This window comes from Pelodiscus sinensis, chromosome 13 (genome assembly GCF_052426305.1).
Source record: "Pelodiscus sinensis isolate ZL-2025 chromosome 13, ASM5242630v1, whole genome shotgun sequence".
NCBI lineage: Eukaryota > Metazoa > Chordata > Testudines > Trionychidae > Pelodiscus > Pelodiscus sinensis.
The window spans coordinates 47,909,456-48,183,317 of NC_143064.1; the positions used below are offsets into that span (position 1 = coordinate 47,909,456).

The 273,862-nt window shown below is 56.4% G+C and overlaps 1 protein-coding gene across 2 annotated transcripts; it reads right to left on the reverse strand.

Moving 5' to 3' along the window:
* Positions 1–60,694: 60,694 nt before the first annotated feature.
* MID2 (midline 2) lies at positions 60,695–221,353 on the reverse strand. Of its 2 annotated transcripts, XM_075896588.2 has the most exons (10): positions 221,228–221,353; positions 202,499–203,205; positions 118,418–118,513; positions 107,604–107,711; positions 95,951–96,099; positions 94,568–94,695; positions 92,604–92,747; positions 84,057–84,218; positions 70,529–70,736; positions 60,695–63,711 (listed from the first exon to the last, which is right to left on the reverse strand). In XM_075896588.2, the coding sequence occupies exons 2-10, from the start codon at positions 203,147–203,149 to the stop codon at positions 63,309–63,311; spliced, it is 2,049 nt and encodes a 682-aa protein (XP_075752703.1). In that variant the 5' UTR covers positions 203,150–203,205; positions 221,228–221,353; the 3' UTR covers positions 60,695–63,308. The 2 variants fall into 2 exon arrangements, with proteins under 2 accessions (XP_075752703.1, XP_089637815.1); XM_089781689.1 differs by lacking the exon at positions 84,057–84,218.
* Between the last annotated feature and the right edge of the window lie 52,509 nt (positions 221,354–273,862).

Here is a 273,862-nt window from a genome sequence, read left to right on the forward strand (position 1 = left end):
AGGCAGGGCTTGCGGAGGGCTCTCCGGCAGCAGAGGATTACTGCATCACAACTTTAATGTGCATTATAGAACCTTCTCCTACGGGAGCTGAGAAACATCTGGTAACTTGGCTCTCTCACACCCGCTCTTTGCCCGTAGGCCTATTAATACTCCTCCTCGGGGAATGTCAGCCACTTTAACAGCTCTTCCCCCGTCAGTCCTGGCACACGTGTTCGCATGTACCCGAACACAGACACGGGATTCCTGGCAGGGCTCTCTGGGAACAGCAAATCAGAGCCCTGCGGGCGAAGGCCCGAGCAGGCAGAAGAACGAGTGTGGCCGGCCAGGTCTCCTGCGGATTCTTTTTTTAATCTTTGGCAGAGCTCAGGAACACAGAAAGGCTCTCGTGCCATAAGCAATTCCACCCACTCAGCAGATTCCAAGGGGGGCCGGGATGGGAGGGAATCATTGGAGCACGGGCCCGGCTCCTCCATCCCGTTGAAATCGCTCTTCGGTTGGGTTGCGAGAAGAACGCTCTGCTCTAATGTGGTTCTTGTTTGCTGGCAACAAACGCGGCATCTCGGCTCCGAGAATGGGAAGCACACAGTTGCGCTCAGGGGGAGGGGAAAATCCCACAATGCAAAGCACGCGGGGCCGGGACACTGCTGGAAGGGAAATACTCTGAAAAATGCTCAATCCCTTTAGTCTTTCTGCCCCATGTTTTCACCCCACTAGCGCACAGGTGAGCTAAACGAATCCCAGCGGCGCACTGGTCCGTGTCCACGGCCACGTCTTCACGGCACGGAAGACTGACGCGGCCGCAGCCGAGTTTCCAGAGTTTGATTTAGCGGGTGTAGTTAAGACCCAGCTCTCTGTCTTTAACTGGAACCAGCAGAAAAAACAGCCGGAGGCAGGGAAAGAAAGAACTCCATGGAAAAGCCCAGCTTGCCGAGTGTTGTGATATTCCAGCAGCAGGGCCGGGGGGAACATACACCTCTTCTGTACCGGAGTGGGACTTACCCTTTGGCCTACACATCTGTCAAGCTGTTCAGAAGCTGCTCAGGCTCACTTGGCCTTCAGCTGAGCAGTGAGACCGGAAAATGCCACTGATATCCCAGTGTGTCCTGGAGAAGCCATCTTGGCTGTGTGGCTCGCTCTGGGAGCCGGAGACCGGAGCAGAGCCATATGTTACGTGCACACATGGAACCGGTTGTAACCAGTGGCTGCCAAAGGAGGTCATAGTCTCAGTCCCTGCTGTAGGAAGGGCTGGGCTGTCTGAGGCCTCGTCTACACCCACCGGTTGTATTGCTGGGCAGTGAAAGCAGCACAGTCCCCCGAGGGGAGACAGCTGTAGGGAAGGAACAGGCGTGGTAAAGGCAGAACTACACCTGCCCTCAGGAGATGGTCCTAGCTCACACCCGGATGCACATTGGCTTGTCGACATGGAGCGGTCGCCTGGCAGAGCTAGTCCACAATCAGTGTCCAGATGGGGAGTTACTCTGGAATGGCAACAGTACTTAAAATTCCTGCCCCTCCTTATTATGGGATAACTTCCGTACTCCATGGAGCCCCGTAGTGTTATACTAATAATCCTACCTGCTTCTTATACACAATTGCCGTTGGTAGATCTCAAAGCACATTAGAAAGGAGATCAGTATTATCACCCCCATTTTAAATATGGGGAAACTGAGGCACAGGGCAGGGGAAATGATTTGCCCGAGGTCACCCAGGAATAGAAGCCAGGTCTCTTTAGCTGCAGACCAATGTGCAACCCACTAGGCCACACTGTCTCTACCAGTATAAAAGCTACATGGATACAACACGGCCCTTGAAAGTCCTACAATTCCCAGATTATAACCTGAGCCACAGACTGTATTTGGTCGCTCTGGACACGGGCCTGCCCAGCGGTTTGGGGGTAGAGAGTCTGAGGAGGGAAGGTGGCCCCTTAGATACGCTCACTCAGTGGCAAACAGGGCGCACTTGGTGCGCGCAGTTTTCAGCAGGCCTCAGTGCTCGGACCTGGGACCAGATGTGCAGAAGATCACAGCCCAGAGGGTGCTGAGCCCCTGTGAAAATCTGGCCTCTCATTCCTGCGAGCACCAGGAGCTGGCGTGCGTCCGACACGCTGTAATTGGGGGCGGGTATCTATACAACACACAGGCCCCATTTACGTCAGTTCTGTTTGTAACCCCCAATGAGATTACAGCCGCTCCCTGACTTACGGCCACCTCCACTTACGACCATCCGCACTTACGACCAAAGCGGTTGTAAATGCGGATCCGAGTTACAAATGGTGATCCGTGCTTACGAACAGCGCGGTCGCCATGGAACCCTACGGGATCCGAGTTACAAACGGCGATCCGCGCTTACGAACAGCGCGGTCGCCATGGAACCCTACGGGATCCGAGTTACGTACGGCGATCCACGCTTACGAACAGCGTGGTCGCCATGGAACCCTACGGGATCCGAGTTACGTACGGCGATCCGCGCTTACGAACAGCGCGGTCGCCATGGAACCCTATGGGATCCGAGTTACAAACGGCGATCCGCGCTTACAAACAGCGCGGTCGCCATGGCACCCTACGGGATCCGAGTTACAAACGGCGATCCGCGCTTACGAACAGCGTGGTCGCCATGGAACCCTACGGGATCCGAATTACGTACGGCGATCCGCGCTTACGAACAGCGCGGTCGCCATGGAACCCTACGGGATCCGAGTTACAAACGGCGATCCGCGCTTACAAACAGCGCGGTCGCCATGGCACCCTACGGGATCCGAGTTACGTACGGCGATCCGCGCTTACAAACAGCGCGGTCGCCATGGCACCCTACGTGATCCGAGTTACAAACAGTTTGAGTTATGGACCAAGTGTTTGTTCGTAACTCGGAGAGCTGCTGTACCTAGGTTCCTGGTGCTCTGCTGGCAGCTCAGGGACAGGCGCACTGAGTTTGCCTTGGCTTCCCCTCCCTTCCAGGGTCAGAGTCTGCCCGGCAGCCCATAGGGAGTGAGATGCCCCTCCCAGGGAGTTCAGGGGAGAAGGAAGGGCCATTGTTGGAGGGGTCTGGAGCCAGCCAGGGAAAGGGGGGGGCTGACTGTGTGGGAGCTAGTAAGCCCCAGGCCTGCATGCAGGGTTCCCCCTGAGAACTGGCCTCTAGGGACCTGAAGGCAGGATCCCTTGGCTGGGTTTTCTGTCTCCACTGTTGATTCCCAGTTTGTGGAGTTTGCTGGGAGGCTTCCCCAGCCAGGCTGAGTTGGCTCCAGCTCCCTGGGTGAGACCAGTCACTGCATGGTCTGCTCGGCTCTGTCTGCTGGTTCGGGGCTGCTGCCTGCTGGGTGTGTCTGCATGCTGGGCTAGGAGGTTATAGTTTGAATTTTAGTGCAGTTGTGTGGCCTGCACCTTGAGCCCTGCACCCCTTCGCGGTGAGGGGAAATCCTGGGACCAAAGCTGCCGGATTCCTGCCTGAAGAGGATCCCTGCCAGAAGAGACCAGCCCCTCTGCAGTGACTGAGTCATCTCTGAACCTGAGCCTCGTTCATGGGGTGTGTGAGTGCACCATCTTTTAGTTAGTCAGGCAGGGAATTTGTGAGGGGATTTTATAACCTGCTGCACATTAAACCTGTGGAGGGATTTACCACCTCTTCCCACTTGGGAGCCCTTTGGGCTGCACTGGGCCCAGTCAGCCCCACTGCTAAACCACTGCAGAGAAGGATTGTGTGGTCAGCAGTCATCAAGGGCCCCAGCAAAGTCCGCGTACCAACGGGACACTGATCTTACAGTGCTGGGCACCGGTGACCCTAAAGATAGTGTTTGACCCTGTTCTGTTACAATTGTCTCCTGGTTAATATAATAGTGTAACCCCCAAGGAGATTGCTTGGATTCCCGGGGCCTTGTCTGCTGGCAGCTCAGGGAGAGGCTCTGAGTTTGCCTTGGCTCCCCCTCCCTACCAGGGCCAGAGTCTGCCCGGCAACCCACGGGGAGTGAGATGCCCCTCCCAGGGGGAAGGAGAGACCATTGTGGAGGGGGTCTGGAGCCAGCAGGGCAAGGGGAGGCTGGCTGTGTGGGAGCTAGTAAGCCCCAGGCCTGCATGCAGGGTTCCCCCTGAGAACTGGCCTCGAGGGCCCTGAAGGCAGGATCCCTTGGCTGGGTTTGTGTCTCCACTGTTGATTCCAGTTGTGGAGTTTGCTGGGAGGTTTCCCCAGCCAGGCTGAGTTGGCTCCAGCTCCCTGGGTGAGACCAGTCACCGCATGGTCAGCTCTGCTCTAGCAGCGAGTTCAGGGCTGCTGCCTGCTGGGTGGGTCTGCATGCTGGGGGGGAGGCTGTAGTTTGAATTGTGGTGCAGTTGTGGGGTCTGCATCTTGAGCCCTGCACCCCTTCGCGGGGAGGGGAAATCCTGGGACCGAAGCAGCCTGGTTCCTGCTTGAAGAGGACCCCTGTGAGAAGAGAGCAGCCCCTTTGCAGAGACGGAGTCATCTCTCAACCTGAGGTCATCCATGGAGTGTGTGAGTGCACCAATGTTTAGTTAGTCAGGCAGGGAATTTGTTTGGGGATTTTATTACCTGCAGCATATTAAACTGTGGAGGGATTTGCTGCCTTCTCCCATTTGTGAGCCCTTTGGGCTGTACTGAACCTAGTCAGCTCCACTGCTAAACCACTGCAGAGAAGGATTGTGTGGTCAGCAGTCATCAAGGGCCCCAACAAAGTACGCGTACCAACGGGACACTAACCTCACAGTTGCTGGGCACCGGTGACCCTAAAAATAGTGTTTTACCCTGTTCTGTTATAATTGTCTCCTGTTTAATATAATTGTGTTTATTATAGTGTATGTGTTTGTGCTATTTTCTGGGAGTCTCCAACTATCTGGCAAATACGTGGGGATTCCCCTGGGCTAGAATTTTCCTCCCAAGCTGCCCTGGTGACCCTGCTAGGAAGGAGTGAGGGGGGTGGAGGCACCGCCAAGTACATCAATCAGAAAGAATAAAATTGAGTGGGTGGCGGGATCCAGAAGAACCCAGACCTATCCATCCAAACCTGAAAGGAGATTGGCTTTAAAAGAAGGTGAGCAGGTGGAGAGGGGGCGCTACATTGGAGGCACCGCTGGGAATCCAAGCAATCTCCTTGAGGGTTACACTTGTGTTTAATATAGTGTATGTGTTTGTGTTATTTTCTGGGAGTCTCCAACTATCTGGCAAGTACGTGGGGATTCCCCTGGGTTCGAATTTTCCTCCCAAGCTGCCCTGGTGACCCTGCCAGGAAGGAGTGAGGGGGTGGAGGCACGGCCAAATAAATCCATCGGAAAAAATAAAGTTGAGTGGGTGGCAGGATCCAGAAGAACCCAGACCTGTCCATCTAAACCTGTCAGCAGATTGGCATTGAAGAAGGGAACCAGGTGGAGAGGGGGCGCTACATGTTGATATTAATAAAATGCAACATTTACCCAATTTCCACCCATATGACAGCACTTGTAATGAGCAATGACAGGGCAGCAGTTTAACTACGGAAACACATCTCAACGGAACACCAATATATCGACGACTTTTTTGTTTTGGCTTCACAGTTTTAACAAATCAAACAAAAACTGCCAATCCAATATTTACTGAACGATCAGTGCGATCAGTGTGAAGTTAAAGGCGCCGAGCGGAGAAGTGGCAAGGCTAGATAAGGAACCCAGGAATCCTGCTTCCCAGAATCCCTTCCTTTCCCCTGCCCACCCACCAAGCACCAGCTCCCACAGTCCTCACAGAGCAGAGCCTGGAACCCCCAATCTAACCCACAGACCCACTGCCCACCCACAGGAAAGGAAAGAAGCCAGAAGTTTGAACACCCAGTTCCCTGCTCTAACCCAGTGCCCCGCCTTCTCCCAGAACCAGGCACCTCCTAACCCCTTGCTCCAACCCAATACCCCTCCCCTCCCTCAGAACCAGGCACCTCCTAACCCCTTGCTCCAACTCAATACCCCTCCCCTCCCTCAGAACCAGGCACCTCCTAACCCCTTGCTCCAACCCAATACCCCTCCCCTCCCTCAGAACCAGGCACCTCCTAACCCCTTGCTCCAACCCAATACCCCTCCCCTCCGCCAGAACCAGGCACCTCCTAACCCCTTGCTCCAACCCAATACCCCTCCCCTCCGCCAGAACCAGGCACCTCCTAACCCCTTGCTCTAACCCAATTTATCCACCCCTCCCCCAGACATTTTTTGCCTTTTAAAAACCTGTCCAGATGGCAATTTAACATGTAAAAACAAGGACGTGTCCGGGAAAACCCGGACGTATGGTAACCCTGCCCACGCCCCAGCGCAGACCTCTCTCACCCTGGCCTCGCTGCCTCCGCAGCCCCCTCGCTGTCTCCCTGCCCAGCTCTGCCACTGCCTTGCCACGTGCCGCTCGTCGCCCCCGGCAGCTCCTGCACACACGCCGACGTGGCCTGGCTCACGGAGGCTCTGCCACTGTGGCAGATGCGGCAGGCGTGCTTTGCCGCCACCTTTTGCCCTCCTCCTCCTGCTGGCCAGCAGCTCCCCCGCGTGCGCCGACGTGGCTTGTGTCAGTGCTGTGCCACGCGGCTCTGCTCCTGGGGAGGCTCTGCCACTGAGCTCGGTGCTTGGCTCGGCTCTGCCCCAACAGTGAGGCAGGCAGGCAGCCCGGGAAGTGGCTCAAGGCGCTGCGGGCCACATGCAAAGGGGCCGCGTGTTGAGCAGCCCTGCCCTATAGAAGCACATGCTGCCGGTGTAGGCAGCTGGGGCGCTCTGCAAATCAGCTGGGCATCTGAATCTGTCCTGGGTGGCCACCCAAGTGCTCGGCTCCCAGGGAGCACTGACACTTTGAGACGGCTGTCAGAGCCGGGCAGCTGGAGAGTGGGGCTGTAATGCTGGCCAGGTGCCCGCTCTGAGAGCAGCACCTTGGGAACACCCTGAGCAAGGGACCAAGGTCCTGCCAGTCACTGGGAAGCTGCCCGTTGCCATCACTGCTTCGAGCCTGGTCCAGTTATAAAATGTATTTGATCCCTTCCACTCTCCTCTCCGTCCTCCTGCTCATAAACAACCCACAGCGGTTAGTACCGAAGGGCCGGCTGCAGCGTAATCCTTGGCCAAGACCGGAGTTACGGATTGACCTGGGGAGGCGGCTGCTCCTTTGGGATCAGAACCCCTACTTTGATGACTTGGGTTTTAAAGAACCATTCATCACCGCGTCCAGTAGTGTCAGGGTGCTGAATCCAGGCCTGGAACACCCCAGGAGGCTGCACTTCTGGTTTAGCCAGCCTGGCAGAAGTTTGTTCTGGGTGCTGGTTTGGTGTGTTTTACGGAAGTTCGAGAGCCTCTGCTCTGTTTCTCAGCAGCTTGTCCTGAATTTGCTGTTCTCGGTTGCGGCCCACCGAGGCACAGCGGTAATCCCCTTTAGGAAACCCACGTCCAACGAGCTTCTTGAACTGGAGACAATTGAGCCGTGGTAGTTACCAGAGAACGACGCTGGGGAGTAGAACCAAAGCAATTGTAGAACAGAAGCGTGGGCCTTGGAAGTGAGGACAAGTAATGCTGTCCGATGCAGGGGAGATGGGGGAGCCAGCGGCGGGATCCAGAGGGAGGCGTGATATGGCCCAAGTGCTGGGCTCACAGTTATTTCTGCAGCATTCTGAATGGCTGCCAGCCATCATGTGCCTACAGTACTGACCTCTGTGACACTTTCCATGCCAAGTGGTGGGCACCAGACTATTAAGTTCATTCCCTCTTCCCGGCACTCCCCGTTAGCACACGTAGTCCCTGCCGGCTCCGTGTTAGCTCACCCACAAGCGCCTGGGAGAGAACGAATGGAGGGAACAATTTGGAAAAGTGCGTCCGTGGTTTTAAAATCCATTGCCATGCACAAAACCAGAAACGTCGGCCGTCAGTACGCAGGAGGAACAGTCATCCCCAGCCTCTCTCCCCGTTTCAGAGGCAGGGTTTGGTGTGATACTGACAAGTGACCTTTTCAGCAAAGGTTGACCAGGATCAAAATCATCTTGCTTGCTAGCATTGCAGAATCTGTTTGCAGCTCCTTCTCGTAAAGGCCCAAGCACATTTTTGAAATGGCTGTAAATAACATGCCTACGTTTTTATGGGATGGGTAATAGCCTACAGTCGGAAGAGGAGCTCTTTATAGACCAAATAAAACGGGCAGACTTACTCTTCCTTGGATGTGTAAATATTGCCAAGTAGTTGCTGCATGAACACAGAGTTGAAGGAGCACTGCATGCCCATCGTGCAGTTAAGATTCCCTTGGGGTAAGCCTGGAGACGAGGGTAGAGAAATGTAAGAGAGTTCCTGTAGACCATCACCTTACGACCAACGTTGTCTTAAAAGAATCTATCCTGGGACAGATCCTCTGCTGGTATCATAACGCTACCTTGTGACTCAGAAAGATTAATACCATGTTCCTCCCCTCTCACCAGTGTGTGAAGATGAAGATTCTAGGGCCAGATCCCCAATAGCATTTAGGCACCTAACTCCCCTTAACGGTGCCTAACTCCCATTGAGAAGCTGGCCCACCCAAGGCGAGAGGGATGGCAGGAATTTCTGCAGCCAGCGCCCGATTCCAAATGGAACCATTAGCAGAGTTGGAACAGAGTAAGAAAAAATGGAAGTTCCCACAGTCCAAATGTATCCACGTTGGAGAATGTGTCTAAACGAAAGGGGCTTTGCAGAGAGATCTTTCAGCAGTGGCTGCATGCAACGGGAAAGGGGTACAGGCAGGCGAACAGATGGAGAAGAGCGGAAACAGGGCTGGAAAGCAGGTACCATGGTCTCAGCGGGCGCTGGTTTGGATGTAAGCTTTTAGAGACAGTGCCTGTCTTGTCCAGTGCCAGACACAGTGAGGGTTAACCGGCTGCTGTAGGCCCACTCAGCCCTGCCCTGCTGCACCCGCATTCCCTGGCAGGTGGCGGGAAGGAAGCTCAGTAGTTGGCAGGCCAGGGAGGAGATCAGTCCTTGCTCCTGCGGGCAGGGGCTCCAGGTGCTCGGCGGAGGCAGGGAGGCCTGGCCAGGATTGTTCTAGTTTCCTTCTTTTCCTTCTAAAGACGTTGGGACTTTCTGTGCTTCCTGGGCAGAGCCGTCCCTTGTGGTGGGGAGCATGGGACAACCCTCCATCTGCACCCAAGCCCCGCCCCGTCCTGCCCCTAGTCATGATGCTGTGTGCATCCAGTGTGACTATAACAGCCTTCTCGGCTTTGCCTACCGTGTTCTTCCTCATCTCCTCGCTGAGCGGTAGCTCCATGGGCTTGGGAAGGATCCAGGCATATCTCTAGGGGGAATGTTTGCTCACACATCTTCAGCGAGGACCCTGTGTGCCAGGGCCAGCACTAGTCACAGTGTGACGGGTTTCCCCCCAGGGTGCCACTGTGAGTGGCTGAGCCCTTTGGCTCACCAGCCTGGGCTCCCTCTCCCACTGGGCTGCGCAGACTGTTCCCGGGTCTGCACTGTAGCCAGCAGGCACACAGGCGGGGACACACCTGCCGAAGCTGCACAAATGAACCAGCTATCGAAAGGCTGCGAGCTCCCCAGCCTCGGACTCTACCATCCTGCCCTGGTGGAAAGCCTGGCCCGTAGAAATGAATTTCCCTGTTTGAATTTCCCTTCCCTTAATGGGGAGCGGGCAAAGCGCCAGCCCCGTTCCAGAGAAGATTTCCCTTTGCCCTTCGAACTGCACTCTTGTAGGAAGCTGCCTCCATATCATCTGTTTCAGAGGGGGAGCCGAGTGAGTCTGTAAGTGGAACAAGTTAAAAACCAACCAACCATCTCGCAGCACCTTAGAGACCAAGAAAGCATGTGGATGGGACCCTGAGCTTTCGTGGCACAAGCCACTTCAGAGACTGGCTGAACATTGTGTCAGCCACTAGAGGGCTTCGCAGACCTGCCGTGGATAGAGACCAAACACCCTTTGGGCTGGATGAGTCCTGCTGAAGGGTCCATCTTCCGTCTCCCTGTCATCAACAGGAACATTTCTCCTGCTGCTGGGAAGTCACTCGGTACTTGCTGCTTTCCCATTAGCCAAATGGCTTTGACAAGGTTGTAATCAGCCCAGAAAAATGGAAGCACTCCTCACTCACGCTGGGGAATGCCAAGGAAATCAATATCAAACTTTGGTGGCTTGTGATTAACTTGCAACTCCAGGACCCAGTGGGATGCCTCCAGTAACTGCTTGTCAATTCCGTACACGTGTGTGGCACTGCACTTATGACCTTGTCAGAGCAGCACGTTTTCATGATACTGACAAGACCCTAACTGCACATGTGCCCAGTGGTGACACAAGGAAAGCGCCAGGATAGAATTAAATACAATTACAAGGGAAATATAGTTCCTTAAAATGGAAAAGAAAGTGACTCTGGCAGCTTGATTACAGGATAAATATCTCTCGTAAAATGGGTCATGGAATTCAGCGCTGCTGTTCAGAGAGATCGTTTAGATCCGACTGCCGGAACGCCCCAGGGATAAGCCTTCCTTGATGAGTAGCACAACCTGGGTGTCTAGTTAATGGAGTCCTTGTGATTCTTTACATCAAAAAAGGAATGTAAAAGACCTGCAATCAACCTCTTTGAGCTGGGACCTTCTTTTGCTTTTCTGTTTTGTAATATTCTTCTCTTCCTCAAAGTCCCAGCTACACCTCTGCATAGAGTACAAAGCATGTAATCATAGCTGCAGTGATCCACAGTCCCAAAGATCATCTGCAGGATGGATGAACGCACGCTGAGGCACCAGAGGAAGACTAACCTCTTTGGGGTATGCCTACACTAGGAAATTACTTTGAAATAACTACATTAGAAATAGTAACTCCCGAAGTAACAGCATAGAAATAGCGCGTCCCCACCGCAGGGAGCGAAATGAGTCCAAGGCAGGCTCCGTTATCAAGACTGAGCCCCAGGAAGCACTGGGGAGTAATGATTTCAGATTACTCGGGGTGGAGCTAGTTCGAAAGAGCAGCGACGGAGCGACCACGCAACCGCTGTTTGTAAATGACGATTATTCCCCGAGGAAAGCAGGAGTGCAGATTTCGAAATAACGGGCCTGCCATTTTGAAATAACAGGCGTGGTGGTGTGGACATTCTGCTTTCTATTTTGAACCGGGGGGGTTATTTCAAAATAGTGGAGACCAGGGCTAAGTGATGTGTCCAGGGGCTTGACAAACTGGTATGCAAACTGCAGACAGGGACTTCCCCGCGAAATGCAGCTGAGTGGGCAGTGGACAGGAGCAGTGGTTTAAGATGCACAGCCCCACTGCTCAGCACTCTAGGGCAGAAAATGGAGACTGTACAAGGAAAATGTACAAGGACAGCCACAGGGTAAGGTTAGGACGGTAGAGAGTAATGACTAGGGCTGAAATACCCGAGACAGACATACCCTCTAAGACAGTGCCTGGGTAAGAAAATGGAGGCACTCGAATTCCTGGTGCAGGAAGTGAACTGAGGTATTCCGGGGGTATCAGAAATGTGGTGGAACCATTGTCCTGGCTGGCGCACAGTGCGGAAAGGGACGTGTTGTTCAGACAAGACAGAAGTAAAGGGAAAGATGTCCGTAACTGAGCCACAGGGGAGGAGGCTGTTACAGGAGGGGGCGGGTGAGGCTCTGTGGCCTGTGACGTGCAGACTAGATGATCACAATGGACCTGTCTGGCCTCAGAGTCTACGAGACCTTGAAATGCTGGATCAGGGCTGGGAAGAGGAACCTCGGCTCAACTGCAATTCCCTACAACATCTGGCTTTTCCCGGGAGGTGGCCCGTCCAGCCACGGCCCTCTTTTTCAGGGGCGTTCCTTACTAGATCACAGAGGGGGCGGTGACGGGCTAAGGAGCCGGTACAATATGCAGACAATTCAGCATTTTCCATCTTTCAAGCATCAGTGTTTTGCTTCCCAAGGAATCTCTTCCTCGCATTCGGAGCTTTGGCAAAGTCCGGCAGGAGAGACGTGTGTGTCAGAAGGGACAGCTCTGTGGAGTGTTCGTCGTGGCTGGCCCCTTTCCCACCCTGAAATGCACACGACGACTCTCCACAATAGTGTGTATTTAATTAGCCATTGTCATTCCCCGGGGCCAGCTATGTCATTAAACCTCATTACTCCTGCTTTGGCCTCCTGAGCCAGTCCGTGAATGTCCAGGGAGTCTCTGCGCCAAGTACAGCAGCTGCTACTGCTGTTCAGGAGCGTCACGGCTTTGTCTGCCTGGTGCTTGTCTGGGCAGGGAGAGCAGGCAGAGCCCTGCCGTGGCGTGAAACATTCCAATGTTCGGAGCCGTTGGGAGGAAAGCGCGAGGACTCAGTGACTTCCAAACCACAAGGACGGGACTCCTCCAGCGAGCACCCGTGGAATGCTCCCACTAGAGCAACTTCTGTCCCATGAGCCCCTGGGACACGTGAATCTGTCCAGCTTGCGTTAGTGGGGTGTGGCTTAGCTAATCCGATCTCTTCCCAGACTCTGGTCTTTTCTAGTCTGTGGGATGTTTGGGTCAGTCTTTCCTCCTTCCCAAAGCTTGGGCAGACCCAGGCATTCTGGAAAGCCCTTCAGTTGTCAGATGTGCCAACTTTCTAATGTGCCGGACCCCCATTCTGCTTCAGGCCCTGCCCCTATTCCACCCCATCCCCAAAGTCTCTCCCTGCTGCTTCCCACCCCATTACACCCCACGTCTCCTGCATGCCACACAACAGGTGATCCGTGGTGGGTAGGAGGTGCCGGGATTTGGGAGACAGAGCTAACTGGTGGGTGGGAGGCAGTGCGGGAGGGGGAACAGCTGATTGGGGGCTGCTGGTGGGTGCTCAGCACCCCCACGTTTTCCCTGTGGGTGCTGTAGCCCCAAAGCACCCATGGAGTTGACTCCTGTGCCTGTTGTATCGACTGCGGGCCACCCTGTGGCTTTATTGGCTGAATGAGGTTTAGCTGCACAAACATCTTGTCTTCAGTGGCAACATCTTGTGCCCCCGTAGTTCCCAGAGACGGCGTATGTGAAACGGGGGGTAGAATCTGGCTAGATAGATCCAAGTGCCCAGGCCACTGGACCGTAGCCAGTGGGGTTGGACGGGCCCTGGAGTCACCAACCCTGCACACGCTGCAGTCTGACATGGGTTAGCATTCTTGTGATAGCTTGTGTGGGGTGAGGCAGAGGAGCCTCCCACAGACCCAGAGGGGGAGGGATGACTCCCTCAGCCCTCGTGGGTGGAGCCAGGCCGTGCTCATCCCTCCCGCCGGAAGTCAGCGGGTGGGGCAGGAAGTATAAAAGGCGGGGCCGGGGGTTTAGTTGGGCTGAAGCCACCAAAGAAGCCGGAGGCTTCCTGCCTGCTCCTGAGCTGGGAGACTGGCCTGGACCCCTAGGAACCAGGCACACCCACGGGGGAGGGAGGAAGGAACCCAGGCAGGGCCGACCCCAGTCTTTCCGTAGTGCTACTGGAGACCCAGCCCGTGTGCTGTCGTGGGTCTCCCTGCCGACTCGGGGGCACTGTTCTGCCATGCCAGGTCCTGGGCTGGGACAGGGTGGAGGTTGGGTGGCCCAGGTCCCCCCTGTCCTCACTTGAGGCCAGAAGGCCTCACCAGCCTACCGAGCCAGGACACTGAGCTCTGCTCTGCCCCTTCCAGAGCCCCCTAGACTGTATGTGGGCACCCAAACCCCACCAGAGCCTGTTGTCCCAGTAAGGGCTTGGGTCCTAACTGGGTTTGCTTCTTGGAGACCCAGAGGGTGTGTTGCCTTGCTAGTTCCCACGCGGGCGCCACGCAGAGACGTAGGAAGGCAGCGTGAGCTCCCATGGGCCCAGGTGGGAGGAGGACCATTCCCGCTACCCCGCTGCAGTGAGCAAGAAAAGACTCTCGTTCCCTTTTCCAGAGCCGGGTTGGCTCTGCGGGACGGACAGTGGTAAAAACGAGGGTAATTGTCGGTGTTCTCTGAAGTTAGCCGCTTTCCCTGGGACAAGCAGAGAGCAGCTCTGTGTTCGCGCGGTCGGTGTTTGGGGCAGGGTCTGAGTACCGGCTTCCATTCAAGGCGATCAGTGCCCTCCCAGAATTAAACTCCTCCACTGCACAGAACTAGGCTGCAGCGCGTTAGCTGGATTTCACTGGGCGGGTTTGGCTTTTGATCCTCTTGAACTGTGGCGGCTGGGAACAAAGCCATGTTTGGAATAGATTTGTTACATAATGTGAGTATTTTTAGCCCTTCTAATTCTTCTTATTGTTGCCAGATGTTCCAAAGGTAGCAGGCAGGCATTAATCATGGCTGGTGATGGGTGACTGGACAGCAGCTGGAGTCATCAGAGGGGGCTGGAAAGAGAAGAAAAGCATCGGCACACTGCCCTGGTCAGATTCCATCTTGGGCATGGCACTGGGATGTGTTGGCTTCAGCAGAAGGAACCAACAATGACTCTGCTGCTGAGAATTCCCCTGCAATTTTTCTGCACGGGCAACCTTAACAAAAGTCCCCACTTCCCAATGTCATTTTCACCTCCTGCCTCCTTAAGGTAATGCTGAGAGACAGTCCATTCTGCCCTGATCTGCTGGGCATATTATCCGGGGTGGGCTGAGAAGGGGCTGTGTGGCTGAGTCGCGCGAGCGCTGCGTGTCAGCAGTAACAGGGCATCCCTTCAAGGGCTGATGGCTTGAAGCAGATGTTGTATTTGTGCGGGAAGATGGCTGGTTGTTCATGTGGCTATTGGCCTACAAGCGAGTGGCACCGTTTTACGCAGACACATGGGGGAAGTCCTGCACGCGCAGCTGTTCCCAAGCTGGGGATGCACTGTCTGGGCAAGAGGTCTCTTTGTACGCTCACCACAAGAATGCATGTGTAGTGCCGACAGGCAGAACCGAACCTGGGACCCACGAGCCACTACGGCATGAGCTAAAAGCCAGCTGGTGCTCAGCTAAGGCTGTGCGTGGTCCCAGTGCCCCTCAATGGGACAGTGAACCACACCCAGCAAGTGTGAGGTTACACGTAGGTTGCACGGAACCCTTCAGTGACCTGCTATTCCTGTTGACATACCGTAATAAGCAGGGCCCCAAATGGCATTGGAAGGCCATTGAATAGGGTCGTCATTGAGTTAACTGGACACGGTGTTCTCAGGAAGGAAAAAGAAGCCCTAAGCCAGGGGTTCTCAGACTTGTGATACCGCGACCCCCCCAAGTTGTTTGCAATCTCCCTCTAAGTTGCTCACGACCCCCCCGGGGGTCGAGACTCACAGTTTGAGAAATGCTGCCCTCAGCAGTTAATTAACATGCCGAGCCAACATGGCGGTAATTCGATCTCATGTCTCTGGGCTGCAGAAGAGCACGTGGTCATTCCCATCACCATGCTGTCTTCCTGTGCGATGTCGTAAGCACCACGTTGGAAATGGAACCAGCAGGGCGCTACAGCTTTCACCATTGGTAACGACTGTGCCGTTCGTGCCTGACAGGCCAGCAACGTGTGAGTAATTATCTAATTAACCTCAGCCCAGCCATGGGAGGAAGGGACCGACACAGTCCTCTGGCGTGATGAAGGTTTCTCCAGCTCCCAGTGGACTTTGGCAGAACAAGATGAGGAGAAATATTCAGGGACTGTTGCCTGTTGTCGCATTTGAGTGACTGCCTAGAGATGCACGCCAGTCACCTCAGGAAGGCCAGATTGGATAACCCTGTGCGGCTGAAACTGTCTCTTCACAGCAGTGCTGGGCCCATTCACAGAACATGGACCCCGCCCTTGGGTTTGTGCTCTAGAACAACACTGAGGACCCAGGCCTGTGAGCAGGGCTTCTTGAGAGACGTCAAAGGAAAGAACCTTTTTCAGTGCTGTAAAAATGGCTCCGGAGGCATTTCCAATGGAAAAAATCCAAATGGAAACAGAATGAGAAACGTTATAAAAGCGATGGGCGTTTTCCTGCATCTTCCCTTCATTTACTCCCCGCCCAAAGAGAGTTTTTTCCCTTCTCTTTTCCAATGGAAAAAAGTTTTTTTAAAAAAGGAAAATAACTCAAACGCAAAAACCGCAAGCTGAAAGAAAAAAATCGAACCAAACAATTTCTACTGAAAATTTTCATCTGGCAAAATTTTTTTGACTGAAATTCATTTATTTGTAATTTTTTTTGTCAAAAGACCATTTTCCTCACTATATAATATATCAGCAAGTGTCCCCCCATGGATAGTCTGAGCACCAGCTGCTAAATGCTGCTGTAGGAGCTGACTGCTCTGGGCCCGCGCCGTGCCGGAGTCTAAAAGCGTCGCACCACACGGAGTTCTGCTTCCTTGGGGTACGTCTCTGGCAAAGCCAACAGTGTTGGCTCTGTGGCTGTTAGCTCACCCGAAGAGGGATTTTGAGGGGCCTCAGAGGGCCCGTTGCTACCCTCACCGGCAGATAGGGCAGGCGCCCCTCGACAGAGCCCACTGCTGAAATGGAAACGGGACCAGCACCACGTTTACCTTCTGTGACGGCGCGTTGGGGTCCCCCGTCTCCTGCACCCCGAAATGGCGCAAACAGACTGCACCAGCCAGTGGAATTGAGGGTGGTTTACTGCTCCTCCAGCACAGCGCAGCACAGATGTAATCTGGTCACAGGAACTGGGCTAGGATGCCTCAGGCCCCCTTGAGATGGGGGAGACTGGGCCCCTAAACTCCAGCTCCTCTCCCTAGGCTGTCTCATCCATGCCCTCCGACAGCCAGCAACCAACTCACTCACTTCCAGCCCTGCCCCCCAGCCAAGGCAGCATTCCACCTTCCTTTGTTCCTCTCCATGGGGGGTGTCTGGCCACTGGTTTGCATAGTGACTCATCCTGTTTTGCTGGGTCGTGGTACCCACAGCAGCCAGTGGGGGTTCCCCCAGAGCCAGCAGCATAGAAACCAGCCAGGTACCCCCACTACGTCACAGTTCTCCCCCCTCCGAGAGCGAACTGAGCAGGGTCACTCCGCTCGTGACCTAGGGAAGTTCGGGTCCTCTGCGTGGGAACCCGCCCTGAGGACATGGGTGCTCCCCTTGACTCGGGCCGGCCGTGGCGAGGCCCCACATGAATTGGCTTCCCTCTGTCCACTCGCCGCCCCGCTCCAGGGTGACTGGCCCAGGCCTGTCCTCGGGGGTCACACCCACCCTTCCGCTGGCCTTGATCTCTGGCCGGGGTCTCTCGGGCCAGGGCCATGAGCCCAGCGAGCCTTCTCTGGACAGCCAGGGCGGCTTCCACCCCCGATGCTCCATCCAGGGAGGACTTCCCCTCCCATAACTCTCTCAGCAAGCCCAGAGGGTCCTCTATCTGGGGTAGAGACCCCCAAGCCGCGTTCCTCCTGTCTTGGGCCTTCCCGCCCCTCTGGCAGGAGTCACAGGACCGGCAGTACCGCTGCACGGCTGTAAAGATTCCCGGCCAATAGAAGTGCTGGAGCAGCTTCAGCCGGGTGCTCCGGATCCCCCGGTGGCCCCCAACGGGGACATCGTGGGCCAAATACAGCAGCTTGAGGCGATACTTTCGGGGGACGACCAGCTGCCGCTCTACCCTCCATGCCCTCGCCTTCCTGGGGAGGAGCCACTCACGGAACAGGAGCCCACGCTCCCGCAGGAATCTCTCCTGGCCACCTCTCCCCCGGGGCTGAGCTGCACGGAGGCCAGCCTGGTCCCTCAGCCTCTGCAAGGAGGGGTCTGCCTGCACCTCAGCCTGGAATTCAGCTGCTGAGGCAGGGATCGGGACCTGTCCCCCACCTCTGCCTAGGTCCGGAGTCCCAGCCTGGCTGGACCCCGTGTCCACTGGGATGGGACCCTGAGGACGCTGCCAGGAGTCCTTCCCTGGACCCACGTTGTCAGCCCCCCGCTGGCTCTGGCTCCGGGTAGTGACTAGAGCCCGCTGGGATTCATGGGGCCACTCCTCTAGGTCGTTCCCCATCAGCACCTCGGTGGGCAAGTGCGGGTGCACCCCCACTTCCTTGAGGCCTTCCTTCGCCCCCCATTTCAGATGCACCCTGGCTACAGGCACCTTAAACGGGGACCCGTCTATGCCCTTCAGGGTCAGCTGCGCGTGGGGTAGTATCCGCTCCTGGGCCACTATGTCAGATCGGGCCAGAGTCACCTCCGCCCCCGTGTCCCAGAAGCCCGTCACCTTCCTACCATCCACCTCCAGGGGTATGAGGCACTCGCTCCGCAGGGGCCGTCCTGCCCCCACCCGGTACACGGAGGAATCCGCCTCCTGAGAATCAGACCTCCCAGGGGAGGTGCACTGAGCATCCTTCCCCTCTCTCTGAGCTGAGGTTTGCCTGCCAGCCCCTGCCTCTGGGGCAGCCTGCCCTTCCTCCCGCCCCAGCCAGTTAACCCTGGACAGTCCCCGGTCCTGGGACCTGGTGCACTGAGCCCTCTTGTGGCCTTTTTGCCCACAGCGATGGCAAGTTAGGCTTTGGGCTGTCTCTGTCCAGGCCCTGGCTGGTTCTCTGGGGCGCAGACGACCTGTTCCTTGGTCTCGCCCCGTAGTTGACTCCCTCCGTCGCTCAGCCGAGATCCGGTCTCTGCGCGGTTCCCTTTCTCTCCGGGACTCCCGTTCACACCCGGACCGGCTCTCCGTGAACTCATCCGCCAGTCTCCCGGCCTCCTGGGGGTTCTCTGGTCTCCGGTCCTTGAGCCACAGCCTCAGTTTGGGTGGGCACGCTTCATAGAACTGCTCCATCATGACCAGCTTGAGCAGCTCCTCTGCGGTCTGGGCTCCAACTCCAGACACCCACTTGCGGCAGTATTGCGCCAGGCGGGAGGCCAGGTCCACATAGGTCTCCCGTGGCCCTTTCTGTACCCCCCGGAACTTCTTCCTGTATATCTCGGGGGTCAGCCCGAACTTGTGCAGCAGGGCCTCCTTGACTCGGTTGTAATCCCCTGGCTGTAGGTCCTCCAGCTGACTGAGCACTCCGGCCGCCTCCTGGCTCAGTGCGGGGATGAGCTCCTGCAGCCAGTCAGCTGGGGGAACCCGTTGCAGTCCACAGGCCCTCTCAAAGGAGCTGAGGAACCCGTCTATGTCACCCATGTCCTTCAATTGGGCCACCACGAGCCTCTCCAAGTGGCTGGCAGCCCTGGGACCTTGGGGCCCATCCGCACTTGGCGCAGCCGGTGCCCCGCCGGTTCTCCGCTCTGCCATGGCCAGCTCATGCTGTCGCTGCCTCTCTCGATCTTGGCGCTCCTTCTCTCGGTCCTCTACTTCCAATTCCCTGATCCGCAGCTGGATCTCCAGCCGCCGCAGCTCCGCTGGGCTGGCCCCTGCCCTAGATGGGCTACGGCTTGCAGGCCTCCCGGGAGACGCTGTCTCATCTCTCCGTTGGGTTCCAGCGCTCCTCCCCCTCTCTGAGCCTGACACACTCTCAGGGGGGGTCTGGCTGCTTCCCCTGGGGACAAGATCCTGGCCCTGTGGCTGGTCATTCTCTTCCAGCTGGGTAATCAGCTGGGCCTTGGCTGCTTTCCGCACAGGCAAGCCCCTCTCTCTGCACAGCCCCACCAGCTCTGCCTTCAAGAGTCGGGCGTAGGCCATCTGCCCGCTGGGCCCCTCGGTGCAGACTCACCAGTCTAGTGCTGCAGCGCCCCACGATTCCCAGGAACCGCTTCGCTCTGTCTCCAGCATGCCTGGCTCCAGGGCTCTTGCTTCTACTGCGCCTTGTCGCTTGCCGCTGGAAGCTCCATCCACGGGGTGCAGTGCATCCCACTTCTGACACCAGTGTGACGGCGCGTTGGGGTCCCCCGTCTCCTGCACCCCGAAATGGCGCAAACAGACTGCACCAGCCAGTGGAATTGAGGGTGGTTTACTGCTCCTCCAGCACAGCGCAGCACAGATGTAATCTGGTCACAGGAACTGGGCTAGGATGCCTCAGGCCCCCTTGAGATGGGGGAGACTGGGCCCCTAAACTCCAGCTCCTCTCCCTAGGCTGTCTCATCCATGCCCTCCGACAGCCAGCAACCAACTCACTCACTTCCAGCCCTGCCCCCCAGCCAAGGCAGCATTCCACCTTCCTTTGTTCCTCTCCATGGGGGGTGTCTGGCCACTGGTTTGCATAGTGACTCATCCTGTTTTGCTGGGTCGTGGTACCCACAGCAGCCAGTGGGGGTTCCCCCAGAGCCAGCAGCATAGAAACCAGCCAGGTACCCCCACTACGTCACACCTTCTGGCCTTCCTCTCAGCTCACTCCTCGGCGCGATTCAGTCCTTGCTCTCCAGGGGTTTCCGATGCCTCCTCCCGGTCTCGACTGGCCCCTTTAGCTGTTGCTTCAGGGTCCCCGTGTGAGGTAACGCAGCCGCGCCCCGCCTGTGGCGAGTGACATGCAGCGCAGCCCGTGCCTGGTGGAGCAGTCTGCATACCAAGCATGCCCAGGGCTGGAGCAGCGGCTCTGAGCACTTTGGCCTAACCCTTCCTGCCTGGCGCCTTGTCTCCTCGGTGCACAGCCACAATGTGGGTGGGAAAAGCTGCCACAGCGAGTGGAGAAAGGGCACAGATGCACGTGACAACACAAAGCGCCTGCCAGAGAGTCCGACACAGGCGGACAGATTTCCCAAAGCCCCCAGGGCCTCTTGTGCCGAGCTCTGAAAACCTCGTCCCTGGCTCAGGGCTCGTCTCCCATAAAAATTCCCCTGCTTTAACTGGGCCCGTTCAAGAGGGAGAACCCCCTAGTATAGACACAGTTCTATGGGTCAGTACCTCTATAGTTGTTCCCATAGAGAAAGGGAATAAATTGTACCACAATCAGACACCTGTATCACAGTGAAACTGCAGCCACAATGGGGCTTGAACTAGTATAGTCCTATTGGTGACAAATCACACCAGTAATGGCAACAGCGATATCTGTGCAGAACCTGTGTGTACCGGCGCTCTTGGCTCCCAGCCTGACAGGCGCTGTGGGAATAGCCAAGAGAAGGGGGCAGGCGATGGTCTGGGAGGACTGGGCGAAGGGCTAGTGAGAGCAGACGCGTGGTCTGTGAGGCTGACAGTGTGGGCAGGGTCTGCATGGGCCCTCCCCAGCATGGAGTGACAGGCTGGGGGAAAGGGCTCAGGATCGGCCGGCTCTGCTGCCGTGTGCAGCAGGGTGGGGCTGCTCTGCCCAGTGGTCATGTTTGGCTGTGAGATCGCGAGTCCCGTTTGACATAGGGACCACGGAAGCGCATTGCTCTCCACCCTCGGTATTGAAAGTTTTCTTTTCTATCCAGAGACTCAGTGCTTGTGACAGAGGAACAGTCGCCTTGCAGAGGCCTCCGGGGGGGCTGGTAATTTTCCCAGATGGAGCGGAGGCTCGAGCTGGTTCTGCATTGTATCGATAAAAGGAACCTCTAGCTGCCCCCCAGCAGAAGCGTTCCAGTAGCGTCTAGATGTGCCCCCCGTAAATCCGCAGAGTCCCTAGCACAGTACAGCACCGCTCAGCAGGAATAACGGGGCGCCAACTTCTCCCCAGCCACAAACTCCCCATAAAGCTGCGACCATTTTAGGCCGCTTTAGGTGTGCGTCACATCTATATGGGTGCATCAATCAGATGGCAGCAAGAGACGCACGTTTGTAAGGAGGCTGCACGCACAGCCTGGTAACACCGCCCCCATTCCGGCCTGATGCAGTGCCTTGTGATCATGAAATGGGTCTTCCGTCATGTTCCGATTAATTTGTTTTCTAATTAACTGTGTGATGCGTTTGTGGTTTGTTGTTCCTGGGTAATTAGCAACTTCCCCCCCACTTTGGTTACTGAGTGTATCTTTTTTTGCATCTGTGTTACCCGCTTGGTGCAGAGGAGATGAAGCGTGATGCACCATGTTCCTGCTCTCGTACGGACTGGATGGACCTTCCCCAGGGGATCCTGGTAGGCTGGGCGGCTTCTGGAAAAGCCACTCCTGGTCCCAAAGCTGCCCTGGCTTCCTTGATCCCTCATGAGCTGGGCGGTCAGTGATGGGCAATGTGGTCTGGACAAACCCATCCTGCCCCAGGACTAATGCAAACGAATCTGGAGCTTGCCATGGGTTCATGTAATCCCCGGTCCTGCCCCCACACCCACCGTTTCCTACAAGCCTCCAGACAACCTCCCTGCACGTTTAACTCTCCTCACCCCTCTGCATTTGATTTCCTGCCTCCCTCTGCCCTGCGGGGCTTCCTGTGCTCCAGCTGGGACAGGACAGGGCGTCTGCCCCGATGTATTGTTTGTGTCCCGGCTCCTTCTGTGGACTAACTTGCTTGGCCTCTGCCTGGACAGGCTGGGAATGGCTCTCAGAGCATCACGCCGGGCTCCCAGAACAGGAGTGCTCCAGCATGGGAGGCCTTTAAAAAATCCGGGGTCCAGAATCTGTTCCTCCTTTGCTGACGGGTCTCTGGGGGTTCCCCCGGCGGGCCGAGCTGCTCAGACAGAGGGCGGGGAGGTGACGTTGGTGCTGCGTGGAGGAAAGGCCCCTCTGCTCTCCGCCACCGCGGCACATGGATTTCCTCTCCCGTTAGCTCCCAACGTGCCGCCCAGGGCAGCCTCCATCCACTCCCATGTGGCAGCAGCACAGGCTCCCGTCACGATGACAAAGCTGCGCTGGGGGATGAATTCGGCTCCGTGACAGGCCGTTTGCTCGGGGGAGACAACGCGAGCCAAGCCGGGGCTGGTGCTTAGCCATGGGCTCCGTAGCGTTAGATTTAACCAGGCTGACACTTTGCTGAGCTCCAGCGCAGCTATCTCCGGGCATCCGGAGTCCTTGAAAGCTTTCAGCTGCTGCCCTTGTCCTTGGAGTGCCCGGGGGACAGGGAATCCCCGCCTGCGTGTGCTGACCTCAAATTGAGCCATCAGAATAAGAGCCGGTAATTGCCCCCAAACCCAGAGCGGCCCCGCTGGCAGCCAGCCCCCATTCCTCCGGCTAGTGGCACTGAGCAGTGGCAGCAGGGACACTGGGGAAGGAGACCTTTGGTCAAGACCCTACGTCGCCACAGGACAGGCTGCTCTGGCTGCAACTCCCAGTAAAGGGGGTTTCGGTGGGAATTAGGAACATCCGTCTCTTGGAATGAGCCGCACTGTGCCTCAGTTTCCCCTCGAGACACCGGGGACGACAGCACTGCCATGACATATGCCCCGCAGTCTTGTGACAATGAATGCGCTGGAGACCGTGAGGGGTTCAGTGGCTCATGATGGGGTGTTCACCCCACACAGGAGTGGAAGGGTTAACTGAGGCCTTATCGGCCTTCCCATTGTGCTGCTTTTCGACTGTCATGGAAGGCAGCTGCCGTGCAGAGAATCCAGCCTTTCCTGCTGCCCAGCCACTGCCTCCCAGCTGCCTTGTGTGTCTGTGTGTGTGTAAGACTGCAGGGAAACACAGTGATGTGATGTGATACTATGTTTGAGAGTGGCTGCCATCACACAGCACAGAGTGTTGTAACAGGCCGTCAGCCCTGCGCATGGGCATTTCCTGGCTGGGGGTTAAAATCTTCATTAACGTTCATGACAGGGGAGTAACTGGCTGGGGAGTGATCCAAAGCCCATTTGAGTCCATGGCCGTTCTCCCCTGGACTTGGAAGCAGGCCCTGAATGGGGCCAGGGAGGGGCCACGTTCGTGCCATCTGACGTGACCGTGTTTGGAGAGCCTCTTGGGCAGGTACTTGCCCAGTCGCCAGGCTGGCCTGGGCACTTTCGGCGTTGGCAGGCGTGTACGATTGTGGCTCCATAGCCGTTCTGACAGTGTTCTCCGTCGGGGCCAGCTCCGAGCCTCAGTCAGACCCGCGGGCCGAGGCGGGTCGATCTCTCCCCGGTGCGGCTCGGCCGTTGTCCCTGTCCCGCTTTGCCTCAGACGCGCTAGCTGAATGTTCATGAATATTGAATGTCCCCTCTTTCCAGCCTGCCCTGCCGCCCACATGGGCGACGCTGCTCTGGGATGAGGCCCTGAGATGGAGTCCCCGATGAGGACAAAACAGCTGACGGTGTGTGTGTTCTCCCACAAAGGCCACCGGTGGAAAGTATTGACTCACTTAGTAAAATAAGTTACATGAACGGCCTAGGAAGAATCTTTCCTGACTTACCCCAAGTTGGGAGACTGAGAGCCCCCACTGGCCTGAGGCGGCTGTCTGGTGTGACTGACCCTTCTAGGCCAGAGGAAGACCCCTCGGGCACTAGCAAGGATCCACCAAGGTGCGTAACAGCCGGTCCCAAACGGGAGGCCAGGACTGGAGACAAAAGTGCATCAGTCGCACAGCAGCGCGACCGCCGCTCTTGATGTAACATGGTTTGCACAGCAGCAGAGGTTCAGGGCTGAAGAACACCAGGCGGTGACACTTGGCTGGTGCGAGTGGCGGGAGATTTCCCTGATGACATGGAGAGCAAGTCAGCTGAGCGGCTATCTGGGGAAAGAGGCTTTGCCCCCTCCCCCATCATCAGATTCCATCCACCCATCACAATTCCCATCTCGTTGGCTCCTAATTATGTTAATTACACGTTGGCATTGAACCAAAGGAATAAGCAAATGGGGTTCATTTCACACAGGGAGTGAAGCGCACACAGTACTTGTTTCATTAAGGAGCATTATTGCTGCACTGCTATTAAAATAAATCCATGTACGAAATGCCATGGCAGGCGAGTAAATAGCAGAGAAGTGACAGATTTCCTCAGCAGGACGACACACTTCGAGGCAGAGTTACTGGGTGTGGCTCCATCTCCCACACAGCTGGGTAGGCCGTGCTTGGGTTCTAGCGCCGATTGCCTGGAGGTTTTCTGAGCCATTAATGTATTAATTAGAGCCGGGGCGGTTATGTAAGGGCAGGGAGGGAGGGAGACTGACGGGAGGGTTCTTGTGCAACTCGGAATGTGTTCTGCTTGTTTTGCCTGCAAACGCTGCTAGCCTGTGAGGAAAGTGCGTCGTCAGAAAGGCCTTCACACCCGACCCAAGAGCCTGCTGCTACTGCAGTCGCTGGAGTTCTTCCATCCAGGAAACAGGCCCGAACGAGCACTCGGACAGAGCCGTAACCGTGTGCGCGTGATGTGGGCCCGACCGGCGGAGGATCTGTCTGCAACGGTGGCGGAGTTAGTTCTGTGGCTCATGCGGCTAGTGGGCTTTATGGACTTGTAGCGAAAAGCCAGGTTCTGGCTGAAATGAGAGCCTGTCCCTTTCCCCGTCTAGCGGGTGAAGCAGCCGCCTCACGTGGCAAGAGCAGGCAGGCTACGCGAAATGGAATGAAACAGAGGCAGCGTTCCGCCCTCAGCAGAGATTCCATAACTCTCAGTGTGAGAAGAGCTAGCCAGAAACTCCCGGGAGCCAATTCAGGCCAGTGCTATTGCTACCAATTCGCCATGCCCGGAGCCCCGGGGTACTGGTGCTGGTGGCTGTGCGTAACCGTCGCCTAATACTAGGCTGAGTGGTCCATGTGGGTCAGGCACAATCATGTCACTGGGCCAGCATGAAACTCCAGACCGGGCAGGGTTAAACCAGCACAGCGGTGGTGCTTTGCCAGGATAAGCCCCTGAGCATCGGTCCGGCCAATGGGAGCGGTGAAGACTGGGACACCACTTCCTGCAGCTCTCATTGGTTGGGAACGACAATCTGCAGCCAACGGAGGCTGCGATCGCCGCACCTGCAGCTGCGCAGGTACATAGAGCGGTGGGGGCCCACCAGGCGCTAACCTGAGTGGCCCGGATCCGCCTCGAGGGCAGGTATTTGCCCATCCCCGGTGTGAACCGAGAGAGCCGCTACGATGATGCATGAGATCCCTTTGACCTTGTGGTCAACACTGCATGCACTGCCACTGCTCAGCATCTGGAGACGTTCCTGCGTGCGGAGACGAGGCGGCGCTCGACAGCTGGAAGGGCACCTCTCCCACAAAGCCTGGCCAGAGCACAGGGCTCCCTGTGGGACCCGCCACAGTGACCGAGCCCTGGGATCTGAGCGGGCCCAAAGGTGATGTGCTCCCGTGGCCACCAGAGGCAGAGACGTGTCAGAGGCTGGGGAGGATCCTGTGCCTTGGGAGCATGCCAAGGCACTCGCATTTTGTTAAACCTCCTTTTAATTAAGCTCTTCAATCTTCGGAAGTGCTCTCTCGACGTTCCGGCAGAGAGCAGCAATCTGTCTCCCTGCACACACAGGTGCAGGCTGAGCGCTCCAGGGTAGCAGAATTTCCTGTAACTGGGGCACAAGACACACCTATGCCCTGGGCTGGTGAAGGGCTGTGAATATTCACTGGTCCTCAGTCCTACATCTGAAAACCTGAGAGCAGCTCTACTCCCCTCCCCCACTTAATGACCCCCAAGAGGCTGAAACTCAGGCTAAATACAGCTAATGCTGGCCGGTTCGCTGGCCACCCTCCTCCACCCCAGGCAGCACATCTGTCGCTGGAGAATTCCCCTTGGTCCTGGATATCCTGACCATCCTAACCCATTATCTTGCCTCCCACAGTCAGCATGGGCTTGTCAACACTAGGAAGCTATTTCGAAGTAGCTAAATTTGATTTACCGTATTTTCCGGCATATAAGACGACTTTTTATACTAAAAAACATCCCCCAAAAATCGGGGGTCGTCTTATACGCCGGGTATAAACATACTGTAGCTTTGGCTACATACAGAACGTCCCTGTGCTGATACTGTATGTACCGCGCTGAGCCAATCACGGCAAGCGGTGTCATCTATTAATGCATACAAAGCCTGCTCGGATTGGCTGAGTCAGAGAGGCGGGCTATTACAACCTTTGCCAATCCGAGCAGGCTTTGTATGCATTAATAGAATACACCGCTTGCCAGGATTGGCTCAGCGCGGTACATACAGTATCAGCACAGGGACGTTCTGTATGTAGCCGAAGCTACAGTACTGTATTACCGCATATCCAGCGGCCTAAAAGATTAGGGACGTTCTGTAAGTGGGTGTACAACAAATGGCTGGTAGAAAAGACCCCATCATGGCTCCAGCAAGAAGAAGGAAATTTGAAGCCAGTTTCAAGCTGAAAGTTGTAAACTTTGCCAAGGAACATAATAACTGTGCTGCTGCAAGTCAATATGGAGTAACAGAAAAGATGGTCCGAGACTGGAAAGCAAATGAAGATGCATTAAAGAGTATGCCAAGTAGTAAGTGTGCATTAAGAAGAGGCACCCCACATTGGTCAGAACTTGAAAAGCACGTAGCAGACATGGTGCATGAGCATCGTCAAAATGGTTATGTAGTGACACGAAACAAAATACGTATGTTTGCACTTCAGTGGGCCAAATCTAACCCAGATCACAGCAAAGGATTTAAGGCCACTGTATCCTGGTGTACTAGGTTCTTGGAAAGGCATAATCTGGTACTGAGGCAAAAGACCAAAATTGCACAAAAATTACCTGCAGATCTCAATGGCAAAGTAAGTCTTTTCCATCGATATGTATTACAACAGTGCAAGAAACATGGCTATGCGTTAAGTCAGATCGGAAATATGGATGAAACTCCTATGAATTTCGATATGGTTGGAAATAAAACTGTTAATCCAAAAGGTGCAAAAACAGTGTTAATTAAAACAACAGGACATGAGAAGTCCAGTTTTACAGTGGTACTAGCATGTACAGCTGATGGCGCCAAACTAAGACCAATGATTATTTTTAAAAGAAAAACAATGCCGAAAATCAAGTTCCCTGTTGGAGTTTTTGTACATGTGAATGAAAAAGGCTGGATGGATGAAGAAGGGGTAAAGCTATGGCTTGATAATGTATGGAGTAGGCGACCAGGTGGACTTCGTCAAGAACGTAGCCTACTGGTGTGGGATATGTTCAGGGCTCATTTAACTACCAGCACAAAGAAAAGGCTGGCAAGAATAAACACAGATGCGGCAGTTATTCCTGCAGGATTGACATCATTGGTACAGCCACTGGATGTGTGCCTAAACAAGTCATTTAAAGATCGCATTCGAGAACAGTGGAATGAGTGGATGGTTAGCGGCAAAAAGTCATTCACAAAAGGAAGAAACATGCGTGCGCCACAATTGGATGTTTTGTGTAACTTTGTCATAAAAGCCTGGAATGATATTGATGCAGAAACAGTAATCAAGTCTTTCAAGAAGTGTGGCATATCCAATTCTTTGGATGGTATGGAGGACGACTTCTTGTGGCAAGATGAAGGGGAAGCCGAAGCTGAAGCCACACCATCTGATTCGGAATTAGATCCATATGATGACCGTCTTACAAATGTACCACAAGATGTCATTGATGAACTTATGATGTCAGAGGATGAACATGATGAGGATTTTGAAGGATTTTAAGTACCGGCAAGTCAAAACCATTTTAATTAAAATTATTTAAATCAAATCTGATGTTATTAAATGGTGTTGCCTCGGAAGGGGGGGTAGTCTTATACGGCGAGTATAGGCCAAAACCTATGTTTTAACTGGAAAATTAGGGGGTCGTCTTATACGCCCAGTTGCCTTATATGCCGGAAAATATGGTAATAACTCCCGAAATAACAATCGAAATAATGTGCCCGCACTACGGGGATGCCTCAAAATTCGTCTGAAGCAGGCTCCGTTAACGTGGCTGCACTACCTCCACGCAGAGCCCCAGGAGGTGTTATGCTTATAAGACGCACACAGGATCCTTTTCAGAGGAAAAGGCAACACACTGGCTGTGTCTAGACTGGCCAGTTTTTCCGGAAAATCAGCCGCTTTTCCGGAAAAACTTGCCAGCTGTCTACACTGGCCGCTTGAATTTCTGCAAAAGCACTGACTTCCTGCTGTAAGAAATCAGTGCTTTTTGCGGAAATACTATGCTGCTCCCGTTCGGGAAAAGTCCCTTTTGCGCAAAACTTTTGCACAAAAGGGCCAGTGTGGACAGCTCAGATTTGTTTTGTGCAAAAAAGCCCCGATCGTGAAAATGGCGATCGGGGCTTTTTTGCGCAAAAGCGCATCTAGATTGGCCATGGACGCTTTTCCGCAAAAAGTGCTTTTGTGGAAAAGCGTCCGTGCCAATCTAGACGCACTTTTCCAAAAAGGTTTTTAACGGAAAACTTTTCAGTTAAAAGCATTTCCGGAAAATCATGCCAGTCTAGACGTAGCCACTCGGTTTATTGAGAATACAGTAGAGAAGCAGTTAGCATCTGCTCTATACAGACAGACAGACAGACAGACACACACACACAGGTCCTGCAGATGGCGCATAGTTACCAGTCCATGGTGGTCAAGTCAGTCTTACTGGCCAGGGTGACTGACTGAGGAGTCGGGTTTCTCTGAGACTCCTCTGAGGCTCGGCTTGCAGAACCAAACCCAGAGTCCCATGGCAAGAGTTTCCCTTCTTATCCATGTTGGTTCCCACTGGGGTCTATGGATATTGCAGTGTCATGCTGCCGTCATCCATCCTTAGGAGGTGTTCATCTGTGTTTTGGGGTGTTATCCTGTGATGGTGATTGTCAGGCTGCCAGTCTGGTCTCTGCCTGTCTCCAGGGTTCGTCAATGCTGCAAATTCAATTTAGCCTCAAGACACAATGCATGTTTCCTGGCTATCTTCAAAGTTTCCACTTCTTGATCACCTGGGTATCTGTGATGGTTTCACTCACATGCACCCTCCACTCACACTGCACAATGGTGCAGTTTCAGACAAGATCAATAGTTACTAGAAGACAGGACTTTATGATGCAGGCAAGGGGTACATCTTAATTTGTAATGCTAACAGGGAGCAAGGCCTTACAGTAACACTGTCTAATCATGGGAGACACATAGAGAGAAATAGAAGCAGACATAACGCTGCGCTGTCTGGCGATCTGCGCATGCACATCGCCACGGGTGAGTAGATTGTATTATTTGTCGAGCCCTGCTTAAAACCAATACTAAAATATACATTTTTGCTACAGAAGCACTGGGGAGTAATTAGTTCAAATGACTCTGGGGAGTCGTTATCTCAGAATAGCAGCACCAGAGCGTCCACGCTACCGCTATTTCGAAATAAGTGTTTCAAAATGAGTGTTATTTCCCGAGGAGAGCTGGAGTGCAGATTTCAAAATAAGCGGTCCATTATTTCAAAATAACGGGCTTGGTAGTGTGGATGCTCCACTTATTAATTCAACCTAAGTGGGGGGGAGGGGGATGTTATTTCGAATTAAAGACCTTGTGTAGACCAGGCTATCATATGCTTCCAAAGAAAGTGCAAGAACCCTGCAGTAGCAGATGTGGGGTAATCCGTCATCCTGATGTCCCACCTTCCAGTTTCATTGAATGTTGTCTTTTTCTTGCGTTATGAGGCAGCAGACGCTCCCAACCCCCTTCTCAAGACCTTGCATTGTTGTAGATTCTTGTATCATGGCCCCTCTGATTCATCCCCTTATTTGAAAAAGCTTTTCCAGGCCCCTGCCTTTCTCTAAACCTCCTCCTGTTTTGAAGTGCCCCTTTTGAGGTGAGGTGACGGGGACTGCACAGAGTAGTTTAGATGAGGATGGACAGTGGATTTATGCACCCCATTCCGCCTACAGAATCCTGTAGGCTGTTTGAAAAAGCTCCAGAGGCTGAGAGCTTTTCTCTTACATTCCTGCAGACTTTATCTGTGAGGCCGGTTGGCGCATTCCCATCAGATAATTCCAACTTACTTTGTGTCCTTTGATGTGACAGTAACAGGCTCCCCCCCAGTGTGGTGGTGCGCCATTATTTTCGGTAATAGACCAGTAATGGGGCCATTACTCAAGTGAAGCTGCTAATTACTGCACTGCTAGGGTGTTCACTTCCCCAGCGCTCCTGCAGACTTGTACAGTGCCCGCATCCTGCTTCTCCACGTCACCGGCTGAAATCCATGTGGGAAGGAAGTCGGCGTCGCACCCCCGGGAGGTCGCTGGGGAAAGGGGCACAGAAAGCTTACAGCCAGCGCTCCCTGCCTACAGTCCGCATGTAAGTACCTCAACATGTGGCCTGCTGCTCCACGGTGCAGCTGGCATCACCCCGAACAGCAACAGGAGCGGTGGGACCTCAGAACTTTGGAAAATCAAGGCCCTTCTTCAGGGGTCCCGTCCACATATGGATTTCAGTCCCCCGCTGCAACGCCTTGTCCATTGTTACAGCTCACTGACATGGAGCCAACCTGCGGAGGTGTTCACGGTCACACAAAACACGAGCCACCTCTCCGGACCGTCCCACCTTCATGCCCTCCTTCTTCGTCACCGTCGCTTCCCCGACGTCTCCTGTCTGTGCCGTGCTCAGTCTCAGAAAGCCACCAGCCTGGATAACACAGGAGCCAGCTGCTGGCCCCACTGCTCAAGGCTCCGGCTGATTCCGTACCCAGGAGAGCCCGAAACGTCCCAGGGCAGCCCGGTCCTTGCAGACTTCCCAACCCCAGAGATGCAGACTAGCGGGCCAGCTTCTGGGGGTGCTGTGGTGCTAGGCTCGGTGCTGGGCCTCTTCCCAGAAGCGAGCTGGCCATGGAGATCTACCTCATCAGGAACCCAGTCCATGATGCTCGAGCCCAGCCTGGCTCGCTGGAGATGGTCCTTGTGGTTGGTTGAACACAGGTGGAGAAGAACTATTGGCTGGATGGTGCTGTGCTTTCCACTCAGTGCAGTGCGGAGCTGGGTAAGTGCAGCCATCACGAGGACAAGCAGGGTACCTGGTGACCTCGACCCATGAATGTATCTGGGGATGGGCCAGAGCATTAGCACCACGCACACAGCAAGCCGATTCCATCCAGCAGGGCCATGGAGGACATCAAGGAAGTCCTCTGCACTCACTCCACCGTCCCTGGAGTGCCCGCAGCCATACCCCGGGTGTGCCTGCAGAAACGGAGGCCAGAGTGACCTCGTGGAAAGGGATTAAATAATATCAAAGACTGAGCGCATGCACAACACACACACAGAGCAACGGGGCGCACACAACACCCACTCAGCACAAACACACACCCCAAGCCACTATGCCAGCCTCGAGGCATCATGAATCACCAGTGAGATGCTTAAAAAACCATCACCAGGCCATGTTTTGTAGTCTGTCGCTGGACTTTGTAACTCCCCTGCCCTCTTCTGGAAACGTGCGTGTGAGCATTGCAAGCTGAAAGTCAGGCATTTGTGTCCATATGCCTCTCCCCGGCTGTGGGGGACACAGCCACACGTGAGCAGAATTGCAATGTAGCCCATGCAACATGGTGAATTCTTTGGTTTATCTAGGCTAGCTCTAAGGAGCGAGAGATGCCTTTCAGTATCACTACTGCTGCTTTTAGGGACTGCAATATTTGGACGGCTGGCATCTCACACGCGTCATGGCAAATGGAGAGACGGGGAGGAGGGAAGGCATCCACACTAGACGGAGGAAGAGGAGAGTTGTGTTAGACTCTTGCACACTGGTCTAATGCAAAATTAATTGACCAGCTCTATAGTGTGACAGGTTTTGCTATCATATTTTAACTAATTCACACCTAGTCAGAAATCGACTGTGCAGGACCTATAAATGGAGCTGGAAAATGAACCATTGCCATCCAAGACCAGGAAAGCGTGCTCTGTGTATCTAGTTTCCCAATTGATTTTCCAATAAAGGTTTTTGGGAGCAGCAATGATCTTTGCATGCAAGAATATTGTTCTAACATCAGCTACCTTTTGGAGCTTTTCCTATGGCGATGTGCTAATTCCATTATATGAGCCCTAAATATTGTTGATTAAAATCAGTTCTACCACATTCAACACTGTAAAAAATAATTTTAAATAATTCCTCTTGCTCTGTACAATGTTGATAATTACATGTAGTATCTGTGTTAGCCAGTAATTGCAATGAATTATTAATGTTTAAAAGAGCTCGTCATTCCTTCTCCAGATAGCTGAAAGTAATGCATTTGTATTTTAATTATTCTTCCTGTCTGCAGCCCCCAGGGTTTCTCTCCCCCCTCACCCCCCACCTCAACTCTCCTCCTCTTGGGGTTTTTCATCCCTGTCTCCCAGGTGGGGTCAAGGGCAGCTCTAGTTCTTCACTTCCCTCTTCTCCTGCCCAGGCAAGTGATGCAGATGGGGGTGGGAGGAGGGTAAGAGCAGAGGCACTATTCTGTTCCTGGTGCTTATGGGGTGGGGGAGGGAATGGGGCACCCCTGAGTTGCTGTTTGTCTCCCTCCCCACTGGTGAAAGCAGAGGGGAGAGGCTCTGCTGGCTCCTAGCAGAGCTGGACTTCTGGAGGGGCCTGGCGCATCTCAGCCATCGCCCGTTGGGCCCCTAACCCCTCCGCTATCCTGTGACAGTGTCACTGGCGAGAAAATAGCAAGAGTCGGTGTGACGGCGGGTTGGGGGTCCCCCGTCTCCTGCACCCCGAAATGGCACAAACAGACTGCACCAGCCGGTGGAATAGAGGAAGTTTATTGCCTCTCCAGGATACAGCACAGCACAGATATAATCTGGTCACAGAGCTGGGCTAGGATGCCTCAGGCCCCCTTGAGATGGGGGAGACTGGGCCCCTAAACTCCAGCCCCTTTCCCTAGGCTGTCTCCTCCATGCTCTCAGACAGCAACTCACTAACTCTCTTCCAGCCCTGCCCCCCAGCCAGGGCAGCATTCCACCTTCCTTTGTTCCTCTCCATGGGGGGTGTCTGGCCATACTGGTTTGCATAGTGACTCATCCTGTTTTGCTGGGTCGTGGTACCCACGGCAGCCAGTGGGGGTTACCCCAGAGCCAGCAGCATAGAAACCAGCCAGGTACCCCCACTACATCACAGTCGGCGACACTGCACAGCGCACACAGACATCGGCTACGTCTAAACCGCAGGCTCCTTGCGAGGAAGCTTTTTTCGGAAGAGACCTTCTGGAAAACCATCTTCCGAGAGAGAGCGACCGCAGTGTCAACGTGCATCGAAAAAGCAATCTGCTTTTGCGAAAGAGAGCGTCCACACTGAATGGAGGCTCTCTCGCAGGTCAGGTGGGATTGCTGTGGACGGAGTGGCCACCACGGCACCTGTGCTCTTTCCTCTTTCCTTGTCTTTCGAAAGGATCCCTCTTCCCCATCCACACGTGCCTTCTGGGGAAAGAGCTCTTTCGGAAAAAGGCTTCTTCCTCGGAGAAAGAGGAAAACCCCTCTGCTCCTTCCATTTCCTTTCGGAAGAACGCGATTGCAGTGTGGACGTAACTCAGGTTTTGTCAGAAAGTCCTGCTCCCCTCCTTCTGCCCCCCAAATCCCTTCCGGCCGGCCCTCCCTTCTCCCTGCCTTGCCCTCTCGTTTGCTCCCAGTTATTCCCCAACAACCAGCGTCTGTAGCCTGGATCCCACCTCTCGCCTGCCTGGGGTCGTCAGGTTTTGCAGGGTGGTATGGTGCCTTGCTGTGGGGTTTCAAAGCCCTACCGGGGGGGGGGGGGGCCTGACCCCCTCGCATTGCCTCTCCTGACACGTGCAGGGAGCCAGTCTTGCGGTCTGGTGAGCTGCTTCCATGGGAATGGCGATACCGCCCGTTTCTTTGGTGCTGTCCCTTATTTACAAAGCACACAGGAAGTCGCCATTTCCAGAGCCCGGTGGGAATCCAGCAATAGCGATTTCCTGGCTCAGAGTTCGAAGCCTTTTTTTCTGCCCAAAGCGCTCTCCTCTTTCTCTCTCAGGGTCACAGTACAAGGCTACAAGTGCGTTTCTGGCTGGCTGCTGCTTCCTCGCTCTCTTTCTGGCCGTTCCTGGTTTCATCTGCTCCCCTCCTCCCAGCTCCATCGAAAGAGTATCAGCGAAACTCGCCCACCCAGACCCATTCAAGTCAGCATTAGGGCATCCATCTTTAGCCCGAGGGGGGTTAACTATTGGGACAAACTCCCCTGGGCAGGGACAGATTCTCCATCTCGTGACGTTTCCACCCTTCTGGGAGAGGTGTTAGCCAAGCACAAGCTACTGGGCTCAGTGCAGGGGAGGGGATGGCGTTCTCTGGCCTATGGCAGACAAGGTGATGTAACGGCGTCTCCTGGCCCGAGAACGTCCAAGTCCCAGAACGGGGGAGTGTTGGTGCCTTGTCATAAACTCTCCCTGGCTGCATTTCTCACCCCGCGCCTCCAGGCAGCGATAAAATCGGTTCATGTCACTTCCAGACCCGGCGTATCTATCAAGCCGGATTAAATCACACTGATGAGACAGATGTCTCAGAGCCACAAGCCACATGCTCCAGCCCAGATGGGCGTCTGGTAGAATCTCTTCCAAGTGAGAGACAGCCTTTCTGGGACAGCAGAGTGACGCCCCCAAGGACACCGGGGCCTGGGTTTTGCCACACTGGGTCAGATTAATTGTCTGTTGAGTCACATATTCTGCCCAGGCTAGTGGCTGATACTCTGGAGGCAGGCCCAGGGCTGCACCATAATGTGCCTCACCAGATGTGCATTGCTGTCCAGGATGCCCAAGGGAATTCCTTCCTGACCCCTGCGCAGCCTGGAGCATGAGGATGGCTTGCCCTTAGCCGAGCAGGCTGTGTCGGATCCCAAGCCTCCCTCCCAGACCCCACACCCCCCTCCTGCACCCCAATCCCCTGCCACAGGTCACAGCCCCCTCCTTCCCCAAGCCTCCCTCCCAGACCCCACACCCCCCTCCTGCACCCCAACCCCCTGCCACAGGTCACAGCCCCCTCCTTTCCCAAACCTCCCTCCCAGACCCCACACCCCCCTCCTGCACCCCAATCCCCTGCCACAGGTCACAGCCCCCTCCTTCCCCAAACCTCCCTCCCAGACCCCACACCCTCCCCCTCCTGCACCCCAATCCCCTGCCCTGAGCTCACTTCTGCACCCACCTCCATCCCAGACCCTGCGCTCCCTCCATTAATATCATGAAAGAGTGCAGCCCTTGACCACTTTCCAAATTCTTGGAGTGTACCCCCCCCCTTCAAAAATTATTGCCCACCAGCCCGGGCTAGTCTGAGGCCAGGGCTACCCTGGAAAATGTCTCAAGCATCATTTTTGCTGGTATAGAACTGCCAGCAATGCAGCGTCCCTAGGGCACATGCCCCCCTGCCTGCCGCTGCCAGTGCCGTGGGAGGCTGTTCCGCAAAAGCAGCGGTGCACTGTGGGTAGGCATCCCGGCGTTCCCAGGCCAGGTGAATCTTCGCAGTGCATTGTGGGCGATCTGTCATTCCCTGAGAGGAATGCTGGCGCTGGGTCCCGCTCCACCAATCCCTTTGGGTCCAGCCCATGAGCTTCTCTTTCCCCAGTTTCTCATGCTGCTTTTCACTTTCTCTGGCTTCACTGGCGGAGACGTGGCTGGTGAAGCCATCAGCTGAGCCATCTGTTTCAGAGCCCGCGTCTCTGCTTCCTCTGGGTCTGTGGGACTTCGGGAACCACGACAGCAGGGCCTGCAGCTGCAAAAATAGCAAGCCGAGGGGGGCGGGCCGCCGTGACAGTGACGGACAGACACCAGATGCGCAGGCATTCGCTCGCCAGCTACCTACGGTTGAATGGCACTCGTGAGGCCCGGGAGGGAGCCTCCAGCAATGGGATTGGCTCGCACTGTCAATCTGGGATGCTCAGCCGTGGCTGCGGAACGTCAAATGCAGAATTCATGCACCTGTGCGCCAAGCACCCATGGCCCCGCCATGTAGCCCTGCTAAAGTGACAGCCGAGACGTGGGTGGCAAGCATGGCCGGGAAGGCTGCAGCCCCGCACTGCTGTCACAGAGGGCTAGGAAATCGACAGGGGGCAGTTGTCGCCCGGGTGTGGCTGGCCGGTAAGAGTGGGCCGCTGCATCTCGGTCAGCATGCAGGAGAGTGGGGGGCGGGGTGTGAGAGATGGGATGCATATCCCGAAGTGTCCCCTCCCCCCAAGTACATACCCAGCAAGGGCTATTTCTCCGTGTGACACAGCTCTGTGTCACGCCCGGGAAAGGGGCCCAGAGGGCAGGTGCACACTGCGCACGGCAGAGTTCGTGGGTTACATGTTGCCGTAACGAGCCATAGACCCGGTGCGTGAGTGACTAGCGCCGTTAGGAATTTAACTCCAAAGACTGCCCTTCGGGAGGTGTTGTGCAGGGCTCCTTGGAGGCCGATGACGGAGCCCTCCGCTGGGGAGTGATGGTCCTGTGGAGTGTTCACCCACAGGTGGCCGGGCGCGATGCCCTGGGAATGTCTCACTGCTGTTAGTGTTGGCTGGCCTGGGAAGGGCCTGTGTGACGTAGTGGGGGTACCTGGCTGGTTTCTATGCTGCTGGCTCTGGGGTAACCCCCACTGGCTGCCGTGGGTACCAGGACCCAGCAAAACAGGATGAGTCACTATGCAAACCAGTGGCCAGACACCCCCCATGGAGAGGAACAAAGGAAGGTGGAATGCTGCCCTGGCTGGGGGGCAGGGCTGGAAGAGAATTAGTGAGTTGCTGTCTGAGAGCATGGAGGAGACAGCCTAGGGAAAGGGGCTGGAGTTTAGGGGCCCAGTCTCCCCCATCTCAAGGGGGCCTGAGGCATCCTAGCCCAGCTCTGTGACCAGATTACATCTGTGCTGTATCCTGGAGAGGCAATAAACTTCCTCTATTCCACCGGCTGGTGCAGTCTGTTTGTGCCATTTCGGGGTGCAGGAGACGGGGGACCCCCAACGCGCCGTCACACTGGTGTCAGAAGTGGGATGCACTGCACCCCATGGATGGAGCTTCCAGCGGCGAGCGACAAGGCGCTGTAGAAGCAAGAGCCCTGGAGCAAGGCGTGCTGGAGACAGAGCGAAGCGGTTCCTGGGAATCGTGGGGCGCTGCAGCACTAGACTGGTGAGTCTGCACCAAGGGGACCAGCGGGCAGATGGCCTACGCCCGACTTTTGAAGGCAGAGCTGGTGGAGCTGTGCAGAGAGAGGGGCTTGCCTGCGCAGAAAGCAACCAAGGCCCAGCTGATTGCCCAGCTGGAAGAGAATGACCAGCCAGGTACCCCCACTACGTCACAGCCTGGCGCCCGCCTCCTTGCAAATACTGGCCTTGTGGGCAAGCCGCAAGCAGGGCTGTCCCCCTCGAGCAGCACACGTGCACCACTGGGGTTTCAGGCCCAGCTGTGTGCGCAGTGACCTGGCCTGCTCTTTGCTTCCTGAGCTCCTGAAGCCACACACTGGCGACCTGGGCAGCCACAAGGAAAGCGCTCGCCACTGCCCAGCAGCGCCAAGAGGACGGTGGAACATCCGTATGGTGGGTTAAAGAGACACCGGAGACGTCTCAGGACAAGTGTGGACCTACACAAGAACACGTGGTGCTGTCCGACTAAGGGACACGGAAGCAACGTGTCCATAATACTGCAGGGCGCTGGTCCGTGTCTCTGGACTGTAATGACCGGAAACACCTGTTCTGGATCTGGGGGAGGGGTGCTGGTTTGGGCAGGCACAGCCTGTAGGACTGTTGCTAGAGGGCTGTTGGGTTCCCTACTGGTAGTGCACTGTTCACACTGACGCTACGGCGCCGGTGTCGCAGGGGGATGTGGCATGACATGATTGACACAGTCAGAGGATCGCTGGCAAGACTCCTGTAGCGAGACCTGTGCTGAAATAAGGCAAACTGGGAGAGTGGGACTTTGGAGGGCAGACCGTGCCTGCGCTGGATTGACCTGCTCCGTAGCTGACACACAGATGCTGCAATAGGACTGGCCTTAGAAAGTCTAGGATTCTGGGGTTGATATAAGAAACAAAAGGTGCAGGAGCTAGGTGGGAGCCATTCGAACCTGCCCATGAGGAGAGGTCTGACGTAATGGTGCCAGCGTGCCCTGTCACTGGCTGTAGGCGTGGTTACGTGCCGTGTCACTGGCCGGTGGCGTGGTTGCGTGCCGTGTCACTGGCCGGTGGCGTGGTTACATGCCGTGTCACTGGCCGGTGGCGTGGTTGCATGCCAGCGTGCCGTGTCACTGGCCGGTGGCGTGGTTACATGCCGTGTCACTGGCCGGTGGCGTGGTTGCGTGCCAGCGTGCCTTGTCACTGGCTGGTGGCGTGGTTACGTGCCGTGTCACTGGCCGGTGGCGTGGTTGCGTGCCAGCGTGCCGTGTCACTGGCCGGTGGCGTGGTTGCGTGCCAGCGTGCCGTGTCACTGGCCCGTGGCGTGGTTGCGTGCCAGCGTGCCGTGTCACTGGCCGGTGGCGTGGTTGCGTGCCAGCGTGCCGTGTCACTGGCCCGTGGCGTGATTGTGTGCCAGCGTGCCGTGTCACTGGCCGGTGGCGTGGTTGCGTGCCAGCGTGCCGAGTCACTAGCCCGTGGCGTGATTGCGTGCCAGCGTGCCGAGTCACTGGCCCGTGGCGTGGTTGCGTGCCAGCGTGCCGAGTCACTGGCCCGTGGCGTGGTTGCGTGCCAGCGTGCCGTGTCACTGGCCCGTGGCGTGGTTGCGTGCCAGCGTGCCGAGTCACTGGCCCGTGGCGTGGTTGCGTGCCAGCGTGCCGTGTCACTGGCCCGTGGCGTGATTGTGGGCCAGCGTGCCGTGTCACTGGCCGGTGGCGTGGTTGCGTGCCAGCGTGCCGTGTCACTGGCCGGTGGCGTGGTTGCGTGCCAGCGTGCCGAGTCACTAGCCCGTGGCGTGGTTGCGTGCCAGCGTGCCGTGTCACTGGCCCGTGGCGTGATTGCGTGCCAGCGTGCCGTGTCACTGGCCAGTGGCGTGGTTGCGTGCCAGCGTGCCGTGTCACTGGCCCGTGGCGTGATTGCGTGCCAGCGTGCCGTGTCACGGGCCGGTGGCGTGGTTGCGTGCTAGCAGTGGGTTTTCAGACCCAGAGGACAGTTTTGTCCTGGCTTCCCGGAGTTAGCGCATTTCAGCTCTTACAGAACTTTGTTGTTTTCTCTTGTTCATCTGCAGACCTGCCCCAGGCTTCCCCCAGACGCCAGCCACCTCCTCTGTCTCCTCACCCCCGTCACTCCCTCCTCTCCCCCCTTCCCCTGTCACTCACTGGAGGGTCTCCACCTCTAGTCCCCCACCCCAGCCGGGCTCCCTCTGCTCTGGCACTGGGACAGGAGCTGCGGCAGCCTGCCAAGGAGCCTGCCTGCAGGTGGGAGTCGGGCTCCATTGCAGAACAGGGAAGTGACTTTTCCTGCCCTGGAAAATGGATGCTCAGAGTTAAGCTGCCTGACCCGGGTTAAGGACCCAGGACCTCGCCCCGCTGTGGGAACCAGGCTTCCAGCGTCCAGTCCATACAGCTGAGCAGACTGGACTTGCTGCTTGAAAACCAGGCACCTGGCCACCCAGTGGCACAGACTGCCCAGGTAAAACCAGCAGGGTGGCAACCTCCATTCCCAGCTGGCTCCATGGAAGAGGTTTCCTAAAAGGGCCCCTCCTCTCCCCTAGCGGAATGCAAACGCCAGCTGGTCACACATCCGAAACGCTTAGCTCTGAGCATTCACTTTCTAGTGCAGGAAACTCTCTGTTCTGCAGCTCTGCCGCACAGCAGACCCGCTCTTCTTGCCTCCAATGTATTCCCTTCAAGGTCTTTCTTTCATTGCCTCGGCTTTATCTTTCCAACATCACTCCAAAGCGATGTGGCTGATGATTCAGGGGGTGGGAGAGGAAGACGCGTGGTATTGTTCAGGGGTCTGCATGTTAACGGCCGCCTGCCAGCGTTATGCCGGTCCATCGAGGGAGGGGAACGCTCCGAGAATGTACCCTTCTTCATTAGCTTCCCTGCTCAGTCAGGCCTAGGTCCTGCTAGGAGATTAAAAAAGGCCAGTCTAATTAAAGCCAACATCCATTTGGCTCCCTTAGAATATGAGTGATTAATAATGTATGACACTGTAGCAACACGGAGTTAATAAATTATACGGACGGTGGGGCACCAGCTCGCTCGCCGTGTGCTGTGCTGGGAACTGCCAGTAGCTTGTGGCTTCTAAATCACATTTGCCTGGGCTCTCCCGTAGCAGACCGGGCTCTTTCTCTGCAGTCAATAAATACATAGATGGCTCTGACACCGGCAAGTCATCCATTGTCTGCAGGGTGTCTGTTGGCTACCGGTTCTTCACTGAAAGCTCTTTCTCCGGGGTTGGTTGGCTCTAGGGGTCAGAGGTGGGTCCTGGAGCCTTTCGCCCCTGAATTATTGAAGGAAATCCGACCCAATGCAAGATCTGGCCAGGAACGAGGAATCGTTTTCTTCGGAAGTCTCTTCCGTGGCTCCTGTGGGAAACAAACGGGGCATCTCAGGCTAGCGCCTCGTGGAAAACGTTTATAGCTGCTGGCACCGACTGGCCCCTGTAGCCGAGACAGCCAGGAGACCGTGGGTGGGTGCTTACCACGTCCATCTCGTTACAAAGGGTGCAGCCTAATTACATCGGCACACGGTGGGGCAGAGGCGCCTACTTTCCCCATCAACGGGGACTGAGCATCCTGCGCGTGGCTGTAGAAATGGACCTCGAGCTGGTGACACCTCCTCACTCCAGGTCCCAAATGAGCATTTCCTAGGGGTGTCTCCGCCATTTGCTCTGGGGGCAGGAAGCACTTGGCTCTTCTTTGTCTTCTCTCTTCAACTTCAACCCAGCAGCTCTGGGGTTCAAGCTCAGGCTGCCAGCCCAGCTGGTCAATTGCAAGGCACCAAAGCCGGAAAGGACCATTCTGAGCCTCTAGTCTGACCCCTGACGTTGGGCAGAACTTTTCCCCTAAAATACTTTCTAAAAGTTCTTCCCGAGGGGCGATTGCGGGGCAGGTCTCTGGCTGGTGTCATCCAGGTCAGCCTAGCTCAATGGCTGCAAGATTGTCACCAAGCCGGTCTCCCGGGAGGGGGCAGTTCTGCTCAATGCACATGGGTTCCTAGAATCAGTGAGTGGTGCTGACTGAACTGTAGCCATGCTGGGATTGGCCACAGAGGGAGCACCTGGCTCTCCTAGTCAGTGCTGGGTGCGACCAGCCTGCACCTCACTTCCCGGGCCCTGGCTTTGTATGAGTGTCACTTTAGAACAAGCAGCGAGGGGCTTAAACTGCAGCCAGGGAGGTTGAGGTTGGACACTAGGAAAAACTTCCTGCCTGTCAGGGGGGTTAAACTCTGGAAGAAGTTGCCTGGGGGGGGTTGTGGAATCCCCATCCCTGGAGATATTTCAGAGCAGGTTGGACATACACCTGTCAGGGATGGGCTAGACAGTGCTGGTCCTGCCACGAGGGCAGACGACTGGGCTAGATGAGCTCTCGAGGTCCCTTCCAGCTCTAGAGTTCTAGGTGTTGATAATACCTGTAGGAACAAACCTGAATCTGGCACCCTGCGCGTGGGCATTGGTAACAAAACATCTCGCGAGTCCCGCCCAGACCCCCAGTGGGCCGCACTCAGCTGTCGCGCTGCTGACCTAGCTGTTCTCGGTGGGCACTTCTGGCCTTGGAGCCAGGATCACCAGGCCGAGACGCAGCCATCTCACGTGGCTCTTTGGAAGCCCGGTGCGGGTGACACCCGTCCGTAGCGCGGCACGGAGGGCCACCGGCCGAGGGAGTGAGGCGGGCTGCAAGGCGAATGCTCATCTCCAGAAGAGGTCTGCGGTAGCTGCTGATGAACAGCTCTAGCTTTGTACTACCAGGAGACGACGTCTGATAAATAAGAAGTTATTAGCAGCACGTTAATGCCTCGCGCGACACTATGTTCATTAGCAGCTGCAAACGAGCTCCGCTCGAGTGTTTAGCCAATCCAGCCGCAAATGTCACCGGCAATGAAATCGAGGTCCCTAAACTGCTTCTAAAATGACACTGGTGCTGTGCACACGCGGCCCCCAGCAGCACGAACGCCACAGCATGTGGTTTTCTGTAGCACCCTTGACTTAGCCCCGCCACCCGTGGGTGCGCACTAAGAGCAGAGCCTGGGGGGAAAGCAGAGGGGGCGAAGATAGGCTGGGCGTGCTGGCACAGATGGGGGGGATAAGCTAGACTTAACCCCGGCCATGGGGGAGGGAGGCTGCCAGGCCTAGAGGAGAAGGGTAAACCGGTCCCGCAGTGAAGCAGATGAGTTGCCCGGCATGGGGAGGACGTAGCAAATCAATGGAGGATCTTGACTGGGGCCACTGCCATTGCTGGACACTGAGGCCTGAGCACCCGTTGACGGGCTCCCATTGACGGCAGTAGGCAAGTCCACAGGGACGTAGTGGCCGGGGCCAGGTGGGGCCCTGTCCTTGCAGCAAGCAGTGACCAGCTACGCGGGAGGATGGTTTTATTTGCTGTTTGGACCGTGGGCTCCCCACGCTGGCCCTGCAAGAGCTGAGTTGGGCCAGGCGGGCCCCTGAGCTAATTCGGCTGCAGTCAGGCGCTTTGGGTGAGAGGCAGCCTAGTACAGTCTCACCCGTGCAGGCAGCGGCAGGGCTATAGAGCCGGGGAGTGACAGCCGGGCTTCTAGGATGCTGGGGCTGCTAGGGGGGGCGCTGGTGTTGGTACACTCAGGGCAGGAGGGAGGCAGTCCAGGGAAGGTGCAGTGAGGGCTGGGAGAGGACTCTGAGCCGAGGACCCTGGCTTCGGTGGACCTGGTTCTCCTGCCAGGCTGGGAGCAGTGGAAGGGAAGATGCCCAGGACTGCTAGGGCGCGGGGAGGGCCAGAGTGGCCGGGCCGGAGGGCTGAGCCTTGGGAGGATGCTGCTGTCTCAGGTCCCTGGGGCTGGAGACAGAGGGAGACGGAGCGATGGCTAACGGGCCGGGGGTTCCTCCAGAGCTAATCCCCAGCAGGACTCGAGGAGGTGCCAGGCCAGTGGTGAATGGGGCCTCCCCTGACAGGGCCCTTCTCAGACAGTGGCACTGCTGGCTCAGTGCGGATCGTGCCCTCCTGGGGTCCAAATCCGCACCGCGAGCCCGGCCTGCCAGCGGGGCTCACAGGGCTCTCCGTGGCACCCACACCAGCACTGTGGATGTGGGCGGGAGCTCGGGCTCTGAATTCCACCCGCCCGCTCCAGAGCTCACCCTCCCGTCCACGGCCAGGCATGGGCACGGCTGTTCTGTAGCGCCCAGTGCGCCCCACCACGCGCTGCGCCGGGAACCCGAGGGAGGTGGCGCTGGACGGGGGGAGGGCGGCTGGGGCTAACGGGCAGCTGGGGCTCCATCTAGCAGATGTGCCAACCCCTCCTGGAGTCTGGCGAGTCACAGCGACTGGCACGTCTGCAGCCAGGGCGGGGCAGCTGCATGAGCCCCTTTCTTCAGCTCCCCCCGAGAGCGGCACTAGCGCCATTTGCCTGAGCGTAGCCTGCAGGCCAGCAATGGAAGGGAAGCTGAATGGGCGGAGACCGTCTTTGTTGCTCCCTGCCAGCTGCTCCTGGCATGCTCTGGGCGCCCCCAAATCCGGGCCCAGGGTGCCCCCTCCCACTTGGCAGACGCTGCTGTGTGTGTGTGTGCAGGGCCTTGGCATCTGGCCCCAAGAACTCAGCTGAGGATTAGGCCCCAGCAAGATGCTTTGATTTCCACAGACCTAGCGTCCGAGTCTCTTGGCGCTCGGGCAGGACACGGGAGACTTAAAAGGCAACTTGCAGAAGCAACTTTGAAACCCCCCTGGGGCCAGAGAACAACATGCGAATCTCCCCATTAGCAGAGCCTGTGCCAGCGGCGCCCGGCTGGGGGGGGAGGGATGGACAATAACGTGGCACTAAGTGTTGGAAGCACGGATCCATCCATCACATTTGGAAATCAGAGCAGTCGCACTTCTGCGGCTCCTGATGATTCATTAGTGGAGGCTCAGGTTCAATCTCCAGGCAGTGGGGAGATAAAGGAGCTCTTTGTTCCGGGAAGCGACTCCGGCGCTGGAGGTGGGGGAGATGCTTGTGGAATCAATTTTCGCAAGTGGTTAGAAAAATGCATTTAATCTTGATCGGGCTCCTGCCGTGGTCTCCCTCACCTGCGGCTGCCACTCCGCCTGTTAATCGCCTGCTTGCTCATTAGCCTGGGAAGGTTCTTTCGGCACTTTCATCTCCGTGGGCGGTGCACCCCCTAATGAGATGCAAATACGATGCACTGGCGCCGATGGGCGGTTTCTCTGCAGAGCCCCGGCCTGCCTTCCTCGCGGCCGTTTGGCAATAGTCTGCCCCTGGCACCGGTCTAATGGGCGCCGGCAAGCAGGTGGAGCCTGGGGGGACACTGACGAGGCAAAGCCAGGACACCAGCCCCCACTGGGAACTGGGGGCGTGGGGGGAAGCAGGTTTGGGCTGGGGGCAGGCAGAGTGAGAATGCGCCTGCTTCGTTCCTCATCCTCTTGCCCCTCGGCAGAGGCCGCGCCGCTATTCCAGCTCCAGCCCCGTGTGTCTGCCCTTCCCACGCCCCGTCAGTGAGCACCGTGGGCCACGCAAACTGAGCGCCCAGCGCCGCCATGGCATCCTGCTTAGCCCACTTCGGTGCGCCACTGCTCCCTTCCCAAGTGGGCCGTGCCACAGACTGCTCACCCGTGCCACGGCCGTCAGTGCCTCGGGCCCAGTCGTGCAGGCGAGGCCAGGGCGGTCAGACTGAGGGGCTGCTGGTCTGATGGTAACCAGAGCCAAGCAATCCTGGGGGGAGCCAGCTGTCACCCCCAGGCCGTCCTTCAAAGCAGAGCAAACACTCGCAAGGCAGCCAGTGCCCGGGGCTGCCCAGACACCTCAGACATGGCCGCCCCGTGTCAGGGAGGGAGTCTCTCCGGTACTGGCAGCCTCCGCTGTCACCGCCAGGTTTGGGGCCTAGGTTGAGAGGCAGTGGAGGCCTGTCCAGGATGGCTGCTCCCGTCTGCCCGCCCTGGTTCACTGAACCAAGCCACCTGGCTCTCTGTGAACTCAAACGTCAGCCTGCCTCAGCGCCTGCCTCGTGGTTGTGGAGTCCCCAGCCACTGATCAGCCCACACCCCGGGCAGCTCAGTCTCTCCAGCGTGGGGCGTTGTTCTAACCGTCCAGGCCGATCACGGGGTTCAAATCCAGTGCGACCCCAGATGGTAAAACAACGAACAATGACAAACACCCGTCAAAAAAGCAGCACAGCAATGCAAACCCCACGAATCCCCGTTTAAAAAAAAGCTACGATAAAAAAACCTGGTTTGCCTTAAAAGCAAAATCGTCCTGCCATGACTACAGCATCCGTCCAAACCAATGGAGCCCCACTCCTCCGCCAGAATCCATCCACAAGCCATCCCTAGTAAATATCACAGCTGGTAGTGAAGTGATGTGTGTGGGGGGCAGCTGGCTGTCAGTGTGTGCTCGCGGCTTTACCGTTCTAGTCTCCATAAATGCAGCGTCTCGCCTTCCTCCGCACACGGGGGTGACTTCGCCGAGTCAAGGCCTGAGTGAGGAGCACAAGCAAAGCCACGCTTGGCCTCTCTAGCTCCAGCCTTTTGAAATGTTGCAGATGCTGAAACCCTGACCCAACCCTCGGGGAGGGTGGAGAGCCCCCGTCCCAAAGCTCGCTGCGCCCTGGAGCCTTTTCAGGAGTGTCCGAGGGCAGCCCCAGTGGCAGGCTGCACCTTCGCCCCTCTCAAGGTGGAATCCTGCGATTCTCCGCCCTCAGACCCGCTCCCCAGGCTTCTGCTCCGGGGTGCGGCAGCCCCAGCTGGGAGCTTTGACGGGGGTGGGGGGCGCACACAGTGACCCAGCCAGCCCTCCCCAATTGTTTTAGCTCCCCAGGAGGAATAAAGCATCACAAGAGGAAAGTGTTTTCAACAGGACAAAACGTCTGCAGCCATATCCGTCCTCCCTGGAGCCTCGCCTCCCCCCGACACCTCCGCTCCAGTCTGCTCCCCAGCAGTGTCTGCTGCCCTCTCCCCAGTCTGTCAGGAACCCTCGGTTTAATCTCCCAAATTCCTTGTTCCAGCTGCCCAGTCTGCCCGTCCCAAGGCAGGGCTGATCAGAGGGAAAACCGCAAAGCAAGTTATTCCGGCATTTGTGTGTCAGTCAGTGCTGGGCTGTTATGCTCTTTCCTGCATAGATGCAGCTGATCTCTGCTTGCATGATGATAGGTGGAGTAACAGGCAGAGAGAACGTAGAATATGAATAAAGGATCAGGGCAATGTTCCCTGTAAGCAGAGCGCTTGTGCAGCTGCTCAGGAGAGATTCCAATGCTACCCACCTGATTAGCAGAGTGTCCCCAGCTAGGTTTTGTTCTTGTGGGTGGTGCACATTTGCACATGCCTCAGTGCACATAGAAATATTATTCTGCATCCAGATGGGAAAAATCTGCACATAGCTAGAGAAGATTAGAAGGAACGTTGATTCCAGAGGGCCACATGTCCTTCACACTTAGCTGTACAGCATTGGCTGAAACGATCCCAGGGCTGAGCACAGACAAACATCAGTCCAAACCAGTCGGGTCTCGAATGGGAGCTGGAACGCAGCCGTGACCAGCACGTGCTAGCATGACCGCGAGGCCACACAAGAAACCCGGCATCTGTGTTGCTCCAGCGCAAACGCGAACCCTGAGCGGAGGCTGGAGTTAATGAGAACGACGCAAATCTGCAATCTGTTTAATGACCGACGAATCCGTAAACACTGTGACTAATTAGAAACAATGGTGGGAAAAACAGACTGAGTTCTTATGAAGCATCTGCAGCGAGGTGGGAATTAAGCAGGGATTAGGGCGAAACGTCCTTCTGGGCCATCGACTGCGAGCAAGAATATTTTATGCAGGGAGAACTGGCTGCTCCTGAATCCAAAGAAACAAGCATGACTTGGGAATTGTGTCTCCCGCCTCCCCCCGCAGTGGTGCCTCTTCGGAGGCAGCAAAGGCAGGTGCAAGGACTGGAGAGCTGGCAGGGGGTAGCACCAAAGAGAGCTGCTACGTGGAGATGGGGCCTTAGATGCTCCCGACAGACTGGCCTTAGTGAGAAATGATCTTTGGCACCAACCCGCTACACACACACACACAGGTCGCTTCCTGTCCCACTTACCCCAGATCGCGTACCCGAGATCCTACGCCACAGCCAGCGCCCGAGGCCAAGCCTGTAATCAACCAGCGAGAGGCTTATTAGCTAGGAAGAGAAACAAGAGGGGCATCAACAGGGCAAAGCCAGCAAAGTTGTTCACCTGTAACTCCGAGCAGTGACGGAGCTGCAGTGAGCGTCAGATCTCTGCGCCTTTTGGGGCAGCCCCTGGCGATCGCTGCCTTCAGTTTGGCCCCGGGCGAGCTCAAACAGCAGAGATGACAAATCTTCCCACCAGCGATTTCTGCTTCCCTCCTCCAGCGCTGGAAGCCAGGGATGGGCCCTGGGCCCCGTTTCGCTCTGGCTGGGTGGGGCCAGAAAAGCTTTGTCCCATAACGGCCGACTCGCCAGTTCAACAGCCTGCCAGGCTGGGCGGTGGGAGCCGGTTCCCGGGCCGGGGCTCACAAGTGCATTGTCAAAGCTAAATGGACGTTTTTCTCCCAGCCCGGAGCACCCAACAGCACAAGGGAGATTCACGCAAGCGCAACGTACGAGCAACTCGTGGAGTCTAGCACCAGACTAAGACCTGCCTGAGCAAAGCTAGCAGCCAGGTGACCTGGGCATGAGGGAGTTGGGTCTTGGCTTGCATCTCATGGCTTGTCAGCATCACACCAGGCCTTTTCCACTCTTCCCTTCCTCTAGCACCCCTCTGCTTTCCAGATCCCAGCAGGGGCCCCTTTCTGACGCCCTTCAGACCATGACTGGCCTGCGGTGCTGCAGGGATCCAGGACAAAGCAGCAGTGTCCCTCCCACCCTTCTGTTCCCCTGCGAGCCGGCATGGGAGCCAGCCTGTCCCCTCTGGTCACAGTTAATGATGCTCTGCCAGAGGCGCATGCCCAGGTGCACGAACTCACCAGTGTTTTTATTTGCAGGTAGCCTGTTCTAGGAAGTGAGAGCGTGAAATCTTGCTGCTCTGGGTCATGAGGGCTCCAAACAAAGATGGGATGGGTAGCTGTCCTAGTCCCCCACAGCCGCCGGCCCGTCTGAACGGATTTGCTTTCTCTCCGCTCCTTTCTGCTTGTGCTGCTGTCGGGGACAGAGATGTGATGACATAAAGCCAAGAGAAGAACCGAAGCGATTCCCTTCTCTTCAAGTGTCCGCTGTTCCCTAAGCTGAAACATTAAACCACCCCAAATGATAGAATGGTAGAACCCTAGAACTGGAGAGGTCATCGAGTTCAGTCCCCCGCCCTCATGGCAGGACCAGCACTGTCTAGCCCATCCCTGACAGGTGCGTGTCCAACCTGCTCTGAAATATCTCCAGGGATGGAGATTCCACAGCACCCCTAGGCAATTTATTCCAATGTTTGACCACCCAGACAGGCAGGAAGTTTTTCCTAATGTCCGACCTCAACCTCCCTGGCTGCAGTTTAAGCCCCTTGCTGCTTGTCTGGTCCTCAGAGGCCAAAGAGAACTGTTATTCTCCCTCCTGCTTGTAACACCCTTTTAGGTACTTGAAAGCTGCTTTCACGTCCCCTCTCCAGCTTCTCTTTTCTAAACTAAACAAGCCCAATTCTTTCACTCTTACCTCAGAGCTCATGTTCTCTAGACCTTTCATCACTTTTGTTCCTCTTCTTGGGACCTTCTCCAGTTTCTCCACATCTTTCTTGAAATGTGGTGCCCAGAACTGGACCCAACACTCCAATAGAGGCCTAATCAGCACAGAGTAGAGTGGAAGAATGACTCCTTGTGTCTGTTAATGCATCCCAGAAAGAGGTTTCTCTTTTTGCAATCATGTCACACTGTTACAAATGGATTCCTTAATTACTTGCTCCATTATCTTTCCTGGCACAGAAGTTAAGCTGACTGGTCTGTAGTTTCCTGAGTTATTTCCCTTTTTATAAATGAGAACTAGATTTGCCCTTGTCCAGTCTTGTAGAATTGCTCCCAACTTCCATGATTTTTCAAAGTGGCTCAGATATCTCCTCTATCAGCTCCTTGAGTATTCTAGGGTGCATTTCATCTGGCCCTGGTGACTTGCAAACATCTCACTTTTCTAAGTTGTTTTTAACGTGGTCTTTTCTTATTTTAACTTCTAAACCTACCCCATTTCACTGACATTCACTTGGTGAAAACAGACCCAAGGAAATTGTTAAGCACCTCTGCCATTTGCACATTTTCTGTTATTGTTTATTCCCTCTTCACTGAGCAATGGGCCTACCCTGTCCTAGGACTTCCTCTTGCTTCAAATATATTTGTAGAATGTTTTCTTGTTACCCTTTGTCTGTAGCTAGACTGTGCTTGTTTTGTGCATTGGTCTAATGTTGCCCCTACATACCTGTGGTATTAGTTTATATTCACCCTTTGTACTTTGACCTGGCTTTAGGGTTGCCACAAAATGCAGGACAATGTAGCACTTTAAAGACTAACAAGATGGTTTATTAGATGATGAGCTTTCGTGGGCCAGACCCACTTCCTGCCAGATGGTTTAACCAAAACTACCAAAACGCCCCTCTCCTCCCCTCCCTCCAAAAAAAAACACCGGGGAAAAAATTCTGTTGAGAAAAAAAACGGGCGAGACCAAAGTTGTTGAGCAAAAAAGAAAGAAAAAAAAAGGACCCCGAGAGTTATTAAGCAAAACCAAACCAGCATGACCCCTGTAAGAAATGCCTTTGAGGTTGCCGGTGACCATCTGCCATCTTGTCTTCCTGCTCCATGCCAGACAGCTCCCTTGCAGAACCAAGTAAGCACCGGGGATTTTCGCCTCCTGGCCGGGAAAAAAAATCAGAAAATACCGGACATTTTAGGTGTCTGGTATTTTCAGAATTTTTTTTACTGGAGAGGGGATGAAAATACTAGATTGTCCAGGTCAATACCGGACACCTGGCAACCCTATCTGGTTTCCACATTTGGTAGGACTCTTTTTGATGTTTTGATCATGTAAGATCTCCTGGCTAAGCCAGGGTGGTCTCTTGCCAGACTTCTTCTCACCCCTCCACAATGGAATGGTGCGCTCTTGCGTCTTAACAGGCAGGGCAGGGCAATCGGGTTTATAGACATTAAAAAGTTGGCAACCCTAAATTGAGCTCTGGTTCTGTTGCTTGTGGCTCTGGGCCCACCCGTGATGGGGAGACAGGTTTAACCAGCCAGACTCTCTCAGACTGTGCCTCGTGCTTTCAAAACTGGGTGCCCAAAGTTTGGAACCTAAATCGTTACCTGGCTTGTTCCAAAGGGGTGTTTTCCCAGCAACTCTCATCCAAGTCAGTGCAATCCAAGGCTGAAATGTAACCCCGACTTTGGGCCATTACTTCTCCTCACCCCATGCATGAATCAATTAATTAAACCTTCTTGCCCACTGATTGCTGGCTGAGGGTGACACCCGTTTAATAAACAGCTGTAGGCCCCTAATCACATTGGCAATTAGGACTGTAATTAGAGCACTTGCAAATGGTTTTCATGCTGATAAAACATGACAGAGCAGAACATTTTTGCTCACCGTCAGCTGCCAGACAATCTGCCACCCATCGAATGGCAATTTAATTACAAATTCCTTCCCTTGTTTCCGGATTGCCCTGGTCAGTGGCTTGGGTGGGCAGCCCTCTGGAGTTGAAGGTGATGCTCCCTGACCTGCATCTAGAGTTGTGAGTGACACAGCCCAACCTGAGAGCAAGGATTTCAGAGCAAAGCTTCCAAACTCGTTAGGGCGTCTCAGGGAGCCAGATGCTGACCCCCCATATGGGGTCACCAGCCAAATCTCTTCCTTTGAAAACCCTGTCGTGACCGTGTTTTTCAGAGTGTGAATGGGGAAATATTCAGTAGTCCTCTAAGTAACGTGCCCTCTAATTTTTCATGTGCGGAATAAATGTTGTTACATGCACCAAGGCATGTGCAGCTGTGCACCACTAGTAGAAACACAGCTCTGCTACGCAGCTGGGTGGCATTCCATGGTGCGAGTTTCTACACAGCCATTCCGTTATTTCCAAATAATTTTGAAATAACGGGCGGCGTATTCCAAAATCTGTAAGCCCCATTCTACGAGGAATAACGCCTATTCCAAAATAGCTATTTTGCAAGAAGGCATGAAGACGATACACTGCTGCTGTGTCGAAATAGCCCCTCCCCAGGGCCATTCTACATTATTCCTCTCCAGTGCCCCCGCGGGCTGTAAATCGAGATAGCACGTCTGCATTAGGGAAGCCTGCCTCCGACTCATTTTGAGGCTTCCCTGCAGCGTAGATGCGCTATTTCGAAATAAGCTATTTTGGAAGAACTACTCTGGAATAGCTTATTTTGAAATTAATGTGCAGTGTAGAGGTACCCCGAGAGCCCTAGTGTTCTGAGCCTCGGGGGCTGACTGGGACCTGGCCCCCACCCGGTTGTGGAGTCCCTCGGTAACGCCGCCACGCAGGAAGGTTCTGAGGAGCACTGTGTTTTCGGATTGGATCCTGGCATGTTTTAGCAACCTGCCCTCGTCTTGCTCTCCTTGGCCAGTTCTTCCAGTGGTTAATTCCTCTCACTGTTCCAAATGTGCACCTGGTTTCCCGTGGCAATGTGTCTCGCTTCTTCTTCCACCCTTTGGATCATGTTCTTCCTTCCTCGAGTAGGCTGCGGAGCCCAGCATTAAATACTTGTTCCCCGCGTAGGTACTTACGGCCTATAATCAAATCACCCTTCACTTTCTCCTGGTTAATCTCCAGTAAGCCCTCACGTTGAGTGGCGCGTAGTCCTCATTACACACCGTCCCGCGGCACCGGGCGGCTTTCACCCACTGCGGAGCTCTATTTCGCAGGGCGGGAGGAAACGGGAGATGCAGACGAGGTGTTTTAAACACTCCCTTGCCAAGGTGAGTGAATTCTTGAGCAAAAAGATATGGAAACGCGCCTATCCCCTGAAGACCGCTGGGTGAAAGCAGAAGGCTAAGTTCAGCCATTCCATTACGGGCAGTTTTTCAGGGAGGCGTTATAACAGCCACTGTAATCGTTGCGGGGCGCCAGGCAAGAGGGGCGCACTGGCTCCGCATGGCCGTGGGACCAGGAAGGAATGTGTAATACGGGATTTTAGCCCTGGTTTAAGTGCACTCTTGGGGCAGTGATGGGCCCCTGGGCTAGCGAGGGGCCGCGTGGGCTGCCAGGCTGTTGTAGCCAAGAGGGGCACCTGGGACCAACTGTGCTGGCGTCGCTAGACCGTGCGGCGGGTGCCGACTGAACCGTGGCAGCGCTGGGATTGGACATGGAGCAGGTGGCTTTTCCCATCAGTGTCGTGTGCAGTCGGCCCGCACCTCACCTCGTGTGCCGAGGCCGTGGTGGAAGGGGGCTGCAGCTCGAGAGGAGCCCTGGGTGGGGGCTGTGACGGACCGGGCCATATCTGGGCACAGCTTAGGGCGTCCGCTCAGGGCGAATTGCTCAAATCCGGGGCTCCATACAGTCCCCCTGACTGGCGACCTCTCCAAACAGGCCACAAACCAGTCTCACAGAGCGCTTCAGCAGCCTGCCTGAAGCCTCCCGAGCAAAACCCCTCCAACACCCCAGCAATATCCGTGCCCCAGATGGCCCCGGGCCTCATACACAGGTGGGGGGTCCTAGCACCCAAACCCACCTACCCCGAACAAGTTCTGTCCGGTTCCAAGAAACCAGCCACAGATCCCTGGTCAATTTACCCTCTGGACCTTACCCACAAATCACGCTGGGCCAATCCTTTAGAATCTATATCTAAAGGTTTATTATTACAAGAAAGAAAAGCCTGAGAGTAAGGTTATTAAAGTACAGTACGTTACATGCACCGAATCTCCCAGTCCTCGATGCAGGCTCTAGCAGAGATGTTGCAGCTGCTGGTTTAAAAGTTCTTATTGCACATCCTACGATCAGGATGGGTTCACAGGTCTTCCGGGCTCTTCGATCCCTGCAGTGCTGCCTCTGGGATGAAGTGCTGAGCTGAGAACAAAATGGCCTCGACCACATGGCCTCTTTTATTCCCTTCCTGGCCTCTTCTTGTGTGCAGCAAGTCACCTGGTCAGAGGCCAATCTCTATGTTTCCTGCTGGCTGCCCTCAGGTGACAAATCCCATTCTTTGGGTGTGTCCATAGCCTATTGAGAGCCATTGTTCCACAGGGCTTTGCTACTCAGCCTGTCCATAGCCATGCTTAACCACATTCACAGAAATATTCAGCTTCCACACAGATTACAGATTCCTACCTACACACACAGACATTATACACTCACATAAATAGCGTACATAAGATCAACAAACAATAATCTCCCATTCAATACCCCACATGGCTCCCCCCACACCAATTTCTGGGGCCAACACCCCCACCTAGGGGTGCAGCAGCGATCTGGCTGCTTCCCTCCAATTCAGCAACGTGACAGGGTCGTGGCGGGTTCGGTTCTACAGGCTGGGGCTGAACTGCTGTTCCACTCAATGCTGTGCCAGGGCTGTGTCTAGGGGCTGCCCTGGGAAGGGCGGGGGCTGGGAATGCAGGATGGGGCCCTGCTTTGCACAAAGAGTGTTCAGCCCTTCCGGGGAAGCTGCCCGAGGAGCCCCCGTGTCGCAGTTCAGGGCTGGCGGATGGCTCACGGAGCTATGTTGGCGCCGGCGCATTTCTGGGTGTGCAGGGCGCCTCGCCTGGTATCCAGCCGGCCGAGTGGCATGAAACCAGTTCCCAGGAACTGCTCCTCCCAATGTGCCTGGTGTCTGGACGCTCCCCGCTGGCCTTGTGGTGCCAAGATGCTCATCCCATTGCCTGCTTGCCCTCTCTTGCGGGAATATAGCAGAATGGCACATGCTGTGCTGCCGCAGTGCTGGGTAGGGCGCTTGCCTCCGTGGCAGGAGCGGGGTGGGGTTCGTCAGGAACCGTGGGTGTTCTTTCCGGGTGGCTGTACCTCTGGCAGCAAGCACGGCTCACAGGCAGTGCTGTGCTAACGCTTCCCGGGCCGACCCATGCCTCTCGGCTGGCTCCAAAAGCGCTCTCCGCTCCATTTGGTGCCCCTGTGACACTCAGCGTGCGGCGTTTTCCAGCCTCCACGTTCCGTTTTCACCTTTGCCCCCCAAAGTGCCTTCTCTTTCCTGCAGCAACCTGCCATGCGTGTGCACATCTCATCGATCAGCAATTGACTTGCACACGTGACCCTCAAACAATGGCCCACATTCCCTGGAACACAGAGCGGGACGGCATCAGAGAAAAGCCCCAAAAGAAACAAGACACAGAGGCAAAGAAATGTAACTCACCTCGCTGGGTCAGTTTGGGACCGTGATGGAAACTGTACGAGGCGGATGAGCAGAAGTTACATGGTAGAAATGCTTCAGCCTGTGGGAACGGTTCCCGTACATTGGCGAGCACCACAGAAATTTCCAGGGGGTAGCTGTGTTCGCCTCTGAGGTGCTGCAGGGCCAGTCGTTGTTTGAAAGGTTTTTCAATTACAGACTCACAAAACACATAGACGGTGTCATGAGCTTTCGTGGGCACAGCCCACTTCTTCAGATGACCGGAGTTAAGGGATCCAGGCTCCAAATATATAGCAGAGAAAGAGAGGGGGTGGGGAGGGAAAGGAAAGAAGAAAAAAATAGTGTCCATGCGAATGGAAGCTGATAGAGTGGGTTCTAAGTACTCTGAGGTACCTGGTGTTTGGCTTTCTGTGTCATTAGGATGTGGACTGTGGCGGGTGATCCAGTTAAGGTCTTTGTTTAAACCTCCACGGTAGGTCTGGAGCCCAGAAATGCAGCACTAGTCTGTGCGGAGTTTGGGGGGAGTGTGAGAAGGGCAGCGAAGAGGAAGTTTCAAGGCCTTTGGAATATTCTGAGGATTCAGCTCCCATCTCTCTCAAAGGGAAACATCCCCTTTGACACCGGCAGCCTGGAGCAAGCTGCCCCGCTGGATTTCCGAGGTCTCCCTGGGGCTCCTTAGGGTGCTCTGGGCCTGGCTGCCTCATGGCCGGAACACTCCCGCTTCAGCCAGCCAAGTCCTGGGACTCTGAACTGGGTTTCACGCACCGAGCTGGTCTCTGCACCGGTGCAGCACGAGGCCTTTGGCAAGCACCTTCACACCCGAGGAACCAGATTCCGTGGCCAAGAACGTGGTAATGTGCTTTCCCTCCCATGGGGTGGGGGGGCAGGAGGGTCCCTCCCCAGGACTGGAGTCCCTGGTGCTTTGGGCTGCAGGCACGGACGTTAGTTGGCCGAACTGGTGAGCAGTAAGAGAGGCTGCTTTTTCCTGGGGTCTGTAGCTCGGGAGCACCTGCAGAGCGATAGAGTTTACGGCCAGATGGACCCACTGGAACATCTAGTCTGACCTCCCGGTATCACAGGCCACCAGCACTCCCCTCCCCCAGCATCTGCACGCCCAGCCCAGCCACCAAACTGAGACCAGGGTGTGTCTGGCTCTCAGCCAGTGTCTGTCGCACGTTGGGGTAGGGGGAGGGCTCAGAAGGGAGAAGGTTGGGAGCCGCTGACTAGACTGTTATGTGCCCCACGCCCAGACAAAGCCAGGGAACTGCTCGTCCTCCTGGCAAGCAGCCCATGTTCATATGCTGAGGGGGAGGCAAATGCCCCCGAGGCTGCTGCCAGGCTAACCGTGGGGAAAATTCCGTCCCACCTCCCCATGCTGGTACCGTTTCCACACGGAGGAGCAGGTGTCACTTTGAAACGCCTCGCTGGGCAGAATTCCTTGTCTATGGTGGACTCAGCCGGCCCATCCTCTGTCTCCAGCTGTGTAGGACGGAGGCTACCAACTGCCAGGCTGCGTCTCTGAGCTCCTCCCTCACCACCTCCTTTGGGGCCAGCTCTGTCATTCCCTGCACCTGGAGTGCTGGTGTTGCCTAAGCCTGGCTGTCTCGGGATTCCTCAGCTGCTCGTTTCCAGTGGCACCTCAACCTGCCCCTCAAAGCCCAGCTGCTGTCACTCCACCTCGCACCTCCTGCTCGGGAAAATGGAGGGATCTCCTGACTCCTCCCCCAAAGCCACATCGGCTGAGGCAGGACGGTGCGTCCTTACCCTGGATGTCTGAAGGGTGTGGGTAGGAACAGACCCTTCCGAAAGTCTCCGGCGGTGGGCGGCTCCTGTGGGTATGTTGGCAATTGAGACAGTCTCCATCGGGTGGGTTGCCAGCTGCACTGTTCCATGTTAAGCTTCTGACATTACCCCTCATGCGAGAGCAGGCCTGGGCAAAATACGGCCTGCAGGCCACATCCGTGGAGCACCCCGAGGGGGGCACACCTAGAAAGTCACTGCAGAAGATGCGTAACTCCCCCCCCCCTTCTTCCAGCCCCTGTCCCATAAGGGTGCTTCGTTGGAAGAGGCTCGTTGTGGGGCTTGAGTGCAGTAGAAATAGCTCAGGCAGGACCCTGAAGCTCTTGTCTGGATGTAAGCCACAGGCCGACTTTCTTTGTGTTTGACTCTGTGGGGGAGGCCCCCAGGGTCCGTAGGCCAGCCGGCCCTGTCTGCGACGCAGCAGCTGCCCATCACTGGCCTGAGTTCTCTGACATGGCAGGGTGGCCAGAATGAAAGCGCGCCTGCCCCAGTGCAACGCCCCAGCAGATTGCACGGCCTGAATCTTTCATGCAGACCTGCTCAGCTGCGGTGCCTAAGCAAGGAAAAGCCACTGGGGCCTGAGCTGGGGCCTCTCGCTAGCCTTGGTGCAGCAGAGCGCGGCCCCAGCTTGCAGTCTGAGCAGAGCCGGGCCAGTGGCATTGTCTGGGGAGCCGGTTCTCCAGCCTACTGCCAGAGCAGGGAGGGCAGCGTGGCTCTGTGGCTGGGTGCTGTGGATGCCGCGTCTCGTGGCCTTCGCTATCGGCCCTTCTTCCAATGAACTGGCCCGTCTCTCTGTTCCGAACACTTGCAGCGCCGCCTCCGCAGAGCGATCAGATGCCACGATAGCGTGTCCTGCACGGCCTGGGGCTGCTGGCTGCTGCCGGCCCCTCTCGCAGGGCTTGGGAGCAGAAGTTGGGCACTCTATCCAGAGTCCTTCCCGGGACTCGCTGGCCATGCCGTAGGTGTGTCTCCTGACCCGTTGTGCAGGGTGCGTCTAACGCAGGGCCCTGGGGTCCTGCCATGGGAGGCGGGTGCTGGCTGGCAGCCGTCTGTAGCCCTCACCCCGGCATGGGACCGAGGCCAGGGCAGGAAGGGCAGCGTCTTCCCAGGATGCTCAGTCACCGCCTGAGCCCAGAGACGTTATGCTCTTGACAAATGGATGGGTGTGGGCACACCGCGGCCCCTGTGTCTGGCCTTGGCCCCACTCCCGCCTGCAGGGTAGGCTTGGTAGTGGGCAGAGGCGGGTGAAGGCTTCTGTTCCCAGCTTTTCTGGTCCCTTGTCTATGACCTGAGACATCTCCCCAGCTCCAGAATCTCAGCTGGCTACTTGCTGAGGGTGCTTGATGCACTGGGGAACTTGCACGGAGCTTGCTGGGGCAGGTTTGGAGAGGTCATTGGCCGTGGTGGTCTAGGAAGCCTGGCCCTGTAACAGGGACCTATAGTGCCCTGCAGAAAGGCAGTCTCTGCCCCAGAACTCCCCCTCCATGCACACGATGGGCCGCAGGCGGGAGAACAGCTCAGAGAATCCTAGATTCAAAGACCAGAAGGGCCCACTGTGATCATCCCCCCCCCCACCCCCGAGCCTAGGCTTACCACGGTAGCAGCCGGTTTAGTGGCTTCTCGGTACATCTGAAAACAGAGTGTGGAAAGCAGGGACCCGCCAATGCAGCCACCTGCCATCCCAGGCCGTGACCTGGCGCTGGCCCTACAGACGCGGAGCCGGTTTGGTCCACAGAACCGTGGCATTAGCAGCGCCCCAGCGAAGGATCTTTTCTTCGCGTCCCGACGGGCACGGTTTGATCCGCGGCGCACGCTGTAGATTTGTCCCACTAACAAAGGCAGCTGCACCATCTCCAGGCCCGGCTCAGAGTGCTGGCGTTTAATGTTTCATGGGAAAAAGCCTGAAGCAAAGGACTAAGGTAAGAAATATTTCATTTTACAGTGTTGGTTTGCACCGTATGTTTCCCACTTTATAAATATTTCAGACACTTTGCTCAACAAGCCCAAGCTGAGTCTTCTGTGGCTTTGTGCGTCGTGCTTCTTCCCCAGAGAATGGGGCATTTATTCCCTCCCCTTGCCAGCTGGCGTCTCCTCGCTGGGGATCCTTCAGAGGCCGTTGGTGCTCCCCTTCTGTGACGCTGGGCGGAAGAGGTGGCAGGCTGAATTGCAAGAAATCTGCCAGCGAGGCCCTGGGAGGGGTCCATGAAAACGTTCTGATTGGCCAGGTAAGATGGCCTTGTTCATGTTTGTGTCCCCTTGGCGCTGTGGGTTAGAGGTGTGTCGCTAGAGCTGATTTTCCAAACGTATGCCTTGTCTGGGTGGCACCCCTGCCCGACTGGCATTAGCACTGCCCAGCCTCAATGGCCCACCACGGGGCATTAGATGTGCCCACTGAAAGGAGCCAGGGATACACTTTCTGTCTCAGCAAGGCGTGTGGGGGCTGGCGGGTGGACAGAGCCCTCCCAGGCTTTGCCAGGCCCTGTGCTATGAGCTTATGTTGGGACACAGGACGCACACGGCAAAGGGCAGCCGTGTCTTTAACCCTCCGTCTTACCGCTGGAGCTGGGCCCCCCTAAGCTGCATGGCCATGTAGCTGAAAGCTGAGCCCCGTGCAGAGGCTCAGGGATGCAGCGGGGAGAGATCCCTTGGCCAGGGGCTGCTGCGGCTGGGAGAAGTGCCTCTTCCCGCCGGCTCCTGGATGGAGCTGACCCGGAGCTGCTCTGGCCAGGGGACAGGTGCCCCTTCCCTGGCCTCCACCCAGCCTAGCTTGGACCTGTCCCAGCTGTGCCCAGTGGAGCTGCTGGGGCAGTAGAGAGATGCCTCTTACCTGGCCCTGAGCTGCTGCAGCGACAGAGGGCTGGGGGGTGTCCTCTCTCCCTGGAACATCCTGTACCCCAAACCCTCCATCCTCAGCCCCACCCCTGAGCCCTCACCCTGTATGCCGGCCCTCTGCCCCAGCCTCAGTCACAAACCCACCGCAGAGCTCCCTGCCCCCAGTCTGACGAGCCAGGGCAGGGCTGGGGCATGGCCTGCAGGGGAGGCAGTGACGTCCGGGGGCCCCGAGTGGCCATCGTGGGGGGACGTCGCAGGGAGGAACTGCGAACGCCGGTGCAGACAGAGCGATCGGAAAGGGCTGGGAGAGATTAGCCAAAGGGCCAGAGAATTCCCCGGCGAGTGTCAATGTAGCTGGGGGAAGCTGCTGAAAGCGAAGCCGGAACAGGGAACGTGCGACAGCGGCAAGGGCCAAGGTGCGGGAACGAGGCTGGAGTGTAGAGCGCCACATGGCAGCACAAACAGCCCCTGGAATCATGCACCACCAATAAAAGGAAGCGCCCATCACGGAGCGGGGAAGCAGGCAGCCCTCCCCAGCCAGCTCGGTCAGGCGGGGCCACGGCCGGGAGCTCTGAACGACGACGCAGGGCTGGGAAGGGCAGCAGCCCCCTTGCTTACAGCCTGGCAGATGATGTCTAGAACTGACTAGCGTTTGCTCGCGCAATGACTCTGGTGGCCTGACATGACGCGAGGCCACAGCTGAGTCGGGCCAGCCCCGGAGAAGGAACTTAGGCGATAGAAAGGGGCGTAAGGGGAGAGATGGGATGTCCACTCTTCTGTACCCTCTGGCCTGACCCTGTCACAGCTGTGATGGGCTAGTTTATTGCCCCCATTTCTTTTCACACACTAATGTGTGTAAACAGGGCTACCTCTGCGACCTGGCTACTGGAGCCTTGTATTAGTGAAGGTGCCTTGGCTGTGTGTAGCAGCGTCCTTCCCCCTCCCTCCAACGGGAACTAGCCGACTGCGTGGCTTTGGATTCCCAACTGACGATCAGTAGGGACGAGAGCGCAAAGGTGATTTGACAAGACTCCGTGTGAAACGGCTGAGGAGTGGAGCCCTGCTCTGGGGGCAAGTTGTGGCCTCTGGTGCTAACAACTGACTTTCGTGTCCTCTCCATCTCTGGCTCCGAAGGCAGGTACCTTATCGGAAAGGGCTGGGAGAGATTAGCCAAAGGGCCAGAGAATTCCCCGGCGAGTGTCAGTATACACTGACTGCTGGAGGAGCCCCCTAGCCTCCCTACAATCTGGACTCCCTTATCCTTCCTTAGTTCCAAGGGTGCCCGGTCCACATTGTGCCCTCTGGTACAACAATACAATGTCAGAAGAGGCGATTACCGGACTGTCAGGTGGGGGAGTGGCCCCTCCATACGCAGACACGCCAGTACGTAGATATATATTATATTATATTTATCTATATATATATACACATTAACAAAGAAGTTGCCAAAAAAAAATCCCCAAACGTAGTTATGTTACATATGAGGAGAAAGGATGACAGGTTCACTGTACCCAGATTTGCACCACCCCCCGAGTCAGATACAATGGGTTTACTATGACAGAAGCAGCCAGCAGCAGCAGGGCCCTGCAAGAGGCAGAAATACAGAGGACACATGAACTTCCTGCGGTGACGTCAACCGATCCTGCCACTGGCCTCCCACGGGACGGCGGCCACAGGAGAAAGTGTTTCTACGTACGTCCCAGCCGTGGGCAGCAGGGGCCGGCTGGGCTCGGATTGGCGGGACCTGCCGCAGCGTCCCACGCCGCTAGGCATTTCCACCAATGGGATGCTTGCTAACAGGTAGAAGGCAAAGGCGGAGAAGCAGCAGGAGAGGTCCGAGGGCCCATTTGGAGCTGCAGGGCACAGTACTCTTGGGAAGGTGCCCGATGTGGACTGAGTTCTGCAGGGTTGTCCTGCCTGCCCCAGCACAGCCATCCCTCCCCTCCGACAGCAGCCGTGCCGGGGGCTGTTTGCAGCAACCAGCAGCGGGGAAATGCAGGTGGCTGGCCCCCGGCCTGCCCACTAATTGTGTTGTGCTGCCCATTTCCACTGGCCCAGGCAAGCCCTTCACCGCGCCCTCCCGCCAGACCCTGGGACACGCCATCAGTGCCATGTGTGCACCGAGCTAACGGGTGCGGCAACGCCCTCTGGCCACGCTCCTGTCGAAACAGCGACAGGGCCACCCAGAAAGCTCCGCCCCCCCCCCGGTTCCCCAACCGTTCAAATCCAGCTGCAGCTTCTGGGCTTCCGTCTGAGGAAGCTTCTGTCACGTCACCTCTGGGTCGGCGCACGGGGCCAGCACTCACCGGGAACCCCTTGTGGCTTTGAAACACGTCAACCCCAAGCTGGCAATTCAGCTGCCTCAGCCGGTTCTGGGGTCAGCTGCAGGGCCAGCCAGGAATGGAGACGTGACTCTCCCCCCACACCTGCCGCCATCAGTGGCTCAGGCCAACAGAAACCTGCCCTGGCTCTGAACTGGCCCCTGAGGTTTAGGGGCAAAGAGCGCAGGGCCTCCTGCCGCCGCCTCGACCAGAGACAGGGAACCAAAACAGCCTTTGGGTTCCCAGCCTGGCGCAAAGTGGCCCGTCACCCCCTAGAAACCCCTCTCCCCAAGCCACTCAAAGGCCCCAGATGGCCACGTTTGGTGTGTTCTGGGTGTCTTCCCCACCCCTCTCCTGTCGCCAGTCACACCCACACAACCCACTTCCCCTGTCAGGAGGGGAAGAGCGGCCGGTCGTCCCTGCTCAGTCCTGGTTCCAGTGAGGGCATGAGGTCCCAGCCGGACGGGGTCAGACCAGGCGGGACATGGGGGGCACAAAGGCATGGGGCAAGTCTCTGCGTGCGAGGGGGTGGGGTTGCCGGCCCTGGCCAGAGAACGCTGTAGGCCACGCTGCCGTGCTCACAACTGTCCTCGGGGTTTTCCTGCCTTGGAGCCCAGCCCCCCCCCCCCCCCCCCCCGGCGCCCAGAGGAGAAAGTGCATTCAGAGCAGGGCTGCGCGGGGCCGCGATCCAGCTCTAGGTCATAAATAATGAACAGTCCTTGTGCTCTACAGTAGTCACACCTCACGCCCACTGGCTTTCTGCTTCTCTGGAGACATGCTGCCTGGCCAGCCTCCCCTCCCCCTGCCTGGGGGCAGCCCCAGGTCCCTCGGGACTCCTTCCCCACTCCCAGGGCACACACGCTTTCCAGGGGGCGGCCTAGGCTATCCCAGGAGAGGCTGGGGACAGCCACGTCTCAACCTAGCTCTGGGCCAAGCAGCAGCGTTGCTTGGTGGGTCCTGGCTCTCCACCGCCCACCACCTCCGCTGGTGCATTTCACACAGACTGGGTGCCCGCCCGAGCGGGGCCGGAGCCTCCCTGGCTATCGAGGCAGAGCCTCCCATAGGAGCAGTGACAACGGAAGGAAAGGGAGCGCCAGGGAGAGCTGGATTTCAGGTTTCAGCCCCCCTCGAGCGGCAGGAGCCGTGCACCCCGCCAGTTAAACACGCAGCTGCTCCCAGCGGGTCCCACCCTCGGAAGCTGGCGAGGGCGTGACTGGCTCCACGTGGCTGTGGCAACCTTGCTGGGTGGCACCGAAAGCTGTGCCGCTGCCGGGACGGATCCTTCCTGAGACACGGCTGGTGGCAGCCCCCCCCCCCGGAACGGAGCCAGTTGGCCTGCTCCTCTACCAGGCCACCCCGTCCCCTCCCCACATCTCCTAAAGGTCCCTGCAACCCGCACTGCCCATCCCCCTCTCCACTCGCCCCAAATGAGCAGCGGGACGGTCCAGCTGGAGGAACGCTCCCCTGCCACCACCAGAGTTTCGCAATCCCCTCCCACGCAAACGGAGCTCCGCCACGGAGTCTATTTCCATCGCCTGCAAAGTTTCGTGTTTCCCGTGGCGGGGGGAAGGGGGCTCGCTGGCAGAGCGCGGGGTCCCTGGCGGCAGGGCCTGCTTTCCAGTCCAGCTGCTCAGAATCCCTAGGAGCCTTCCCCGTGCTCCGCCCTGGAGCTGGCTGCTGCTCAGTGGCAGGCTTTCATCCCTGAGACGTACGGGGACTCCTGCGGCCGGCAGTTACACTCTTGCTGCTCTGGGTAATCGATGAAGTCCGGCGCTGGCAGGCCTGACAGGATCATCAGCGACTTGTTCCAGATGGTGAAGGTGGGGCACACGGGCAGGACGAAGGACACACTGAAGGTGTGGAGATGGAGGGAATTGGCCGGGTCGTAGAAGGACAGGGCGTTGTTGTCGTAATCCAGGAGCACGCCCAGGCGTTTCATCTGCGGGTGAACGTCCACCAGCATCTCCTTGTTGTTGTGTCTCACCACAAAGTTGCTGTTGCAGCGGGAGAAGACCCAGGAGGAGGAGTTCTTGCCGATCCACTCGTTCTTGGGGGCTGACTTATAGGCGATGCCAATGGCGTACCTAGGAGAGAGGGCAGTGGACACACATCACCGACTCAGACCCTCCACAATCCACAGACCATGTCCCCAAGGGCTCAGCCATGAATTTAAAAGTTTCCCTAAAATTTCCACGGTTACCACGATTCTCTTCAAATTTGGTGCATCTCTTGGGGACGGGGGTTTGGTCAGTGAACCACCTCGGGGGACAGGTGACCATGGAGTTCCCAAGAAACAGCCCCTGGAAAAACTCCCAGCTTTCCATAAAGTCATTCTCCTCATACCATAGAGCTCTTTTGGGCTGAGTGCCCAGAACTGCATGCACCATTCAGAATTTTCCATCTTCTCATCTCTCCCTTTGCTCCTGGTTTCTAACATTCAGTTTGCTTCTCTGACTGCTGCTGCACCTCACCTGGATGTGTTTAGTGAACTAGCCACCCGGATTCTGAGATCTCTCTCTCTTTCTCTCTCTCTCTCACGTGTGGTAACGGCAAATTCAGAGCCCATCGTTTAGAACAGTGTTTCTCAACCTTTTTTATAAAGTACCCCTTTAGAAAAAATTATAAGTACCCCCAGTACCTACAGTTTTCAGACACACAAAAATGTTTTCTACCCTTGCAAGACATTTATTTAAACAACGTAATTGCAGCCGGGCGTGCGATTACATTTTTGGGTGTAAAAAGTACAAAAATAATAAAGTGCCATGAAACTTAAAACAAAAATTCAGTTTTCTCCAAATTTCAGTTGTGTCGACGTCCCCCCAGACTTCTCTCGAGTGCCCCCGAGGGTACTCGTACCGCTGGTTAAGGAACACTGGTTTAGTGGGCATAGTTGGGATTAGGTTTTCCAGTGTGCACAACTTTACATTTACCAGCACTGAATTTCCTCTTCCATTTTGTTGCCCAGGTACCCAGCTTGGTGAGATCCCTTCTTTGCCGTCTGCTTTGGCCTTAATTATCATGAGGAATTTTGCATCATCTGCAAATTATGCTACCTCCCTGTTTTCCCTCTTTTCCAGAGCATTTTTGATGATGTTGCATAGGATCGGTCCCAGAACAGACCCCTACGTGACACGCCTACTGCCCTCCCTCTCTCCTGAAAACTGACCGTTCCTACTCTTCATTTCCCAGCTTGTCCCCAGTGGCTGGCCCAGAAGAGGCCCTTCCCTCTTATCCCTGGGCGCGTTCACAGTGTTGTCAGCAAAGAAATTGTGATGTTTTCGGAGAGCAGGCCAGGCAGCTGCTCCACACTGTACCATCTGTTTGCTACTCCCCCGACCCTCCCGGAGCACAGACAGCGTCTCGAGGGTCGTTGTCAAAGCAGCAGGAAGCCAGCTCCGCACTGCAGAAAAGGAACCTGCTGAAGGGCTGCGAAGAGGAGCGGTTTCCCGTCCAAGTGCAGCCTCCCCCGCCGGGGAGGGAGAGCTAGAAGTGGCCCAGCCGCCTTCCATTTTAGGCCCACTGTGACAGCCAAAGCCAAACAGCTTTAAAAAGGGATCAGCTGGAGGACACGTCTGTAATGGCTCCCGGCGAACGTGCGCCAGGAGGAACAGGAACCGAGCCTGCCCTGCAAGCTGGCTGCCAGGCCTTAGCACACCACGATTTCCCATCGCCAGATCCGAGCCCGGCCGGGGCCCCCGGAGGAAGCGGCGCTTTCTGTGTCACGCCTGGGAAGCTTGAGGGACCTCACCACACGGGACCGTGTGGGAGCAGCTTGTGGCCTATGCGACCGCACGGATCACACGTGGGATGGAGCCATTCAGCACCTCTCCACCAGGAAAAGGGTGTCCGGGGCAGCCAGAGGGACTTTACAGGAGGGCTTGGCCACAGCAGGGACACGCTGGGGCTGGGGAGGATGACGTTTGGGGGGCAGCAGAGCTCTTGGAGGGCTCTTTTTCTCGCTTTTCCTCTCACAGAGCCTAGTGACAGACGTTACAGGGGTTGCACACTGTGCAGCGTTCCTGGGCCACGGACCGAGGGCCCTGTCTTGCTGTCTGGGACCGTCCCCATCTGCCAGCATACTCGTGCAGCAGCAGATTGTGACCTCCACACGGCCTGGAGGCTGAGACCTCTGGCTTTCTGTCCCGTAGGCATGGGCTGGCCCTGCATCTGCTCTCGCCGGGGTTAGCATCTTCTCCCGCTTTGCCAGCGGACGTGCTGGCTGCCGGGGAAGCTGCACAAACACTCCCACGCTGGGCCACGATCGGACTGGATGCAAAATGCGTCTGGCGGGCTGCCAGGACCTCTGAGCCCGGCATTAGCACCGCTCACGTGCTACCTGGCACGCACCAACCCGCGCGGGAAGGCGCGAACGCTAACACGCCAGCACACGCTGGCAGGCCTCCCAGCTCACAGCACGTGCCTGGCACAGGCCCTGGGCCTGGCTGCTTTCTGATGGAAGTGGGCCTCTCTAGGCAAAATTACAGCTGATTTTAGGAGGTGAAACGGGTGTTTCTCCATGTATCACAAGGCTCCCTGCACTGACATATGCGTTGCCAGGGCCAGGGCCAGCGGGCAACAAGGGATCCGCACGGCTCACATGCCCCTTCTGAAAACAGGCACTGGCTGGGTCTGTTTTATCAGCTCCTCCACTCATTAAGCAACCAGCCTGTGAGCACCTGCAGAGCAGCTGGACGAGGAGCCGCCTGCATGGATTTGCCAAAACACAAACCCTACCCAGTCAGCCTCCCTCCCTCCTCTGACGGGTGACTGGCTGGGCGGCTGGGGGAGCCATCTTGGATCGAGTCAGGCTGTGGAGGTGGTCCCGCATGGCACGCTCAGAAACCGATGGGGGGAGAGGGGAGTGTGCTCTAGATAAAATGACGACGACGAGGGGGCAAAACCGGTTGGAAGCAGCAAGTCAAAGAGTTGTTCGCGGCGGCCGGGAGGGTGCATCCAGCGGGTTGGTCTGGGCCTCGGTGCTGTCATTAAGGTGAGGTGGCGAGGGGACTGGAGCAGGCTTATAAAACCGGCTGTAACACCAGGCGCTTTCGGACCAGAATTCAGAACGACCTGGACAAGTTGGACGGTTGGTCCGAAATCGGCAAGAGGAAACCAATGCATAGAAGGGCAAAGCGCTGCCCTGGGGAGGCATGTGGGAGGCGGGAACCCCGGCTAGGTGCAGCGACGCTGGGGCGGGTCTGGGGCGCCCTGAGTCTGAGCGACAACGGGATGTGACATGGGAAAGGCCGGGTCATGTGGCGATGGGTGAGCAGGCCTGTCGTACGCAGGGCATGGAAGGTAACTGCCCTGCTCCCTCGACATCGCTGGAGTCCTGGGTCCAGTTCTGGGCACCACCCCTCAGGAAAGAGGGGGACAAGCTGGAGAGCGTGCAGAGGAGAGCAGCAGAAATGAAAGATCTGGAGAAGCTGAGCTCCACGGACAGGCTGAAAAAAGGGGGCAAGGGCAGTCTGGAGAAAAACAACCTGCTAACTCCCCATCCCTGGAGGTTTGGGGCAAACCCCTGGAGGGATGAGCTGGGTTTGCTTGGTCCTGCCCCTGGGAAAAGTCTGGACCAGGTGACCCGAGAGGTCCCTTCCAGCCCTATGTTGCTGTGATTCCCTGTATCTGCTTTGCCTGGATTTTAAGGAGCGTGACTGAACCCAGAACCCTTTCAATGCCATTTGCTTGGCCCTGCAGTGTCCTGGAGCAGACGGGAGGGTGCATCTGACATGGAGAAGAGGGTATTGACATGCCGTGATGGAGTTGGCTCTGTTCTTCAAATCTCAGCAGCCTTGCTGGGGGCTTGTGTGAATTGCCCCGCACGGCTCCCCCGCGCACACGTGCAAAGGCCACGCAAACCAAGCAGGAGGGGTCCCAGTCCGCCGCAGCGAGGCCGGGGCCCACGGGGCAACCTCCCTGGAGGTGTCTGCTCCACTTTTGGGTCGTGAGTGCACAGCGCAGGCTGCCGACACCCCTCTGCGGAAACAGCAGGTGTACGTGCCTGGGGTGCTGCAGCCCTCCTCGATCCCGGCCCCGTCTGGATAGATGCTGCATTAGAAGCAGTTACCAAGGCAGGGGGCCGGAGGCCATGTTTCCCCCCTCCCGTCCCCCCCCGCGCTTGCCAGCCCTGCTGTTCTTCATGCAGCCGGCAGCGTCCAGGAGCCGCCTGCTACTCCGGCAACGCCGGGAACAGGCACGTGCTCTGCGAAAGGAGGAATAATCCCAGGGCTGCTCCCGCTCCCCAGGCAGACAGAATGATCCGCCCCCGCCAGACGACGGGTGGGCGTCCTGAGCCTTTCCAAGTCACGGGACATGCTGGCAGGCTGCCCCCTTCCACGGGATGCAAACCAGACGTGATGCACGGCAGGTGCAGGACTCGTGCTCCTAGCTGGGCACTTTCCTACAAAGATGAGCCGGACGTGACTAATGCGAAGCTCTTGATTTTCAGGAGAGACCTTTCTGTGCAGGGCGGCTGGCTAGTCTCTCCCAGCGCCAGCACCGCCCAGCTGGACGCGCCTGGGGTTGAGATCTGTGTCCAAACCAGAGCGAGGAGGATTGAGGGCCAGGACTCGGCAGACCCACGCTCAGGTCCCTGCTCTGCCCCAGATTATTGGTGATCCCAAGCCAGGCTTAGGGGTCCCCGCCCCTCAGTTCTGCGAGTGCCAAAGGACAGCCCTGCCTGTGTCACAGGGGCGCTGCGAGGGGCAATACCTTCCAGGAACGCCGGGCTGGCGTGCTGTGGTAATGGAGGCCGCAGAAGTACCCGGGGTGGAGTGTGGGGCGGGGGGGGGGGGGGCGAGTCCTTTGAGATGTCAAGGCTCATGTCACTACACCAGCCGTAAATACGTCGCAATTAGGTTTTCTTCACTCTAACCCCGTGCCGATCCCTTCGGTGCACCGCTGCACAGCGCGGGGGCAGACGCGCAGGGACAGGGTGGAAGTAAAGCGAGAACAGCCAGCCTCCGATTCCTAGGGCGAGGGCAGCCCCTTCATGAAAGGGCGGTTGGATTCCTCCCCGAGGCAGGAGCAGGACTTAGCGCGAGCCGGGACGGGGCTCTGGAAGATCTGGCCCTTGGGTGGCTATTCACGGACAAACACGGCGCCCCGCGCGCGGGACGGACACGGAGCTGGGCTGCGTGATCCGCCCTGGAAGGGCTCTTTGGTCTCGGCTCCGCCTGCGAAGGGCGACGCATCGGATTGTTCCTGCCTCCTCGCGGGAGCCTTGACCCTGAAGCTCCAAGGGCTGGTGGCTCCCTCAGTGGATTCCAGCGAGGGAGCCAGCTGGTGAGCTGGGCCGGTGAGGATTTGTCTAATAGCAGCTGGAGTAAGCCCTGCAGCGGGAAGGGCCGGGCTGCAGGCTTTCCCCGTGGCCGCCACTAGCGAACCGGCCTGTGACGCGCTGGCCACGGCAGCGCCATTCTGTGGCCTTTGCCCACTTTCGGATTTGCATCAGCCAGCCCAGCCTGGCGCCGCTCGGTCCTCGACAGGGGGATGCGAGCCGGGCTCAGCCGTGCAGGCGAGGGGCCGGACCCGGCCGAGGGGTCCCGCAAATCAGCGCGGTTCCCGTGCACCCTATTTAACCCTTCCTCCGCACCAGCGCAGCGATGGGACAGCGGGAGGGGCCGAGTGAGGGTGGGGGGGGGTGATTATCGAAGGCTGCGGAAAGCTGCAGGCCCTGCTGCGGCTGGTCAATGCGCCCCGGGCACAGACGGGAGGCCGGGTCCTGGTGTCACCGCCCCGGCCGCAGGCAGCCTGGCTCAGCAGAGCAGCTGCTGATTTCCCACCCGACAGTGCTCGAGTTCCTGCACTGAAGCCACTTGGCAGCTCCCTGGGGGCAGGCAAAGCCCCCTCGGCAGTGTCCCCCCCACGGCCTCTCCTGCAGCTGGGGGGGTCACTGCACTGGGGCAGGCAAAGCCCCCTCGGCAGTGTCCCCCCCATGGCCTCTCCTGCAGCTGCGGAGGGGGGGGCACTGCACTGGGGCAGGCAAAGCCCCCTCGGCAGTCCCCCCCCCCACGGCCTCTCCTGCAGCTGCGGAGGGGGGGGCACTGCACTGGGGCCGGCTGGGGGTCACAGCTCTCGCCCCAAGCTGCTCCAGCGAAGGCCAGTGGGGCCCTTTGAAAGTGATGCATTGAGGCTCCCTATCTGCCATGACTCCGCCTGCGCTGACAACTGCCCGGCCGGCGCCCTGAGCCCGTCCCGGCGCCGCTGGGCAAGGCCGACCCCAGGGCGATGTCCGACCCCGCTCCCGGTGCTGGGCACTTGTGCCAGGAACGAGGCTTCTCTCTGCAGCAGCATCCCCGTAGCACGGCAGCGGAGTGTGGCTGTCGGCACCACTGAGCCCTGCCCGGATGCACTGACCCCGGGAATAGCCTCAGCCCTGTGCCCACCCGGGGGGGGACCCGGCAGCTGCATGCTCACCAGCACGTGGTAGCCTTCGAGAGCCCGTGCTGGGAGTGTGCCCTGGCAGGAACCCCGTTGGTGCAGACACTGCAGCACCGTTGGGAGAGGGGACCCCGAGGCGCGAATGCCCGGAGGTGCCCGACTCCTTCCCAGCCCTCTGCCCGCAGCACGGTAGGTGACGCGCACATGGGGCTCTGTCCATCCCACCCAGGGCAGCAGCACCGGCCGATTCCTGCCCACGCAGCCAGCCCTGGCGCCTGCCTGACCAGGCATGCTGATGCCTTTCTGCCAGGGGTCCAGCCCTGGGCTTCCCACCCCAGCGCTGCCTCCGGCTTCTCCTCTCCCCCTTGCTGGCAGCATCCCCCGGTGCCCGCCCCTTCTGACGGAGACCGCCCTGCTCCCTGCCGGCCTCCACGCCCCCCTCCCAGTGGCCCCTCAGCCTGGCTGCCGGCCTGGAGCCGGAGAGAAGGGACTGGAGCCCTTGCTGGCAGATCTGCTTACCAGGTGGAGGACCCCACCATCACCTCCCAGTAATGGCACCCGCTGTCGATGAAGATGTTGCCTGCAGCGCCATAGCACCCAGTCCCACTGAACCTCTCGGGCGTGTGGCTCTTCTTCAAGGAGCTCTCGTCCTTCTCCATCTGCAGCCCGTCGTTGGACAGCTTCAGCTTCTTGTGAGCCAGTTTGGGATCCAACTTGAAGGGCTGACCTGTAAGGAGGCAGAAATGCAGTGGTTAGCAGTCTCCCTTCCCCGGGACGCAGGCTGAACCCCGAACTGCCTCTCTGCCTGCCACACCACGTCATGGGACGGGAGACAAGAGCCAGCCCTTGCCAGCCACCCCCCAGAGGTATCCGAAAAAGTCCTGCATGTTCCTTCAGCAAGGGGCTTAAACTGCAGCAAGGGGGGGTTAGGTTGGACATCAGGAAAAACTTCCCAACTGTCAGGGTGGTTCAGCACTGGATTAAATTGCCTAGGGAGGTCGTGGAATCTCCATCCCTGGAGATATTTAAGATGATCTTCTAGACCAAGGATACTCAACTTCGGAAGCCCCAGGGGCCACAATGATACAGCACCTGCGGAGGGCAGCAACTTAAGCGTGGTTGCATATATATGCAGATAGCTTCTTTCACACTGATGGGCCTGAATACAAAGATTAAGGCAAGACGACACAACACGCAGGCCCCATTTAAGTCAGTTCTGCTGGTATTCATAAAATGCAACATTCACCCGATTTCCACCCGTGACAGCACTTTGAATGAGCAGTCCAGGAATGTAACTACTAAAACACGTATCAACAGAAGACCATTGCACTGACGTGTTGAGCCCCATGTAAACCCAAACCACACTGCAGGCTGCAAACAAACGGGGGCCGCGTGCTCTAGACGGTGTTGGGTCCTGCCGTGGGGTAGGGGACTGGACTTGATGACCTCTCGAGGTCCCTTCCAGTTCAGGGTTCTGTGATTCCTGGCACCCTCAGGCAGAGCTGGCTCGTGAGTCTAGTGACGAGCTGTTTTGGGAACAAAGGTCCCCAAGGCTAACACAGCCCGAGCATCGCTTGCATCCCATGTAAGTCCCTACTACAGGATGCAGGCAAGAGCTAGCTGGTGTTCTGGCCTCATGATTTTAGTTGACCTTCAAGTGAGCTGCTGCAGGGGCAGGAGGACCAGCTTGGAGCTGAAATCAGAAGATTTGTATGAAGAGAGAAATGAGCTAATTATTGCATCTGTCCTGGCTATAATTAATGAGAGTGAAAGCTCAGCCCTGGAAGAACGGAGCCAAACGTTGCTCCAAACTGCTGGTCTATAGCTTGGGGGTCATTCTGACATTTTGCTTGATGTCTGCGAATAGCTTCTGCTTAGCGTGGAGAGGACTAAGCAGATTGGGACTGGGACTGGAGAGAACTAGGTCACAGCTCTGCTACAGACTTTCTATGTGGCCTTGGGCAGTCACATAACTGCCCCTGTGCCTCAGTTTCCCCATCTGTAAAAGGCAGAGAAGGATCCTGCCTCTCCATGGTAAAGTGCTTTGAGATGAACCCATGAAGAGTGTGGGGTAGCTGATGGGCGCCAGGGCATTTTATAGTCATCCTTGCTGGGTGTCTGCGGGGGGGAACTCTCAGTCCTGGAGCAACACCCCCCCCCCACTAGTTTGTTACATTGTTCAGACTTACCACAGCCCCCCGTAAACACGGCTCCTTTTCTCTCCCCTCCATTATGCACAAAAGTCTGAGCGCTGGGTCCAGATAATGGAAGCCCCAAAAATCAGTGGAAACCAAATCCAGGTGGTTTAATCTGAATTCATTCTCTATTACAGGGGAGGGCCCATAACATTTTAAGTGGAGGTGCAGGCCCCTTGACAGTCTGCAGCCCCCCAGCCGCGGGCTGAAAACCACTGTTCTATCGGCATTCAGGGAAATGATGCAAACGTATCGAGAAGTCAACAGACCCTTGAATTCTGGCACAATAATGTCACCAATGTTCCCTCCAATTTTTTCTATGTGTGTGAGGAATGAATTTTGTTGTGTACACCGAGGCATGCACAGATGTGCACCGCCAATAGAAGCACATGCCACCGGCTGTGGGCACTCTGCCCATCAGCTGGGCAGTACCTGAATTTCTCCTTGGTGGTCGCCCAAGCGCTCAGCTTACAGGGAACCCTGAATGTCCTGGACACACAGCAGCCCATCTCCACACACCCACCTCCAGCCTGCGCCGTTTACACCCCTCCGTCTATGCTGTGTCATTCCACTGGGAGAGATATGAGCAGCCCCAAAGAGCCTCCTTCTCCAGCATGGACCCGGGGCCACTCATCTTCCCTGCACCAACAGCAGCGGGGCGGGGGACTGCGGCCTGCCCTGCCATCCTGGACTCTTTGAGTCTGGCTTGTGCTCTGTCGGGCTGCCCTGGAGAGGTGGGAGGGTTCACAGCACCTGCTGGGACCTGGCCAAGGCCAATCACAATGGGGGTGTCTAGACAGGAATTAAAAACCTGCAGCTGGCCATGGCCTGCTTCCGGGGGCTCAGGCTAAGGGGCTGTTGAGCTGTGGCTGGGTCTTTGAGCTCAGGCCAGAGCCTGGGTTCCAGGACCCTACGACATGGGATGCTGCTGGACCAGAGAGGCTCTGCCTGTCCCTGCATGGGCCCTGAGATGCGAGAGAAGAGCACGCCTGCCGGAAGGGTGGGGTGTGGACCGGAGTACGACCCTACACGGCTCTCTGCTTGGCCAGGCTGGGCAGGGACACAGAGACCTTCCCCAGGCAAGGAGTCGGCGGCGAGGAACGACGAGCAGCTCCCTATTACAGGAGCCTTTCACTGTAGCAGGGAAAGATGCCCCATATTGCAGCTTGCCCTGCTGCCTCCCCTCCGCCAGAGCCTGCCACCGGCGGGGGGTGGCTCCACCCCACGGAGCCCATGTGGCCTGTAGCTACACGTCCCCTCAGCCACGGACCAGTCTGCAGAGCAACGTGCGACCCGCGTAACCTTGGGTCTGTGAAATTCGGTGCCACGGAGTGTTTACTTTCCAGAGTCCCATTGGCAAGATAACGGAGCTGAGAGGCCTGGAAATAAAGCTCCCGGCCGGAAAGGCCTGCCCTTCCCCCGCCACCCCGTCAGTTATTTGAGTGTGGCTCTGCTTGTCTCTCTCCGGCAGTAATGGCAAGAGACAGGCTCTTCACAAGTTAGAGCAGGAATTCTCCACTCTGTGAGGAAGGAGACAGGCCCTTTCGTCGTGGCGGTAAAGATGACCTGATAGGGAGGTGAATGCAAACAAACCGCGGCCTCAGATTCGTGAGTGCGCCCACGGGCTCCAAGAGCCATCCTCGACCCCAGGATGACACTGAAGATCATGGCTACTGAACACAGGGATTGGTACGGCAGCTCAGCTTCAAAACCTTCCTTTAACACACACCTTTCTGAGGTTAGGAAATGAAACGAACGAACAGGCTCTCTGTCAGCTGCCGCCTCCCATACATGATCCCGTGACCCCTTCCTGCATGCGCCGAACTCCCCACAGTACAGCAGCATTCTCCGCTCTAACGGAGAGAAACGAGCAACCGTTAATGACCGCCATGGCTTTGGTGAACTGAAAAGCCTGTGCCCCTCCCGGAGTAGGAAAACAAAGGCTTGGCTAGTGGAGGTCTGGAAGATGGCGTTTGCCCTACACCTCTCGGCAGGCTGTGCTCAGAGCTCCCACAAACAAGGAAGGCAACGCCCAGCGCTATTTGAGTCTGCCCTGTATCTGAAGCAGGCCTGTTCCTGTCTCTGGGGGGCACAGAGAAGTCAGCGCAGGAAGAAGAGATGAGCGATACAAGCTACTTCAAAGCTGCAGCTACAAAGCGAGAGAATAAAACTGGCTGTGTCAAAGGGCTGCAAGAAAAGTAAGGGATGAGATAACTGAGTGTTGCAAAATCTGCAAGGTGCATCCCATCACTCGCCCGTGGGACAAAGGGTAGGGCTGTTTCCTGGCCTTTGCACTCCTGTGGGAGAACGTGGGCAGAGGAGAATCTCCACGCCCTGCTCTCTAGTCCAACGCCTCCACCGCGGCCCAGGGAGCAGGCCCCGCCTCCTTCGTGAGGGATGACATCTCCTCCGCACTGCGCTGCTGGCAGGGAGCGGGGAGGTATGACAGACGCTGTCAGACGTGATTAACATCTCTTCCAGCGCTGTCACTCAGGGAGCTTTGATCTCACAACGCCGCTCGCTGGGCGATCCCCTTCAGCCCCCACGTTCTTCCTCCGCGCCCGGCGCCTGCCCCAGAACTCCCAGGCCAGCCACGGCCAGGACGCACCCACCGCGGGCTGCTTGTTTTAATTGGACTTTCCCTCCCCGGGGAGCTTCAGGAATTGCAGAAATGCAGTGGCACTCCGAGGAGGAAATCCTGGCTGGGTTTCTGGGTGTGCTGGATTAGAGAGGAGGGGGGGGGTGTTTTTTCCTAAAGAGTTGCTGATGCCTCAAGGAAAACTTTGAAAGTTAATCAGGAGGGTAAACACCACAGAAACGCTGGTGGGAACGGGAGGGCAGAGGGTTATGCACCAGGGCAGCCACAGGATCCCTGCGCATCACCATGGGTCGCTTTAGGACCATTAACTGCAGCAGTAGCCACGTCAGCCCAGACAATGATAGAGACAGCAAACTGCCTGCCTGCGGGGTCAAGGGAGGAGACTTCTTCGGGCTATCCTAACACTGGAGAAGACACGGGGGAGGAGGGGATTTCTCCTTCCTCTGAACCTGCCAGTATTGTCATCTGCCGGGACACCGGCTCCGGGACACTGACTGGGTGGGAGGAGAGAATTAGCAGAGCATGACCTTCCGTGGCCAAAAGAGCGGCAGTAGAACCTCCAAGTGATGGACACCCGGGGCCGGAGGCTGCTCCCGACGCTGGACAAACGGCACGGTTGCTCTTTCAAAAGTTCACAACTGAACATGACTCACGAGGGCTTTGGAACGTCACTATCGCAGCAGGGAAGTGCTGCTTTCCTGCTGTTTAGTACTTTACATTTAGCACAGCACTACGCTGTATTTGCTATTTCCCCCCTGCTGCCTGATTAGATCCTTCTGGTTGCAGAGGGGGTGTGAGCTTACCTGGTCCGTTTGTAACTCTGCTGGTTGCAATGCACAGATTTGTCTGGGCTGCGATCCTGGGACGTATAAAGGGAGGAATCTGGAGGCGGCTGCTGGAGTCCTGCGTTGTGTCCTGGTGCCCCCAATTCGGGGGGGGGGGGAGCTGTAAATGGGAGAGGGGTCCCGAGGAGAGCCACCGGAAGGGTTAAGAGAACACAAAACCTCCCTTGCAGTGGTGGGCACAGAGGTCCATCTGGTCGCTTGCCACAGAGAAGGTTAAGGGGGGGCTTGGTTTTGTCTCAGTCTCCATGTGGGGAACGACAACTCTTCAGTGTAGCAGAGAAAGATCTAACCCGATGCAAGTTGAAGCTAGACACATTCTGACTGGGATAAGGGCCAGCCGAGCCCGGGGAGAACAATTCACTGTTGAAGTAGTTCACCAGGCATGTGGCGGAGTCTCCTCCACTGGCAACGTTCCACTCAAGAGGGGCTGGTCGCTGGGGCGGGTCTCCGGTCTGTGCTGGACAGGGAGGCAGGCCAGGGGCTCCAGGACAGAGCTTGGGTTTCTTGCTAGAGACGTGTTTGGCGCTGAGCAGAGCCGTTCTCCAACACTCCAGAAGAGGAAGCTGACAGGACCCCTCTCAGCCTGACCTCTCCCCCAGTCTGAGGCTGCGCCCCTCTTGCTGAGAACAGAGGCAGCCGACTCATCCACCAGGCTCCAAGTCTCGGGCCCCCCCCCCAAAGCCTGAGCATCAACCAGAGCTCTCGAGCAGCTGGGCTATCCCCACAGGCTCGCTCGGCCTCTGCCCTGACTTCCCTCCATCCCAGCCACTGAGCCCGCCCCTCTGACAGATCGAGACGAACTGACCAGACAGCCCGGATTTAACCTTAGACTGACACTAGAAACCCTCTCTGCAGCCCGACATCTCAGCAGTGTCCCTGTGTCCCTCCGCGTGGGCACGACTCTGCCAGGCTAGGGCAGGGCCACGCTTTCTCCATACCGGTAATGCCTCAGTGATGCTGGGGTAGAAACAGCGGGACGGAAGCCAGAGGCACTGGCAGGACAGTTAAGGCCCCTCTCTCAGCACCTAAAAGGGGTTTGGGTTCTGCGGACGGGGCGGACTAGCCCGGCGGGCCGTCATATCCATCCGTGATGGGTCGCCATTGCCCCACACTCGGAGCGGCTCTGCGTCCGCGCTGTATGCGGCGCACGGAGCCTGACCTGCCGCTCGTGCTGCGTGTTGGACATGACGCTGGGAAAGGGGGCGGAGCTTGAGGGGCACGCAGGGGTGAGGTCATGGGCAGGGCCGTTCCCAGGCCTATTCCGATTGCCAGTCCGCTCCTGTCCGCGGAGGTTGGGTTTCTACAGCCGGCTCTGTCACTTCTCCGGCAGACGGACATGGCTTGTCAAATTAACTCGGCGTCCCAGAGAGCACAACGGCTCCCACTGTGCAGGGGTCACTTACCGGACAGCGCAGGGTCCTGTGCCGGACACACAGACGAGCTTGAGAAAATTCTCTTCAGGCCCCTGCTCGTTGCCCGTGGGGCTGCGCTTCAAAAGCCAGCTGGGGTTTTCATGTGTTCTCTCAAGCACAACGGGAAAGACTTGGCTGGTTTCTCCTCCCCCTTCGAGGCTATTCCGAACCTGTCTCTTTCGCTGTACAGCTCACTTGTGAAGTGTTGGGTTTTGGGGCTAGCACTTTCCACAGGAACTGCTCCGGGATGTTCTCTCGTTTGGAAAGCCAAGGAGAGCCAGGTCTCTGCCATTGCCACGCACCGGCCCCGACGTGTTCCACAGCGCCCCCCAAATCAAAGCACCTTGGAAACGTGGCACGTTGGAACGGCTTTTGTCTTTTCAAGGAATAGTTCTCTGTCCTTCTCCGCAGGTGATTTCTCGCCTCCCTCACTGCGTGCGTATCAGTCCCAGGAAACGTGATTTTCCATTGACCTAAGCGGGACGTTGTCTGTGAGACAGAGGCAATGGGCCAGTCTAGCCGGTTGTCTTCTCCTGTTCAGCGCCCCGGCAGGGCAGTAATGTACAGTGAGGCTCAGCAGGAACTGCTCACTCACGTGTTATGCTAGCAGCGGTGAACCCAAATGGTACCTGGCTCTTGGCCTGGACTAGCACCACTGTACAAAGCCAGCATGCCGCAGCCACATGCTCCTTTGGGTGCTGGAGATCCGAGCACCAGGCACGTCGAGCAAGGACACCCCCCCGGGGATAGGGACTGCCTGATGTCTCTTGACAAGGAGCTGATGCTTAAGAGACATTTATGCCAGAGACGTAATATCATCTATTGGGAAAGCCCATAAGGTAGGAAGGTTAACACCAGGCTACAAGCTGGCCCAGCTCGGCTGGTGGGCATGGGAGAAGCTGTGGAGATGGACTGGCAGCCCCACACAACTGTCTAGTCTTGTCTCTTCTGTGGATGTGAGGTCTGGGAACCAAAGCCGTTGGTCCGCTGAGCAATTCCCATGGGTCCCTGTGCTCCTGGCCCACCAGCCCCGGCGTTTGGAGCTGCATTCCCGCAGGCTGCACGGCGTGGCTTCATTCGTGAGGCACCTGATTCTGCAGACACGCCGAGGCGCTGCGCTTCGGGGAGCTCTCAGACTATATCTTCATTTGGCTCCTTCCGTTCCGCTTGCAGAACCAGCCCTGAAAGAGCCGTTCGTCACTCAATTCTTCTAGCCCTATTGATTCCTACGGAGAATGAGTCAACGGTGACTCTCTTCATTAAGCCTCTGCCATTTGGCGGGGAAGCGGCTTTGTGTTCGGCTTTATGGCGCTGTCACTCTCCGCCCCAGCCATCAGCATGGCAACGAAGCTTGAATTTCTCTGAAGGCTCAGAGAGGCAGACTGAGCCGAAAGCACTGGACTGCATATAGGCCCAGCACCATGGGAGCCTACTCCCCTTGGAGAGCAGCGGGTCGGCCTCCCACCGCCAGCTGGCTCTGGAGACGGCCCTGCCCTCGACGAACTGGGAAGCAGCAAAGGAGACAAACGCCTAAGAAACTTGTCTCACTATGCTCCTTTGGGGGCCGGGGGACCTCGTGGGGTACTCTGGACTGGGACCAGAAATCCTCCTTTGGCCTCCTGGATTTATGTGAGAAACCGAGTCCCTGGTCGGTGCTTGGCTCTCACTACAACATCGCCCAGGGGGATCTGGGACTCCCGCATCTGGGAAGGCAACAGTCTTGGGCTGGATGAGACACCAATTGCGAGGACCCTCCTAGGCAACGTGCCGCAAGCAGCGCACCCCTTAGTCCTTTCTCTGCCCTCTCGGCTGGGGAACAGCAGCAGCATCTCCTAGCCTGACCAGCTCGCTAAAAAGTAAACACATCTGATTAGGCAGAAGTGAGCAGAATGCAGCGCCCGGCTGATGAGGCCTCTCTGCCATTTTAGAGCCTTAGAGCCGGCCTGGAGAAAGAGGCCAAATGCCTGAGCATGAGACAGCCACTGGCACGGAGCAGCTGAGACCAAAGCTGGCCTGCAGCTCTGAGGGTGCAGGATGTCCAGGCCCCTCAGCAAGCCCACAGCTGTCCACTGGACAGTCATGAAGGCTGCAGAGCAGAGAACGGGACGGCAAGTGGCCGTGATACCTGGTAGGTATCGTTCTCGTCTCTGCCACTGTCCGGACGGAGGAAAAGCAGCTCGACTGCCGGGGAGCCGTGGAACAGCAGCGATACGCTCAGACTGTCAAAGCTCACGGACTCCTGGAGGGGCTGCTCGCATAGGGACTGCTCAGACACGACTGGTGCTAGCAGAAAGATCCGCCCAGGCCGGTGCTCACCCAGCAGAGCAGCAGGCACCCTGGCCAAGCAGCTCCGCGGGGGATGAGAGTAAGGGCTGTTACCGCAGATGCCCAGAGGAGAGTGCGAATGGCGGTTCGTGGGCCTAGATACAGCCGTGGGGTGCGTGCAAAGGAGGGACGTGAACAGGCAGCCTTCCCAGGTGCTGATTAACTGGTGCCCAGGAGGAGCCCCCCGCCCATAGACTGCCAAGGGGGGTTGTGGAATCTCCACCACTGCAGATACCGAAGAGCAGGCTGGACAGACGCCTGTCAGGGACGGCCTAGAGGGTGGTTGGTCCTGCTGCGGGCTGGACTCGATGACTCCCGAGGTCTCTGCCAGTTCCAGTGTTCTGTGATACTCTCCCAGCGCCTGTGCCATAGCCACACTTTCAGTGTCAAGCGCCGCTGCGGCTGCACCTTCCCCTGTTAAGTGTAGACAAAGCCTCCGTTGCACCAATATAAATCCGTAACATCGGCGTCAAAGAGCTTAGGGCTTGCTTTCCCCACGAAAAGCTGTTCTGTGATAGCTCCTTGTGGGGACACACTCATTGTGCAAAGGCCATAGTAGTTTACATGCACACACACGCCTCCCCAGCAAGACAAACCCTTAATCTGGATTAAGAGCAGAACCCAGGGCTGTTCTAGCTGCACAAGTCGGTTCCCTTTTCCTAACGAGGTTATGATCATCTCCACTTTTTATGACTGACAGAAAACTGACACACGAGTGTTGCCCAGAGATCATCAGACATTGCAAAGTGATGCATAATTGTCAACAGGGGGAAATGTGTCATCAGCATGACCCAGCAGAGGGCTGAGCATGCAAAGCAACGGGACAGAGCTCCGCTGGTAAAAGCCATCTTCCCTCGATTTCCCTCAGTTCGGGAGCCGCAGCTTTCTCGGCATTCTGGGAGATGTCCAGTGCATTTGGGGGCACTTAATGAGGCCCAGGGCACGTGCTTCCTGAGGACCTATCAGCTTTTTACTATTCCTGCAGGTTAGTTCATTTCACACACCGGCCGGTTCAGGACTGTGAATTCCATGGGTGCATTGAACCTGTTGCATTCTGGGAGTTCATACCTGGCCTGCAACCGCCCTTCAGTTCATGGCCGAATCTCTCAAAATGGCACTTTGGAAGCAGAGAGCAGACTCCGAAATAGGGAGACTCATTTTTTTCTTTTATGGCTGTTGACATTTTCTGAAGTGACATCATTTGTGAAGGATGCGCTCTGTTGTAATGGGCTGTTTGGAAGGACTGTAATAAATGGCTACATACGGGCTTGTACGTTGACAAATACAGGCAGGAGAAATGGCCAAGCACGCGCCACTACAAACCCAATACAAAGTGGCAGGATCCTCACACAAAGAACGATACGTTAGTTTGCCGAGTGCGGCATATAGGTCAATTAATACACACAGGAGAACCCTAACGAGACACGTTCCTTTCAGGACATTGTTCATTCTCCGCATGCTCAGGAAATGGCAGCCAGGCTGCAACATAGTGAAATATACTTGAGTGTATTTATCTATAACTTTATATTGTGACTCGCAGATTTACCCGGCGTTGCTCGGATCCGTAACCCAGTCAAAGTTTTGTTTCTTTTGGAAAATAAAAGGAAACTGTACACACTTTCTTTAAATGCTTGTATTTTTTCACAAATACAGTGTTATTTTTGTGATGTTAATTTTTATTTCAGATTTCTTAAAAATGGGATTAACATTTTTCCATTGAATTTTTGTAGTACATTTTTTTTAAATGGAAATTCCATCAAGTGTCTCCCCCCTCTTCATACCTGTAAACTCTTAAATACTATGCTTTAACTAAAAAGGACAATCGTCAATTTGGTTTCCAGTAACATTTTCTTCTGATTTTCAAGCCTTAAGAATTGAGTTAGCTGGACCAAACGGAGCACTACTGCAAATGTCTCCGTTTTCGGTTTTTCCGATAAGATGTATGGAGAAGCAAGCCTATTGCAGGTTTGTTCTATTTATCTGGCTCATCTTGGTTCAGTCTCTTTCAACATTCTCAGAGTTGTGTTAGTTTGGAGGACTGGACTTGATTTGGTGATTCTGCCTCATTCCAGGCACATCCCGTTTTCCTGGCATAACCAAACCCTTGTGTTGCTTTAAGTTATAAGAGGAAGCTGAATACTGAATTCGGTGGCCTTACCTCTTACCAGTTAGGAGGAGTTTTTGATCAAACAGACAAACTTTGCCCAGGGTCCCCGGAACACCTGGTGCCCTGCTTGCAGTGGTGCAATGAGGGGTGGGACGGTGCACAGAGAGGTGTGCAGCCCTCCCCATGCTAATGAGGGGTTTAGCTATGTGCTCCTCTCCTGCCTCTCGGCAGCAGTAACCTGGCTGACAAGCAGCAGCACTTCTGTTAACATCATCATCATCCTACGCTTATTTGCAACGCGGCACAAGCCGTTTGCTCAATCTCTCCAACAGACACCACGCACGGAGCACGAAAACCCAAAGGGAGCCACTCGAGCATTGAGCATGTGCAACAGTAGAAATCTCAAGGTGACACTGGCAAGGAGGCTGGCTCCGGACAGATCGCGTAACAACATATGCAAATACCGTTTTCGTGGTAATTTAGCTGTTCTCTTGTCCTTCTGCTGGGCTGGGGCAGCAGTGATTGTTAGCTGATCACACCATGCCAATGTGCTGTTCATTTTGTAACCTGCAGAATAGTAACGCTTAGCACTTCTAGCACATCACAGCTTGACAAATGCCGGAGGCTGCTACAGACGGGGCACAATTAGAATTAAAACACTGAGCCCATTTATATTTCTGTAAATCGGGTTAGTCTGTAGAGCTCTGTGCACCTAGCAGTGCACTAATATCTCTGGTGATTGACACCAAAGAAAATAACTAATGTGCAGCCTCCCCAGGGAGCGACTGAACTAACCTATTTTCCTTGCTTCTGAGTAGGTTTGTCATATCAGTGCTTGGCCTGTCAAGTCACCAATGTCTCATTTCCATCCTGAGTGTATTTCAAAGCAGGGAGCACGCTTTAAACAGCATCGGGGGGAGGGATGCATTTTTAATAAACAAAAGAGAATCAGATTGGAGTTTGTTTTTCATCAGCCTCTATCCACTCTCTCCAAAGCACGGACTTTATTTAATTTCACTGCATTTAAAGATGCCAAGGCTCCATGAAAAGATGGAGACGGCAGAAGCAATAAATCATTTCAAAAGCCGCATCAAGTGCAGAACACAGACACGATTGAAACATCACGAAAAGGGAACAAGAAAGAACGCTGGGCATGTCGGAACCAGGCAGAGGACTTTTAATCATCAGCACGACCGGGCCACAGATCACACAGTGCTGGACAAAAGCCAAGAGGCGAGCCCCCTTGCAACCAGCTTGGAGGCCGACGGCTCATTCCGATATTTTTAACTTACAACTCATCACTAAGTGGGGAAAGAATCGTCCCAGATGTGTTGCTGAGATAACAGGAAATGAGGTTTAAATCCGCCCCATATCCTGTTCTACTCCATGGCCAGAGCGGATCCAATCCTGCTCCCTTTGAAGTCCATGGGCCTACGGTTTGATCCCACTCCCATTTTTAGAATGCTGTTAACTCCTTCCTTCCCCGCGGAGGGAATCAGGTTGGAAGAACCAACGTCTGAACTAACGTTTTTCTCATGTGTGTTTGCAAAGCCCATGACATTTTCCATACAGATGCTTTTCAGGCTTCTTTTCCTAATTCCCCACCACTAACAAGCCAGCAGACACCACACTGCCCTCCCAAATAACCCCATGATCACATGCAGCCTAATCCACATGAGCCACCGTCTCTCCACAAGCCAGTGGACCCCCAGCTCGGTGCTTGGAAGCACTGAGAGGCCAGTCTTAAAGGATCTGACCTCATCAAAGTACCCAAGGGGAGTCCGTCAGCTCACTAAGTGCAACCGGATTTCTGCCACTTTCACTCCTTAGCCAATATGGTTTGGAGAAGTGGGTTCCGAGTGGGAATCCGCTGGCCTGAACGTCTGCCCAAACACACCCTGCCCCAAGACTGAGGGTTCAGACAGTGTTTAACGACCAGGAACAGCTGTGTCTGCACACAGGCGCTCAGGAATAGCCCTAAAATAACAATGAGGACACGACAAGCAGCAATGGGCTTAAACTGCAGCGAGGGAGGTTTAGGTTGGACACGAGGAAAAACTTCCTACCTGTCGGGGGGTTAAACACTGGAATAAGTTGCCTGGGGAGCTTGTGGATTCTCCATCCCTGGAGATATCTAAGAGCAGGTTGGACACACACCTGCCAGGGATGGTCTAGATGGTGCTTGGTCCTGCTGTGAGGGCAGGGGGCCGGACTCGATGACCTTTCCAGGTCCCTTCCAATTCTAATATTCTATGAATCCTGCCCAAGAAGTGATATGAGCACAGTTGAGCTTTCTGGGACAACCCTACAGACACCCGCCAGCATCCAGTGCCCAGGGTTCATGTGCAATCTGACCTTTGTGCCTATGCACACGATGGGAAGAAAAAACAAACTCCAAGTCCAGCAAGGAAACCACAAAGATTTCATTTCCAAAGGGTGGTTATAATCCACAGCAATTAAAGAGTTAAGGAAAATCTCAGCAATACCCTTCTAAGTTTCAGGCTTCACAAAGTTGCTTTTCTCCTTCCCACCCCACCTGAAACAACAAATGCCGTGGCACCTACTGTTTGTCTTGAGCCTGGCCGGCTCGCTGTTCCGGCTGCCAGCCTGGTTTATGGCCTTCACCAGGAAGATGTAGCGGGTGCCGCTCTGCAAGCCGTGCACGGTGTAGTGGTTCTGTTTGATGTTGGGGACAATCATCCAGCTGTCCATGGAGTTGTACAGACCTGCGGCACGGGAGCAAGGCGGGGAGAGGAGATTTATTACCAGGGAGCAAAGTTGGAGGACAAGATACAATGCAGAGGCGACACACGCCAGTGGAATGGAGTTCATGGGCCATGCATCCGTCAGACTGATTTACTGTCTGCCCAGGAGTTAACAACCGGAACTTGCCAAAGGAGAATTTACGTTCCCGACAGAAATCGGCAGCTGGGGGGATTCTTTGTACTAGCCCCTGAAAGCCCGCTTGGCTAGTCAGAGCTGGCAAGGCCACGGGCTGGGCCAAAAGAGCATGCAGCCTGGCACGGTGCTCTGGGGAGGGTGAGGGACAGGGGCAAGGGCCAGAGGAAGCTTTGAATAGATTCTCCCAGGTCCAGGCTGCCTGGAAGATGAAACGGCCAGCAGAGGACACTGCTGAGAAGACAAGGGAAGCCAAACCCCAGGGGCTGCTGCTGCGACCTCATGGAGGGAGGCTTGATTGCTGGTTTGTCTCTGGCTAACGCCCCATGTTCATTAGCGCCACTCAGATGGGCTGCTAACGAGCTCCAGGTGTAAGTGCTCCCAGGAAGCAGGGAGAGCGGCACCAGGGGCCACTCAGGAGGAGCAGGCAGCTGTGCCCCAGCCTTGCCAAACGAGCTGGGTGACTGGACTGCCCTCACAGCTGGTATCGCAATGCCCAGAGATTGGCTGATCAGATGCAAGGGCTTTGCCTGAGCAGCCTTCTCTGAGCCAGCGCCTATAAACAGCACCCCTCCCCTCTCCCTTCGCTGCAGCCGCTCCAATTAGCGCTCTGTCTAGAGCAATTAGCAGAGCACCAGGCCCGAGCAGCGCTGCTCATAGGCCGTGGCCTTGGCGGGGCGGTGAGCGTTCACTTGGTTGGAACACACGGGGCAGGCGGCGAGGGGAATACACTGGCAGACACGCCCTGCACAGCATTCCCTGCCATGCAATTTCAGGCCCCAGAGGCGGCTCCACGCACCCCTCTGCCCCCGCCGGCCAGAGTAATCCTGCCCCGCGGGCCTGGCCTTCTCACGGCTCACTGGCCCGCAGCGTTAAGCACCAGCCCCCGATGCTGGGGGAAGCGCCGAGCCTCAGGGGCCAGATCCAGGCAAGCTGGGGCCCACATCCTGGTCCCGGGCCGTAGGTCCCCCCTGCCGTAGGCGAAGGTGTTACAACCCTGCAGCTGCTTCCACCCTCTCGTCAAGCAAAATTCTTTTCCGCCCCAAAGGGCTCCCTTGGCAACGCCCACGTCCCTCCCACCCTGGCTGCAAGTGTCACTTGCCCACAGCCACGCACAAACCCACCGCACGGCAGGTATTTATCCCTTTTCACTGGCCACTGCTGCTCCTGTCCCAGGCCCCGAGGGGGACTGCGGCAAATTCACCTCCGGCAGCAAGCCAGCACAAGGACTGTGCACCACGGCCAAATGGCCTGTCTAGAATGAAACAGGCGCTCGTTCGCCTCTCCCAGTTTCTCTCCCCTCCGGGAAAATGCAGCTGCATCACTCAGCAAGGACGCTTCTGCCCTGTGACACAGCCTCTTACCAATGTGCCATTTGTGCTGCTCCGTGGTGCTGGTAATCATATGGCACACAGACCGCAGGGGGCCAGTGCACACGGATTCACAGGGGAAAGGAGAGATACAATTGATACCAATCCATGAGGGTAGCTACCGGCTACAGCAACTCAGATTAGCAATATGTCACTTTGTCTGCCTCTACAGCTTGGACCTCTCTAATCCAGCCCTCGCTGGTCTGGCAACATCCCTGGTCCGGCATGATTTGAGTTAGTCGGATGTCCACTTAGCATGGGTGTGGCCAAGTTTCCCACTATCCCATAAAGTTTGTTTATAGCCCCCAGTCCTGGCTCTCAGTGTTCTGGGCTGTTATTTAGCTCCAGTTTACCCGTAATTGTCGTCTCAGAGCCCAGCAAGCAGTGGCAGTTCTGGTGATGCTGCTAGATAATATTGACCTCCTGTGGTCCAGCAAATTCTCTGGTTCGGCACTGGTCAGGTCCCAGGGTGCCGGCTGAGAGAGGTTCGACCTGTGGTGGCTGATTCACCTAACAGATTCAAAGCGTACTAAAGCTTTCAGTAAGAGAGTGACTCCCCTAGCTCAGAAGCACTGGCGAGCGATTCTTTTAGCACGGGGGTCCCCAACGAGGCCGTCATTTCACAGGCTCGTTATGTGACATCCTGCGCTAAAACAGAATGACAACAGAGCAAGGGAAAGGAAACCAGTAACGTTGTCTCCGTGGGGACATTCCTATTACAGAGATCTGGGCTAGAAGCAAGTGCTAATGTCAGACTGAGGAGAAACTGCAGCGAACAGGCACTGCCGAAGGAGCTACTATTGGCAGCTTCTTGCTTTATTGGAGGCAAGATGCTGCCACAGCCAGAGACATGACAATAAAAATCTCTCCTGCAGCTCCCTGCTCCCTATGGGGGTGGAGGGCAGCACGCCAGGCGGTAGGAGTATAGCGCCAGCCAGCACAGGTGACTGTACAAATGGTTCGCCCCGTGAACCGCAGGATCAGTGCACTGAGGTTCTTGCTGGTTACGGCCTAAGAGTTGGGGCGGAGTGGGCAGAAAAGGTAACGTTTGCTGATTCTCAGCTGATGTCTGACTACAAAGGGGAAAGCTTAATGGGATTTTTCCTTTTCATGAAAGCACAAAGGATGCCAGAGAAGGCTGGCGAGGCAGCTCTGAAGAGTTCATTCTGCTGTTCTCATTGGAAGCCCTGCTGCATATTTCAGGTGCACTCAATAAGCGCCCTTCGAAATCTCCCTCTGCCGTGACGCTCTGTATTCTCCCTCTTCGCACTGAGTAGCACTTCTTTATCTGCAGCCAGGGCTGGACTCCTCCCAGCTGGGATGGCGCTTGGGGAAGTAACTGAGGCAGAGGGTCCAAAGCCTCCATGTAATAAACGAATCCAAGAGGACTGAGTGGCTGGGAAAGGAACATCAGGGCACAAGCAATGGAATGAGATGGCCGTTGGGGTCAAACGTATCATCTCATTGCTGGGAGCACACACACTAAAGCAGGCAAAAGCCTAGAAACCTCATGCCAGATAGACCACTCGAATCCGTCTCGCTGTGTAGCCTGCCACTTGTTCTCTTCCTCCTGAAGACAGGAAGGCCCGTCTGTTCTGTGAGTCCCTGCAGAAACTAAAGCCAGGCTCGGCCTCCCGAGAAACCCCTTCACTATGGTGATAGATGGAGCATCTGAAAGTCCATCGGTAGGACCTCCCACGTACCCCGATGCCTGCAGATCACCAACCGGCCAATGAAGTGAGTCGGGTGTTTTGCCCCAGAAATATGAAACAAGCCAGTTGATTCGCTTGGCTCTAGACTCAACGGGAGAACCAAAAAGGGATCTCAGCTCGAATCAGGACAGGTGGGGGTTGGTCTGCCCCCCCTCAACTGATGGCAGCATGATTTGGGACAGAGCCCGGTGATGTATAATACCGTTGCTGCCTCCCTTCCTCTCTCTGCACCTGCTACAGTTGGGGTGCCAAGATCAGAAAGTTTCTATCAAAACTATTTTTGAGAGAGACCTGGATTTTTGACAAAATTAACGTTTTCAGGACAAGTGTCTGCTTTCCATAGGAAACTTTAATTTTTGACTAAGACACCCCAAACCCAGAATATTCTGATTTGGATAGTCAGTGGAAGCACTTCATGGAAGTGAAGAAGCAGAACTAGCAAGATCAGTTTTCTTCTACGGTTCCCCCAGTTGGACTATGTCTTCCATGATACACCATTGCCAGGGGCTCCCAGGATGGAACCATGCTGACCCATGGGAGGTGTCGTCTGACTGGTGAGCCCAGCTTATGGAGAAGAATGAGAGCATGAGGCATCCAAACTACACCTCCCATGAAGCACCACAGATTCAGCATTTCAGATTCAAAAACTTGTAGAATTTGCCTTTTTTTTGCTGAAAAGCCAAACTCTGCCAAGTGACATTTTGTTGAAAGCTATTTTTTGTCATTTTTGTGAGCAGCGTGGGGCACAGAATGCCATTTGAAAATACTTCTATTCCCAAGCTTGTCTTCTCTCATGGCGTGCGTTCGAATGGTCCCACGCCCGTCTACTGTGCCAATAATTAACAATAAATCCTGTGAAAGCCTTTGCATCCCATGACAAACTTCCTGAGCCAGGGGAGGCATTTGTTAAACACACTATGAAAACATGTGTCAGATTAAAAACCCCAAATCCTCCCAATTAATTATTATCTAGGCGCAGTGCATGTCTACATGTGCAGCGGGATAAGCCTTCTCATTTTCACTGCTGGGGTTAAGAGCAGGGGATGTAGGATCAAGATGAAAACTTTGGCCGAACTGCACTGCCTGTGTCAACAAACCCAAGAGCACAATGTATCCGGGTAGGACACAACCAAAAGTTCACGTTCAAAGGGATCCCGGCTGGGCTGGGGTGCTGCTTTCCAAATTTTTCACCCCAGCGTGGACGGGTAGGGCCAATTAAAATAGTTGTCAGCCTGTCTGCTCCGGCAGCAAGACTAGGGAGGGGGGGCCGCAAGCCCGTGGAATCCTTGGGAAGATGCCCCTTAATACAGCAAGGATTCCGCAAGCCAGCACCCCTCACTGTCCAAGGCCTTCCTTATGAGACGGGAACTGAAGCAGGCACTGATGGTTCCTCCCCATTTACTAAGCACCAACAGAGCCTCTGCCCCCCCCCCCCCCCGCCCACACACACACACAAACTGTTCCTTGAAGCATAGAATCGTAGTACACTAGAAGAGGCCTTGAGAGGTCATCGAGTTCAGTCCCCTGCCCTCATGGCAGGACCCAGTTCCATCTAGACCATCCCTGACAGGTGTCTGTTCAACCTGCTCTGAAATCTCTCCAGTGAGGGAGATTCTACAACCTCTCCAGGCAATTAATTCCAGTGTTTAACCACCCTGACAGGTAGGAAGTTTTTCCTAATGTCCAACTTAAACCGCCCTGGCTGGAATTTAAGCCCATTGCTGCTTGTCCTGTCCTCAGAGGCCAAGGAGAACAATTTTTCTCCCTCTTCTTTGTGACACCCTTTTAGATACTTGAAAACCGCAATCATGTCCCCTTTCCATCTTCTCCTTTCCAAACAAAACAGGCCCAGTTCTTTCAGTCTTCCTTCATAGGTCATATTATCTAGACCTTTAATCATTCTTGTTGCTCTTCTCTGGACCTTCTCCAATTTCTCCACATCTTCCCTGAAACGTGGTACCTAGAACTGGACACAACCCTCCAATTGAGGCCTAATCAGTTCTGAGTAGAGGGGAAGAATGACTTCTCTTGTTTTGCTCACAACACACCTGTGAATGCATCCCAGAATCATGTTTTCTTTTTTTGCAACAGCGTCACACTGTTGACTCATACTTAGCTTGTGGTCCACTATGACCCCTAGATCTCTTTCTGCAGGACTCCTTCCTAGACAGTCACTTCCCATTCTGTGTGTGTGAAACTGATTGTTCCTTCCTAAGTGGAGCATTTTGCATTTGTCCTTATTAAATTTCATCCTGTTTACCTCAGACCATTTCAGTTTGTCCAGATCATTTTGAATTATGACCCTATCCTCTAAAGCAGTTGCAACCCCTTCCAGCTTCATATCATCTGTAAACTTAATAAGTGTGCTCTCTATGCCAATATCTAAATCGTTGCTGAAGATATTGAACAGAACCAGTCCCAAAACAGATCCCTGCGGAACCTCACTTGTTATACCCTTCCAGCAGCATTGAGAACTGTTAACTACTCTCTGAGTATGGTTATCCAGCCAGTTATGCACCCACCTTATAGTAGCCCCATCTAAGTCGTATTTGCCTAGTTTATTGATAAGAAGCTCCTATGAGACTGTATCAAATGCCTTACTAAAGTCTAGGTATACCATGTCCATCGCTTCTCCCTTATCCACAAGACTTGTTATCCTATCAAAGAAAGCTATCAGATTGGTTTGACATGATTTGTTCTTCACAAATCCATGCTGGTTGTTACCTATCACGTTATTACCTTCCAGGTGTTTGCAGATGAATTCCTTAAGTACTTGCTCCATTATCTTTCCTGGCACAGAGGTTAAACTGACTGGTCTGTAATTTCCTGGGTTGTTCTTATTTCCCTTTTTATAGATGGGCACTATATTTGCCCTTGTCCAGTCTTTTGGAATCTCTCCTGTCTTCCATGATTTTTCAAAGATGATAGCTAAAAACTCAGATACCTCCTCTATCAGCTCCTTGAGTATTCTAGGATGCATTTCATCAGGCCCTGGTGACTTGCAGACCGCTAACTTTTCTACGTGATTTTTAACTTGTTCTTTTTTAATTTTATCTTCTAAACCTACCTCTTTCCCACTAGCAGTCACTATGTCCGGCATTTCTTCATCATCAGACTTCTTGGTAAAAACCAAAATGAAGTCATTAAGCACCTCTGCCATTTCCAAGTTTCCTGTTACTGTTTCTCCCTCCTCACTGAGCAGTGGGTCTACTCTGTCCTTGGTCTTCCTCTTGCTTCTAATATATTTATAAAATATCTTCTTGTTTCCCTTTATGTCTGTAGCTAGTTTTAGCTTGTTTTGTGCCTTTGCCTTTCTAATCTTGCCCCTGCATACCTGTATTGTTCACTTATATTCATCCTTGGTAATTTGTTCTAGTTTCTACTTTTTATATGACTCCTTTTTATTTTTAGATCATGCAAGATCTCCCGGTTAAGCCAAGGCGGTCTTTTGCCATACTTTCTATCTTTCCTACGCAGTGGAATAGCTTGCTTTTGGGCCCTTAATAAAGTCCCTTTGAAAAACTGCCACCTCTCCTTAGTTATTTTTCCCCTTAGTCTTGCTTCCCATGGGACCTTACCTACTAGCTCTCTGAGCTTACCAAAATCTGCGTTCCTGAAATCCAGTGTCTCTATTTTGCTGTTCTCCCTTCCACCATTCCTTAGAATTATGAACTCTATCATTTTGTGATCACTTTCACCCAAGCTGCCTTTTGCTTTCAAATTCTCAACCAGTTCCTCTCGATTTGTTAAAATCAAGTCTAGAACATCTTCCCCCCTCGTAGCTTTTTCAACCTTCTGAAATAAAAAAGTTGTCTTCAATGCAGTCCAAGAACTTATTGGATAGTCTGTGCCCCGCTGGGTTAGTTTCCCAACATATGTCTGGATAGCTGAAGTCCCCCATCACTGCCAAATCCTGCGCTTCGGATGATTTTGTTTTTGTTAGTTGTTTGTTAGTCGTTGAATCTTACCCCAGGCAAGCAAAGGTGTAGTGGGGTTGACAAGTAATTAGATAAGACAGGCATCTTCTGAAAGAATTACCTGGAGACTTCTCCTGGCGTGGGGGAGTAAATAAAGCAAATTTCATGTTTAGCCTACAGCTCCCTGAGCATAGCTGTGCCCTATTTGTATAATCCTAGGGAATTATGCAAGTGTGTTGCTATGCACACACCTCTTGGGAGCTTCCCAAATGACCAGCCACCAGACAGATTCAATTTGTGAGTGTGGAGGATGCTTCAGTGAATGTGGAACACTCAGTGCAGCACAAACAATTCCATGCAGGACCCCCCAGCATAAAGTTGAAAACCTGCCTTTCAGAGTTCCTCTCCGCTCCTTAATCGTTGGATTACTGCCCTGAGACGCGCCCTCGGCGAAGCTCTTCTCACAGAACTCTCGCCTCTCCTGGTCAAGCCAGCTGCTAATGGACAGCCCCGGAAGCTCCCGAGGCTTCTAATCACTAGCCACAGGGGAAAGGGGCAGAGGGAGCAGGGAACGATCAAGTCTCAGCACAATGGACTGCACACGTCCTGGGGCCTTACGGTGGGAGTGAGGGCAAAGGAACATCTGTTCTCTCGCTGCACTTCGATAGCCAACACAGTGGCGTAATAAGAACATTAGCACAGCCACACCGGGTCAGACCAAAGGTCCGTCTCGCTCAGTATCCGTCTGCCGACAGGCCAGTGCCAAGTGCCCCAGAGGGAGGGAACAGAACAGGGAATCATCAAGTGATCCCTCCCTGTCACCCATTCCCAGCTTCTGACACACAGGGGCTAGGGACGCCAGCCCTGCCCCTCCTGGCTAAGAGCCATTAATGGACCTATCCTCCGTGAATTTATCTAGATCTTTTTTGAACCCTGTTAAAGACCTGGCCTTCTCAACATCCTCTGGCAAGGAGTTCCACAGGTTGATGTGTGCTGCGTGAAAAAAACCGCTGCCTATTCATTTTATTTGGTGATTCTTAGTTCTTGTGTTCTGGGAACAAGTCAATAACTTTTCCTAGCCCTCAAACCCTTCCTGATGTTGACCTAAGGGACCTAAGGCATCTTTCTGCCCAACTGGACTGCAGGCCCTAGCGATGCCCTCTTTCCTTTCTTCCCTGAAACACTGCAGCCACTGCAAGCAACGGGCTACTCACTGATGAAGTTGGCCTGGCCGGTGAAGATGGTGTACTGCAGCTCATAGGAGCTGACGCTGAACTCGTCCTCCGAGAGCCAGTGGACGGTGATGGTGTCGTGGGAAGCCGTGCAGAGCTCCTCTCGGACAGACGGCGGATTGGGTGCTGCATGGGCGACATGACAATGCAGAGACAATAAGGGGTTTTACATCTGCAGGTGACACCTCGTAAAGGAACGGTCTGGGCGCGGGGGGAGCACAGACACTGCGCAGGAAAAACCAGTGCTGTGTGGCTGAGTTACTGCCCTGGGAAAACGGAGACTCCTGCAAGGGCCAGGGCATCAGCCGGGCTCAGGGATCCATTATTAATGTGGGCATTTGAAGGCTTAGGGAGCTAATTAAAGCCCCGCGGGCAGGCGGGCGGCGTTGATTTTTAACAACTCTTTCATCTGACAGACGTTGTGGACACAGCTGTTCCTCCTCCTCTGTCCTCTGCTTGGGAACGTGGGGGGTCTGGCAGATGGACTCACAGGCCAGCTAGTTTCTCTGCTGCTCTCCTCAGCAGCGGTCACTAGCCTAGCAAAGAGACCCAGGGTGTCTGCACTGTGGCTGGGGGAAGTCATTCGCAGCCCAGGTAGCTGTCCCCTGACGTTTGAGCAGAACTAGCGCGCTCAACACTGCCGTGTGGCCATAGTAGGACTACCCTTTTCTGCAAGCACCTTGAGGGTCTGCCTTCTGGAGGCCCATACACTCCATGGGAGTTCCCCCCCACTTCCTGACTTCAACTGGAGACAAAAACCTCTGTCAAAAAGGACATGAAGACTGCACATCAGGACTGCAGCCTTCAGTTGCTATTGGCTTGCATTCCGGTATAGCTTTTATTCTGCGTGTACAGGCTGAACCGCTCTAGTCCAGCACTCTCTGGTCTGGCATGATGTTAGTTAGCTGGGTCTCCACTCATCATGGGCATGACCAGATTTTCTGTGGTCCCATAAAGTTTCTATACAGCCCCCAGTCCTGGCTCTCGGTGCTGTGCTGTTATTTACTCTAATTTACCCCTCAATGTCTTCTAAGAGCCCAGCAAGCAGGGGCAGTGCTGGTGATGCTGCACCTGCTAGACAATAGTGACCTCCCATGGTCTGGCAAATTCTCTGGCTCGGCACCGGTCAGGTCCGGAGGGAGCCAGATTAGAGAGGTTCGACCTGCGTTACCGTCGCACCGGGGTCAGAGACCAGATCGGGTGTGTGCGGGCTGAACAGAAAGCAGGATCCCTGTCCAAAGGGCTTGCCTCACGACACAAAGGGCAGCGAAGAGGAAGCACTAGAATATATGACACATTCATTTTTTCAGCTGCACCAAAACATACTGGCCCCCTCCCTGCACCTCGCTGTCACGGGCTGCGCCAGGAGGTGGCATTTGAAGGAAGAGGCCGCGGGGGCAGTTTCCCAGCATTCAGCACGGCAGTGGACGTCGGTGGAGCAGAGGAGAAAGGGGAAGCGGGAGAGAGCAGCCAATGCGAGGAGAAGGGTCAGGGCTGTGAAGGGCCTTGGAAGCCAGACACGGCGCCGGGATGGGTGGAGACTGGGGAGCCGGGGGACGGATCTGCCATGTGGTGGCGGGGTCCACGCGTGGAAGGGAAGGTGGGCAGAGCCGCTGGCAGGGCACAGAGGACATGGGTGCGGGGAAGGGTTGGAGGAGAACGTGGATTCTGTACTCGAGCCGGGGGGGGAGCGCGTGACTCAGAGCCTTCGCAGAAAGGGCAGAGAACTGTAACCAATTTCTGAAACAGTCACCCTAAGACGACACCTGAACCCCACAAGCCCAAGCCCCGGTGCTGGGCCACTCCAGCACCAAGGCCAGCTGCAGCCACAAGGAGTTTAAAAGACGAGAACAACCTCTGACGCCTTTTATATGAAACACTCCCCGCCCCTCTCCGGGGAGAGAAAAGGCGACCGCATGCGTTGGGAACACGGGATGGGCACACACCTGTTAGATAATCCAGCCCCTCCAGCAGCTTCTTTTCTCTGGAAAAGTCTAAAGCAAAGTTTTCAAAGGCATCGTTAAAATTGATATCTGGTATCAGCACCTGAGAGGATGCAGTTGCCATGGCGACCCTGAAAGAAAGAGGAGCATCAATATACATTAGCGTGTGTTTGGACAGCCCGGCTGGCAGTTAGATTGCCAACTGAAAAGGCACAAATGGCCTTGCAGTGATGCAGCGCGCCAGGAGAAAATACACCACCCAAAGCAGGCTTCTCTGAGGGGCCCGAGCAGCCATCCGCGGGGGAGGGACCGGTGGCTTTGCCTGCTTTTGTTGCTGGGAGTGACAGATGCACCCCCCCTCCCCCCCGCCTTCCGTTGTTTGCAAGAACTGCAAACTTTACGCTGGGTAGATGAGGCTCCCGAGGCAACAGCGCTGCCTGTTCTTGCAAGAAATAGTGGGCTCCCATTCGCACTCCACCCTTACTTCCCTTACGGCTGCCTCCCCTTGTCCCAGCTGGACAGTCGCGATTCCAGAGTGGGTGGGCCTCACGAGATGCAGAGGGAGGGTTCTCACAGGTCTTGCCCGCACTAGGACACTTCTAATTCCCACAGCTGCGTCCCCGCTGCTGGCTGTAATGGTGCGACTTAGGGTGCCCGCACCCCCGATGTGTTCACCACTGAGTTGTGCTAGGTCAGCTCTAAACAGGGCTTGATCTGCTCACCCAGTAATCTCCTGGAGCCCTGCCTACACCCGCTGGTGAGTGTACGTTACAAGTTCCTTGCTGTGGCCAGTCCACAGAGGATACGAGTTGACTGGCAGCCCTGGTGAGAGAACCTCACTCATTAGCCCATGCACTAGTGGCTTGTGATTTTGGGTTCTCCGTTCTCTGGCGTTTCAGCCCCGGACGACTGACACCGCCCCACCACCACCCGTGGAACTGAAAGGGAGAGAGCCACGCCAGTAATTATTCAACCGATGAACCTAGGACCACCGATCTTTCAGTGTTTCGCCTACTACTCTCATCAGACAGCCTCAAACTCCTGTTCCCAGTGCACAGTTTGCTGGTGGCTGATGCTGGACCATTGGGAAGCACTTGGCTACTTGACAAGGGTCCTCTTTGGCAGTCAAGATTTACAATGAATTAAAGCAGGTCCCTTCTCCTCCGACCACCCCTGGAGTGGCAGGGAGCACCGAGCACCACGCCTGTGGTTGAGACTCAGGGACCAGGGAAAAGTCTCCCAAGACGCATGAGCTTCCAAAGGCTACGGGTCCATGCCCAGCACTGCAGAGACAGCTCTTTTTATTGCCACTCACAAAATCCCATGCACCACTTCCCCCAGTGGATCCCAACCCGTCTGCAGGCGGGTACCGCCCAGCGAGCCCACCTCTCGGCCACGTTCCTGGCGGTCTGCAGGAACCGGGCGTGGTCGTTCTCCTTCAGAATATGCTCCGCTTGATTGATGAGAACTGTGGAGCGCTCCAGACACTGCCGGCAGTTAGCGACCTGCTGGGCCAACTTCCTCAGCTTCATAACCTGGGAGAGAGGAGCCAGGAGAGAAGACGAGCCGGTCAGAAAGCAGCACCCCAAGGAGAGCCGCAAGGAGCCCTGGGAATCGGGCGCGTTAATCAAGTGGCTAGGGTTGCCAGGGGTCTGGTTTTCGCCCAAACAGTTCGGTATTTTGACCTTCAGTTCAGTAAAAGAAAAAGCAGAGAATATCAGACACGTCAAATTTCCGGTATTTTCTGTTTTCCTCAGACGGAAGGCCGGCAGTGTCTGTGAGGGCAGCGGGAGCAAGAAGCGTGGTAATTTAAAGGCGCAGTGGCCTTTTTTTTCCCTCAAAAAGATGGCTGGTAGCGTCTGCGAGGGCGGGGGGAGTGAGGAGCGTGGTAATTTAAAGGCACAGCAGCATCTTTTCTTTTTTTTGCTTAACAAGTTTGGCCTCCCCCCTTTTTCTTTCCCCTCAACTAATTTTCCCAGGCCTGTTTGGGATTTGTTGTGAAAGTATCAGGCAACCCTAGGCGAGGCTGACGGAGAGGCTGCCACAACGGCGTTCCCCCCAGAGTGCCCCCGGCACACATCTGACCTGGGCTTTCAACCCGAAGGAGAAAGCACCTGAGCTTTTCCCAATGAAGCCAGCAGGAGCAAAACTCCACAGAGCCTCTGCTTCCACCCTCCCGGCCAAGCTGCTTGTGGCAGAGCTAAGAAGCACTGAAAGCTACATTCGTCGTGTTCGTTTAGATCCCAGAACAGAGACCGAAGCCCTGGGAAAAGGCTCTTAGCTGCGCTAAAGGCTCATGCGATGCCGCTGCTCTTCACGTTTCACATCACAAACTGCAGGCTGGAATTGCACCTTCCTCCCGTTTGCTTAGCACAACACGAGCCGACATGTGGCCCCTTCTCTAGCTGGCCCTGGGGTAGGGCCTCATCTCCTCGCAGCGCAAGGCAAGGCAAGCTCCCACTTCCCTCGCGCGGCTCAGCCAGGGCCCAGCTCAGACTTGCACTGGGAAGGATTCCCATGTCGGCTGCATGGAGTTCTGCTCCTGCAACCGGGGCTTAGCTGCAGCAGCGTGTGGGCTGGGGAAGTAAGCGGTGACGCTGGGAATTGGATGCAAACTCAACCAGCTAGAACCAGGGTCCCAAAGGAGCTTGTGGCAGGAGCGACCGGCCGCTCCAGATCAGCCAGCCCCGCCCAGCACCACGCTGCCCTCCCACATTTCGATGTGCCGGGACAGCACTTAAGCTGCCACCGTTCCTGCCTCTCAGTCCCGGCTGCGGTTTGGAAGCCGCACTGTGCCTGGCCACAGGTGAGACCAGAGGAAACGTAGGACTGTCGGGGGAAGTTTCCAACAAAGCAGCTTTCTGGAGGCTGTTGGCTGTTTAAGAGAACGAGCGGTAAGGCGGACATGGGCCGCGCGGCTGGTTGAGGTTCCCTTGCACAGCCTGGATGACACCGGAGTGACCCTGGCTCCTTAGGGGGCCGAATCCCAGCGGCCACAGGCAGGGAAATGGTGCGTTGGGGGGCTCTGAGACCGTGCTCAGGGCGGGCCGGGGTGGGAAGGGTTCTGAGCTCTGCAGAGCTTTGGTGAGTTAACAGCGGTTCTGCCGCTCCCGTGCCCCCAGGCAACACTCGTCCCTTCTGTGGAGAAAGTCTAGCTGCAATGGGTGCCCTCTGCCACGGGACCAGCCGCCGCCTTGGGCCTGTAATGGTCAATTCCCATGGAAACCCCTTTGTTCTCAAGGGCAGAGGCAAACCACCCCAAGGAAAACTCCCTTTTGCCCCGTGCTGCCCAGGGAAGCGGGCCCATCCTGCACTTCTGCACGGCCGGGTGCGACACGCCGGTGGTGGGCACTCAGATGAGTGTGGGCGGGTCCAGGTGCCATTCGGGGACGGGGGGGCGTGCGCCAGGCGGGCCCGTGGGGGGATGGCAAAGCAGGGGGGGTGCCTGTGCACGCACACTGGCGCTAGTGTAAAATACAGAACAGAGAGAACAGCAGCCTCCCTGCTTGTGTTCTCACACGCTGTGGGGCAGCCGGAGAGCTGTGCTGAGATCGCCACAGACCTACTGCCATTGGAATGACTTTCCCAGTGAGTGTGCACGTGCGTGTACGTGCATCTGTGTGCGCACGTGTGTGCACATTTGTGTGTGGATTTGTGTGTGCACGTGTGTGTGCGTGTGTGTACTGGAGCAGACGTTGGTTACGTATTGCGGGGCATGGATGTGTGTAATGCTGTCCCATTCCCAGCATGCAGTGCTGTGTGGCTGTGCAGGTCCCAGGATATGAAAGCAACAAGTTGAGGGCAGGTGCCCCTCGACAGGCGGCTGCTGCAGGCCCTGGGGTGGCCACCCCACGTTGTCCTGTGGGCGAGTGTCTCTGAGGAAAGGTGTGGCCATGCAGAGGTGCACACACATGCTGGTGCAGAGCAGACACACAGATCGCTCAGCCCCCGTTAGCCCCACCCGGGGGGCATTTCTTGCCCTCTGATTACTTGGGCATATTTGTCTGTTTTAACTAGAGAGACGTGGATTCTGCCGAGCCCCCACATGACAGCAGCTTCCAGAGATTTTCACTTGTCAGCTCCAAAATCAGAGCCCCCGCCCGGGAGCATCCTGTCAGTCGGAAACCCCAGCCTGTGCTTCAGGAATCTGACAAGAAACAAGAGCCAGAGCCTTCGGAGCTGACAGGGAGAATACTGGAGTCGCTTGCTCAAACTGTCAGCCCTGTCAGCGCTTTAACAATTAAACAGCGCGCTAATCCCCTTCCTGACACCAGCATGGTGTTCGCGCGGCCACCCCGGCCAGCGACTGATGGAAACGGCACGTCATCTCATCTCTTCGGGTCACTTTCCAGCTCCCACCCCAGCCAGCCTTGGCGTTCTCACAGGTACTTACGACAGGCGAACAGTGAAGATCCAAAAATGTAACAACTCAGCTCTGAGAACAGCAGCCGCCCCAACCAAAGAGCAGCAAAGCCCTTGTACATGGTACACTGTATCCCTCAGCGCATGCCCGAGGGCAGGGGTGGGGAACCTAAGATCTGGCCCCTAAGGCTCAGGGCTCCCCCCAAGCATTGGGGAGCCTGCACTGGTGCTCCAGCCCCCCCGTTATCCTCCCATGGGGCTGGAGCACACAAAATGTGCTAGGCTGGGCCCCCCAGGCTCTGGTGTGAGGGAAATGTGGGGAAAATCTTTCCCCTTCTCAGCCATGTCAATGAGGGGATTTGGGGTTTTTGCTTCTCACTTGTGTGAGGCCCCCGACTGATTTTTCTGTGGGTCAGCGGCTCCGGCCCAAGAAAGGTTCCCAGCCCCGCCCTAGGGAATAATGCACAAAAGGCCGACTGACCCTGGCAGTGCTGGATCAGGGTGGACGTGAATTCCCGCATGACAGCTCCTGCTCCCAGCCCCCTGTTTTAGATTTAGGGGGTTCCTGCCTTGAGCATCGCTCCTGACCCCAATAGCAACTCAGCCCCACCGGGAGCAGGCCGGGCCTCTCCTACAGCCAGCGTTAGACCGGTGAAATGGGCAGCGTGGACTCCAGCGCAGCGGACGTAAATGGCAGTGAAGGCACTTGCTGCTGAACAGATGGGTGGGCAGAGTTTACACCAGTTTAAGCTTCTGGCTGGGCTCAAGAACATCAGAGCGGCCAGATGGGGGCAGACCACAGGCCCATCCAGCCAAGCGCCACCGAGGGAGCAAACAGACCAGGGAATCCTCCCGTGATCCCTCCCGTCCCCCGTTCCCAGCTTCTGGCGAGCAGAGCGCGCTGCTGACTCTGGAGGCCTGGATCAAGGTTGCAAGGTCCCTGCAGCCAAAGACAAGGCTGCCGTGACCAGGCCCAGATAAAAAACGAGCCCTGAGCGCAGATGCCACCTTCCTACCCGCCGGCACCTGAGGATCTAACCTGACCCCCAAACTGTGAACCTGTGGGACAAGTGGCAGGTGCAGATCTGCTCTGGCCAGCTCTCCCAGTTGTCCCTCCTGCCACGTACCAACAGCACCTCGGCCTCAGCTCACCCCCCCCCGCACCGATCTCATTCAAACAACGAGCACGCCACTCGGTGCCGACTGAGTGCCATCGGCACTGGGAAAGCTCTAACTCCCGAGCTGGCCAGCGGGCTCCCGAGGCAGAGGCCCGGCGGGGTGAGAGGATGAGCGCAGATTCCCAGCCAGGGGAGTGCACTGGTACCAGACATTCCCAATGATTCGAGGAGTAGGACAGGCAGATGTCTATATCTATATCTAGCTGTCAATCATCTCCGGCGGAGGGGGCCAGACCAGGGCAGTCCAACCTGTAGTTTGCTTGGAAATGTTGATTTTTAAGATATTCAAAATTTTTACCATCTTACATTTTCTCGGCTGTGCGAAGTTATGGGTTTTAGGCATCTTTTAAAACGTTATCCATGTAAATGTTCACATCTGTCAAACATGAGGGGTAGGAGCTCCGACAATCACTGAACGAGAGTGTTAAGATTCAAAAAGTTAAAGCTTTAAAACTGTCAGCATCTCAGGTCAAAACAGACAAAGTAACTATCCTTAAATCGACAAATCAGACCTGTTTTCCTGTTCATTGACAAGAACCAAATTACAAGCCTAATTCAAAAGACTAAAACACTGGAATTTGCCTTTTTAAGATTTCAGTTCCCACAGTTACGAGGCTGAGAAAACAATGAATAAATACAAAATTACAGGTATAATAAAATGCATAATTATTTGTTAGAACCATCAGAGCAGCCCTGATGTTGAAAGCCTTCAGAATTTATCATTAGTACGTCTCTATTGCAGAAGAAGGTTGTTGAGCTGCCCAGGATGATCTTGCTAGAGTGGCATGCCATATTTGCTTGGCTGTTTCGGAAAGGATGGACTCTTTCCACAGCCACCGACGGTAGCGGCACTGCAAGTGCCTGTACTGCCCCACTAGACATGACAGCCGGCGACCAGATTTCACTTTTCTAGTTTTCAAGTGCTGTTGGGCTGTCATCACAGGGCACTTCACGCTCCAGGGAGACGTCAAAACGGTGCCTCGACTCTTCTGCCTTCTCCGGGAAAACGGGCAGACTATTTCCCTGTGTGACACTGTGTGACATCTTAGCCTTGACACATAGATCGAGCACTTCACAGTTAGCAAGAGCAATCCCAATCCACAGGATTCGATTTGCCATCGGGGACACGGTGGGATATGGTTGCCTTCAGTTTGCTGTGAATTCCTGCAGGCCAAAGGAATTGCCTTTCAGAGCCCAGCGGCTTCCATTTCATTATGTACATCAGCGGCAGCTTGTAAATTGCAGTTAAGCAGCATATCATTGTGATCCATCTGGAGGCATTTATCTCCCTTTGGAAAGGAACCCTGTAGATTTCCCCCAAAGAGACAGACAGACCCTCCCCCAAACACAGAGATCATTTGCAATGCAGTCTCATTGGTTTCTGCACAACTTCACCCTCTTCTGTGATGAGAGAGTCTGTCCCGCTGTCTCAGGACACAGGAAAGAATTTTGCTGCCTTGAGCCAGGAAATCCAGCACGATGGCACTACACAAGGGAAGACGTGAACTCCGAAGCAGTCATGTGGTTCCCTGCACAGACTTTAAAAGGTGCCCACTATTGGCAGGTATAAAAGTCCCCGGACAATGTACCACCCATTGGGTCCCACCACGGAACTTGTAGTTCTGACTGCATGATCGGTAGCTCCATACAAGATGAGGAACCCATGGAATGTGCAGCCAGGTGAATACAGAATGTGGATGCAAGTTTTTCAAGCCTTTTACTAACCGTTGCATATGCATCAGAGAGTCACTGTTGATGGATGCCACTTTCCCACGGTTAGCGGTACTCCCACACCACATCTTGAATCCAAATTGCAATGAGTCCCACGTGGCACGGAAGAACAGACAGTTTTTACTAGAACAGTATTGACTGATTTATTTCTGACACTGGAGAAAGCTGCAGGCATGTTAACTGCTGGCTGCCCAGCAAACTCTAGGCTTCTGCAAGTACTAAGAGAATTTCTCCCCACTCAAAGTGATCCCTAATTGCAGTGTGGTTGTGAGCAAAAGCTTCAGGCAGGTCTCTGTTTTCCAGAGGCTGGCACAATGGCAAAAAGGAATTGGAAGAACAATCAGCCAAAAACTCAAAAGTAATAGCAAACATTGTTTTCAGTACCTGAGAAGCAGGAAGCTGGCTAAACAACCAGTGAGGCCACTGGATGATCGAGATGCTAAAGGAGCACTCAAAGATGATAAAGGTCATTGTGAAGAAACTAAATGAATTCTTTGCACAGAAAGTCTTCACAGCTGAGGACATGAGGGAAATTTCCAAACCAGAGCCATTTGTTTTCGGTGACAAATCTGAGGAATTGTCCCAGGTTGAGGTGTCATTAGAGGCATTGTTGAACAAACTGATAAACTGAACAGTAACAAGCCACCGGGATCAGATGGCAGTCGCCCAAGAGTTCTGAAAGAGCACAAATGTGAAACTGCAGACCTGCTAACTGATTTGTAACCTCGCCTTGAAATCCTCTTCTGTGCCAAATGACAGGAAGATAGCTAATGTGATGCCAATTTTTAGAAAGGGCTCTGGATATGATCCTGGCAATTATAGACCGCTAAGTCTAACGTCAGTACTGGGCAAATTGGTGGAAACTGTAGTAAAGAATAAAATTGTCAGACACATGGATGGTTTCTGTAAAGGGAAATCATGCCTCACCAATTTATGAGAGTCCTTTGAGGGGATGAACAAGTGTGTGGACAAGGGGGATCCAGTGGATATAGTGCACTTCAATTTCCAGAAAGCGTTTGACAAGTTCCCTCACCACCAAAGGCTCTTAAGTAAAGTGAGCTATCATGGGATAAATGGGAAGGTTCTCTCATGGATTGATAACTGGTTAAAAGACAGGAAACAAAGGGTAGGAATAAATGGTCAATTTTCAGAATGAAGAGAGGTAACTAGTGGTGTCCCCCTGGGGTCCGTGCTGGACTTGTCCAACATAGTCATAAATGATCTGGAGAAAGGGGTAAACAGTGAGGTGGCAACATATGCAGATGATATGACTAAACTGGTCAAGAGAGTTAAGTCCAAAGCAGACTGTGAAGAGCTTCCGAAGGATCTCACAAAACAAGGTGACTGGGCAAGAAAATGGCAGATTAATTTTAATGTCGATAAATGCAAAGTAATGCATATTGGAAAATATAATCCCAACTATATGTACAAAATAATGGGGACTAAATTAGCTGTTACCACTTGAGAGAGATCTTGGGAGTCATTGTGGATAGTTCTCTGAAAACATCCACTCAATGTGCAGCGGCAGTCAAAAAAGCAAACAGAATGTTGGGAATCATTAAGAAAGGGATAGCGAAGAAGACAGAGAACATGTTATTGCCTCTGTATAAATCTATGGTAGGCCCACAGCTTGAATACTGCGTACAGATGTGGTCGCTTCATCTCAAAAAAGGTATCTTGGCATTGGAAAAAGTTCAGAAAAGGGCAACAAAAGTTATTAGGGGTATGGAATTGGTGCCATATGAGGAGAGATTAACAAGACTGGGATTTTTCAACCTGGAAATGAGATGACTAAGGAGAGAGCTATGATAAGAGGTCTATAAAATCATGACTGGTGTGGAAAAAGTGGATGAGGAAGAATTATTTACTCCTTCCTATAATACAAGAACTAGGGGTCACCAAATGAAATGAACAGGTAGCAGGTTTAAACCAACCAAAAGGAAGGTTTTCTTCATACAACGCACAGTCAACCTGTGGAACTCCTTGCCAGAGGATGTGGTGAAGACTAGGACTTTAACAAGGTTCAAAAAGATCCAGATACATTTATTGAAGATAAGTCCTTCAATGGCTGTTAGCCAGGGTTGGTGTCCCTGGCCTCTGTTCGTCAGAGGCTTGGAATGGGGATGGATCACTTGATGTTTTCTTGTTCTGTTCACTCCTTCTGGGGCACCTGGCATCGGCCACTGTCAGAAAACAGGATTCTGGATGAGATGGACTTTTGGTCTGACCCATTCTGGCCATTCTTGTGCTCTTATTAAACGTGGAATGCGTCGGCATGAACGTATGTAAGATAAATCACTTCAAGCAACCCTGACAGTTGTTTGTTTTCAGTGAAATTGTTCTGGGTGTCGACGGAAGGGAAGGAATATGCTTAATGTTTCCAGAAGGCTTTTGCCCAAGTTGCACATGATGGATTATCCTATAAAGTCTCTAACGAGGAGCGAGGCAGTAACTTATGGGGAGGCGGAAGGACCGGTTAATACCTGGGAAGCAGACAGCTACAGCCAAAGCTGCGTCATTCTTGCAGGAGCAGGGAGATCAGAGTCTTTTAATGACCAAATTCGTCAACCCCTGTTCAAGCAGTCCCAGTCCCACTGATTTCCGACAGCTCCAACTGACTTCAAGGGGCTATTCATGGAGTAAGGGCGGTGGAACCCGGCGAACACACGGCAGCAGAAGGGAGGGGTAAAGGCATGTCTATGCTCAAAGGAGGATCGGTGCTCCGGAGCTCTGTCTTCCAGTGTTCGATTTAGTGGGGCTGCGAAGGACCACTAGGTTGAATGCGGAGGGTGTCGCTCTCGACTCCAGAACTCTGCGGTCAGGAGGAGCAAGGGAAGTTGGTGGGAGAGTTTCTCCCATCGACTTCCCTGTGGGGCCACCCCCAGAAGATCGATACTCTTGCTGCTCGGTGCATTGGGAGATCCCAGCACAAAGCACCTGAACTCTGGTTTTGTCTACACTGCTAAAAGCAAAGTGCCAGGAGAGCGCTATATAAAGTAGGGATGAGACTGGTTAACCCATTAGTCGGGAAGCCTCAACCTTCGCTGGTGGGGACTGAAGGGTGGGGCTCGCTGTGGGTGGGGGTCGCTGCAGCCTGGCCGAACAGCCCACTGCCCGTGGGGGGGAGATGGGCGCTCTGCTGCCTGCCCCCTGTTTAACCAGTTAACTAATTAAATGGGAGTTTACAGAACTGGTGCTTTGAGAGTGAGAGAGAGAGAGAGAGAGTGTGTGTGTTTTCACACCACCGGCCCAACCATCCTGTGCAGAGCATGGCTAACCGCAGGGTGGACACAACTCCAGAGGGCTCCTTGCACAAGGCAGCGCCTCTCCTCCTGGGACTTAACGAGCTGCTGGACGGTTTCCTTTCTGCCCAGGTTTGCAAAGGCAGGAGAGAGGAAAGGCCTTGCCGTTTCGAGGGGAGACCAGACAAGCATTCGGGTGGCAAGCAGCCCGGCTGAGCAGTGCCCAGGCCACGCCGGGTGTCGGAGATGCCTCCTTTGAGATGATCAGCTCCTGAGAGGTGCCTGGTGCCAGCCTAGAGACAGAGGTTCCCTCCAGCCCAATTCAGGAGCAACCAAAGCAAAACCAAAGGACAGACCCCATCCACAGGCCCACCGACGGGGGAGGGGAGATACCAAAGGGCTGGGAGCTACCTGCTGCCCCCACCACTAATGCAGCAGCCACAGCGTCCGGAGCCCCGGGCCCTTGAAATGGGGGCTTCCAAGGGGAGGCACGGTGCTCTCCGGGTGACGCTGAGGCCCTCCCCTCCGGGGGATGCAGAGCAGCCCCCTCCATCCCCATCTTGCCCCATCTTGGAGGAAATGGGCAAAGGTGGGTGGAATGAGGGTTTGCTGGAACGAATGCCCGGGGGGGGTCACATGGCGAGTGCAGCTCCGGTGCGTGGGGAGCCTGCGAAGTGGGCAGGCCAGGCCAGTAATGCACCCGCCGGCTCCTCACTGGGCACTGGGGGAGGGCTCCAAAAGCCAGTTCTACCTGAGGTCAGAGGGCGCCAAGGACAGAAGGGAGGAGCAGCAGGCCAGAGCGGGGCAGAAGGCAGCCTGGGCACTGGGCCTGGAAGGCTTCAGAACAGAACCAAGACGTGGGCTGGAAGCCAGCAGTAGCCACCACAGGGTCCTCTCCTGCCCCTGGCATCTGGGGTAAGAACCTGGGAGCAAAGCTCTGAGCCGCTGAACTGGGGCATTCTTTTCCTTGGACTGCCCCTTCGGCAAGCAGCAGTGAGCGTTGCTTTTCTGCAATACCACCCTAGCACCGTGGCTCACGCTCTGCCCAGTCTGTAACCTGCAAACCTCTCAATGTCACGGTTCAGCTGTAACCGCACCGGCAGGCGATCTATCGACTTCCCGCAGGATGGGAATCCTGCCCACTGCCAACATCAGGGCAGACGGGTGGGACACAGGGCACCAACTCCAAATCGGCCGAGAGTTCAAACTAGGCTTAGATTTCACCAGTATCGAGTGTGAACTCCTCAAGCACTTTCACAGCCTTAACGTGGAGTCACAGACCGTCCTCTCGGGTACCCGGACCTGACTCACCCCCCGAGGAGGTGCCTTGGGGACACGGCCCCTTACACCACAAAAATCACAGGTTACTCCCAGTCCCAAAGGACCAGTCACAACATATCCCGGGTCAATTGCACCTTCGCCCTCATACCAAAGACATCACTTGCAATCAATCCCACACTAAGCTACCTATAGATGTATTATATAGGAAAAGGAAACGAGCGTAATTCACAAGGTTAAGGCAGGTCACACACAACGAGTTCTAATCTTACATTTCAGGAGGTAACACACTTGTGTAACCCCTCTGTGTCCTTTGGGCCTATTCCAGGCTAGGCAGTCGGGGATCCCTTGCTTATGCCTAGAAAACTCCTGAGTCAAGGCAAAGCAGATCCAATTCTGTCTTGTTCTATCTCGTTTGTTCCTTTCCGCCACGTGCTCTGAGCTGCACACTCAGCCAAGGGGAGGCATCTACCTGGGTGACTCATCTTCATGGGAGAGAAAGAGCCGAGCAACAAAGTCTTTCGTCCCCTTTAACGTGCCCCTAGGTGCGGACGGGCTTTGCCTGTTGGGCAGGACACGGTGCTTTTGGCTGCTGAGCCGCTCTTCAAGGACGTAATCTCTCACCCTGCCCAACCCTGTGGGATACGGATGCTGTAGCGGAGGCTAGTGCAGGCAGCAACCCACAGGCACCCCACAAAGCCTAAGCACTACACCCATTCTCATCCCAATAGCTGTCTCAACGACACTAGCCCATGGGTGAGCCCAGCTGGTCCAGCAAGGTACTTGCCAGTGTTCAGTTGCGAGCCGGGCACCTGGCACGTGCTGGACGCTGGTGTGCCTGCCCCATACAAAGCATCTCTGAAAAGCAGCCCCTGCCTCGCCCTCTGTGCTTACAAGCACTAGAGGATCGGCCCTGGCGCACCCTGCCCCTTCTGCGGGCAAGTTCTTGGCCGCTCCATTGATAGCCTCTGAACTGCTGAGCCTGGCAGCTCATTTCCAAACACACGGCTCTGACACCGCTTACCCACGGAACAGCTCCCTCCTCCGTGGCTTTCTTTGCTGCCACACCAGCCCCGTGGCTGGGAGCAGGCTGTTCTGGACCCGGCAAGCTGGCAAAGCTGAGCTGAAAATCAAGATGTCACAGGAGCAGCAGCACTGGTGGCCCCATCACCTCCCGCAGGAACCGTTGCCTGAGCACGGGCCATGCCCTGGTGCCCCCGGACACGCCTGCCCCAGCGAGAGACTCACCTTCGTCTCCTTGATCTTCACCGCGATCACCTGCTTGCGCTGCCGGATGATCTCCATGAGCTCATCACACTCCTCCATCAGCTTGGCCTCGTGCATGGCCGTGTTCACCTAGGCAGAGACAGCAGACAGGCCGGGCTGTGAATGCCACACGCTGGCTCTGAGCCTGGCCACGCGAGCAGCAACAGCTTCCCCCCAGGCCCCCTCCTGTCAGCCAAGGTCTGGCACCACTGGTGCCAGCTGCCAGGAAGCCAGGCACTGACGCGGGAGGACACAACGCTCCTTAGCAGCTGCTGCTGTGCAGGCAACACAGACAGAGGCAGGCCGCTGTGTCCTGCATCTGTCCCCACTTCGGAGATGGGAGAAGGCCAGGTACTAACCTCGGCAGAGGCCAGGGTTTGGTGGCTGCCCGCAGGTTGAGTGACAGGGAGAGAGCCGTTCCTGGGAGGGGTCCAGGGAGCAAGGGCCCCAGGCTTCGATGCAACGGTGGAACCTCAGCATTTCCTGGGCCCTCACCTCCGCCCTCTGCGTACCCTGGGCCCCAGGCCAGAACCGTCAGCTCAGCCTCGCTAGGGCCAGCGGGCTGCAGGGCCCCAAGGGATCATCCACTCCAGCCCCTGCACCGAGGCAGGGCCAAGTACACCTAGGCCATCCCTGCCAGCTGTTTGCTCAAACCCTCCAGAGATGGGGGTTCCCCGTCCTGCCTCAGTGGCCCAGCACGCTGGGTCCCGGCTTGTCCTGCCCAAAGGGCCCTGCCAACTGGCAGTGACAAAGGACCGGCTCCGGTGAGACGGCAGGGCAGGTCTCTGAGCGGGCGCCGCCCCAGGGCATGGCGAGGCGTGAGTGAGGTCCTGAGGGACGCACAGGCAGCTTTGCCGCATGGCGCCGCCCGACAGACTCCACTGTCGGAGGGGGAGGGCGGGGGGGGGGGTCAGAGAGGTGGAGTTTATGCCGTGAGGACAGATGTGGGATTTGGGTTTCAAATGCCCCAGGCTGGTGCAGGAAGGTCAGCAGAGCGGCACTAGCTCCCCTCCGGCCCCCGCCCCGCGGAGCAGCTGGAGGATTATGGCGCAGATGGGGCTCAGACCCCAGCTAATGCCAGGTGTTTAAGCCCAGTGCTGTTCGGCAGGCGCTCTGGAGGCCTTTGGGAGGGCCATGGGGCTGCGTGTCCTTGCCCAGAACTCACCCCAACTGGCCCCCATGCCAGGAACCCAGCTTGCCCCCCTGCAGTCTGCTATGCTCCCGTCCAGCGATGAACGTCAGAGGAGCCGGTGTAGAGCCCAGAGCCGTTCTCCCCGTCCAAAGGCCAGCGAGTGGGGGATGGGGCGGAGGGCGTAGGCGTCTTCTCCAAACTCTCCCCTCCCCCGGATGCGGGAGTCTCACGGCTGAGCCGAGGGCCCAGCCGGGGTGCGGTGGAACAGGGACACAGGGGAGAGGCAGCAGAGGCGTTTGCTCATCGCTGTTGCTAACATTCGGACCGTAAGGGCAGGCCCGGTCTGTCGCACTTACTGTGCAAAGCGCCGGGAGCACCCCGGGCTTCGGGCCACCTCAGGGCGCCGATCGCTCCTGGCACGGCACAGAGGGAGGGAATGGTGCCACAGGCAGGCAAAGCCGGGGCCACACGGGGCTGAGTTACTTCCGTGTCCACACCCACACCCGTCCGTGGCACTAGGTGCAGCGGCTCAGTCTGGCATTTCCCAGAGCAGGTGACGCTGACGCGACACAGGCCGAGGTCTCTACTTCCCACGCTAGGGACCATGGGACAGCTGCAGCCAGCGGAGAAGCGCGATGCTGCAACACTCCTTTCTACCAGCCCCGGATGCCACCTGCTACCTGCATAATTAGTGTCAAAAAGGCTTGTTAGCTGTCTTCAAGGGCTGCTTCACGCAGCTTCCCTGACTTTATTGACCTCATTTACTACAAATCAGTCCCCACTGGGGCTCAGGGACGAGGCAGTGCTGAATACAGATGCAAAAGGCCGTTACTTGCACGGCTTCAGTGCCTGTTTAACGAGCATCCTCGTGTTAAAATACTGCGCAGGAACCGAGACACAGCCTGTGCCATGCTGGCAGGAAAGGAACGTCGAGAGGGCAGCTCTCACAGGCCTGCCTCCGTACCGGAGCAGCGGTGCGCTGGGAAAAAAAAGGGTGCGGATGCTCGGGGCACTTGTGCCACTGCATGTCTGAGGCGTAACCTAGACCTGTCTCGGTGCCCCCGGGGACCGGTCCCTGCTGCACCGAGAAGGAACGAGATCATTCCTCTGGTCTGCGGGATGCAGGAGGCTCAGCCTGCAATCAGCGAATCACAGTGGACGTTTAGGAACTCGCCTACCGAGAGGATCCTGCCGATTTGAATCCAGTCGGGGCACAAAGCGAAGGGCAAGAGCATTGTTCAGTGCTACGGGGGGGTGCACCATTCGCACCCAGACTGATCATTCGCATCCTAGGAACGGGGCCTTTCAGCGGGGAGCCTGAGAAGCCAGCCAGGTCTACGCCAGCCCCGCTGCTCCTGAGGGACTGGGAGTGGCTGCAGGGGAGAGAACGCAGGAGCTGGCCTGCCTGCATTCCACTGAAATCAGGGTACTTAATCCCTGCTAGGCCCTCCTCTCACTCAGGCGTCAACTCCCTGCCATGCCCGAAGGAGCAGCAGGAAGACTGTGGAAGTCAGAGGCCATGCCAGGGCGACCTGGCGTCACTCTCCAGGAAGGGGTGGCCTGCCAGCGGAGTCACACAAAGCACCGCGGGGACATCTGGCTAGTCTGTTCTCCAATAAACACTCCGCCAATTGCCAGGAATGACGTGGGCCCCACTGGTTTTGAAACTGCAAAAAGACCAGAAGCAGCAAAGCAATCAGAGACCCGCCTCAGCATTACAGATGTCAAGCATCTTACTAGAGCCCCGACCAGCTGGTTAAACAGGGCTACTGACTGGAGAGCTGCTGGAGTGAATTCCAGAGGGGCAAACAGTGCGGAATCGCTAACCCTACTGCACGCTCTCCGGGAATCTAACGGCAATTTAGAGCCATTGGCTTGGCTGGTGTCAGGTGGCTTGGATGGGGTGGGCAGTGGGGTCTGTGATACACCCTCACCATGGGTCTGGGTTCAGGGGTTTGGACATGGCGTGTGATTTCACCTCTAGAGGCCTCGGTGTGAGGAATCGTTGCGATCAGCGTCTTTGTTTCAGCAGAAGCACTGACCTGGGCTGCCCTTTATCCCGGTTGCTGTTTGCACTGCCTTTAGAACCCATGGGGATCACTAGCACAAGCAGAAAGGACACATCAGGTGCCGGCTGAACGAATTACTGCTGAACAGGGAGGCACCCGTAACAAGCAATTCAAATCACACGAGCCCTGAACCTTAAATACCATGGCTAATGCAGCGCTCCCGCTCAAAGCCTTCTAAATCCGAAACGTCAGCTCTGGCAAAACCCCGCCGTGCCGCCATGCTGACAGCACTGGGGGATTGGATGAGTCAAGAGACCCGACTCTATCCGAGGAGGAGAACCAGCATCCCCACAGCCAAGGCTGCGTAATTGTCTCCACGCTAATTTCTGAAGCTTTCATGGCTTAGGTTGACATTTGGGAGATTGGTCCCCGTCCAGAAGCCAAGAGTGACTGTTCCTGAGCATCAGGTGAGCGGAACAAGCGCCACACAGGTAGGGGAGGGGAGGAGCCATCTCGGGGCAGCACAAGTCCAAGGCACGGGGAATGCTCACTGCTCGCCTGCAAGGGGCTCTGGGGAGTAACCTGGTCAGGATTAGATCCGGAGCCTCTGAAAATGAGGTTCTGTGCCCGCGGAGGGGATTCGCTCCCCTGGTGGATTTGTCACAGGCAGTTTAAGGCAGGGCGCACCCGTCCTCGCCACGAGCGCAACTACGCTCCCGCAACCGCTTTGTGACACTCCCACGGGAGCCGGAGGGGACGCGCACTCAGACAAGAGCCGGGGCTCTCAAATGGGGGGTCGGGACTCTCAGGCGGTCCTGGGATTACTACTGGGGGGGAGGGGCTGGGAGCTGTCCACCTCCACCCCACACCTGCTTTGCCGCCAGCGATGGGTATATTAAAAAGGGGTTTGAATGGATGGGGGGTGGCGTTCAGAGGCTTGCTGTGTGAAAGCAGACACGCAAGAACTGCTGGACAAGAGGCATCTGCATGTCAGCCATGTTTGTGTATCTGCCACTGCCGTGGCGCCGCCTGTGGCCTGTGCCAGTGCATTCTGGGAAATCCAGGAGATCGCCACTCATCATTGGAAGAAGGGGGCAGTGCCCACGAAAGCTCACGAGCCCATCTACAGTGTTTGTTAGTCTCCACGGGGCTACCGGACCATCCGTCGCTTTTAAGATTTTTTTCTCTTATCGTGTTGTAGGAGGACAACTCGAACCCAGCACGGCCCCAGTGATGCGGGGGGCAAATTATTCTGGGATTTCCTACTGAACAGACCGAGGGGAAGACACACCAGCCCGGTGCCCCGCCCGCTGCAAACATGGTTTGTGACCCGTCAGGCACAGAACCAGGCTGCTCACCGCAAGAGAGGGCAGGTGTCCATGTGCATGTGTCCCATTCGGGAGGGTTTTCTTCAGCACCAGCTGCTGCAATGAGTCGGGGAGCTGGGCCGACTGACCATGTACAGAGACACGTTCTTCTCTCGGCGGCGATGTCGACACGAGACGTGCCCCCGTGAAGAGCTGCCCTGCGGCAGCGTAGGCGCCGGTGAGGCCACTGTAGGGAATCCTCCCCTGGAGCAGGGTGGTTAGGTTCAAGGAAAAATCCTTCTGCCAACCTAGCAGTGTCTGCACTGGGCTTAGGTCAGCGTCACGTCTCAGGCGCGAGCGCCCCGTAGGCAGGCTGACCTGTGTTTCAGCCGTAGCGCAGGCCTCAGATCTGTGTTCTGATCATTTTGGCAGCTCCTACGGACTGTCCCCTCTTGTCCTAAGAGTGGGTCTACTCTAGAAAAGTAGGCTGACCTGGTAAATCTGGCTTCGGTCCTCATGTAGGCAGTGCCCGGTCAATGGAAGACCCTAAGGCCGGGTGCAGACAGAGCTGTGCCACTGCTGTGTTTCAAGGGTAGACAGCACGTGTGTCCAACAAACCCACCTGACACACAGTCCCCTCCTTGGCTTGCTGCGCTGGCCAAGTCCCGGGTTTAGGCGCCTTCGCTTCCCGGCAGGACGCACTTTTCCTGGAAACAGGCCTCTCACATTTACATCGGCACCTCTCTGCTGGCGGCTGGAGACCGGCCACGGAGCCTGCTCGGCCTTAGGGCTGGAGGCCAGCCTTCCATACGTGCGACGGGTGCACGTGTCCTTAACGGCAGCCTGTCACGTGTGAGCAAGAGCCAATGCAGAGCAGAGCTCACTTGGGGATCTCACAGAAGGTCAAACCCCCTTGTCATTTACTCATTCCACGGTTCAGGAAGCTGAACAGGCAGAGCCTGCCAGCAGAGCTATATATAAACCCCCTGGATGGCCACCTTGCACAAGCTGAAGGCACTGACAATCCAAATGTATCCCTCTTCCATCCCCCGCGGAGCCGTTGAGTCATAACCTGACCTGCACACGCTCTGAATATCAGGCACTTGCATTTTGCCTGGCGGAATTGTGGTTCTTGCTCTTAATTTTCTGCTTGCAAAAATCCATTCACTCTTCATCTCCCTTTACTAATGTTCTCTGTCACGAGCCACAGGGAGGGGCCCAGGTAGGAGCAGCCCTGGAACGACACCCATGGAAGGAAAAGCCTTCCCTTGTGCAAGCCATTCTCGGCCAGCCCTTAGGGAAGCAAGATGGACAGTGGCACCTCTGAGATACAGGTGTCACGGAGCAACCCCACGGAGCTACCCTAGCCCCAGCCACCAGAGCAAGAACAGAGCTCAGAGCATCATTCAAAAGCAAGGTCCCAGAGATGGGTCACTCCTGCCCTGGGACTTGCTCCAATGCCCCCTGTAGCAGTCCTAGGTAAATTACATCTGCATGGGGAGGGCCGGGCTAGATTTGCTGCTTGTCCCCCTTTCCTGGTCTGAGTGTGGAGCTGGTCAAAAGACAGGGCCTGCGGGACACTAGATGAGAGGCAGTTGCCCATCACTACCCCTGGCTTTGTCTACACTGCAGGGTTTCTGTGCAAGAAGCCTTTGGCAGAAGAATTCTTCCGGAAAAACTTCATGCGCAAAAGCGCGTCCAGACCTCAAAGCGCATCGGAAAAGCCACGTGCTTTTGTGCAAGAGAGCATCCGCACTGCAGGGACGCTCTCTCGCAAGGACGCTCTGATGGCCATGCACAGAACGGCCATCAGAGCCCCTGTGCTGTTGCCAATAGGGGTTTCTTGCGCAAAAAGCCCTCCGGAGCATCCACACCTGCCTTTTTGTACAAGAGCTGTAGCACAAAAAGGAGTTACTCCTCGTGGGGAGAGGAATAACTCTACCGGCAAAAGTCCTCTGTTCTGCCGATTTACTTGCGCAAGAATGCGCTTGAGGTGCGGACGCTCTGCCGGTTTTTGCGCAAAAACCTTGTAGTGTAGACGTAGCCTCTGGGCCTTACTGGAGCCACTTGAGTTCTGTGTCATCTGCTCAAGCTAGGTCCTGCAGCCAACAGCTGCATCAAAGTGAGGCGCAGAAGTCTGGGCGTCCTCTCTGTTGCAGTCGAGGGGGGAGAGAGGGTCTTGGGCCAGGGGAAATGCAGCTCAACTAGATAAACAACCTTCGCAACACATTGTTGTTGATACGCCAGCCAATCACCTAAATCTATTTCCGAGGCCCCTGCACTCGATCAGTGTCTTTATCCTTTTTAAAGGAACTTGTCTGAGGAACGGCTGCTTAATTTAGTAACTGAAAATCAATAGCCCATTAAGAAGAAAGGGATTGCAATGGCCTGGCGCCAGGCCTCAGCTCAGCGAACGAAAGAGCAAACTAATTTACTATTAATTGTTATGCACTTGGAAAGAACAATAAGGCATCAGCCACTTTCCTCCTCCACTTGCTGTTTGCAAGGCCTCTTATTTACACAGTCCTGTTAGCCAGGAGGCTGGGTTCATAGGGTGGCACCCTCTTGCTGTTGGGTGGGCATCCTGCGGGTTCTCTTGGAAAGGCAAACAAAGGGTGCTGATTGCTAATCAGCCACAGAAAGCATTTGCTAGATCAAAGGGTGGGAGTAGCAGGGTCCTGTTCCTCACTGGGACGCATGGTGATCTTTGGTTTTCCTCTGTATCCTCCACACAAAGCATTTTCTAAGGGCTGCTGGCCTGCCTCGAAAGCGGCTACTGGGCTACAGAAGCCAGCCCATGGGTTTCCGACAGCCCAGGGAGGGTGCAGTTTCACAAGCCCGTTTTCAGAGGGGAGGGAGAAAAGAGGAAGGAAACAATTTAGGCAGGATGGAAACCAATCAGCATGTAGAGAATGCAGGCGGGGGAAGGGGGGACACTTTCGCATGTCCTGTTGTTTCTTTCTTGGAAATGTCTGTATTCCATGACCTTGACAGCGGCTCTGCCAGCGCTCAGCAGTCTGGCCTAGTGTCAGCCAGCCCCGAAGGCACAGGAGAGTCCTGGAACAAACATCCCAGAGCAGCCTTACCAGAGGCACTCAGCACCGCCAATTAATCCTCAGTCAGCTCCCAAACTCTCCTGCGTCGCCGTGCCGGACACGCTGCCTGCCAGCGGAGTCGGAGAGGGGAGAGGCGATGCGTTAGGAATGGAACTGCCAAGTCGTGCCAGACGGCGACCCATCCGGCAGTCAGGACAGAGCCCCCCCGGGCCATTTCCTTGGGTTTGACCAGACCTCCTTGCACTAGGATTTGCCAACGTTCTATTTCAGAAACCTGGATCTCCTTGCCCCGCCCCTTCCCTCGATGCCCCGCCCCTGGTTAACCATTAAGGGTGATGCTTCCTGGGTAACCAGCCACCGTTCCCTTCCCCAATTGGGATGCAGCATGCAGAGACAAGGCCAGGCTGGAATAGATGCTCGCTCACCCCTGCATTGTCAGCATGCTGCCCAAACACCCAGGGCTTGTCCTCGCGCAGGAGCAGGCTGCACTCCCGTTTCCACTGCCACCGCCCTAAGTCAGCCTTCTCCGGCCTTTCCAAGGGCCCGCTTGGTTGTGTGGGGCTGCTTGGCCGGAGCCGATGCTTTCCCGTTTCTCTCACAGGGTTCCAGGAGATTTGCAAAGGGGCCTGGTGACGTGCCCATCACGGGGGCCAGCTGCCAGCCTCTCCGGGGTGAGCGTCAGCAGCTGGAACAGGACGGCCGCAGAAAGGCAGAGGAAACGGCCTGTTGCAAAGGTCTCTCCTGAGCGCGGAGCCATCTCCCCGTCCCCAGCGAAGGACGTTCTCCTCCGCTTTGCGTGGCAACATTCTAGCTACTCTGCACCCAGACTCCTCCCGCGCTGATGCCTCCGTTGCATCTGTACCCTCGGCAAGTGCCGTCTGCCCTCTCTCTGGAAGCAGGGCCAGCTCCAGTCGAAACCCATCTCGCTTTGACAGGCCACTGGCCTTGCTTCTACCCCGCCCGTCTCACCACCTGCAACCTCGACCCCTTTGTACGTCATGGCCTTGCGAGCACTGCCAGGGATCACTCCCCCACTGCCCCGGCGTCTCCAAGCTGCCCAGTCATTGGCCTTCACCTCTCTTTTGCCAGGCCCGGCGCGCCAGCTCTCCCTCACGTCCAAGTGCCAGCAGGCGCGCTCCGAGCACAGCCAGAGAACGCCAGCCAGCTTGCAAAGTGAGCACTCGCAAGCGGAGAGATGCCAGATTTCAGGTTTCCTGTGCAGCCGTGATTCTGCCCCCTGTGCATCTGAATGGTGATCTGTCTTTGATTACATTCTCACCTACTATCTTTCCACCTGCCTCGTTCAGTGCACAGACTAGGTGTTGCTCACTCAACGAGCAGCTATTCAATATCTCGCGCTACCCTCATTCCTCAAGGTGCTACCCAGCCTTAATCTTGTGCACTCGATTCAAACTCTGCTGTGGAGACAGAATTCTCAATTTCCTGCGGCACTCGTCATTCCCAGATCCAAGTGCTTCCAAATAGTCATTCATTTTGCTTCCTGGCGCTCCCGTAAAAGGAATGGTGATAACCCATAACAACAGAACTAGGGGTCACCAAATGAAATTCATAGAGAGCAGGTTTCAAACATACAGAAGGAAGGTTTTCTTCACTCAGCACACAGTCAACTTGTGGAACTCCTTGCCAGAGGATGTGGGGAAGACCAGGACTAACAGGGTTCAAAAAGAACTAGGTAAATTCATGGAGGTTAGGTCCATTGACACTTATTAGCCAGGATGGGCAGGGAGGGTGTCCCTGGCCTGTTTGAAGCAAGGAATGGGTAGCAAAGGATGAATCACTTGATGATTCCCTGTTTTGTTCATTCCCTCTGGGGCCCTGGCACTGGCTCTGTGGGCAGACAGGGCCCTGGGCTGGACCTTTGGTCGACCCAGTCTGGCTGTTTTTATGTTCTTAGCCTCTTGCAGAGCCGGGGCTGAAGCCCACATTCACAGGAAGCTTCGTTACAGACCGGGAACACACAATGAGAAAGCTAGGGCTGGATTTCTGAGCTCATGTAGCCTCATGCAGCACTTTGTCCGCTCAGAGCCCAGCTCGTACTGACTTCAGTTGTAGCTGGGAGCGCTCAACGCTTCTGCAAATCAGGCCCCAGGGTCTCCAGCCAGGCAGCTGGAAAACGAGGAACACGCAGTTAGCGACTCCCCGTGACAAGTCTGGTTTCGGTGACTCGCCCGGAGTCTGGGACAAAACCAGGGACAGAATCCACTTCTCCGAACCCTGCCCCCCGAGCCTGCAGCTTTGGGGGGCCTGGCGCTGCCCCATGGTGGCACTGGGCCGGCGCACTCGCTCTGCTGCGGTCTGCGGAGGTGGAGGGGTGGTGAGTCCCAAAGCCGCTTGCTCGAGGGATGGGGGGAGGGTCAGACTGGTAAAGTTTGGAACCCACTTCCTAAGTGACCGATCCCAATTCAGCACCGGGATCTGTGGGATCATGTCCCACTCAACACCCCCCGACCCTCAGCGGCACCCCTTGTGGCCCGGCCCTGACCAGGCGTCTGTAACCAGTTAGCAGCACAGACCCCGCAGGCGCCCCCAAGCGGCACAGGCTGGGGGTGTCGTCACAGCGGCACTGGCAGCCCAAGCCCAGCCCAGAATTCCTCCTACTTCTCCCCGAGTCGGAGCCCACATGTGGGGCACAGCGAGTGCCCCGCTGCAATGCCGGTGTGCGCACACGCATCCCCCCCCCCCCCGGATGGGGATACGTTCCCACTGCGACCATCTCCGCTACCTCATCTCATCATCACTTGCTGCCCTCCAGCCCCTGCGGCTGGGGAGACGGCCTGTCCAGTTCTCACTGCCTCCGGGTTCTCCCACAGAGCAGTTGTAGTTAGTGCACGAGCCACTCCCGTTTGCCCTTCCCCGAACAAGCGCACCTTCTCCTGTACACTGCCGCAGACACGCGGCTCCGGGCCAGGAGCTGTCAATGGCCCCGAGAGAGCGAGGCGTCCACAGTGGCCAGGCCATGCTCAGTGACCGTCCACCTCCCAACGCTGCCCTGGGAACCATCTCAATCAGTGGGAGGGTGCTATGCAACCGCCTCCGCCGGCCGGTGTCACCCCATGTATTTACCAGCCGCCTGTGCAGCTTAGACTGAAATGAATCAAGCGACGGGTCTGCCATTGCTCGGGAAACTGTTCCACAGTCTCTCTCATCTCACCGCCGGGGCTTTCCCCACATGGCCTCTGGCCAAACTTCACCCACTACCCCGCATCGCCACCCAACAGAACCCCTCTGCCCCATCACGGACCCTGCTCTCCGCGGCACTGGCCCCACCTACCTCCACCTGCTGGCAGATCTGTATCAGCTTGGCCATCTGGTTTTCTAGTTCGCTGTTGCGTTTCACCAGGTTGGTGAGGTTCGTCTCCAGGGTTTGCTGCCGGCACAGAAACGGGAAGGAAGAAAGGAAAAAAGAGAGAGACAGCATCAGCATAGCTCGACACCAGCCCCACCGAATAAGGACACATCAGAACATTTGCCATCAGACTGGAGAAAACACAACCCGCACGCACACATTAATTACTTCGGGCAACGATGCTTCCTGTGGAAGAAGCAGGCAGAAAAACCTGCTTGTAAGCCAAAACTAATGTTGTTTCGCTATCCCTGGCTGACAACTACAGTAACTTTACAGTGGCTAGCAGGCAGTACCGGGTGGGCAATGCAGCCTGCATCTGCAGGTCACCAGCAAAGAGAAGGGATGTGTCGTCTCCGCTACTTTATTGATTTACTATCAGACCTGGAGGTTTGGTTTTTAACTCTTTTCTTTTTGTCTTTTCCTGTATGAAATGGAGTTTGACTCCCGTCTTCCCTGGAAAACTCTGCGCAACAGGCGCACTAGTAGGATTATGCCAACTCTTGCCATGTCCCCCTGATGTTGGGGCATTTCTAAAAGCCTCGGCTCTGGGAGTCATGGGATTCTGTGTGGATACAGACACTTCTAACCGCTGCGGGCTGCAGAGCAAAGCTGAGACATGTGATGCCGACAGGCTCAAATACCAGAAGGCCGGTTAAAAAACACCATTTCAAAGAAAGTCATGATTTTTGAGGATCTGGCAATTGGGATCGGCAGCTCTGTTATGACATGACAAGATGCCGAGCATGGGGAAATGGATTTTAAAAACACTGCACTCATGCACACAGTGGCAGCATGCGACTCTGATGTCTAGAGTACACACCTAGATGAGAAGTTCTTGCTAATGATACAATTCCCCGTTTTCCCTCCCCTCCACATGCAGGCAGAGGAATCTCACATGCTATCAAACAATCCGTCAGCAAAATCCAGACAGACCAGACTTAGCATTCCTCATATTTCTAAACTGAAACCCATAAAAACACACTCCTGGTCTTTCTTCCTGTAACAGAGCTACGCTCACTAGGCTTGGCAGAATTTGATTTCCATTTTTTATAATTTTGATAGATGTTTATTTTTAAACATTTTTTCTATTTTTATTGATTTACAGTCTCACAGTTGTGGGAGGTTATGACAGTGGCAGAGAAGGGAGGTCAGATAATTATTGCTTAGTAACTTTAGGCTGCTGAGATTAAAAACCTAAAGCTTCATAACCATTAAAACACAAAGTGTCAACATCAGGTGACAAACCATTCAAAAAGAAATATGCTTAAATCAAACACTAATAAGTTCCCAAGCACCATTTTTCTTACTTACAGGATAGAATAGAGGTCTATAAAATCATGACTGGTGTGGAAAAAGCGAATAAGGAAAAGTTATTTACTTATTCCCACAATATAAGAACTAGGGGTCACCAAGTGAAATTAATAGGCAGCAGGTTTAAAAGAAACAAAAGGAAGTTTTTCTTCACTCAGCACACTGTCAACCTGTGGAACTCCTTGCCAGAGGATGTGGTGAAGGCCAGGACTTTAACAGGGTTCAAAAAAGAGCCAGATAGATTCATGGAGGTTAGGTCCATCAATGGCTGTGAGCCAGGATGCGTAGGAATGGTGTCCCTAGCCTCTGTTAGCCTGCAAATGGAGGAATCACGTGAGGATTCCCTGTTCTGTTCCCTCCCTCTGGGGCACCTGGCATTGGCCACAGAGGGCAGACAGGGCGCTGGGCTGGACGGACTTTGGTCTGACCCAGTCTGGTCACTCTCATGTTCTTACTTTGCCTATCTGTAAACTTTGCTTATTATCTACTAAAATATTCTCCCCTGCACTGTCAGGTGTGTGTACAGTGAAACTGAGACTTATCAGTGTTTACGGTTAAGAATCCAATCCTTCCAAGCCTGCATCAAGGCTACTCCGGTAAAGACAGAGCATGGAATGCTGGGATTTGTAGTCTTCACCTCAGTGGCTTTCAGGAGATGAGGGAGACGGCCCATGTGCTGACTGAGCAAAGAGCAAGGGCTGCTGCTAAGCTACCGCTGCATCCTTAGCCGGGCAGCCAGCTCTGAGCAGCACAAGATAGGACGGTGCATCCAGCGCTCAGGCGGGGAGCCCGTCTGATGTGAATACATGGCTTTCCAGCCTCTCTCCTCCTCTGTCAGTTACAGAGATAAAAGGCTCCTGGGAGAAAAGTTGTGGTCTCAGCAACATCACTACAAGCTGCCTTCATTTCCGTTCCTGGTCCCCCCTGGACTCGTGTTTTGTTCTCGGCAAATACAACGTAATAAGGGAAAGCCGGATTCCAAATCAAAGCAGACAGAGATTCCCCAGAGACTGTTTATTTTGATGGCTGTGCCGACATTTTGACTGATCGCTTTGGATTCCCTGGACATCCCACTGTAAGCTCCTTCAGGCCCTTTAATCCTCTCGCATTTCTAAAGAGCTGGAGTTCAACATTTTCAGAGTGCGCACATACGGGGAGGGGACTGATTCCTGGCCAGCACCTTGACGCCCTTTTATGGAAGCTGCTGCGTCAAGGGACGGAACTCAGCGGGGCGACAGGAAACCCCGATGTTGGCTCTTATTTGACTAACTGACAGGGTGGGTCTGAAAGCCGAGGGGAACCCGTCCAAAGCGGGGCCGGCGAACAGGAGGAAGAGCTGACGACGCCCTCGCTTCCAAACTTGGAGAGAGAAAATGCAGGTTGGCAGATGGGTAAGGACAACACACTTTGATCTTAACGCTCTGTGAAGTGTTACGCGGCGGCGCGGCTCCCCCACCCAATGGAGATGCAGCACTGCAGAAGCCTTAGAGCTCCTAGCCAAGCAGTGCACCTAGGCCAATTGGACTTTCCTCTCCTGTCTAGCCAGTCAGAAATAACATCAGAACAGCTACACTGGGTCAGACCAAAGGCCCGTTCAGCCCAGTGTCCTGTGTTCTGACAGTGGCCAGTGCCAGGTGTCCCAGAGGGAGGGAACAGAACAGGGAATCCTCACGTGATCCCTCCCCTGTTGCCCATTCCCAGCCCCTGACACACAGAGGCCAGGGACACCATCCCTGCCCTTCCTGGCTAACAGCCATTGATGGACCTACCCTCCATGGATTTATCTAGCTCTTTTTTGAAGCCTGTTAAAGTCCTGGCCTTCATGACAGCCTCTGGCAAGGAGTTCCACAGGTTGACTGTGCACTGCGTGAAGAAAAACTTCCTTTGGTTTGTTTTAAACCTGTTCATTTCATTGGGTGATCCCTAGTTCTTGTGTTATGGGAACAAGTCAATAACTTTTCCTTATTCATTGTCTCCACACCTGTAATGATTGTATAGCCCTAGCCCCACTGAGTCTCCTCTTTCCTAAGATGAGAAGTCCCAGTCTTTTTAATCTCTCTTCACACGGTAACCCTTCCAAGCCCCTCATCATTTTTGTTGCCATTTTCTGAAGGTTTTCCAATGCCGAGATCTCTTTTTCGAGATGAGGTGACCACATCCATACACCACATTCAATATAAATACAAACCCCACCCCCACTGTGCCATTGCAAACCCCCAAAGCACGGAAATGAAAAGACTGCAACAATTCAGCGCACGCACCACCCACAGCTGTCACTGTTAGTTTGTTCTGCCGTTGCCTCTGGCCGGCCATAGTGCAAGGCACTGTACAAACAGAGAACAAAAAGGAAGTGGTGTAAATCTGCAGCAAATCCACTGGCTCTGAATTGACCCTAATGAAGGGCAAAAGTCAGCCCCCGATCTCTCCCCAGGGACCTCGTGACTCACTAGATGAAGGCGTAGTCAAATCTCTGAAGGAGCATTATCAATCTTAGAGCAAAAGAAAAAAGTCACTTGTGGCTAACCACAAGTAGAAGGCTTTGTGTGGAACATGAACCGAGGCAGTCTGCAATCAGGCTTGCCTTGCTACCTATTATGTTAAATGCTGGTTTGCTGCCACCCCAGCCCTGGCGTGCCAGTTGATGCAACATTTATGGCGAAGAACGCAATCGACCAGGCAAGGGAGAGAGCCCATTCGAAACCACTTCAATATCTGTGGACACACAGTGGACTTGTGCTTTCGGATATCAATAATTTAAGTGACAGCACATTTCCATTAAAATACGCGATTCCACTAAGAGAAAATGTTTATAACAAAGTGCTCACAACCTGTTGCCATACTGGGCTCGAAAACGATACCCTATTAATATTTGAAACGTCAGCGCCGAGAAAGAGTCCCTGTGGTGTTTTATTCATAGTGGGTGTGGAACGGCGCCCATTAGCTTCCAGCAAGACCCCACTAGTCCCATAAACAAGGGCTCCCTCTGCATACACATGTAATTCCGGGGCTGATTAGCCGAGGGAACGTGAATCACAGTCGTAAAATACTGGCAAATCATTCATTCCTGAAACCCACGGGCTCCTAAAATATTCAGCGCTCATTTGGATTCCTGCGAGTTGCTAGCCAACGGCTGATAAAGCGAAACACAGAAATAGGGTTGAAAAACGACCCAGGACTCATGCTGCTTTCATGAAGCTGAAGAGGCTGCGTAAAACAAGCCTGCCTTGTAACGAAAAGCCGGCTGCTCACCGTGTTTGCCTCTGTTTTCTCACAGCTTAATATTATTAAACATAATTTGAGCAAAGCCCTGAGCATTTAACAATTAGCAATTATCATTCTCTTGGCTGCACTGGAGTTTCTGAGCTGAAATGGGAGTCGATCGGCTTTGCTATTTGAAGGCTGCCGAGGAGGGGCAGTTCAGATGGGCCAAGTGAGTTTCCAGTGACATCCTTCATTACAGGAAATTCTCACCAGAAGCTACAGCTCTTGCCTTCTCAGCCAGGTAGCCAGGTTAACCCATGCAGCCCCAAGGCAGGGTTGGTACACCCCATCACAGGATTAAACCCCAACCCCATCCAACACGTCACAGGACTCCAGTGCGGGCACAGGCCTAGATCAACACAAGGACTGTGCAGCCAACTTTTTTTTTTTTTAACACAACACTTCAGAAGCAGCAGGCACTTAACCATCTTGGGCCTCACTATGCCAGGCACTGGGCAAACACATCCCCGAGAGATTAGCTTCTAAAGACAAGACAAAAGAGGCGGAGCAGACGGGAGAGAGCATCATGATCCTACAGCGTGAGCAAGTCTTAGCCAATGGGGGCAGCAATCACAACTCCTGCTGAACACTAACAAGCCCAGTCTGGTCGTAGTTAGCTGCTCCCTCCATGGAAAATGCCAGACCCAGAGAATTTAAAATCTTGGCGCTGCTAAGAGAAGTGCTTTGGCTGACCTCCGCTTTCCAAGCGCGCATCAGAAGAAAGGCCCCAGGAGCACTGAGGGAGAGGTTCATTGGCTGCGCTAGATGCGTCCATCCCTGATGCAGTGTTTAAAAATCAACCCCTCTCCCTGCCCCCAGGCTGTTTTAGCAAAATTAGTTAGGCAAAAAACGAGTGCAGAAGAGCCCCATTTACTCCGGTTTTGTATCTTCATGAAAAAAATCGCCTTCGCTACTAGAGCAAGGCAAGGAACGGCAATTTGGTCTGCCAAAAAAATCTCTTGTGTGTGGCTCACAGGCTATGACACTAATGCATTTTAAGTCACTTTTAAAGCAAAATAATGTGGGTAAGAGCTGAAATAAAATACCAGCTTTCAGCGGTGAAATCACCCTAAATAGCAGATTTGACCTAGAAAATCAAAAAATGTGTTCTGGCCAAGTTAGGAACGTGCTTATAATTGAGCTCAGTATAGTCTGGAGAGGAAGCGAAGAGCCAAGCGCAGACAGACTCTGATAATTATCCCATCAGTTAGAGGAAAGCCCCAGCCATGACAGGGTCGCATGTTTATCATGCCATCTTTTACTGCTCCGCCTGGTGAGCAGGAGGTCACTGGCGACACCGCTGCCCTGGGGAGGGCATTCACACCCCCACCCTTCTCTCCAGTCACATCTGAGCCACTGCCGTTAATCAAGTCATTGTGTCTCCCGTGCTGGTTTGATGCATGTGTGTCCCGAAGAGACGACCCTTTCTCCGGGAGGCTGGAGCGAAAACACTGGCTCCTCCCGGGTCTTTGTCCCCGGGGTTGGTTCTAAACGCCGGAGCAGCCGCACAGCCCAACAAGACGGCATTGTGCAGGTTTTCTTCCTCGCCTCAAGCAGCTGAAAGCGCAGCAGGCTCTGTTAACCCTTTGCCAGGGGAGAAATCCCTGAGCGGTCTCTTTCAGCAGACACAGACCGTCCACGTTTCTCCCGCACCAGAAACAACTGGCCACGTTGCTAAGCACTGGACTCTGCGGAGATGTGAATCTGCTAAAACCAGCAAGTCCGAGCCATGTGTGAGCTGCTTTCCGGTAGCCCTTGCCACGCCGATACGCCGGCACGCATCTGTCCGCCCGCTCGGAGCCGTTAGCGGCCTGCATGGCTGCAGTGCTTTGCCACAGGAGGTGCCTTTGAGTCCTGTCGTTGGGTTTGAAAATGCCCAGACTCCCTGAAACCACAGGTTCAGCTTCGGACACATGGGGTCTGTGGCACCATGTTGACAAGCGCGGCCCTACCCATGGAAGAGGCAGACGCGGTGCCTTGGCCAAGAAGCCTTTACCCACCCATCACGCTGGACTTGCTCTCATGACTGCTGCCCTCCTCCCCAGAGGCAGCTGCATTTCAGGAGCACTGTGTGTATGCACTGCACTGTGTGACACCCCGAAGGATGCACCGCGTCGCCCACCCCGTTCTGCATCCTGCAGGGAGGAAGATGAGCCATTCCCTGGCCTGCCTAAGCACTAAGGTGGCTAACTCGGCCAGGCCTGGGCCCAGGGGCTTCAGAACAAGCGGGCCAGGCCCTCCCACTTTTCCCCGCCATTGAGGGCAGCAATGGGGGAGAAGAGGCAGCATGGGGGCGAGGCCCCAGTTTGGGGACCATTGCCTCCCCTTTAAGGGACAGTCTGCTGCTCCTGCCTGCCCTCCCACGTCCCCATCCCGCACTATTCCCGCCCATTCACACTGCCGGGAGAGAAGAATGGGACCCTGGAGTCCAGACCCACCACCCTTCAGACACCCAGGAGAAAATTCCCGTGGGATGAGTCTGCAGGAAGGAGCGGATCTAAGTGCCTTTAGATTCAGCATTTCAAAGCAGGTTGAATTACCACATGCTGCAGCTAATGCCTGCCTGGAAATGTAAATAAAACACCAACACCAAACACGGCTAATTGAATGCAAAAAATGCAGCGGAGTTTGTTGTCCCCCTGGATAATTAGCACATATTGGATTTCAGTCTTCTTGGTGCTTTTCAAGCATTTTCTCTTGGACAAAATGAATCCTCCTTTCTATAACTCATCCCTGCCACCCCCGATCATTGCAAATAAATATCCTGTGTCACACAAGATGATAAAACATTCGCCGAAATGCAAATTTCCTCTCCCCCCTCCTTTGTGAAAAGCCAAAGAAACCAGCGGCACGGCCATGTGACAGCCATGTCAGGTTCACCACTGGGCAATTATGTCATTAACCAGCAGGATCCCAAAGTGGCCTAATGAGATCAGATGGGTCTGCCCAGAAGTTTACTCAACCACCCAAACTGCGATGCATTTATTTACTCCTTCCTGCCACGGTAGCTGTGCACTGCATGCCAACGTCACCCACCTCCTCACTCGCTCCCGCTTCACACTTGTCTAATTCGCAGGCTTCTTTTGTCCCCACCTCCTCCACCATCACACATTAGCAGGGGGAGAAAATGACATATTGATCTTGGATTCAATCTGAGCTTCACGGGCATGGGGCCAATTTGATCTGGCCTCATTTCTTAGTCAGATTTCCAGCATCTTGGCAAACTGCCGTCTGGACAGCTATGACAACTCCTCTAATGTGTTCCCAGTTGTGACTAATTCCAAGTCGTATTTGGTTGCACTGTTTTGTGACTAGCTGCTGCAGTGTGCATATTAGCATCTGTAGGTGCTAAAGAAAATACCTGGCTGTAGCAATCCACCAGCTAGGGCATCGGAAGATTGATTATTATTACTCTTTAACCGCTGTGCTGTTTTGGCTGCTGCAGGCCCAGTCAAACGCCCACTGCTGCCAGCTGAGCAGAGAATCACAGTGGCCAGCAAAGGCCCATGCCCAGATCTTGACAGGGGTCAGGGATTTGCTGTCTAGTCTGGCTTTAAGAGAAGTGTCCCCTTGGGGAGGAAGTGGATGCCTAGCATCCTGGTGTGCCCAGAACAGCCGAGACTGTCAGGGAAACAAAGCTAATTTGACAGAGCCTGCGAGACTCACCACTCAGCCCAGGTGTGGCTTGTGGCCAGCAGCATGTCACTTGAAAACCCACAGCCGCCACATGCACGTGCTCCAGAGAGGCCCCCCCAGCCCACACGGGCAGGGAGTTCTGCCAAAAGCTTATTCTTGGCATTTAGAGACCCTGTTTTCTCTAGGCCAACCGATGAGGCCTGCCCTCTGGCACCCTGTTCTTCTCCTTGAGAGGGGTGTCCTCCAGGCCCCTCCCCCTCGGAAAACGTCTCATCCTCCACACTAACCGCCGCTGGCCGTGCTGCTCGGGACTCAGCTTACGGCAGGTAATTCTCTCCGTGGTCCCCACGGGCCTTGGCTCGACATCAAAGCAGGAGTTTTCCGTGGAGCCAAAGCGAAGCTACGGCCGTGGCAGGAAAGGGAGTGCGCTGTGCCTGGCTCGCTCACACGAACACGCAGGCCACGCCGCATGCCCGCCTCAGAGCCTCACAACGGAGGCAAAGGGCAGGGGCCGACCGGATTCCGAGGATTTGGAAACTCTCCTTCCAATGTACGGTGAGCACCTGGGACTTCACAGCAGGGGAGCTGATGGATTGCTGGGCCCCTGGGAATGGGGGGGGGGGGGGCGCAGCTCTGTGCCCCTGGAAGGGGTGAGGTCTTGGGCAGACGGGGCAGGGCTGGGGGGGCAACTCTCAGCGCCACCCTCAGAGCCGGCTGGAGAGCACCCCGGGGCTCTCCCCCAGTAATTCTACACGGTGCAGGCTTCGCATTGGTCTCCGGCCCTAGGCACGGTGCAAGCCGCACCTCCACGTGGCCTGCCCGGGCCCTGCTTCGGCTAAGCTCGCGTTTCTACCAGCACTTCCTTGCCGGAGAGCCTGGCCCTGCCATTCCCGCCATACCCACCAGCCCAGAGGCATCCTGCTATCTCACTGCCCCAGCATCCCCCCGCCGGACACCTCACTGACATCCCCCATCGATCGCGCAGTAAACGACAGCTCCATTAACTCGGCACAGCTGGCTGAATTACAAAAGAGCGTCTCGGAAGCATGCAGCTCCAATTGGTTCGTAATGAGGAGTCATCTGGCCCTGACGCGCAAACGAGTTAATAATGAAGAGGCCATAGCAAAGGCCTCCCTCCCTCCTGAATATGGAAAGGACGAGAGACCGTGAGAAGCCCCTGACCGGAGAGTCCCCTCAGCATTCTGAACACCCGTCTACCTTCTCGGGGTGGGCTTGAAGGAACCACGTCCCCATCACAATCACCCCTTCCCCAGGATTTTTTGAAAAGCAGATACTCTCCAGGGGTTCATGTCCCAGGTTCCCGCCCTCCCAGGAAACAAACAAACTAACTAACTGACACACACACACACTCTAATAGTACAGTGGGAAATTCTAATCTGGAACGCTTTTCTACATTCTGGTCATGTGGTCTCAGAAGTGACATAGCAGAAACATCTGCTGGACTCCGTGTTTAGCTGTGACACTAACTGCGTCTGCTCCCCAGGCCCGAAGAACACCGTGTCTGTCTCTCTCACCAACAGAAGCCGGTCCAAGAAAAAATATCACCTCACCCCCCTTGTCTCTCCAACAGCCAGAAGCAGGCAGGACTCGGGGGGGGGGAGCTTGAAAATGGCTGTCTGCACGAGAAAGTTTTACCAGATCCAGAAGAACAGCTGCACAGAGAGTTATTCTGCTATTGTCCCGTGTGGGGCCATGCTTCTTCTAACATGAGAGTGGCGCTTTCGGGGGGATTTGTTGAAACCCCTTCCCAAGTGACACCGGCCGTTCTGAAAGACGAAGGCCTACATGGGGATTATACTCGGGTGAGTATCCATTTAAATAGATCCCATGTTATATGGGGTGGGATGTTCTACGTAGACGAGGCTTTAGAGGTCAGGAGAGGGTCACTGCGAGGCAGAACTGAAACGAACGATACCCTTAGTGTAAACGACCAAATGGGAACATAACAGAGGGAGCTGATCAGCAGCTATTAAATCATGGCCTTCTATTTATCCCTCCTCAGAAAGTCAGGGGAAAGTCAGCGAGACTGAAAGGCAATACAGTAAAGCTGATAAAGAGGAGATAGTTTATTATTTCTGATTTGCCTACAGTCGTTCATCAACAGCTTTAAAATATTTGAGACATATAAATCTCCATGCTTCAAGACACTATCAACCTGAGGTCAGGAAGGAACTCATCCCCAGTAGCAGTCGATACCATAACTAGATATCTTACCCAGTATTCAGCACTGGCTGGGTGCACCTTTTGTCTGACCAGTCTGGCATTTTTTACATTCCTAGCTTTAATTTTTGCCGTATCTGGAAATAGACTAGGGTTTCATTTCCCAAACCTGATCCATTCTCTATTTGTTGTAGCTTTAATGGCAGGTGTTCAGTGAACAAGTACATCCTAAAAAACATGCCCAAGGAAGCAGTGGGAAAGCTGCCCGTGACATTTTAACTCCCTGACCATTGAGTGGTTAATCATGTAACCATAACAATCTAGCAAACCAATTATGAAGGTTGTTTTCTCCTCCCTCATCCTAATCGCACTGTGGGACTGTTATGTTTTCACATTCAGAGGACAAGGAGAGAAATCTGTCAGTTTGCTAGGAACGCAGATGCATTAAACTGGAAAAACAACAAATTGATCATCTTCCCTGATAACTATCTGGAAGTTGCAACAGAACAAGCTAATTTCACCCCTACAAGATACCTCTGCAGATTCCCAGATTGGAGATACAGGGCTTTGTACACGGCAGGTTCCCTCCCATCATACCGCTGAGCATTCTAAAGACATCTAAGATGGCTACGTAGTTTCCGCATACAGCCTCCCAACTTCCAGTAGCCATCAACACGAACTAACTCAGACCAGTGCTTCTTTCATCCAAAGAACCAGCCTCTGAAAGGGGCAGACCGGAGAGCCACAGTTTTAAAGGTATGTAGGTGTTCTACAAGTACAGACAAGTTCCTATTAGATGCCTATTTGCATCTTTACTGCCTAAATACTATCACAGACATTTTCTGCCGGCCCATGATTTCATAACCCAGCAAGCATCATTTGTCAAAAGCTTTTTTTGTATTCCTCTCTTGAAATTGGAGAGCAGAATGATGTGATGCAGGAAGGAATACTATTAGTATACTTATTTCGGTTTCATGATTACATGATTAACCGCCTGGCCCTTGCGACACCTTCTTCAGTAAAGTTGTAATGAGTAAGGATATAAATCCACACTGGCTTATGTAGGGTTTTGTCAGCATTTTAAACAGAGTTTGACAGCTGAAGAGTCTGCCTCATGCATTCTAAGAAAGCCTGAAATCATTCAGTGGACCATATGCAATATGAAATCCCAGTGCATGGTTGAAATATTTGACAGCTTCTCCAGCAGCCTAATGATATCATTCAAAGGACCCAATTTTGAAAACCAAGAAAGAAATGTGGGTGACAGTTTAGGTAAAATCACCGTAGCCCTTAATAACAGCCTTCTTTCTATTTGGGGGGATGAAAAGCTAAAATCAAACGGATATTCATGCCACAGGAAATTCTGAAATTCACTGGAGTTAAATTCACTGGAGATGTGTGTGTGCAGGGAATGAACATCTGGTCTCCATTACAAGGTCCTTCAAGATTATCACCAGATCAAGAATGGTTTTACCAGTGACTTATTGTCTCATTCACTCTCTAAATGTTGCATCTCCAAACTTAGCTATCTGATGAAAAAATCAGAGATAAAAAGGTAATGAAATATTTCAAGGCGGATACATGCAATATCCATTTCTCATCTCTCCCTGGTCCGCCTGGCATATCCAGAGCTTTTCAAAAACTGAAAAGGAAATGAATAAAATTAATTAGAAGCAGAATCCTCTCCTAAACAATGGGACGGTGTTTTGAATTATAAGCACACAATTAGCATGGGAGCAAGTTAAAGCTCATGCATTTTAAATTATTACACAGAATACTCTGGTCTCCACAGAAGTTGGAAAGATGCGGCTTTTGAAGCGTCATGATAAATGCCGGCAGAGTGCTAAATTCAGGGGGAACTTCATTCCTATTATGACTCTGCCTCCAAGTTTATGTTTACTGGGCAAAAATAGTGCAGAGCATGAATTTAATCCAAAATATTAATTTACAACTAAATGTACAATTTATCTTCCTGTCTGACTCTAACTTAAAATGACCCATTCTTTGGGCCTGACCCTCTGCAGATAGGTTTGTCATTGCACAATCAGAGCCCTGACAACAGACCGAGAATTCAGAACGACCACAATAACCGAGCGGAAGCTCTATCACTTGGAAGATGAATTTATAAATTGAACTACCTGAGTACAATGTGCGCTATAGAAATTTCTTGGAGCACATTAAAAGTATGTAGAATATGGCTGGCTCCAAGCACGCCTGCTAGTTCAGAGCTGAAAAGGAGAAAGGATCCCACGTTATTCCGTGACAAATTTAATTGACACAGCCGCTCCGATTTTATTTGATTGTAGTGGGTGTTTGTATGGCTTCCAGCAGTATGGAACTTCTGATCAAATGCTGAGTTACCATTTCTGGGGTGTACGTGAACACGGACCTGGTTCTGTGGATGTTCAACTCTATTAGCAGCAGCAGCCCCCCTATACCAGGCACTTTCCCCACACTCAAGAGACGGTCCCAGCTCCGAAGAGCTCACCGTCAGAGAGAGAGGCCAGAGAATGGGAACCACAGGCCAGTTACATCCAAAGTCAACTCAGCCCCTGGCAGGCAGCAGGAGAGAGACAGGTCAGAGAGACTGGCCCGCGGGGTCAGGACGCGGTGCAGGGCAGAGGGTCACCTGGAAGAGGGTCTGGAAGTGAGCGTGTGAGAGTCTAGCGAGCGTGTGGATGAGCTTGGGAGCACTGGCAGAGCAGAGGGACGGGGACAACATGAAACGTGACAAGGGAGGAGCAGTGGGGAGGGCCAAAGAGATGTAGCGCACCGAAAACAATGGCAAGGAGTCTAAATTTGCTTGCCCATTGGGTGGGAAACCAGGGCAAAAATTCCATGGGGGGGGGAGGGTGACATGATCAGACTGACAGGCAAGGAAGAGGAGTGTAATTGAAGCAGAGGGGCCGAAAGACTCACCCGGTCCCTGGGGATAGCCTCCCCCAGGCAGCCTGAAGCAAGCTGCATGGGGCTCTGGTGGCTATTTAAAGGGCCCCGGTGCACTTGCCCCTTCCCTGCCCTGCTGTCAGGGTTGGGGCATCAGGTGCCTATTTCCCAGGGCCCCCCAGGCATGCCTGGTGGCCCCATTGGAAGCCACCATTTGTCCTCTGGGGGTGCAAAAAGACAAAGCCATTCACCCTGCAATAGCTGCTCTCTACATGCGTCCCAGACCCGTGCCTTAGCCCTTCCCAATCTGCAGGAAAGGTGGGTGGGTGTGTGTCCGTCCCTTCCTGCAGACTCCAGAAGGCTCACAAAAAGGGGGTGATGGGGAACAGACACCAAGTGCCTCCTGCTCAAGCCACCCAGCTCCCAACACGCATCAGACCAGAGCTGAAGGTTCAGCTCCCCGCCAAAGCTCCGGGGGCTCTAACAATCACTGCTCTGGCTTGACAGCTCCTGACCCAGACCCTCGCTGGAGCAACACTTCACCAGCACGCAGCTCTCGACGGGCTTCCTTTTCTCCCGGCTAGTGTCTTCTCCTGAGGGCTGGCTTGCGGCTGGAGCCGCCTGGCGTGAAGTTCCTTTGCTCTTACAGGATGCCCCTATAGCCAGATTAGCAGAGCACCTCCCTAGACCCAGCAGCGAGGGCTGGCAAGCATACAATGCCAGTGGGTACTCCAGCTCCTTGCACTGGGGCGCTCCACAACTCGGAGCCCAGGGTAGCCAGCTCCAGCAGAAACACACCCGTCCAGAAGTCGCCAGCAAAGCATGCATGGAGAAAAGTGAAGTGGGAACATTTCCAACATGCCAAACCCACAAGCAGTCCTGTGGCATCTTAAAGGCGAACAGATTTATCTGGGCATAAACTTTCCTGGGCAAAACCCACTTCGTCAGATGTTGACTCTGAAAAAGCAGCGTGCCAGGGTGCACCTGGATGCAAGTTTACTTAAATTAAAAGTGTATTTCCTTGGTTTAGCTCCTTCAGCATCTCATGATGCCAAACCCAACACAGAGTTGCCACCTTCCACCCCAGAGTTAGCGACATTTCCACAGTGGAGACCTTGCTGATCATCACCATCATGTAAAATGTGCTGTATCTAGCGAACTGGGCGCTTTATTACGGGACACTTGGCTAGATCTGGGGCCTTCAGGGCTTAGTGCGCCTCTTCAGAAAGGAGCAGCCTTTCAGAAGACTTGGTAAGAAAAAGGATACGTAGTGCCCGTCAAGTGCCTAACGCTCATTATTTGTAGGATTTCTCCAGGAGACGGCGTTTTTCCACACTCTGCTAACAGAATTCCTCTGACGAGGGGCACATGGACCAATGGCTTAGAGGAAGCTCAGAATGTCCTGGGGAAACGTCACCCAAAAAGTTACGCCACTTGGTGGCATCAGCGCGAAGGCTTCTACAAAGGGAGATGGTTTGTACAACTGGCAACGCAGCGATGAGAGACCCCGTGTTGTTCTTCCTCGCAAACAACAAACAACATTAATAGCAGGCAAGAGGAATTACCCTGGATTTTAACTGTGTTAGGAAGACATCTGTTTAGTAGCGTAGCACCTTGATAATATTAATAACGTGGGGAAACGTGGCGATATAAATAGCGAAATTCACTGTTACAAAACATCAGCATCAGCTTTCCAAAGCCAGCCTGTAAACCACCACGCTGTCTGTTAGGGGTGCAGGTGAGCGAAAATCGCAGAATGCACTGGGCTGCTTTCTTGCTCTGCTGGCTTTGTTAGCAGTGACTGCGAACAGGCGGAGAATCGCCAGCGGAGCACCGTCTGAGCGCTCTTACAGCTAACTCGGCCCCTCACGCTGTGGCTCCGCACTCGATGATTTATTCATGCAGCTCTAGCCGGAGTTGGGGCCTGGCTATCGTTGGGCTCTCCCCCCAGACTCCGGCACAGCCGCTCTGCTAATCTGGGAAGCCGTAACAAAGTAGATAATGACATGATGTGTTCTGAAACTAATGTACACTAGCGCCTTGCCTGGAGCAGCACACAACGCCAGAGAGGTCGCTTGGTAACAGGAGTCGGAGGGTCTGACTTATTCATTGCCAAGGAACTTTCCAGTTCCCATTTCAGGGCTGCCATGGGGCCAGCCTCTCCCCGACACCCCCCGGACATGGCCCCCGAAAGCAGACACGTCTGCACTGAGCTGCACAGGGAAGTCAGCTCAACAAGTGCCCGGGCAAAGCCCCAGGAAACACCCAGCCATTTTGTCCCCTCCCCGCATGGAGGCACCAGACAGGGCAGGAGACAGTATGGGCTGAGCCATGGGTTCGGGGCACTGAGCAGGGCTGGATACTGAGTCTGAATGCCATCCCCAGCAGTGTGCGTGCGAGTGGGAGAAACGATGCATTTTGCTTAGTCCAACCTTATGAAAGTTCACAAGATGAGAAGCAACGAGTTCCCGCAATACGCACGCGCACACACACACACACGCACGCACACGCACGCACGCGCACACACACACACACACCCCACTCTCTCTTTTAACACTCTGCTTGGCCAGTGGGGGGGGGGGGGGGCGCCATTTTGCTGAAGAGGAATGCTAAGTGTACGGCCGTAGGCCCATGCACGCTCCCTGGAATGAGTCAGGGAGTTTCAATGGCCAGTGACGTTCCGTCGGATTTGGGCTATTAAGTCACTTTGTGCCCCCCTCCCCCCCGTTTCTAGCCTGCTTTGGCCTCTCTCTGGGGGAGGGAAATGTCCCCAACCCGTGCCCACAAAAGGCCAGTACAGTACAGCCCCAGCGGTCCCTGGAGCACTGAGACTGCAGCTCCCCCGCGGCGGCTGGGTGGGTGGGGGCAGTAGCTAAAGCTGCCTCCCCCCCAAGAACCTGTTGGCGTGTTTGGCAGTGCTCTCTGGCAGAAGGGCCTGTCCCACCCTTCCAAAGCAGCAGCTGGGTGGGGTGTGCCCCATGGCACCCTTTCGCCCCGCCCCCAGCTCATCCGCAACACCAGCTCACAGCCAGCCCCAGCTAATCTGGGGAAACGCCGCTGGAACACAAGGGACCCCTGCTGACTGGCCATGCCTGCCCTGCCTTCCCTCCGCCCTATGAACCAAAGTGGCCACGCTTGCGGCTGAGCTGGGCCAGGGCTGAGCGCCCGCTGCTGCAAGACGGCCGCCTCCAGCCCACAGCTCAACAAACGGGGTTGCGAGAGAATGTGGTTTTGCCCTGTGCTCGAGGCAACAATGAGCCTGTTTTCCCCCCTGGGCTGCACTGGGGGAGGGGGGTTCTTTTCAGGACAGAAAGGGCATTCGCGTGCTAATTAATTAGCCAGCAGGATGTTTCCTGAGGCCCAGTCCCGCTGCCTGCAGTAGTTTGTCTTCCACCCACACCAACAGCAGAGTCAACAGCCAGGAGCGGATCCTACGGGGCTGAATCCCCCCTTGCTGGCCTCAGTCGGACGCTGGTGTGAGATCACGGCATTACGTTCCATTTACACCAGTCGGGAGGAGAGCTGAAGCAGGCCCTGGCTTCACAGTGCCTCAGTCCGCCAGGAAGGCTTGCTGGGCGGTCGGAGAGACGAGAGGGGGAGTGAAGCGGAAAACAACTGGTGGAGGCTTGAGGGGGTCTAGAGTGAAGTGCTGTGAACACAGCTAATGATTAAGCACATGCTTGAACACCCAGAAGATGGCTTGGATATTCCTGGCTCCTCCGACCTAATTCAGCCCTTGCAGCCTCGTTTGCTTTAGATTGAAATCGCTCTATTGAGTAACTTCTTGGAGGGAAATAAAGCCAAGTGCTTTTCCTTTGGATAACCTGCAGACATGAAGAGAGACGTGCTCTGAGTGGTTACCAGAAAACGTTTTGCGGATTAAGTTCTCTGAACGCCACCTGATCGGAAACCAGCAAGTGCCTCTTTATCAAACTCTGCCCTGCGCTCTGCGCCTCGGGGGAGAAAGCCAGTGACCAGAAACTCCACGCGTTCCAATGAAAAGCCGCGTTCAAATCAAATCGGGAGGGAACGGGGGGGCTGCTCTGGGCTCTCAGCCGCTGAAAGCGGCCCGGAGGCTGCCTTTGAAATCTGGATTCTAGTTAGCGCCACGCAAAGGTAAGCCGATGACAAATGGGGACGATTGAGCAGAAAATAGACTCCTGCCCTTTGGGAGACTAACCTCTCCTCAGCAGATGTCTCTGACAATGATGCTGCTTTGTTAAACTAGAGGCCCGAAGCGTCATTCCCGCTGCAGCCCGCAGAGAATGGCTAGCACGGACTCGAGGCAGGCTTGTCCAGCGGCGGGTCTGAACTGGACATTCGCTTGCCAACGTTCAGTCCAGTCAGGTCTCTTTTGGCACCAATACCCGTTGCCTGAGGTGCGGGGAGACAGCCTCACAGGGACATGGCATTCTCCGGCACAGCACGGCACAGCCCCATGGGGCAACGCCCAAGGTAGCGCTCGTCTTTACCTGTCGGATGTGCTCACCGGAGAAGATAGCAGGAAAACCAAGCTTCACGCCTAAAATGGCAGGCACAGGCCCAGCAACGGGGGTGGGAGATGCCCAGGGCCTGGCGCTGCACGATCCTCCCCCACCCCTCTGACAGAGACACAAGCTTTTGGGAAATGCAGCAAGAGTCGCTGAAGTCAGAAGCAGAGAGATGTCACCGACAACATGGGATGCTGGATTCCTGAGGGGGACTCTTGTCCCAGATCCCAGTGAGACAGGGCGCTGTGCACTTGCACAGACACGCAAGAGAACAAACAGGCCCGCCGTGGCCTTGCTGGATGGTGACACGCAGAGAGCAGGGGCTGGGTTCTCACAAGCACCTGCCACCAGCGCTCCCTGTATGATGCGCACTTGTGTAGCCTTTCAGGAGCAATTCTAAGGTTCCCAGCTGATAGCCAAGCGCCCACAGCTAGGCTAGTGTTTCTACTGGTGGTACACATGCCTCGGTGCCCATAAAAATGCATTCCGCACATGGATGGCAAAGATTAGAGGGAGCACTGGAGGCCTCACGTCCTGGAGCTTGCTGTCAAAATCCCAGTTCTCCTTCACGTACAGCTCACTGCGCACGCTACTCTGGACTCACTCCCTTTGAATCGGGGAGGAGTGCAAGCTGATCCATGTTCATCTGGGGCCGGGGCATTGATGTGCAACGACCCCCGTGACGACCGACATGCAGAAATATGTCAAAGCAAAGCCCAACAGGCAACCGGCCTGTATAGAAACCGTTTCCACTGAGAGCTCATTTCTCATGGGGTTTGTGGTTCCCATTCTGCCCTCCTCTCCCCTTGCCTCCTGGGTATTTTTGACCACATGGTACGCTCTTTGGGGCTTCACAGGAACGTACACCCTAATCATGCAGCTACAGCCCCACGAGGGAAACTGAGGATAGAGACGAAGCCGGAACAACGGCTTCGTTTGTTCTTCCCTCTTGCATCCAGTTCGTTCCATTCAACGACGCTTTGCTGGCAGGACGGCTTGCAAGCCTTGCCGAGGTGTGAAGGAAACCCAACTCGAGTGCCTCTCTAAAGCAGATACAACACACTAAGCACCTGCCCAGGATGCAGCTTCCAGTCACTATTTTTCTACCGGAAATGAAAACAAAAGCCTAGAAATGAAGCAAAAGAAGGAACCAGAAACGGCCCGGCTAAGCGCAAGGCTAAGCGCGAGATCCGCTAGGCACAGCGCTTCCTTCCTTCAGCTCAGCAACCAAGGGAAATTCCAGCCAGCGAGTCCCTCTGCAGCTGCCACGTGCGGTGCACCCACCAGCCCTCGGCACAAGAGAATGCCAAACACTGGCTCCTTTTAGCCCATTCAACAGCAGGGCTCAGATAACACCAGGCATGTTGGCAACCAGCTTTCCCAGCTCCTTCAGGGCAGCCCTCCGATGCCATGGCAACTGGCGGAGGAGACCCCCATGGATCGTACCCGGCAGGGAGTGCTACGGAATCGGACAGCTTTCCCCGAGGGCGCGCACACCACACAGGACAGCCTCTGCCGTCCCCAACCGCATTGCTCGAGCCCGTCCCCGTCCGCCACAGCAGGGCGATGCTGCTCAGGAGCCAGAACTGCCCCCGAATTTTCCTTGCTCACCTGAACTTAACACGGCCCTTTCCTGGCCCCCAGTCAATAGGGGCTGCAGCGCAACCCACCCCCGGGAGCAGAGGGGTGGGACGTGGGAACTCTCTACTGCTTAGGGACAGCCCTTCGTCACTCCCGAGTGGGGTCGCATTGCCTTTCAGGAGTTACGAAAGGTTGTCTCTAAGTGGTGGAAACAGCGCCCCCTCCTCCATCATATATCCCCCCCATCACTTATCCCCCCCCCGCCACATATCCCTCCCTCTGCCACATATCCCCCCTCCGCTGTCACATAGCCCCCCATCACATATCCCCCCTCCGCCACATATCCCCCCTGCTGTCAAATATCCCCCCTCCGTCATCACATACCCCCACCTCCGCTGTCACATAGCCCCCCATCACATATCCCCCCCCGCCATCACTTATCCCCCCTCTGCTACATATCCCCTCCGCTGTCACATAGCCCCCATCACATATCCCCCCTCCGCCACATATCCCCCCCGCTGTCAAATATCCCCCCTCCGCCATCACATACCCCCTCCTCTGCCGTCACATAGCCCCCCTCTGTCACATAGCCCCCCCTCCACCATCACATGACAGCAGCAGTCACAGTTCCCGCCTCTCCCCTGCCCTGCTCAGTGGCTCAGGCTTTCTTCCCATCTGGGTCTGGGCCTGACGGCGAATGGGGCTGGAGAACTCTCCGAGGGGGGGGGGGGAGTCTGTGGCTTTAAACGCACCGAGGAGCCCCGTGGCACCGGAGAATCGAACCGTTCACCCTAACAAGCGGGGCTTGCCGCCTGCCTTCACTCTCCAGCACAGCCCGTCCGTTGCACCGCAAGCAGGACCATGTTCCAGCTGGCACGTCAGACACGGCCGCGCTGCCAGGCAGCTGCCCTGCGCCGCTACCCTCAGCCCTGCAGCGTTCCTCCCACAAGCCTGCAGGCAGCCGCTCCCCGCCAGTCACCGGAAAGCACAAAATCTGCTGCTTGCAGCAGCACCGGCCTGGCAGAAAGAGAAAGCACTTGGGGGACGCGGGGGACCGCCCCCCCAGCTGCGGGAATGTGGTTCTCTTCACTTTGGGCTAAGAACAAGCCAGGGAAAGTTCAGCCTGAAAATGGGATTTTTCAGACGTACAGCCCTCTGAAAACAGGGTGTCGCGAGCACCAGAACCGGTGCTAAGGCAGGGCTGGGGGACCTTGTTTGGGTTGGGGGCCGCTGACCCACAGAAAAATCAGTCAGGAGCTGCTCAAAAGTGAGACGTAACCCCCCCCCCCAAAGCACTCATTGAAGCGGCCCCCAACACTGCCTGGGAGGGCCGGGCTAGTAGATTTTGTGGGGCACCCTTCGGCTCTAGGGTGGGGCCAAAATAAGGGGTTCAATGTGTGGGAGGGGGCTGCCAGGAAGCAGGCTTGCGCGGTGGGGGTTGGTGGGTCAGGGAGGGTGCAGGAGCAGGCTGGGGGTGGGAAGTCTGGGCAAGAGGTAAGATGCAGGAGCAGAGAGAGGGTACAGCAGTGGGCTGGGCGGGATGCAGGGCTGGGAGCTGGTGGAGGGCCGCCCTGAGCCTCAGGGGAGGCTTCCCGCACCCCCGTCCTAAATCAGTTTCAGCTCTCAGGGTAACGGTGCTGCAAACGAGCAGAGCCCCTGCAGTTAACACTGTCCGACAATTCCCAGTGCAAGACTCTGTCTGCTGTTGGGAACAACTTAGCCAAACCAGAACCATGGGGCTGACATTCCCCACACAGAGGGCCTGCTTCACCCTGATCCTTTTGGAAGGTTTCAGCACACGGGGTCTGTCCTTTCCAACAGCAAGACTGGAGAAAATGGCACTCGTGTCCCCGCGTTCAAAATATCCCAGTTCTTACAGGTGTTTCACTGGCGAGCTCTGCTGCTTTCATCGTTTGAAACAAGGGCTGGAAATGCGGCAGAGGAGAAGTGCCCTGGTGCTCTCAGGGCTCCTCCTGGTAACCCCTGGCAATGAAGAAGAGGACACAGCCCGCCGGATGTGCAGAAGGGGAAGACCTGAAATTAGCCACAATACACTGCAACGTCAATCCTGATTGGCCGCGATCCCCAAGCAGCCGGGACTAGCCATTCCAGGGGCACTCCAGCATGGCCTCCCTGGCGTTGGGCTGCGGCGTGCTCAGTCGCTCTCTGGAGACGGCATCAGGACAGATGGGTCCCCGAGCAGGAGAGACTCTGGAAGCTAAAATCAAAATCTCTACTGAGCCTGTGCAAAGGGCAATTCCACAGAGGCTTGTAACGGGGCCGGGTTCTCCTGGAGCCAGCACAGGGCCCAGCGCGGAGACAAAGCCTAGCACCTGCCAGATTTCACGTGCCTGCTCCCCAGCGTGGAGCCAGTGGGACTGCTGAGAGAAAAGCTCGCCAGCGTCACGCCTGGGCAAAAGTGCGGAATGCCGCCCCCTCCTCCTGGTCTCAGTTTTACAAACACGCAGAGCCCGAGGCAGACAGAAAACGTCAGCGCCGCAGAGACGTCTGGCAGAGTTATGAACGCCACAGAAACAGGGTCTGGTCGTAGGAGGCACTGGGCAGCTTCCATACTAGCCAGGCCTAGGACACAGGCAGATACCTACAAGGCCTGCGGGTGCACCATCCGCAAGCTACCGACCTCGTCGAACGTACTGATGTGTGGATCATACGGGCTGGGATCGACACAGGGATCAAAGGGGACAGCACCCCAGGGCCCGGGCTGCCACCTGCTGTTACCGTGGCAGCAGCGGCTGGAACCCTGGGCCTGTAAATTGCCGCTAGAGCCTCGTGCAGCGCAGTCTGGGCAGCACCGAGGGCTGGCTTCTGGAGTTGGGCCCCCGCCCCTCCATTGCCCAGGGCCTGGCGAAGTCTGTGGCCGGCCTTCAATACAGGGTTAACTGCTGCAGTGCAGTGGTGCAAAGCCACCGCGGGCCATTGAAGCGATGCCAATTAGTGGAGTATTAATTGGGGCGGCAGCGTCATCAATCAGCATGGCAAATGTGAAAGGGACGCAAAGGCCTGGCGGCCGGTGGATCTCTCTGTGAATCTGGAAAGGGGGGCTGGGAGCAGAAATGGGAAGCACAGAGAAGGTGTTTGCAGCAAGCGGAGGAGAGGGAGGGCTGGAATCCACAGTCCATGCGAGCGGAGTCCTCGGTCGTGGTGCTGCAGCTAGCGTTGCATAACGCGCTCGTCTGACTAGGTTTTCAAACCGTGCATGATAAAAGCGTTATGAAGAGCACTTGGTGCATGCAGGCGCCACTTTGCAAACCACAAACTCTGCTTCGTTGGAATTAAAACCAGCAGAAATTCATTTGCAGGAAAAAAAGACTCCAAAGGAATAAATAAGTAATAAACCAGTGCCCACGGATTCGTCCCCACAATCCAGATGCTACCTTCCTATTCTCTCCCTCGTTCTACTCACAGCTAGAGCCACAGATCCCTCTGCACTAATCAAAACCCCTTCCCACTACATCGCATGGGGACATTACTTCTCTTTACTAATTGCCCGTTGGTAATTCACCGCGATGGTCCTGACAACTCCACGCATTCAAAAACCAGTCAGACTGTGCCGAAGTCAGGAGATTTTTTAAAACCAGCACAGGTGGGGGGTTGTTTGCTTTCTGGTGCCTGAGCCTTTAGGGGTCCCATTTTCAAGCTTTTTTCTGCAACCATGAAGGCTAGAAGCTTGCCATGGTACAAGCAAGCTGAGATTCTCAGGTAAACCCTGACTCCAAGAGCAGTGGATATTGCGAAAGCTGGTACCACCACCTCTCCATCCTTGAACAGAGCCACAAGTGTCACAGTTGACTGGTCCCACGGGATCCCCTATGGCACAGGAGACCACTGGTGGGATACCTGCTTGCTGAGGGCGCTTTCTGTTGCCATTCCTGGGCTAACATGGGATGCGCTACAAGCAGCAGCGTGCTGGCAGGTGGTCTGGGAGGGCTCCGGCAACTCTGCTCAGCCCAGAGGGCGTTTGGTAGTAGTCCTGGGAACGACGGCCTGCAGCACAGGCAACCTAACGAGCACAGGGGGCCTGTCGTAGGCAGCTTGGCCGGTGATGGCACGTGCGTGGTTGGCAGAGTCAGCAAACTGGGACTTCAGCCCAGAAGCAGTTCCTTAGCGCCTCAAAGGCATTTGTTCACGGCTGGGACAGCTCCTACCTCGGACCCAGCCATGCCACGCTCCAGATTACCCAGCCCTGACCTGCTGGCTCCAATTCCCAACTCCTGCTCCAACCATTAGGCACGACTGCCCATGTCCTGGGCACTGACAGGCCGGATGCAGGTGGCCTTTCATCACCAGAGCAGCTGTAATGGCAGAGCACTTGCAGCCCTTTTGAGGCACTGGGCTTAACATCGGTCACAGGACGCACCACGAAGCTCGCAATGCAGAACTGCTGCGCCGTCTTGTCGTCCACTGAGCGCCACGCAGAACAACTCCCCGTTGTGGAAATACCCACGGCAGCTAAGGGCAGGCTGTGGTACGCACCTCGGGCGTGGGGCTGCCAGAAGTTCTCTGGATGCCCATGCTCCATGGGGTGAGGCCGTAAGGACACGGTGACCTGCCTGGCACAGAAGTGACTGAATGCTCCACCCCGCACTCCACCGCCCCAGACCCTCAAAGGAATGTAACCACCTGGAAGGACGTGGGCCGTACGTGCTGGGCACAAACGCAGCTCCTGCAAGGCGCGGTGTATTCTCAGGGCCCAGTGAGGTCAGGGCCTTGCAGGGCTAGCTCACAAAACCGCCTCATGAGCAGCTCTGCGCCGCATCCCCGGCTCACTCCATGGGCCCTGCCCTCCTGCGCGCTGCAAAAGCCCGAGCCCAGGGAGGCCACGTAACACCAAGCGACTGGGCACACAAGAAAGGCATCTCCCACCATTGCTTTCGAGCGGGCTGATAGACACGACTCCTCCCAACTCGAGAGCAGTCGGCCCGATGGGGTGGAACGCCCAGGCCGCCGAGAGAGCCGCATTTCTCTCTTGTGCCCAGACAAAAATAAATAAGCTCTGGAAATCGCACTCGTCCGCCAGAGACAGTAACGACGCCATCCACTACTTTTACTGCCTAGCGAGCGGCTGGCTTGTCGGGCCGATCTTTGCCGGTGCTGGCTGGATGCCCGTCCTTGCAATGGAAAGCAGACCTCGGTGGCAACCAACGCGAAAGGAAGGGACGCAATTGCGCCTTTCGGTGCGGTTGGGATTCCATGTTCTGCATGCCCAGCGCAGCCAGACGGAGGGGGAGAGACCCTGGCGTATCTCGGAGCTCTCTGCGTTCACACGCTTCCCTGCACCTCGGCCGCTGCTGTCAGTAGCCCTGGCTGCAATGCCAAGTGCTTTTCATTCCTAATGAGGAACGCAGAGAATCCGGGTCACCGTGGGCAACACTTTTTTAAGGGGGTAGACGGCGGGTGTTGCCACGGCTCACGTGGTCAAATACACTGACGTGTGCTGTTTTGCAATCAGGGTGCAATTGCCATAGAGCTCGGGCCCCTCTCATCCCCGGTCTGCCGCCGCAAGGTAACGTTTTCAAAATCACCCCCAGGGGTCGGGGGCTGTCATTCCTGGGTTCCCAATCTGAGTGACTTTTGGCCTAGTTTTCAAAGTCACTGCCTTCAATGGGAGCTGTGGGTGCCCTCCATCTCGGTCCACCAGAGCTTGGGGCCTCTGAGTGGCCTGCGTGTCTTCCCTTCTGGGGATGACAAGGACACTCGGCCCAGTGACACTGCAAGCTGTTCCCACTCGCTCCATAAAAGGCTTTGGGGCCAAGCTCCCGTTTTCCTTCAGGCTGAAAATACAACTCTCCAAAGAGACCCCTGACTTGGGATGCTCCAGCAGACTGGGGGGAACGGCTGGGCAGAGAAATATCCAACTGCACCGCAAACATCCCGCTAGGAACAGACTTCCTTAGAGGCCGTGACATTTAGTATGATTTACGGAGAGTTTCCGTCTGGTCCTGTAACAGCTCGGAAATGCCTGGGTTTTAATAAGCTCCGATACGTGGGTTTCTCTCTTTTTGCAGTATGGTGAGCCTTGGTGAAAGATGCCATGGATCAGAAAGCTGCTTGGCCTGGTGCACTTGAATCATGTTTTCACGCTTTCCTCTGCAGCGATAAGGACTAGAGTTAGGGGCAACCCTTGAGCTAAAGCTCCGGTTTACTCTGCAGTGATTAGCAGCCCAAAGGCTCCCCTGTTGATGGGATGTAACGTGACAGACCACGGCTGTCTGCAGGCAGAACCAGCTCTGGGGCCTCTGCCGTGGGAGCTACCACCAGTGAGCCACCCCCAGCAGGTGCGAGGGCTACACTGCCGTAAGGTATCTGACCTGGACCACAGGGCTGCTGGTTGAGGAACTAGAATTATACACAACCAACACGGCCTGCATCCAATGGATTAAAAACTGACGGGCAGGTCTCAATTGTAAAGGTGGGATCAACGCTGCGCAGGCGCATTTCTTGTAGGGGCCGGCGGGCGTCAGGTCCTGGCCTACACTAGTCAGCGGTTCTAGAACAAAGCATAGAACCATGCAATGACACGAGGTCTGGAGAGAGCCTTGGACTCTGGTCTCCTCGCGTTGTTCCTCCTTCAGCACTCGCGCTCCAGCCTGCGTGGGGACCGGCTTTGCTTTGGTAATGGCTGCTCTTAAGAATCTCAGCGTGGCGCGCTTATTTTTCTCCCTCTCCACTTCCACTGTTCAAGCCTTGACACTAATCCCCAGCATCTCTCGCTGGGTTCTTAACACTGCTGCTCGTCAGAAACCTCCATTTCCTTCCAGGCGGGGCCCTGAGGAACAGAGCTGTGTGTTAATTACCTCCTCTAGGCTGCCAGTACTTAGCCCATTTAATATCGGGAAGATCGACGTCAAGGTACTGTCAGGTTTGACAGGCTCTTAGGGTGGATGGGGCTGGCAGGTGCTGGTAACTAGCACGTTTCTTCCTCTCTTCGGCACCTTTCTGTTTTCACGCTTCCCGGCAGAATGGATTCTGGCAGGACATTTGCCTTCCACCACGGCTCAAATGTGCTGTGCCCCCATCACAGCCGCCACTGTCTGAGCCTCCCCCGCCCCCCCCCCTCCGCAAGTCAAGAGGGGTCTCAGCTCTCAGGGGAAAGCCAGCGGTACAACCATGGGCCCCTCTGCAGGCCCTGCTTGGGGGCAGCCCCGCAGAGACTGTGCTGGAGATGGGGGCAGCATGCAAAGCCTCTCCCCCATCCCCCCCAGGCTTGCAGAGTTCAGGGCAGCGTGTGGGGGCTGGGCAGGAAGGGAGACTGGCTGAGGCTCTCGCCAGATCTGGCGGCTTGGCGGACCACATGGGAACTGCAGACCTAGCTGCCCTGCCTGGCGGAGTCCGGCCCAAGCAGCATCCGTGGGCACAGCCAGAAGTGACAAACCTTTTAAAACCATCAGCCATGAGAATCACCCCTCTGCTACCAACTGGTACCTCCCTGCGCCCCCCCCAGCAGCGCTCGCCTGCTCCCAGCTCAGTCACCAAGTGCAGCGGCAGAAACACAGTCCCCTGGCGCTCATGGTGGTAGGGAAAGCCCCCTCGCCTCCCTCACAGGTAACCTCTGCCGTGGGGAGGATTCCCGGCAGCCAGAGGTCTCCGTTCTCTCCGCAGCGTCACGGAGGCATTCAGCTCCTGGTGGCAGCGCCAAAGAAAGATGCAGCAATGTCTGTCCACCAGCCGGCTACTGCACAAGCAGAAGTGGCCTAGATAGAGCATCTGACCCACTTCTGATAAACAAGACGTTAAAAGGGGGCCGGGGAGAGGCCGTGATTTTAGAGCAAGGAATTGAAATGATCCATTCACGAGATGAAAAGAGCATTCTGCCCCCACTCCACAGCCTGGCACTGACACTGGATTCCATGTGTCTGAAATGAAGAATACAAGCTGGTGGGACTCCAGAAAAAAAGAGCTGGAAGAGCCCCGCTTGGACGGCCCCAGCTTCCGTTTCTGAAGAGAAGGCAGCAAAAGAGAGGGACGGAGCCCCTCCTCCAGCAAAGGGACCCGCGCTGGCACCAGTCGCTGGCAGGCTCAGCCCCTCCCGCGAGACAAGGAGGCATTCACACTGCCCCCTGTGACGTAGTGGGGGTAATTGCTGGGCTGTGGTGACCTCTGCTGTCTGGAGCAAGACCCAGCAGGGAAAATCTCGCTAGGCAGAGATAAGGCCAAACTTGTCGAACCAGTGGCCAGACACCCCCCATGGAGAGGAACAAAGGAAGGTGAATGCTGCCCTGGACTGGGGGGCAGGGCTGCAAGGGAATTTAGTTGTTACTGTGGGAGAGCATGGAGGAGACAGCCTAGGGGAAGGGGCTGGAGTTTAGGGGCCCAGTCTCCCCCCAACTCAAGGGGGCCTGAGGCATCCTAGCCCAGTTCTGTGACCAGACTACATCTGTGCTATGCTGTATCCTGGAGAGGCAATAAACTTCCTCTATTCCACTGGCTGGTGCAGTCTGTTTGTGCCATCTCGGGGTGCAGGAGACGGGGAACCCCCAACACGCCGTCACACCCCCAAACTCAGACGGCACTTGGTATTCAACTGGAGCCCCTCCGCCCACGGACTGGCACCCCGCTCGCACCAAGCGCCGCCTTTGAAATAGGCCCTTTTCTACGGGTAATAGTTCTAAGGAATGGCTAGCCACGGAGGCTGCTCCAGGAAGCGCATTCTTCCAAGCTCACGCCTCTTCCCGAGGTACCTCACTCGGTGTGAATTGTTGGCATCAACAGGTCAGCTCTCAAAGTGAACATGGAGAAGTCTCGGAATCCCTTTAGCTCACAGAAAATGTAAAGGGCGGTTTTATAAAGTTACACACCCTAAGGTCTGGCATGTACCTTTTTAGCCCCTCCTGTGCCGTTCCCCCTCCCCCCCCCGTGTCCACGCACACAGACCCCAGACAATGGCGGCAAGCAGAGAGGGGCCACCAGCCCGTTGAGTATTTTGTCACCCAAGCAGAAAGGAGCTCTGAATCGACTCCGCACACCCACCATTGACAAGAGGCAGCACAGTCTGGAAGAACAGGCAGAGAACTGGCATCAGTTCCAAACGTGACCCACCAGGAGTTGCCCCACTTGGGTTTGATTTACGGAGGTGGGCTGCACACTCGAACACCAGTGTGAATGTTCGGGGGGTTCAACCCCAGTGAAGACTAGTGACCGTAGTGACCCCAGGCTCTCCAAAATAGGCCACTTTGGAAAATGCCTGCCTCAGTTTCCCCACCTGTAAAACTAGGACAGCCACGTTGCCTCACTGACCTGCCCGAGCTCTGCGAAAGACGTTGCCATCTGCCACACTGCCTGTTGTGCGTCACCGCGCAGAGCACCGTGTGGCAAACGCCTTCCAGCTGAGATTCCGTCTCAGCTTTCGGGCGGATCTCTCTGCACTCGAAAGGCGAGGGCCAGCAGCTAGCAAAAGGCCCGGTGAGAGGAAGCATGCGGTTACCCAAGGCTGGCAGCGCGGCAGCAGAACTGAAAGGGTTTCGCTTCTCTTGGCTGCAGCGCAGAGTGAAACTACAGGTCACCAGGGAGAGCACCAGTAGCGCCTGTGGGTTGTCTGACCATGGAGAAGAGCAGCTGACAGTGTCTGTGCAATGCAGTGCAAGGCGCACAGAGCAGAGAGCCGGACTGGCTGGCTGGCAAGCAACAACAAGGGTTACCTTTCCTTCTGCTCTGGCCCTGCCCCGTCCCCTACCTGCACCGCACACCCCGCGGTGCCACAGGCAGGCGGGTCCGGGAAACGCTCCTATGGCCAGCTGTGCCTGGGGCTTAGAAACTGACGCTTGCTTTGAACTCTCCAGGTCCAGCAAGGAGGATCTGCCCATGCAGCCTGCAGACCTAGCGGGTGTGGCGCAGAGACAATCAGGACAAGTCCCATCCTCAGCAGGGCACTTTGCAGGCTGACGGAAGGCGGCCCGGCGTGCTCCCCCTTGGAAATGCCTGTGGTAACGCTCTTTGGGTCTCCCCATACTGAGTAACGAGAACACAGCAGCCCTTCATTTCATTAGCTAAGACGCCTGAAAAGCTTTTTAAGCAGGCCTATGCATTACAATAAAACGCTACAAGAGTAAACACAGCTTCTACCGCCGCACCATTTTCAGAGCCCCTCCTTTAGCTGTTTGAGCAGGGGGCCTTCTCTCTAGCACGTTAACAATTAGTTCAAAAGACTCTTTCATAATTTAGCTCAATAACAAAAAAAACCCACATTGATCTTCCTGGCACAGAGCTCCACAAAGTGAACTCAGAAAACCTTTATCGAGGATTCTCCCCCTCTTTTTTCATTAAAAACTAATCTTTACTAATGGCAACTTTTTGTTCCATTTGACACCACTAATTTACGTCTTGGCAAGCAGGGCTGCACTGTATACCTTCGCGCTACGCCGTATTGTCAGAGGCGTTGGATCCAGACCAATTAGCATTTTATTTTTATTTTTCCAAAGGAGCTGTTTGAAATAGGTTAAAAGCAGATATCGCAGTGCTAAATAAATATCTCAGGCACGGATATTATCAAATGTGCCAAGGGAGCCCTCAGATTACCCAGAAAATTATCCAAGTTTAAACAAAATTCAGCTTCGGATAACTTGAGAGATAAACCGTTTAGTTCTGCATGACTGGGATTTCAATGATTTCCAAAGCTGCCACTTTTATTACTCTGTCTTTTGCTCCCTTTTTCGGTCGTCTTTGTGCCTGGGTCTGATGCCCACCCAGTCTAGAAGGGTCTGAGCCAGAGCTGCCCTCTCTGTAACGACAGGCATTATTGCAATGGGGGACAAATCTACATTATTTGCAATTCCACGTTAGCATCCCTTACCGCTTCAAAGAGTAACCCCGCTGCATCCTTCGCCAAGACCCCTCCTACCCCAGCAAGCAGCATTCTCTCCTCCCCACTGGCTGCACAAAGCAGACTACGCTCACCGCACATTCCCCAGGGTTTGCTTTTTGGATATAACTGGTGCTTTATTTTTCTGAATGGCGAGGTCAGCTTAGGGTGAGGAAAGGAAGTTTAATGCAAGAGGCCTCAGTGATTTGTTTCACAGACTCTCTTTCAACATATGTGGGTTTTTCAATCAGTATTTACACAGAGTCAGACACTTCACCATGTTGTAGCCTGGGAAAGCCAAGCCCGAAGCCTGGGCCACCCCTGCAGTCGCTGCTCAGAATTTGGAATACACGGTCACTGATTCACGCTTAACACAACTAAGCCCAGGCTGCTCGATACCTGCTACGTTCCACCCGTGCGGAGGCTGCACGTTAGCAGTGCATGGTGCGGTCACTTTGCTTTGTTTCAGAGGGGTCGCTGGGGGAGTCTGTTCCAGCAAAAACGCCGCGAAGTCCGGTGGCACCCTAAAGCCTAACAAGTTACGCTTGAACAAGTTAAATGCTTTGATTTGGGCTAGAGGATGCTCTAGGACGGTGCAGTAGAGCGACCTCGATGTGTAAACACGCTGCTGCTTTCCACGGTACGCACACGCATACCTGACAGCCAGGGAGCACGCCTCGGCTGTGTCTACACTGGACTAGGACATCCGCGGCTGACTCGGAGGGAGTGGGGGGTTACATACGACTGCAGCGGAGGGTTTGGACTCAGGCTGGAGTCCCGGCTCTGGCACACTCCCCCCTCATGGGGTTCTGAAGTCTGGGCTCCGGCAATGTCTGGAATGTCTACACCACAATTTTATAGCCCCGCAGTCCGAGCCAGCGGACACCGGCCAGCCACGGGTGTCCTGCAGTAGCACAGGCATACTCGCTATGGACGAGGGCATTCTAGGGATTTGTCAACTGCCACGGGACCGGTACAAGCACACCAGCGGCAAGAGACCCTTTGGGCTGGGAGAGCAGGCGTTCTCCCGCACCACTCTCCCACAAGCCACGAGACAGGCGCCTGGCAGAACGCACGCAGACGGGAAACAGCAAAAAAGGGCTTTTAAAACCTGCTGGGAAACAGGGCTCGAGCTTGCCAAAAAACATCCCTGCCCCCAACCACACACTTTCTTTGGCAGATCCGTGCCTAGAAGGGGCAGGAAGGCGGTCCCAGAAACGCTAGGGCAGAGGAGCTGCCTACGTGCTGGGCTCAGGTTCCTGGGCAGTAATTGGCTCTCTCGGTGACATGGCATGGGGAACACGGAATTCACTGTGCGACTGTAAACAACAGTGGCAATCCAGGGATCTGGGGTGAAGGCGCGGCTGTTTGTACCGCTCAGCCCCGGCTGATCCTTGGCATGGGAGGTGCCACAGACTGCGGGTGGGGAGGCTGGCCCCAGGGTTAGGGCTCTAGTCTGGGAATAAAGCCCTGTTCTGCCAGAGACACCCCTCGTGGGACCGTGGGCGTCGCCCTCTGCAAAGCCAGCCATTGGTGTGCCTGCGCCTCAGGCACCTGGGACTGGCGGCACTTCCCGCCCGCGGTGCCAAGGACCAGGCCGTCAGTTGTTCTGAGGGACGTTCAGCTGCCAGGGCCGGCGGGCTGAGGGAAGCGCACTGGCTGGAATGACTCCCTGGGAGCAGGCCATGGAAACAGAGTCGTGACAGGAAACTGCGCCACCCTAATGCAGCATCCCAAAGGGCAACAGACTCCGGAGGGAAACACTTCGGCGAGGCCTGCCGTGCCGTGCCGTGACTCCCGGGGCTCAGGGCGGCGGGCACGGCCACCGCGCATGGAGCAGCACAGACGCCTGCTGGCAGAATGAGGCGGAAGCTGAGGTGCCAGGCCGAGCGGGGTGTAACCGGCTGCATCTGCTGCTAACTCTGCAAACCCACGGTGCAGCGCACAGCTTCCATGCTGCTGCTCAAACCTCCGGCACTAACGCAGCACGGAGGGGCAGGAAACATGCCCTGACCTAGTTAAAACACACGTCCACCTGAGGCGAAGCACGCTCCACAGGAGCGAAGGGCTCCTCAGCTCTACTCCCAGCCTCTCCAGTCTCACCCGGGGGCAACCCACTTTGCCTGCCAGCAGCCCACGCCTCGCTGTGCCGGGTCCCTTGCGGGTGTGCAGAGGGGGCCAGCTAGGCAGCGCTTGGGCCAGACTCTGAGAGGAGTGAAGTGCAATAGGATCGCTGATTACCAATTACTACTGCAACTTGTGCATTAATCCCAGGAGTGCCTGGAGCTACAACGGAGGACAGGTGCTGCACCTATGATAACCAGAGGTGCACCCAGGGCGCTGGCTGGGATGCTGATGCCCACCCGCTGCCTAGACCCACAGCAGAACCTCTATCGCCCTGAAGATTTCAGGACCCCACCGCCCCCTCAGCCCCACCTCTTTGCGCCCTGGTGCAAGCTGTGACTTCTCCCCGCCCACGGTCACCATTTGGTGACTTGCAGGCAGACGCGCAGTGGCAGGACAGAATTCTCCCGTGGCACGATGCGCTACACTGCGAACGGTCCCTCTCGCCACAGGTCTGTGCTGAAATGGCCCCCAGCACGGCCTGCCCTGTTCTCAGCCTGCAGCCGTGTCTCTCTCTGTGGATGTTTTCTTCTCCCTGCAGATCTATGCCCTGTTGTGTGTGACGGCGCTGTGCCCAGAAAGTGGGGGGCTGCCCAGTGTTTCCAAACACAGAGCAGCTGCTAGGTTGCATTTTGGCTTAATGAGCACTTAATTGGGGAGCAGAGATGTGATTAGGGTATTTTCTATTTTTACCTTTAAAAGGAAAGACTCAGAACTTGTGGCCTGTGTGAGCATCGTCACAAGCACACTGGGTGTCTAACGGGTAGGCCCCAGCCCTGCCACAGACCCCATTCGACCCTCAGCAAGGCACTGCCCCTCTCTGCCCCACCTTCCCCATCTGTACAATGGGCATATTGACACCTTCCTGCGTCACAGGATACCTGTGAGCCGCTGCGCGAGAGGCACTCACAGTACTGCACTCCAGAAGGAAAAATCAAACGCACAGCTCCAAAACGGGGAGGAACCGTCTGGGCAGCAGTACTGCAGAGAAGTGTCATGGGCTTCAAGTGGGCCACAAATTGAATCAGAGTCAATAAGTGTGAGGCAGTTGTGAAAAACCCAAACGTCTTGAGGGGTATTAACAGGAGCGTTGCACACAAGACACAAGAAGTAACTGTTCCATTCTGCTGGGCACTGGTGAATTCTCAGCCGGAGTCCTGAGTCTGGTGTGAGGAGCCTACAGAAATTCACGTGGATCAACTGGAGAGAGTCCAGAGGAGAGCAACAGAATGAAACCCTGGCCTACGAGCAGTGAGCCTCAGCACAGAGGGCTGGACTTGACTTCTCGCGGTCCCTTCCAGCCCTACGTCTGTGATGCGGCGCGGGCTGGGCATATATGTAGAGAGCAAACCTCGCACCCGAGTGGTTCTAACAAACGTGATTCATTTATATTGCCACTTACTGACTTCTACCAGGCTCTATCTCTCTCTCTTTTTTTTTTAATCAATACAATTCACTAACGGCTTCCTGGCCGTTTCCCTTTAAAGCCGAGGTGAGATGATCCTGGAGCACCACAGAGCTATTGACTAGCACTATGCTGCAAGATGCAAGCAGCGTAGCTAAGGGAGTGCACCGTAATTTGCAAAACCAATTTTTCCAAGTTACCAGAAGGAGAGAGGAGACAGGACTGAGTGTGAGTCACTTGTCTGTGCAGCCAGGTCCTCCTTTGCTGCTTTGTTCATCTCCCCTCTTGGACACGAAGTTGGAAATTGCCCCTGCCGGTTAGTTCTCGTGTGCGTTCTGCCCATCTGCCGCAGTGCCGGGACAGACTTCCCTGGGCCGCTAAAATCGGGCGTGCTCCAGAAGTGGGGAGGGGCAGTGCAGGAGCCCATGCTTGCAGATGAGGGACAAGACGAAGTATTCGGGCAAAACCACTCTGTATTTCAAACTGTTTGGTTTGCTGAGCAACTGACGGCGTCTGAAGGGATCCGACGCCCTGTGCCCCCAGACACCAGCTAAAATAAAAAGCTGGACCTTGGAAAGGTCTCTCTCGTGAAGCTGCTCTATTACAGCACGCTTGGCTGGGACACCGCTGAGCTCTGTTAGAAGGCAGGAGCTGGTTTCATTGATAATTTATGACACAATTTATTCCAATGATTCGCTTGACTGCCACACCTCACTGGGGGCTCTCGGTATCCGCAGGCTGAACGAGCGCCACGGCTCCTGGCTGAAGCCGCATGGACGGAAATCCCGGGAAGGCAAACAGAAGGGAGTGTCAGCGTGTCCTTATCACTGCCACGGGAAAACGAGGCTCCAACTGCGGAAGGGACAGACTGACCCATGTTCACTTCGGGACTTCACTTAGCGAGGGCCCACTGGGTTATCTGACCACCTGGTGGTGCCCGTGTTCTCGTCTTCCCGAAACAATACCTTGGCTGGGGGTGTCTGGTGTAATAGGTGGGGGAAGGAATTGCCTTCCCAAACTGCCAGCCTGGCCCACCCAGGCTCCGCCTCCTGTAGGCGGAGTGTTGCTGCCCCCTCCTCCCCAAGCGCCCACCCTCCCTGTGCTCTGGGGCCGGGGTGCCTGGGGCCGTGCGCCGCTCCACCTCCCCGTGGTGCTGGGGCCGGGGTGGCTGGGGCCGTGCGCTGCTCCACCTCCCCGTGTTCTGGGGCCGGGGTGACTGGGGCCGTGCGCCGCTCCACCTCCCCGTGTTCTGGGGCCGGGGTGGCTGGGGCCGTGCGCCGCTCCACCTCCCCGTGTTCTGGGGCCGGGGTGGCTGGGGCCGTGCGCCGCTCCACCTCCCCGTGTTCTGGGGCCGGGGTGGCTGGGGCCGTGCGCCGCTCCACCTCCCCGTGTTCTGGGGCCGGGGTGGCTGGGGCCGTGCGCCGCTCCACCTCCCCGTGTTCTGGGGCGGGGGTGGCTGGGGCCGTGCGCCGCTCCACCTCCCCGTGTTCTGGGGCCGGGGTGGCTGGGGCCGTGCGCTGCTCCACCTCCCCGTGTTCTGGGGCCGGGGTGGCTGGGGCCATGCGCCGCTCCACCTCCCCGTGTTCTGGGGCCGGGGTGGCTGGGGCCGTGCGCCGCTCCACCTCCCCGTGTTCTGGGGCCGGGGTGGCTGGGGCCGTGCGCCGCTCCACCTCCCCGTGGTGCTGGGGCCGGGGTGGCTGGGGCCGTGCGCCGCTCCACCTCCCCGTGTTCTGGGGCCGGGGTGGCTGGGGCCGTGCGCCGCTCCACCTCCCCGTGTTCTGGGGCCGGGGTGGCTGGGGCCGTGCGCCGCTCCACCTCCCCGTGTTCTGGGGCCGGGGTGGCTGGGGCCGTGCGCTGCTCCACCTCCCTGGGGTGGCTGGGAGGGAGGGGTTGGCTCCCGCGGAGGGTAGAGCCTTGGCAGAAGGGGCAGGGAGCTTGCCTCCTCCGCCCTACTTTCACCCGCCACCCATGAGCTTGGCTGTAATAAGCTTTCCGCTGGGCAGGATCCACTCGCCCCCACGAATCCCTTGTCACGCGGCCACTTCAGCTCCGCCGAGGAGCACGGAGACTAACGAGGCTGCTCTTGAGCTTGTAAGGTGGCAAACTGCTGAGCTGGGGCACTAGAGCCAGGCACTAAGCCCTGGGCCCTTGGCTCCACAGACGTTTCTTCAAGCCAGCAAGCTTAAGGCAGCCACCGTCCAACTGCCAATGCAGCACGACCACGCCGTGGGCCGGACTAAGCCCTGCCATTTCCACAGCGAGCCTCAGCCTGCACTGTCCTCCCTCTAGGGCTGCCGCTACTGGCCAGACGGGAGCGTCCCAGGATGGAGCAGGCCCGGCTACAGCTTTGCGCTGGCTAGACTGACGCCCCCATTGCTTTAGGGCTCGGAGCCGGGGCACTCACAGCTAGAGTCTCTCCCCGGGGCTCGGGCTCCAGCTCAGTGGTGGCCACCTGCAAGCCCCGGGCTCCCTGCGCCCACTGGGGTCCCACAAAACATCTGGTTACCGCTGCTGAGGCAGAGGGCTGCCATATTCCGCTGGTTTCCGCCCGCGCAGGTTTCTCTCCCGGCGTTGTAAAGCGACGCACAGGCAACGCCAGGGCCCGGCAAGCGAGGTGCAGGCCGGTCGCACCCTGCACTGCCGGCGAGAGCCAGGCGCCCCCTCTGCGGCCAATCACGGCGCAGCTCCGGTTCAGTCGGCACCACCCGCTAATTCTAGGAGCCCAAGTGCAGGGATCAAAATTCCCAGGAGGCCGGCTTGGCGGCGACAGTCTTGCAGCCACTGAGACGAAGGGCCATTCGCCCCCCACTCGCTAGCCTCGGGGGCCCGTCGCTGGTCTGGATTCACCCCCACTCGGAGCTGAAACCGTTCCTGTGCTCACGCTCCTCGTGCAAAGGGCAAGTGTAGACCCCGCGCGGATCGCCTCAGCTGAGGAACGGCTAGTGCACAGCGCCTCTGGGTCAAGGCTGCCTGGCCTGCGGGCGGGCAGCAGGAAACTCAACGAGACAGGCCGTGCACCTGCTTAATCCTAACGCCTCAAAAACGACTCCGAGGAATGCGGCTGGAGGATCTGTGCTTCCCGCTGCTGCCTGCATGGACACCCCAGAAGAGGGCTGCGCCCGTCACACACTAGCCATGCTCCCTGGGATCCCTGAGGAGAGCAGGAAAACACACCGGCCCTGCGGTTTGCCACAAATCCAAGGCCCTAGCACTTCATGGCTCCTACTTGCTCAGCACATGGGTCACGCCCTCAAGTGGAGCGCAGCGTGAGAAGGGTGAAGGCCCAGGTAGGCCCCCAAGCGTGCGCATGCCTCCGAGCCTCGGCTGTTATTTAGTTAGCATCCCTGCAAGCCGGGATCCGGACTGAGGCTGGCAGGCCTGCCACCCCGCCTGGGCCGCGACCGAGCCGACATCCCGCCTGATTTGAAAACACCACTCGGTCGCCGTACATAGCAGGCAGCAGTGAAATCTGTGCGGCCAGCCCCTCCGCGCTGCGGGGAGGGGAAACGCCGACACAAAATGGCCCCGATGTGCCACCCCTTGTTCTGCTGCCTGAGCTGATCGCGGCAAGGAGCCCCACCCGCCCCCCCCATGCCTGCAGCTCCTCTCTGCCAGGGAAAGCCAGCGGTGTTTCTGGGGGAGTAGACAGCAGCAGACCCTGGCCTTCAACAGCCATTCTGGGCGGGCGTGATGCTAGCAAGGAGGAAGCTGGTTTTCTTTTTAAGGCCGTTATCCTCCCCGCCACCCCCCCAATGCTAATCTGGCCAACGGACATTTTCTCCCAGCCGGCTGAAGAGATTTACTGCACCTTCGCCCAGCAAGGCTCCCGGTCAATAGCCAGCCTGCGGCAGTGCAAGTTTTAATTTAGGGTTAGTCCTGTGGACAGATGGGCGTGGGAAAGGGGCAGTAAGTGCTGCGCTCTGTGCCTGGGGGAAGCCAGGATCCGGTAGAAATGCGGAAAGACGGCAGTGCTGCTAGAGAGATGAGAGAGGGAAATGAACGAGGAATCATTTTACGTTCTTGGAAAAATGCAGAAAGACAGAGAGAGCCATCGCGAGCAGAGTCAGGCGGAGACACAGCGCAACCGCGCCACTAGCCCCCTTTACTCTCAGATTCATCCTTGTGCCGGGTGTGCGGGTCACAGACCCGGGTACAATGTCTTCTCAACCCAGGCCCTACGCGCTGCCACAACATTAACATCGCTCTGGATGGAAGCTGGCGCCTCTCCCGGGCTCCGAGGGGAACAGGGCCTGTACATTTTAGGTTCAGACACAGAAGAGGTTTTTTCATGAACAACTTTTGAATCCACCCAGGTTGAAGTCCATTTCCCGGCAGACAGAGTGAGATGCCTGCCAGGCTGGATTCTGCCCTCACACTGCCATGGGAGACGCATGCACATCCGAGGGCACATGGCCCCGGGCTGTCAATCCCCATCACAACTCTAAGCTCTGCAGCCAGCAAGTCGATTTGCTCTAGAAGCTGATTCTGCACCTGAGTGTTTGGTCAAGTCCCTTTCCCTGTAGCGCAAGATAAATAAAACCACAAGAGGCCGTGAATTCCGAAGGGAGGCACCCGCAAGAGAATGTGCATCTTTCCCTGCTCTCCTCGCGGACCCAAAGGCAGACACGACGGTTCGGAAAGTGTCCTATCCACAAGGGAGAGAAGCACCAGACATCTCAGGTGCAGCCGACAGCACTGAGCGTTTCACAGCCGTTGCCAGTTTGGCCTCTAGTGCGCTGTTTCTTTGGAGTGAAAGAAGTTTGGACCAATAAATCCGATGTATCAATTTAAAATGCCCCTAAAGCCCTAGAGTTCCGTATATCGATTTACTGTCCCTACACGTCTCAGACAAAAGACTGTTGAAAAGCTTGAGGGGGAAACTCTTTGATAGGCATATTTTTAAGCTACATATAAAAATACACCCAGATCAGTCAAGAAGGATGGTGCACGGAGGGCGAAGTGTCCGTCAGTGAAGGGGGAGGCTGTGGAGAAATCCTTGGGGAAGTCTGCATAATACATGGATTAGCTCATTAGTTCCTGAGATCAAAGGAAGAACTCACCAAGAGGTAACATGTACAAGTTCTCAGTGAGTCAGAGCACAAGCAGAAAAGTCAGACGGCTCCAACAGCCCTTGAGAGGCGAGCCTCGCTCCCCAGCAGTCCATTTTGGCAAACAGCGCTGGGTTTATCAGTGCAGACACGCGCCCCTCACGCTGAAGCAATCATCAACTGTCAATTCTACAGCACATAATTTTACCACCGTTTTGTGGAGATGAATTTTGTGATCTAGAGAATAACGGAGTTTGCCAGCCGAGCAAGCCCGACCGTCTGAGCAGTAATGCAGTAAGCACTCGGAACCTAAGCCTCTGCTTTCCAAACAGGATTTCTGACCCTATTTCTTCGTTCATCCTAGAGCAGGGCCCTCGGTTATCATGGATTCCCTCGCTGCATATTTGTACTTTGACTGTAACACAACATGTTAATTTAACAGCAGCTGACTGATGCGGATTCACCCAACTTACTTGCCTTCCAAGGAGGATTTTAAAACAGAATGAAAAAACTGGATGTCTATTTGATTAAACTCCAGAGTTCAGTAAGCAACATGTTTAATTGCAAGTGCGGGTTTGGGATTATTCTTTTTTAAGATTTTGATCAGTATAGCTGGTGTCGTCCTCTAGTACCAAGAGAGCAGCAAACAGATTGCATGAGACTAATCGCTGTCTCTTACTGAGCTGTGTGAAAAATAGATCAAAGCCGTGCAAACCTTTTGGTGTTTTTTTCCCCCTGCGTCTCAGCTGGTCCCAAATGCAGCTTCTGATGGAATTTAAAGAGGCACGGCCAAATTAAAAATCATGGTTTTCAGACTTAAATGGCTTCACATCAGATTCAACTGGATGCTGCAAGATGGCGAGCCCCTCCAGCCAGATGTTCAGGATTCTTCAACCCCCAGGGGAGCTGGCAATGCTCAGCCCTAGCCAGGACTGGCCTTGTGTGAGCTCTCACTCTCCATGTGCTGCCTGTTTCCTTTTTGCATTTCATTCAATCTGGAATTTATTAGTCAAGGAAGCATGGCCCAGTGCTTAACGCAGGACAGAGTCAGATGTGAGCACTACTCACAATTCTGCCACTGACTATCAAGCTGACCTTGGGCAAGTCACTTGACTACTCTGGACCTCATTTTTCCCCGGCAGAAGTGAAAATACAATGATTCTCGCCTCATAGGAGGGGTGCAAGGTAGAATTCCAGTGTTGTCAGCTCCCCTGATTTTTTTCTTAAAGCTCAGCTCCGGGGGCAGGGACTAAGGGAGGATGTCAGCTTGCATTTTAAACCCGTATGTTTCTAGTCCTCGTGGTTGCAGAGAAAGAAAACCTGTGGAAACGTGTCTTGATTTCGCCCTAAGGGCTCAAAACCCCAGGTAAGAGAAGCACCATTTCTTTTTTTAAAAAAAACCTTGATTTTTAAACCAATATGATTTTTATGGAACCTGACCGTGGCTCCCCCTAATTTTTCTGTCAGTAGGCAGAATGCCTTTCGTTCTGAGCACCAATATGGAGGGGGTGTATCACATAACAAAAGTCACTCTGCACAATGGAGGAGAGGGCGTACGGGGAGGCTAGGGGGCAGGGTGAGGGCTCTGGCTGGGGGTGTGGGCTCCGGCGAGGGGCCAGGGATGAGGGATTTGAGGGTGCAGGCTGCTCTGGTCTACAAAGAACCAATCCGCAAATTATTATCCAGATCCTTGCAGCCAACTAGTACGTGTGTCCAGATGCAACCGAGCCCCATGGGCAGGCAATAGCTGTAGCACGCTAGCTAACCCACCGCTGATGCCATCCCAGTGCCAGCTATGGAAGCGGCAGGTCCTAGGCCGTCACTCAGGTACCACCTACTCGCGTTGCTCATGCCAGGAGCCAAGCAAACCAACGGGGGGCGCCAAAGCCTATGGTGCTGCGCCATGTTAGCCGCTGCCGTTGTCACCCGCGTGGCCACCGCAAGAACAGTCGCGTCTCCCCTGTAGGTTTGCCAGGTGTCTGGTTTTCGCCCAGACTGTTCATTATTCGGGTCCGTCTGGTAAAAAAAAAAAACCCAGAAAATACCGGGCATGTGAAATGTCCAGTATTTCCTGTTTCTCTCCAACGGAAGCCCGGCGGGGGAGTGAGGAGCGCAGGAAGCCTGGCAGGGACAATTTTCTCCTGCCACATCTGGGGGGGGCAGGGGAGTGCACCATTTAAAGGCACAGTGGGTTTTTTTTTTTTTTTGCTCAAAAACTTTGGTCTCCTCCCTGTCCCCCTTTTCCCCCCCCCCCCCCAACAGAATTTTTTCCCAGTGTTTTTTTTTTTAGGGGGGTGGGTTTGGTATTTTTTGTTAAATCATCTGGCAACCCTTCTCCTCTGCTGCTTCCCTTCCCTCTTCCCCCCGCACAGACTGGAGACTGACATTGCTTCTCATCTCCCAGCCAGAAGCACACGGCAGGAAGCCAGCTAGCAGCCTGGGCTGTCGCAAGGTTGGCACTGACCCTACAAGTACCAACCCCCCACTGCCCAAAATGCCACATTATAACCTTTGCTGCTTTGCCCTGGCAGGGTCCCTCTTGTGACCGGCTTCCCAGCCCGCGTACTGGGAGCGAGACACAACGGGGCGGCCAGACTGCGCCGGGGGAGCTTTATGCAGACTGACAGATCTCCTGGGCATGCATTTCATGCCACCTTTCATCCGGGAGGATGCAGATGAAGGGAACAAGTGAAACCGATGGGCATTTGCCCCCTCCTGCGCGGAAGTGACAGCTCCATTACTGTGACACTCAGCCTCCACACCTGGGGAGCCGTTAACAGAAGGGGAAAGCAGGAGTCAGACACACAAACCCCTGGGGCTGGCGGTGAATGCGCCTCATGCAGAACAGGAAAGCTTTTATGTTAATTTAACTCATGGCATCCGGACCCCCCCTCTCCAGGCAAACCCTGGGATTTGTCAACCCTAGTGGAGAAGCCCTGTACTTCTCGAGACTGTTTCATCCTGCGCTTGTGTGCAGACACCACAGGAAATCCATCCAAAAACAAACACTCCCGTTGCAACGGCCCTTCTCCAGCGCAGCATGGCTCAGAACCCAGCAGCTATTCCATTCTGGTCGTATCATCAGGTGAAGGGAGAAAACGTGGAATTTTTCTTCAAGCATTTGTGTGGCACTGAGTTTAGCGCCGCCCGTAGAAAGCCACATTTGCTTTGCCATCCGGTGTCACCCCCTCCTCAGAGGCACAGAGCAGCCCTCGGGGAAGGGCACCGTTGTTGTACTCAGAGGCAAACGCGCACACACACTCTGGAGCAATCGCCCGCCTCCCCCATTGGCCACACGGAACCGTTTCCCAGGACGTCGGCCACCCAAGTCGTGAACAGGCCCAAACCTCCGAACCAGCGCAGGCAGGGTGGCCGGACAGCGGGTCCCAGTCCCGGTGTGCTAGCGAGCGGGGTGGGGGGAAGCACCTGTAAATAATAGCTGACTCAGTCCCCCCATGAGGAAAAAAGTCTCTGCCCCAGGATGACTCTGTCCTCAGCCTGCAGATGGGCCCTCTGCTTCCCTGTCAGGCGTGCGGCCAGACGGCACGGTCACCGCTCTGTTTGCTGGTGGCGAAAGGCGCGCTGGGAACCCAGAACTAAGGGAGCAGCGGCACAAGCCCAGTGGCAGGCGACGGATAATTACAATGGATGTGAATTCTTTTATCCTGAGGCACTAGAAACATCTGACATTTAGCGTGCACTGGGCGCCTGCAAGCATCCAAATGGTGATTTGTCACAGGCACCGCATCAAAGGAGCGACTTGTCGAGTGGCGGACGGGACGGGCGTCCGTGAGGGAGCAGCCACGGAGGATAAACACATGCTCCGACCCCACAAGCCGGCAGATCAGATGCCTGTCTCGAGAGGAAATGTGAGTGTCTTCCAGATTGAAGGGCAGAGGAAACAGACGACTTTGAGCTCCCTGCTCCAAGGCCCCCGGGGAGGCAGCCAAGTTCACGTACTTCCCGAGTTGCCTGCGTAAAAGACTCCCGAGTTTGTAACTCTGGCGCGGGGTTGTGCAGAAGGCAGAGGTCATGACCCTCTGTTCTTCCAGACCGATCAATGGTCTGTCCAACCGCAAGGCCTGGCTGCCTGGATTTACATCTCAGCCGCCCCTTTTCACACGTTCTCCCCGCAACCCAGGCCCTGTGGCTGAAAAGTGAACACCCCAGCCGGGCAGGGGCCGGTGCCGTCCCCGCGGGAGCAGAGCTCAGGTTGACTCTGGAAGGAGGCAATGGATAATCTTTACTGCACCGCTTTGCCCTGGAGGGAAGCAATGTGGTTTCTCTGCAGACCAGGGGGCAGAGGGAAAACATCCGCATCCCGCAGGCATCTGAGAGCATGGCCTGGCACCTCAAACATCCCGCTAAGTGACCAGCGGCTGAGCAAGGACCAGGCGCTGCCCGGAGCCGCTACTTGCCTTCTCTTCGGGAGTGCCGCTGCGAGGAACCCAGAGGGGCCCGGGGCATTGCAGTCAGCACAGGCGCGCTTCTGGAACACACAGCATGCGGGGGAACGGGCCGAGCGCTTTGACGCCCCTTTTGTCGCCAGTCACCATAAGGCTCAGCTGCCAACGCAGCTAGCGGAGGATCCAATGTCCCTGGCTTTCCAGGCACGCCGCACAGACACGGCCCCTCCGCTGCGGGGGAGCTAGCAACACCGCGCTCTTGCTGCTAGGCAAAGACTCCAGCTTGGGACTGTGCTTCAACACTAAAAGAGCCAGTGGGAAGGGGTACAGCCCCCCCCACCGTGCACATTGATAAAACCTTCCCGATGTTCTCTCTGCGCCTGCGACTCGTTAGGTGAGGGGCGGCCCAAGTGGCATCCACGGTCTCCCCCTTTCTGTGCCCTGCAGCGGGGACCCGGGAGCTCGGGGTGATGCAGAAAGCGATGCAACATACAACCGCCTTGTTCATGGCCATTCCCAATTGACATGTGTGTCCAAGAACAGACGGACACGCACACACGTGCAAAGAGCCCAGGTACCAACCATTTCAGGCGCACACTCCCACGTCTCACTCCCTCCACGTGACAACAACGTGCGCGCAAGTGCCGGGTGAGCGTGGGGCCGCCGGGAGGTGGCACCTCCTCTCTGACGCCACCCTGGGTACGTCCTTCCATGCCCCACGAGCACATCTTTAAAATTCTGGACGGTTCAACCTCAAGTGAAATCACTCGCTGGGCCTCCCCAAAGCCAGAGCTCAAACAGGCACTTGGACGTGGTTTGTCAAAGCAGCTGTGGAGCTGGGCCAGGGCAGGACTTCACAGCACCTCCAGCCGGGGCCCTGTCACCGCCTGCTTCGTCTCTAGACACTTAATCATCGCGAGCACAGCCAGAGCTCGGCAAACCTTTGGACGCTGCGAATGTGGGTTCTCCCAGCACAGCCTGACCTCATGAGAACCCAACTGCTCCTACTGGTCTCTGTGAAAAAAACCTATGGAGCTAATCAGCCACAGCTGGTTGGTTTTCCTAGGAGAATGTTTGGGAAGCAAACACTGTTCTTTTTCAGTTTTCCATTCCAAGAAATGTCCTTGGATTGAATATTATATTTGACACGATGCTGTATTCTGCTCCCCTGCTATTGCTTCCTGTAATGGGGCCGGCGCTCCCTTCACACAAGCGCCCCGTCTAGCCAAGTGCGGGTTCCTGCACTGCCTCGGTTTCTTAGCCAAAAGCCTCTTTGGCAACTCACCAGTCCTAGTGCATCTCGACCCCTTCTGGGATACACGTCTAACCAGGCCCATCCTGGTGCCCTCTGTCAAGTGTGTCTCTGACTGTTCCTCAGTCTATTAGCACATTCCAGACGAGAGTGGTGCCTCCTCGGCTTCCCCTCCCGGAGACAGCTCCTTGGCCCGCAGCTCAGGGCTTTATCTGACAGTTCATAGCCTCTAAGCAGCTCTCCCTGTGGAGTCACTCCCTCAGGCCAGTCAGTTACCCCTGGTCCTCTCTCCCTCAGGTCCAGGCTGTAACTGACTCTGAAGCTGCAGCTTTTTATGTAGTCCTTCCTGGCCCCTGATTGGCTGGATTCTTCCCAGCCCTTCTAGCCAACCAGGAGAACTTCTCTATGGCTCTTTCGAGCCACATGGCCGAGTCTGCACCTTTACATTTCCACTCGGAGATGAGCTATGTGGATAATTCAGTCTTCAAGAAAGGTGTGCAAAACTACTAGACACCGCTGAAAAGCTGCCTCCTGCTGCTCTTTTCCATTTGAAATATATGGAAAAATGGCAATGCCTGAAACATAGCGAAGAAACAGGATCAGTAGCAGTGAAGCTTTCAGCAAGTCATAAGATCACTGTGGACAGACACCAGGATCACCTTACGAAGGGCTGTGGCAGCATCAAGTTACTTGGTTTAGCGTTTCAAGGGCATGACGAGGGAAAGGAACCTAAACCGAAAGGGAATTGTCTTGAATTTTGCAATTTCCTTTCAAAGCGTGATGACGCTTTCAGGACAACACAGGCGAATTCTTCTAACGGCGTACGCCTTGACTTTCCAAATGAACGGCGAGAGATTTGTGCAGATTCCGTTTGCCAAGAAATCGCAGGAGACGTGAAGGAGACACGTTTCTTTGCTGTAATTTCAGACGAGGCCAGGTCGCTTAAGACAGAGCAGCTTCCAGCTGGCATCTGATATGAAGATCTAGAGTAGTGGGTCTCAGCCTGTGGCTTGGGACCCCCAAAAGAGTGGCAACCCCATTTAACAGGCTCACCAGGGCTGCCTTTGGCTTGCTGGGGCACAAGGCCAAAGCCTGAGCCCCTCCGCTAGTGTTGCCAACTTGGGTTGGATGGATTCCTAGAGATTTCATCATGTGACATGATCTTTACTTAAGAATTTATCTTTAAATCCTGGAGACTCCAGGACAATCCTTGAGGATTGGCACCCACACCCGTCACCCAGGGATGAAGCAGAAGTCGGAGGGCTCAGGTTACAGGCCTCCTGCCAAGGGTGGAAGGTGCCTTGGCCTGCTTGGGTGGCTCAGGCTTCTGTCCCCTCCACTGGGGTCATGTAGTAATTTTTGCTGTCAGGAGGGGGCCACGGGGCAATGAACTCCTGGCCTCGTGATTAAAGGAAGGGTCGTGTGTTTCACCCATTGCTCGCCTTCCTGAAATGTAAGGGGCATTTATACTGCAAGAAGAAAAGCTTTGGAGACCACTCGTTCGCAGAGTCAGCAGCTGCGTGAAGCCAAGCAAGCAGGGCTTTCTCAACATGCAGCCAGCTTTAGGCTGAAAGCGGCAAGAGATCAGGCATCCCAGTGACACCGTGTTTGCAGCCAAAGCGCAATACGCTGCCATGAGGCCGCGTCTTAAAGAACACTCTCCGAACAGGGCAAAAAGTGACTGGGAGAAGCAAGTGGCCTTTACCACACATGGTGGAATTTCATTCGTCGCATGCTTGAGTATCTTTCAGCAGATCGCAAAAGTTGTTCCAATCTCTCTCAAAGCTTCAAGGTGTTGGCGTTACGCTTGCAAATGCTTCGGCCAGCCCAAGAAAAATAAAAGTGCACGATGAAAAAAGCAAACGTGAATAAGGCTGGACCCAAACGTGAAAAGAAATCTCAGAATTCTGCCATGTCGCAGTGCTGGATGAAGACACGCTACAAGCAAGAAAATAAAGAACGATAAATGTGCATGACTCTGACAGACTTCCCCCTGCACGAAAGCTCATGAGCCCATCGACATGTTTTGTTAGTCTCTAAGGTGCTGCGAGACTATTGGTTGTTTTTTAAGTTGTCCCAGTTCCAGACTAACTCGGCTACCCCGCTGGAGCTTCCTTGTCCCAAAGACTGAAGTCAAAGAGAGCATGCAAAAGAAGCAACAAATGCTCACAAAACACCCAAAACTGTAATTGCGCCTGAAAAAAACGAGAGAGAGCTACAGTTACACCTTCCTGGTTTGTACTGCATAATTGGAGAATGAGAGAGACAACTCTCAAAAGAATCAATGGAAATTGCCGAAGTGTGTGATTCAGTGGTAAGGTGCGACAAAAATGGCATGCTGCCACTCCTGCAGAAATACACACTCTGGCACCTCCTAAATCCTCACCTTGCAGCTGCAGAAATGGATCCTTTTGCCAGGACTGAATCTCTTGTTGCCTTTCAAAGAATTACAAAGAAATCTCTCAAATCATGTACCCAACGTATTACGGACTCATTCGGTTAGCTCTCACGCTGCCAGCTGGAACGGCCACAAAGCACAAAGCTTGTCTGCTCCAAGACAGACTAGAAACTGGTTGCGTTCAAAGATGAGAAAAGAAAGATTTTCTTCGCTGGCTCTTCTTCACATGGAACCTGATTTAAATGCGTGACTGAGTTCTAAGAACATGGTGGGTGTTTACGCTAGCAGAAGGGAAAGAGGACTGCATCTAAATTAAGGTAAATACAATATTTCTATATTAAGATAATGTTTATTGATCTCTAAAACCAGGGAAATGTGTCTGATAGCGAAACGCAAGTGCCCGATTCTCTTCAGTGCTAGCTGGCAAACCTACTAAATAATTAAATCACCACAAGAAATCAAGGGTGATTAAATAATAAATGCAAACTGCATTTGTGATTTACAGTACACTGTCATTTAAATGCCTCTAATAATAGGTAAATTCCAAAGTTAGGCCTAGACATATTAAGCCCTTCCCCCCAATACACAAGTCAAACTCCACCTATGCTCAGCACGTGGCAGGGACTCACCTCTCCGTACTTTAGGAACAGGCTTGGAAGTAGGGATGTAAAATCCCATTTCGTTAACTGGTTATACATTCGGTTAACTTAACGTTTAACCGGTTAGCCAGCTAAGCAAGATCCCAGGCGGGGGACCGCACCAGCCCAGAAGGAGCAGCCTACGGTCGTGGGGCCGCTGGCTCCCAGCCCCCGAAGGATCGAGAGCTGGCAACCAGGCCCGACCAAAGGGGCCCAAGACAGCGTGGCTGAGCTGCACAGCCAAGAGTGAGCGGCCGGGTGGGTGGGGCAGGAGCTGGGCAGCGCAGGGCCCTGAATGCGCGGGGCACAAGGCAACCGCCTCATTTGCCTTTCCCAAGGCCAGGCCTGCTGGCAATCCCACACGGGAGCCTGGTGGGGCTGCTCTCCGGCACCAGTTAACTGTTACCTGGTAAGCAGCACACAGTAAAGGTGCTTAACTGGTTACTTGTTTACAGCCCTCCTGGAAGAACTAGCTATTTTTGGCACATGTCTATATTTCATCATATCCATTCAAACTGATGATAAATATTTCCATTGACAACAACTGAAACTGACAGAGGAGGAGTGAAGAAAAAATCTGCTTGAGAGCTTACTGGCATTTATGGCCATTTACTTTGTATATTTTGACAATTTGTGTTTCACTGGCTATAAAAATCAGTTTGAATCTCAGCACCGACTGTCATAAATAATTTTCTATCTTCACACTCAATTTCCCACAACTCTGACATGTTGAAATCACCAAAAATCTAAATTTAAAAAAATCGACAGTCAAAATTATTTAAAAAAATGAAATTCTGCAAAGTCTATTTTTGAATGATGAATTAGGCTAACTTCTCTTGCCTCGGGAAGAGGAGATTGGGCTTTGCTGACTGTCAGGTTACATCTGCACATAATCTCTGGGTAGCTGGCGTAGAGGCACCTACAGAAGCAACAAAATTCTCAAACTCTCTCAACCAACACAAAAATCTTTGCTAAGACGATGTTCAGGTTCCAGGCACATGCCTGGCTGTTGATTGCCTGTCACCTTTAATCCTGTTAAGAGTTAAAAGAAATAAAAAACTCACTCAAATGCTCCAGGGAACACAGAGCTGAGTTTGTGCTTCTCAAATGCACCAAGATATTAAGGAGCTGCATTCTAGCGGTGACCACTAAAATGAGAACGTATTAGTCATCTTCATACCACGGTGGTTACACTGGTGAGCAGCATGCACAGAGCACCGTTAAGAGTAGCAGGCACCCCAGAATGAAAAACATGCGGCGTTTTGACAGTCAGGATTTAAAAAACAAAACAAAAGTTTTTGGCAGTCTGGCTTGTGGGTTTAAGCTGTCTTCTGACTCATGGCTTTTGGGAGAACTACCTTCTATTTTTAGGGCCCTACTAAATTCACGCCCATGAAAGACGCATCATGGACCATGAAATCTGGTCTTCTGTGTGCTTTTGCCCTATACCACACCGATTTCACTGGGCTGACATGTTTCTCAAGTGGGGGAGGAGGGTCTGACCTAAAGAGAATTTACAATTCTCAAGGATATTTTATGGGGGTCACGGTATTGCCACCTCTGCTGCTGCACTGCCTTCGGAGCGGGGCGGAAGTAAGTGTGGCAATACCATACCATGCCACCGTCCATCTCCGTCCTGAGAGGTCTTTTAGTCCTGGCCTGACAAAGCCCTGGCTGGGCTGATTGAGTTGGGGTTGGTCCGGCTGTGGGCAGGGGGCAGGACTCCATGTTTCCTGAGGTTTCTGCCAGCCCTGGGCTGCCACGACTCTAGGATGTGATCCTGATGACTGTAGCCCCCATAAGCCCATGGCTGGTGCAGCAGCATCATGCACAAAACGGTCCAGACCTGCGGATGTAACGTGCTGCAGCTCTCCCCGTCAATGTCACCGTACACATCCGAGTGAGTGGTCTGAGCGGAGGCGGTTACAAGCATCTTGAAGGAGCAACTCTCACCAGAGCCCTTGCTGGAGATGGCAGAGATCTCCGGTGAGTGTATTAATGGGCACGGAGCTTCTTCGATTGTTTGGAACCGATTTGCTCTGTAATGCGTGCACCTTAAGAATAAAGGTGCTTGCTTATAAAGAGCTACGCTCTAACTCCCAGCTGCTGGGGACTGTGCTCTTCAGAGCCTTTGAAGACTAAGCAAAGTGCAGACACTGGTCTGGTTAGGCAATCGCGCTTGCTGGGTATAATGCACAGCACTGTGGAGTCTGGGAAAACCCGGTATGGAAGGAGAGACATGGGTCTCCATCCAAGAACAGTGATGGCTGAGGAGCAGGGTTCCCTGTAAGCTAGGCGCTTGGGCGGCTGCTCAGGAGAGGTTCAGAGGCTGCCCAGCTGATTAGCAGAGCGTCCATAGCTAGGTTTTTTGTTTCTACTAGTGGTGCACATTCACACATGCTTCAGTGCACATACAAATTTTATTCCACACATGAATGGAAAAAATCGACAAATGGATGCAAAAGATAAGAGGGAACATTGCTAAGGAACCAGGAGCTGAGAGGGGATGACCTCACTGGACCATGGGGGGTAGGAGAGGATATCAATGCAGCTGCCCTGAACCGTGGCACTAGGTATAAAAAGGTGACCTTGACAGAGGACCAGAAGTTGGGGAGAGGAGTGATTGGGAAATGACAATAGCAGCAGCAAGAGGAAAACAGGAGGGGAAGCAACTCAACATTGCAGAAGTCTACACCCAAATGCAAGCAGTAAGGGAAATAAACAGGCCAAACGGGAAGCCGGAGTCTACAAGCTACATCATGTCTTACTTGATGGGATAAATGCCATGACTGGGGGAGAGGAAAGGAGAGGTTGCATTATGTATCAAGACTATATACACTTGTTCTGAGAGCCAAAAAGAGGTAGAACACAGACCAGCTGAAAGTCTTCGGGTAAGGATTAAAGGGGAAAACAGGGTGACCGCATGGCAGGAGTCTGCTATAGACCATTAAATCAGGAGGAAGAAATGTATGAGGCGTTTGTAGAACAAACAGAAAAAGCCAAACCACAAGGTCTGGTAGCAAGGGGGGACTTTAACCAGAACTCTGTCGGAAAAGGAATATGGCAAAACACAAAATGCCTGATGAGTTCTTAGAGTGTGTTGGAGACAAGTTCTTGTTTTAGCAGGTGGGGACGTAACCATGGAGACAACCATTTAAGACTTGATCCTAAAAGAGAGAAATTGGTTACCAACCTGAAGGTGGAAGGTATTTTGAGTGAAAACGAACATGACATGACAGATTTCATGATTCGAAGGAAAGGAAGGAGAGAGAGCAACAGAATAAGGACAATGGAGTCTAAAAAAGCAAACTTCTTCAGACTCAGAGAACTTGGGAGGTAAAGTCCCAAGAGATGAAAATCTGAGGGAAAAAGATGTTCAGGAGAGCTAATTTCTCAGAGAGAGAAAGTATTAAAGCCATGACAGCCAACTACCTAGCTGTAACAAAATGATAGGAAGAATAATAAGAGGCCAGTATGGCTCTATCAAGATTCTTTACTGACCTGAAAATGAGAAAGGAATTCTACAAAAGCTGGAAACAGGGATGAATGGCTAAGAATGAACCTGGAAGAAGAGTGCAAGTATGCAGGGGCAAAACCAGAAAGGCGAAGGCACAGAAGGCAATAAGAAGAGGTTATACACACACATTAAGAGCAAGAGAAAGACAAAGGCAAGTGTCGGTTCACTACTTAGTTAACAGCTAACGACCACAAGTGGTCTCAGATGTTCAAAGCCTGTTTTACTTCAGACTCCACTGAAAAGGGTAATTGGTGTCTCACGAACACAATTAATATTAACAAGAGCGAAGGAAGACAAGCCCAATCTGTTATGAACAAATCGTGCCACACCACACGAATTTCCTTCTTGGGCAGGTAGCAGAGGGCTGGAGGTGAGGAGCTGGAGATGCGATAGATCTTGACGTTAGTAAAGCTTTGGACACAGTCTCACAAGCAACTTAGGGAAATGTGGTCTAGATGCAACTACTGTAAAGTGGGTGCACAGCTGCTTGAGAGACGGTACGCACAGACTGCAATTTGAGGCTGCCTCCTGGGTCTGCCCTAGGGTTATGTCTACACAGGAACTCGACACTGGCAGCGTCCGACAGGGATGTTAACAGGTAACCGGTTACACTGAATGTTTAACCAGTTAACTAATTAAACGGGATTTTACATCCTTAGTGCCTGGGCTCCAGCCTCAAGCCTGGAAGCCTACAAGGCAACGGAACAGCTCAGCTACCTGAGCCTTGCGAGCCCAAGCTGGCTGGCACAGGCCAGCTGGTGGGGGAAGGGTTCCATTGCTGTGTCGACAGACCTGTCACATTGACAGATGGTTACAACTCTGTTGCTCTCAGGGTTTAGATTGCAATTGATCTGTGCATGTTTTCTGGCTGTAACTTGTAAATAACTCACGGATTCTCTTTCCCAGTTAATAAACTGTCAGTTTATCACAGGATTGACATTAGGGACCAACTGATGGGGGAGGGGGGGTAAATGAGTGGTCTCTTGGGACTGGAAGCAACCTGAATGCAGTGAGATTTTGGGGTTCTGTGACCATTTCTCTCCAAGTCCAGTTTGTCTGGGCGGCAAGTTAGACTAGAGAGCCCAAGGGGGCTGGCTGAACTCCATGGCAAGACTGTTCTAGTGGTCTGAGAGTTCAGAGCTGTTCCTGGCTGGGTGAAATCTAATGACAGAACACCCTGCTTCTGACAGTCTGCCCGGAGGCAGGCGCTCACAGTCGGGAGCCATATGACAGTCGGTTCCTCCGGTGGTTCTGTCTCTCACAAAGAAGTGGCCAGGCAGGGAGGGCACCTCCACGGCTAGCCGTTCCCAGAAAAGCAGCTGAACGTACTGTGGCGGCGCGTTGGGGTTTTCCCATCTCCTGCACCCCCGTAATGGCATGGACAGACTCCACCGGCCGGTAGAACAGAGGGAGTTTATTGCTTCTCCAGGATACAGCAAGATGTCATCTGGTTCCAGGGCAGGCCTAGGATGCCTCAGCCCCCCTTGAGATGGGGGAGACTGGGCCCCTAAATCCCAGCCCCTTTCCCTAGGCTGTCTCCTCCATGCTCCCAGACAGAAACTAACTCACTCACTTCCAGCCCTGCTGCCAGCAAGGGCTCCACTCCCCTTCTTCCCATTGTTCCACTCCCTGGGAGACAACTGGTCGGACAGGTTCGGAGCCCCCTTGCATAATGACTCATCCCCTGCCCTGCTGGGCCGTGCTGCAGCCAGCAGCCAGTGGAGGTCACTCACAACCAACTGCCCAGCACAGCAACCAACAAGGTACCCCCACTACGTCACATGTACCCACCCGTCGTCCAACCCGGAAGACACAAGAGCGGGCCATACAAGTTGATGGAAATTGGAAAAGAAAAGCCCAGCCCTGGAAAGGAGGGAGTTCCCTCCATCCTAAAGAGCCGTAAGTCACCGTTCTAGGAGAAAGGAAAAAAGGGAGGGAAAAAAAAGCGCCTCGGTGTGAAAAATCCCCACCCCTGAGCGATGCAGGTGGAATGACCTAAATCCCCACGTGGACAGCGCGTGCCGGAGAGAGAGCACTCCCAGGGACACAGCTACCCCCTCCCAGGCAGGTGGATGAACTGTGCTGGCGGGACAGCTCTCCTCCGTCGGTGTAGGTAGGCGCATCTTCATTAGAGCACCCCCCGGTGCAGCTGCGCCAACGCAGGGTCCTAAGTGCAGACCTGCCTGCACGTCTTCAGCACGGAGCGTCGCCAATTCCTGCTTGGCCTGCCGCGTGTGTACACTCCTAACCTGACACTTCATGCTCCTTCCTAGCTATCTTCCTCGCCAGGCTCTTAACCTCTTAGACCAAGGGTCTCCCACCTTTCTACCCACAAGGTCACTTCAACTGAAGTGCAATGTCAGATCTACCTCAAAGCCAACTACTTCTGCCCCACTTCCTTCCCACCCCTTCTCTGAGTCCCCGCCCCTGCTCCACCCCTTCTCCGAGGCCTCACCCTGCTCACTCCACCCCCTTCCTCCCCCATCCTCACTCACTTGCACCAGGCTGGGCTAGGGGTTGGGGTACAGGCTCTATTCGTGGGCCAAGGGGTTGGGAATGTGGGAGGGGTTCCAGGCTTAGCCCAGGGCGGGGGATTGGGGTCCAGGAGGGGTTTCAGGGTACAAGCTCTGGGAAGGAGTTTGGGTGCAGGGGAACGGGTGCAGGAGGAGGTTCAGGGCTGGGAGAGGGGTTCAGGAAGCAGGCTCTAGCTGGGCACCACTTAACTGAGACAACTTCCGGGCGATGGAGCAGTGGGGTTAAGGCGGCTTAACCCTGGCCCTGCCCCACTCCTGAAAGCAGCTGGCATGGACAGCAATGGCTCCGTGGCGCCATGTGCTGCCCCTCACCTACAGGCACTGAGTCCACAGCTTCTACTGGCCACGCTTCCCCATTACTGATCAGTGGGAGCCGCAGGAGCGGTGTCTGCAGGCCAGGACAGCATGCGGAGACCCCCTGCTCTGCCCTTCTCAGGGGCTGCAGGTATATGCCAGCCACCTCCAGAAGCAGCAATTACCACAGAGATAATTACTCCAGCCAGGATGGGTTAGACTCCCTCCATCCCCTTCTCTCCGTGTGGGGACAGGGTACAGAAGTGGAAGGAGGAGGGGCACCCTGAAATCAGTGCCCCCCCCTTTCTCCCTCCCACACCCTGCACAGCAAATAGGAGGCTCCGAGGGGGGGCAGCTCCAATGCAGAGGGCAGGAGCAGCATGACAGTGGGTGGAGGGGAAACTGAAGTGCCAGCGCTTGAGAGCTTCCCGGCCAGACCGGCCAAGATCATCTACCGGTAGATCCTGATCTATTGGTTGGTGACCACTGCCCTAAAGGATGAGTTTTTACTGTTATTGGCTTTCCTTGCTCTGTTATTTACCCACGATGGCTTTCATTTGGTCCCCTTAGGCTGAGTCTACACCGCACGCTTATTTCAAAACAACAGAATGCGCGTCTACACGGCAAGCCCGTTACTGCAAACTAATTTCGAAATAACGGGCTTCTTACACCGACTCCTGTCACCCCCATTTCACGAGAAGTAAGGGCAGTCAGAGGACGAGCGTTCTCCCTTCGGCGTCCTGCTGTGTAGACAGCACCCAAAGCTGAGTGAAGGGACTCCGGCGTCCGCTAGGCAATGAACATAGCTGAAGGGGCGCATCTCAACTCATCTTTAGCCCGTCGTGTCTTTTCTGAACGGGGTGATACCTTTAGTCTGCGCCTCTACTCTGCTGTTTTTAAATAGTCCACATGCTGCTTGTGGGCATCTAACCCTCGCAACGGCTCCTTTGAATTTCCATCTAGCCGGTGTCCTCATTCCGTGTAGCTCTTCTTAAAGTGAAATGTTACTGTGGTAGGGTCTGGCTGGGTGTAGTTTTGTACTAATCTCCAGCAAAGACATTGCTATTGCTGCTACAGGGGATTATGGGCCGTGTTCTCAGAGATAATGAACGCCACGAACCCGCGCTGGACTTACATTGGAATGACCTGCTAGCCTTTAGTAAATCTCACAGAAATTACTGTCTCTGCCGGCAGTGCTGGCAGCATCAGTCCCTGTTGGTGGCAAGGCACCTTCAAACAAGACAGACGCTTGCCAAGTCATTCTGGACTCCCAGGAACTCTTCCATGGTGTTTCTAGTCTCGGGAGGCCTGCATGTGGCACCCAGCCATGTTTTCTCTCTAAGGATTCACAAGTTTCCCACACCAGCTCAACAGGAGACTCCGAGGCGGCAGCTCTTCTCACTGAAGATTCACATGTGGAAATCCATTAGAAATCCTCAGGCTAAGCTACTCACTGAAACACAGAACTCTTTGCCTAAAACATAAACTCTCCCCCCCGCACACACACACACACCCCTTATTTCTCTACACCAGCCCATTTAGCCTCAGGCTTCCCAGAACAGTTCTCCTCCGGGGGGAAACCAAATATGAGAAATCACAGGCAAAAAGGTTTTGTTGTGAAGTCAGATCTAAGGGAGGAGAAATTTGGGCTTATAATGGAAACTCTCCCAGTGTTACCCCAAACAAAATACAGGACTATGTAGCACTTTAAAGACTAACAAGATGGTTTATTAGGTGATGAGCTTTCGTGGGCCAGACCCACTTCCTCAGATCAAATAGTGGAAGAAAATAGGTATGACCATATATACCAAAGGGGTACAATCAAAAAAAGTGAACACACATAAAAAGGACAAATCAAATTTCAGAACGAGGGGAGATGGGGGGGAGAGGCAATTGTCTGTGAGCTAATGATATTAGAGGTGATAATTGGGGAAGCTATCTTTGTAATGGGTAAGGTAATTAGCATCTTTGTTAAGACCCCGGCGTAAAGTGTCGAATTTAAGCATGAATGACAGTTCAGAGGTTTCTCTTTCAAGTCTGGTGTTAAAATGCCTTTGAAGCAGGATGCAGGTAATCAAGTCGTTGAGACAACACCCTTTCTGGTTGAAATGGCAAGAAACTGGTTTTTTTTATGATACTGTCTGATATCCGTTACCCCAGCGATTCATCTTGCCAAAGTTTAAAGCTCCCCAGGCACTCTCCCATTGCTCAAACCATCCTCAAGACTCCTCATCCGCTTTGTGTCCACAGATACCTTCCTGGGGCTCCCACAGATTTAAATTCTTGCACCTAATAACGCCAAGTTTTCCCACCCACCCTTGGCAAAGCTATTTCTATGCACCAGCTGGCACTGAGCTATAATATTTAAAACCAGCGTGATGCTTTTAGACCAAGCTGTTGCTGAACTAAGCTTCTACAAACACGCTAGAAGACTTCAACTGTGTCTCAAAAACAGTTAGTCCAATAACCCTCAAGTTCTCCAATCAAAACCATCTCTTCCTGCCTGGAAGAATGAAATGAAAGCGCTGGGAAGAAAAGCTCTCTTCCCGTGAGTTTAAGGATGGCGGTAACACAGCTAGCTTTAGATGGATACTTTTCTACAACCTTACATGTGGTGTAATTGCTGGGACTCTAAACTCAGCAACATTGCTGCCTAGAAGAGGCCCCCATCCATCGTGAACTTTACTTTCAAACCAGAGTCTAAAAATACTGAAATGTGCTCTATCGGGAATCCCCAGAACTCGGGTTCTCAAAAGCCCCTGAAGAAACAAGGTCTCTTTGAAATGTCCCACAAGGCTTTACTAACATTCTTGGTTTCTGGGGTTACTATAGAGACACAAGGAGGGACGGAAGGGCTCTACTGACTGGGCGTGCAGGTTCAACATCTCTAGCCCAGCACCCTGGGGACCTCACCAGCGCCAAACCAGGGGCTTCGCTGGGCCACAGGAGGTCAATATCGTCTAGCAGCCAGGGGTGAAAGTAACTGCAGTTTCTTACCGTTACCATTGCGCCACAACCTCCAGGGAGGAGGGTGATATGACAATACCTGTAAGAAATGTAAGTGTGGGGTAGAATGTGGGGGGCTCAGGGCAGGGGGGATGTGGAGGGCGTAGCAGGGGTCAGGGCAGGAGTCAATCAGAGCTAAATCACAGCACAGAACACGGAGAGCCAGGACTGGTGGCTGTAAACAAACTTTATGGGATCGCAGGAAAGTTGGCCACGCCCACAGTACGGAGACAGCTGGCTGACTCAAATCACTTCAGACCATGGATGTTGCTGGACCGATGTGTGCTGGACTAGAGGCTCAACCCATACTAGGATACCTATCAATCTAAGCTGGGCTTTGACAGTAAGATTAATGTCAGGTAAATCAAAGTCTCTTGCAACTAGATTTGAGACATGAAACACTTCCAGTCCTTCCCGAAGCACCACGGGCATGCAATTAGTGCGCACAGTGGTGAACACAAACGGGTTGAAAGTCAAACAGGCTCAGCTTCATGCTTCTGAGAGTCACAGAGGGTGCACAGACAATAACAAGTTGTACAACAGCAGCGCTGCGACAGAAAATGCCGTTTCTCTGCTCAGAGAAACAGAGTCGCCATAGGAAAGGAACACTGTGATCTGTCTCAGCTGACCTGGAGACAGACTTGAAACCACACTCCTCACGAATGGCCAGCAGGCCCACGGTGCAAATGAATCGGGTCAGAGGAACTCTGTGCCTTTCATAAATACACTGACTTGTCCTGCGCAGAAACTGACGTAAGGGCACATGGAGAGTCACCCGAAATGCTGCTTCTCTGCAATCATTCCTTTTCCAGATTCAAACACAAACCAGCCCTTTGAGCCTTGCCCAATAAAAATAACCTGCCAAATGATCTGCGGACACCTCTCCTTCCTCCCATTCAGCACACCCGGCTGGGCCTGAGCAGGAGTCATGAATTGCTCTACTTGCGAGGCACAGCCGGATGCGACTGATTAATCTGATGACTTTCCACAGGCGGAAAGTAACATCTGACTTTGCAACCTTCAGAAAGCAAAAAACATTTCAAAAGCCTGTCACATGGGCCAACATTGCCCTCCTCAGCCAGCCCGCCCCTGCGTCCATCCCCACAGCTTGGCTGGGCCGGCGCTCCATGACCAGGGAAAATGCTCACGGAGGCAGCACGCTGTGTCCGAACGAACGTCTGTCGCCTTCCCAGAGATGCGCTTCGCTGGCTCAGCCACTGTGCTGGGAAGACGTGATCTCCAAGGCGAGGGCTTGCGACCCCTGGACACAGTGGATGTAAATTGAATCATAGAACATAGAATCATAGAACTGGAAGAGACCTCAGGAGTCATCAAGTCCAGCCCCCTGCTCTAGGCAGGACCAATTCCAACTAAATCAACCCGGCCAGGGCTTTGTCAAGCTGAGACTTAAACACCTCTAGGTATGGAGACTCCACTACTTCCCTAGGGAACCCATTCCAGTGCTTCACCACCCTCCTAGGGAAATAGTTTTTCCTAATATCCAACCTGGACCTCTCCCACCACAACTTGAGACCATTGCTCCTTGTTCTGCCATCTGTCACTACTGAGAACAGCCTCTCTCCAGCCTCTTTGGAATCCCCCTTGAGGAAGTTGAAGGCTGCTCTCAAATCCCCCCTCACTCTTCGCTTCTGCAGACTAAACAGACCCAACTCCCTCAGCCTCTCCTCATAATTGCCGGAAGAGAAGGAGAGGGAGAAGGATGAGGAAAAAAGTCCAAACAACTGAGACGTGCCCAAAAGATACTTGGCCGTGACCTGAAAAAGCTTTTTGTGTTGTGTTCTCAAGGTATCTCTGCATTGCAGGAGGTCGTGGGCTCTCCTCGGGGAATGGTTAATAGAGCGCTGCTGTGGCTGGCAGTCACACCGCATCGTCCCCTTCCCCCAAGCAACACACTAACTCCACTACACCTTTCTCCAGAGAACACTGTCCACAGAGCGCCCGTGCAGACTGAGTGACATTCCGACAGCCAGGCTGACAGACAGACGGAGCCTCTTACTCGCGGCAGGCGGTAGCACAGGCCGGTATCGATACGGGTGCCATCTCAAAAGTCCATATCCCTCTGGCCTGCAGTCATCCCTAACAAATTCCTGGCCATGAAAAATGCACCATGGACTGCGAAACCTGGCGAGTCCCCATGAAACGGGGTCACGGCTGCCCCTCCGATACGTATCTGCGGCTTTACACGCCGGAATACCCGTGCAGCCTGGCCCTTAGGCACAAGTGCTCCAAAGTTATTTTTGAAAATGGGACTTGGGTGCTTTTCAAAATGTGACTCAGTGTCTTACTCTGGGAGCGGGTAAGCACTGCCCCACAAGGGCAGGCGCCATCTGCCCATTCGCTGGGGCCAGGCGCCTTGGGAATTCAGAGCGAATCTACACGGGAGCTAGCAGGGGAAGCGCATTCGGACTGAAAAGACACCGTGTAACCGGGAGCGCTCAGATTGCTGCCTGTAATTCCCATGGCTGTGAACGGAAGCACCACCAGGGACTGGCATGGCCACCGCTAGAGCCAAGCCTGGGCCAGGCTGCTGTGGAATTAGCTCCAATCAGTCGCTCACGGTTAAGCCGCAGCAGTACGTCTGTGCTGCCACGTGGCCGGACTGCACACACACCCTGCTGGTGTTTGCTTCACACCTTGTACAGGGTCACAGTGTATCCCCAGGCCTGCGCCGCATGCTGCAGACATCGGGGCCCAACCCCTATTCAGCGAACAGCTGGCAAAACATTCCAGTGTTAACCCCTTCCCAACCGCGCAGCCCGCTCCTCTGGGCTTGCGAAACCACTCGCCGTGTCTTCAGGAGAAGTCTCCTTTCTCCTCGCCCGTCCCGTCCCCCAGGAAGTCAGGCCTACAGTCACCAAGCTTAGGCCAAAAAGGAGCAGGAGATCATCTTGTCTGAGCCGCCTGTCTAACAAGGACCCCGGCTGGTTTCCTGCCCGCAAAGAAACACTTTACCCCGCTGCGCGCCCCCTGCCTCACTGCCCCCCGGCCCGAGGGAGGCCAGGGCCTGCCGAGGGGCCAAGAAGCACGAGACTGACACCTGCAGAACATGTCGAATCAGAACTTCCCGGGCTGGCAGGGCAGCAGTTTACATGGGGCAGGAACCTCGTGTGCTCACGGCACGTGCCAGGGACTGACTGGCTGGGTGAGAAAGCAGCTTGTCCCGTGGGGCTGGAGCAGCCCCTCCCCGCCATTTAACCAATTAACCAGTTAAGTAACATTGAACCAGTCGACCGGTTCAATGGGATTCTACATCTCTAATTAACCCCCCCCCCCCGAACGAGCGAGACACTTTCCTGGCCACATAGCTCTGTGCACACGACCCCGCACCCGGCCAAAACGTCTGTCGCTCGGGGTCGGAGGGCTGGCACAGAAGCGTGGCTGGCATAGTTGCTAGTGGAGGCAAGGCCTGTCCATGAGGAAAGGGGCCTGGCTTGAAGGGGAGGCAGATGCACCAGCTTGCTCCCAGCTGAAGGACACAAATGCCAATTCCTGCTGCACTAGGAATAACTACGAACGGAGGGGGGCTGGGAGGAGAGGGACATTCCTAACAGAAACTAGGCCTCTCACGAAGCAGGGGAGTGAGACAGTCTCTCCAGCAACAGGGCTGGAAGGCCCAGTGGTTAGGGATCACACGAGACAGCACAACGCACAGACTAGGGAGAGCCTCTGCATTAGCCCAGCCAGAACGGGCCAGGTAACTCCGCAATGGTCCCTCTCTAGCACCACGGCCAATTCCAATGCAAAGGGTTTCTAAGGAGAGATGAGCTGCTGCTGTTCATTAATTTCTTAAAAATCTCCACCTCCAATACACGCTGCCGTGCTATTCAAATTAAACTGAGACAGCCTGTCATCTGTCAGGGTAAAATCACTTCATGACACTTGTAAGCCTATTTAAGGGGCTAATTTGATAATAATAGTAATATTCAGCATCTCCGAGCATGACTTACCCCTTGTACGAATTTCACATTACCCTCACTAAAGACGATGGAGACGATTTTCCAAATTACCTAAAGAGACGGACTATTTCTGAGAGCCACTTGCCAAGTGACAGGACGCATGGTGAATAACGGAGCCCCGCCATAATAAAATCAGTACACTCCAGAGTGCACATAGATCAGAAGCAGCTCTGCTAATTCACACTCTGAATATTCATGACTCAAGTGAGGTAACTTTGCCTGAATAATAAACAACATGGACTCACAGCTGGAGTCTCAATCCGGTGCTCCGGCCTTAGCTGTTGAAAGGGTGGAGTGGGGAAGGGTGCAGAGCGTTGGGCCTAGGTCACTGGCTCCGATCCCAGCGATCTGCCATCGGGTGGATGATGAGTCATCTCTAGCACATGAGCTGGGGATACAGGCTTCAGGCAGGTGTGTTATACCGCGGGGGGAGCAGGCATGGATGTTGGTGCCCTAGAGGCAAGAGGTACCAGAGACTGGACTCCCCCCTCCTATTACAGGTGGTCCCTGCTGAGTGCAGCAAGTGGGGAAAGTCTGCACTCCCCAGGCATTGCCGGCTCCATGGATAAACCCAGCTCTTCCATCGCCAGGGCTGTGCGCGTGTAACATTCCCCCTTGCGAGGGGCTGAGCGCCGCAGGCCTGAAACGAGGGATGTCAAATCCCATTGAATCAATTAACCAGCTAAGCGTTATGTTTAACCGGTTAAGTGCTTAGACAGGACCCTGTGGGCGGGGCCCCGCTCCAGCCCAGGGATCGCCCACCCCACCCCCCGTGGTATGGCCCAGCAGGCCTAGCCGGGCTCGAGAGCCCCCCACTCACATTGGGCGGGGAGATGCTCCAGCCCAGCGGGGCTGCCAGTTAACCGGTAACCATCACCTTACTGGGCGATGCTTATCGGTTACCAGTTAACCAGCGACACCCCTAACTGACCCCAGTGTTAGAGCAACGTTCCAACTGTGGCCCAAGGGCATGGTGATGTCAGCTGGAAACAACCGTTCTGAGAGCTGCCAAGTGCCCCCAGCCCCCACCTCCACACGCCATTCGCGCCAAAGCCTAACCATGGCGTGGTCCAGCGATCACACCGCCAGCCAGTTCCCTGCAGAAGAACACAGGGCAGCATGTCACAAAAACCAGCATCAAGGCAGGCATGGACGCACTCATGTCACCGCGCGGAAAAAGAGGAGAGACGCCCGTGGTTCCAGTGTGCCGCGTCTTGCTTTGGCCGGCTGGGGAGAACAGGAAAAGGGGAGGGGAACTAGGGATCCGCAGCCAATGCTCCTTTTACCCTGCGTGTTCATTTTCTGCTCGGGGAGCTGGGGGACACACCCCATCTGAAGCACGGGGCTCGCGAGATTTCTAGTTTAATCAGCAAATCATTTTCCTGGCTCACCACATCTGAAATGCACGAGAGAAAACGTTCACCCAGGGGCACCATTTCAGATGGGGGGCGGCGACCTGTGCATGCTGTGATGTGGGGGGAAGAGTGAGGGCATGGGGAGGCAGACTGAGGACAGCGACTTCAGTAGTGTCACTGAGCATGCTCAGTACAAGCCAAGCACCAAATGGAGGGGGGAACCAATTCCTTCCGCCCCCTCCCATCATCTCTATCCAGGGGCTGCTAAGGCACTGGGCAACTGCTTTTTTTGGCAGACAACTTAGCAGTTAGCAGGAGCACTGTGTCTAATTCCTACATACAGAAAGCAAATGAAATCAGTATTAGACCCCCTCAGCTCTAACACGAACGTGCTCTGACATCCCGTGGCCAGTCACTTACAGGACACCGGGTAGCCTGGAAATCTTAATGTCTGTTCTTACTTTGTTACTAACTCTGGGGAGAGACACCCCGTCAGGACTCCTGGGCTCGCTCTCAGCTCTGGAGGGGGAGCAGGGCCTGGTGGGTTACAGTAGGGGGCAGATACATTTCAGCTCTACATAAGAACATCAGAACGGCCAGGCGGGGTCAGACCAAAGGTCCTTCTAGACCACTGTCCTGTCTGCCGACATGGGCCAATGCCAGGTGCATCAGGAGGAATATACAGAGGCAGCAATCATCACGATCCATCATCCCGTCATCCATCCCCGGCTCCCGGCAAACAGAGGCCAGGGACACCAGCCAGCCCTGCCATGCTGGCTAGTAGCCATCGATGGACCTACCCTCCGTGAACTTATTTTGTTCTTATTGGTACCCTGTTATGGATTGAGTCTTTCCATTAGCCCCTGGCAAAGAGTTCCACAAGCTGACCATGAAAAAACAATGTATTGGGTTTGTTTTACATCTGCTGCCTATACATTTAAGTGGGTCAGCTTCTTGTGTTATGTTAGTGAAGGAATGAATAACATTTCCTTAGTCTATTTTTCTACGCCATTCATGATTTTCTAGTCCTGTAACCTATCCCCCCCACCCTTTACTCATTTATTTTCCAAGCTGAAAGTTCCAGTCTTGTTACTCTCTCCTCATATGGAACCTGTTCCTTACCCCTCATCATTTCTGTTGCCCTTTCTGTGCCTTTTCCAAATCCGATATAGCTGTTTTTAGATGGGGAGACCAGATCTGCAGGCAGTATTCAAGATGTGGGCATGCCATGACTTGATACAGAGGCGATATGGTAATCTATCTTATCTAATGATTCCCAATATTCGGCTAGGTTTTGCTTTTACACTGCCACCGCACTGTGCGCAGACGTTTTCAAGGAACTATCCACAGTGATTCCAAGATCTTTTTCTTGAGTGGTAACGGCTATTTTAGACCCCACCGTTTTCGTATCTCTAGTTAGGATTCTGTGTTCCCAGGTGCATCACTTTGCACTTAACACTGAACTCCATCTGCCGTGGTGGTGCCCAGTCACCCAGCTTTGTGAGATCCCTTTGCAGCTCTTTGCCATCAGCTTTGGATTAGTCCCCGTTCACCCCTTTTTCAAGAACATTTATGAGAAGTTTAACAGCAGTGATCCAAATGCAGATCCCTGCAGCACAACACTCATTCCTACACTCCCCCACCATCTTTTAAGTGGAGTACCTGGCACCGTTTTCATGACGATCTAGAGATCCTTCAGTTACCTGAATAACCTGTCTTCTTTTGTTCTGAATCACCTTGCCCCTCCCTCTTTTTGTAACAAACTCCCTGCCCCAAAGGCAAAGCTGCAAGCAGCCCCAACTATTGCATTGAAGAGCTGCCTCTGGAGTCAGGGCATGGGCGTTAAGCAGACCACAAGCATGAAATCCAAGGGGTCAAACTTGGGATGGGGGCTACTGCCCTCAGCTGCCCCTCTGCCCCATGGCACTCCTGCATTCACAAAGATACACAACCTCTCGGCTCTGCCAACTAAAAATACAGCTTAAATGAAGGTGAAATATCCTTCCTGATTCCCCGGCAGAGACAAAAACTGTGCTGCCAAGATAACGAATTCCTTCCCTTGTTACACACCCCATTTCTTCTGCAAGCCCTTTGGAGCAGGAAATTATTTACTTCCAGCGTCTAATGCTTCTCTCCGTCCCAAGCCTCACGAGGGCCGCCTGCCTCAGCCAGTGTGCCAAGAGTTTACAGCGCAGGCAGGGGAGGTGCAACGACCATTTGTGCACAAGTTATTCCCACCCAACTAATCACTGTATGAAAGTCAATCATCGGAAGGTATAAAGTGAACCAGGAATGTAATACCTAACGATCTGGAGCTGCTGCCGTTGTACGATTTAACATGCTCATAAATTTTTCATTTCTAATTTACCAAGGCAGCAACTTCTGCCAGAACTTTTCCTTCCCCCTCCGGTAACTTGGATGTGTTTTTTGTTTCTTGCTAGTTCGCTAATGAAATAGCTGAATGCATTCCTGCGGGGACTGCTCTTATCCCCGGCTATAAAAAAAAAGTTCTGTTTCAAGTCTCACGCCCCCACCCTTTGTAGAAAACTCAGACTTTACTTGACCTGGAAACCGCAATCTTAATTCCACACTAGAATAATCCTCTCCCTGCAGAGCAGAGATATTAGCACCGCTGGCCTCGGAACCTACTTAGGAAGTAACAAAAGCAGCTCTTCAGCAGAGAAGCTATTAAACGTGGTGCTGTGGCCGTTTGAGCCACGCGCGCGGGTAGGAAATGAGCGCTGAGTGTTCGGGAAGAACGCAGAGAGCTGGACGCAGCCCTGGACAGAAGAGGAATTCTGAGGAACAAGGGCTCCCAAGGGCGGGTGGCAGGGGCAACTTGCCGGAAGGCTGGAGGGCAGCACTTCATTCACAGCAGCTTGAGTGGGCCATCGCCGCGTGCCCACCAGGCCGTGGTTCCCAGCCGAAGGCTCCGCCTCGATCCAGGCAGCCAACCCGCAGCACAGCGGGGCCTGAGGCGGGTTTGTAAATGCTTCCCTCCCTCCGCCGACGTTTCGGAGGGTCTCAGCGCGGAAAGACTCAGCGAAGGGCTGGGGAACGCACCCAGTAAAGCGGTGGCTGAGATGTCTGCACTGCGGGCCCACCAGCGACACGGCTTGTGCACCGCAGCCCTGCCCTGGCGCCAACGCACACGGCAACAGCGGAAGGCGTGTTCCTTCGCTGCCGTAACTCCCCTCTGCACACGGCAGGCGCATGCTGTGTCTATCCCAGCGGGTAGCTGGCCCAGCTGCGGTGCTCAGGGCTGGGTTTTTCACACATACCCCCACCCGAGTACAGCAGCGATGTGGAGCTAAGTTCTAACTTGGACCAGGCCAGAGAGAGGACCATGGCTTGCTGCTTTCCAGGCTGCCCATCAGAGGGCTGAGATACCTGAGTGGACGTGTCCCGTGGAGGGAAAGGTGGCTGAGAGCTCAAGTGTTGAGAGAGTTTATCCCTCAGCCCCCCGTGTTCCACCGCCTGCCCAGAGAGGAGCATGTTCAGACAGGAGACGCCAGCCAGGAGGCTGCCCCAAATTCACAAAAGCAAACCAAGGAACAAAAGCTTTGGCTTGCCCAGCACGTCGGATGGAGACGCCCCCCTCCCCCCATGCTATTGGCACCTGTAAAGCTACTTTCCATAGCTGGTTTCCCAGGAAACATCTCACCTAACTTGCCAGCGTGGGGGGGCTGCTTGTGTCACACGGGTTCACTCAGGTTAGAAAACGTTTGCAGAAGCTGGGCCCGTAGCAAAGTCCAGCCCTGCCTGCTCGGGACCTACAGATATTCCCGGGGCTACACTGCCCAGGGCCATCCCTTCCAAAGCAATCAATCCCCACAAACAATAGCTCCAGGACACAGACACAACTTCTCCCCCCGCTGGCATATGGCGTGCACATTTTACAACATCCTCCTTTTGTTCAATTGCACGCATCACTGGGGAGGAAAGCAGGCGCAATCCCTCCCCACCCCCCGCACACACTTCATTTCGCTCCGTCTCCTGCGCAGGACAGCAAAGCTCTGCAGGAATTGCTCCAAAAACCACATCTGGTTTCTGATCCTCCTTTACGACTCCATTCCCACAAAGCAATTGGCAGCAGCGGCTGGCGAGGCTGCACCAGAAGGCCCCTCGTTTTTGGGCAGTGGACACGGATTTCCCTTATCGGGGTGGAGGCCCCGTGGCCCCGTTACCCAGCACTCGCGGAGGCTGGAAGAGGAAGCCGAGCAAAGGGAAAGCAGGTTTCTGGGATAAGCGGACAAGCCACCTTCACGCAGACAATTCTCCCTACGGCACCACGCCTGCTGCCCTCCACGGAGACTAGGGATGTTAAACGTCGGGTAAGCGAATAGTCGAGTCACCGCAGGAATTCTGATTGGTTACTTGACTAGTATATAGTTCCCGGGGCGGGGCCGGCAGCCAGTGCGCTCCCGCCCCACTCCTGAGGAGCCCCCCGCCCCCACGCTGCTGCCTCTGTGTCAGACAGCTGCACTGCTCTGGGGGGGCCAGGCGGGAGCAGGTCCACAGGGGGAGACAGTTTAAAAACCAGCTCCCCTCGTGGACCGGCTGCCTGCTGCCCTGTTGGGGGATCTGAGCTCCCAGACCCAGCGTGAGCTGGAACTGAGCCGGGCTGCCTGCATACGCTTCAAATGCAGAGCCGCAGCGGGAATAGGCCCCGGCCCCGGCCCTGGCGTGAGCATGGACTGAGCTGGGCTGTTGGCAAGCCTGCTAAAAACTTTACTGGGGGGGGATGAAATGTGCGTAGTTTGTAGCATTGATCTATAAGCTTTTGCTTACTGGGTAATCGACTGCACTATTACCTCCCTGAGACCAGCGTTCCTGAAGGCAGAGTGCTTGGGTGGTCACCCAGGAGAGATTCCAATGCCACCCAGCTGATGAGCAGAGCACCCACACTCAACAGCATGTGTCTGTACTGGTGGTGTGTATCCGCCCAGACTTCAGTGCACAGAACAGCATTTATTCCGCACACGAGTGGAAAAAGTTAGAGATCACACTGACTGCGACCAGTGCAGCACAGGGAGCTCTTGGGCCTAGAAACGGACTTTCAATCGGATGAAAAGGGGTATCCGAGTCACCGCTCCAGAAACAGAGGTCCTCCAAGCACAAGGCAGGGACAGATTGGTTGTCAAGCTGGTCCATGACCCCCTAGCAATGGAACTCAACCCTCTGCACCTGCAGGGATCCAGTAAGTAACCTGGATGAATCTGTGATGAAAGCAGCAACAGGCTCGCGAATAACAGTGCCAGCTGGACTGTGGCCACAACCTCACCCCTTCCTCTGCCTGGAAGCGGGCAGGCCGGGAGTGCAGCCAGGGCCCTGGTGCTGTGCGCCACTGTCAAGGCTGAATCCCCGTTCTGGCACAATGAATGCAGAAGTGGGGGCTTGCAAAAGTACCCCCAAAACCTGATCTCAACAGGCATTGGTACAAAAACTCCCCTCAAAACTCTAATACCCAGAGTTTGGGGGATCCGCTGCCACCATCAAGTGCTTTTGAATGCACAAACGGGTGGGCACTTGAAACCAACCCCAGGGCACCCCAAGCTCTTTTCCCCAAAGAGCTTGAAAAGAAAAGAGAAAATGCAAGTTGCAGCCTGTGGCTGCTGCCCCCTCGTCATAGGCCTGTAGATCCTGCAGACGGATTCTCCAGGACACAGAACTGAACCAATACCAGGTTAATTAAAAAAAAGAAAGAACTTTTATTATTAAAACAATGCCCCAGTTACGAGCATAGTTGGAATGGCTAGATGGTAAGAGCCACCAAATAATATACTCCTGGAGGATTCCCCCATGGGCCAAAACTTAGTTGCAAACGAGAGGAAAACCCATTTCTAACAGCACAGACATTAGATCCAAATTCCCAAACCAGGAAACAATAAAACCTGACGGATTCATCTAGATTTTACCCTACTTACACATTATGAAGAGTCTTTTTCTTGGAGAGAGACATGTCTTCTGTCTCCCTCAGTATCTGGAGAGCACAACTGGCTTAAGAGACCAAGGAGGGAAACCCCCAAAATTCCTTTGTCTCTGTTTGAAATCCCTACCTGCATTACTATTGGCTGAGCAGATACCTGGCTAGGTACAGGGGATGTAGTTAAACCCTTAGTCCCCAGGCTGCTGGCTATCCCTCATGGCCATGACAGCCACAGACAGGCACCCTGCACTCTACAGAACACGCTGACCCATGGCACTGCCCCGTGGAGCACAGACTGCAGTGACGCTGGCTGGAGGGACCACAGCCCGAAAGCCACGGCAGCCGTGCCAGGCCCGACGGGGACATGCAGTCTGGCTGCACGACGACAGCATCTCAGGAGTGCGACCCGTGAGTGGCAAACGTCAGACGCCCCCAAGTCGCCCTCCCATCCCCCCTAGGCACTTCCCCTGCCCAGCAGCAGCCGCTCAGTCGTGTCCGTCCGTGCCTGGGGTTCCCTGCAGATGCCAAGGCGCCAGACGTGAACGATTCCCCAGGGGTCACCTGGGGGCTGTGGCTGCCCTGCACTCTGGCAATCAAGCCACTGCCCTCCAGGCAGATTTCAGTTCAGCTTTTGATCCTACCTGGGCATGTCTGTGGCCCAGTCTGAGCACCGCACAACCTGTATGTATCCACGCAGCAGTGCAGCGCTAGAAACAATCCGTACTTTATAGAGGGGAAACCGAGGCACCAAGCAACTAAGGGCGCGTCTACATGGCAGTTACAAACCGGGAGCTGGCCCAGGTCAGCTCACGGGGCTCAGGCTACAGTGCTGTCAAATTGCAGACTGGTCGTAGGGGCTCGGACCATTGCTTCTCCAACACACGTGGGCACTTCCGGGCTGGCCAGCGAGCTCGCAGAACGCGAAAGCTAGAGATGGATGCTCTGTCGCCTCGGCGAGACGAGCATCTCCGCATGCCTCTCCCGTGTGCTCTGCTTTCCCTTGCTAGCTCTCCAGGCGCTTGAGACAGTGACACTGAAGTCTAGTGGGCAGGAGAAAAGCAAGAGGAGTCACAACCGGCCTGGGTTCAACCAAAAAGCAGGAGGCGGCTCAGCAGGTGTGTATCGCAGCCGCCTGGGTGCAAATCCCGTAACCCGCAAGCTCCTGGACTGAGAAGTGTCTCCAAGCGGTAGGACTACTGCGGCTTTGTTGCTTTTTTTGCACCGGTTCACACCTTAATCACTTGGATCCTGCAGGAGAGACCAACGCAAATTCTGATCCCTCTCCTGTATCAGGGCAAAAGGCCAGGAAAAATTCAACCTTGAGCATGACTCATGCTGCTTAAATAAATCTTCCGGCTGGCGCAGCCCCTCACCGACACATGCCTAGTTTCTATTGCTTGCTGTCAGAATTTCCAAACCACCCCAAGTGTATTAATTACACGGTATCCCCTCGCTGGTTACTGCCAGTGCTCTGTGCGGGACACAGGCGTGAGCAAGTGTGAACAGGATCAGAGAACAGGGAGCCGTTCCAGCCGTTTGGAATTACGCTGGCTCTCCCGGCAAGCCTGGCCCTGTCTCCAGGGCTCACTCCATCTCAGACACTGCCGGCGCCCCGACTTCCCAAACAGAGCACCCGTGAGTGGAGAACCGCCCCGCGCTTCCGCTGAGCAAACCGCGCCCCCCGCAGGGCGCTCCCACATGCTGAAGGTCAGTTCGTCCAACGAGGAGCCGCTCGGCCCGCCGCTCCAAAAGTGGGCCACAGGCCAAGACACTAACCCCGCCGGTGAAGCGACCGTCGTTCCCAATGCAGTCACGAGGCCCATCACGGATACCATTCCCAGCCCGCAATGCTCCGTCCGGCTCTGTACGCCGCAGCTTGGATTGCCACAGAACACGGTCCCCTTCCTGGCCATTCGGCCTCGTTAGCGCTGAGCAGAAAGTAGGAGCAACGCTGGCCTGGTGCCTCCCGGCTACCTGAAGAGAAGTTACAAGCATTGCCCTGCCTCGCGCCGGGAGAGCCGGAGTCGGCCTGATGGGACAGGCACGCTACACAGCAACGCGGGCACCCCCAACTCGGGGGATCTGGCAGGGGACCCATGGCTTTTGTCTGCGTAAAGGACAACCCAACATGCCCTTTTGTGGGCGCCCAATCTCACTGAGTTCTGGCTTACGAGGCGTGTGGCCTGGCTGGGCATGGCTCTGCTGAAAACCCATGTCAAGGCACGCCCCAGCGCAGAGCAGCCTCAGCCGCCGCCAGGCCCACCTTCGAGGTAACCGAGCAGGCTACGCTGTGCCAGCCGGCTCGCCTTCGTCTCACGACCTTCCAGCACTAAGGACGGTCCGTGAGCGGCAGGAGCTGGGCAGGGAGCTGTGCGCTGCCCAGGAGAGGAAGAAAAAGCCAGAGGTTCCCAATCCCAGAGCACATTACGGCTCAGGTGCTGGAAGGGGAGGCTGGGGGAGGGGAGGGCCGTGCGCTCTGCCTGCAATGAAACATCTGCCAGTAGTCACAGCAGCTTTGCCTTGAAATTAAGGAAATGACATTAGCCTGCAATTCCAAAGCCGCGGCTGCAGCCAGCCAGAGACGGTTAGCTGGGAGAGCGGGAGGCAGCGAACGAGGCCTCTCCCCGAGGGAGGGAAACAGAGCAGCACCTGTCTGCACTCGCCTGACAGGAACTGCAGACGTTTGAGCGTGGCTGGGCCAAACGGGGCTCTCGCGTGGTTCGGGGGGCCGGCGGCATCTCACAACGTCCCTCCTCCGGCCGAGCGGCGAGCGTAGGCTGGCGCGGGCTGCGTGGAATCCGGTTTCGATTCTCTGGGGTCCCAGCCACGCTAGCTGGCTAATCAAATTAAGCCTGCATCTGGCCGGGACGGGGCCGAGCTGCGTGCAGACGTCTCTCTCTAAGGCGGGGGCAGGAGGGAGGGGGAACATAGATGCTCTAACGGGTGGGTCTACGCTGAAAGGGTTCGCCTGGAGCTCTTTTGGGCCAGCATTAACACTGCTCTTGGAATAGCCAGGACAGGGGACCACTGGTCCCTCTCAGTCTTCCTACTTGGGCAGAAGGAATTTTGTGGTGCGCACCAATATGGAGGTGATGTGAGCCGCACCACTCCCAGAATGGCGGGGGTGGGGCAAGGGCTCAGGGCTGGGGAGGTGAGGGCTCTGAGGTGGGGCCAGAGATGAGGGGCTTGGGGGGCGGGCTGCCATGGGGCTATAGCAGGGAGAGGGAGAAACTCCCCCCACCTCAGTCTCCCCACAGCAGCACCTGGGCTGGGGGGGGGGGGAGGCAGATGCAGGCCAGGGTTGGGTTAGGGCCTGGTCTCTCCCCCTCCAGCCATGGCAGATGGGCTGCCGCACGGCTTAGGAACTGAGCGGTCCCAGCAGTGCCCCACCCCAGAAGCGGACCCATGGCTCGGGGGCTGGGGGCGAGTCTGGGACAGAGGTGCTTGAGCAATGTTAAAACGGGGCTGCTGAAAGCCTGTGAACTGCAAACCCTCGATATGATGGGGGTGCATCACACCCCTGCCGCCCCCACCTGTGGTTTGTGGCGCGGCGGGGGCCAATGCCGGGGGAGAGCCGGTGCTGGGGCCGCAGGTGGGGCTGGGGGGCTCCTACAGAGGCTGGACTGGCCTGGCCCCCCTCCTCCCAAATGTTCCTCCAAGCCCCGCTCCGCGGACACACCCCGCGGTCTGGGGACCTGCGCTGGACGAGCTTTGAGAGCAAATGCTGTCATTATGCAAATGCCTGCCCTGTGCGGGTCACAGAACAGTCAGATAACATTCCCTTTATTCTCATTTCCTTCCTGCCAGGCTCAGAGCTTTCGAAAATGGCAATAAACTTGCGACATGCTTAGCAAGGGGGTCATAGAACCACAGCTGCACCCTTAACAATACGCTCACTCATTTTTGTGGGAGGGAGACACATGGAAAGAGCTTTCAGTTTAGCCTTGGAGCATTGTCAGCCAAGGGAAAACTAAGCTGAGATCTCCTGGGTAACTCTCACAGCGGAAGCGCAAAGATTTTCAACAGCCCATTGGCCGCTGAAAAGTCCGTTTCTCATGGACGTTCTTAGTCCTTCATTTCACCGTTCACAGGAGAACGCTGGAATGGGCAGCAGCTTCTCGGGGTAGAAAACCCCCCACTGGCACAGTTCTACCTCCATTCACACACCCCTCTGCGTGGCTCTCTCGTGGAACTGAGCATGGAATCTGGCCGGCTTAGGGAGCCGCCGGTATCAAAGGCTACCGAATACCCGCCCGTCTCTGGTATTTAGGAAATGCCAATCACAAGCCTGTGTAGGCGCTGGCAAGGGAGGCTGCCATGCGAAGCTGGATGCTGTCTGATCTCGGCAAAAGGAGCCGCAGAACAGATGGGAAGAGCGGCGCTTGGTGCGAAGTGATTGCTGCAAGCAGGAAATAAACCAACTTCCTCTTGGAAAGCGATTTTCTCGGCCACAGAGCATGTATGGGAGCATTCAGAAAGACCCCTGGCCAGATCCCCTTCCCAACAGAATCACTCACACACCGTTACTTCGCAAAGTTACGCTGGGCTTCCTGCCCCTCTGGCACTTACAGTTCTAGGCAGTGGTCTGCCCCCTTTTCCATTTGCAGGCAGGGGCTACAAACCCTCTTGGCTTGTGGATTCCCAGGGGTCTGTGGGCCCCAGGCTGAGAATCACAGTCTAGGGGTAGCAAAGTAGCAAACTCCAACTAGCCAGAGTGCACAGCAAGGAGGAATATGGTATGAAGGGCAGGATTCCGGCAGGGTGATAGAGAAGCAAGAGTGAGAGCTTAAAGTGATCAGGCTTTTTAATTGGCAGAGATGTCACTCCATTGATAGCACGCTGCTGTCCCAGGCGTGTGTTTCATCTAGGTCAAGCCATTACTTCCACTCTTAATCAGCATTCATTTTTAATTTAATCTGTAACGCTAATTTTTAGGAAGTGACTCACTCCAGATTTTCCCCATTACTGCTACCAGAAACCAGACTGTGCCACCTTCCACCTGTCTCCGGCCCCCGGAGCACAGCGGGAAGAGAAGTAGCAAAGTCAAACAGCCCTTTCCCCCTTAACAGAAGCCAGGGTTTTGGAAACGACGCGTCCTCCGCCTCTCGCCTCCGGAGCCCTTAGCTAGCTCCAGTGCGAAACGCAAACGCACGAGCGGCTGCCATGCGCCTGGCCAGCAGACGCTCTCCTGCATCCCGGAGCCCCTCGCTGCCGGGCACGCCTAGCAGTCCCAGGCCTCGGCCACACCAGCACAGTGCACTGGGGTCAGCAGCAAGAGACCCTGGCGGAGCCGTGTCTGGGGGAAGCTCCCAGGCCGTTAAGTGGCCCCGCGGCCCATGACCAGCGCCGCCCTTCCACACGCCCATTCGCCACAAGGCTCTGCACAAAACCAAGGGGCACGCTCGGGCTGGCCTGTGCCGTTCCCCGCTGCCAGCGCGGGGCCTCCCTCCGACAGGCCATTGCTGCCTTCCCCAGAGGCGCGGCTTTCCGTGCAGTCGGCCTCCCAGGCCTCCCCCGCGAGAGGCACGCTGTCCCGCTGCCGATGGATTGGCCCCGGGCAGCCGACCCACCGCACGCAGCCGGCTTGCCCAGGGAATTCCAAACCAGCGGAACTGCGGTTCCCGAGCCCCTCGCCACGACCGGGACGGACCCACCATCCACGGAGGGCAACTCTGAGGCGGACTCCGGTTGGTCTAAAGCAGGAGGCGGGAGAAGCACGGCCCTCTCCCCCTCCCCCATGCGGGATGAGCGCGAGGAAGGCAGAGGGAAGCGCTCTTCAGGGCTGAAGTGCTTCGCCGTGTCCCTGTGAAATCAGCTATGAATATTTCAGTGGCGGCCTCCCCGTCGCAGGTCACGCGGCCCTGAAATCGATCGCTCTGAGAAACCATCCGCACTCCAAACAGCAGAGGCCCAAAGGCGCGACCACGAACTGCAGCGACTTCAGAACGACATTGATCCTCTTGGGATGACGAGACAACCCAGACCTAACCCGGGCAAAGGCGAATTCAACCAACGCAGCACAAACCCTGGGAAATGCAGCCTCCTCGGGATGCTGGTTAATGTCAGCAGGCGGCTGAGCAGCGCTAGGCCAGCACTCTGGTTACACAGAGCCGGTTCTAGTACGGAGGCTGAGGGTGCTAAGAACTATCCTCTCTCGCTCTTCAGTTTCGGGCCGGTTTCCAGATCCCTCCCCCCACACAAGACTGACGGAGTCGGAAGGGGTGTTCAATTCACAGCCATCAGAGGAGAGAGGCCCTAGTGAAGAAGAGCTCCGGTCAGATGCTGCAGTGCAAGATTCCCGGGTGTGAAAAGGGAATCACTTGGTTTTGGGGGTTGTGCGAGCTCGCACGGGGGAGAGAGACAGAGACCCCTGTTGGCAGCTGCAAGGCGTTCACCCTGCTTCCTCAGAGCACGTGGCTGCCTGTGTGTGGCCTCCGGCCACTGCCCTTCCCTGACCAGTGCAGTGCACAAAGCGAAATGCTTCTGCCAGTGGTTGCAGGGGCAGCTTCCTGGCCTGGGAGGAGCTGGCATTTAACAGCCCCCGAGTAACTCGCATGTGGAGTGACAAGGGGGGCAGGGAATCTTTCTTATTGGCTCAACTAACGTCTGTTGGTGAGCGAGACCAGCCTCCGAGCTGCCCGGAACGTCTCCTCAGGCCCCGTGTCTCTCGCCACCAACTGCTCTGGCAAGCGCCCGAGGTCTGATGTATCGTAACAGACTGATTCACTAACCCTCCTTGGTCACTTCCGCACGGCAAGCCTTACCCGGCTCCCCACGGGCCCTTGACTCCAGTAACGCTGCTCTGGGGCCGGGCTGGGAGGAGGGGTCAGGACGAGGTTGCCCGGGGAGAGGACGACCCAGCCCCCTCGTAACGCAGCAGCTTGGGTGCCTCTCCATGGCCACTGCAGCAGACACAGCCGGGGGCGGGGGGCATGTCCCCCGGCTGGGGCAGGTCCAGATCGTCCGCCCCCTGCGCTCCCCAGCCAGAGCGAGCAAAGCAGAAAACTGGGCCCTTTCCCCTCACTCCCTTCCCAAGGGGAGCAGCCAGCAACGCCCCCCTGAAGGGCCCGGGACAGCTTCACGCCTGCCCGGGGGGCGGTTCACAATATTCGCTGCACAAGCCTCACCAAACCCCTGGCGTTGCTCGGCCCACCTCAGGACTTATTCTTGCTTTCGCCCGGCCTCCCAGCCCTGAGGAAACCCAGACTGCGGCTCGCAGCCGGAGAGGGAAGGGGGCCACAGCCCGGACAAGAGGGCAGCCTTGGTCAAACCTGGATGCCTCGAAGGGGCAGGTCCCCTCCTCCAGCACAACAGGAAACAGGATTTCAAAGCCTCTGAGCCAGAGCCCAGCAACGCTGGCTCGCTGGAAGGGATTTCTTCTCAGACAGGTGCACGGGATTGCGTGTAAATCCCCAGGCATTGCACGCCAGGCTAAACTAAGCCCAACAGTGACGAATCGATTGCTGTATGAAGCTGCGTGTTCACATCACTGATGCCGCTGGCTGCCTCCCGCCCTGGCTAGCACAGATGCAGCTGCCTTCGAAGAGAGCCAGCCCCTGGCGCAATGGGGCATTGCAAAGAAAACAGGGCCCGGGACACGCTCCGGAGGGTGCTGACGCGTGAGCAGTGTGAAAACTCTGCGCCTGCCGGACACGCAGCACTTCCTCTGCGGACTGCCTTAAATACCAGGGGCAGGTTCAGAAATTCCAGGCCATGGCAGGACGTTTTCCCTTTTACCAAAAGGAAGAACTCGTCAGCTGCCAAAGGAAGCTTCCGAAAACAGGAGCCCAGCTGATTATATGCTCTAAAAAAAGAGCAGCCGCCCAGCCGCTCCTGGGGACAGCAGCATACACTGAAACTTGCTCAGTCGCTGCTGAAAAGCCAGGGACGGCTCGAGTCAAGTTTATAAAAGTTCAGGGGAACTGCTCACATTTAGTGCCACCCTGCCCTGTCGCATACCTCCAGGGACACACCAGCTCCAAAGGCAGCAGGGGCCGAGTGGGCACAGCTTCTCGAAAGGAGACTCTGACCTCCCCGAGCTCCCAGAATCCTGAGGGAGGCAACACGCGAAAGGCTACGGCAGAGGTGGCAGCAGGACGTGTGTGGATGTTCAGAAAGCCACGGACAGTGGTAAACGCAGAGCGGCACTGGGCTGCCGAGGCCTGGACCCTGGGGACGAGGAGAGCTGCTCCAAAACCAGGAGGTTTTCTGCAGAATTTTTGGCATTTTCAGTTAAAATTCAAATGCCAAATGCCTTTGGGCAAAACGTCACCTCTACGGCTTTGGAAATGCTGCCGCGGCGCCTCACGTGGCCATTCCCTGAGCCTTGGCACATCGGGGTGGGATAATGAAACGCCACGTTCTCCCCTTCTGAAGAGGGGAAACGGTGCATCATGGGAATGCCTTGGCCATGCCTCACTGGCATTAGGGTTGCCAGGTATCCGGTATTGGCCCGGACAGTCCAGTATTTGTGGCCTCTGTCCGGTAAAAAAAACCCAGAAAATACCGGACATGTCCTGTTTCCCTCGGACAGAAGCCCGGCAGGGACAATTCTCTTCTGCCACGTCTGGGAAGGGCAGGACAGTGAGGAGCGCAGCAGAGGTGTAGCGAAGGGGGAGCAGGGGATGGCGCTGGGGATGCCTGGCTCAGGGGGAGGGGTGAGTGCACTGGGATGGGGCATGCTGTGGGGGGCCTGGCTCTGAGGCCGGGGTGAGTGCATTGGGATGGGGGGCACTGAGCGCGGGGCCATTTAAAGGCACAGTGCCCCCCCCTTTTTTTTGGTCTCCCCCTTTTTTTTCCCCTCAACAGATTTTTTTCCTGGTGTTTTTTTTTTGGGGGGGGGGGGTCGGTATTCTTTGTGAAACTATCTGGCAACCCTAACTGGCATCCCAATCCTGCTGGGGAGTCGGGCTGGGGGAACAGAACAGGGATTCAAGGCAAACACCGCGGGGGCGCCAGGGCCACATCCCCAAATCAAAATATCACATTTTGTAGGCAAAGTATTTCTGTTTTCTGGCATTCCATTTTTCAGGAAAATAACTGAAGGTTTCCAGGGAAAGCAGCCACTTTTCCATAAAAAATAAATCATCCTGTCAAATCCAAGTCTCTCTCAAAACCAGTTGGATGGGACATTTTTGGCCAGGCCTAGACAAGAGAGAAAGCAGACAAACGCTGGAATAAATTGCTTGGCGGGTTGTGGAATCTCCATCCCTGGAGATATTTAATAGCAGGTTGGACAGACACCTCTCAGGGATGGTCTACATGGTGCTTGGTCCTGCCGGGAGAGCAGGGGGCTGGACACGACCTCTCAATGTCCCTGCCAGTTCTAGGGGTCTATGAACAAGGGAAATGGTTAAGGGCCAGTGTTTAGAATGCAAGGATGGTGAAGGTATCCCTGCAAAATGACTTCAGTGCAACTGGTGATCTGGAAGAAGAGGGGAGAGAGAAGGGGACAATTTCCTGGTGACGCAAAATTGTGTCATCAGAGAGAGGCCTGTGAGGAACTTGAGAAAGGCTCTAACGAAGCAGAGCGCCTGGAGAAGACAGCAGCAGCTCACAGAACGGAAAGGCAAGTGCAAGGCATAAGGGAAGGAACAATCTCTGTTCCTACGCTCGTACGGCTGCGTCTAGACTACATCCCTTCTCTCGAAAAAGGGATCTAAACTGGACACTTTGAAATGGCAAATGAAGCTGGGATTTAAATTTCCTGCACTTCATTTGCATAATGGCGGCTGTGGGTTTTTTCGAAACAGGGCTTTTCGATAGAAAAACGGCAGTTTAGACGGGGATCTTTCGAAAATAAAACCCTTTTTCGAAAGATCCTGTAAACCTCATTTTTTGAGGAGTAATTTAAATCCCGGTTTCATTTGCAATTTCAAAGTGTCTAATTTACATCCCCTTTTCGGGAGAAGGGATGTAGTCTAGACACAGCTTAAGTCACCAACAGGTTTCCGATGACCTGCAACCACAGGAGAGAAAGACCCGAGCATCGCTGGGCACAGCTCAGGCAAACACGGCTTCCACCCCAACGCTGGTGCTTTGACCCGACGGTGCAGTCCTGAAAAGGGGCTATGCTATCACACAGCTCAGCGAATACAATGTCCAGCGCTAGCCGCTTCATTGCTGCAGGCCAAGACCGGAATGGAAACACCGGACAGGCCTATTAATACGAGATAACGGGGACGCACTAATGGAATTACAAGGCAACAAGTTTAAAAGTGGGGAAAAGTCACATTTTCAGGCACTGTGTAAGCCACGCGTTGAACTCAATGCCAGCAGATACCACTAATGCTCAGCACGTGATGTGGTTCAGAAGAGGATGGTGCATTCCTGTGAACAGGAAAACACGCAGCTGTACAAACTCAGTTAAGCGTTCAGATGGACGTTAACTCCCATGCTGGGGAGAACAAGCCAGCCACTAGCTGCCTGGGGCAAGGAAAACATTTCTATCAGAGCCGTCCAGCACAGCGTTACTTGGACCTTTTCTGAAGCAGCCAGTACTGGTCCCCCTCAGACACAGGGTTCTACGGGCCGCTGGTTTGCCCTGACGTGGGAAGTCCTACGCTGCGCACGGGATGCAGGAAGAAACACGTAGAGTGAATATCGAAGAAAGGGAACAGAAGGAGGAGCAAGCCGGGAAGAAATCCTTGTGAGCATTTCTCTGGAGAGCAGCTCCAGGCAAGCACCCTACCAAGGACCCCACGTCGAGGGAGAGGAAAACAGCGTCTCCCACAAGAACTGCACATGCACAAGCAGGATGGCCAAAAGCGGGGAGGTGGCCTCTTCCTGCCTAGACACCCCCGCTGCAAACCCACACTCCTGGGCAGAAATCAGAGCTGGGAAGGATTCTGGTGGAATTATTTTTCTGGAGGGGAAAATGTGATGAAAAAGGAAACGTTTGTCTTTCTGAGAATTTTTTTTTTTTTTTTACTACAAAATTATTCAGGTTTTTCATTAAACATTAAACATCCAAACTTTTTGCTTTGCTTTCTGGCAACAAAAACATTTTGGCTCAGCGGGCAAGCTTTTTGGTTTTACTGAAAATTTTGGTGTAAAAAAGTTTGTCCAAAAAGTAACATTTTTCATTTGCTATGAAAAAAAATGCAACGGTTTAATCAAAACTGGCCATTTCCTAGCGACATGTCAGGTGTGAGGAGTCCGCTATTTTTTTACGGACAAAAGCTCCAAACAAAACATTTCAAACAGTTCCCGTTGCAACCTGTATTAATGGAAGATGCTCAGGGGAATGTCACACTAGCGGTTTAAAAAAGAATCAGTCGAAAGCCAGGCAATGCCCAGGAAAGGTTTGCATAGCCGCACTGACTGTCACATTGCACAGCCGAGAGATTTCCTGGAAGTCCCTGCAGGTATGTGCAATTGGCTAAGTCACCGCCATTACGACCAGCCCCTTCATCTGGGTATCCTCAGAACCTCACTCTCCCACCCCTCATCATAGGCCCGTACCCTCTGGCTGAGTCACTCTGAAGTCCTCAACCCCTGATGTAAAGACTTTCAAGTGAAGAGAACGCGCCATTCACTCTAGTCCAAACCAGCGCGCAACACCTGCCCAGTGCAACAGAGGGAGGTGAAAAACCACAAATGTCTCTGCCCATCCGACCAGGGGAATATTCCTTACTGATCCCAAATATGCCTGTCAGTTTGACCCTGCGCACGTGAGCGAAGCCTGCCAGCCAGACACCAGGGAAAGAGCCATTGGAGCCATCCCCCGACCACGTGCCAATCTCATCGGGCCACATGCCAATCTCATCAAACCACCCCTTCCAGAAACTGGTCAAGCTCAGTCTTGAAGCCAGTTGGGGGTTTCCTTGCCCCCCACTTCTCCCTTGGGATGCTGTTTCAGAACATTGCTCCCCTAAGGGTCTGAAACAGTCATCTCATTTCAAGCCGAAACTTACCAATGGCCAATTTATCCATTTGTACTAGTGCCAACATTAACCGATAAATAATTCCTCTCTCTCCGTGGGGACAGCCTTCTGATGTACGCATGCAGAGCAATCGTACCTCCCTCGGCCTTCTTCTGGCCAGGCTAAATAAGTCTCCTCTTGTGAGGCAGGTCTCCGTGAGCACTGATGCCACACTCCCATCTCTGTATCCCTTCCCCTTTGGTCTGCTTTTCCCTTCAGCCTCTGAGGAACTGAGGGGTACCCAGAAAAGCCCATGCCCCAATAAGTGTGTGAGTCCTTAAAGTGCCACCGGACTCCTTGCTGGTTTTGCTGAAACAGACTAACCCAATCGGCTGGGTAACCCTTCTCGGCGCCTGTTCCAATTTCGAGTTCTCCTCTTAAACACAGGAGGCCAGAATTGCGTGGCAGAGGCCAGGGGAGGGCTCACCAGAGGCTTCTGGAATGGTACTGACACGTTCCTGCCTCACGAGAAATACCTGGCCAGGTGCATGCCAGGCCTGGATTAGCCTTTTTCACAGCCACATCCCGTGGGCAGCTCCGTCACCCAGCTCCTTCCCCTCCTGCGTCACCTCCAGATGACACACCCCCAGTTTACAGCAAAAACCGTGGTAGCCCTGAAGTCCCCTGCCCTTCACACCAGGACTTTTCATCCGGTGTCTATTAGACCCACTTCTGAAGCCCTCCTCTCCACTCCTCCTCCATCCCAGCAATGCCTCCCACCTTTGCGTCAGCCACACACTTCATCGGCACGCCCCACGTTTTGTGCCGGTGTCCTTAACGAAAACGGTAAATAAGATTAGACCTAAGACCCATCCTTGGGGATCTCCTGAAGTAACCTTCCCCATCCCTTTCAGCATGGCCTCTTGTAGCCTCCTCTTTAAACAGTCTCTTCCCAGTCTCATCACAATCCCTACTTCACCAATCATTTTGCACGGAAACACCAACACCCAGAACATCACAGTAATCCCCATTTCACCAACCATTTCGAACGGAAACACCAACACCCAGAACATCACAGTAATCCCCATTTCACCAGCCATTTCGCATGGAAACGCCAACACCCAGAACATCACGGTAATCCCCATTTCACCAGCCATTTCGCATGGAAACGCCAACACCCAGAACATCTCCAGAACGATGAACCAACACTATTGCAGAGGACAGGCACCGACTTCTATTTTTTCCAGTGGGAGTCCACCCCTGCTCCACCCCAAGGCCCTGCCCCCACCCTCAAGGCCCCACCCTCGCTCTGCCCCAGCCCTGCCCCCTCCCCCGAGGCCTGTTGCTATATGTGCTCCACTGAGCACCTCCCAACAGACGCCAGACAGCTGATCAGCAGTCCTGCCAAACAGCTGTGGCTGGTGGGAGTTGCACACCCCTTATTCTCCCCCCCCCCCATCTCCCCGGGTGCTTGAGTCCCGGAGAGCCCCTGAAGTCAGCAGCTCCATTGGAGAGATCGCCACTAGACTTTACTATTTATCACACCGGGGTATCTGAGACACTTTAATAAGAGACCTGGGCAGGCCAGAGACGTACAAATGCTGTCTGTTTCACCTGCTACCATTTCATTCGTTTGGTTCTCCGGCAGCCCTTGGCCTGCATTCTTGTACTATAAACGTGCAGAAGAGTCATTTAAACCATCTGTGGTTGGTGTTTGTTGCTGTGGGTGCAAACTAGTCTGGAGAACAGCCCTCGGTGAGGACTGGACCCCGGAACGTTTCAGTGTCCAATCGTCAGTCTCCAATTAGAAATCTACGCTGTGCATGACAAAGCACCTGAGAGTTTGGCGAGAGCGGGGAAAGGATTTCTCCCCCCTACCCTAACAAAAGCAAGCGAGTTGATTTTGCTCAAATGTTTAAAAAAAAAATCACTTTGGGGCTGAGAATAAGCCTGAAAAATTTCAACTGAACCAAAGACAAAGTCAGGCGCACAGGAAAGCAGGCTGGAGTCTTACCAGCGGACTCCGTCGTGCAACAAGCTGTGTGTATGTGCAATTTTATTTGCAAAGAAAATGAACTGAAATCATGCTGCAGATTCGCACGGACTGCATGGGGGCAGGGGAGAGTTCTCCTTTGATGTTTGGTATGTAGGTCAAGCGTCAGCCAGGCAGGTTCACAGGAGATTCAGTAGAGCCACTAGCGCTGCTTAAAAACCGAGCTTCAAAGGGCTCTTCCGGGACCGTGGGAAGGGTGGCAGGGAGTTTGATCTCTCCGGCTTGGAGAGCGCAGAGCTGCAATTCCGCCCAGATCAAACACATCCCACGGGCTCGTGCTGGGAGGGGGAGCCCCCATTTCGGCTGCTTCTCTGCAGGGGAGATTCCCGAAGGAGAACACAGGAGACTACAGAGGGCCGGCTCCCTAGCCCAGAGAGCGAGGCAGCAAGGCACCAGGTGTGTGTCCGCAGGGAGGTGGAGGAGGCGCAAGGCAGGTGGGCCGGAAGAGCGGGAGGATGGACAGGTCAGAGGAGCTGCAATTCCCAGCTCAACCACAGACCTTGTGCAAGTCACGTGATCTCCCCTGCTGCTTGGTCCTGCCCTGTACGCTGCGCGACAGCAGTGCCCTGCTGGGGGCTGCTGTGGCCCTGAAAGCCACGGCTGGCAGAGTGTGGGCCGCCGGGGAGGGGAGACGTTGGTGCCACGTGCGCACTGCACATCAGCGGCGCCCGGGCGTTTGTGGCTGGTGCTGCCGGAGGAGGCTGCCCCCGGTGCAGATCCTGCCGTGGCACTGGCTAGCGGGCAGTGGAGGGGGGCGGGCAGAGGAAAGGGGCCAGAGGCTGTCCGGGAAGAGCTGAAAGGGCTGACAAGCAGCCAGGCGGAGCTGGGCATGGGAGGTTCCCAGGGCACCCCCCAGCTAGCAAGAGCACACGCCAGCCCCAGGAACAGACGCCTAGGACCTGCCTGGTTCCGGGCTGGACAGAAGGGGCCAGCCAGGGTGCCCAGGACGCCTCAGCCCCGCTGACTTCGGCTGCCCGGCTGGACCAGCAGGCCCCGAGACGCATGGGGAGGGAGGCGCCGGCCCTGCCAGCCGCGTAACCGAGCCATCTTGCACGTCTAGTGGGCAGGGCCACCGCTCGCGTGTCCACCGCTCCTCTCCAGGCAGGCCACCACACCGGGAGAGGCGGCCCCAGTGCCCAGTCGGCTCTGCCCTGGGCAGCGTGTGTCCTGACTACGTAGCACTGAGTCACTGCCTCCTCCAGGCCGCACTGCACGGAACAAGAGCCCCCCGGGACACCCCAAGGAAGCTGGGGAGGAGCCGCCCAGGGAGGGATGGCAGTAAAGCCCCCAACACGTCCCCGCTGGCGCCGCCAGGGACAAATGGCCACAGCAGCCCTCTGTGCTTAGGGGACAAACAGGCTGCTACGAGCGCGGGGGCCTGGGCCCTGGATGGAGGGGACGGGCGCGCTGGGGGGGGACACGGCCTCCAGTGGCTCAGAAGCCAGGGCCTGTCAGAAGCCCTGGAGCCCAGTGACAGGCTGCCAGAGGTCTGAGGCCAGGCCCGCATGGCCACTGCCCCCAGTGCCCCGCCCCAGCCCACTCCTCCAGCAAGCGCGGGGCTACGGCCCAGAACCAGACTGCATTCTCTGGGACGGTCCCGTCCCCCTGCATGGGGCCCGGGGAGGCTCGCACTGTCGTCTGTGGCCCGAGGACGGGGGTCGTGACCTGCAGAGCAGCAGAAAACGAAGGCCGGTCCTGCACCCCCCCAAGCAGGGTCTCTCCTGCGGCTCGCTGAACCCCCGGCGGCCAGCTCGCCCCAAAGGCCTGTGCCGCTCCCCGTCGCCTGCGGGCCTTCCGGAGCCGGCGCAAAGGACACTGACGAGGGGGAATCGACTGAGGTTGGAAAACCCTCCCGCGGCGGACTCGGTCCCTCCCAACAGGGCTGCCCAACCCCTAGCAAGCACCAGCCTTCCTCCTGCCACTAGGGCTCGGCCCCTGAACCCGGCAGCCCCGCGCGGAACAGGACCCAGGACGCTTCCCCTGGACCTGCAGGCCCCAGCATGCAATGCTCCCTCGCGCTCCCTCCCCCGCTCGCGGCTCTTACCTTGAGCTTCTCGAATCGGTCGCTCAGCGACGCCACCTGGTGGTCCCGGTGGCGCCCCACCAGTTTGCATAAGGCACAGATGAGCTGGTCGTCGGCGACACAGTACATGTTCACCTTCTCGTTCTCGTGCTCCAGGCACGTGAGCCCGCGGAAGTGCGCGTCGGGCACGGGCTCCACCAGGCGGTGGCTGGTGAAGGGCTTCTTGTTGGGGTGCGTGGCCCGCAGGCAGCGGTCGCAGTAGGACACCTCGCAGGTGATGCAGGTCTTCACGGCGTCCCGCGGCGGCTCCTGCTCGCAGAACTGGCAGGCCACCCTGTCGCTGGACATGGCCGGGCTCCGGCGGCGCGCCCGCTCTCTGCGGCTCTCGCTGGGGGAGTTGGGGCCGCTCAGGGAGGCCTTCTGGAAGCGCTCGATAATGTTCTGCAGGGTCACATTCCGCTTGAGGCCCTCCAGGCCGCGGGGGCTCAGGGAGATGACATAGCGGCAGGTGGGGCACTGGAAGGCAGCGAGGGGCTCGCCGGAGGAGCAGCTGGACACCAGGATGCGGTGGGCGCAGCTGAAGCACAGGCTGTGGGCGCACGGCAGCAAGAGCGGGTCTTCGAACAACTCCAAGCAGATTGGGCAGGTCAGTTCCGACTCCAGCGTTTCCATCTTCAGTGGAGCCAGCCCTGCCGCAGCCTCAGAAAGCAGGGACGCCGGGGAGAGACCTGCGGAGAGGAGAGGAGAGAGGGGCAGGGTGAGCGCAAGCTACTGCCCAGAGGAGACCTCTGGAGCTGCCAGAGGGAAGGCAGCAGCGGCTCCGTTCTACAGGGCCTGGCACCAGGCCTCTCTCGGGCACGAGGGAGAGAAGTCAGAGGCGATGCCCGGCCTTCCCGCGAGCACGGCAGGGGGCGTCATGCCCGTTCCTCGCCCCCTCAGGGCCCCGCTCGCATGCAGCCGGGACGCGGGCTCACCGTCCGCAGGAATATTTTCAGACAGGAAACGTGCGGGGGAGGGGGAACCGCTCTGGGACAAGGCTTTCCCTCGCGCCTGGGACGGACACATGAGCCGCCAATGCAGAAGGGAAACCGGCTCATTTCACCCTTTGTCACAAGCGATGCAGACGAGCCGAGAGGGGCGTGTGCCCGTCCCGTGTGCACGAGTGTTCCAGGTGCACGTCACAGAGGGAAAACAAGCAGCAGGGATATAACCCTCAAACCTTCTCTCCCGTGAAAGGAAGCCGCTGCCTTCTAATCAGTAAAGGGTGCCGGAGGAGGCATGGGAAGGGAGCGAGGGACAGGGTCTTGGAACAGCTCTGGCCCAGCAAAGTGCTCAGGGACTCCACGTATTGTTCTGTTGCTGCGTGTTTGAACCAGTTCTTCAGCCGGGGGGCGGGGGAAGGAAGTGAGAGGCTGGAAGGGTAGAGACTCGCTCACTCTCTTCTCCAAAGCACTGCAAGGAAGCATGCAGGGGATCCTAAATCACCGCCAGCTGGAAGAACACAGGGCCCCTGAGCAGGCTTGAAACGGCTCAGATGCCAGCCGGGAGATGCATGGCAGAACACGCTCCCGAGCAGAGACCAGCCCCTGGCTGATTTCACAGAGCACAGACTCCGACGCTGGCTGGTCCCTTTCGTCCCGCACCCGCCCCCTCGGCCCAGGTCAGCTGGCTTCACAAAAAGGAGCCATGAGGCCCTTCGGAGTGTTCACCTGCCAGCTGCTCCTCAAGCAGCTGGACCAGAGCGGAAGCGATGCTCCGACACTCCCCGGTTATTAACAGGCCTGGTGCAGTGTTGGGGGGAGGGGTTGATCATTCCAATACATTGGCGAATCGTGGGAGGTCCATCCCCGGTGCCCATGCCAAAAAACGGGGGGCCTCCTCGTGCCCCCTTTCTGTTCCTCCACATGGCCCTCCCCACACCCCCCCTTTGCAGGTAGGGCTGCCAGGTGTCCGCTTTTGAACAGGACAGTCCTGTATTTGAGCTTTCTGTTCGGGAAACACGCTGAGACAATGGAAACGAGACAATAGAACGTCCGGTATTTTCTAACTCAGGTGCAATGTCGATTGTGATGGAATGTCAAGTATGTCCGGTGTCTTTGTTGAAACCATCTGGCAGCCCTATCTGGCAGCCATGTGTCCCTGGCAAACACCTGCGGGGCAGGCAACAGCCGGGTGCGGCGCAGATTGCCTGGCAGAGCCATGTCCAGGCGGAAATGGTCCTTTCCAACAAGCCAGGCGCGGAGAGGGCGCACGGGGAGGACTCCCGACACCCGGCACCGGGCAGAGGCCAGCCAGCGAGCTGGGGGACAGTCTGGCTGTATCTGGCAGCACGCCCCCCCCCCCCCCAAGTTCTGTTCTGTGTCGGGGGGGGGCTGGCAAACTGCCCGTTAGTCAGCTCCCCTGCCCCGGCCTGGGAGGCGACGGGCTCACACACAGAGCACGCGCTCGGTTCAAACTCCCCCGCCGCTCGCCCAGGGCAAGACACACAGCTCCTGCTCCTCCCCTTCTGCTCCCCGGCCGGCACAGAGACCTGCCTGCTGAGAGCGACCCCCACGCCCCATAGCCATCTCCCTTTGCTGGGGAAGGCTCCTCCCTAGCCCCACGGCCTCCCCCTCCCCTCAGCCCAGCGGGGGCTCTCCACCAAGGAATGGGGCAGCTGATTCCCTCCCTCCCACAGGGCAGCTCCTCAGCTCCCCCTGCCCCCCAAGTCTGGGCCTCTCTGAACCAGCAGCCAGCCCTGTTCTCTGGGCAGGTCCTGCATCCCCTGCCCCGGGCACGCCGCACACAGCCACGCGGGGGGAGGGCTCTTTGCCAAACCCTCTCGGCAAAGGGGGGTCGGCTATCCAGCCTGCCCTTTGCCTTGAAAATTAGGGGAAAACCAGCCAATGACCCCAGCCCAGTCACTCCAGCTGGGCACCCGTGGCTCCCTTGGCCACACCCCCGAGACACACGGAAGCAGCCTCCTGCGCACAACGCCAGGCGCCGCATTTCCAGGGGCGGGCAGCGCTGCGTCTCCTCCCACGCCTGCAGCAGCCGCAGCGCCGTCGAGGAGCGCCACTGGGAGCGCTGTGGGGCAGCGCCATCGGGGAGCGCTATGGGGCAGCGCCGTCGGGGAGCACCGTGGGGCAGCGCCGTCGGGGAGCACCGTGGGGCAGCGCCGTCGGGGAGCACCGTGGGGCAGCGCCGTCGGGGAGCGCCGCGCCATGGTGGAGCCAGCGGGTGCCCGTCCCCTCCTGCCAGCGAGCCCTTCACACGAGGCCGTTTTCACATCCCCCGAATCACCATGTCCCATCGCCCGTATCCCACCTCCGCGAGCGCGGAACCTCGCAGCCTCTTCGGACGCGACAGGGGAGGCCTGAGCATAGAGCTAGCAGAGGGCCGGATGCCGATGGCTCAGTCGCCCTTACGCCTTCCAGAGGTGGGTGAGCGCTAGTTAAGTGAGGGGGAAACTAAGGCACAGAGAGGCGAGAGAGCAAACCAGTGTCACAAATGGGACTAACCTTCCGCTTCCTGCATCCCGGGGCCCGGCTCAGCCTGCTGAACCAGAGCGGCTTTCGTCCACCGCCCCGGGCCCTGCACGGCGTTCTAGGCAAAATCCCACAGATACGCGAGGGGCCAGAACCCCACTGCAGCGGCACACGGCCCCCTCCCAGCACTACCCCTGCTCCCGAGGGGAGCCCTGCATCCCAGCAACGACCCCGTGTGAACGGTTCCGGCAGCTCCATGGCTGGAAAGATCCCCCCCCCCCCCCAACTCCAAAACAACAGCTCTTCCCTTGGGTCCAGCTGAGTGGACTTGCCCCTCCCCCACATGGCGCCACGGCCTCGACCACACCCCAGGCACCATCTCCCTGCTGTCACGGGTGGCACCAGCCAGAGCCGTGGTGCCTTCGTGTGCCGACAGGCCCACCTGCCCCAGCCCCTCAGCGCAGGCCTGGGGCCAGGCTGGTCTCGCGCACCACGGTGCAAGGCAGCAGCCATCTGGGGAGAGCCGTGGGCGTGCCCCCGTGGCTGGCTGGGTGCGCGGTGCCGGGCTGGCTGGGCCACACGCCATCGCCAGGGCTCTCCGAGCGCCTCCCCCGGGAAGGGCAGAGGCCGCCCCTCGAAGCCACAGTCCCGCGGGGGGGGGGGTAATTTCGGAGCTAGGGGAGTCTGTGCCCAGACGGGGCGCTGTGGAAGCCAGTGGGGCAGGGTGCGTTCTGGCAGCTGGGGGGCACTTTGGAGGTGCCCCACTGGAGGGGGCGGCCAGGAAGGCCAGAGAGCCGGGCCGGGGCGCAGGGCAGGCAGGGACGGTTTGACAGGCAGGAGCGGGGCAGCCTGGGCAGGACACAAGTCAGTCCTAGGGCCAGGCCGGTCCCTCCCCCTGCTGCCTCGGCTCCCGCCGCGCGTTTCCACCTCCAGCTCCTAGGACAGCGTCTCCGGAACAGGCCTGAAGCCCAGAGCAGCCGCTGGGATCACGCAGGGGCAGCCCCAGCACAACTCCTTGAGCGCCAGGGGACGGGCGGCAGCATCCCGGGGACCCGGCTTCCCAGCCCAGCTGCAGACGGCTGCAGCCGCTCAGTCGCAGGGCTGCTTGTGGCAACATGCCTAAGCCCGTCCCTGCATATCGGAGGATCTCTTCCCACCCGCCAGTGCCTCGAGCAGGCGCTCCTCTTCCCGCACCAGCCCAGGGAGTTTCTGCAACCCCGCACTGCAACCCTCAGACCGGCGGCAGCTGCAGCAGCCTCGCCAGAGCCCCCGGCGCACTGGGGAGCGTGGCAAAGCAGTGGTGCCCAAGCACATGTGGAGAGAGGCAGCCGACACCAGCGCTAGCTTTGCCCTGGCGCCAGTCCCCAACCCCCGCTCCTGGCGGTGCCGTGGCAGAGCCAGGGCAGCAGCCGAGTCAGCTTTGCCATCATCTCCGGAGTGCGGACTCCCCCATCCTCCTGTGCGATATCTAGGCCTGCGCCCACGGCAGCGACTGGGCTCAACCGCTGTCTCACCACCACGCTGGCTACTCTTCTCCACCACGGCTAGCAACTCCACCGTGCTCCCTCTGGCCCGTCCGGAGCACCGGGATCGCCACAGCCCCCTGGCCTCAGCTTCTGTCACTAGCCGAGTCGCGAGGCCCTGCTGAGCTGAACCCTCCTGCTGCCTTTTGACTAGCGCAGACTTGGGCAGCGGGTACGGAGAGCGGGGCCCACTCCCAGGACTCGCTCGCTCCCATCAGTGGCACTGCAAGAGCCGCAGAAGGAGCCCTGAAGAAGCCCAGTCTGCTCGGACCTGAGGCGAAGAAGGAGGGTTCGCTGCCTCACATGAGCAAAGACTCGGCGAGCAAAGCTTATAAAGGGAAGATCCCTGCACCCTTCCTGGGGGAGTCCCTGGGTGACTGGCTAGTAACCCTGTGTGACGTAGCGGGGAGGTACCTTGCTGGTTGCTATGCTGGGCAGTGGGCTGTGAGTGACCTCCGCTGTCTGCAGCACAGCCCAGCAGGGCAGGGGATGAGTCATTATGCAAAGGGGGTTTTGAACCTGTCCGACCAGTTATCTCCCAGGGAACGGAACAATGGGAAGAAGGGGAGTGGAGCCCTGGCTGGGGGCAGGGCTGGAAGTGAGTGAGTTAGGGAGGTTTCTGGCTGGTATCATGGAGGAAGCAGCCTAGGAAACGGGCTGGGATTTAGGGGCCCAGGCTCCCCCATCTCAAGGGGGGCTGAGGCATCCTAGGCCTGCCCTGGAACCAGATTCCATCTGTGCTGTGCTGTATCCTGGAGAAGCAATAAACTCCCTCTGTTCTACTGGCTGGGGGAGTCTGTCCGTGCCACTACGGGGGTGCAGGAGACGGGAAAACCCCAACGCACCATCACTCCCTGCGGTAGCTCCAATGGCAAGGAAGATCTTCCCAAGGGAACTGCGCCTGCCCGCTTCATGGCATCGGCTCCCGACCTATGAGCTGTGATCCCCAGCGGGGACGCTCAAGCAGCGGATTGGCTTCCGGGTGTGCACGTCCTCTGCACCGTGCTATCTTGTGCGGCCGGCCGGTGCGAGGTCCCACTGCGTGCGGGAGGCCACTCCATGCAGGCTCCAGACACAAAGCGTCTGAAAATGAGTCTTGCTGGGAAAAAGTTGGGGAACCGGCTGCTTTCTGTCATGAATTGCTCAGCAGCTGACCACTCGCCCATGCCAGGAGCTGCCCTGTCATTTCCACCTTCCTTTCAAAGCACGGGGATGCGAACCAGCCTGACTCCACGAACTGCTGGTTTGTTCCCGACAGCCGCGCTTACGGCTCCTTTGCCGCCGGAAACCCCCTAGGAGCCAAACGTGGAAGAACCTCCACAAAGAGAACATTCCTTCACGGTCCCATCTGACTGGTCCCGAAACACGCTCATTTTCATACAGTCCTATGGACGATCTCTTCCCCCACGCACAAATCTAATCTGCCTAAGTGCTCGGCCTCAGTGCTGTCCTGTGGGCATGAGTTCCACAGGTTCATTATGCCATTTGCATACTGAGCAGCAGATGTATTGATAGGTGTTCACTGGCATCCAGGCCTTTTGCCTAAGTAATTAGAGTTAATTTAGAACCCACCTTAAGTGCATGCATCGATCACACCCTGCCTTCCAATGCACATTCTCTTGCATCTGTCAATGCTGAATTTCACCTGCTATTGCTTTGCCATTCACCTGAGTGTATAAAACCGTCCTCCAATCCCTCCATCTTCTTGAGAACTGACTAATCACAATAATCATGGGTTTTCTGCAAGTTTTGCCAGCTCACTAGTCAACTCTTTTTGCAGATAATTAAAGGCTCTGCATGAGGCAGGGGCTCTGGAACACACAGAGTGTGATGGTGCAATTAAAGACGGTCACAAAGCATATGCACAAGAGGGCCAAAAGAAGCTCAGACCGGCAGCCTCAATTACGGCATGTCCTAACTTTGGCGGGCTTGACTTGGCGCCTTCGTACTGCGTGTGCATGAGAGTACGAGACTAATACCACCAAGCCCAGAATGGAAACCTGGAACGTAAAAAGCCGTCGGCAACGTTGAAAACGGAGCGTGCGTGTGTGCAGATTCTGACTCGTTTCCCGACTCTCCGTCCATTGCTAATTCGCGCTAAAGCTTTACTCTCCTCCCGTGGCTGCCTCATTTCTTGAATGACTCGCGGACTCGGACCAAGTCTTTTAGAAGTCCAAATGCAGTCATGATTTCAGCCAGTTCTCCGTTACCGGTCTATGGACATGCCCAGAGAATCCCGTAGGCTAGACATGCCTAGCTTTCCACATCCTTGGGTATCCCTGATCGCTCATGCTCAGCCCAGTATTTTCTAACTCCAGTTTTAATTATTTTCACAACTATTTTCTTGGCACTGGAAAGGCAAACCCAGAAACTTACTGAGCTGCAAGTCCCTCTTCTCCCCTTTCTGAAATTAAAGGCGCAGTGGATGAGGTTTTACTCCTGTGGAGCAGCGATCCCGTGATCTTCGTGCAGCTCGGCTCTGAATTCCTCCAGCCTGGCTGGCAGCCGTCACAGAGCCCTGAAGAACTGCTGCTCCTTCATTGATCCCTCCGAGCAGACCTCGCGCTCTGCGTCCCTCACCTTTACCCAGTGGACTGAAATCATTTTGCTTCTCGGTAGCATCCTTCTCCTCTTCCGGTCTCCCTTTGCCCTGGCTACCACTCGATCTCTCACAGGCTTTAGTCTCCAAAGATCCTACACGGATCTCGTGGCCTCAAAAGGCCTCCCTGCAGAGAGGCGCAGGGAGCGGAGGCGGCGGGCGGAGGGGCAGCAGGACGGACTCGCTCGGGTCCCAGGAAGCAGGGGTGGGAGGGGGGCTGTTTGGGCAAGCGGCTCAGGGAAAAGGGAATGGAGGAAACCCGCCTGTGGCCACTGCCCCATGGTCCCTGGGCAGAACCCAGAGCAGCAGGCAGGCCGGGCTCCCCCAACCCTCCCCAGGCCACACAGCCCCCCCGGAGAGGCTGGGACCCCACCGGGCTTCTCCCCCGCCAGTGGCCTGGCCTCTAGGACAGGGCGAGAGGGCCCCAGCGAGCCTCTGAGGCGACCCTAACGGCCGACAGGCACAGGGCCCCGGGAGCGTTACCTCCAGTATTCAAGCTGAACTCCTCCTCCCTTGGCTAGCAGCCCCAGTGCCCCGTCCCGCCCTGGACACTGGGAACGATCCCCCCCCCCCCCGACAGGCTGCCAGCCCCAGCCCAGGCTCCAGTGTGCCACACGGGAAGCGGCCAGACTTGCCCGGAGCTGAAAACCGGCCTGTCTGCTCTGGGGCGGGTTAGGCGGGTTCTAGCAGAGACCGCACGCCCGGCCGCCGCTTGGATCCAGGCCCGGTCACACAAAGGGGGAAAGCAACGGGCAGCCAGCAGCCGCTTCTCTCGGGCTGCCGTGGCTGGGCATCCCGGTGCAGGGACAGCAGGACGCTGGCACGGCCTAGCCAGGGGCCACAGCTGTTTGCTGCTGCCCCGGGACACCCCCCGCCGGCACGCTGCTCCCCTAGAACGAAGAGGTCATCAAGGCCAGTGCCACACGTGACATCAGGTGAGTTACACCCGGAGCGGGCAGAGAAAACAGGCCGGCATCTCCGAGCAGCCTGGGTGAAGGCCCCTTCAGAGCTGGAGAAACAGAGCTGAGACCTCCCCAAAGCCATACGGAGCGTCAGGCCAGAACCAGGCAGCAAACTGACACTGGCCCGCCCCACCCCCAGTGTCAAAAGAACCCCCCAAAGCGCCCACTGCCCATCTTGTCCCCAGCCTCTCAGCTCTGTCTCAGCAGACCACCCCGTCCACGGCAGGGCCTGTCTCTTCTACAGGCCGTGGCTTGCTCTGTGTCCAGCACCGTGGCTGTTGGTGGCCACAGTGACGCCGAACGAATGACCGCCACTCCCAGTACGGACCCTGAGCTCTAACCACTAGGGAACACAAGGGCACCAACTAAAGAAGGCTGAATTTCCTTGGGGGCAAGAAAGGGAATCTTTTTGCTAAGCCCAGCAGCCCCTACGCTTAACTCTGCCCCCCTTGGCATCTAAGGACACGTCACAGACCAGATAATTCAACCACCTGCCATTTGTCGCTGCCACGTACACGTCTGCACGTCCAAGTTTGCCATCCCTGCGCACTGACAGGCATCGCCCTGACGGCTGGCACGGCTAGAAACGATTTTCTGAGGTCTGGCCTGGAGTAGTTTTGCAGCAGAGCGAGGCTGCAGCGTCTCTCCGTCCAGCAGCTGCAGTGCCCGGCCTTCCTTGGGGGCACTTCCAGATGCGAGGCAGTGAGCCAGACTGGCAACGGACCTGCCGCCTCCCCCGGGGCCCGGACAGCTCTCCGTGACAGGCCACGTCCACTATGGGCTGTACGTGGGATAACGCCTGCTCTGGTACACCGCGGTTTCCTTTACTGAGGAGAAAGGAAACCCCTTTGTAGCTGGCATTTCGGGGTTGCACTGAGCAGCGGAAGACACTGCAACGGTCACGGAGCTGGCGAGAAAACCCACGACATCCACAGGCAGCATGTTCCCGAGAGCCGCCGTGCCGCTCTGCTCTCCAGAAAGCGCCTCGGGGTGGGGGGGCACTTCTCCCAGGTCCCACACAGCAAACTCGACCAACAGCTAAGGGCTTCGTGAAACCGCCGTGAAAGGGCAGGAGGTCAAGTCAATTCAGTCCCCCAACGCCCAGAACAGACTTCGGCTCTCCCGCCTCGCCGGGCACTGGGAGCGCTTGGCGCTCAGAAAGTCCTCGGTGGCATGGGGCAAGCTAGTCTGCATGTGCACAATGCCGTTCAGCCATGGATCTCAGAGCTCTGCGGACAGACACTGCTGATGCAGCCTCACCGCTCTGGACCAGCCCACAGGCGGCAGTGACGGGCATCAGAGACAGCCGGGTAGGTCAAGGGAACACTGAGCAACAGGAAATTAGGTGACATGCCCATGGCCATAGACAGAAACAGAACCAGGCCCACTGGCGCCTCGCCCCCATCTCACCACCAGCCCACACTCCCGTGTGAGAGAGAAGATGGGCGGGGGTGAGGCGAGGCAAGGCGGAGGCGGCGGGAAGAATGCATGAGGCCGAAAGGGGACGCAGCAAACAAGGAGCTGGCCTGCACATTGCAATGGATATCAGCGTCCCAAGGCACGTGGGACTCCAGCTGTGGTTCGGTGACATGACCAAGCCTTTCCACCCCCCGCCCGGGCTGCCTTGTGCCCACAGCCGCACGCAAGGCGCCAGCCGCACACCACCCCTACACCAGCATTGGGACGGCCCGGAGCACGCAGCCTGTCCAGTGTCACCTAGCGCCTAGCTCAATGGACTGGCGCCAATCACCTGGCACCCGACGGGCTCCCGCTGGCTGGTAACTGATTCAGTGCTGGGGGCTAACAGGAACTGTCCCTTTCATGCGGGCCCCGGAGCACCAAGGCGACACCGGTAGGAAGGCCAGGACCTCGCGGCTGCACGGGGCTCCTCACGCTAGTGCAGAAAGAGTCACGACTGGCCTGTCCGCTCAGGTCGGGCAGCTGCGTTCAATCCAGCCCGGGCCTCGCAGCCTGGCACCCCTGCCCGAGCGCCGCCTCGCAGTGTGTGGCCGGCCGACCGCAGTGGGCAAACGGGGGGGGGGGGGGGCAGGCTGACCAGTTCCTTCCCAGCTGGTGTAGGCAGGAACCTGGCCAAGGCAGCGGCTTTGGACTGGTCAGCCGGGGGAGTCCCCTTTAAGGAAGGGCAGGGTGCCCGGCTGTAGCTGTACTAGGCGCTGTCCGAGCAGGATGGCCAGGCAGGGAGGGAGGGGGAGTTTTCCAAACCTCTCGGGATGGGGGGGTCTGGCGGAGGAGAGGTGCGGGGGCAGGAATCAGAACACTCTTTGCACGTGTTCTCTTGAAGGAAGGGCCGAGCTCGCAGGGGGGAGGGAGGAGGGAAGGGAAGGGAGTTTGGGAAGCGACGCCAGAGAACAGTGCGGAGACCGCCCGAGCCAGGCCTGGCTCCTGGCCGAGAGCGGAGCGCTGCGGGGCTGGTGGGGAATCGCAGGGGGACTGCAGCCCTGCGAGCCAAGGAGCAGGGCGGCCGGCGCAGAGCTGGAGTGGGGCACCGGGAGGGGCCCGCTAGGCCCTGCCCCCATCCTGCAAGGCGATAGACACTGGCCCCAACCAGCCCTTCCCCTGCACGTGCAAAGCTCCCAGCACCCGGCAGCCGCCAGGGAAAGCCAGAGCCCACTGCAGGGTGGACAAAGCACCCCAGGAGCGCTCAGACGTCGCAGAGCGCCCCCTCCCCACCCTCGTAACGGAAAGCCCAGCGCCGGAGAAAGCAGGGCCCCTTCGCTAAATGAACAGGACCGTCTCGGGCTCCGGCAGGCTCCGGGGGGCAGGGTCCTGCCAGCGAACAGGGAAGGTGGAGAGTGAATTGCAGACTGGCCTGTCAGACCAGAGCCACGTGGCCCCGAGTCCCCTGCTGCGCGGCTCACATCCCTGGACAAACGTTTCCGCTCCGGGGAGGGATTCCCGGGGCTCCCGAGGCGTCAGACTCAATTCATGGGCCTGAGGAGACGGGATCAGGGCGCCAGCGCTCACACGCGGCTAGCTGGCGGAGAATGCTTGACAGCCCGCCTGGGCCCGGAACGAGCTTTCGGTGTGTGTGCAGAAAGTTTAGGAGACAGACAACGTGTGGGAAAGCTTCTCCCCGAACGTTGGGCCGGAAGAATTCCAGAAACGCCCAAGCGCCAGCTGTAAGTACGTGTCAGATGCTTTCAGATAAACACAGCGCTTTGATGCCGACCGTGCCAATAAATCTCCGCCGCGACTCTCCGGCTCTGGATCTCTTCTGCCCTGCGTCTCCCAGCGCCTGCTGTCACCCTGCGCCGCGTCAGAAACCCCGGCAACCCAGGCCAGCGCTTCGCTAACGCTCTGGGCTCCCCAGCGCTACTCCCCGCTTTCCGCGGGGGCTGGGCACTTTCCCCAAGCCCTTCCCCTGCTCCCAAACCCAACATGGCCCTGCCATGCAGGAAGGAGGGAAGCGAGTCCGAGCTAGGGACGGGCACTGCCCAGGCTCAGGGAAACCTCGCAGCCTGGGGCCTGTGCCTGGGAACCGGACATGCCTGGCTCAGGCAGCAGCCGACTGCAGGAGCCTTAGGAGACCTCCGCCCCCGCCCTGCCCTGGGAGGCAATGCAGGCACCCCCAGCAGGACGGATCACCACCGGAGCACCCTGCACGGGACCCGAGGAACGCACTCGGCCAGCCGGCCTGAGCCCGCTTCTCTCCTGACGCCAGCTAACGTGCGCCCTAAGCAACGTAACTTAACCGCAGGTGTGTCCCCTCCCCCTCCTCTCGGGGGCACCGCTGGGAACCCTCCAGGAGATGCAAACCAATCGAGCAGGCGCCGCACAGAGCCCCACAGACCTGGCCCTCGGGGCACAGCCCCATGGCTCGGCACAGCCGTTGGGGAGCACAGTAGCCAAGAGCCTGCTGCTCCCCAAGTCTCACCAGGCCAGTCACACAGCTGGATTTCCTGGGCCCACCACACACGTTTCTCAGGCTCAGTGGCATCTCTGGCTTGCGCTGAAGGAGGCTGCATGCAGGTGGCGTCTTTTTCAGCATCTTTGCTCTGCACTCCCATGAAGCTTTTCTCCCAGCCTGCTCAGATTACGCTGGTGCTGAAACAGGCCCTTGTAACGGCCCCCACTTACTCCCCAGAGCAAAGACTTTTTGGGGGGACTTTGCTCTGCTCGATTAACCCTGAACTGGACTGAAATGACATTTCCTTAGGCCATTCCCGCCGTGTGGTCTAGTTACCGTGTCTGTAAAGCAGGATATAAACCAACAGACCGACTGAGTCAAGTCCCTATTCAACAGGCGCTCCGGTAACAACGCACCTGTCAGTCGGGGCCCCCCAAGAGGCGAGAATCTCGCCCCACTCCGACCCGGCATCGCAGATAAGGAGCTCCCCAGCTCTTGGGCTTCGCACCTCTGCTCTGAGACGCTGAGTCCCATCTCCATCCTGACTTCAGGGGCACGTCCGCCCAGAGCGGCTGCAGCAGACTCCTAAAGAGCTGTAAAGATCAACACAACTCGCTCGCCCTGCGTGGAGGCTCTGGGGACACAGGGAGTTTGGCCGCTAATGTGCATGGCTGACGTCCCGATGCACCAACAGGCGTTTTGCTGAGAGGCCGGCGAGCCCCAGTCCAAAGCACGCGCGGCGCTGGGGAAGAACGCACAAGCACGCCCTTTGCACCCGGCTCCCCGCATGCTCCTTTGATCGGCGGCACGCGGAGCCTGGTCGGACTTCCCTTCGGGCCGGGCCGCGGTTCCCCGGTCCAGAGCGCAGACGTGCAGCAGGTGGGGAGAGGCGGCATTATTAAGCCTGGCTGCTCGCAGGAGTATGCGGCGCACGTCTCTCCCTCTGGTCATATCCTAGTTAGCGCAATGTTAAATAATGCATGTGGGTTTTATTGGGAAAGACTCTCCAGCTCCCTTAAGGAACGTTTGCTGCCTATTCGGCGGCGCCGCGCAGAACCGGGCTGGAACGGGCCGGATGCTCACACTCCTGCCCCAATTCACACGGCAAACAGGGCACAGCCCGAGAGCTAATGGGCGGAGAGCAGGAGGCAGCCTCTGCCCTCGACCACCAGGAAAGCGACACACGGCACGGTCCGGCACGCTGCTTGGCTCGCCCCGCGCCCCGCTCCGGGGAGAGGCTCACGCGGCCGCGCGCTCACCGCTGCTAGAGAGGGAGCGGTCCTGCTGCCAAGTGATCCTCCCGATTTCCTCGCCGCTTGGCTGAGAAGCCAGATGCAGCTGGAGTCTCTGCAAGCCAGCCCGAAGCTAGATCATCGGCCTTGGCCTTCTCCCCTCCGGACTCAGCCACTTGAAAACCATCCCTCCTCGTGCCCTGCCCGCAAGGGAGGCCGCCTCCCGGGCACAGTGCGCCGGGACCGGGGGACCGGGCGGGACGGCGCGAGAGGCAAAAGCAGCACTAATGAGATGAGCTTGTCAGGAAAGGGGCAGGCGAAGGGGGACGACGTCGGCCTCGTGCCCTTCGCTGGTTCTTCCGAGAGCCGAGTCTTCGCGGCTGGGTACTCAGGCCCTGCCCGCCCTAGGAGACGCCTTCCACAGCCGCTACAGGCAGGCAGACAACCTTCCCCGTCAGGCGGCCAAGCACAGGCAGTGACAGTCCCACCACCAGGCCGGTACCCGCGGGGACAAGTGGCCAGGGCTGGGCACAGACTATTGCAACACACCCGGGGGGGTTGGAAAAATCAGTCGGTGGAGACCTGCTGCCTCCTGCCAGCTCACGTGGTTTCTCCTCCATGGGGGGGGGAAGCTTATTTTACATACCAGCTATTACAGGGGGGCCTGTTTGCAAGATTCTGCTTGGTGGAGGTGGAGCCGCTGAGCCGCTCGGGGCCCCAGGGCTGCATCCTCAGCCATACTCCTTCCAGACGCCCCGCGCGTCCCGCAGGGTCCCCGGGGAGAGGCTCCCTGTCACATGCCACACCAGACGCGTCGCGGCACTGATGGGCATCACGTGACAGCGCGCCGACCAGCAGCGCCTGGAGGCCCCAGGCCAGGCCGGGAAGCCCAGGGAGGAGGGCAAGAAGGGCCGTGCGGCCCCGGTGCCATTCCTGCTCCCCCACGACTGCAGCTACAGCCCGCGGATCTGCCCACCTGCCCCTGCAAAGCCACTTGCCTTCCCTCTTGGACCCCACAGGGTCTCTCAGGCAGCCGGCTGCAAGAGCTGCCAGCCCCACCCCCGCGCCCTGTCCAGGTGTTCAGGGGTGAGGGCAGCAAGCCCCTTTGGAGGGGAGGCCCCAAGGAAGCGGGCGAGAAGAGAGATGCTGAGCGAGGGCAGGGCACAAGCAGCGCCAGGCTGGGGCGCCCACCCCGCCGCAGCAGGAGGAAATGGGGCTGCCCCTCCCCCCGCCCAGCTGTTGCGTTCAGTTGTGGCTCCCCGGCCTGTTTCCTGAGAGGAGCCGGGCCATCCAGCCATGCCAAAGGAGCTGCCTGTTACCCCAGCCAGCCCCTCACTCCTAGGGGCTCGGGGAGGGGCCACGGAGCACGGGGGGTAGGGGCCTGGAAGCCAACAAGGGAGACACACTGGACTGAATCCGGCAGGGCGCTGGCCCCTCCTGGCCTGGCCCAGGGCGGGTCTGCAGTGCTGAGCCGATCGCTGTCTGGGCTACGGCCTCATTCCGCTTCCTCCTCTGCAGCCGGAGAGGGTCAGAAATGCGCCGGAGGCTGCGGGCGAAGGAGTTCCGCCGGCGTTTGCTAACAGGCGCCTTGGGAACACAGGAAGCTGGAATCTGATTCAAGAGCCGAGACATTCCATTCCCGAGGTCCGGCCGGCCGGGGAGCTCTGCTGGGCCGGGAGGCGCTCTCGCGGCGCTGCGCCCACGAAGCACGACATGGCTACTTCGGCTTCACGCGAGCGCTAGAATTCTTCCTGCGATAGCCGATCTCCCCCGTGTTCCTGGGCCCGTACGTCCCAGGCCCGTGCTGTCGCTACATGTACACGGCGCCGCGACTGAGTAAACAACACGAACAAAAGGCCCAATAAGGTCACTCCTTTCCTTCCCCGCTGTGGATCTGCTCATTAATCAGGGTGACTAACAGAGTTGCTCATTTATAATGGATGACACCAAACCAGAGCTCTCATTAAGCCATAACGTACAACTGCTCTCGGGAAAAATAATAATAAAAAAAACCAGGCAACTTTCCACCAGCAGCCGTGAAGCAGGGTGCTCTGCAAATCCAGGGCTGGAGGGGCCCCGTGCCCAGCACCCGAGCTCCAGGAGCGATCGGAAGCCGGGGTGGGCTAGGTCGGGGTCTTGGCAGGTACCCACCCAGCGCCAAGGGCTCGAATGAGACCGAAAGCCAAAGCAGCACAGCTGACAAGCATTCCGCTCAGCTGGCTGCGAGGGGCTGGCAAGCGACGCGACTCGCAGCTCGGCAGCCCAGCCAAAGGGCCAGACCCAGGCACACCGCAGCTCGGGGTCTGCACTCCCCCCCAAACCGCACCAGGGTTTCAATACCCCAGGAGGAGGCTCCAGCGGCTCGCTGGCTTGCGGCAAGGACCATCTTGGGTCACGAGGTCAGTGGCATCCGTTCACGGCAGTGCAACGTGCAGATCTAAGCCCGTCTCACCGTGAGCAGAACTCAGCCGTACACGCTTCCGCTCCGACGCGCCCGTCTGCCTTGCCTTTGTGCTCCGCCCCGCAACACTGCAATGGCTCGCCCCCCGCAGCAGACCTGCCCCCCAGGACAGAGAACGGTCTTGGCTTCTTTTAGCAGTGTCAAGTGCCGGGCTGGAGGCACCCACACCCCAAGGGGCCGGTCTCTTGCCGGCATGGCCTTCGCTTGCAACTGGCTGCTCGGCATTCGTGAAAACCAAAGCACTTCCACTTGGCACCCGCCTGCCCAAAACGCTCCTCCTGGGACACGCCGTGGGACAATTCTCCTCCCGGCCCGAGACATGCCAGGTGGACCAGGACACGCAGAAGAGACTGAGGAACGCCCAGCAGGGAGCGGACACCTCCCCCAGAACAAACCAAAACATCCGCCAACCTTTAGGAGCAAAAATACGCTGGGGAAGGTGACCCCCCCCGCCCTCCGCATGATTCAAAACGACAGCCCGTTTTTTTTAAGAGTCAGACGCCAATCGCGAGCCAGCTCAGAAATGGACCCGCCCCCGTGTTCTCGCACACGTATGTCTGTCTGCACACAGAACAGTTAGCAGTCACTTAGCGTGTCGTGCCTCTGCCGGGGACGCTGTCGGATCCCATTATTCATGCAAACGGGCTATTGCAGCGGCTGGGCTCAATCAGCGGCAGCGGCAGCGGCAGCTTCAGCAGAGCAAGGTTCCCAAACCCGGCAGGGTAACTCTTAGCAGAGCAGGCAGCTTTCCCTTGGCCCTGCACGAGGCTGCTGCGGGCACAGACTGGTCGGCATTGTGTGTAAACCTCGGGCGCGCCCAAGCAAGCCCCAGCGCCTCTCTGGGACGCCGCGCAACCCTCCTCCGGGCTCGTCACCCCGCGCGCGGCTCCTGTCACTTGTGTGCTTTGTGCTGTCATAGGGAGGCAGGTTGTGGCGTTTCGTCAGTGCTGAGCAGCCTTTATTATTTATTCATTACAAGGAGAAGCCAAGGGAAAAGCAACACAAGCAGATTCCTAACAACTTCTGGGCAGCAGCAGTGACAGACACGGCACAAAGCAGCCCAGAGGAAACCGAGGCAGCTCACCATTGCCACCTTCAAACCCGCCCGTCATCGGCTGCATGGGGAATGTTCTCGCCTCCCCGCTGCTGAGCAGGACTCCAGTGCCAGCTGCCCACAGGGCACTCGGCCTGTTCTACAGCAGCGAGACGGGGGTGTTCAATATTATTCGTAGGAAAAAGGCGCCATTCAAACCCAGGCCCAAGTTGGCTCGGTCCCCAGTACGAGCTGCGGGCACTGCTCTCCGCTCTCCCAGCATGCTGTCCTCCCTGCACCCAGGTAGGGGCCACACAGTCTAGAAATCCACCCCACCTGAGCTGTAGGGGGGCCAGGCTACCAGTGGGCTAAGCCACGGCAGCTCCTGGAGTGGGGCAGTTCTAGCCAAGTCACTGCCAACAACCACCGAATCACAGCTGCAGAACGCCTGTCCCCTAGGGAGGAGGCATTACACCCGCAGCCCCCGGGAACAGGCAGCGCTTAGCCCAGGAACATCCCAACACACCGAGGCTGGAGAGAACTGAGAGGCACCGACTGCAAGCCAAACCCCCAGCCCCGCTGAGAGCGCTGCCGCCAAGCACCGGCACCGCTGCGCAGATCAATAGCAGCAGGCTAGTCGCACGCGGAACAGCTGAGACATACACCTTGTGCTTCCCCACAAAGCTCGCCAGCCAGGCGTTACCCCGGCGCTAACCCAGCGCCACTGCCAGCCTCGCAATTCCACCCGCACGCTGCGCTTCCAGCCCAGAGCTCTCCCCAGGAGAAGCAGAAAGTCAATCGAAAACAAGAGCAAAACATCGGTAGCAACACCAGCCCCGGCGTCACTGTGCAGAACGCCAAGGAGCCTGCCCGGTGTGCCCGCGGGCGCCCACCCGGCTCCGCCTGGGAGTCCACAGCAGAGCTCCCCCCCCCGAACTAAACTTTGTGGCCACCGAAGCCCCCGCCAATCCACCCTGCTGCCCAGAATGGACCCAGGGCTCCCGGGCACAGACCCCCAGGCTTACAGAGGGGACAGGCCAGAGCCCAGCCGGGACAGAGGCCGTGCATCTGTTATTGTGCACCGGGGGGGGGGGGGGGGCAGCTGAGCCCGGTGAGGGGCAAGATCCAGATGTGAAGGGCAGCACGGCCCCCCCCTCACTGCTCTCAGCCGGCAGGAGACCTGGCAAGCGAATGGGGGGAGCCGCTTCGGGGGGGGGGGGCTGCCAAGCCACCGCTCTCCTCCCCGCCAAGGGAGATCCCGAGCAGCTTTGGCAGAGCACGGGGGGAAAGGCCTGGGGGGGGGGGACCATGCTCTGGGACCCGCCAGCCCTGCGCACGGGGGGTGCTGCCCCCGCCGCCCTTCCAGGCCCGGCCCAGGCCAGGCTTAGGACGCCCCGCCTGCCCCGCGCCCAAGGACGCTGCCGGGCCGGCGCCGGGACCGGGTTGCGCCGCTCGCTCGCCCTGCGCCCCAGCAGCGAGCCGGGCCCGGGCCGGGGGCTGCCCCGGGGAGCCGGCTGGGGGGCGCTGCCCGCCCGCTCCCACGCCCCAGCGGCCTCCCTCGCCGGGCAGAGCCGCGCGCCCCGCGCCGCGCCCGCCCCGACCTACCAGCGGGATCCGGCAGCCGCCCCGCCGCTGCCCGCTCATCTTGGAGGCGCAGGAGAGACAGCGCCGGCCGGGGCGCGAGCGGCGGCGAGCGGGGAGGCAGGGCAGAGCAGCGCCGCCTCCCGCCCCGCCTCCCGGCTCCGCGCCCGCAGGTGAGGGCGCACGGAGCCGGCCGGCTCCCAGCCTCGGGTCTGCCCCGCGCGCACCTGGCACAGACCGGCCCCGCCGCTACCTGCCCGGGCCAGGCCCCCGCCCAGCGCCGACTCTCCGCGGCTCCCCGGCCAGCACTGCGGGGACCCCTCCGGCCGCGCCCGGCCCGCCTCCCCCAGCGCGCTGGCCATTCGCCCTCCCCGTAGCTCGGCTGGCGGGGCCCGGGGTTGGGCTGGCGGCGCAGTTGGTGCCTGCGGGAAGAGGGGCTGGTTCCCCTCGGAGCTGTGGTCTCAGGCGCTCTGCAAACTCAGGCAGGCCCCGCAGCAAGGCCCCACTGCCGCTATTCTGGGCAGGCTGGTCACCCCGCCCACCCGGCCTATCCACCTCGGCGGGGACCACGCTCCACTCGCTTATGGCCACAATGAAGGAGCGAGGCTTCTGCGCCCTTCCACAGGGCCGCTGGCTCAGCTAATAACCCTTGAAACCGCCCAGGGTGGCTCAGGGGCTGCGTTCCTAGCAATCCCTCCGGCACAGAGCAGGGTGTAAAGGGGCCGTGAAGGCCATTCCCCCTGCCCCCAGGAAAGTCCATTTCCGAGGTAGCTAGTTGCACCCGCTGTCAGGCCAAGGCCTTCACAGAGACCTGTGGAGCTGGTTTTTATTATCATTCCTTATTCCAGGGGAGGAGACACTAGACGCTGAGACTCAATTTCTTTGTCTTGACACTTTCGATGTGTTTGCTTTTCCGTTTGCAGATCGAGCTGAGCGCGAGGTTATTTCCCCTTCTCGTCAGAAACTGAGGAAGGGTGTTGGGTGCGTCTCGTACGTTGGGAAGACCCGGCTCGGCTGGGGTTGCGGTTGCTGTTGGGTAAGCAGGCCGCTGTAGTCAACAGGCAGGCGCGGAAGGGGGAAATGCACCCTACAGACAGAATACTGCTCCCCCACCCAACAGCTCACTTGTACCCGCCCAGAGTGTGTGTTGGGCTCTGCCTCTTTCCTGGTCGTGAGCAGTTCCCCAGTGATGGGTCACAGCCCCGGTGAGATCCCTGGGTCGTGATGCTCCCCCGGGTGTGGAGGCCCCCCTTCTACAGCCGGGCACGTCCCCGTGGGGACCGCTCACTGCCGGCAGGCACCACCTGCAGGACTCTGAGGATGAACTCACGGCCAACCTCTCCTGTGCCGTTTGCAGTCACCCCATCCGCTTGCAGCCTCAGGAAATGCAGCATCCAGTTCATGGCTCAGCCACGTTCCCCTACTCGGCCTCCGTGCCCTGCGAGGGGAACCCGCACCCAGGCCCACTGTGTATTCAGGGCCCCCACTTCAGCAGATGGGTCCTTCCCTCTCTGGCCTCGCTGCTCTCACCAGGGGCTGCTGGTTCCTTTTTTCTTCCTGCGCTTGCCAGTTCCCCAAAGCTCCTCCCCAGCAGTGAGTGGAACCGCACAAAGCCCTTCCCTTCTCTCAGCCCTGCCCAGCTCCTGCACTGTCCTGGCCCCGCCCACACCTGCCCGGCTGAGCCTCTTCCTTCAGCTGCATCCACCCCTGCACCTCACTCCCTTGCCCACGTGGTGCCCCGGGCGTGATTGTGCAGGGGGTGCCATTTTAACGTGGCGCCTTCCATTCTGCCCGGGTCGCGGGAAACGATGCCACCCAAAATGGGGCCGTGCAGGGCAAAGGGAACCTCTGGGCAAACCTTGTTCGAGTGGGCGGGAGGGATCGTTCTAGGAAGGAGACTTTGCATGCAGAGCGGTTCTGGGCCCAGCTGTGCCATTAGCTTGCAGTGGCTATGGCCGCACTGCCAAACATGGGGGAGGGCGGCTTGTTCTCATGCGTGTTAGTTACCTGCTGTGAAATCCACAGTGAGACGAGGTGGCTGGTGAGCTCAGCTCTGCATCCCTGCTCAGACCTCACCTAACGTCTCTTGCGTCTCCGCTAGGGTTCCGCAGCGCGGTCGCGGCCGCGGGTCCGTCCCCCTGCACCAAAGCGAACCGAGAACTGCTCTGGGCCAGGATGTGAAGGGAGGGCGATGCCCAGCCGCCGCCGGGGCCAGGTTCGCCTCCCCTTGCCGCCGGTGCGTCACGCTGCGCGTTCCGTCGTGTCGCACTGGAATCTCGCCGGGGTGAGAATCCGGGCCCGTCCTGTGTGCTGAGCGGGCGTGAATGATCTCACAAGGAGCCAGGCAGCGGGCGGGCCGGCTGTGTCTCTGTTGGTCTGTCTCGGTGGGCGAGGGCCTGCCCGGCTTGGGAGGAGGAGAGGGGTGATGCGGGACACAGCCTGGTCTAAGCAGTGGCAATGCAACGCGGCGGGGGAGAAAAGGCCCTGTGATCGCAGCATGGACCCGGGGGACGAGTCAGGCACAAGCCAGGCCGTGATGAAAATAACGAATCCAAGGAAATCAGAAAGGCGGCCACAGGCTCTGGGATGAGCCCTGCAGGCTTCTAAGCCAGGGTGAGCTGTAGGGGGGCTTCCTTTGCTGCTCTGTTCAGACTCACTGTGTCGAAGAGGAGTGGGGTGTCCCGGCCGGGTCTCAGGCTCAGAGACCCAGAGGGGGGAGCCCTTCCAAGACAGCCCTCTCTGCGGGCAGCGTGTGGAGCAGCCAGGCATGCAGCATCCTGGTCTCCCAGCTCAGCCCCGGCACGCACGCCGCACCGCACCCTGGAGGAAGGTAAACAAGCCGACAGATGCACAGAGCGGGCAGGGGGTGAGGGAGGGAGAGCCGGAGTAGCAGCTCTGGTTGGAGGTGAGGAGGAGGGAGAGCGTGTGTGTGGGTCTCCTTATCTGTGCAGATCTTTCAGAAATCTGCCGGAAACCTCGCCACTCCCCAGCCAGCGCCGGGGACAGATGTGTGCGGGTGTGCCTCGCCCCTGCTGGGGAGCCATCTGCCGAGCGGCGGCTCACCCCGTGCCGGCGGGTTGCCGTCCATTAGGATGGAGCTGCACGGCAGAGGGAAGATCAATAGGGTTTTGCATCCTTCCAGCGGCTCTCCTTTGATGTCCTCCCTTGCTGCGCTTCCCAAAGAGGGAGGGTTTGCGCTGTCCCAGTTTCTGTTCATTTCTCCGTGGTCCTTCATGAAGCGCTGCCTGGGCCCAGAGCCGCCCTTGGTGGATTCCTCCTTAGACACCAGCGTGCTCACCTGACAGATTTTACGGAGCTCTGGGGACCCTGAAGCGAAAGAGGCATTTTCCGTTCGCAAGCCATTTCCCTACGCGATTGACGGGGGAGAGGGCCCTGTCAGGCTGAAAGGTGCTCCCTCGCACAGCTGGATCCAGGCAGCACTGGGGCTGGAAGTGCCGGGGCCATCTTTGGCAAATGTGTGCAGACAGCTTGTCTGTTCGCTCTCCTGTTTAAAACAAAAAAGCAGATGGCCAAGGAGGGGAGGGCGTGTGCCACCCCCACCGGGCTTTGCCCTGCCCCGGTAACGGTTTGGAAATGAGTCACATGCAGCGTCGACCCCTCGGGGCCGCGGAGGCACCGGCTCGCCCAGTGGAGTCCTGTTGGGGTGGTTTTCAGCAGAGACTGCGGGTACTTGCCTGTGCCAGGCCCTGGGCGCCCTGCATGAACAAAACAATCTCAATACACTGCCCAGGACTCCCGCTGCATGGACAGGGCCCTGGGGCAGAGAAGGGACGCGCCTTGCCGGGGTCCCCTCGTGAATCAGTCAGAGCCAGAATTAGAACCCGGGGTTCCGGAGCATGTTCGTATTACTCCATCCGCAGCCTGGGCAGGTTCTGCGACCTTGCCTGGCTCTAGAACGCCTGGTCTGCCGCGGCCCGAGCCACTGGTGGGTTTGGTTCCAGGAGATCGTCTGGGCTCGTATGGTCTCTCACTTTCCAGCACTGAGCCATTGCTCCAGTTTGGATGACTCCGTTTTTCCAGGTTTCCTTAGCGCCTCCTTCCTCTCCACTTCCAACCCCAAGGCATGTGCTTTTGAACCCTCGCATGCACACGGATCAGCAGCTTCTAGCTGGCAAATGGAGTGGGTGCTAATGCCGGCCCTGGGGGTCTCGGATGGCCCTGCAGTGAGCCATCCAAACCGCCCTGCCGCAGGCACTTCTGGCTTCCCGTTCCCGTCGCTGCGAGGCATCGCCCGTCGGCAGAGCCCACCAGCGCTCTCCCGTTCGGCTCGCTCCGGAGGGGCCGCAGCGTCCCTCGTGTCTGGCGTCGCTCGCCCAGGGCAGCGCGTTACCTTCCGGAGCCCGCCGGGCGCTCTCGGCCACGTGCCTCGAAGAGTCGCCTCTCGCGCTGGGCCCAGGCACGCTCAGCAGCAGGACAGTGGGCAGCTGGACGTCAGCCCCTCGTGCCTCGGCCTCCAGACAGCCCTGAGCTCAGCGTGGACACACGGGGCAGAATCCGGCCCCAAGACGCCTCTGGAAAGCTGCCGTGGCCACCAGGAGATCGGGCCCGGGGCGATGGGCCGCCTGGCTGCTCCGTGGCTGGACGTGGGGCGCGCTGCTCACCCACATCCCTCCCGTCTCTTCTCATCTCCAGAGGCCGTTCCACTGTGACGCTGCCGCACCCGCAGGGTCTACTGACGCCGGCGCCCCACGCAGGGACGATGGACTCTTCGTAAGGGGGGCATGAAGCTCCACCCCCAATGGCCCCACCCTTCTCCCGCCCCAAGCCCCACCCCCAGCAAAGCCAGAAGCTGGATCCTGGCTGGGGAGCCCAGGCCCCTCCACATTCCCTGGCGATAGCTTCTGGCCTGGCAGCCTCCATCTGGCCTGGCAGGGAACTTGGGGGACAGGCACTGGGATGGGGCTGTGCTCAGCTGGAGGGCCTGGCAGGCTCTTGCCCGGGCGGCAGACCCTCGGGGGGACCCCCACTCCTGGTTCCACGCATGCCTCGTCAGAGAAGCAGGAAACTCCTCCAGCCCCCAGTGCCCTAGACGGACACGTCCCAGCCACCTCGCCTCCAGGGACGAGGCAGCGCAGCCTCTGACCCAGGCTGATCGCGAATCGAGTCCTTCCCGCCGGCCGCGCGGCTTCCCAGCAGCCCTGGTGCAGGAGGCACCGTGGGGGCCAGGCCGCGGCCAGCTGCCAAGCCAAAGCCATGCTGGTCTCAGAAGAAACAACGTTGCGGGGGGAGCAGGGGAACCACCTTGGAGGCTCTTTTGGTTTAAGGATGTTTATTGAAAAACGTGGTTTGGATGAAGCCTTTGCTTGGCTGAAGACGGTTGCAGGAGGGAGAGTCCATCGATCACAGGACGGGCAGGGAGGCAGCCCTGGCTCTGTGTCCTGGCCTTTGCTGGCCCAAAGCTGGGAGTGGGCAACGGGATCTGGGAGTGGGCGGTTCCCTGGTTCAGTTCACTCCCCACGGGGCACCTGGCACTGGCCACTGTTGACCGACAGGACTCGGGGCAGGACGGGCCCTTGGTCTGACCCGGCTTGGCCGCCGTGTTCTGGTCTGATGCCCGCACCATCACCGGCTGCCCCGCGCCCTGGCCCGGGCTGCAATACGCTGCTAGAAGGGGGCTGGTTTCACCATGCGGCGCTGCTAACACCCTCCGCAGCTTCTGCTGCATGCGCTTCGTTCCCTCTCCCCGGGCGACTCCTCGCGCAGCCGAGCCAGACCCGCCCTCAGAGCGGCCGGGTGGGGTCAGACCAAGGGTCCATCCAGCCCGGGGTCCTGTCTGCCGACTGGCCAATGCCAGGTGCCCAGAGGGAAGGAACGCAACAGGGTATCCTCACGTGACCCTTCCCCTCTCATTCCCAGACACTTCAGGGCCAGAACCCGGGGCCGGCCTTAGGCACCTGCAGAGCTGGCAGCTGTGCCGGGCACCGTGTCTGGGGCACCGCTGTGCCGCGTAGGCCAACCGCCAGCCACGGGCAGTGCCAGCTCAAGCAGCCCCTCCCCCCAGCCCCTGGTTCCCGCGGCCAGATCCCCGGCGTGTCCACCTCAGGGTGCGTTTCGTTTGAAGGCCTCAGCAAGAGGGCTGCAGGTCCCCGGAATGGGCTACGCCCCCCTGGGGGCTCCAAACTCCCAAGCCAGACCAAAAATAGCCCGTCCCCTCTTAAAACCAGCCACGCGTGTGACTTTGGGTGACTTTCCCGGCGTGTGCGGCTCTGATTCGTGCTCTTGGAACGCTCACCGCTTTCATTAGTCAGAGTCCACCCGCTCTGGCCAGGGTCCAGCCCCGCGGAGCCTGTGTGTGCCGGCGGGATGGAGCCTGCCCCATTCCCGGCAGAGCAGGACTCTCCAGGCAAATGCTCCTTCGGGCTGCCAGGCCCATGAGCCGAGGCTCCCTCTTGTGCGTTCCCAATGCGCCCCCTGCTGGCAAACAGCCTGACGTGCGTGGGGGGCGAGGCGGGGGGAGGCCAGAGGGGCTGCAGGAGAAAGGGGCAGTTCTGGAGAATGATGGGGGCAGGAACAGGCTGTGGCAGAGAAGGGCTGCTGAGGGGCATGCGAGGGCCAATGTCTCAGCCTTTCCAGACGGCTGGCCCCTTCGCAGGAGTCTGAAACTCGCCCCCAACTTGCACCTCGCCTGAACCCGACTTGGTGCAAATCAGATGTCAGCATCCCAGCGCAGACGCCCTGACAACCGGCCCTTCTCACTTAGGCCACGTAGCTACAAGGTAAATCGTCTGGCCCGTCAATCCGGTACTTACGTTTCCGTGACAGTCCATCAACCGTGTAAACGAGTCACCGTCTGCAGGAAACGTGGGTTTGCACGGACTTCACTCCTGCATGTCATGGAGCCTGTTGTCAAGCCAGGGAAGCGGCCGCTGGGTAGCCCCGAAAGTTCTCTGTGCACCTCCAGGTGTGTACGTCTGGCTGGCTGAGAACCCCGCCAGGGCAGGGTTTGGCAGGGGTGGTAAATAAGGCCACATGTTGGATGGCGGGTGTACACAGAAATACTAAATAACCATCCACTGAGAACTGTCCCCCTGGCACACCCGGAAAAGCCAGTGTGTGATCACTGAGGGCTGTTGAATAATGCACGGCCGTGGGGCGGGGCGGAGTTAAGGTTACAAAGGCATTTCCTAGCTTCTGAGTGCGGGCTTGCCCCTCAGGAATGTTCTTTCGTGCATTTCTTCACCACTGCCCGTTTACCGTGCGGCTGCGTCTGGAGGGAACAACCAGGCCCTCAGGGAGGAGCCCAAAGACAAGGCCCGAGGTGGATGAGATAAACAGGTTGGGGGAAGCAGAGTCACAAACGTACCTAGTAAGGGGTGAGCAATTCGGAGCCTCTCCCCGCCTTTCCCAGCATCCACCCCGTCCTGAGAGCAGCTTTCCTCTCTGCCCCATTGACAGATCCCGCTGGGGTCGCACAGAGTCCAGGTGTGCTACACAACAGGCCGAAAAGGGGCTGTAGCCGTCTCACCAGGGCCGACCTGTCCTCTCTGACCCTGGCCCCCATGGTACGCCAGGAGGGGTTCGTAGACTTTCTTTCCCCTGCTCCGAACTTCGCTAACCCAATTCACATCAGAGATTTGTGGTGGTTCTCACACCCGCTGGCGGGGTGTTAGCCCAGCAGCCTGGAGGTGAAAGGCTCCGTGCCCCATTATCAGCCGCCCACTCGTTCATCTGGGGAGCAGCGTTGCTGGGCAGGTGAGGGGGCTGCGGCAGAGAATGTCTGAATAGGAGGAGTTCTTGGGCAAGTCCTCTCGATAGATGGCCGATACATTTAGTCCACACAACAGGCGGTGCCGCCGTTTTATTCCTCCCCCAGCGCATCCTCAGCCATCGAGAGCCAAATCCCGCCCTGGCCTGGGAGCACTGTACCCTGCCTGAGGTGAAGGGCTGCGCGAGGCGCGGGGGAAGGACGACCGAGCCTGAGATACGCCGTGAGGCGCAGAGAGCAGCCCTTTCCCGCTTTGGTGCCTGCTCCCGGGCACGGTCCGCAGCTGCTCCCTGCCAAGCGAGAATGAGACGGGCTCCTACCCGGTGTCCCCACGAGTGACCTGGGGTGGGGAGGAGAGGCGCTATCGAGGTTCCCTGCATGAGGACGCCCGTGTTAGAGAAGCTGTAAACATCTGTGTGGATGGGGGCTGCCCCCAGAGGGCTGAGAACTGGCACTCGAGTACCCCTGTGTGGAGCCCAGGCACAGAATCGGCTGAGGTTTGCTGTCGATGGACCCGAACAAAACGAGAGCCAGCGTGAAGCAAAGCGAGTGCGTCTCTTGGGAAGTGATTCCATGCCCGCTAGGGAGCGAAGCGGGCGGCGGCGAGGCTGGGGGAATGCCGGCGGAGCGGAGGAGTGCGCAATGCCAGGCGGCAGCCAAAGTAGCAAAGGGACGAGGTGAAGAGAGGGGTATAGCCAGGACCTGACTCGGCTCTTCTGGGCTGGGGACAGCCTCCCAGACAAGCGCCCTAGAAACCATCGGAAAACGGGAACCGCCTCCCACCAGTCCTTCCCCAGGGAGTCGGGCAGCTCTGCGCATCCTCCCAGGGTTCTCCGCCGGTGAGGCTGTCGACCTGCAGGCGGCTCACCCCTTCCCCTTGTTTCAATACGCGAGGGGATGGCCCTGGGCCGGGTGCTGGGCGCTGTGACGCACCCTGGCGCCCTGAGGCAGAGCCACGTGGGTGACCCGGGGAGGCCTCCCGCGCTCACTTGCCCTTGTACGCTGCAGCAAACGGTGCCCGGGGACACCCCGGTACCATCTCTGGCCCCGCTAAACGGGGCAGGGCAGCAAGGGGGTTCCGACAGGAGTGACGCTGAAGCAGCAACCAAACCCTGCAGAGCCTGCACCCTGCACGTCCTTCCGCTGCTCTCCCTGGCTCCCGGGTCTCTCCCACACACGCCTCCTGACCCCCAAACCGTCCTCTGACCGGCACACACAGACCCCCAAATATTCCTCTCACAGGCGCACGCGCACACACACAGACCCCCAAATATTCCTCTCACAGGCGCACGCACACACACACACAGACCCCCAAATATTCCACTCACAGGCGCACGCACACACACACACACAGACCGACCCCCAAATCGTCCTCTGACCGGCATGCGCGCACACACACACAGACACACACACAACACACACACACACCCTGACTCCCAAATCATCCTCTGACGAGCACGCACACACAGACCCCCAAATATTTCTCTCACAGGCACGCGCACGCACCCACACACGCACACACACCCTGACTCCCAAATAGTCCTCTTACTGGCACACATGCGCACACACACACATACACACAGAGACCCTGACCCCCAAATATTCCTCTCACACACACGTGCGCACACACACACACACACACACACACACACACACACACACACACCCCTTCCAAATACTCTCTCTCCCTCTCCCTCTCACCGACCCATCACCTGACCCGGCGGGCCCCCTCTTTCTCTTGGTTCTTCTTCCCAGCCAGGCCTCTGTGCTCTGTGTCAGCAGCACATTGGTGGTCCCCGCTGGCGGTATTCTCTAGGCCAGCCTTGCCAACACCCCCCCAGACTGACTGAAAAATGACCCCTCCTGTTCCACCGCAGGCTGTCCAGAGGCAGAGGCAGGGCGAGAGCCAACGCACACCAGGGAAATCAACGTACCTAATAGCATTAGACTAACTGCTGCTCTCTGCTCCCTCGCCCACGGAAAGGTCGCGGAAGCTGTGCTAGGCACTGGTGGCCTGGCAGGAGCCTGCCGGGTACTAGTCACTTCAGGTCAAGGCCCTGCAGGCGCTCTGCTGTGACGTGCCGGCCGCTCCGTCAGGGTCTGGGTCCCAAGCGGTTAACGATCGGAGGAAATAAATTAGCGGTGGCGCGCTGATTAAACAGTGATCTTTTTATAGCCCGCACGGCGCTAGCAGGCACACCATTGTATCGCGGCGATTGTGCCGGTGCTTTGCTGTCAGACCAGCTAGTCTTTAAATGGCTCTAGCCCCGAGCACCTTATTATTGTAGTTTTGCCTCCTGGGGGGCAGAGAAATGTGCTCCTAACAGCGCCCCCTTTTAAGTGCATGCAGCTTTGACTGCAGAGAGAAACAACCACAAGTCTTGGTTTACTAGGGCCTTCACAAAAGCCTTCTGGTTCCTCTGTTGGTTTTTTAGCGTGTCGATGAATGGAAGTTTTTAAATCCCTGTCAGTCGGCCAAGATTTACCAGTTGGGCCGTGTGCAGCCTAATAGAGGCCAGGGAAAAACCTCTTTATTTTCCATTTATTGTCTTATCAGATAGAATGCTTTTAACGATGTCACGTAGCAGCAGCCACCACGTACGTTGCTGGAGCCAGCTTTGGCGGATGATGCCGTGACCCGGGCGGGTCGTTGCCGCGACACCCATGCGGAGGACAGGCTGGAATAATGCGTCCAGAAGCAGGCAGGCCTGGGAAGTTTCCTTTCCACCTCACCCGGCTCTCAGCAAACAGGCACTGAAAGGGGGAGGGGACTGATCATGCAGCGGGATGGGGTCAGTGCCGGACAACTTGAGCATAAGCAGCATCAGAGCACCCACTGCCCAAGCTGGACACTCAGCACCTCTGACACGGCCACGCTGGGATGGGGCCAGAAGGGAGGGGCTCAGGGTGCAAGAGGGAACTCCAGCCTAGTGCAGGAGGTTGGGGTGCGGGAGGGGGGAGGTCTGTGGGAGGGGATTTGTTGTGGGAGAGGGCTCAGTGCTGCGGCGGTGGGCTGGGATGTGGGAGGGGGTGCAGGGCATGGAATCCAGGTAGCTCTTCCCTCAGGCAGCTTCTCTAAGCTCCTCAGTGGAGGCGTGGCCAGGCAGCTCTGTGGCATGCGCACTGCCCCACCAGCCCTGCACCTCCCATTGGTTGCAGTTCCCAGCCAATGGGAGCTGCAGAGCCGGAGAGAGAGCAGTGTGAGGTTTCCCCATGGTCGTATCTCAGCCTAGGGCAGGGCTGGGGAACCTACGGCCCGGGGGGCCATATGCAGCCCCAGCTTGCCTGGATCCAGCCCCGAAGGCTCGGGGTGCCCCTAGTATAGTGCTCCAGCCCCCCTGCCTCTTCCCACAGGGCTGGCGCACACAAAGTCGACAAGCCTGGGCCCCAGGCTCTGGTGTGCCAGGGGAATGTGGGGAGTGTCTTTGTCCTTCTCCATCAGGGGCCACCCCAGGGAGGGGTTTTGTGGGGTTTTTTGCTTGTCACTTTTGTGGCTCCCCCCCCCCCCACTGATTTTTCTGTGGGTCAGCGGCCCCAACCCAAAACGGTTCCCACCCCGGCCTAGGAGCTGGAGGGAAATGGCGGCCGCTTCCAGGAGCCGTGTGGCATCATCAGAGGCAGGCAGCCTGCCTTAGCCCCGCTGTGCCGCCAACTGGATTTTTAGCAGCCTGGTCGGCAGCCGCCAGGACCCCGTTTCGACTAGCAGTTCCGGGCGACTTGGCCCATTTCATCCATCATTACCAAAACCCTTTACAAAGGCAGGTAAGTACCTTGGTCTCCATTTGGCAGGGAAGGAAACTGAGGCACAGCAAACTGAGCGGCCTTGAACAAGCTATGCAGAGCTGAAATTCCAACCCAGACCTGCTGGCCCCTGTTCCAGCCATCAGGTCACACTGCTGTCTGCTAGCCTCTCTCCCGCTGCATCCCCCACAGGTACCTGCAGCACGGTGGGGCTTTCAAATTCCATCAGCTCCCAGGGAGCCGCTAAAATGGTGTCTGCATTGCTCTTTGGCCTCTGCCATCACTGGTGGTGCGCACCAGGGGGGAGGAGGTGTCACACCCATACCCTTCAAATCAAGGCTAGCCACAGGGTGGCCCACGGGTCGCATGCAGCCCAGTGCTACGGCCAACCTTCTGTCCGCAGAGGCGTGGCCCGGGGAGAATTGGTGGGGAAATTCAGACAGTTCACAGGACTCCCACACCTCCCCGGTTTTGCATCACAACCTTCAAAACGCGAGATATTCCCCAGCCAGCTGGGTACCGTACACTAGATAGACAAGAGTGTACTCACCCGCCCCACGGGCCTACGACTGGAACCTAAGTCCGGCCCCGAAACAGCGCAGGAAACCTCTCCCTCAGCTGAAAGCCGTATGCACCTTTTAAGCTCTAACCAGCCACTAGAGAGCAGCACGACTAGGCATGCACTGTAGCCATTAACCGACAGCAAATAATCACGTATTTCTTTGCTTACGTAGGGTATGTTGGGCACTGGTTGTCAAGGAGGTTTGGAAGGACAGTAACAAGCCGTTTTTCTGCTAGAGAAGCACAAAGAGCTGTTAGACTTTATCAAAAATGTCAAATCCGTGTAATATTGTAGTTGCCGATAACTCAAAAACAGTTTGACCAATTGTTTTCAAGCTTTTCGGAAACTTTCACCACTCCTCTTGGCGTAAATCTGGCAATTTCCAGGTCAAACCAGTTTTCTTAGCCAAAAGTACAGAATTCATTCTGGTTGAAATGTTGAATCATAGAATATTAGAACTGGAAGGGACCTCGAGAGATCATCAAGTCCAGTCCCCTGCCCTCATGGCAGGACCAAATACTGTCTAGACCGTCCCTGACAGATGTCTATGTAACCTGTTCTTAAATATCTCCACAGATGGGGATTCCACAACCTCCCTGGGCAATTTATTCCAGTGTTTAACCAGCCTGACAGGTAGGAACTTTTTCCTAATGTCCAACCTAAACCTCCCTTGCTGCAGTTTAGGCCCATTGCTTCTTGTTCTATCCTCAGAGGCCGAGATGAACAAGTTTTCTCCCTTCTCTTTATGACAACCTCCTTGAGGTTCTTGTTCATGCGGCTTTGCCCCCCGCTAGCCATTGTCCCCACTGATCGGGAATGGTCTGTTTTCACAAGGTCATTGGCACGGGGAAGGACATGCAAAAGCACCAACAAGTCATTGTTATTCCAACTCTCACGTCGTCTGAGTGCATTGTAGAACTCTCCCCAAGCCATCAGTTGCAACATCGTAGTTAGCAAGCAGGATTAGGGGGTTGGTTGGGGCTGGAGTACTTGCTTTTTTTAATCTCTAGTCAAATCCTGTCCAATTTAGTCCACTGCTATAAATACAGGATTCCACAAGTCAGCATTAATGTCGTTAAAAAAGGAAAACCTGTACCAATCACGGAGCGGCTGGAGAGAAGAAAAAACTGGAAGACTGAGGAAGGATTATCCGGTTTCTGGTTTGGCGCATGCTGCGGATCAGTTGATTTCTGGGTGCGCCTCACTGGCCCCTCCTGCTGGTGAATGTCAGCCTTTTTGTGTCAAAATTCAGAGCTGTCTGGTGTGATGGCTCACTCAAAGATCAGCCTGTCGAGAAATGAATCAGGAAGAGCTGTCAGCTCTATGAGTTGCCTCGGGGAACCCGCCATTAGCAGCTTTGAGGGACGTGTGACTCTTTCTTCCCCTATTTCTTGGAATTTCTCTCTCTCTCTCTCTCTCTCTCTCTCTCTCTCTCGGAAAGATCTGAAACATTCCTGGGGCTTGAAAATCATGTCTGCCTTGCTTTGTATTTTTTCAGTCAATGCAAATGCCCCCATATCATGCACAGAGCCTTGCCTATTATTTTAGAACCATATTTATCCTAATGAGGGAGCGGCTCATTTCAGAGAAGAAAAAATAGATTCAAAATCAAGGAAATCTGGTATCCCTGAGGTGGCCTCATTCGGCATGCATGCCTCCAGCGAAACCTTCATGTCACTCAGAGCATCTCTCCCCGACAGCTGGATCCTTTGGCACCGGGGATGTGTATGTGAACAGAGTCATGGTTTTTACACTATTTTCTGTTTTAGAAGCTATTTTAAGAAGCCTTTTGTTTGCTAAGCTTGCTACGCGCCCTCTGATGGGAGAACAAGCAATGCAATGCTAATCCTGAGTGATCGGATGCCTGCACAGTCAGGTGCACCAGCCAGATTTCATGCTTCCTGCCGAGAGTGGGTTTTTATAAAGCCCACACAATACCAGGATTGAATCCTTGCTAAGCCCCTGTAACGCTTGGGTGATGCATTGGTGCCCAGAGAGCCCTGGGCACTCCGAAGGGAATGCCTGACACGTCGGAGAGCACCTTTCCTTTCCCTTTCCTTTGGGTAATCCTAGAAATCAGTCTCCCAAACTGCCGATATCCAGCGGCTTTGGGAGTCCGTTGGGCTCCGCTCCCAGAGAGACAAGCTACTACAGCTCCCCAACCCTGGCAGGCTGCACCGCTGCAGAGATGACACCAACTGGAGGGTGAACCCCAAGGGGAAATCTTGCCACCCACCGCTCAGCTGGAGACGGCGGGAGTGGGCTGAGGTGGGGGAGTTTTAGCCCAGGAGCAGAGGGGAAAGATGAATTGAACCAGGCAGGAGTATCCTTGCCTAGAAATGGCTTCCTCTGCATGGGAATTTGTTTCAATACAGGGTTACCAGATGGATGCAACAAAAATACCGGACACACTTGACATGACATCACAATCGGCATTCCATCTGGTTTAGAAAATACCCGACGGTTCTATTTTCTCATTGATGTTTTCTCAATTTGTTTCCCGAACAGAAAGCTTAAATACTGGACTGTCCAGTTCAAAACTGGACACCTGGCAACCCTATTTCAATATCACCTAAAGCAGGGCTGTTCAACTTTGGAAGCCCCGGGGGCCATAGTGATGCTCACAACACGTGCCGAGGGCCCCAACTTAAGTGTGGTTGCATAGCCATGCAAATATATATGCAAATAGCTTCTTTCACACTGAGGTGCATGCATACAACGATTAAGGCAAGACTACACAACCTGGAGGCCCCATGTAAGTCAGTTCTGCTGATATTAATACAATGCAATATTTACCCAATTTCCACCCATATGACAGCACTTTGAATGAGCAGTGACAGTCCAGGAATTGAACTACTGAAACACATCGCAACAGAAGACCAATATATTGACTCACCGTTGTGGAGCGTGTTCCCTGTGGAGGCCATGTTCAAACGATCCTACCCACGGCATGTTGAGCCCTGCGTAAACCCAAACTGCACCGCAGGCCACAAACGGGCCACGGGCCGCATGCAGCCAATAGGCTGCATGTTGAGTAGCCCTGACTTAAGGTCTGAACCAAAACTGCTGGTTATGTGGACGCGTCTGCCCCTGGAAGAGCGCTCGTCCTCCAGTTCAGCTTTTGTCACTGGGGAAGGGGAGCAGGCGAGAATGAAAAGCTGCCGTGAGGGGTGAACATAGCCCGCGCTGGGCCAGAAGGGGTTAACGCCACATCGAGGGAAGGAAGTCCCGCCCCCTGGACGTACCGAGCGTGTTCCAAGTGCTGGGCGGGAATAAAAGGAAGCAGCTCGGCTCAGACTGGGCAGGATGCGGGAGAGGAAGGACGTGTGGTGGAAGTGCCTGCTGAGAACCAGCCACAGGGCTCTGAGGTTCAGCTCAAGCCTCCACGGCCGACAAAGCACCGGGATGTGGCCTGCACTGTGATCAGGAGAGTTTTGCACCATGGATTGCAGCAGGAAGCGGCACCTCCCAGGCGGGCGAGCGCAGCCTGTTTTGGTGGGATTCCCCATGGAGCCAGTGGCTGTCTGCCAGGGCCCTGGGTCAAGGCTCCCCTTCCTGGGCCCCCAGCCCTTTGTTGGAGGCCCTTACTGACTAACTACTAGGCTGCGCTGCCCTGGGGCACTGTGGCAAGTACCTCTGCCCTCGCTCTGGACTGAGCTGTTGTGAGGCCTGGAGGTATCCCGCGGTATACCTGCACCCCTAACCAGGCCTGTACAGCTGGGGGGTGTATACATCACTACAGATACAGCCTTAAACCAAAATAAGGCTGTCCCCATAGAGGTGATACCTGGCCAATGGCACCTGGGGGTCTACAGGGTCCCACTTCCCCCTCGGACAAGCCCTCAGCTTTAGAACATGTTACCAGTCGGCCAGATTGAGTGTAACTCTCAAGGAGAGAACAGCCCTGTGATCTCCCCGGTAGCCCGTGTGCCCTGGTGTGTGGGGGTAGGTAGCCCCGCCCCACCCATGAAAGGAGCCGGCATGCACCAGCTGGGCCCGGCTGCACTTGGCCAGGTTTGCCTGGTGTGCGAGTCACCGAGGGGGAGCCACGTGAGTCTCTTAACTTTACAAACAAGGAGCAGCCCTGTAGCTGCTGGGAGACTAACCAGTGTAGCAGCTGATGAGCTTTTGTGGGGAAACCCATGGCCAACCCTCTGCCAAAGCAGCACCTGCCCCAACGCAATCAGAGAGACAGAGCTGTGAAAACCTCTAGGCAGGGAGACTCCACCCCCAGTGGCCACAAGCCTCGGTCACAGTGAAATGAACATTGTAAAAAAAATCACCTGGAGTAAAATAATCTTTTGTGACTAATTTCAGGTTGAGACTCCTGCAAAAAGCAGCGTCAGTTGGGGATGGCCTGCATGGGTTGGTCTGAATTAAAACAAGGGTTTGACTTGACAAAAATGTTTGAAATAATCAATTTGTTTGACCAAACCAGATTTTTTTTCCTGATTTGCTTTTAGTTTTGACCCCAACCTGAAAAACTTGTTTTCACTCAACATTATTTGGCACCGAAGTGGTGGAAAGGCCCAACCCTTCCTTGTGTGCAGCACAAACCATTGGAACAACTGACCCGGGTCATGGAGGATTCTCCAGCACTCGCCATTTTTAAATCGACATTGGATATTTGTCTAAAACATCTGCTGTGGAGGTGATTGGAGGGGGCAGTGCTTGCCTGTGGTTAAGGCCTTACGACGAGACGATCGCCGGGGTCCCCCCAGCTCTGGAACCTCTGACTCTATCGCAGCTCAGTTGGGAGTGAGCTGCACCTTTGGTGTGATCTCCATGCCGCTCCGTCCTCCCCGGTGCTTCTGTGGCCCCACCACTGCAGAAACCGAGCCCAGCTCTAGTGCAAGCCAAAGTCTGATCACAGCACCCCCACCAAGCAGGGAACTATGGTCGGAATGATTTCCCGGCTGAAATTGCCCTTTTCATAAATGAACATTTTCTACGGAATTGTAGTTTATTTTCTGTTTGGACGATTGAAAGGACAGTTCCCTGCTGCCAGCTGGACTGTCAGTTGCACTCTCCACCTGCAGAGGTAGGCGGGAGGGGTGCAGGGGAGGGAGATAATATTTTCCTGGTAACTTTCTTACCGATATGAACTCCTCTCTTAAGCCCTCTGCCTGCTCACAGGCAGTAGGAGAGAACAGCTCGCCAGCATCCGTACGTGCTCCGTGACAGCACATTTCTCTTACTCTTTGAGCACATATTAACATAACATTTGCAACATCTGCTACACGCCAGCACGCAGCCCCGAGGTGTAGAACAGCCAATGAACCCATGATATACTGCAATCTTGTTTGTCAACGACAGTAAGTAATCCGACCGCATTTCCCAGCTCGGAGCGTATGTCACTTTCAGGAGGCTCAGCAAATCTCTGCTCACAAATATCCCTCGCCCAAGCTCTTCGACTCATTTGTTAGATTCGTAAATACTTATTAGCAGAGAAGGGACATGTGCACGCAGGGCGTCTGGCTGGTGCTGCGCGATCGTGGCTGTTTGTAGCTTTGAAAAGGCATTCTTGGAATTGGCTCTATCAAAATGAATAATTCCTTCTTACGTCCTGCTTCATGAGAGCGGCAAGGTTACGCTTGGAGTAGGCCGTTCTGAGACAATTCACCTGATCCTGCAGATTCAGGGCCCCTTGCTGGAAGGTGCCGAGCACCTTCACTGCCAGAGCCCCCTGGCTGGATCAGGCCCCTAGACAATGTTGCCTTTTCGCTATGATGCACGTGGAAGGGACCAGAATCAGCTGATTCCCAACGGTGCTGGTGGATTTTTTAATTCCAGGTTTGCTTGATTTTTTTTTTTTTTTTTTTTTTTGGGCATGGTTCAGACCAGCCTCTCAGCTGCATGGAGTGGAGCAGGTGGTGCAGATGCTGGGGCCGTACCCTGGCCCCTAGACGTGGGGGTGAGAGGCGCCTTAGGCACAGCTAACGTGGGCCAGGTCCGAACTGGCTGGAGAAGAGCTAACCCAGACGGCCCCTAAAGAGGCTCCGCCTCCTTTCACCAACAGCCCCAAGCCCTTCCTCTTTGGCTGACATGGGGCGGCGGATGCCAGCAGCCGTCTCTCCCCCAGCCCCTCACCCCCACGCTCTGCCCTTGTCGCCCTGCGCCAGGCTGGGGAAACGTCTCCCTTTGGTCTAGACCCGCCCTTGGGGAGCAGGGCTCCCTGGGGCGTGGGGCAGCCCCCCCAGCGCTGCAGCGGGGTCTGCCTTCACGCACTGTACGGGGCCGCTAAGCGGAGCCCTGGCCTGTCTGGCGAGAGCCTGTTTTAAGCAGGTTCAGAGAGGTGCTTCCCAGCCCTCTCACCCGCCCCGCCCCTGGGCACACAGCAGGTCGGACTCCCCGCCCTGGGCCCCAGTTTGCTCCAGCTGCAGGGCGCTGGCTTCCAGCCTTTGCCTCCCCTGCCAGCCACTCTCCTGGGCTAAGCAGAGATTCCTGGCCTGCCCTTCACTCCCCAGTGCCAGCTGGAGCAGCGAGGGGGAAGGGAGGAGAAGAGCCAGGTGATCAAGCAGGGGGGAGGCTGTGGGAGCTCAGAAACTGGGGCATGAGTGACTTTACGCAGAGTAATAACAGCGTCTTCCAGCCGCCTGTCCCCCCAAAAGCCGGCACTGCCTCTGTGCTGCACGGCTCTGTGGCAGGGCCAGTGACCACACCAGTGCGGGCTGGGCCCAGAGGGAAGAGCAGATACTCGTTAGTGGAACGATCTCACGGGATTCAGCAATGTAGCCCAGGGGGGCAGGTGATTTCAGAGGCTGCAGGCTGAGCGGGGTGCTCCCCTGCCCTGGGCCCCACGGAGAAACCCGGCCGCAGCCGGCAATGACGAGGCGACAGGGCCTTCTGGCCAAGCCCCTAAGCGCCCCTGCGGCTGCACGCAGCCGTTCTGAGGTGAGCCTGTGGGACCAGCGCTCCCCGAATGACCCCCTGCTCTGGAGACCCCCCTCCCGCCTGCCCCACGCCGCCACAGCACCCGCCAGGCAGGGCGTTTAGCTGCGCCTGGTCGCTGGGAAGCACGTTTCTGCAAATGGCCTCCGCTCCCCACGGGAAGAACAGACCCGTATCTCCTGCTTGTGCTTTGCTTAACCCCTTGGGCCGCATCCCCCGGCCTTTGCAGTTACTGACGGAGCTTGGGCCATGCGGGGGGCAGCAGGCGGTATGAAGGGGGCTTCTGTCCACGGGGATTATTTGTAGCACTTCTTCCCGTTCACGGAGCTCTCCCCCGCTGTGTGTGTCGGGGGGGGCTTTCTCCCGTGTTCCCCGGGAGCAGGAATCTCGTGGGCATGGTCCCCGGAGTGGTTCCGCAGGGCCCTGGTTCAAACCGCGCTATGCCAAAGCACACGAGGGGGCCGTTATGCGCATCAGCAGGGTCTGCCCTGTGTGCTCTAGAGACCACCTCCCCGGAGTGCATGTGAGATGCCCTGAGATGCGAGCCGGTGAGCGCCTGTGGAGACAAGCTGGCCTGGGAAAGGGGGAGTTAGAGGACGGGAGTCGCCGTTTCCAGGAGCCCAGTGTGTGAACCAAGAGGCACCCGTCCCTGGGGGCAGATGCCCCCCTGTGGCGCAGGGGAAGACCTGGGCCCATGTAGTATGTCCCACCAAGAGCTCAAGGCCACATTTCCAAGTGCGCAGCTCCCATGAATGGGGCCAGCGGGTCCCGGGCCCAGCATGCATCCGGTGCGTCCCCCACGGGGCTGTCAAAGGACGCGGGTGCACAGCCTGGCATGAGCCCTCTGCCCCTTGTGCGGCGCAGAGCGGAGGAGATGCGCTAGGGAGGCAGGTTTCCGGCTGGGCAGCCTGGCAATCCAGCCCGGCCTTTAGGGTCTGAAGCGGGGCTGAGCAGAGGAGGGGCTGGAAGAGGGTTGCTGGTATGTGGGCTGGGAGGGGCGTTTGGGGCTCTGCCGGGGGGACCCTCCTCCCCGAATGGCGGTCTGTACGTGAGAGGGAGAATTCCTGTTTCACAGGGTAACTTTCCACATGCATTTCCCGTGCTCACATTTCCACCTGGACACTCACCATGGCCTCTGCCCAGCCAAGCAGGCCGGCTCCTCGGATTACTGCCGAAAAGCCCGCTTTCCTTGCCAGGCACATCGTCCTCCAGAAGATGCTGTCACTTAGATCCCCTGGAAGGCTGATGTTTCCCTGCGAAATCAGGTGCCTTTCACTCTCTCCGCTCTTCTAAGACAAAGTGGCACTTGCGCTGCATTTCGCTTGCTGTATCCCCGGCGGGAGGAAGCCAGGATGGAGTGTGTCGGGCTAGGGAGGGATGACTTGGGAGGTTTTCCCAGGTTTTCGAAGCACACGAGCCCTGAGCACGCTGCGGCCAGCCCAGCTGAAGGCGTGGGAGGAAATCTTGTCAGGCTGCGCGGAATTCTTTGGAATAACCATTCCCAGGGCGATTCCCAGCGTTTCGATAGTTCTGCCTGTGCCCTGCGGTCACAGCGTTTCGGTAACGCTCAGCGTGCTCCAGTCGCAGCCTTCCCATAGCTCTGCGTCCTGCTTACCTCAGTCCAGTGTCTCCGACTGTTCCGGTTACACTCGGTGTCTCTTCCTCTCCGGCTGTGTGGGACCCCGGCCCCTCCGCTCACTATGGGGGTGCCGTGGGCAGGGGAGACAGCAAGAGTGGGGGACAGAAAGTAGGAGTGGGGCCCATTTGGAGAACGGGGGAGTGACATTAGAGATAGCACAGTGGGGTCTCTCCAGGGTGGGGCTCCTCAGCAGTGTTCCCTGGAAGCTGTGCACTTCTGCAGCTGCTCAGGAGAAATTGGGATGCCACCCAGCTGATTAGCAGAGCGTCCACACTAGATTTGGTTTCTATTGGTGGTGCACATTTCCACATGCCTTGGTGCACATACATTTATTCCACATAAGGATGTAAAAAAATCTGCACATGGATGTAAAAGATTAGCAGGGACATTGCTCCTGGGTCCTGCTGAAATATAAATCTTGAGGAAGGAAGGAAGAATAGATGAATGGAAGGGAGGCGGGGGGGGGGGGGGGGGGGCTTTAATTTGGAACATCCAGGGACAGCTGACAAATTCCCATTCAGGGTTTACTAGACCGGCTCCTCTCTCTGGATTCGTGCCCAGTGACTCAGTGCCCAGTGACTCCCTGCTGGTACTTCTGCCTTGCTGGGACATTTCTTCCTTTCGGTTGAAGCCTGTCAGAGACACGTCCCAAAGCGCGAGGCACCTGCCTGTGGGGATCTCACAGCGCTGCCACTGCAGCCCCAGTGACCAGTGGAGAAACCGAGGCACGGAGCGGGGACATGCCTTTGTCAGACGCTGCTCCACTGCATGCAGAGCAGGAGGGGGGCGGGGCAGGCTGCTGTGGCTGGGAGGGGTTCTACTAGGAAGTAGCAGCTGGAGTCCCAGACACAAACCAGAGTGTGTGCTCCAGGCTGAAGGGTCAGGCCATGAATGGTGAATCCCCCTGAATACCGGGGCACCTGTTTAACCAGCCCTCTGCTCATTCTGCTGCTCGGGGCTTCGCTATTTCACAGGCAACACTCAATAAGCCCCATGAGGTTTAATGGCTGCAGAAACCTCTGCCAATTGGAGGGAGCAGCCTCTTCCGAAGCCTTCTCCTCGCCTCCCGAATTACTGTGCTGCTGACAGGCCACTCCAAGAGCTGGCCGGTCGGACCCCCGAGGCCAGACACTCGGCCAGCCAGCGGACGGCTTGTGCAGAACTTTTTCCATTGAAAATTGCAGATTGGGTGACACTAAACCCCTGCAGATTCAGGCCCATTTCGCCGCATTGTTTGTGCCAGAAACTGTTTGGATTTGACAGCTTTGAAGTGACATGTCGGGACCTTGGGAGGGTCCCAAGTGCAACGTTACCTTGGAATGTCCCGTAATTGTATTTAAAACCCAATTACATCCCTTCGGAGAGGGTCCCGGCAAAGACTGGGCCTTCGGTTACAGGCGAACCAAACCCTTTGGATCCCAACGATTTTCCCCCAATCTATTTGTCGTTTCCAGGTTAGCTGGGCCCCCCTTTTCCTGACATCGCAGCAAACCGAAAGGTCCATTTCTGCCCGGCTTTAACCCTTTGTATGCCTGGAGCGGGGTGACTGTCCCACTACAGCACTGCTTGTATGGCAAGCTAGACACTCCCAGGGAAGGCATTACCAGCAACTCGGTCCACGGCTGGCTGTCCACACACAGACGCACTTAGAGCCCCGCCATCATTGCGCCTGGCAATGGCGCAAGGAGTAACCGACAACAAGGAAGAGCCACACAATGGTCAAAACCCGACGGCCAACACGCCGAAGGCCTGCCAGGATCCAGTGTTTCCCCGGGGGACACAGCACGGGGAAGTGAGCTACAGGTGCTGAGTGAACAAGTTCCCTTCCTACGGTGTAGTGGCGGACGGGCAATTTGGGCCTAATTCACTGAATCCACACACACGGTCACAAGACAAAGCCAGCGATCTGGAAGACGGCGAAACACCCGCTCTGCTGAGACTCGGTCGTCGGAGACAAACGTGACCAAAGGGATGTTCCAATAGGGAGCGCTCTACAGCGATGTCTGGAAGCACAGAGAACCCCCCTTGCAGGACACCTGAAGGAAGGAATATGCTCTCTTGGCATTCATTGAGCCGATAAAATATTTCAGCTCCCTGCTCCCTGTCTCTCACCCACACACCGAGCAGGGCAGCCCCCCGGTGAGGAAATCACTTCGGAGCGCTGGCTTGCTCCTCTTCCCTTGTGACTTAGCTCTTCTCTCTTTCGCCTCTGCCTTTCATTAGCCTGACTTCTAACCCTGCACTCCGACGGGCTTAACAAACCAGCAGGGACGTGAGCCCAGCCGGCAGGCCGTGCGCTGTGCTCAGATCGCTCCTAAGCCCCGCACACCAGGCAGGAGAATGCCAGCGCAATTAGCAGCTCGCTTCCTCTGCTGGGGATTTGTGTCTGAATCCCGTTTTGTTGAAAATAAACATAAATCCAGGCCGGCCCCGACACTCCTGGCTCTGCTGTGCCCTGGCTGCTAAATCGGTGCCTAGCACAGCGAGGGAGAGAGCTGGGCCACAGGAACCATCCGATGCAAAGCTGCTGTGTGGCGCTCCAGACCCCACGTGCAGGTAGCCAAGCACCCAGCCGCGCAGACTGGATGACAGCGGCACCTTGCTGGGAAGATAATCACCAGGCCCCATTCCACTCCTCACAAGGAGACTGATGAGTCCTGCTGCATGCCCTTGCCAGTGGGATGCGCACCAATTAAAATCTCATTTATTTTCAGATCCCTGAGTTACGGCTAACAACTGAGATTCATCGAAGGAAAACGGTAAAATCGAATTTCCTCTTCACCTCTGATATTGTTTCTGCCTCGCTCCGCTTGCACTGTGAGTGATCCGTTTCTCTTTGCAATGAGTACAAATGTGATCAGAAACTCCCATGATCAGGGCTCCCGGCACGCTGAGGAGATGCTGACCCGCCAGTCGCAGGGGCATTAAAAATCAGGAGATCAAAAAAAACCCCACATAAATCTCGGGTTCTTGTAATGTCCGGTCCAGTGCTGGAGCCTGCAGACTGCTCATGGTGCCTTACGCTTCCATTGCCTTTCTAATGTGTTTTCACTGAAATCCAAAATGAAACCAACCTGCCGCTGCTTCCCCACCGGGGCCATTGACAACCCCTGAAACAGCAAGTGGCCATTTCGCAGGGAGCGTGTCCAGCAAACCGCCCCGATGGCTTCTGTGAAACGCTCTGAGGCGCAGGGCTAAGTGCTGTGCTTGGGCCTGGGTGTCGGAGACGCTACCTCACTGTCTCCTGGGACCCCGGCACCTCTGGGCCCCCCTGGGCCTTTGCCATCCGGGTGCTGAGAGACGCCCTGAGTAGACCAAAGAGATGGCTCTTGTGAGCACCCCCCATCCCAGGGCCTGGGCCTGCTCTCCCTCTCGGCCGGGGGTGGCCGGTCTTTGTGACTGAGCCCTCCAGCCAAGCCGCGCAGTCGGTGTGTGAGACAGAGATCGACCCCCTTCGGGACGTACGGCCACGGCCGCTCTCAGGTCCTTTGGCCTGCAGCCCTCTCTCTGGGTCACTCCTTAGCCATCCCAGCAGGGCCCGTCCCCGCATCTCGGCCCGAGCGGAGTCAGGCGGAGCCAGGAAAGCGGGACTCTAGCAGCCTCTCTGAGCGTCTCTGCTGGGAAACGGAGGGGCAGCTGCCCAGGGCAGGTCCGCAGGGCCCACGGCTGCAGTGTGCAGTGAGGAGCTACAAGAGGCACAGAAACAAGGACGTGGCTTCTTCTTGCTCTGCCTTCAGGCTCCTGAGGCCTCTGCCTGTCAGGTGCGGGAGCGCTGGGAAAAGTGGCCGCTCCACTTTATACGGCTTCAGAGGGAGCCGAGAGAGACTGGAGCAGGAAAAACAACCAATGGGCTGGTAGCACTTTAAAGACTCCCAAACCGCGTGGATGGGATCATGAGCGTTCGTGGGCACCGCCCACTTCCTCAGGTCACCGGAGTGTTGGGACTCCAGAGCCAAGAATAAAGAGAAGAGGGAAGGGGGGGAGAAGGACCAAACATTGAAGGGGAGTAAGAAAAAAAGACAGAGAGTTGATAAGCGTCAGAAGGGAGAGCCAAGCGAGTCTGTAACAGGAAAAACTGAAACAATTAGGCTATAGCTACACTATGAGTTTTCTCGGCCAAAAATATGCTAATGATGGACTCATTTGCATGAGTCCCAATCTCATTTGCATATTTTCTGCCGATCCATTTTTGACTGGCCGGCACCTTCTCGTACTCCCGTCGCTGTTGTGTTTGTAGCCCAGGTCCCTTGGCGTGGTCCCATCCCTAGGTGGAAGTGGACATCGGAAACACGCCCGCCAGCAGCTGAACGCCAGGCGAGGGATGGGCACTGAGGCTGGGCTCAGCTGAGACCCTGGCACGGTTTTAGCCCAGCTGCCTTTGCAGGACCGGCAGCTGGGAGTGACGCGCTTGGAGAGAGGTAACCCTGCCCCTGGCTCTTTGCACTCTGGCCTGGTCCTAGTGAAATGCAGCCAGGCAGGCTGGCCTGTTGGGAACACGCTCTGTGAAGGGGCACGGTCATGCAAGGACCTGCGGCCAGCTACCTGGTGTCCAGCGGGGCCAGGGGGGGCCCAGGACAGCCCCCAGTGGGGAGCAGACGGAGCATCACTGCACACTAGACAGCTCGGCGCCCAGCAGGAGGCAGAGGAGGGGCACTGTTGGGAGCTGGGGGTCACTAGCGCCCGGGGTTTTCCAGAACAGGGGCTGTGCCGCCTTCCTATGCCGAGAGCCTTCCTATGCACTAGTTAGGCCTCAGCTGGAGTACTGTGTCCAGTTCTGGGCGCCACATTTCAAGAAAGATGTGGAGAAATTGGAAAGGGTACAGAGAAGAGCGACAAGAATGATTAAAGGTCTAGAGAACATGACCTATGAAGCCAGGCTTCATGAACTGGGCTTGTTTAGTTTGGAAAAAAGAAGATTAAGGGGGGACATGATAGCAGTTTTCAAATATCTAAAAGGGTGTCACAAGGAGGAAGGCGAAAATTTGTTCCTCTTGGTTTCTGAGGACAGGACAAGGAGTAATGGGCTTAAAGTGCAGCAGGGGAGGTTTAGGTTGGACATTAGGAAAAAATTCCTAACTGTCAGGGTGGTCAAATATTGGAATAAATTGCCAAGGGAGGTGGTGGAACCTCCCCCTCTGGAGATATTTAAGAACAGGTTAGATAGACATCTGTCAGGGATGGTGTAGACGGAGCTTGGTCCTGCCTTGAGGGCGGGGGGCTGGACTCGATGACCTCTCGAGGTCCCTTCCAGTCCTATTATTCTATGATTCTATGAGCGGAGAGCGCAGCGGTCCCAGCTCGGCTGCCTCTGCCCTGGCATGTTTGCAGCCTTCTCTTCCCTCCCGTCCCTTTGCCGCTCAGGCAGTTAATCACGCCGGGTGTTGGCGGCAAACACGGTTATTGGCGCCTTTCGTCAGGGAGAGACTATTCCTGTGTTGGCAGTTACTTAATTACCAGCATCAGAGTGGCAGGCCACAGCCCCCCTGAGCAGAGGAGCTCAGACGTGCGCAACAAACAGCGTTCCAGCCCGGGGGTCCCACGGCTTCCCTTCCCCGGCACGAGAGACTTGCTTTTCGTGGGCGTGCAGGCCAGGGACTCACGGGGATTTGGGTGCCCGCCGTATCAATCAGGCTGATCTGGAGCACTGGCCTCTCCCCATTGCTCCTGCGGGCTGTCAGTCTTGGGGTCCTGATTTCTTATAGACCCTCCCCCTTCCTTTTAGCATGGGGAGCCAACCAACCGCTGCCCCCCTCCCTGTGTTAGTGAGGGGGCAGCAGCCCCCTTACAATAGGCTACTGTGGGGAAGCTGCCATAAATCAGAGCAAAAACGTAAAAACCAATGAATAGTCTGGTAGCACTTTAAAGACCCACACAACACGTCGATGGGATCGTGAGCTGTCGTGGGCACCGCCCACTTCTTATGACCGGACTGTGGGAAGTCCAGATCCAAGAATAAAGAAGGGGAGGAGAGAGGGGGGAGGAGAAGGAAAGAAAGAGGGAAGGGGGGGAGAAAAAAAGAGAGCGAGTGAGTCGATACCTTCAGAGGGAGAGCCCAGTGAGTCTGTACCAGGAAAAACTGAAACCACAACAAATGGTCTAGTAGCACTTTAAAGACTGAACAGTCATCGAGGCTGGGCAGAGCCGTTAGCCCCTCCCTTGTTTTCTTGCTGGGTAAGTCATGAAGCAGCCGCTTTCACACTTTTTACGGTGACCCAGGTGAAGAAAATGTTTGCTGCAAGGACCCAGTATCACCTGAGTAGAGTGTGGGCTCCGGGGTGGGGCTGTGGAGGGAGCTTTGGGGTGCTGGAGGGGGCTCTTGCTTTGGGGGGGTCAGAGCTGGGGTAGGAGGGGCTTACCTTGAGTGGCCCGCGGGGGGGGGGGGGGGGGGCGCTAAGGCAGCTTCCTGCCTCTCCTGGCACCACAGACCATGCTGCCCCCAGAAGCAGCTGGCTGCAGGTTCTCAGCCAATGGGAGCGCAGAGCTCTTGCTCAGCGCAGGGGCAAGAGCCCTGTGTGCTCCCCCCCCCATCACACCTAGGTCTGCTGCCGGTGGTGTCAGCACAGGCAGGGATCTGCCTTAGCTCCCCCCCCTCCCCGCTGCTCACCTGATCCCCCTGCAGCAGCGAGACCCAGCGCCCGACATCCTACCCCCAGTCCTGGGTCCCGATCCCTGGTTTGAAAACCCCTGAATTAAAGCGACCAGGGGCTGCTCTGGCCCGAGACAGCCCAGAATCCAGCCCAGAGGCAGGCCACCGCCGGGGCTGCAGGCACACGAGTCGCAGCTGTGTGCTGACTAGCCCAGGGCCTGCCAGCTGAGAGCCACTGGGAGAGAAGCCATTTTGTCATCCTCCTCCCCCACCCCTGCTCTGGGCTGCGCCTTGCTCTAGCACAGTCTCCCCGGCCGCCCAGCGAGCAGGCCGGGCGCTGACACAGACGGGGGAGGCGCTCCGACACGCTGGCTGGCGCTCAGGTACAGTGAGAGGCGTGCGCCAGGCCCCGCTGCACTCCTACTCCCCTAGCGCCACGGCCCCTCTCCCCGGGTGGCTCCCGAGCGGTGGAATGAAGCTGGGAGGTCGGACCCGGCCTCTGTTTGTGGCGGATGGACTCGGGGGCCATGATCTAGCGCGTATGCTAGGAGATCATCGCGTCCTCCGGTCCGTGCCTTGCACTGACTCGCACGCCGGGAGAACGGGGGTGCACGGGTGGCACTTTTAGAGCACAGACTGAAAAGCAGCCCCCGTCATGTCCCAGCAAGGAGATTATGGAACCGGCATGCTGTGCTGCCCCTTATCTCTGTACATAACGTTCCGATATTTTCCATTTCAGGTTTTAATAATGGGTTTGCTTTGTTGCCCTTCTTTTATTTGCGCCTGTAAATTTGTTTGAGTGAAATTATGGTAAAAAGATATTAAATCCCATGATGCGTAGCCGTCAGCGCTCCCAGCGTGGCACCTAATCACAACAGTGCGAGCTGAGCTGGGGCTTTGTGCTGTGAGCAGAGCAGGGGGGAATTGCTCATCACAGGATGTGGTCATGCTAGGTTAGTTTCTACTACCTCGTGGCACAGATTAAAGGGCACAACACCTCCCAGAGGTGCCTTGTTTGAACGCCTGTGCGTGCTCTGCTTTGGGGGTGAGCGTACACTCAGATAGGGTTGTGTTCTCGGGCCCGCTTGGGGAGGGGCAGGTCTTGGTCCAAACACCCATAGTTGCCTGTGAACAGCGTGTTGTGCATTCTTCACAGGCGCTCCTATTTCCCAAAGGGGAAAGGGGACACCCCAGCCGCTTGCCAGAGCACCCCTCCCACGCCCCGTGGCTCTCACCATATCCTGCCACTGAGAACCTGCCGGTTGATCTGTGGGCTCCGCTGCGGACGGAGGCAGCCAACTGGGGAGTGTCAAAGGGAAGTTAGGAAGGGCGTGGGAGAGGCCCCGTTCTACGTGGGAGTGCGAGGTGGCCAGCCGTGGAACAGTGGTGGCCACCTGCCACAGATGAGCCACGTTCCCTTTGCTGCCTGAAGCCAGAAGCAATTACGTTGGTCGCCCCACTGGCAGAGGTTCTTGGGCTGGGGGCAAGCGGAGACGCTGCTAAGAATCAGAGAAGCGGAGACATTCCTAGCCAGTAAGTTCAGGAAACACCAGCCCCCTGGGTTCAGGGAAGGGCGGAGCTGGCCACACAGGAATCGGTGTGAGAGGGTCAGAGATGGGGCCTGGTAGTTCATAACCCGCACTGGCAAGTGGTCATGGCAGCGTGCTACACAGCTGGACACAGCCTGGGACCACCAGAGAGGGGAAAGAGCAGGAGGAATTCCATGTCGCTGGTTCCCAGCTCTCCCCTGCACACTATGGAAGAGACCTTTCAAGATCCCACAGGCCCCAGGGAAGGGAGAGATGACAGGACACACGTGGGTGGCAGCTTTGCCCAAGCAGTAAGAAAACCAACCCCTCCCCTGCTCCCCAAAAGTGACAGGGGGTGTCAGCCCCACGACATTAGGCAACAGACAAAAGTAATTGGAATGGCTCATTTCTGAGGGTAAACTTGCTCTGGCTGGTGTGACTGAACCATGGCGGGGTGATGTGCACAACCGGAATGTGGCAATCAGAGGCTACAGCCCATTTAGGGAGGGTTGAGCAGGGAAAAGCGGAGGGGGAGGGGCCGTGGCATTGCCTGTTTCTGAGTCACAGATAACATGGAGAACAAAGACCCTGGATGCTTATGGATCAATGTTCTAACCGATCCAGCACTGCATAGCATGCTAGTTGGTGTCTGCCGCAGGCCTCCTGATCACACTAGGGAGCAGGATGGCCATCGCCTGAGGCACTCTTCTACAATGTGTAGGGGGAAAAATATGATCATGAGGACGTCAGGTGCTGGAGGTCTCGTGGTGTCAGTGCTAAAGCTTTCTTGGGATTGCGAAATGTTATGGACGGCTGTTTTCTAACTCTGCCAACATGGGGGATTTCTGTATCAGCCCGTCTCTTAACAGGCACAGAGCAACCAATGACAGAACCAAAAGTTTAAATACAAGTTATCATAACTTAATCACACGTATGGTGTGCAAGCGGAATCACTTGAAGAGCGGTAATATCTATACTTGGTGCTTTAATAGGGCTGATTTCTCAAAGCTGAGAGCAATTATGAGCCAAGTCAGCTGGGAGGAAGAATTTAATTAGCAACCTGTGAATGATAATTGTAATAAGAACACCTTGCCAGAAGCCCCAAAATCCACCATCCCACAATGGAGGAAGAAGTCTGTGCTAGTTACAAAACCAGCCTGCTTTAGCAGGGGAGTGAAGGCATCTGTAACTTTTTTTTTCAAAGTATATAACAAATGGAAGAAAGGAGAAGCTGACAGTAATTAATATAAATCATAAGTTAGGAATTGTAGGAAATTGATAAGAGAAGCCAAGGGACAGAATGCAAATTCCATTGGTAGCAGAGTGAAGGATAATAGTGTAGAAGCCGTAGAAACCATTTTCATGTTTAGCTAGAAGCCATCTTGTATATCAGAAACGATTTCAGCTTTTCTCTCAAGCACGTAGACCAGAGTGAACTTTCTGTCACCCCGTGAGAAGAGGCCTACAGGATGGGCTATTGGTATGTGTTAATTGGGCTGGTTGGGACAGGAGATGTACTCCCTCGCACCTGTCCGCCATCTTGTTGATAAGGTTTGGTTTTTCCAAATTTAATTGAGGATTTCTGTAATTGGATGCCCTGATGTCAGACTGTTTGGCTAAGGGTATAAAGATACTAGGATTGATTGTATTAGCAGCCTTACTGGGTCTGGCTCTGCTGTGACCACGTTTGGCTCATGCTGTGCTTTATTAATTAATAAAGCTGTTTGTTAGCTGCCTAAACACAGAGGAGCGTGTTTTTGCTTCGACAATAGAAAGGGGCAGTTTAACCATACTGGGAACAAAAGAATCCTGACATTGGTGCCTTACAAGATGGAAATGGTAGAATTTCCCATAATTGTGCGGAAAAGGGAGAGGTTTTAGTAAACATTTCGCTTTGGTGCTTGGGGAAATGTCAGGTGATGTGGTTATGGCGATGTCAACACACCTTCCATTCCACTCATACCTGTGGAGAATGAAACTCAGAAACTCCTACAGTGCAGCATCCTTCAATCAGCAAACCCAGATAACTGGGACCCAAGAGTTTTCACTGAGCTGGCTGAGGGGTTCACTGCCCCCATTTAACATTCAATTTCAGTAATCCCTGGGGAAGTTCCAGAGGACTGGGAGAAAGCAAAGGTTGTACCAGTTTTTAAAGAGGGTAAACAGGCTCACCCAGGCACGTATCAGCTTGTCAGTCTGGCATCCATCTTGGCAAGATAATGGAGCAGCTGCTATGGGACTCAGTGAAACAAAGGCAAGCAATGTAATTCATGCAATTCAACATATGTTTATGGAAAACAAAGTCTGTCGAGTTAACACGATAGCTTGTTTGGACGAGATTACAAATTTGGCAGATAAAAGTAATAGCGTTGACATGAGCCACTTAGACGTCTGTAAGATGTTTGACTTGCTGTTTCGATAACAAACTAGGAGGATATCAAATAAACATGGCACGCATTAAATGGATTAAAAACTGGCTCACTGACAGATCTCCAAGGGAAAACTCAGAAAACAACCAATAGTCCGGCAGCACCTTAGTGACTCACAAAACATGTTGGTGGGATCAGGAGCTCTCATGGGCACAGCCCACCTCTTCAGATGACTGGTAGCTGGGGGATCATTGTCGACAGGGTCTGTTTCCAGTGCCGTCCTGCAGAGATCCGGTTTTGGCCCTCTGCTATGTAACATCTGTGGTGGAGTGTTAGTACCTTGTTGATTACTGTGCTTGGCTGTGGGTTGTGGGTGACCCCCACTGGCAGCTGTCTGTAAGCACGGCCCAGCAGGGGGCGCCCTACCGCCCTAGGGCAGTGGCTAAAACCAGTTCTACAAGTTAAGGAAAGAGGCTGGACAAAGGAAGTGTGCGCTGGGGAAGGGGCAGTCTTGGGCTGGAGCCATGATGTAGACAGACTGAGGTTGCTGGGGCTGGGGCTGGGGCTGGGGGTGATAGACCCCTAACCCAAGGGGTCTGAAACACCCTGGCTCCGAATCCTGTAATCATGCCACGTCTGTGCTGGGCTGTATCCCGGAGAAGCAATAAACCCCGCTATTCTACGGCTGGCAGAGTCTGTTCTTGCTCCTACGGGGGTGCAGGGCTGGGGGAACCCCGACTGCGCCACATCTCAATCAAAGACCTGAACGAAACCCTAAAACCGTCACTGAAAAAGTTTGCAGTTTGCACACATTGGAGAGTGGTAAATAACGAAGAGGCCGCTCGTTAAGCATCACCTGGATCAGTTGGCGAACGGGGCTCAGGCAAACAATCCGCAGTTGAATGCGGCTCAGCGTGAGCGTGGACATCTGGGAACAAAGCCCGGGGCCGTACTTTCAAGACGGGGGATTTTCTCCTGAGAAGCAGCGGCTCTGCCCGAGATGTGGGGTGCTGGTGGATAACCAGCTGGAAGGATTAGCACCCTGCCGCCCCGTGGTAGTCGCAAGAAACTCAGCAGAGAGCGCTTCACAAAGGTGGGGCTGCCTGGCTCGCAGTCCGTAAGTACTTACATGGGTGTGGGGGCCGTCTGCCCCACGCTGGCCTAGGAAGGGTTAAATCCCGCTCTGGGAGGGCTGGGGCTGTGGAGCCAGCAGCTGTGGCAGGTAGCAGCCAATCAGGGCCCAGCTGAGACTGTATAAAGAAAGGCTCCTGAGAGGCAGACATTGACTAGCTCTTGCTCCAGCTGGGGAGCAGGAGGGGAGGCTTCCTGGGACAGAGCAGGGCTGGGGAAAGGCAGGCAGAGCGGGGGAGCCTGGCCTGGCCCCGCCCCACTCCCGGGCTGCAGGGGCTGAATAAGGCCTGAGGTAGCAGGGCTGCAGGGAGGCAGCCGGGGCAGGCAAAGGCAGCAGGTCCCACGCCCCCTGGCCTATGATGAGTGCCCATGTCACACGGCAGTTTGCCCCCACGGAAGGAGCTAGATGACGACTGGCCCTGGGTCACTGAGGCAAGGGGAGCAGAGGGGTTGGGGTTCCCTGAAGGAGAGGACCCCAGAGCGTGGGGAGGAGCCAGAAGGGAGGGCGGTGCGGGCTGAGAGGAACGCGGGTCCTGAGGGAAGGTGGCAGAACCATTATGACATAGTCAGGTAACAGTAGGTAGGGTACATCCACACTGCTCTCTAAAACCGAAAGAGGATACGCAACTCCACGCAAATACACAATTCCACGCAAATACGCAACTCCACGCAACTCCACGCAAATACGCAACTCCACGCAAATACGCAACTCACGCAAATACGCAACTCCATGCAACTCCACGCAAATACGCAACTCCACGCAAATACGCAACTCCACGCAACTCCACGCAAATACGCAACTCCACGCAAATACGCAACTCCACGCAACTCCACGCAAATACGCAACTCCACGCAAATATGCAACTCCACGCAACTCCACGCAAATACGCAACTCCACGCAACTCCACGCAAATACGCAACTCCACGCAAATATGCAACTCCACGCAACTCCACGCAAATACGCAACTCCATGCAACTCCACGCAAATACGCAACTCCACGCAACTCCACGCAAATACGCAACTCCACGCAACTCCATGCAACTCCACGCAAATACGCAACTCCACGCAACTCCACGCAAATACGCAACTCCACGCAAATACGCAACTCCATGCAACTCCACACAAATACGCAACTCCACGCAAATACGCAACTCCATGCAACTCCACACAAATACGCAACTCCACGCAAATACGCAACTCCATGCAACTCCACGCAAATACGCAACTCCACGCAACTCCACGCAAATACGCAACTCCACGCAAATACGCAACTCCACGCAACTCCACGCAAATACGCAACTCACGCAAATACGCAACTCCACGCAACTCCACGCAAATACGCAACTCCACGCAAATACACAATTCCACGCAACTCCACACAAATACGCAATTCCACGCAACTCCATGCAAATACGCAACTCCACGCAAATACACAATTCCACGCAACTCCACACAAATACGCAATTCCACGCAACTCCATGCAAATACGCAACTCCACGCAAATATGCAACTCCACGCAAATACGCAATTCCACGCAATTCCACGCAAATACGCAACTCCATGCAAATACACAATTCTACGCAACTCCACGCAAATACGCAATTCCACGCAACTCCATGCAAATACGCAATTCCACGCAAATACGCAATTCCACACAACTCCACACAAATACGCAATTCCACGCAACTCCATGCAAATACGCAACTCCACGCAAATATGCGATTCCACGTAATTCCACGCAAATAGGCTATTTTGAAATTTGGTGCGTCTACATGGTGCCAAGTTTTGAAATAAAGTGCTATTTCAAGGCATCCCTTCCTCCTCCTACAGTGAGGTTTACAGGGATGGTGCGTTCCTTGGACACGGGGTAGCTATTGTGGGATACCAGCCTTGTAGTGCAACATACCCTGAGACAGTGGCCGGAAGGGGGCGCTCCAGCGCTGAGCAGCGCTAAGTCCCGAGCGACCAGCAGGAGGCGCTGTGGCACTGAGTCAGGCCAGGTTCCAGGGGGAAGGAATATTTAATAACAAGCCCTGCAGCCCGGCAGAGGAAGGTCTCACACGACCAATGGCTGGAAGCTGAAGCCAGACAAATCCACGCTGGAGAGGTGGTGTGCGTTTTGAACGGTGAGAATGATTAACCATTGGACCAGGGTCGGGGTAGATTCTCCATCACTGACAAGGTTCAAATTGGGGCTGGTCCTTTTTGAAAAGCTCTCGCCCAGGAATTACTCTGGAGCACGTTTGTGACGTGTGCTCCGTGGGAGGTCAGACCACATGACTGTAATGGTCCTTGCTGGCCTTCCAGTCGCTGCATCTAGGCATTTCCTGGAGTGACGGGAGCCGAGGCAACCCTGTACCGCAGCACGTTTCGCTCCCCTGCTGCCTGCCGCGCTGACCCTGCGCTCTGCCCGAGACTAGGATGGGCAAAGCGATAATTAGGGAGGAGCGCTGGACAGCAGGGGCTGCGCGCGATGGAGGACCTGAAGACAGGCATCAAAGAGAAGCCCTGCAGCAGCCAATCAGCGCCCCAGCAAACCTATAATCATGGCTTGTCCCTTCAGACTCGCCGGGCGGCTCGCTGTGCATTTTAACACGGAAATAACCTCTCCTGGCAGGGCCAGCATCCCCAAGGCAGTTTCTGCAGCATCTTCCTGTGCACAGGCCTGCCCCCGCCCCCGCCCCCGCCCCCGCCCCCGCCCCCGCCCCCGCCCCGTGGCTTTCGTTTGGCCCAGGCTTTCATCTGTCACGGGACAGTTGCCTCATCTGAGAAGTTCAGTGCACAACAGTGTCTCTTTCTGGGGCAGCTCCGCCAGGCTCTCTTACACCCTCCAGGAGCAGGCCTGGCAGGAACGGGCGCTAACGAGAGCAGGGGGTACCAAGCGACCCTTCCCAGAACTCGGCCGAGACCTGGGCAAATCCCCACCGTGCCCTGGGGGATTCCCAGATGCCAGTGTTTGTTTTCTGCCAAATCAGGGCGCACACCTGGTCCTGGATTTTTTTCCAAATGAAGGCGTCTGTCATTGTTCCCTTTGACATCCTCATCCTGACTTTGGGGCTGGCTCTTGGCACAAAAGTCCAAGCCACGAAGGCACAAGGAAACCCTCTGTCGGGCTCCAAACGTCCCAGCAAACAGTTCTGTTTCCAGGGATCAGCACTCTGCCACAGGAAAACTCCTCTGGCAGAAAAGCTTTGCAGCCACCTCTGCAGCTGTGGGTGTGCTGGCTCCCGCTGGAAACCCAGCCCAGCTCCTCCTCTCTTCCGAGACCCCAGCACTGTGGGCGACTTTCTGTGTCCATAGAGTGAATGAAAGAGCCATTTGACTCAACCCACTGCGGCTGCTGCTGCTAACTGAGCTTTAAAGCTTTTCTCAGGCAAAATCACGGCTCAGGCAGCTCTAAGAGACAGCCTAGAACAAGGTGGGCTTAAACTGCAGCCAGGGAGCTTTAGGTTGGACATGAGGAAAAACTTCCTGCCTGTCACGGTGGTTAAACACTGGAATAAGTTGCCTGGGGGGTTGTGGAATCCCCATCTCTGGAGATATTGAAGAGCAGGTTAGACACACACCTGTCAGGGATGGTCTAGACGGTGCTTGGTCCGGCCATGGGGGCAGGGGACTGGACTCGATGACCCCTCGAGGTCCCTTCCAATTCTATTGTTCAGTGATTCTATGATTCTGTGCCAACGCAATTCACCGGTTCTTCCCACATTCCTAGGACCCACCAGCTGGTGCAAACACCAGCGCCTGCTGCCAGGGCTGTCTCATAGGGCTGCCTGAGCCGTGATTTTGTCTGAGAAAAGCTTTCAAGCTCAGTTAGGTACCTGAAAACAGCTCTCATGTCCCCTCTCAGTCTTCTCCTTTCCAAACTCAACAAGCCCAGTTCTTTCAGTCTCCCCTCATAGGTCATATTGTCTAGACCTTTAATCATTCTTGTTGCTCTTCTCTGGACCTTCTCCAATTTCTCCACATCTTCCCTGAAATGTGGTGCCCAGATCTGGACACAACACTCTAAGGCTACGTCTAGACTGGCAGGTCGACTCCTGCACACCGAGAGGTGAGTGCCTCAGGCAGCCATGATGCGCCTGGGCCGGGCACAGATCGCGGGCATGGGGCATGCTGCTCTAGGGGCCCATGTGCTCTGTCTTGGGGCTTTGCTTGGGCAGGGGCTGGGTGGATCAAAGTCAGTGTCATTGGGGGGAAGCAATCCGATTGCATGTAAGTGTCTTTGCATCGTAATCTGGGGCGTCAGGGGGAGAGGCCAGTGTCCAAGGCCAAGCTGCACAAATATGGCCCTGTAGGCCTCATGCTCTATGAAAGGCTTGACCCTGTGGGGAGCCAGGGGAAGTGCTGCGGGGCACAAGAGGACTGGCAAACTCATCACAGGTGTTACGACCCTGCCTCTGACTGCAGGAGGCGCCTTCATGTAGCCGCCAGGATCCCCACACGAGGCCATCTCATACTCCTACTTTAATAGCTTCTCCCTACCTGAGCTCTGATTGGCTCGGTGTTCAAATCATGAATATTTATGACTCCACCCACCATGGAAACTCATTTTCCAGCTCATGGAAAAACTCTGAGCCGCCCAGTAAGTACCAGCTCTTGTTTCTGGGCCCCTCCCGTCCAGGGCTTTGCTCTGTCCCCTGGCGGGGGTGCCCGGCCCCCCGGGTGAGAACGCAGCAGGAGTGCAGGCCGGCGGCGGGAGCATTGGTCAGTTACACTTGCAGTGGTAAGGCTGCACTTCTGAACCCAGTGTCACTGTTCACCACAGTCAAACATCCAGGTGGAGATTTCCTGTTTAAGAGTCGGGTTTTGTTTGGAGGCCTTTATGAATTTTAACATTTAAAAAGTGTTTTTTTTCCAAAGCTACTTGGTCTGTTGCTAGAGATAAGGGTTTAAATAAATTGAGAATCCTTATGATTTATTCATCGTTTCCCCTAGAAAACTGGGCTTAGAATACATTCTCCTTTAAACAGCAGGCTGAACAGTTGCGGTGGAGGAATCTGTCATTTACATTTGGGAGCACGGTGCGCTGAGGAATAGCGAGCGACAGCGACTTCTGTTCCAAGGTGCTCCGGGGGCCCAGGAGACATACGAAGTTTGAACGTCCGTCATCTGCAATGTCTGAAACTTCGGAGTCATCCACTGATCCCTCCAGCCGTGCGGCTAATAATCAGCCGCCCGCCAGCAAAGTACCTGGGCATGTTGGCCGGAGGGCTCAAGGATGTGGGGGCCAACGTCAGGGTGCGGAAGGGGAGCAGGGTCGCAGATCCCTTCGCTGGCCCGTTTCACCAGGGTCGTATAGGAGCCAGGACAGTTCCTCTCACTAGAAGGCCCATCCCCCACTTCCAGGATGGTCCCAGAGCTGTATTCCTGGATTGTCCCCAGCAGCTCCCTCCTCCCCGTGTGCCCCGAGAGTCCCACCATGTTTCTCGGGGGATACAGGCCTGGGCTGATTCCAGCCACGCGTCAGGGTGCGTTTGCATTGCAGCTGCTCCCCCGGCAGCCTGTGAAAACCCTTCCCCAGCCCTCTCCCCTTCGCCAGAGCTACCAGCCCCGGGCGAAGGGAGACTGTGGCAAGGCAAAGAGCTCCGGGCCTCCGAAAGCCCCTCGTGGGCGGTGGCTCTCGCGCCCACCCCCACGCCAGGCTCAGCCAGGAGGGGACTGCCAGCCCAGCAGCTAGCGGCTCAGTGCTGCCGAGCCGCCCCCAGCACACGCCTCCTCTGGGCCGTGAGCTGGGGCACAAGCCCCCCGGCTCCGCTCCGGACTCGCGCTTTGCTGCATGGGGCGGAAACTGGGGCTGCGGGTGCAGGCAGGCCATGCATTAACCTCCCGGTGCTGCATCCTCCGGCTGGCAGTGTGTGAACCCTCCCTCCTGTCCCTCCCTCTGGGCTCTCCAGCCAGGAGTCACCTCTCCTGCGCCCCGGAGCCACTCCAGCTCCCCCTGAGCCAGCCCCCCCATGGCACCCGCATTTCAGCTCTTTGTCCCTGGTTTTGCTGCCGCCTGCTGGCTTCTCTCAGCCGTGCCCCTATTTCGATCCTGCTCCTCAGGAGCCAGAGCTGGCAGGCTGGGATTCCCCTCCCATTGCCCAGGCGTGTCCCAGCCGGAGCACCGAAACCGTGCTGGGGGCTGTGACGTGGCCTGGCCCTGCGCCAGGGCAGCACAACGCCGGCCAGGCGATGCTGTGACACAAGGGGACGCGTCCTCCCACAGTGTGACCGGCACAACGAACACGCTCGCCCACGGGGCAACCCTGTGACTCGGCCCTCTGGGAACAGGCAGATGCCGTAGTGCGCTTACACTCGGCTGCTCCCTCGGGGGTCCGCAGCGAGAGCTGGGGACAGGGGTCTGGCTCAGAGGAGGGCCACCCTGGGAAGTCCCTGTCACGTTACTGGATTGTAAAGGGAGCAGCCGGATCATCGCTGCGCCACGCGGGGTGTTCGCTCCAAAATGGGTACAAAGGGGCCGTGGGAGGTGTCCAACGAAGCCTTGTGTTCTACTGACTCTAGCTACTCGGTGCCTGTGCGACACCCGTCTGTGGAGTTACGAATTCGGCTGATACTGGCCTGCACAGCTCGGGGTAAAGAACAATTGTTCCGTCAATGACTGTGCTAATTAGCGAGGCTCCAGGGGCCATGGCTCTCCAGGTGCCCAGTACACACCTGAGGGATGTGTCTGGAAACCAGCCGGGGCAGAATGGCCGTCAGCCTGTGAAGCAGAGATAGGTCACTCCGCCATGTGACCCGCTCCGGCCAGGATGACGCCAGGAGAGCTGTATGAGGCCATGAGGAGGACTCCATCTTGCCTTCCATTCTGCTACTGATCCCAGCTGCAGCCTTGCGAGGGAGAGCGCCGGGAGAATCGCTGGCCCATCCTGACGTAGGATGGACACTGGAGACTTTCAAGCCAGCAGTTATAACATCTCTGCTAGAGCCTGCACCGAAACTGGGAGACTGGTGCGTGTGACGGATTCTCCGCAACAGCCTCACTCGCCCCCTTTCCTTTCTCTTGTTAATGAGCCTTTCGGCGGTAGATTCTACAGGACTGGCCCGGCGAGCTCTCGCGGGTGAGATCCAGAGTGTGAACTGACCGGGGATCTGGGCTGATTCTTTGGGACCAGAAAGACCCGTTGGGGGGAGGTGAGCTGGGTTCTAGAACCCTCCCCTGTGGGCAGGCCCTGGGCTGATTGGGGCACAGGGAGAGCTGGGGTGTCCGAGGGGTTTGCTCGTGAGGTGCCTGCCGGCCGGATTGGAGCTGGAGCGCTCGGCGTGACTGGTGTGTGGCCTGTTTGGGAAGGTCTCCGGTCAGGGGCTGTACGGAGCCTGGTTTTGAGCCATTCGCCCTGAGCGGTGCCCAGACCCAGCCCGGTCCGTCACTATCCCCTAGATCTTTCCCTGGAGCGTGTCCCTGGGAAGGGGGCTGGATGGAGACGCTCATGCCTGGGAGCCCAGGACGGGTTAAAAAGACCCCCCCAATTCCTGGCCTCCTGCAAGAGTAAGGAAGGTGGCTCCCACGGCTCTTGCCGTCCCTGCGTGGTGTCATCATTTCCTGGTGCGCGGTAGCCAGGCCGTTGGGGGTTCCAGGCAGCCTGCCTGGTTCCAGACCCCCTGGGTCCAGGCTACATGGCCCAGGGCAGGGCATAATCACGTCGAAGCCGCAAACCCACTGGGCAACAAGGCGCGGCCGATGAGCGGGATCCCCTTCCCCCTGGAGCTTGGGGAGACTTGCTGGCTGCCCCCCGGCTCTTGTCTAACCCCCCCGGAGGCGAAGGAGGGACGGGGCAGCCGTTCACCAACCCTTTATTTCTGGGTACGGTCCAGTGCGGCTCAGATCCCTCAGCCAGTGTGGCTCTGGGGCCCAGGGCCGGCAAGGAGCGGGGGAGACAGACAGACAGACAGACAGAGCCCAGGGACACAGCAAGAGCTGCTGGTTAGACGCACTAACCCCACCTAGCTCCGCCCATTCGCCCTGGGCCCACCGGCCCCAGAGTCACTCACGGCAGGGGGAGCACTGCGGTCAGTGGGGCTGGGAGAAGGCACAAGGTCAGTGCTGGAAGCGATGGGCACCCAGCCGCCAGGCCCTGCTGGCAAGCACCTGGGAGGGGGCGGCTGCCCTGCACTGGCCTAGGAAGGGCTCTGCGCTGGGGCAGGGCTGGGGCTGTGGAGACAGCAGCTGTGGCAGGTAGCAGCCAATCAGGGCCCAGCTGTGGCAGGTAGCAGCCAATCAGGGCCCAGCTGTGGCAGGTAGCAGCCAATCACGGCCTGGCTGAGGGATGTATAAATAAGGGCTCCTGGAGGGAGGAGCTAGACACACTTGGTCCAGCTGTGGGGCAGGAGGGAGCTGGCTGAGAGGGAAGCTGGCAGCTTCCTAGGGCTGGGGAAAGGCAGGTGGGGGGGAGCAGCACAGGGTGGGGGGAGCTCGCATTAGCCCCACTGCGCAGAGGCCAATTAGTGGCCAACCTCCCAGTTTGGCTGCAGGAGCCTCCAGCCAAGGGCACCGACTGGCTGCAGAGCTGGGCTTCCTGCTCCTCGCTCTGGCCAGAGGCGGGCGGCTTTTCTCTCCCTGTGCTCACCGGCCCGCGCAGGAAGGGCTCCTCCTACAAAGAAAGCCTGGCGGCTGAGGGCCGAGGCGGGGGAGCGGCCGTACGTCCCAGGGGGAGCTCTGCACGCCCCGTGCTGCCTGTGGCCCTGGGGCTGGCTGCCGGGCCGAGCCCACGAGGGGAACACGCTGCGGAGCAGGCAGGCGGGCGCGCTCTGCATTAGGCTCTTGCTTCCCCCTGCAGGGACGCAGCCACACGCCCGGTTATCGCCACCACAGGTGAAACTTTGGGTTGTTTCTCAGGCTGTTTGCTCGGCTGGCCCCCCCCTCGCCGGCCGGAGCCCCGCCCACACGCACGCTGCCAGAAGACCCGCGTCAAGTCCCACAGCGCCAGGGCGCTTGCCTTAGGCTTCCCTTGCCCCTCTGCAGCTCCAGGGCCAGTATCGTATGCACCTAGCAGGGAGCCTCAGCTCAGGACACTGGGACTGTCGCTCCAGCTAATGCCGCCTGCCGTTATTTCCGGGAGGGAGGGAGGTCAGCAGCGGCTCTGTCAGGAGCATCGTTCTGTGACGCTCCTTGAGACGGGCGTTCGGCAGCCACTGCTGGGTGCTCTGGCCCGACAGCGGCTGGCGCTTGGCACATTTGCTCTTGTCACTTGCTGTCCTGACGGGCGGCGCAGGGCCGGACTGGCGCATGGCGAGATCTGACCTGCCGGCCCCTTCCCCTCGGTGAGATTCCCCCGTGGGGCTGGGGCTGAGTTCAAGCCGCGTGATCCGCCCCAGGCAGATTCTGATTTTGATCCCACGGGGGGTCAAGGGGAGCTGACCCGAGCCGTGACTCCAGGCTGTTCCCCAGGTGGCTGGTTTCCCTGCTGAGCCCTGACGGATTCGGTGTGGGGCCATGAGCACCGGGAAAAGCTGCCACCGCACCGGCAGCCCCTGGGCCCTTGTGGCCGAAGTCAGGTGGACGCAGGGCATAGCCTCTGTGCAGGAGAATGTCGCAAGTGGGCAAACTCTGGCTGCTGTTCCAGACTACACCCCGGCCCCTCGTGTCTGCCTCAGGCTGGGCTGGCGCCTGCCGAGAGGGGTAACAACTGGTTCCCAAAAGGATCAGCAGCCAAATACGTCGCAGCTGTAGCTCCATCTCCCTAGGGTGGTACGTTCCATGGGGTGGGCTGGGCTGGACCCGGCTCCCAGAGGCTGGCTGGGGTGGCGAAATGCCGCTCCAGCCATCCCTCTCCAGTGCTGATTGGAAGAGCGTTCTGTCCAGTTCAGTTAGCTCCTGTGCTACTTTAACATACTGCAACTTCTAAAGCCCCGCGCTCCGTGGTCGCCCACGTGGCTCTGTTCCGGGGGAGTTCGCAGGAAGCCTGCCCAGCGCGCGCACTAATTAAAGGTGAAATTAAAAACAGCACTGGGCCTGGTGCTTCTGTCTTGTTGAGAAATGAGAATATTGCCCTAAATTAACAAGGGCAAAAAGAAAGAGACAATTTCACACCTGCGGGGGCTTTCCGGGCAGTACAATTGCTTTGGACGGATCATCATTTTATATCTCGACTTGAATATTTTAAGGGGTTCCATCTCCGTCCTGTTTCCTCTCTCGGGATCCACCGTCGGAGCAGCCCAGGGACCCAGGTTGGCAAGAGCCCCTGTTCTCGCCGACAGTCGCTGGCTATGGCCCAAGGAAAGGGGAAGAGTCACCCGTTCCTCCAGCCCACAGCAACAAGGGAAGGAGAAAAGTCGCCCAGCGGTGCTTCCCAGCATGCTTAGCAAAGCCCCCCGGGGGGGGGTCAGTTTGCAGCGGTAACCCAGCAGGAGCCGGTGCATCGCAGGGGGAGATGTGGGTGTGATGAGAGTGCTCAGCCATCAGGCTCAGGGCCCAAGGGGTGCAGGCGCTAGCTCTGGAGTCTGAGTCATTCTGGTCACTAGAGCACCCTGCTCTTGATCGCCTCAGCAGGGGGTCTCCTGGGCCCCCCACAGGCAGGGACAGGCAAGGAGTCTACTGGGCCCACCACAGGCAGGGGGTCTCCTGGGCCCCCCACAGGCAGGGACAGGCAGGGGGTCTCCTGGGCCCCCCACAGGCACAGCTGTCATTCTCTCCTCCTGTCTCCGGTTGGCCAGGCCCCCGGCCCAGCAGCACCTCTGGCGAGGCGAACACCCTGCAGTCGCCCCATCTCCAGGCCACAAGCTCCGTTTCCTGTTTCATCCGACCTGTTAGCCCAAGTTTGCCCCCCCCAAGTCAATGTCCTGACCCCTCCTGTCGCCCCCCTTGGCGTGACCCGCTAGCCAGCTCCTCCGCGGTACACAGCCTCGCTCTTCGGCGCACTGACACTCACCTCAGCCCAGCCAGCTGTAACTAGCACACGGCAGGGCCTGACACCCGGGCTCCCTGACGCCCATAGACACATGGCATCTCTCGCTTCGAGCCCAGATCCCTTAGGCCAGGGTGGGAACCGTTTTGGGTCGGGGGCCAACGACCCACAGAAAAATCAGTGGGGGGCCACACACAAGGGAGAAGCAAAAAAACCCACCTGAGGAGAAAGACGCTCCCCACAACCCTTTGCCCACCAAGGGAGCGTAGGGGGCCCAGCCTAGTAACCGTGTGCGCCAGCCCTGCAGGGGGACAGGAGCACCACGCTCTGAGCCTCAGGGGCCAGATGCAGGCAAGTCCCCACCCCTGGCCTAGGCCTTTCCCTGGGATGGGCTGTAACTGCACATCAGGTCCTGCGCCCGGCGCAGGAGAACCTCCTGTGGGCCAGACCTCCCCTTCCCTGGGATGCCTCAGTAGTCGCCGCTGGGGGCCACGGTCCGGACCTATAGTCCCCGGGGCCTCGCAGGATGCTGGGAGTCTTGGCTGCGAGGGCAGTTAAACCCCAGCTATTGGATTTGCCTGCGCCAGTGAAGTGGAGCACAGGGTCTGGATGCCAGTGCCCTGGCTCTTGGAATGCATGTGTAGAGGGAGCAAAGAGAGAAGGGGGCAGGCCGCAGCATCGGGAAAATAAGACAGCCAGCTGATTGGCTAAATGCAGTTTCAGAGGATGCACATGGGACCTCTTCGTGCTGAACACAGGCTAGGCGTGAAAGACGGCTTTGGGGTGTCACTTTGGGGGCACACCCTCTGTGTACGTGGGGTAACAACGCTGCAGGAGAGGGCTCCGGGCAGGCTGGCTTCATACCGAACCTTACCCCGGACCACATCGTTATTGGCTTATAGCACTCAACACAACTGAGCTTGGATACTTGGATTCCTTGAGAAAATTTCCTAACAAATCAAAGTGTGGTCAAGCAATCGACTATCTAATTTGTCATCAGTCTGGTTTGCCCATCTGCAGAAACATCCACATCTGGGTTGGTCAAGCTGCTCTTTTGAGAGGCTCTTCAAACTGTCACCGTGTGTCAGGAGTGACCAGTGATTTGTTCTTGTTGATGGCTGGATTGAGACACAAACAGCTCACGTCCCCGTGGGTCTCCGTGTCTCCCATAAGGCCCTGCTCCCATCGTCCTTGCTACAGGAATTGCGGCTTCTCCGTCACTCTTTCCCAGTCTCTGAAAAGGTGAACTCCCTTTGCTCTGACAACAGCAAGCACCGATTTTTTCCCCAATACTGCGTGAGAATGACACAAAGTCACGTCCTGTGGATGCGTGGACACTGGTGAGTAGGAGTGCATCCCAAATTGCACACGCAGAGGTGAAGTGCTGCTTGTCGGTCGCGCTGCGAGCGGTGCCTGCTTCAGTCCACATGGTGTCCACGTTGGAAAGCAGTGAACAGCAGCAGGGACCCAGGCCACTGGTGACCGAATTACCGATTCCCTTGTCAAGAGACTCCAAAGCCATATTGACATCCCCAGCGTGCAGAAGCATTCTTGTTCCTGCTTCCCCTTGAGCACTGGACCAGCCTTGGCTTCTCCGACACATCTGTGGCTGGAGGATTCACAGGGGGCCTTGAGACGTCACTGCTTGTTGGCTATCAGTCAGGCACCTGCACTCCAACCTAGATCCTGTCCGGCAGCACCCTGCTGCAGTGTCCCAGAGTTCCGTTGTTATCGCCGTTAGTGTCTTTACTACAGATTAACTGGTCAAATCCCGTGGGACCCTGTGACGTAGTGGGGGTACCTTGCCGGTTGCTGTGCTGGGCAGTGGGCTGTGGGTGACCTCCAATGGCTGCTGGCTGCAGCACGGCCCAGCAGGGCAGGGGATGAGTCATTATGCAAAGGGGGTTTTGAACCTGTCTGACCAGTGATCTCCCAGGGAGCGGAACAATGGGGAGAAGGGGAGTGGAGCCCTGGCTGGGGGCAGGGCTGGGAGTGAGGGAGTTAGGGAGGTTTCTGGCTGGGATCATGGAGGAAGCAGCCTAGGCAACGGGCTGGGATTTAGGGGCCCAGGCTCCCCCATCTCAAGGGGGGCTGAGGCATCCTAGGCCTGCCCTGGAACCAGATTCCATCTGTGCTGTGCTGTATCCTGGAGAAGCAATAAACTCCCTCTGTTCTACTGGCTGGTGGAGCCTGTCTGTGCCATTACAGGGGTGCAGGAGACGGGGGAACCCCAACGCACCATCACAGACCCGCCTTCAGCAGCGCCTTCATCGAAGGTGTGGAGCATGTCTGACAGCCGGGACATCTCTGGGGTTTCTCTGTGGCCTGCTCCTAGCTCGTGGATCCTTTCACTCCAGCTCCCTGCTGGTGCGTGCATTCGGCCATGTCTGTTCTCACAGCTCCAGCAGCCGGGAGGAAGGGCACCTGTAGGGGTGCTATTGGGTGCCTCCGAACAGCCATCCCAGCAACAGGATCGGTGTCCCTCCCAGGCCAGACCTGCCCCTCTGATGGAGTCAGAACAGCACCTCCCCAGGGATTTAGGGCCAAAGGTCTTGTCCTTCATTACTTCTTCTTAGGCCCCCTGGGCTTGAGTCCTGCCAGCCAGGCCTTCAGTCCTCAGAAATCATTTCCATTGGGTGCTGCAGGGCAGGGGGCTTGGGGCTTTATCCCTGCAGGTGCCAGGATGCTGAGCAGGGAGGTGCCAGGGCTGCTGTGGATTTGCAAATACCTACTGGAGGTCAGCTCCTGCCGCCCACCCGTCCAAGGGTCAGGCTGCAGACCTGGTCGCAGCGTGCAGGGCTCTGTCGTTACCACACTGCATGCTGGGCAGAGCCAGGACGGCCACGGGGGCAGCTCCACACCCGTGGGAAGCTGTGGATGGGCCGAGCACTGGTGGCATGTCCAGGAGACTGCAAATGGAGCAGACAAAAGACGCAGCAGAGACGCAAAATGCATAGCCCCTGCTCCCGACCTGCCTGCAGGTCCCATGGTTATTGTGGGCGTCTCGGTACAGGTTGACTCTCTCTGGTCCAGCAACAGCCGTGGGGCGGCCTGCTGTCAGTCAGCCATGGAGCGGCCTGCTGTCAGTCAGCCAGGTGCCCATCTATCCAGGGTTCGGCCAAGTTTCCGAAGTTTGTTTGCAGCCCCCGGTCGTGGCGCTTGGTGCTCTGTGCCGTTATGTCGCTCTCCTTTGCCCCGAACTGTCTTCTCCGTGCCCGGCAAGCAGGGGCAGTGCTGGCGATGCTGCTGGACAATACTGACCTCCCGTGGGCCGGCAAATTCTCCGGCTCGGCGCCGGCCAGGTCCCGGGTGCCGGCCAAGAGAGGTTCCACCTGTGCAATGACCGTGCGCCTGCAGACACTGGAGTGGTGCCTCCAGCCAGGGCTCAGGGCCCTGACGCAGCAGCCTGGAGCACATGCACGGAGCAGGGAGAGATCTGAGAAGACCAGAAGCCTTGGGCAGTGGGCCCGTGGCCACCTAGGAAACCCCTCTAAGGAGGCGGCTTGTTGTTTGTGTTACCGCAGGCCTGGGAGCCCTCCCAAGCCTGCAGCAGGACCCAGCGTGCTGGGCACGGGGGCAGCCCCCCGCCAAGGCCTGGCAAAGCCACTGCCCCCCTGCAAAACAGACAGCACCCCCTTCCCTCCCTGCAGGCGGCCTATGGGGCCAGCGCTTATGCTCTGGCGCCATCCAGTGGTCGCCCACGGTAGCGCACCTCTCCCCCAGAGGAGCCCCTTGTCATCCGGGTGAGATGGGGCGGCTGTGCGGGGCGCAGGGGGAGACGGCTCTGCATGCGATTTGGAGTGGGCCCGGTTTGCTTCCACTGCTCTGCCGGCAGCCGGACCCTGGCAGCTCCCAGGAACTGCGCCTGTGGGGGGGCCCCCAGGACACAAGACCCCGTGGGGAGGCTGCCGGGTGGGTCAGCATTAAACCCCCGGGAGCCTGCTCCCGAGGCTCCAGCAGTCTCCGCGTTTGCTGCCCGCACCGAGTCAGCCCAGCGTGGAAGTGGCTGGGCCCGGGGAGGCCCCAGGACAGAGCTTGGGGCACAAGAGCCCTACCAAATTCACAGCCCCGGAAGATGTGTCCCGGCCCTGTGAAATCTGGCCTGTGGGGTGCACGGGGGAGACCAGCGTTTCCCAAACCGGGGGGCCTGACCCCAAAGGGACTTGCAGGTTATTTTAGGGGGGCAGCAGTATTGCCGCCCGTATGTCCACACTGCCTTCAGCGGAGGCAGCAGAGCGGCAGCTGGTGCCAGGCACCCAGCTGTGACAACGTGTCGGGTTCCTCCGATCCTGCACCCCCACAGCAGCAAGAACAGGCTCCGCCGGCCGGTAGAACAGGGGGGTTTCTTGCTCCTCCAGGGTACAGCCCAGCACAGACGTGGTGCGTCTACAGGAGTCAGGGCCAGGATGCCCCAGCCCCCTTGAGATGGGTCCCTGGGCCCCTAGATTCCAGCCCCCTCCTCAGACTGGTTCCTTCATGATTCCAGCCCCAGACTGCGCCCTCCCCCAACACTCACTTCCTGGTTCCCTCGCTGCCCTCAACGGTCAGACCAGCTGGGTCTTAGGCAGCCCACCTGCTGGGCAGTGCTCCGGACACCAGCCAGGAGGGGTCACGCACAGCCCACAGCCCACAGCCCAAGCATAGCGACCAGCAAGGTACTGACACACCTCGCACCAGCTCTAAGGCAGTGCCCATCCAGCAGAGCACAGAAGTGGGTGGCGATCCTGCACCATGGCATCCTTGCTTCTGCGCTGCTGGTGGCGGCTCTGCCTTCCGAGCTGGGCTCCCGGCCTGCAGCTGCCACTCAGAAGGCAACGCCACCGCCAGCAGCAGTGGCAAAGTGAGCGTAGCAATAACGTAGCTGCCCCGTGCTAACCTCACGACCCCCCCGGACCCACATGACCACCCGGTGGCACTTCAGAGGTGAGTAGCTGAAACGTGACGCTTCGGACTTTTCAAATCCTCTGACCATGACATTGGTCACAGTGGGCTGGGCCGTGCGTAGGGCCCTGCTGATCCAGCCCCCTCCCAAGGCCTGGTTTTAAAGAGGCCTTATTTGCACGGAGCGGGGGAAATCCCTGGGCAGGAGCCAATGCATGGAACCTCTGCTGCTAAGCAGCTGTAGCGGGCACGGCCCAGTGGCACACGCACTCTCAATTCGGGAGGGAGGCTAGGCCGGCCCAGGCACCAAGCGGCTTGCCAGGGCTGTTTGCACCGACAGCGACAGCGCAGGGTGCACGGTGAGGCCGCCAGCGTGGGGGCAGGAGGGGATCCAGGCAGCTGGACCCGGCTGGGATGCCAGAGGGACTATGTGGCTGCAGGGGATACAGAAGCGATCTGCCTGGGTCGCTCTTGCCCTGCCTTGCCTCCTAGTGCCTGGAGCCAAGGGGACCGAGCAGCAGGCTACAGCTGCCCAGGGGCCGGACCAGGCCAGAGGCACCCTCCCTGTGGTTCTGCATTGGATCAAATTGCCATAAATTGGCCTCCCAGCAAATGGCCAGTCACACTCTGCCCTCGCCGTAGTCACACCCGGACCACGCGGATAGCACTGTCCCACCCTACCGGGGCGCCTCGACGGGTCTCACGCCCCTTCCTCCATCGCTCCCCCCGGGGCAGCTCTGTCTGTGCCAGCCCCGCCTCTCCACGGCCCCCTAGGGGGATCCAAGCCACGCGCTAGCCGCTCACGGCTGGGGAGAGTGAGGCAGAGCTGCCAGGATCCAGCCGCAGCAGACAGGCAACATGGTGACCCCGGAAATCCCCGGCAAAATGGCGCTTGTGTTCGCCCGCTCCTGGCTGAGATCCCCAGACCCCTTTCTTGGGCCCAGCCTCCTCTGCCCCTGGCCAGTCCTGCACGAGGCTCTGCCTGGCCGGGGCTGGAGCACAGACTCCCCTCCTCCCTCTGGCAGCTTCCCCAGCCACGTGGATCCCTTCTGTGCTTCCCTATCAGCCCCATGCGAGTCCCAGGCACGACTTCTCCTCTGGGGCAAGGCCCCTCGGCTTTACGCCGCACGGGGCCCCTCCATGGGCTGCTTTCCCCTTGCCCCTTGCCAGTGCCCCCAGGACTCCCCCCTCCACGCCCAGCATCGCCTCCTCCTTTCTCCATTGACTACCCCGAGAGCAGAGAAACCCTAGAACAAACCCCCAGGTCCCTGCCCCCCATTGTGGATTCTGGGCGGGTGTGCGACACGGGGAGAGCCGTGGATAGCGGACGGGTGTGTGACATGGGGAGAGCCGTGGATAGCAGGCGGGTGTGTGACATGGGGAGAGCGGTGGATAGCAGGCGGGTGTGTGACATGGGGAGAGCGGTGGATAGCAGGCGGGTGTGTGACATGGGGAGAGCCGTGGATAGTGGGCGGGTGTGCGACACGGGGAGAGCAGTGGATAGCAGGCGGGTGTGTGACATGGGGAGAGCCGTGGATAGCGGGCGGGTGTGTGACATGGGGAGAGCGGTGGATAGCAGGCGGGTGTGTGACATGGGGAGAGCGGTGGATAGCAGGCGGGTGTGTGACATGGGGAGAGCCGTGGATAGTGGGCGGGTGTGCGACACGGGGAGAGCGGTGGATAGCAGGCGGGTGTGTGACATGGGGAGAGCCGTGGATAGCGGGCGGGTGTGCGACACGGGGAGAGCCGTGGATAGTGGGCGGGTGTGCTGAGTGTGACAGGCATGTGCCCACATAAGACCTAAGAATATTTCAACCCCTTGTCCATGCCCTGGGACCGACTCACCCCCTTAGCAGGGCACATGGCTAGGGTCATCTCCAGGGCCCGGCACTGCGGTTCGGGCTGTTCTGTGGCTGGTCGTCGGGGCTTTGGGGGCTGGATTGTTGTTGCAGGGGGGTGGCTATTTGCCCCAACAGAAACGTGCCTTGTTTTGGAAAGAGTCCTGCTTCCACCGCCGTCAAGTGTTCCCCTCTCACGCTGGGGCCAGAGCCAACGGGAAGGGATGGTCACAGACTGGGGAGACCCTGGCTCTGATTTCGGAGTGACACCCCTTCTCCCTCTCAGCCCGCTGCGGCCAGGCAACCCGACGCCCCCGCCGACCTTGCTTCAGGTCTGTTGGAGAGCCAAGTTCTCCCAGGCAGGAGGGCGTCTCCCGCACACACCCGCGCTCTGGGGCTGCAAATGCTCATAGGGAGCTGTTCTTGGGCGTTGGCACAGGCCCGGCCTCGTGACCTGGGTCCACCAGAGACAGACAGCTCAGACTGAGGGCCCCAGCTTGTGAGTAAAAGATAAAAATTCGTTGAGATGGAAGAGCCACCACTGACGAGCAGGGAGGGGAGCTCCTAGGAAGGTTTTCAGAGCCGGGGGCGGGGGCAGGGATGTTCTCCAAGCAGGGGCCTGATTCCCGCTGGGATGGTTTCGCTCGTTTGCCCAGCGTTGGAATGTTCCACCTGGTCAGACGGCAAACTCGTCAGGCCTGGGGCCCCGGCTGGCAGACGTCTGGACAGCGCCCAGCACAGCCATTCCCAACCCTTGCCAGCTGGGGACCCATTTTGCCAATTCAGGAAGACTTGGTGACCCAGGGTAATTCAAAAATGGGCGGAGGCGGGAGGGGGGGGGGCAGAGCCACCTGGGGAGACACCCGGAGACCCTTTTGAAATGTAATGGCGACCCATAGGTTGGGAAACCCTGGCCTAGCAGCTCACCGGGCAGATCGGCCCCTTTGGGTGCTCCTGCAGCGCGTCAGGAGCAAGCAGGGTGCGAGGCCGAACCACTCGCTGAGCCGTGGGGCCGTCAAACCAAAGGCCGCAGCGGTGCCACCCTGTGACGGCGCCTCGGGGAGCCCCCGCCCCTGCCCCCGTCCGTCTGCGCCAGCCGGGAGAATGGAGGGGTATTGCTGCTCCGAGGTGCAGCACGGCCTGGGACGATGCAGGCGTGAGAGGACGGGCCGACAGCCCTCGTCCCCTCGGGGGGAGGGGTCACAGGCCCCTGAACCCCCCTACACCCTACACTGATTAGTCTGCTTCCTCCATGCTTCTCCCCCCCCACTCTCTGTGCCCCCTCCCCAAACCAGACCCTTCCTTTGTCCAAGCGCCTCCCCTGGTCAGGTGAGAACCGGTTGGGCCATTGTCTAGGTGATGTGAGGGCCCTCAGGGCGACCCCCCCCCACATGGGCTGTGCTTACAGACAGAGGCCAGCAGGGGTCACCCACAGCCCAAGCCTAGCGCCCAGTGACTGCCCAACCGGAGTGGGCCTAGGGCCACTAGAATAGACAGCCCCCCACTACACACGTGCACACACGCACACGCACACACACACGCACACATGCACACACTGTCATTGCACACACACACACGCACACACTGTCATTGCACACACTGTCATTGCACACACACACACGCGCGCACACACACACTGTCATTGCACATACACGCGCACACACACACGCACACATGCACACACTGTCATTGCACACACACACACGCGCGCACACACACACTGTCATTGCACATACACGCGCACACACACACGCACACATGCACACACTGTCATTGCACACACACGCGCGCACACACACACTGTCATTGCACATACACGCGCACACACACACGCACACATGCACACACTGTCATTGCACACACACACACGCGCGCACACACACACTGTCATTGCACATACACGCGCACACACACACGCACACATGCACACACTGTCATTGCACACACACACACGCGCGCACACACACACTGTCATTGCACATACACGCGCACACACACACGCACACATGCACACACTGTCATTGCACACACACACACACGCGCACACACACTGTCATTGCATGCACACGCACACACTGTCATTGCACACACACACACGCGCGCACACACACTGTCATTGCACACACGCGCGCGCACACACACGCGCACATACACACTGTCATTGCACACACACGCGCACACACACACTGTCATTGCACACACACGCGCACACACTGTCATTGCACGCACACGCACACACACGCGCACACTGTCATTGCATACACACGCGCACACACACACACTGTCGTTGCACACGCACACACTGTCATTGCACGCACACACACGCGCACACACGCACGCGCACACACATGCACACATGCACACACTGTCATTGCACACGCACACACGCGCACGCACACACGCGCGCACACACACTGCCATTGCACACACACACACTCGCGCGCACACACGCGCACACACACACTGTCATTGCACACACACACGCGCACACACACACTGTCGTTGCACACACACACACACGCACACACTGTCATTGCACGCACACACACACGCGCACACTGTCATTGCATACTCACACACACACACGCGCACACACACACGCACACATGCACACACTGTCATTGCATACACACGTGCGCACACACACTGTTATTGCACACACACACGCGCACACACTGTCATTGCACTCATGCACATGCACGCACGCGCACGCATGCACACACTGTTATTGCACACACACACGCGCACACACTGTCATTGCACTCACGCACATGCACGCATGTGCACGCACGCACACACTGTCATTGCACACACACGCACACGCACTGTCCTTGTGATGACAGGTCAGCATGCTGCAGCGATGGCTGGCGGCTGGAGAAAGGCCATTCAAACAGCGGCTCTCTCATTACATCCCAAAT

Coding starts and splice junctions, on each gene's coding strand:
- MID2 (XM_075896588.2), bottom strand. CDS start 203,149: ATGGAAACGCTGGAGTCGGAACTGACCTGCCCAATCTGCTTGGAGTTG. Junction 118,514..202,498: donor ACCGATTCGAGAAGCTCAAG/GTAAGAGCCGCG, acceptor CTGTGCCGGCAG/CAAACCCTGGAGACGAACCT. Junction 107,712..118,417: donor AGATCTGCCAGCAGGTGGAG/GTAGGTGGGGCC, acceptor GTCTCTGCCTAG/GTGAACACGGCCATGCACGA.